Source organism: Chiloscyllium plagiosum, unplaced genomic scaffold, assembly GCF_037043375.1.
Source record: "Chiloscyllium plagiosum isolate Xiang-an unplaced genomic scaffold, Cpla_swu_hap1 HiC_scaffold_28, whole genome shotgun sequence".
Lineage (NCBI taxonomy): Eukaryota > Metazoa > Chordata > Chondrichthyes > Orectolobiformes > Hemiscylliidae > Chiloscyllium > Chiloscyllium plagiosum.
Genome location: NW_028270166.1, coordinates 31,754,631 through 32,041,622, shown reverse-complemented (window position 1 = coordinate 32,041,622; position 286,992 = coordinate 31,754,631). Strand labels below are relative to the sequence as shown.

Below are 286,992 nucleotides of genomic sequence, written 5' to 3'. Positions count from 1 at the left end.
ATTGGCCATGCTAAATTGTCCGTAGTGTTAGGTGAAAGAGTAAATGTAGGCGAATGGGTCTGGGTGGATTGCGCTTCGGCGGGTCAGTGTGGACTCGTTGGGCCGAAGGGCCTGTTTCCACGCTGTAAATAATCTAAAACAAATGTTTCGAGCATAAGCTCTTCATCAGGAATGTAGGGGTCCCAAGGGAGCTGAGAGATAAATGGGAGGGGAGTGGGGATGAAGGAAGGTAGCTGGGAATGTGATAGGTAGATGAAGGTGTGGGGTGTTGTGATAGGTCAGAGCAGATGGTGGGAAGGAAGATGGACAAGTAGGACAAGTCAAGAGGGTGGTGCCAAGTTGGAGGGTTGGATCTGGGAGAAGGTGGGGGAGGGGTGATGAGGAAACTAGTGAAATCGACATTGATCCAGTGTGGTTAGAGAGTTCCAAGGTGGAAGATGAGGTGTTCTTCTTCCAGGTATTGCGTAGCTAGAATTTGGCGGTGGAGGAGGCCCAGGACTTGCATGTTATTGGTGGAATGAGAGGGGGAGTTGAAGTGGTCGGCCACAGGGCGGTCGGGTTGTTTGGTGCATGTATCCCAGAGATGTTCTCTGAAATGTTCTACATGTTGGCATCCTGTCTCCCCAATGTAGAAGAGACTACATAGAGAACAGCAGACACAGTAGATGACGTATGTAGAGGTGCAGGAAAATCTATGTCCGATGTGGAAGGATCCTTTGGGGTCTTGGATGGAGGTGAGGGGGGTGTATGGGTGCAGGTTTTACAATCTGTGGGGATGGTAAAAATACGGCAAGGCTGGGAACAAGGACCTAGTGTGGTGCTGGCATATCCTTTTAAACCTTTCCTACCCATGTATTTGTCCAAATGCCTTTTAAATGTTGTTAATGTATCTGCCTCAACCACTTGTGTTGGCAGCTCATACCACCCTCTATGTTGAAAAAAGTTGCCCCTCAGGTTCCCTTTCATTTTTCCTCTCTAACCTTAAACTTATGCCCTGTGGTCCTTGATTCCTCAAACATGGGAAAAAGAATGAGTGCGTTCACCCTATCCATGCCTGTCAGGAACTTACACACTTTTATAAGGTCCTCCCTCAGTCTCCTACACTCTAAAGAAAAATGACCTGGCTTGTCCAACCACCTGATATAACTCAGACCGTTGAGTCCTGGCAACATCCTTCTGCACTCTTTTCAGTTTAGTAACATCTTGCCTACAGCAGGGGGCCAAAACTGATCGCGATACTCCAAGTGCGACCTCACCAACATCCTGTGCAACTGAAACATAAGTTCCCAACTTCTATACTCGTGTCCTGACTGATGAAGGCCAGTGTGCCAAAAGCTGTGCCTTCACTGCCCTGTCTATCTGTAACTTTACTTTCAGAGAACCGTGCACCTGAACTCCACAGTCTTTCTGTTTCACTACACTCCTTCAAGTCCTACCATTCACCATGAAAGTTCTACCTTGATTTGACTTTCCAAAATGCAAGACCACACACTTATCTATATTAAACTCCATTTGCTATTTCTCGGCCCACTTCCCCAGCTGATTAAGGTCCTGCTGCAACCCTGGATAACCTTCCTCACTGTCCACAATACCTCCTATTTTAGTGTCATCTGTAAACTTACTCATCATGCCTTGTCCATCTTCATCCAAATCATTGATATAGATAACAAACAGCAGTGGGCCCAGCACCGACTCTTGAGGCACTCCACTAGTCACAGGCCTCCAGTCGACAAGCATGATTCCACTGTTACTGTCTGCTTCCTAACATTAAGTCAGTTGTGTATCCAATTTGCCAGCTCCCCATGGATTCCATGTGATGTAACCTTCCAGAGCAGCCTACCATGTGGAACCTTATCAAAGGCCTTACTGAAATCCATATAGACTATGTCTACCGCCCTGCCCTCGTCAACCTTCCTGGTCACTTCATTCAAGAACACTAACAAATTTGTAAGGCATGATCTCTCATGCACAAAGCCATGCTGACTATTCCTAATTAATTCCTGTCTTTCTAAATGCATGTATATCTTATCTCTCAGAATCTTCTCAAGTAACTTACCTACCACAGATGTTAGCCTTACTGGTCTGTAGTTCCCAGGTTTTACTTTGCAACTCTTCTTGAATAAGGGCACAACATTTACTGTTGTCCAGTCTTGCGGACCTCACCCATGGCTAATGATGATGCAAAAATATCAGCCAGGGCACCTGCAATTTCTTCCTTAGCCTCTTCCACCTTCATACATTCTAATACATCCAACACCTCCTCTACTGTGATAGGGATTGTCCCCAAGATATGACCACTAACTTCCCCAAGTTCCCAAGTCTTCATGTCTTTCTCCATGAGGAGAAATATGCATTGAGGACCTCACCCATCTCCTGCAGTTCTCTACATATATGTCTACTTTGGTCCATGAGGGGTCCTATTTTCTCAGTAGTTATTCTTTCTTTAATATACTTAAAGAACTACTTTGGATTCACTCTAATCTTCTCAGCCAAGGCTATCTTGTGCCCCCCTTTCACCCTCCTGATTTCCATTTCAGAAAACTCCCTATCTACATCCAGGGATTCCCTTGATCCTACCTACCTGTATCTGAGCCATTCCTCCTTTTTTCTGGTCAAAGTCTCAATATCCCTTGTCATCCAGGGTTCCTTATTCCTGTCAACCTTGCCTTTCACCCTCACAGGAACATATAGACCTTGAGCTCTAGCTACCTCATGTTTGAAGTCCTTTCACTTGATGGAGGTTCCTTTGCTTGCAAACAAAGTACTCCAATCAATCCCTGCGAGCTCCTGTTTAATTCCATCAAAATTCAACTTACCCCAGTTTAGAACTTTAACCTGTGGACCAATTTTGTCCCTCTCCATAACTATTTTAAAATTGATAGAACTATGGTCAATAGTCCCAAAGTGCTCCCCAACTGTCACCTCCATCACCAATATTGCCCTATTTTCCAAGAGTAGGTCAACTTTTGCCCCTTCCAATTCGAACACTCTACATATTGATGAGGAAACTTTCCTGAATGCACTTAACAAATTCTACCCCCTTAACACTCTGGCAGTCCCAGTCTATGTTAGGAAAATTAAAATCCCCTACTATGACAACCCTATTGTTCCTGCAAGTCTTCCCAATCTCCCCGCATATTTGTTCCTCTAATTCCCTTTGACTATTTAGGGGGGCTATAGTACAACTCCAGTAACGTCACCATCCCCTTCTTATTTATTAGCTGCACCCACAAAGCCTCACAGGATGATTGTTCAGTTATTTCATCTCTGATTACTGCTGTGATATTCACCTTAACCAAAAATGCAACTCCCCCTCCTTTCTTTCCACCACCTCTGTCCCACCTAAAGCATTTGTACCCTGATACATTAGGCTGCCAGTCCTGTCCCACCCTTAGCCATGTTTCTGTAATGGCTATAATGTCCCAATCCCACATATCTATCCACACCCTGAGTTCATCTGCCTTACCTGTCAGCCGTCTTGTATTAAAACAGATACAGTTTTAATCCAACAGACATTCCTTGCTCCATGTCGTGTTCCAACCTTACTATTTCTGATTACTGTATCTCCTTCCACTTGCTTCCCTGCTGTTGAGGATCCCAACCCCCTGCCAATCTAGTTTAAATCCTCTCTTGTAGCACAAGCAAACCTGGCTGCCAAGATATCGGACCCCTCCAGTTCAGATGCAACCTGCCCCAGAAAAAATCCCAATGATCTAAAAATCTGAATCTCTGCCCCTTGCACCAATTGTCTAACCACACATTCATCTGCCATATCCTCCTGTTCTGACCCTCACTAGCACGTGGCACTGGAGGTAATCCAGAGATTACCATTGAATTGCATGGATCTTTCTGTCAGCTCCAGATTTGATTATTCCAATGCTCTCCCAGCCAGCTGCTATCCTCTTTTAGTTGTAAATTCAGATTATTCTCAACTTTGCTCCCATATTCGATTTCACCAACCCCTGCTCACCAATAACCCCGCTGTTGCTAACTTTGATTCAAGTTTCTCCATTGCCTCAAATTTTAAATTTGCATATTTGTGGTCAACTTCCTTCGCAGATTTATCCTTCCTTACCTCTTTAGCTCTTTCATTCCCCCTTCAAATGTCTGAGAATTTGCCTTCAGAAATAGTAAGCCTGAATCCCTGGATATCCTTCTCCACCTCCCTTGCCTCTGTTAAGATACTCCTTAGAATCCATCAGTGACCACTTACTCCTAGTATTTCCCTCTATAGTTTTTTTTTGGCTGATCATACTTCGTTTGAAATTCTTAGGAATGCTTGACTTTAGCAAATGCTTTACATCCATATTGTTTTTGTTATTCCTGATGACTATGCAGCAATAGTGGAAATCATGCGATGGCAACATCAGGATTGGTTACAATACTTTTGCTAATTGAAATCCCATCGCCATTTAATGTGTTGGGTTACAAGGTATCTCAGGGCATCTGATGACACAAGAATTGTGCCCAGTAAATGCATGAGGTCTTCATGACGAGAAAACAGTGAAGGAACTGGAATGTGTACTGAGCAAATGTAGAGTCATTATAATTAGTTAAAATTTATTTTATTTCTATGATTTGGGTTTTATTACTTATGATGTTCAAAAAGACCAGTAACTTTGGCTTTGTTTAGTGATGCTGGAATGACTTTTTTTTGTTACCATGTAAAAATGTAGAATTGTATAGTTCAGATGGATACATGTTATCTGACAAAGAAGCATGGCTCCAAAAGCTTGTAATTCAAATAAACCTGTTGGACTATCACCTGGTGTCATGCAACTTCTTACTTTTGCCCGAAACGTCGATGTTCCTGCTCCTCGGATGCTGCCTGACCTGCTGTGCTTTTCCAGCACCACTCTAATCTAGACTCTGGTTTCCTGCATCTGCAGTCCTTGTTTTTACCAACTTTTTACTTTGCCTACCCCAGTCCAACAACGGCACCTCCACATCAGAAAAAAAATCCTCATTGCAGTCCGAAGCAGTTTCCTTTTTACAGTGTTTTGCTTGTGCCCCTTTAAAAATTGGCACTTTTATTAAAGGTAATTGGTTTGATGCTACTGGGAGAAAGTGAGGTCTGCAGATGCTACTGGGGCAACCAGTGTCCAATTGTCCCAAAGAGCTGAATAGTGCCCCAGTTCATACGGAGAAAATCATTCATCACTGATCAACTTTCCTTGTCTCACGAGTACAACAGTCTTACGCAGATTCAAGCTGACTTTCAGAAAAGAATGGATAGTCTGTAAGTTTTTATAAGGGTTGGGAAAGGCGTGGAGTCAGATCAAGCCATGAAGAATCAAATCCAGTTCCCCAGGGCCGTAACCATTTTAGCCAATCAGAGCGCGGCATAGATTGTCTCCGAAGAGCAGCGGCGAGGTCGCCGAGAGGCATTGTGGGAGTTTACAGATCAGTAATCAAGATGTCAGCCTACATGCGGCTGGGCTCTATATCTCGCTGGTTTAATGGAGGCAGATCAGGGTATCGACTATTCGATACGGTCACGAGCTCTGCTCCAGCCGGGTGGAACAGCGAGATCAGGGCTGCTTCCTCAATAAAGCGGTTCCATTCGGTTGCCTGTGTGGGATTGCGGGGCTGCGGTCAGCGCAGAACGGTAACTAGGGTGGCAGGAACTGTATGCTGCAATGGCAAGAAATCCAGGCTCCTTCCGCAACTTAACCCCCGATTGCAGCAAACCCGCACCTTCCAGGACTTCAGTGAGAAGAGCAGTGGTGGTTCGGTTAACTCGGGGGATGACGGTGTGGAAGATGGGTCTGGGGATGGTGGAGGTGGCGAAGGGGCTGCGGGTATGCCCCCTTCCATGACTGCGCTCTCCCCGATGATCGTGCCGGATGTTTTTCCCAATGTCCCCTTGATCGCCGTCACTAGGAACCCCGTGTTCCCCAGATTTATTAAAATAATTGAGGTAAGAATCCTGTGGAGTCTTTGTGAGAGTGTGATACTTGTTGATAGATGGGAAACGTCGCGAACGTGAACACTAAATATGAACATTCATATGAGTGGATTTAAAGGGGAAACTTAATTCCAAACTATTTATACCGCCCAAGGTTGTTTTCATTGCAAATTTGAGACTTAAGAGCAACTTTATTGAAATTTATTCCCAAGAATAATCAAAGTAATGTACATTTAATGACGCCGTTTAACCACTTTGTGTCGCAAATGTACCTTAACGCTCGCCTCTAAACTGGCAGTCCCAAACGCAGGCTGGGTGACTGCTTTGCGCAACATCTCTCTGGCTACTGACCTGTTGCTCTCTTGCTATCAGTTCTATCTTAGGTCTGCTTCTGTACTCCAACAAGCTGGAGGAACAACGCCTTAGTTTCTGCTTTGGGGCTTTTACAGCCTTCAGGCCTCGGCTTGGCTTTGAGTAATTTCAGAGCATGAATACTGTCCTCCATATTTGATTTCATCCACCCCGAGGGTTGTTTGCATGGATTTGTGCTCATCAAAGCTAACCTATTTTTGACTGTTCATATCTGCCATTATGACCTATTTTCCTCCATAATCCTCCTTTACTACTTTAAAATACCTTTTTATTATTTGCTTTGTTCACCCTCACCATCAGTTTAACCAGTTCCTTGCCTCTCATTTGTTAGCAACATTAAACCATTATTTTCCAACAACGTTCAGTTCTGAAGAAGAATAATATCAGACTCTCAAACTTTGTTTCTCTCAGCAGATGCCAGACCTACTTACATTTCTCCAGCACTTTTCATTCTTATTTGAGGAATTCTATTCACTGCATCTTACAGACTTAGCAAATTGTCATGTGAGACACAAAGTAATCATGATCATAAGTATTGTGGTGTTGCATGTTGGAGTGATTGGGAGTTGATCAGAAATGATTTGTCTAGTTACAGCTGCAAATATGTAGAGATGCACAGCACAGAAACAGACCCTTTGGTCCAACACATCCATGCTGACCAGATATCCTAAATTAATCTAGTCCCACTTGCCAGCACTTGGCCCATTTCCCTCTTAAACCCTTCCTGTTCACATATTCATTCAGATGCCTTTTAAATGTTGTAATTGTACCAGCATCCACCACTTCCTCTGGTAGCTCATTCCATGCAGACACCACCCTCTGTGTGGAAAACATTGTCCTTTCGATCCCTTTTAAGTCTTTCCCCTCTAGCCCTAAACTTGTGCCCTCAAGTTCTGAAATCCCCCAACATAGGGAAAGACCGACTTGACACTGACATTTTTTACAAACCCACCGACTCCCACAGCTACCTGGATTACACCTCTTCCCACCATACCTCTTGCAAAAATGCCATCCTGTATTCCCAATTCCTCCACTTCCGCTGGATCTGCTCCCAGGAGAACCAGTTCCACCACAGAACACACCAGATGGCCTCCTTCTTTAGAGACTGCAATTTCCCTTCCCACGTGGTTAAAGATGCCCTCCAATGCATCTCATCTACATCCCGCACCTCCGCCCTCAGACCCCACCCCTCCAACCGTAACAAGGACAGAACACCCCTGGTGCTCACCTTCCACCCTACCAACCTTCGCATAAACCAAATCATCCACCGACATTTCTGCCACCTCCAAACAGACCCCACCACCAGGAATATATTTCCCTCCCCACCCCTTTCCGCCTTCCGCAAAGACCTTTCCCTCCGTGACTACCTGGTCAGGTCTACGCGCCCCCCCCTACAACCCACCCTCCCATCCTGGCTCTTTCCCCTGCCACCGCAGGAGCTGTAAAACCTGCGCCCACACCTCCTCCCTCACCTCTATCCAAGGCCCTAAAGGGGCCTTCCACATCCATCAAAGTTTTACTTGCACATCCACTAATATCATTTATTGTATCCGTTGCTCTCGATGCGGTCTCCTCTACATTGGGGAGACTGGGCGCCTCCTAGGAGAGCGCTTTAGGGAACATCTCCGGGACACCCGCACCAATCAACCACACCGCCCCGTGGCCCAACATTTCAACTCCCCCTCCCACTCTGCCGAGGACATGGAGGTCCTGGGCCTCCTTCACCGCTGCTCCCTCACCACCAGACGCCTGGAGGAAGAACGCCTCATCTTCCGCCTCAGAACACTTCAACCCCAGGGCATCAATGTGGACTTCAACAGTTTCCTCATTTCCCCTTCCTCCACCTCACCCTAGTTCCAAACTTCCAGCTCAGCACTGTCCCCATGACTTGTCCGGACTTGTCCTACCTGCCTATCTCCTTTTCCACCTATCCACTCCACCCTCTCCTCCCTGACCTATCACCTTCATCCCCTCCCCCACTCACCCACTGTACTCTATGCTACTTTCTCCCCACCCCCACCCTCCTCCAGCTTATCTCTCCACGCATCAGGCTCAATGCCTTTATTCCTGATGAAGGGCTTTTGCCCGAAACGTCGATTTCGAAGCTCCTTGGATGCTGTCTGAACTGTTGTGCTCTTCCAGCACCACTAATCCAGAAGAGGGAAAAGACATTGTCTGTTCTCCCTATCCATGCTCCCATTGATTCCACAAACATCTATAAGGTCACCCCGGAAGGATATTGTGAAACTTGAAAGGGTTCAGAAACGATTTAAGGATGTTGCTGTGGTTGAAGGGTTTGAACTATAGGGAGAGGCTGAATAGGCTGGAACTGTTTTCCCATGGGAGTGTTGGAGGTTGAGGGGTAACCTTATAGAAGTTCACAAAACCATGAGGGTCACGGACAGGACAAACAGACAAGGCTTTCTCACTGGAATGGAGGAGTCCAGAACAAAAGGGCTTGCTAACCAGTCCACTATGTGGAACCTTGTCAAAAGCCTTACTGAAGTCCATATAGATCACGTCCATCGCTCTGCCCTCATCAAGCCTCTTTGTTACTACTTCAAAAAAACTCATTTGAGCTCATAAGACATGATTCCCCATGCTATTGGAACAATACTTCACTATCCTGTTAAAAATAGTCTGTTGTAGTAGTCCGAACTCCAAAACAGCAGTAAAATGTAGAAACTCTTGAATATGAAGAGCCAATCTTCTTGAAGGCCACTTACTTTCCAGTCTGGATAGCTGACTCGAACAGTATTTTTCTTAATCCATTTGCTAGTGCTGTTTGTCAGATAGCTAGAAAAGGGCAGCCAGTCTGGTTGCATAAACAGTGGACATTTCCTTTTCGCTGATTATTACTCTTTTACTAGAACCTTGAGAATGCAAGTGAGTTATGGTCAACCTTGTGAATAGATAATTTATCTGATCATAAAATCTATCTTGTTCTAAAAAACATTTCTTGTCATCTAAGATCAACAGTCCTCTATTCCCGATTCAAAATTACCGTACCAACTGAGCATAAAAAGTTAACTGTGCTTTCCATTTAATTGTAAGACAATAAACTTGAGAAAAAAATAACTTGATTAAAATTGGTTTGAATTAATAATGAATTGCTTAAGTATACCATAGTTTAGAATACTGAATAAAACTGAAAGAACTGTGGATGCTGTAAATCAGAAACAAAAATGGAATTTGCTGGAAAAACTCAGCAGGCATGGCAGCATCTGTGAGTTAAGATCTCAGGTCCAGTGACCCTTAGAAGCTTTTCCAGTAATTTCGTTTTTTGATAGTTTTAGAATACCTTGTATACATTCAAGATAGATCTGCAAATAAATACATAACACTTTTTGCAACACTTTATGCAAACTAGATAGGTACTGCGTTCAATCTCTGAGTAAACTGTTTTCACTGTTCCACGGTTAAGTGTGATCTTACTCACTGTTTAAGTGTGACGAGGACAGAATTATGATACCTCCTGTGGAGAATAGCCTTCCAACTTGGGTGATGTGAAGATGATCTACTAAATGGAACTACTTGAAAGTGCTGAGCACTGATGTAGCCATCCCGCAATATATATTCTGTGTATACACGTGCACAGTACATCATCCCATATACAGTGATGAATGATCCTTGAGGCTAAATATGAGAAAAGCATGTTGCTATAGTGCTTTGATGTAAAAATTCACATCTTAACTACTAAAAGTTTAATAAATACCAGTAACTGCACAAATCTGAAAGTTTTATCCCTTTGCATAGGTAAAGAATAAAAAGTTAATGGAACTACTTCGAAGAAAAATACGTTTGGCTCAACCATATGCAGGAGTGTTTCTTAAAAAAGATGACAAGTAAGCAATATTTGGGCTTTTAGTGATTTGTCCTAACATCTAACTATCTGCATAGACATTATATGGCACATCACAGTTTATAGAGTGTGTGTTAGTGAAGCAGCATTGCATTGGTTGTGCTTAAAGAATAGTTAGAGTATACAAATGCTGAAACTTTATAGGGGGAGAAAAAAAGAGGAATTAATTTTTAAGTTAATAGCTCTTTCAAAGTACATAGCCCCTTTCTGTGCTTATGATTCCAAGACTCCTAGAAAGGCAGAAGAGATAGAAAATAGATCATTGCAGCAATATAGGACAATAAATAGTGCACTTGGAAGTTTAGACCACTAAATCCTGAACAGGGATGTCACCAGTTGGTTGGTCTACAAAAAGATACTCTACCTGATCATGGCCATTTAAATCTATCTTGTGCAAACTAAGGCTTCTATGTCTTTAACTCAAGTGAACAGACTTTTTCTGTTCTATTATTTCCTATTTAAACTTAGCTTATAGCTTTCCTTGTACAATGATTATTACAACATTTAATATATACTAAATGACAAATTTTCAGTTAGTGTTTTCTGCTTTTTTGGCTCCCCTGATGGCCCAGTAACCAGTGAGTATCCTCGCAGAGTTTTAAGGAACCCACGTTTTCTCCTTGTTCTGTGTTGCTGACATCGGTACTGAGTTGCAGTAACTTACTTAGACGAAGCTGAGGAATAAATTTGTAGGCTTTTGTTCCTGACCTTCATAGTTTCTTGATAGAAGGTTCACCATCTGTAGGTTAGGGACAAAACTGAAGTTGGTTTTGATACCAACCTTGCCTCTCCTTTCCCCTAACTTCCTAAACTCTACAGGAGCCAATAAAAATTTGTTCGCACTTAGTGTCCAGCTCACATACAGATTGATTCCTTGTTGACTATCATCTATTAAGAAGCAAGTTTAGTTCTGTGATATTTCTTGAGGGCGATAGATAAAGGTCTCCTCTGTTCACTGGACTAGTTTACTGAAATCACAGCTAAAAGCCACCGAAAAGCTAATTCAAGACAGGAAGGAAGAAAATTGTAAAAGTAAAGGAAAATGTTGTGGCCAGTAATACTGTCCCTACTTCTGGATCTGGAGGCCTGAGTTAAAATCCCACCTGTTCCAGAGGTGTGTAAGAAAATCCAATAGGTTGATTAGAAGAATAGGAAAATCTTATGACTTCAGTCTCACTTAATTTAGACTGCACCTCTTAGATGAAACTGACTTGCAATCAGTATTAATTGAAGAAGAGAAATTAACCTTTTTAAATGGGATACAGTGAACGATTTGTTTTGGAACCACTCTGAGTTCTCCTACCTTTTGGTCTGCAAGGATAATACAAGCAAAGCAATGTAATGTTATCTTTTTCTCTATAAACTCACAGCAATGAATCTGATGCAGTTGAAAGCTTGAGTGAGATTTACCAGATAGGAACATTCGTCCAGATCCATGAGATGCAAGATTTAGGCGACAGATTGCGCATGATTGTAATGGGACACAGAAGGTACGTTGGACATCAGATTGAGTTACTTGATTTCTAATTAACCAATAAACTGAGTTTGCTTTTTACAGTTTTGTTGCACTAAATGACATACCATAAATGATCATGAAGTATGAATTGTCAATGTGGAAAAATTATAAATTTAAAAACTAGTTAAATACAGGTGTGTTAATTTGGACCCAATCAATAACAGTTAGGATTCAACTAACATTCTGTCTCCAACCAAGTTTGCTCAGTAGCTTGAGTAGACAGAGAAGTAAGTAGAAGAAGTATTAGTGTAAATTGCATTATGCTCTCCAAATATAAGAACATAATACAGCGAGTCAATGTTTAAAGTCACTTTTAACATTGTTTTCCTCTAACATCATTATGTTATTAGAACTAGAAACCTCTGTGCATTGCTGTTACAACAGGACCTTACCTGACCAGGTTGGCACAATTTGATAGCAACCCCTCTCTCTCAAACTTGTTGACACGCCAAACCATGTGATTTGCAGTCTGTCGTCATGCTACAGTGCTGTCTGAGGCCACAGGACCTGCCTGGACATAATGGTGCTGGATCACAGGCTGCTAACTGATGCTAAGCTCAGTAGAAACCCTAGCTGTCAAGTTTTAGTGGGCACCAGCTGACATTGCCAAGTTCAGCAGCTCCTCAGTACTTCTCTATTCCTGTCACTTATCTTTCCTCTCCTTCTACACACACATGTGCAGACACACATCATTCTCTATCATTCTGTCTGCTCCGTCCTCTTTGTATCCCCCACCAATTTTCCCATCCTCTTCTTTGTCCTGCACCTGGCTCATTTTCTTTTCTGCCTTTTACCTCTCTTCCCCTGTTGAAACCCTTAACTTTAAAACTGTTTCCTAAAACTTTTCAATTCATTTTCTTCCCTTGATGCTGTCTTAACATTTTTGCTGCCTTGTCTGTTTCATTTGCAAGCTCCTTTTTATTTTGGAACATTTTCCCAGTCCTATTGAATTTTTAAGGAGGAAGATGCTGCACCTACAGAATGTCCTAAAACATTTTAAAGTCGAAAAAGTACTGCTGAATATTGAAGATGGGACTTGAATCCACAGCTATGTGACACAGAGGAGTGTGTTGGCATTGAAACAGGGCTGCAGCTTTTAAATAGTTTCTGTTTTGGGTGATTTTTATTAGTTTAAATAATGGACCCAAGATTATTTTTTATTTTGTTCCCTAGAATCCAGTTAACCAGGCAGTTGGAAGTAAATAGTGATGAAATGGTTCCTGCAGAATTTGAGCAAAATCAAGACAAAGCACAGGGGAAACAAAAACATCAGAGAACTGTTGAAGGAGGTAGCCAATCCTCAACAGCGGATACAAGCATTGAGTCGCTTGTTGCTCCGATAGGTGAACTGTTAATGGTAGAGGTGGAAAATGTAGTCCATGAAGACTTTCAAGTCACAGAAGAAGTTAAAGTAAGTTGTAAAAGGGTGATTTTTGTTTGATCCACTTCTTCCCAAAATCATTTTTATTACTTTTAATTTAGTACAGATTCCTATTTCAGTGCTTTTTATTTTGTTTTCTTCAAGGAAAGATATAGAGCAAAGAAAGATCTTGGTGCAAGGAAATTAACACTTTTCCTAGTGGTTCTGAAGTAGTGATGTCTTGTAAGTGAATTGGTAGTAACAAGAAATCTCCAGAATTTTGGACAAATTATGAACGATTCTATTGGGAGGCTTCTAATGAAATCATGTGCTTGGCCATTGTAGGTATCGGAGTCCATTTTTATCGCGTGCTTACTTTCTACCTACAAAGCACTGATCACAGGAATTCTGATTTGACCTGTCTTCTAGGAGAAAGTGAGGACTGCAGATGCTGGAGATCAGAGCTGAAAATGTGTTGCTGGAAAAGCGCAGCAGGTCAGGCAGCATCCAAGGAGCAGGAGAATCGACGTTTCGGGCATGAGCCCTTCCTGAAGAAGGGCTCATGCCCGGAACGTTGATTCTCCTGCTCTTTGGATGCTGCTTCATCTGCTTCGCTTTTCCAGCAACACATTTTGACCCGTCTTCCCCTCACTAGCCCTGAGACACTGCAAACAGATGTAAATGTATGATTATATCCATGGCAGGGATTTTCTTGGTGTGTGTTTCCATGCTGTGCTCTCTCACATATTTTATTTTATTAAATTGTGATGTGCAATAGCTTGTTGTCTGTTTCAAAATATTAATTATACACTTCCTGAAATGAGGAAAAGCTGAATAATGTCTGCCTTTTCTTGACAGGCACTTACAGCAGAAATTGTGAAAACAATACGTGACATCATTGCTCTTAATCCACTTTATAGGCAAGTCATATGACATTTGGTGCTTAAACATTTTTAAATCAATAATTTTCTTCCTGTGCATATCATTTTGAGGTGTATATATTATAATCTAGATGAAGTACAAGTTTCAGGACTCCTCTGTTACTTCAAGAAGTGGAGTTAAGTTGAGAAGCAAAATTAGATTATAAATTTAGGCTTCAAATCTGGCCGTTTGTAAGGGGGAAATGGAGACTGAGGCGGAGACAACTCCCAGAGCAGAATGAGGAATAAACAGCGTTAGAGCAGCGACCGGGAATCCCTGAAGCCGGGAGGTGAGAGGGAAGGTCGGTTGGGAGTGGGGTGGGTAGAGAGAGGATGGGAGGGGGTGGGGATTTTGTCCTGGGAGTGACTGGCAGCCTGCTGCTCTCCTTAATTTCCTTCAGTCCCAAAGCATGCCCCAGGCACGGATGGCCAAGTTGTGTTTGACTTTGGAGGAAACACAAGCTGAAATATATGGTCCAGCGCCTCCTCATCTCTCCCTTACAATCCACCAGGATCCCCTCAATCCTCACTTCGGGAGTCACTGCACAGAACTGAAGAGCCTCATCCCTGGTCCCATTCTGGGAAATCTCCCCTTGCCCCATCCCTTCGGACATGACATCCTTCCGAAAGGGCAGGCCCAGAATTGGCTGCAGCTTGGGTGGGAGACCAGTGGGAATCCTGTTGGTGTCGTTTCCACCATTTCTCCAGGCTCACTGCTGGTTCAGTCCAGGGAATTCACCCCCAGGGAGATTCAACCCCAAGGGTTTCCATCAAACTGGACACACAACAGCAATTCTCCCTCAGATTGTATCTCCCTCTCCCGCAGGGGGGATGCCTGAGGGGACATGAGCTCTCCATGAGACCCAGTCTCCTTCACTTCAATGGGCACCACATTCTCACCTCACCATCCAATTGTATCCACAGGCTGAAAGAGGATCTAGTGTCATGAGCAAGGACTTATCAAAGTCTCTGATGACACAAAGCTGGGTGGCAGGGTGAAATGTGAGGAGGATGTTAGGAAAATACAGGGTGACCTGGATAGGCTAGGTGAGTGGATGGATACATGGCAAACGCAGTTTAATGTGGATCAATGTGTGGTTATCCACTTTGGTGGCAAGAACAGGAAGGCAAATTACTATCTAAATGGAGTCGTTTAGGTAAAGGGGCAGTACAACGAGATCTAGGTGTTCTTGTACATCAGTCAATGAAAGCAAGCATGCAAGTACTGTAGACAGTGAAGAAAGCTAATAGCATGCTGGCCTTCATAACAAGAGGAATTGAGTAGAGAAGCAAAGAGGTCCTTCTGCAGCTGTACAGGGCCCTAGTGAGACCGCACCTGGAATGTTGTGCGCAGTTTTGGTCTCCAAATTTGAGGAAAGACATTCTGGCTATTGAGGGAATGCAGCATAGGTTCACGAGGTCAATTCCCAGAATGGTGGGACTATCATACGCTGAAAGATTGGAGCGACTGGGCTTGCATACGCTTGAGTTTAGAAGGCTGAGAGGGGATCTGATTGAGATGTGTAAGATTATTAAAGGATTGGACACTCTGGAAGCAGGAAGCATGTTTCCGCTGATGGGTGAGTCCCGAACCAGAGGACACAGTTTAAAAATAAGGAGTAGGCCACTTAGAACAGAGTTGAAGAGAATCTACTTCACCCAGAGAGTGGTGGGTGTATGGAATGCTCTGCCCCAGAAGGCTGTGGAGGCCAAGTCTCTGGATACTTTCAAAAAAGAGTTGGAAAGAGATCTTGAGGGTGGAGGAATCAAGGGTTATGGAGATAAGGCAGGAACAGGATACTGATTGAGGATGATCAACCATGATCATAATGAATGGTGGTGCTGGTTCGAAGGGCAGAATGGCCTACTCTTGCACGTATTGTCTATTGTCTATTGACTTGGAGATCAGTGATCATCCAGGATCTCCTCAATGTACCAAAGAGCCAGCATCAGAGCACAGAGCCCAGGACTGCCATTCAGCCCAGGACTCCATTCAGCACAGCAGCCTTTCCCAGTCATGGGCTCAGTTCCCAGGAGGTTAGTGCTGTGGATCCTGCTGGCACTCCTCCCACTGGGCAGGCCCCCGGGAAACATTGCAGCAAACCATGGTGGCAGCTGGCTGTGCTCCAGCCCAAAACTAATCCTCCTCATCGGAGTCCTATCGGCTTGGGACCAGAACATGTGTATCTCCCGGGAGTGAAATTCAATCCAGTTCTTGGAGCTGGAAGGAGAAGTCCACATCCTAGTCCATTCCTTTCTGAAAAAATGGTTTTTGTCACCTGTTCATGAGTCCATATTATCCACTCACCTTGTGCATCGCTTCAGAAATGGCTCACCATTCCTGCAGCACACTGCCCCAGACATGAGACAAGCTTTTCCCATGGGACACTGATTAGCAAGGTTAGATCTCATGGAATACAGGGAGAACTAGCCATTTGGATACAGAACTAGCTCAAAGGTAGAAGACAGAGGGTGCTGGTGGAGGGTTGTTTTTCAGACTGGAGGCCTGTGACCAGTGGAGTGCCACAAGAATTGGTGCTGGGCCCTCTACTTTTTGTCATTTACATAAATGATTTGGATGCGAGCATAAGAGGTACAGTTAGTAAGTTTGCGGATGACACCAAAGTTGGAGTTGTGGTGGACAGTGAAGCGGGTTACCTCAGATTACAACAGGATCTTGACCAGATGGGCCAGTGGGCTGAGAAGTGCCAGATGGAGTTTAATTCAGATAAATGTGAGGTGCTGCATTTTGGGAAAGCAAATCTTAGCAGGACTTATACAGTTAATGGTAAGGTCCTAGGGAGTGTTGCTGAACAAAGAGACCTTGGAATGCAGGTTCATAGCTCCTTGAAAGTGGAGTCGCAAGTGGATAGGATAGTGAAGAAGGCGTTTAGTATGCTTTCCTTTATTGGTCAAAGTATTGAGTACAGGAGTTGGGAGGTTATGTTGCGGCTGTAAGGACATTGGTTAGGCCAGTGTTGGAATATTGCGTGCAATTCTGGTCTCCTTCCTATCGGAAAGATGTTATGAAACTTGAAAGGGTTCAGAAAAGAGTTACAATGATGTTGCCAGGGTTGGTGGATTTGAGCTACAGGGAGAGGCCGAACAGGCTGTGGCTGTTTTACCTGGAGCGTCGGACGCTGAGGGGTGACCTTATAGAGGTTTACAAAATCATGAGGGGCATGGATAGGATAAATAGACAAAGTCTTTTCCCTGGGGTCGGGGAGTCCAGAAATAGAGGGCATAGGTTTAGGGTGAGAGGGGAAAGATATAAAAGAGACCTATGGGGCAACTTTTTCACGCAGAGGGTGGTATGTGTATGGAATGAGCTGCCAGAGGAAGTGGTTGAGGCTGGTACAATTACAACATTTGAGAGGCATTTGGATGGGTATATGAATAGGAAGGGTTTGGAGGGATATGGGCCGGGTGCTGGCAGGTGGGACTAGATTGGGTTGGGATAGCTGGTTGGCATGGACGGGTTGGACCGAAGGGCCTGTTTCCATGCTGTACATCTCTATGACTATGTGAGAACTTCAGCAATATTAAGATCTTTGCAGACAATGAATCAAAGAATTAAGGCAGAAAGCACAGAGGAATAATGATCAAAATACATTTGTGACTATCAAATTTCTCCATTAGGTAAAAATAGATTTACATTATTTTTGAGCTTTGATATCCACTTCTGCCTAGTCCCATATTTGTCACAAACATTTAATTCACACTGTAAAATTCAATTTAGAACTGAAGGAAAATAATTACATTTTACTTCCTGGTTTGTTATGTTTTGTAATATGCCAAGGTGATTGGCTCCTAGCTTCACTTGATGACAGCACTGTGCACCTGGATGTGCTCACAATTTGGCGTCAGATTCAAACCAATGTCAAGAAAGGGAAAATATCTTTCCTATAACAGAGCGACCAGTCTGGATATTAGGGACCCTCTTTTTTTTTTAGATTAGATTACTTAGTGTGGAAACAGGCCCTTCGGCCCAATAAGTCCACACCGCCCCACCGAAGCGCAACCCACCCATACCCCTAACCTAACACTACGGGCAATTTAGCATGGCCAATTCACCTGACCTGCACATCTTTGGACTGTGGGAGGAAACCGGAGCATCCGGAGGAAACCCGCGCAGACACGGGGAGAACGTGCAAACTCCACACAGTCAGTCGCCTGAGGCGGGTATTGAACCCGGGTCTCTGGCGCTGTGAGGCAGCAGTGCTAACCACTGTGCCATCGTGCCGCCCAAGTGTACAAAGTCCTGTAAACCTCAATATAACATCCAAACTCCTATATTCAAAAGTCTGAACAATGAATGCTAAATACCTTCTTAACCACCTAACTATATGTGATGCAAACCTCCAAAGAATTATGTAAATGAACCCCTAGGTCTCTCTGTTCTACAACACAATTCAAGGCCCAAATTTTAATTGTAAAAGTCCTACCGTTTATTTGTTTTATTAAAATACACTACCTTGCATATGTCCAAAATAAACTACATCTGCCACTCTTTTGTTGATTGATTGAATCAAATGATCAAGATCTCTGTAATCTTAGATAACCTTCTTCACAGTCCACTATATCGGCACGGTGGCACAGTGATTAGCACTGCTGCCTCACAGTGCCAGAGACCCAGGTTCAATTCCTGCCTCGGGCAACTGTGTGTGGAGTTTGCACATTCTCCCCGTGTCTGCATGGGTTTCCTCCGGGTGCTCCAGTTTCCTCCCACAGTCCAAAGATGTGCAGGTTAGGTGAATTGGCCATGCTAAATTGCCAGTCGTATTAGGTGAAGGAGTAAATGTAGGGGGGGTGGGCTGCTCTTCGGAGGGTCGATGTGGACTTGTTGGGTTGAAGGGCCTGTTTTCCACACTGTAAGTAATGTAATCTAAAACCATCTTGGTGTCATCTGCAAACCTACTAACCATGCCTTCTATATTCTCATCTAAATCATTTTATGTAAATAACAAACAAAAGTGGACCCAGCGCCGCTCCGTGTGGAACACTGTTGGTTTCAGGCCTCCAGTCTGAAAAACAGCCCTCCACCATCACTCTTGTCTCCGGCTGTTAAACCAATCTGGCATGCAGTTGGTAAGCTCACACTGAATCCCATGTGATCTAACTTTACTAATTAGTCTATCATACAGAACCTTGTCAAAGGCTTCACTGATGTCCAAGTAACCAACATCTACCGCTCTGCCCCTATCAGTCTTCTTAGTCACTTCCTCAAAACAAACTCAGTCAAGTTTGAGAGACTTGTTGTCGTGGTGCAAATGTCACTATCCAGAATTTTGATTAGCCTGTGATAGAACAATAATGCTGTTCTAGTTCAAGCTCATTTTTGAATGAAAGTAACTGCTGCTTTATACATTTTGTTTCAGAGAGTCGGTGCTTCAGATGATGCAAGCAGGACAGAGGGTGGTGGATAATCCAATTTATTTGAGTGACATGGGAGCGGCACTTACGGGTGCAGAATCGCATGAGCTACAGGAAGTGCTGGAGGAGACCAACGTAAGATGTCAGTTCAGATTGTTCAGATAGAAAAATCCATTACAGGTTTCCCATTTTCCTCATTTTGTTGCTGTGAATAAGGTATTCATAAAATTTCATCAAGAGCCCAATGCAGCTCTGCTACCATATCAGTGCTTTGTAGATATACATAGCAGCAAAGGTGATTTCAGTGGAAGTGAATTTCAGTTCTTAAGAACATAAGTGTTATATTCTCTTACACACACATACGCACACATTGTGTTTGTTGATGATTCCTGCCTGCCCTGAACACGTGATTATGGGCCATCTTCTTGAACCACCATAATGGTTTGATCTAATGAAGCAGTTTGTTGTCCCATTTTTGATCAGAATTAAGCCAGATCTGTTGTTTTGAAACTGGAGTATGTGAAAGTCACACTCTATAAAAATGGCATATGTCCTTCCCTAAAGGCTATTTATGAATCAATTGTGTTTTAATCCCAGGCAAATCATTTCATTTTTTTTTTTACCCTTCTTTGTGGTAAAGAGGAGCATTGAAACAGACCTTATTGAAATTATGATTAAGTTGTCATTGAAGTTCAGTTCTCATGAGACATGAGTTAACATGTTGAAGTTGTATGTAAGAAGGAAAGTTAATAAAAAGTAGTGGGAGTTATTGTATTTGTGACCAGGGAAGGGCTTCGAAGTGGACAGTATAATTGAGAATAATATGTGTGTTCCTAGAGGGAGGAAGTGATTTAGAAATGTGAGAAACGGCTGATTTTTCTTTAAATTTAAGCTAAGCAGCTGATATGAAGAAGCATGGCCTATCAGACACAGCATCAAGATATAACAACATCGGGTGCTCAAGTAAATTCGGTAATAGTTTGGTGACACAATGCTTAGGTTTAGCAATCCAGGAGGAACTGAGCAGTTTCGTAGTTCTTGGAAAGGATATTCAGCATGGAGATGATGCAGTGCCCTTGTTCTGCATCACAAGGATATACAAAAGCTGAAATAGAACAATATATCATTATGAAGCTGAGAGATTCAATGTCTATTTTTAATATTGTTTACTGCAAGCTTCGATTCTTGGAATTCTATATACAATGTGTGTATTTAGGGTTAATAATAAGCCTTTAAAAACCACAATGCTTAATTTGAAGTGAAAGGAAGTTACTCAGACTTGATAGAGAACTGAACAGAGGATGTAGTGGGAGGACATTCCAGATCTAACTTTCATTTTTAGTCTGTGCTGGAAAGTCATTTAGAAAAGAAACATGTATCGAACTCAAAAGAACTGTGAAGCTTTCCAATTGAGAAACGTGTCAAGCTGTGTTCCCCAAAAAGAATTTCAAGTAGTGAAATTATCTTCAGATAAGTCATTATTAATCCCAGACTGAAGTATTGGCGACAGTGAGTGGAAAAGAAGTAAAGTTTTTGAATTTTTTTTCAAAAATAGAAAAAGAATTGAAGTTGTTGAGTTATGTAGTGTACAATTCCAGTTACAGTTTAAAATTTTATTTCAAGCCTTATAACACATTAAATAGAAGATACACTGTCTGTCGTCCTTTCTAAATGAGCCTCACTGGGTCATGGTAGAAGTACAACACTGATATTAGAAGTGCAATCGTTGTAAAGTGTTCTGATTGTAGTGATTGCAATACATGGCTGCTGTTTCTATTCAAACAGTGAAGAGTACATGGGTTATTTCTAGTATGTGTTTAAAAATCTTTGATTCTGTGTTATCAGGTTATAACCTGTTTATTTCTGTTACTCTTTTATGTTTATATTGTTAAAACAAAGGCTGTATTGTTGCATGCTTATGTTTTAGTAAAAGTTCATTGTGATAAGGCTGTAAGGTTTAGGAGCAGAAGTAGGCCATTCAGTCCATTGGGTTTGCTCCACCATTCACCTTGCTGCTTAGAAACCTATCTCTGCGTTAAATGTACTTAATGACCAGGCTTGACGACGCACTGCACCAAAGAATTCTCTTGATTCGGAACCCTCTGAGGGAAGAAATTCCTCCTCTTTGTCTAAAACTCAGATGGCACATTTATGTCTTCTGGTCCTAGATTCTTCCATGAGGGGAAACAACATTTCTGCATCTGCCTTGTCAAGTCTCCTAAAAAGCTTGAATGTTTCAATAAGGTCACCTTTCATTCTTCCCAAGCCCAATCTACTGGACCTCGCTTCAAAAGACAATCTGTCCATGTCTGGTATCAAAAATAAAACAAAAATAATTATAATCTATATTTTCCTGTTGAGAATCTGACTTGTCAAATACTAAAATCAAATGGGCATTACCCCATCATAATTGAGTCCTAAATTATATTAAACTTGTGAGCAGATTTTAAAAAAAGGCTTAAATGCTAGAATGTTTTTAGTAGAGGGTAGGTAGTACAAATAAACTTTTCTTTACATCACCTCCCACAACTGCAAGGGGGAAGATTAAGAATTTCTGAGAAATTGGAACAGGATTTTATAATTGAATTTTGAACAGATTGGACAATAGACTAAAGGTTAAAGAAGAAAAGTGATTGGTTGAATGCTTCTCTGAAGGCTTTAAGGTACAGTAGGTGCATACATGCTGGAAACTGGAATAGAAGGATTGGATTCAAAGTTTGTGCGAAGATTTGTAGCTCGGGTGCTCGTTGCTGTGGTTCTGTTCGCCGAGCTGGAAGTTTTTGTTGCAAACGTTTCGTCCCCTGGCTAGGCGACATCATCAGTGCTTGGGAGCCTCCTGCGAAGCGCTTCTTTGATGTTTCCTCCGGTGTTTATAGTGGCCTGTCCCTGCCGCTTCCGGTTGTCAGTTTCAGCTGTCCGCTGTAGTGATTGGTATATTGGGTCCAGGTCGATGTGTTTGTTGATGGAGTTTGTGGATGAATGCCATGCCTCTAGGAATTCCGTGGCTGTTCTCTATCTGGCCTGCCCTATGATAGTAGTGTTGTCCCAGTCGAATTCATGTTGCTTGTTGTCTGCATGTGTGGCTACTAAGGATAGCTGGTCGTGTCGTTTCGTGGCTAGTTGATGTTCATGTATGCGGATTGTTAGCTGTCTTCCTGTTTGTCCTATATAGTGTTTAGTGCAGTCCTTGCATGGTATTTTGTACACTACATTCGTCTTGCTCATGTTGGGTATCGGGTCCTTCGTTCTGGTGAGTTGTTGTCTGAGCGTGGCTGTTGGTTTGTGTGCCGTTATGAGTCCTAGGGGTCGCAGTAGTCTGGCTGTCAGTTCCGAGATGCTCCTGATGTATGGTAGTGTGGCTAGTCCTTTTGGTTGTGGTATGTCCTCGTTCCGTGGTCTTTCTCTTAGGCATCTGTTGATGAAGTTGCGCGGGTATCCGTTTTTGGCGAATACTTTGTGTAGGTGTTCCTCTTCCTCTTTTTGCAGTTCTTGTGTACTGCAGTGTGTTGTGGCCCTTTTGAATAGTGTCCTGATGCAGCTTTGTTTGTGTGTGTTGGGGTGGTTACTTTCATAGTTTAGGACTTGGTCTGTGTGTGTGGCTTTCCTGTATACCCTTGTGGTGAATTCTCCGTTTGGTGTTCTCTGTACCATCACGTCTAGGAATGGGAGTTGGCTATCCTTTTCTTCTTCTCTCGTGAATCGGATTCCTGAGAGTGTGGCGTTGATGATCCAGTGTGTTTTTTCTATTTCCGTGTTTTTAATGATTACGAACGTGTCATCGACATATCTGACCCAGAGTTTGGGTTGAATTTGTGGTAGGACTGTTTGTTCTAACCTTTGCATAACTGCCTCTGCTATGAGTCCCGAGATTGGTGATCCCATGGGTGTTCCGTTGATTTGTTCGTATCTGGTTGTTGAATGTGAAGTGTGTTGTGAGGCACAAGTCCAGTAGTTTAAATATGCCGTCTTTGTTGATAGGTTCAGCGTCCTGTTTTCTGTTCTGTATGTCCAGTAGGTTGGCTATTGTTTCTCTGGCTCGGGCTTTGTCAATCGAAGTGAACAGTGCCGTCACGTCGAATGATATCATGGTTTCTTCTTTGTCTATGTGTATATTTCTGATGATGTCCAAGAATTCCTGTGTTGATTGTATAGAGTGTTTGCATTCAGGATTGGATGACAGAGTAGAAAGTTGTAGTTAGAGAAGGTCGTTTGGGACTCCCGTGATAAATTCTACTCCTCTTTTGTTTGTTCCTTTCCTTGCTACTTGTTCAGATGCAACTTACCCATATATCTGTTCCTTCTACCCAAAAATGAGCTTAAAATTCCATTATCTGTTCACTACCCTCCAACATCATCTACTTCAGTCAGTGACTCCACTTCAGGTAATCTGACTTTTTCACCACGTTGAAGAAAATAGTAATTGCCCTGTCCTTTTCATGATATAGTTGGAATTGTCTTTCTATGTTTTTTCTAAAAGTAAACCCTACTGCATCTTGGTTTCAGACCAAAGATTGTAGCTCAGTAACTGGTTTTAAAGGTTTCCCTCACTGCACATATGTCTCCTTGCTTTTGTGCTTTGCAATGCTGACTGTTTCTCTTGTGATAATTGTCCAATAAACTTGTCTATCAAACTAACAACATTTTCCTTCCTTCCTTCCTTCCACTTCACAACTGTTTTCCTGAAATATTGAAACAGCTTCTCTTTATGCTCTTTATCCAAACCTTCATAATTGTAAATGCTTATTAAAGGAGAACAACCCTAGGTTCTCCAGTCTAATGATGATTCACCATCCTTGGGACTGTTCTAATAAATGTTTGATAGTCTCCCCTGTAGCCTCGCCATCCTCAACTTCTCAAACCTTCAACTTATTCAACTGATCTGTTATCCATCATGCATTTTTGTTCACTATTTCTACCTTCTCCACAAACTTCTAGTTCCCCACCACCCCGTAACTTGCTCATCTTTAAGCCTCTCCATGTTAGGGGAAGTGACAGCCAGTGGTATTATCCTGTACTTAATCCATAGACTAGGTAATGTTCCAGGTTTGAATCCTGCTACAGCGGGTGGTGGAATTTGAATTCATTAAATATCTGGAAGAGTCCAATGATGAATCCATTGTCAATTGTTGGGAAAAACCCATCTGGCTTATTTATGTCCTGAAGGGAAGGAAACTGCCATCCTTACCTGGTGTGGCCTACATGTGACTCCAAACCGTTAGCAATATAGTTGACTCTTAACTGCCCTGTGGGCTGTTAGGATGAGCAATAGCTAGCGATGTCCTCATTCCATGAATGATTTTTTTTAAAAAATGTTGTTTACATAACCTATGTTTGGAAACCTCCATCATTCTACTCGTTCATTCCTAAACTCTTCAATTTTCCATGTCCTATTAACATTCTTACCATGTCTCATTTTACATTTTTAAAATATCTTTTTATCTGTCAACTCCCAACCTCCCTGCCTTCAAGCCTGGTGAAATATTTGAAGGCAAATTGTGTATCAGTTGAATAATCTGCAAATACAGACCTGACAAATTTAGTGTTGCAGCATTTCACATTTTATTCCCATGAAACCCAGTGAGTGGATAACTTGACCTGGTGTTTTGTCTTATGTTTTGTTTCTTTAGATTCCAAATCGACTCTACAAGGCACTCTCTCTGTTGAAAAAAGAGTTTGAATTGAGCAAACTGCAGCAGCGTCTTGGACGAGAGGTGACACTACATCTCATTTTGTGCTTTGTTTTGCTTTCTTTCTTTGCTTTCTAAATATCTAATTGATGCTGTCTTTCGCTGTTACTGTTCAAAAGGGCTAATCACCTTCCAGATTGTTGCAAAAGTGATCCTCAATTATCTGCAAGAATTGTTGATTGCTAAAGCTGTTCTGGATACACTTGTACACATGAGATTTTTTGTTGTTGTTCCTGACTGGTAAACCTATCTGACTTTGGGTTATTTTAGCCCAGACTGAGTTGGAGCATGAGTTCTGGTGCCACAGAGGACAGAATATTTACACACACTAGGGATTTTTGCTGTGATGCTTCAAGGTAGCTTTGTAACCTTGGGTTTTCATTTAAAAGCAAACATATGTTACTGACTAAAGCTCAATTTTAGTATCTGCTGTTATTGTATTAATGAAATATAAAATTGACCCTACTGTGAAGCTAGTATTTGTTCATAATTCTTAGGTAGAAGAGAAAATCAAGCAGACTCATCGTAAGTACTTGCTCCAGGAACAGCTGAAGATTATTAAGAAAGAACTGGGACTGGAGAAGGAAGATAAAGATGCCATTGAGGAGAAATTTCGGGAGAGGTTAAAGGAACTGGTAGTTCCAAAACATATCATGGAGGTTATTGATGAAGAGCTGAACAAACTCAACTTACTCGATAATCATTCCTCTGAGTTCAAGTGAGAATCCTGTGGAAATTTCTAAAACAACTTTTTCTAGAATCACACGACTAATAGGGAAGAAAGTTTCCTGAGCTCTGTATCACCTTTAGAACATTTTTTTAAAAAGTTGTAATTTAAAGTTTAAAACTAGCTGCCAGTGAAGGAAATGGAATGCTGTTTTTGCAAAATTGAAGTGCAGTTGGGGAGAAAGGGGTAGTTAAATCAAAGTCACGATGGGTTGAAATATTAGGAATCTTGCAAAGCCCCTTTGCATGATGGGAAACATTTAAGCTGGCAGGTAAATGATATGAAGAGCATTTTTAAAACAGTTAATATTTATTTTCAATAATATATTATGTTAATATGTTAAGTGCAGTGTAGGATCAGTAATGTTTTGAAATAGCATCGCAGAATTAAGGTAAAACGATTATGCTGATATGACTTATGAGAGCAAATCATGATTTCTAAGTTAGGTCTGCTATTTCCCATGGAAGTATCTTGATTGTAATTGAATTTAATAGTATTTTATGCTGAATGTAGCTGTTAAGTTACACAACTTTGAGGGCTGAGCAAACATTTACATTACTCCATACAAAAGAGTCATTTTGTAAAATGGAGACTTCTTGCTTCATTTTATGTGAATCGAGGTTATTTATATCTTTGGATTAATTGTCGGTACTCAGTCAGGATAATCCCTTTGTTTAAAAACTGGAGGAACTAATCGGCCAATTAGCTTAGACTAAGGGGTTACTTGGGGTACTGTCAAGGATCAGTAATCTCCAGCCACTTCATCAATATCATTCTATCCATTATACGGCCAGAAATATGGATCTTCCCTGAATATTGGCATGATTGATACCATTTGAAATTCCTTGGATCTGAGAATCTGAGCTCGTGTGCATCAAAATAGACCAGAAAGTGTTGAAGTAATAGACATCTCCATAACTCTCAGGATTGATGGGATCCTTTGCAGTCACTAATGTATGTGGTTGCCAGAGCAAGGGATATCCCACGATGGCTGAAGAGAATTTGGTGGTGGGTAGAGATAATCTGTTGTCTTTCTTTCAAATCAGAACAAGCAATGTAAGTAGGAACAGAAAGGAAATCCTGTTAATGGAACAGCAGAAGTTGGGAGCCAAAATTTAAAAGTTGCAGCTCAAGGATGATAATCTCAAAGTTTTCAGAGTCACGTACAGACTGGCATAGAAACAAACAGCAAAATTAACATAAGTGTTGTGGGAAAACAGAGTACTGTGATAAGAAATCTGTGACCTGAACCGGGGCATGAATGTTTTAATGAAAAGTGTAAATAGGGAGATTACAACAGCTTTGAAGTAGTGAGGACCAATTGGAAAGGAATGGAATACAGCAGTACTATTTCTCTTCCCCACATCCCATACATGTGGGAGATATGTCCCAGGACCTACCGCAGATAGAAGCAAACTCATTCATTTTAATGGGAAATTTACCTTCCTGGCAGCCTCGGAACGTTCCCTATAATATGATCTGGCCACGGTAAACCACGGGTAACTGAAACTGTGGCAAATGATTCCACTGATATGGGCGTTGCCCTATACTAGAAATTAAATCCGCTTAAATTAAACAGAAAAGGAGAGAACAGAAACAAATCAATGAAGTGCAGATTTAGCTGGCCAGGAAATAAATCAGAAATGTGGAACAGGAGTGCCAAAATACTGGGTTTTTTTTTTAAGAAAAGGAAATGAACCAGAGTAGATAAAGTAAAAATGAGGAACATCTGGGAAATGGCAACTACAATATTATAAAAGCAAATTGCCAAAAAACGTCAGTAAACCTGACATCTGTGGAGAGCGAAACATGGTTAACATTTAAATGCTGTAGGACTATCCTTTGAAATAGTTCCAAACTGATATTAAAGGCTGTCTAACTTCTGACCCTTGTCATTCAATGATGCTACCGTCACTGATTTCCCAATAACAGTATCTGAGCCAGGAGGCATGGGTTCATGTCCCATCTGCTTCGTAAGTGTATCATAGCTCTAAATAGGTCTAAAATAATTAAAGTAAAAATCTGTTCTGTTACCTTAATTTAACCCTAATTGACTGTGTGCTTCTTATTTAGGGTAGTTAGACTCTCAACTTTTAAAGGAGCAGTGTAACCCTTTTGGCAGATTAATAGATTGTGCTTATATTGTATAGTGTAAGACTAAAATAATAAGCAGCATAACATCCAACTTAGCATGAGATCTGCTCAGTGCTTTCAAATTAATTTTTAGTGTGTGTGAAGCTTTGATTTTTAATTTATAAGCAGTTCTGCAAAAGAGTCATTAACTGGTGGGCTGCATGATTGTAGTTTACTTTCGATGTTGTTGGTTAATATTTTTATTTCACCTGGTTTAGTGTAACTCGGAATTACTTGGACTGGCTGACAACAATGCCTTGGGGAAAATGCAGTGAAGAAAATATGGATCTTAAGCGAGCCAACGAGGTATTGGAGGAGGATCATTATGGCATGGAGGAGGTCAAAAAACGCATCCTGGTATGAGCTGATCAGTTGTCAGTGCTATATACATCAAAGGGGGATTGATCTGTGCTCTGATAGTATAAAAGGTTTACTAGAAGATCTCTTCAGCTTGGAGAAATGCTGACTAGATCCCTTCTATTTCCCTGGAGTGGCAAAATTGGATTAATTATCCCTTGATTTCCGTATCATCCTTCAGAGTTGTTGGGGTCAATTAGAGACTGCTTTGAGCTGCTGGCATACTGAGGGGAAAGTCTGCCTATATAATAAGAATTACTTTCTATACATTTAAAATTTAAACATTTTAGATCATCGTATAAGCACTTAAGTTAATTCCACATGGGTTTAAAAGATGCTTCCTTTGCTTTCTCCTTAAATTCAGAAGTCAGATATATCCCAATGGAAACTGTCCACATTGATGCAAAATTTAAGGATATAAAATATCTAAATGGGCCATCTTGGCTTAAACAGTCCATGACTGTATTTATGCTCTCCTCTACCAATTTTCCATATCAAAATTTATCTGCATAACTCATTATTCCATTTTACCTCCTGCTTATTGGGCTCTGCCTTAATTCGATCAATACTAATTACCTCAATTGTTCCCAATGTACTCTCTGGTCTCTTCAGTTAGTGAAATTCCTACTGATTTTAATGATGCTTTGTAAAAAGTTTTCATTGTAATGATGATATGACACTCCTGTTAGGTGAGGTAAATCTGTAAGTCTAAATTTGTAATGGGACATCTCTTCCATGTTTCCAGGAATTTATTGCAGTTAGCCAGCTGCGTGGTACAACCCAAGGAAAAATTCTATGTTTCTGTGGTCCACCTGGAGTTGGTAAGACCAGCATTGCTCGATCTATAGCAAGAGCATTAAATCGAGAATATTTCCGGTTCAGTGTAGGAGGAATGACTGATGTTGCAGAAATCAAGGGTCACAGGTATTGTAATCATCTGCACTTAAGTAATATCATTGCTAAAGTTCTCCTATTTGCACCTGATTGTAACTGTGATAAAAGCTTGCAAATGGCATTCCATGTATAGCTGTTAATATTGAAATAAATGCAATTCTAGTGTTTTAAGTGCAAATTAGTCTTAAAATAATGTATCTAAAAAGTATAGATTTTTGTGATCATCTGTTTTTACTTCAGTCAATTTTCACCCCAGCTTCATTTCATGGTCCTCATTGGTTAATGATCAGTAACAGGAATCCTGGTGGATTTCTTCCCCCTCATTCCACTTGTGGCTGTGCAGTACTGTAGTGTAGCTACGTGCTGTTTCACTTATGCTCATTTCCTTTATAAATACCTATGTAGCATTGTTTATTAAATAAACAGTACTACAGAATTCCTGCAGGTAACATTGTTAAATTTTTTGCTGTCGGCTGTGCTCCATTAGGGATATGATGACACTAATGATATATTAACATAATTGTGTTAATTTTGCATTGTGGTGTTTTTGGGCATAACTTAAAGGGATGGAGGTAATGTAAATAGCACTGTTCTATTCATACTAAATGTATGCATTTTTAAGTGTCTACATATTTGCGCACTCTTTACAAGGTTAGTAGACTAAGAAATTAATGCTGTGTATTCGGAGGTACACCTATTTGTATCATAATGAACGTAAGAAATATTAGAGATAAGGAAAGCTATTTGAACATTCATGATGCACGACAAGTGCAAGAGTTAAAATGAGATTGCTTTTGGGTGTGTGCTGCTGAATTCAGGATAAAGAGGTTGAATGCAAGATCATGTTTTACACTGAGTTCAAAAGCTAACACAAACCTTGTGGCATCAGCTAGGAGGATTTTGATTTCTTAAATTGCTAATTAATGAGTTATTGATCATTAAAAACAAAGTACTCCCTCACAGTGCATTACAACAGGTGACACAATGACCTGCCTCTTGCTGCTATCCAAATTGTAATTATCATTGTTGATTTTTCTTTACGCAACATTTTTATACTTAGTCATTTATAGCTCACAAAGAGGCTTTTTGGTCCATTGAATTAGTGCTGGCTCCCTACAGAGCCCTGCAGTTAGTCCTACTTCCCTGCTTGGCCCTTGTGTTCGTTCAAGTTACTTTTCTTCACGTGCCTAGTCTAATTTTTTTAATCAAAAGATTTTTCCATATCCACCACCCTTGTGGGCTGCGAATTCCAGATCAGCAACTTTTTTTAAAATATCTTCCTCCCGTACGCACTGGATCTCTTTCCAAGCCTTGCTTCTTTGTACATGGACAAGCCAACAATCAGCTAATAGTAAGAGATTTCCTTGTCTACCTTTCCAAGCCCATCAATCTTGATCACCACTGTTAAATCGCCCCTCAATCTCCTTTTACTTAATTGAAAACAATATTGACCTAACCTTGAAACTAAACCTCTCAATGCCCGGAACCATTTTGCTAAATCTCTGTAAACTTTAGTTTGGGCAGAAATCTAAAGCAATACACATGCGTCATCTTAAAAACAGTGCCATTATGTTCATACTGCTGCTTTCTATTTCTTCTGCCAAAATGCATCACTGAATTTTTATCTATTGAATTCCATAATAGCTAGCCTATGCGTGCGCCATTGCGGGCTTGGTATTGATTTATTTCAGATATTCTTGTATTTGTTGCTGTCACCTGTAGAATATTTACATCGTTTACATAAAAAGGTGGTCAGCAGTAGTAGCAAACCATATGTTTTTTTCTTTCCTTTTTCGAAGGAGAACGTATGTTGGAGCTATGCCTGGAAAAGCCATTCAATGCTTGAAGAAAACAAAGACTGAAAATCCTTTAGTTCTTATTGATGAGGTAACGTTCTCTAAACTAGTTGTGATAAGCATTGGCCTGGTTTCTGAGGAGTTTAACAAACAAATTGTGTTAAAACTTTACATTTTGACTGCCATTTCACATGTACACATTTCATATTGCACTGAATTCAATTGGATCACTTATTAATGACCCGAGTGCTGCTTGTCCACTGCTGGTTACGTGATTGAAAATGTTCTTGCATGTCTAATTGTTTGTAATTTTTTTTGTGCCTATTCCAGATTGATAAAATTGGTCGTGGTTATCAGGGAGACCCTTCTTCTGCACTCCTGGAACTTCTTGATCCAGAACAGAATTTTAACTTTCTGGATCATTATCTTGATGTTCCTGTTGACTTGTCAAAAGTATGTTTTGAGTTCCCTTCCTGTATCAACGTTTGCTCTCCTTTCTTGGGTCTGCTGCAAGATTACTGAAATGGAAGTTACCTTTTCTTGCCATTGATTCTAATTTTCAGTTAAAGTGTAGCCTGTCAATTCAAAGAGGCTGTGGCTTCACAGTGTAAAGTAGCTGGACTAGTAGTCCAGAAGCTAAAATCCTGGAAACACAGGTTCACATCCCACCAATTCAGTGTATTCATTTGATGAATCTGCAAAATAAAGCCTTGGTAATAACACCATGAAAATTCATCTGTTTCACTAATGTCCTTCAGGGAGAGAAATCTGCCATCCTTAACCTGGTCTGGCATATGTGTGACTCTAGATCTGTAGTAATGTGGATCAGTGTTGAAATGATCCAGCAAGCAACTCTGTTGAAGGATAATGCAAGAAATTTCATCCTTGCCAGCAATGCCCACATTGCAATTTTAGAAGTAGTTTTCAGCATGATAGCTTGGAATTTACCACTGAATTGATTTTAACGTCGTGTTCACAGTTGTGGTTTTGAAAGCTAAACTTATTGTCTCCTATTCAGAATAAATAATCCAACATGAAATTTTATACTATTTAGCTTAAAGCCATTACATTACATTACAGTGTGGAAACATGCCCTTTGGCCCAACAAGTCCACACCGACCCGCCGAAGCATAACCCACCCATACCCTTACATTTACCCCTTACCTAACACTATGGGCAATTTAGCATGGCCAATTCACCTGACCTGCACATCTTTGGACTGTGGGAGGAAACCGGAGCACCCGGAGGAAAACCCACGCAGACACTGGGAGAACGTGCAGACTCCACACAGTCAGTCGCCTGAGGCGGGAATTGAACCCGGGTCTCCGGTGCTGTGAGGCAGCAGTGCTAACCACTGTGCCACCGTGACGCCCACAAGCCATTTAATTCAAATTATTAATTTTAAGTACTGAACACACTTTGTGGTATTACTTATATTGAATTAACTTATTACTTGAAATAAACATTTACAGGACAGGAAATCAATATAATTAGTTGTAAACTATAAGTTTTTTAAAACTGTTAATCAGATAAGGTTCCGTTTACCCCTCAGTTGCTAGAGAATCTGAACAATGATTGTTGCTGCTGCACATGGAGGATATTACAGCTCATTGAGGATATCACAACTAGACACCATTCTATCATCTTGGGTACCATCCTGCTAGATTTGTGATCAGTAGCTGAAAGCTTAACCTGATTTTTACTTTGTTTTCACTTGCTTTTGCTTTTCAACAAGCTATCATTAGTCCTCAGCCAATGTTGCATAATCGACTGCAAAGCTTATTGAAATTAGTCCTGACTAAAACTTAAATCTTACTGGATGTAATTTCATACACAATCATTTTTTTAAAAAAAATTGGGAACTAGTCATAAAATATGTTTGTATATTTAAAGTTAGTATGTTTGAGAAATAACATTTTTTGATCAGTTTTAGAATCAGCGCTTGTTCTTGTGATGATGTATCTTCACTATACTATTTTATTTTCATTGCCATGAAAGCTGAAGAACAGACGTGTGATTTATGTGCAATGGGTGGACTGCTGTTTCTTCACAAATATTGATTTACTTCAGTCCCTCCCTCTCACTAGACCACATTTCCCAAATGTGTGGGATATTACTTCTTCTGATCTCCATTGTGCAACAGGACCAAAATATGTATTTAATTGGTCTTCCATCTGTTTGTTACCATTCATAACTTTAATTGTTTCTGTCTTCACATACCAAAAGAAATCTTTTATAATCAGTTTGTACATTCCCCACATGCTTACTCTTGTGTTCTATTTTTCCTGTCTTAGTCAATCCCTTTGTCTTTGCTGAAATCTAAACTGCTCCCAATGCTCAGACAGCTTTTATTTCCCCCTTTTTCCACAGATTTAATATTATCCCTAACTTTCCTTGTTAGCCATTCTGGGCCCTGTTTACTTTTTTTACTTTTGTGCCAAACAGGAATGAACAATTGTTGCAGTTCTTCCATGTGCACTCTAAATGTTTGCCATTGCCAATTCACTGTAATACCTTGAAGTAACAATCCCCAATTTATTGTAGCCAGCTTGTGCTCAGACCATTACGGTATCTTTTATGTAGAGTGCTCTGCACATTAGGACAAAAGATCTTCAGATTTGTCTTTTTGACATTTTTAGTTCCTTTCCTATTATTTTGCAGTATGACCCTGTTTGATTCTTTCCCTCTGAACTCTCTGCCTATCGCCTTTCCTATTTCCCAGTCGGTCTTTTGTTTTGGCTCTTGTTTCTCCCATTCTATCTCCCTGTGTAGGTTCCCAACCCCCTGTCATTTTAATTTAAACCCTCCTGAACTGCTGTAGCAAATACTTCCCCTGAAACATCAGTTCCCATTCTGCCCAGGTACAACCCAGCCAACTTGTTCTGGGGTAGGTGGAACCTATACCAGTCCAATGTCCCAGGAATCTGAAACACTCCTCCTTCTACCATCTCTACAATCACGTGTCAATCAGTTACATTCGGCTATTTCTACTCTGACTAGCATTTGATTCTGTTAGCAACCCTGAGATTTTTGATGTTCTACTTTTTAATGTGCTTTCTAACTCCCTATATTCTGCTATAAGACTCTCATCCCTTTTCTTACCCTAACCACTAGTTGTTCGTCTTCCTGCTGCAGAATGTAGCTCCTTCAAGCCATCCTTGACCCTAGCATCTGGGATGCAATGTACCACCTTGTTTGCAGTCACACAAAAGTGTATCAGTTACCCTTGAATCCCCTATTAGTATAACCATCCCACACTACTACTCCCATTCAGCAAAGCCAACCTAAGTGTAACAAATTTGGCCATTCCTCTCAACAGTATCCAAAACACTGTACCTGTTTTGCAGGGGGATAGCCAAAGAGGACACCTGCATACCTTTGTCGAGTCTTCTTTGTTTGCCTGGTGGTCATCTGTTCTCTCCTTGCCACAGGCAAGGAGATCTATGCAGTGACCAGCTCTCTGTATGTGCTATCTACGATACTCTCTCATCCTTGCAGTTGCTGCAGTTTCCAATCTTTAGCTGCAGCTGGACACTTCCTGTACACGTTTTAGTCCTGGACTGTGGAACTGTGTCTGACTTCCCACACAGAAGGAGAAGCATACCATGGCTTTACACTCTCTCATTCCATGATTTGCCCCTTTAAATTAAACTCTTTTCCATTGAAATCAAATCCGTTGATCTAGCACCACTAGACTATCTGCAAATAAGAGTCAACTACAAATGACATATAAGCCCGAACAGGTAAGGATGGCAGATTTCTTTCCCTAAGGACAATGGTGAACTAGGTGGATTTTCACATCATTCTTCAGTAACCATTAGGCTAACATTTATATTTCAAATTTTTTTACTGAAAGCAAATGTTTTCAACTGCCATGGTCAGATTCAAACACCCAAATCTTCAGGAATTGGCCTGGAGTTCTGGATTACTAGTCCAGTGACATTACCACTAGTAAAAGTGCAATATACTGTGTCTTGGAAAGCCATAATAAAACTACCTTTTCCATATGTTGTGTTCCACCAAACAATCGAATAAAGAGATATTGGTACAATGAAGTCTAAATTTTGTGGATGAGATTACCATATGTTGGTTGCATATGGCCTAGGATTGTAGCTAAATATTCATCTGAGCAGCTCCAATCTGTGAAACTGTGCCTCGTGAGAATCTGAAAACTTGATAGGATGCAGAAAAAGGATATGTTGTGGACTAATCTGCTCTAATCCCATATCTCTTAATTTGCTAGGTACTTTTTATTTGCACTGCTAATGTGACTGAAACCATTCCAGAACCTCTCCGGGATCGTATGGAAATGATTAACGTGTCTGGTTATGTAGCACAAGAGAAGCTTGCAATTGCTGAGGTATAGTTGTTCTTTAGAAGCCAATAGAATAGATCTGAAGGAACGTACTGTTTGAACATGATATCTTTTTGTATTGTGTGAGGGACTTGTGAATTGTGAATGTGGGGCATCATGATAATAATGGTGCCTTGGCAAGTTGGATGCAATCAAATAATTTAGTGTTTCCAGAGTTTCATAGTAATCCTGTTCCAGTGCTGAGATAGTAGATCATGAATTTCAAATCCCACTTTTCTTACTTGAACAGGAAAGAAAACTCATGATGTTTCGAATGCCATATTTTGGTTGAGACATTAATACCATGTCTGTTCAAATAGATTATGATATCCCATGGCACTACTCATAAGATGCTAAGAAATTCTGATTGATTGTGCCCTGGACAACATTTATCATCTAAATAATGCTATCAAAAATTGATAAATCAGTCATTCATCTCATCACTGTTCATGTTACAAATTGGCTGCTGTGATTGCCTTCAAGAATGCAATTACTATACTTAAATCTCTACAGTATTTTCTCTTTGGGTTGTAAACCTGGATTCTCACTTTATTGCAGCGTTATTTAGTTCCTCAAGCACTGAATGCCTGTGGTCTGGAGAAGGAGGGAGTGCAGATTACATCTGAAGCACTTACTGTTCTCATTAAACAGTATTGCAGGGAAAGTGGAGTTCGCAATCTGCAAAAACAAGTGGAGAAGGTGAGTGCACTATGGTTATTGAGATATATGCTCCAACCTGGAGAGGGCTGCTCAGTTTGCAGTATATTCAATGTCAACTTTTTTTTTCAATATTCATTCATGGGATCTGGGCATCAATGGTTAGGCTAACATTTTTTTTTTCTGTTGACTTGTGGGCATGGGCATTGCTGGCTGTCCAGCATTATTTGCCTGTTCCTAATTACCCTTGAGAAGGTAGAGGTGAACTGCCTTTTTGAGCTGCTGCATTCCACGTGCTGTGGGTTAACACTCAATGCTATCAGGGAGGCAATCGCAGTATTTTGACCCAGCAACAGTAAAGAAATGGCCATATTTCTAAGTCAGGGTGGTGAGTGGCATGGAGGGGATTTTGCAGATGACTCTGTTTTCCATGTATCTGCTACCCTGTTCTTTCTAAATGGAAGTGGTTATGAGTTTGGAAGGTGCTGTCTGAGGATCTTTAAGTGAATTTCTGCAGTGCATGTTGTAGATAACACACACTGCCGGTGCTGAGCAATAGTGGAGACAGTGGATGCGGTGCCAATCAAGTGGGCTGCTTTGTCCTGGATGGTTAGAAGCTTCTTGAATGTTGTTGGACTGCATTCATCCAGGCTAGTGGGGAGTATTCCATCACACTCCTTGACTTGTGCCTTGTAGATGGTGGACGGGTTTTGGGAGTCAGGCTGAGTTACTCACCACAGAATTCCTGACCTCTAACCTCCTATTGTAACTGTTTGTCATCAAGATGTACAGCACAGAAACAGACCCTTTGGTCCAACCCGTCCATGCCGACCAGATATCCCAAACTAATCTAGTCCCATTTGCCAGCGCTTGGCCCATATCCCTGTAAACCCTTCCTATTCATATACCCATCCAAATGCCTTTTAAATGGTGTAATTGTAGCAGCCTCACCACTTCCTCTGGTAGCTGATTTCATACACGCTGCACTCTCTATGTGAAAACGTTGCTTCTTAAATCCCTTTCATATCTTTCCCCTCTCACCCTAAACCAATGCTGTCTAGTTCTGGACTCTTTCCCCCCCCCCCCCCCCAAACCATCCCCTCTCCAAGGGAAAAGACTTTGTCTATTTACCCTATCCATGCCCCCCATGATTTTGTAAACCTCTATAAACTCACCCCTCAGCCTTCAACGCTCCAGGGAAAACAGCCCCAGCCTGTTCAGCCTCTCCCTATAGCTCAAATCCTCCAACCTTGGCAAAGTCCTTGTAAATCTTTTCTGACCCCTTTCAAGTTTCACAACATCCTTCCAATAGGAAGGAGACCAGAATTGCACGCAATATTCCAAAAGTGGCCTAACCTATGTCCTGTACAGCTGAAATGTGACCTCCCAACTCCTATACTCCATGCTCTGACCAACAAAGGAAAGCATACCAAACGCCGCATTGACATCTTATCTACCTGCGACTCCACTTTCAAGGAGCTATGAACCTGCACTCCAAGGTCCCTTTGTTCAGCAACACTCCCTAGGACCTTACCATTAAGTGTATAACTCCTGCTAAGGTTTGCTTTCCTAAATTGCAGCACCTCGCATTTATCTAAATTAAACTCCATCTGCCACTCCTCAGCCCATTGATCCATCTGATTAAGATCCTGTTCTGGAGTCATCTGCAAACTTACTAACTATACCTCCTATGTTCATATCCAAATCATTTATATAAATGATGAAAAGTAGTGGACCCAGCATCGATCCTTGTGGCACTCCACTGGTCATAGGCCTCTAGTCTGAAAAACAACCCTCTGTCTTCTACTTTTGAGCCAGTTCTGTATCCAAATGGCTAGTTCTCCCTGTATTCTGTAAGATCTAACCTTGCTAATCAGTGTCCCATGGGGAACCTTGTTGAACGCGTTATAGGTCCTTGTGCCTTAAATCCAACATTGAAAGATGCAGGGACTCCTGGGCTTCTGCTTGTTCCCTGATTACTGATGCCAATACTCCTCTCAATATTTTTTTAAAATAGAATCCCTACAGTGTGGAAACAGGCCATTTGGCCAACAAGTCCACACCGACCCTCCAAAGAGTTTCCTACCCAGACCCATTCCCCCACCCTATTACTCTATATTTCCCCTGACTAATGCACCTGGCCTACACATCCCTGAACGCTATGGGTAATTTAGCATGGCCAATTAGATTAGATTACTTACAGTGTGGAAACAGGCCCTTCGGCCCAACAAGTCCACACCGCCCCGCCGAAGCGCAACCCACCCATACCCCTACATTTACCCCTTACCTAACACTACAGGTAATTTAGCATGGCCAATTCACCTGACCTGCACATCTTTGGACTGTGGGAGGAAACCGGAGCACCCGGAGGAAACCCACGCAGACACGGGGAGAACGTGCAAACTCCACACAGTCAGTCGCCTGAGGCGGGAATTGAACCCGGGTCTCTGGCGCTGTGAGGCAGCAGTGCTAACCACTGTGCCACCGTGTCACCCACCTAACCTACACATTTTGAATTGTGGGAAGAAACTGGAGCACCTGGAGGAAACCCGCGCAGACAAGGGAAGAATGTGCAAACTCCACACAGACAGTCGCCTGAGGCTAGAATCGAACCCGGATCCCTGGCGCTGTGAGGAAGCAGTGCTAACTACTGAGCCACCGTGCAACAATGTTCTGCTCGCTACAAATATTAAATGCTTTACATTCAAACCCAAAACAAGCTTCCTAGCAGAAGTAAAAACTAGCTTCACAGAAATTTTCCACCGTTCTTAATAACCAACTATTAAGCTAATCATTCTTCAACTGCTTTTACATCTCTGGACCATGTAATTGATCTTGCACCTCAGTTGCAGTTTTGTTTTGTACTTTTCTTTTAGTTAATTGGACCTCTACAGTCACAATTGTTTTTTTTTTTCCCCTCTGCAGGTATTTCGCAAGGCTGCTTACAAAATTGTACACAAGGAGGCTGATGCAGTAATGATAACCCCTGAAAACCTCCAAGACTTTGTCGGAAAACCTGTTTTCACAGTGGATAGGATGTATGATGTTACTCCTCCGGGCGTTGTAATGGGTTTAGCCTGGACAGCTCTGGGTAAGTGGTTGAGCTTTGTATTGATTTGAGTCCGAACAACGCCATAGCTGATTTTAATCTATTTCCACCTTGTCTATTTGACTATTCCAATGCTGTTTTGCATGGACTTTTTTTTTTCAATCTCCATAAACTTGAGTTTATCCAAATCTCTTCTGTCCTTGCCCTAATTCATGGTGTGTATGATTTATCCATCAGCCTTGTACTTGCTGTCCTACATCCACTTCAAGTCCGCAAACTTTAAAAACTCTCTGTGGCTTGTCCATTTCTCATCTCTAACCCCTCCCATGCTAAAATCCCCATAAGAATTCCTGTATTCATCCTGTGCGTCTCTGCCCTGCCCCTGACTTCAACACACCCTCGGTTGTCGATGTAATATTCTTCCAAGTTGTTCTAATCTCAGGACATGTTGGATTGAAGGGTCTGTTTACATGCTATAAAACTCTGAAAATCAAGAAGAAAACTCTTGACAAAATGTGTCATTGTTTACCAATTCGCAAATTACTATTGTTCAGAGAGAAACCTGCACCATCTGACTTTCTCCAACCAATTATTCCTCAGAAATGGTCTTATTGGTTATAAAATCAGTCCAGAATCCAGACAGATGTAGGAATCTGATTATTTACTCGCTGAAAATGATTTTTGAAATCTTGTTCCCCTCTTGCAAGATCAGTTGTTTTATGTCTCATTCAGCAATTTGCTGGATAAATATCCATGTTTTTTCTAATTAATTTTTGTTTCCTTACCTGTGATTATCTTATTGAACAACTGTGCAATTTTCAGAAGTTATATGAAATCAGCCTCTTTTGTCTTCGAAAGTCATATTCTTTGGGATATATGATGTTGTTCATACTTGGTTCTTAAGTTCTGGTATTAGACTTGTAGGTGTATGGTGACTCTTCAATTAATGGTTAGCCTTTTGAGTTTAAAAATAATAAAACGTATTATGGATGTAGGTTTGCTTGCTGAGCTGGAAGGTTTGTTTTCAGATGTTTTGTCACCATACTAGGTAACTTGATCAGTGAGCCTCCAGATAAAGCACTGGTGAGTTGGCCCGCTTTTTATTTGTGTTTAGCTTTCCTTCAGTTGGTGGTGTAATTTCCTGTTCTTTTTCTCAGGGGGTGGTAAATGTTTGTTAATAGAGTTCCAGTTGGAATGCTATGCTGCTTGGAATTCTCGTGTGTGTCTCTGTTTGGCTTGTCTTGGGATGGATGTGTTGTCCCAGTCGAAGTGGTGTCGTTCCTCATCTGTATGTAAGGATGCTAGTGAGAGTGAGTCATGTCTTTTTGTGGTTAGTTGATGTTCTCACTGGTATCCTTACTTACAGATAAGGAAGGAGACCACCATCCTGTTTTGATGGCAAGATTTTACCAAATTTTAGAATTGCTGAAATTACTGCACCATCAACATCTGCATGTTGCCATTGAACAAAAATCTGAACTAAGCCAGCCTTATAATTATAGTAGCTACAAAAACAGGTCAAAAGGCCAAGAATTCTGCAGAAGGTGTGTCCAAAGTCTGTCAACCATCTATAGCACAATTCAGGAGAATGGTGAAATGCTGGACAAAGCAACTTGCTTGATTGACATCCCACCCAACACCTTGAATGTTCACTCCCTTTGTCACTTTTCAATTGATTAAGTAACCAGTGCTGTAATATTCCAAGCTTTCTCCTGCTCTGATATGTTAATTCCTTAGCATACATAGAACATAGAACAATACAGCACAGAACAGGCCCTTCGGCCCACGATGTTGTGCCGAACATTTGTCCTAGCTTAAGCACCCATCCATGTACCTATCCAATTGCCGCTTAAAGGTCACCAAAGATTCTGACTGTACCACTCCCACAGGCAGCGCATTCCATGCCCCCACCACTCTCTGGGTAAAGAACCCACTCCTGACATCTCCCCTATACCTTCCACCCCTCACCTTAAATTTATGTCCCCTTGTAACACACTGTTGCACCCGGGGAAAAAGTTTCTGACTGTCTACTCTATCTATTCCTCTGATCATCTTATAAACCTCTATCAAGTCACCCCTCATCCTTCGCCGTTCCAACGAGAAAAGGCCTAGCACTCTCAACCTATCCTCGTACGACCTATTCTCCATTCCAGGCAACATCCTGGTAAATCTTCTCTGCACCCTCTCCAAAACTTCCACATCTTTCCTAAAGTGAGGCGACCAGAACTGCACACAGTACTCCAAATGTGGCCTAACCAAAATCCTGTACAGTTGCAACATCACTTCACGACTCTTGAATTCAATCCCTCTGCTAATGAACGCTAATACACCATAGGCCTTCTTACAAGTTCTATCCACCTGAGTGGCAACTTTCAAAGATCTATGAACCTAGACCCCAAGATCCCTCTGCACCTCCACCTTACTAAGAACCCTACCATTAACCCTGTATTCCGCATTCTTATTTGTCCTTCCAAAATGGACAACCTCACACTTGGCAGGGTTGAACTCCATCTGCCACTCCTCAGCCCAGCTCTGCATCATATCTAAGTCTCTTTGCAGCCGACAACAGCCCTCCTCACTATCCACAACTCCACCAATCTTCGTATCATCTGCAAATTTACTGACCCACCCTTTGACTCCCTCATCCAAGTCATTAATAAAAATTACAAACCGCAGAGGACCCAGAACTGATCCCTGCAGAACTCCACTTGTAACTGGGCTCCAGGCTGAATATTTGCCATCTACCACCACTCTCTGACTTCGACCAATTAGCCAGTTTTCTATCCAATTGGCCAAATTTCCCTCTATCCCATGCCTCCTGACTTTCCGCATAAGCCTACCATGGGGAACCTTATCAAATGCCTTACTAAAATCCATATATACTACATCCACTGCTCTACCCTCATCCACATGCTTGGTCACCTCCTCAAAGAATTCAATAAGACTTGTAAGGCAAGACCTACCCTTCACAAATCCGTGCTGGCTGTCCCTAATCAAGCAGTGTCTTTCCAGATACTCATAAATCCTATCCCTCAGTATCCTTTCCATTACTTTGCCTACCACCGAAGTAAGACTAACTGGCCTGTAATTCCCGGGGTTATCCCTATTCCCTTTTTTGAACAGGGGCACAACATTCGCCACTCTCCAGTCCCCTGGTACCACTCCCGTTGACAGTGAAGACGAAAAGATCATTGCCAACGGTACTGCAATTTCCTCTCTTGCTTCCCACATAATCGTAGGATCTATCCCGTCAGGCCCGGGGGACTTGTCTATCCTCAAGTTGTTCAAAATGTCCAACACATCTTCCTTCCTAACAAGTATCTCCTCTAGCTTATCAGTCTGATTCACACTCTCCTCTTCAACAATACGGTCCCTCTCGTTCGTAAATACTGAAGAAAAGTACTCATTCAAGACCTCTCCTATCTCTTCCGACTCAATACACAGTCTCCCACTACTGTCCTTGATCGGACCTACCCTCATTCTCGTCATTCTCCTGTTTCTCACATATGCATAAAATACATATTTCAAAGTACCTTTTCACTTCTGTGCGATCTTATGCACAGTCTTGAACAACTTGTATTTCTCTATGTTCACATCTGTAATTTTCTTGTCTGCGTATCTAAAGTTTTTAGTTCTTTCTGAATTAGTAAGAGTTGGTTAGAACTGCATACTGTTCTGGTCCCCACACTACCAGAAGAATGTGGATGCTTTGGAGACGGTACAGAAAAGGTTTACCAGAATGTTGCCTAGTATGGAGCATTTTAGCTATGAAGAAATGTTGGATAGACTGAGTTTGTCTTCACTGGAATGTAGGAGGTTGAGGGGCAACCTGATAGAAGTTTATAAGATTGAATGGTATGAATAGAGTGGAAAGTATGAGGCGTTTTCTCCAGGGTGGGGGAGTCCGTTACTAGGGACATAGGTTTAAGGTGCTTGGGGAGGATTTTATAAGATAAGTGCGTGGCAAGTTTTTCACACACAGGGTGGTGAGTGCCTGGAACGTGCTGCTAGAGATGATGGTGGAAGCAGACACAATAGCAGCATTCAAGAAACACCTGGACAAATGAGTGCATGAACAGGAAAGGAATAGTGGGATACAGGTCCTGAAAGTGAAGACCGTTTTAATATACAAGAGCAAAATGTGTTTGCACAGACTTGGAGGGCTAAAGGGCCTGTTCCTGTGCTGTATTGTTCTTTGTTCATCATTAACTTAAATACCAGGCAATTTGGAAAAAAAGCTTTTCTTTCTTCATATTGCTGTTCTCGTTTGCTCACATTTAAATAATCACACTTGTTGAAAACTAGCATGGCACATTTGTAGTAAAAGTTGAACTAATGGCTACTTGAAGGCTGAAATCACAAAATCCAAGTCACATCTTGTTTATGTTGATTCTGATCCTTCATTTTGGGCTGCCTGTACAATAACTGAAAGCAGGAATAGGTGGCAACAAATTATTCTTTAAAAATGATGAGGCAATGGTGTAAACTTGTTACATTCATCCTTTTGAGATTAATGCACTATATTAATAACTCTTCTAACCATGTCTGAATTGTGAGGTTAGAATTAGCAGACCTACTATCTTACTGCTATCACTGATCCTCAGCTGGTCACTGGAAATAATGTAAGACTAGGCTCTGGGTGGTTTCCATATTCCCATTGTGCAGAATTTAACTTACCTTTTTAATAACAGATTTCAAGGAGAACTTGGCAAAGTAACTTAGTTGAGTCATGTTGACTTCAAATTTCATAACACATCTGCAGTCTCCATGAAAGCCATTAATTATGAGCTTCATTATGATTCAGTACGTAAAATATGTGTAGTTTCCCTTGCCCTTTAAGAAGAACTAGGTAGAAAATAAACATGACTTTGTATCTTACAACACAAGAAACTGTCTAAATTAACCACTCCAATCTTCACAATCAGGTGGGTCAACTCTCTTTATTGAAACCTCTCTTCGACTGCCAAGGGATAAGGAAAGTAAAGAAGGCTCTCTTGAAATGACTGGTCAGCTGGGAGATGTGATGAAGGAAAGTGCGAAAATTGCCTATACATTTGCAAGGGCTTTTCTCATGCAGAAAGATGATACCAATGATTTCTTGATTCAATCCCACATACACCTCCATGTGCCTGAGGTAAGGTTTGAGTATATTGTTTGAGAATCTTTTTAATAATTCAAATCTGTGCATTCATTGAGGCCAGAATGAAAAAAAAATCATGTGTTGCCATGATGCAGCACCATCTTGTTTGATCAGTGCAATTTTAGCCCAGTATTTCTTGCTGTTGGATCCCCAAGACGGTCCAGTGGCTGAGCTCCCACCATATTTTGGTCCAAGCAGCCAAGAGGTAGCCTGTGTTCTGACACATTGTAGCTTAACAAACATCTGTCCTTGTACAGTATCTTCCTTCACAGTGCTAATATGCCTCTCATAGTTGCATTTTCTCACCCTTTGCTCCCCTGGTTATTATGAACCATAATAAAAAAAGCTGGTTGCATCAAGAGGCATCACTTTCTTCTGCTCTCTAAAATAAAAGCAATGCACAGATCAATCAATATATCGGTACAGTGGTTAGCACTGCTGCCTCACAGTGCCAGAGACCCGGGTTCAATTCCTGCCTCGGGCAACTGTGTGGAGTTTGCACATTCTCCCCGTGTCTGCATGGGTTTCCTCCGGGTGCTCCAGTTTCCTCCCATAGTCCAAAGATGTGCAGGTTAGGTGAATTGGCCATGCTAAATTGCCCGTAGTGTTAGGTGAAGGAGTAAATGTAGGGGGGTGGGTTGCTCTTCGGAGGGTCGATGTGGACTTGTTGGGCTGAAGGGTCTGTTTTCCACACTGTAAGTAATGTAATCTAAAACCATCTTGGCGTCATCTGCAAACATACTAACCATGCCTTCTACATTCTCATCTAAATCATTTGGGGACGGCACTGTGGCACAGTGATTAGCACTGCTGCCTCACTGCGCCAGAGACCCGAGTTCAATTCCCGCCTCAGGCGACTCTGTGTGGAGTTTGCACGTTCTCCCTGTGTCTGCGTGGGTTTCCTCCGAGTGCTCCGATTTCCTCCCACAGTCCAAAAATGTGCAGGTCAGGTGAATTGGCCAAGTTAAATTGCCTGTAGTGTTAGGTGAAGGGGTAAAAATGTAGGGGAATGGGTCTGGGTAGGTTGCGCTTCGGCGGGTTGGTGTGGACTTGTTGGGCCGAAGGGCCTGTTTCCACACTAAGTAATCTAATCTAATCTAATCTAAAATACCACAAGTGCTTCTGTATTCACAATCCTTCAGGGCAACTAAACTGAATTCATTCATTCTCCCCTCCACTATTTTTTCCACAGGAAAAAGTGCATCTATATTTCGGACTGTAAGAAATAGGAGTGGAAGTAAGGCCATTCGACCCATCGAGTCCACTCCGCCGTTCAATCATGGCTGATGGGCATTTCAACACCACTTACTCACACTCTCCCCATATCCCTTAATTCCTTGCTAGATTAAGAATTTATCAATCTGTGCCTTGAAGACATTTAACATCTTGGCCTCCACTGCGCTTCGTGGCAATGAATTCCACAGGCCCACTACTCTCTCTTCATCTCTGTTCTAAATTGACCCCCTCTAATTCTCAGATTGTGCCCACGAGTCCTAGTGTCCCCACATATCGGAAACAACTTCCCAGTATCCACCTTTTCTAAGCCATGCATTATCTTGTAAGTTTCTATTAGATTTCCCCATAACCTTCTAAACTGTAATGAATACAATCCCAGGATCCTCAGTCGTTCATCATATGTTAGGCCTACCATTCCAGAGATCGTCTGTGTTAATCTCCGCTGGATGTGCTCCAGTGCCAGTATGTCATTCCTGAGGTGTGGGGCCCAAAACTGGACACCGTATTCTAAATTGGACCTAACCAGAGCTTTATAAAGTCTCAGTAGCACATCATTGCTTTTACATTCCAACTCTCTTGAGATAAATAACTACATTACATTTGCTTTCTTAACTATGGACTCAACCTGCAATTCAACCTTTAGAGAATCCTTTAGTAGCACTCCCAGATCCCTTTGTACTTTGGCTTTATGAATTTTCTCACCATTTAGAAAATAGTCCTTGCCTGTGTTCATTTTTCCAAAGTGCAAGACCTTGCATTTGCTCTCATTAAATTTCATCAGCCATTTCTTGGACCATTCTCCCAAACTGTCTAAAAATTTCTGTAGCCTTCCCACCTCCTCAGAACTACCTGCATGTCCACCTAATGTAGTATCATCGGCGAACTTCACCAGAATGCCCCCAGTCTCTTCATCCAGATCATTGATACATAGTGAACAGCTGTGGCCCCAACACTGAACCCTGTGGGACACCACTTGTCACCAGCTGCCATTCCAAAAACGAACCTTTTATCCTAACTGTCTGTCTTCTGTCAGACAGCCAATCCTCAACCAATGCTAGTAGCTCAACTCAAGCACCGTGGGCCCTCACTTTACTCAGCAGCCTCCCGTGAGACACCTTATCAAAGCCCTTTTGGAAGTCTAGGTAGATCACATTCACTGAGTTTCCCTGGTCTGACCTACTTGTTACCTCTTCAAAGAATTCTAACAGGTTTGTCAGGCACGACCTCCCCTTACTAAATCCATGCTGACTTGTTCTAATTTGACCCTGCACTTCCAAGAATTTAGAAATCTCATCCTTAACAATGGATTCTAGAATTTTACTGAGGTTAGGCTAATCGGCCTATAATTTTCCATCTTTTGTCTTGATCCTTTCTTGAACAAGGGGGTTACAACCGCCATTTTTTAATTATTTGGGCCTAACTGACTCCAGTGATTTTTTTGTTTTAAATGATTTAGTGTAAGTCATCTTTTGAAATAGAAATGGAAAGTCATGAAAGAAAATATACACACCCTGTATTTTCCAGCTAGCTGCATAGTTAATGATTTAAGTGCATTTTTCCAGGAAATGGTCTTCTGGTACAGTTGTAACTGTTAATATTTTCAATGAAGAACTGAATTGGCAATAACATAGAGTCATAGAGCTGTACAGCTTGGAAACATATCCTTAGGTCCAGATATTTCTAATTAGCTTCCAAACCCTGACTATTCATGTGTCCATCCAGATGCCTTTTAAATGTTGTAATTGTACCAACCTCCTCCTCCACCTCTGTCAGGTCATTCTGTATGTGTGCCACCCTCTGCATGAAAATGTTGCCCCTTAAGTCCTTTTAAATCTTTCCCCTCTCACCTTAAACCTATGCCTTCTACTTTTGGAGTTACCGACACTGGGGAAAATACCTTGACTATTCACCCTATCCATGCCCCTCATGATTTTGTAAACCTCTATCAACTCTCCTCTCAACCTCTGACACTGTAGGAAAAGAATAGCCCCAGGCTATTCAGCCTTTCCCTATAACTCAAACCCTCCAACCCTGGCAAGATTAGATTAGATTACAGTGTGGAAACAGGCCCTTCGGCCCAACAAGTCGACACCGACCTGCCAAAGCGAAACCCACCCATACCCCTACATTTACCCCTTACCTAACACTACGGGCCAATTCACCTGACCCTGCACATCTTTGGACTGTGGGAGGAAACCGGAGCACCCGGAGGAAACCCAAGCAGACACTGGGAGAACGTGCAAACTCCACACAGTCAGTCGCCTGAGGCGGGAATTGAACCTGGGTCTCTGGCGCTGAGGCAGCAGTGCTAACCACTGTGCCACCATGCCGCCCACATGCTTACAAATCTTTTCTGAACTCTTGAATGCTTCACAACATCCTTCCAATAAGAGGGAGACCAGAATTGCATGCAGTATTCCAAAAGTGGCCTAAACAATATCCTATATAGCTGCAACATGACCTCCCATTGCCTAAAATCAATGCACTGACCAATAAAGATAAGCGTGCCGAATGCCGCCTTCACTCCACTTTCAAGAAACTATGAACCTGTACACCAAGGTCTCTTTGTTTTGCGACAGTCTGCAGAACCTTAGCATTAAGTATATAAGTCCTGCTCTGATTTGCTTTATTAAAATGCAACACCTCACATTTACCTAAATTAAATTCCAGTTGCCACTCCTAGGCCTTTTGCCAATCTAATCCATTATACTATGAGGTAACTTTCTTCACTGTTTGCTACTTCACTAATTTTGATGTCATCTGCAAACTTACTAACCATACTTCCTGTATTCCATTCAAATCATTTATATAAATGACCAAAAGCAGTGAATCAGCATAAATCCTTGTGGCATACTGCTGGCCACAGGCCTCCAGTTCGAAAAATAATCGCCTTTACCATTCTCTGTCTCCTACATTCGAATCAATTTTGTAACCAAATGGCTAACTCTCCCTGAATTCCATTTGATGTAACCAGTCTACCATATGAAACCTTGTTGAATGCCTTGCTAAAGTACCTTCATTTCAAAACAAATTTTATCTTCTTTTGTATTAAATATATATGAATTATATATTCAGAATTCTCTTGTAGGCTTCCTGGTAAGTATATATACATGAAATTGTTAAAAGATAGTTAGCACAAGAAACCTTCACTTAAAGTCGTTGCATTCCTGAAAATTGGGACTATGGGCATCACTGTTAGTTAGCTTCTGGCGAACATTGTTTGCTCTAAGAAAATGATGTATAGATTGAACTACTGTGACGTGAAAGTTATTTTATTTTGAAACAACTTGCAAAACAGAATAATTACTGCATATAAAACTAAAGCTATATATTTAATATTTCAGAACCTTTCTCAAAAGTGAACCATTAAATTGAGACAATTTAGATGACCAATGCCTAAATTGGTTTTTTTAAAGGTTATTTTATTTATGAATTTAAAAAATGTGCAAGAAATACTAATATAGTTACTTTGAATAAATGTTCAAAGTACAACCGCCTGTTAAAATTTTAATTGACTACACACCACCTAGTGGTTGAAGCTGGTCAGTGCAGGCGGAATTACTTGCACTGACCAGCGTCTGCCACTAGATGCAAGCCAGGACATCATACCAAATTCAGAATGGCAGGCAGAAAACAAAGCAAATACCTGAGGTTTAAAACTTTAAAATTTTAGACTTCAAAGAATGGGAGCAGGGTGAAGAGGAATTGAGGCTGGAGGCAGCAACAGGAAAGGGCTAGGGGCAACTGATTGTGGGATCAAAAGCATGGGGAAAATTCTTCAGAGTAGGCAGGCCCAAAGGAAGGTCAGTATGAAACCATGTTAAGCAAATCTTTATTTGTTTAAAGACTAGTTTATTAAAGACACAACTTGAAGTGAACGGCCGATGTCATTTGCATGAACCTTAGTGAAGCTTTTGACAAGTTCCACGTGGTAGACTAATTAGTAAAGTTAGATCACATGGGATTTGGGGTGAGCTTGCCAGATGGATACAAAATTGATTTACTGTAGGAGATGGTAGTGGCAGAGGATTGTTTTTCAAACTGGAGGCCTGTGACCAGCTGTATTCCATATGGCTCTGTACTGGGTCCACTTTTGTCATTTATGTAAACAACTTGGATGAGAATGTAGGAGATGTGGTTAGTACATTTGTGATGATACCAAAATATGTGAGACATTTATGGAGGTTTATAAAATCATTGAGGGGCATAGATAATGGAAATAGCAAGGGTCTTTTCCCTAGAGTGGGAGTTCAAATTGTGGGGCATATTTTTAAGGTGAGGAGGAGGAAGTTTTTTAAAAGACGTGAGGGGCACTTTCTCCACGGTAAGGTGATGAAAAAGGTTGAAGTCACATTGAGTCCAGGGTGTTCTAGCTAGATGGATAGAGAACTGGTTGGACAACAAGAGACAGAGTAGTAGTGGAAAGGAGCTTCTCAAAATGGAGACCTGTGACCAGTGATGTTCCACAGGGATCTGTGCTGGGACCACTGTTGTTTGTGATATACATAAATGATTTACCATTAGCAAGTTTGCAGATGACACTAAGATTGGTGAAGTAGTAGATAGTGAAGGGGACTGTCAGAGAATACAGCAGATTGGAGAGTTGGGCAGAGAAATGGCAGATGGAGTTCAATCCGGACAAATGCGAGCTGATGCATTTGGGAAGATCCAATTCAAGAACTAACTATGCAGTAAATGGAAAAGTCCTGGGTAAAATTGAGGTACAGAGATGTCTAGGTGTTCAGGTCCATTGTTCCCTAAAGGTGGCAACGCAGATCAGTAGAGTGGTCAAGAAGGCATACGGCATGCTTTCTTTCATCGTAAGGGGTATTGAGTACAAGAGTTGGCAGGTAATGTTACAGTTGTATTAGACTTTGGTTCGGCCACGTTTGGAATACTGCAGACAGTTCTGGTCGTCACATTACCAAAAGGATGTGGATGCTTTGGAGAGGGTGCAGAGGAGGTTCACCAGGATATTGCCTAGTATGCAGCTATGAGGAGAAGTTGAGTAGATTTGGATTATTTTCATTGGAAAGAAGAAGGTTGAGGAGGACCTGATTGAGGCCTAAAAAATCATGAAAGGTGTAGACAGGGTGGAGAGCAAGGAATGTTTGGCCACAGTGAAGGACTCAATTATTAGGGGTCATAAGTTCAAAGTGAGGGGGGAAAAGTTTAGGGAAGATGTGCTTGGAAACTTCTTTATGCAGAGGGTGTTTGGTCCCTGGAACGCATTGCCAGTGGAGGTGGTAGAGGCGGGAATGATACTGTCATCTAAGATGTATCTACACAGATACATGAATGGGCAGGGAGCAAAAGGGATACAGATCCTTAGAAAATAGGCAGCAGATTTAGATAGAGGATCTGGATTGGCACAGGCTTGGAGGACCGAAGGGTCTGTTCCTGTGCTGTAATTTTCTTCATTCGTAGTTTGTGGAATGAAAGTGGTGAATGCAGATACAGTTAGAACATTTAACAGACCTTTGCATAAACACATGATTAGGAAAAGTTTAGAGGCATATGGGCCAAATGCATGCAGGTGGGACTAGTTTAATTGGGAAGCACGTTTGGTGTGGACTAGTTGGACTGAAGGGTCTGTTTCTATGCTGTATGACACTGACTCCATGAGTCAACTTTAACCAGCTTTCCCACTGAACATGCAGGACATAACATAGGTTCCTATTAACCATATACATCACTACATATACACTACACTCTTGGGTATATAGATGCTAAGTGGCAAAATATTTATCTTATTCGCTTTACTCATACAGAGCTATGTCATTTGTGTGTTGCATTAAGAGTATAGAAATGTCCATCTTCACTGTGTGGTTGGTCAGCTCTCCATTGTTGTAACAAAATCATGAATATTTATTTGGATTTGAAAGCTTACTAATACTCCATGCTTCAGTAATAAAGATAATTTGTTTGAATTGTTGATTGAATATTTTAAAGACAGGAACTTGTCTATCCTGCCGTCTGTTTACCTGACCCTTTTTGTGGTAAAAATTCAAGCAGCTGATCATATGCTGATTTTGGAAAGAAAATGCTGTACAGAATTTGTTCCTTCCCAGCATTGTGAAATAGGTATCTACGCAGGAAGAATCTATCATTACATAATTATAGGTGGTGTGGGAGAGGAACATTAATATGCATCTCTAACTTCCTAGTTTTGATCCTATTCCCTGAGTGCAACCTCTTAATCTGAGCAATGCAATTTAAATTATCCAGGATAATGAATTTCTGATCCTTGTAAAATTTAAAAGTATAAGACAGAAAAGGCTGTAAATACTTGACAGATTGAGTAGTATCTGACAAAGAAAGGAATGTTGTTTTATATTTCAGATCAATGACCTTTCCTTAAAACTGGAAAAAATAGAAATATGTTTTATGCAAATTAAATTTGAGAAGAAGGGGAGAGAACAAAGAAATAGGTTTGTAATCAGGTGGAAGACAGAGTGCAGAAGTCACTGGTAATGGGACATGATACAGTGATGTTAAGGGTAATTAGACACAGAGACAAATGCTGACCTTGCCAGTGAAATCCACCTCCTATAAAAACCAGAAAGTAAAGAGGATGTCTTCACATCCTCAGCAAAACAGTTTGTGATGTTAGTTACTATTTTTTTAAAACCACCTTTTCCTAATTAGCTTGTTCAGAGATGTTATTACACACCTCTAGAACTGGTGGGACTTGAACCTGGGCCTCTTGGCCCATGGTAGGGACACTACCACTATGCCATAAGAGGGCCACTGTGAGTAGCTACGTACATCACCATGCTAATATAGAGCATCTGTATTCTCTCTTTTGGATGTGAAGAGTGAGGTTAGTAAACACTGCAACTGTCAAATAAATGAATAGTACAGGAGACTATTTAAACATTACTTACGCTGTTTTTCCAGGGTGCCACACCTAAAGATGGTCCAAGTGCAGGCTGTACAATTGTAAGTGCACTCCTTTCTCTAGCAATGAATCGACCTGCACGGCAAAATTTGGCAATGACTGGAGAGGTATCACTTACTGGGAAAATCCTGCCTGTTGGTGGAATTAAGGAGAAGACTATTGCTGTAAGTTACTGTGAAGCTTCTGAAATTATAGATACTATTGTAAGCAGGAAAACCAAAGGCCTGTTTTAGCTGAGCTATTTCCTTTAAAAGTTGGGGCTTGTAAATAGTAAGAAAATGCTAAAACAATAAAAAGAAACTTTCAATTTTTGATTAGTTTAACACCCTTACAAACTAAAATTCTCAAATGCAGCGAGGGTAAACTTTATCCATAATCTGTGTTCAATGTGACAGGAAACCCACTCAACTTTTGTTTGCCATTTAGTGAAGTGGTGAGTCTGAAACTAGTTTATTCACCTTGATTATCTTGGTGTATATTTGTATGCAATCTGAAATCTTAATACCATTATTTTAAGAAAGCCATTGTAACAATTTCACTTCAGAAAAGATTTAAATTGAACTTTTTTTTCCCCCCTTAGGCAAAGAGAGCTGGTGTTGATTGCATCATTTTACCAATGGAAAACAAGAAGGACTTTTGCGATCTACCAACATTTATTACAGAGGGTCTTGAAGTACATTTTGTTGAACATTACCAGGATGTGTACAGTACTGTGTTTCCAGATAAATGAAATTGAGCCATGCACCCATAATAGAACTGACTTCAACACCATTTCTGGGAAGTGCATTCTGTAGAAATAGAACCAGATGCAAAGTGGAGGAACTGTCTGAATGCTGCAGAATTGTCATGATTGCAAAGTAAATGGAACACATTTGATCAGATTTGGTCATTGTACTAAAGTATTGTTGTAACCAATCCTGACATCATATCGTCAGTTAATTGATAGATTTTGATTTAAATAAATTTTATTAAGTAATTCTGGAATCTGCTGAAATCATGGAAACTAAATCAAATTGTCATGAGTTATTTCATTTAATCGAGTGGGTGATGGTGTAGTCACATGGACGAGAATAATGAATGTATCTGGTTTGTGCTGTTAACTGGGGCACAGCTTGAGTATTGTGTTTGGCTGTGGTATGACTAATTATTAAAATGGAAATTATATCCAAGATTCTGATCCGAATGGTCCATTGACCTGTACCAAAGCTGACTCCTGGCAAACTGAGTCTTGGCTAAAATACTTTTTCATCAAGTTCTGTGCCAATATTCATTGGCTATTTACGATTGAAGAGGGTTTATTGCTATCTGTAACTCAGTCCCAGCACAAATTGGTGTATTCAGTTCAGGTAAAATCATTTGCAGTACAATATTTTACTTTCCACTTGGACAGATTCCAGCAATTTCTCGGCTTGTTTTACAAGACAGACAAGGTTTCCACTGAAGTTACACACCACACACGTGAATTCTTTGAGAAATTCTCTGTGCAAGTGAATAGATGTATGAAAATTATGGAAGCTTATCTGTTTGAAACTTTTGAATCATGTCTTCCCATTAATTAACTCACTTGGACAATACTGTTTTCTATTAACAAGCTGACATTCCTCAAATTTCTGTATTGGTTTTTGTCATAAGTTGCCTAATATTCCCATAGGTATATCTTGCTAATTTTCCATATGGATATCATTTTGCTTTCAAATTAGTGCATGCTTCCTTTCTAACAGAGTGGAGGAGAAAGTATGAATTTGCATAATTATTGCAATAGAAGGCCAAGACTGTATTTTGTAATGCTATCCTTCAGGAGAACTGGAAGCTTGCAGTTAAATTTAAAGTTTAATCATTTCCTTCAAAAGGCTTGAAATCAAATTTTGAAATAGAACTATCATTGTGTATTAATGCCACTTTATGCTTGACAAATTCATTTACTTAAATTTATTTTTTCCATATTGACAAAAACCTGTGACACTGTTGAACATTAACCATCCAAATTAAGATCAAACACCTCTGGTATTGTGTACATGTACAGCGTGGAAACAGACCCTTCGGTCCAACTTATCCATGCTGACCAGATATCCTAAATTAATATAGTCTCATTTGCCAACATTTGGCCCATTCCTCTCCAAATCCTTCCTATTCATGTACCCATCCAGATGTCTTTTAAATGTTGTAATTGTACCAGCCTCCACCACTTCCACTGGCAGCTCATTCCATACACCCACCATCCTCTGTGAAAAGGTTGCCCCTCAGGTCCCTTTTTAAATCTTTCCCCTTTCACCTTAAACCTATGCCTTCAAGTTCTTGACTTTCCACCCTGGGGAAAAAGACCTTATCTATTTACCCTATCCATACCTCTCCTGTTTTTATAAACTTCTGTAAGGTAATTCCCTCAGCCTCCAACACTCCAGGGAAAATAGCCCAGCCTATTCAGCCTCTCCCTGTAGCTCAAACCCACCAACCCTGGCAACATCCTTGTAAATCTATTTTTGAACTCTCTCAAGTTTCACAATATCTCTCCTGTAGCCCAGAGACCAGAATTGCACACAATATTCCAAAAGTGGCCTAACCAATGTCCTGCACAGCTGCAACATGACCTCCCAACTCCTATACTTAATGCACTGACCAATAAAGGTAAGTGTACCAAATGGCCGTCTTCACTATGCCGTCTACCTGTGACTCCACTTGCAAGGAACTATGAACCTGCACTCCAAGGTCTCTGTTCAGCAACACTACCTAGGACCTTAGCATTAAGTGTATCAATCCTGCCCTGATTTGTCCTTCCAATACGTAATACCTCACATTTATCTAAATTGACTTGAAACTTATGTGGCATTTAATGTTAAACCCTTGATCTTGATGGTGAGGGATTCAGTGGTGGTAACACCATTGAATGTTAAGGGTCAGAAGTTAAATCAAATCATATTGGAGATGGTCATTGCCTGGCATTTGTGAGGCTGGAATGTTAGTTGCAACTTTTAATAGCTTTTAATATAAGTTTGGAACAATTTCAAAGAACAGTCCTACAGCACAAAATGTTAACTGTTTCTCTCTCCACATATATTGGATCCTGATGTGGTCTTCTCAACAGCAGGGAAATCAAACTTAAATTAAGGAAACATTTGGCTGAACATCTCAGCTGGGCCGGCAGGAGCCAACCGGATCTGAGTCACTGCCAGTTTTAATTCCTCTTCCTTTCTGACATGACCATCCTTGGTGTCCTCCATTGTCACAATGAATCAAATGAAAATTGGAGGAACAACACCTCTTCTGTTTGGGCAGCCTACAGTCCGGAGGACTCAACATTTGAGTTCTCCAATTTCAAATAACCTCCCCCTTCCTTCTGCTCCTCTCAGCCACTTACCAGATTCATCCCTCCCATCGACAAATAAGGTCGTACCCTCTACCTATCTCCACCTTGCCCCTCTACCCCATTTTATCTGCAGCTTGTGTTAACCCGTGCCCAGTCCTGAAGGGTTACATGGTTTGGGCAGCATGGTTCAGTGGTTAGCACAGCACCAGGGACCTGGGTTCAATTCAAGCCTTGGGCGACTGTGTGGAGTTTGCATATTCTCCATGTCTGTGTGGGTTTTCTCCAGGTGCCCGGTCCTCCAATTGCCAATAGACAGGGATGTGTAGGTTAGGTGCATTAGTCAGGAGTAAATAGAGTAGGGGAATGGGTCTGGCTGAGTTGCTCTTCTGAGGGTCGGAGTGAACTTGTTGGGCCAAACGGCCTGTTTCCACACTCTGCAGGGATTCTATTCTACACTGAAAAGTTGACTTCACCTCCTGATGCTACCTGGCTTGCTGTGTTATCCCAGCTTCCTGCTTGCCAACTGAGTTTCTTTGGCAGTTCGCTTTTATTATAATGTAGTTGCCATTCCCAGATGTTCCTTACTCTATCTACTCTGGTTCATTTCCTTTTTTTAAAACATTATTTTGTCACTCCTGTTGCATATTTCTAATTTATTTCCTTGCCAGCTAAATCTGCACCTCATTGATTTGTTTCTATTCTCTCCCTTCTGTTTAATTAGTGTTTAAGTGGATTTAATTTCTTTATATTCCCTTCCAATTGGTCCTTACTATTGCAAAGCTGTTGTAACCTCTATTTACACTTTCAAGACAGTCACACCCTGGTTAGAGCACAGATTTCCTATTACAGTACTCTGCTTTCCCAACCTTAGTTAATTTTGTTGTTTGTTTCTAAACACCAGAGAATTCAGGCCTTAGCATCTCATTTTTGTACACCCTCTAAGGCCATGGACAAAGTCTACTAAGCCTTCACTCTACTTACAATGAGGGTTTCATTCCTGATGAAGAGCTTATGCTCAATGTCAGCTTTCCTGTTCTTGGATGCTGCCTGACTATGCTTTTCCAACACCACACTCTTCAACTTTAGAGGGATATGGGTCAGATGCTGGAAAACAGGACTGGATTAATTGGAGATATCTGGTCAGCATAAAGTTGACCCAAAGGATCTGTTTCTGTGCTGTATATCTTATGACTTTGATAAATCAAGCAGTTAAGCAGCGTGTCTGTGACTGGCAGATTGCCACAGGAATTGGTGCCAAGGCCCCAACTTGTTTGTCTGTGAATGTTTGGATGAAGAGAATAATGTATATAATAATGCTGATAAAATTGGGTTGGGGAATTAATGATTTGAGGATATGTCATTGGTGACAACATGGCATTTGGAGTATGATGTGAGGAAGTGAGATTATTGATTTTCCAGCACCACGCTCTTCAACTCTTATCTCCAGCATCTGCAGTACTCATTTTCTCCCAAATACCTCTGAACCCTTACTATTGATATATCCATTCGGATGCCTTTTAAATATTGTAATTGTACTAGCCCCCACCACTTCCTCTGGTATTCATTCCATACACGCACCTCCTTCTGCATGAAAAAGTTGCCCCTTAGGTCCCTTTCAAATCTTTTCCTCTCACCTGTAGCTTTGGACTCTGCTATTCTGGGGAAAATACCTTGACTGTTATCCATGCCCCTCATGATTTTAGAAACCTCAATAAGTTCACCTTTCAGCCTCTGACACTTCAGGGAAAACAGCCCAGCCTATTCATCCTCTCCCTTTATCTCAAACCCTCCAGCCCTGGCAATATCCTTGTAAATCTTTTCTGAACCCTTTCAAGTTTCACAACATCCTTCCAAACGCGAGAGACCACAATTAAATGCAGTATTCTAAAAGTGGCCTCAGTAATGTCCTGTACAGCAACAACATAACCTCCCAATTCCTATGCTCAAGTAAATAGACTAATAAAGGCAAGCATACAAAACTCCTTCACTGCCCTTTCTAGCTGTAACTCCACCTCCATGTTCTGTTTAGCAATATACCCAGAACCTTACCATTAATGGTATAAATCCTGCCCTGATTTGCCTTTCCAAAATGTAGCATCTCACATTTATCTAAACTCCATCTGCCACTCTTTTTTGTCCATTGGATCATGTTACCACATAGTACAATGGGGTAACCACTACATCAATTTTGTTATCATCTGCAAATTTACTAACCTTACCTCATATTCACATTCAAATAATTTGAGAATGACAAAATGCAGTGGACCAAGCACTGATCCCTGCAGCACACCATTGGTCAGTCCTCTAGTCTGAAAAACAACCCTTCCACCCATCTTTGTAAACAAATGGTTAGTTCTCCCTGTATATCAAGTGATCTAACCTTGATCAGTCATCAGAAACCTTGTCAAACACCTTGAAGTCTATACATATGTCTACCACTATCATCTTCAATCCTTTTTTTTTTGCTAAACAGCTTAAAGAAAAAACACCATATAGCTCAAGGTATATCCACTATTCAATATTAATTAACTTTAACTCAATTATTATGGCTGCTCCTTTTATCCTATGATTTATTTTTAGATAAATATTTCAGCCTTTGATTATTTAATAATGCAGCATTCATAATTGGCGATTCACAACCCTTTGAACAAATTCTTCATCTTAGTCCCAGTCTTCTTAACCTGATACTGTTATCTCATGTTCTAGATTCCTCAGGAGAAAGTGATCTTTAGCTACTCCATTAAGTCCTTTCAGAATCTGTTTAATGTGATCAGCAAAAACAAGTCTACCTCCAACTCTTATCCCCATGTATGAATCCTCCGAACATCCTTATTGAATGCTTCTTGCAAAGTATACATCTACTTTATCTTGCTCGATCTTTCTTTAAAAAGCCATTTCCCTATTTTTAGATTGTAGATTGATCATTTTATGATGAGTCCATTAAATTTCCTTAGATTCCAGAATTTTTTAGACAACTCATAACAAGCTAAATAACTTCCCTATTTTCTCTCTCCTTTCTTGAGCAGCTGTTAACTTCCAGTACTTTGGGGCCAAAATGGGAAATTTTAAAACATAACTAACCATCTTTGTTTTCCACCATGACGACAAAATTTGTTCAGCATCTCTATTTTCTCATTCCTTAAAATTTCTACTGTTTCTGTCTCAAGTTGAAATGCTTACTTTAATATCCTTGTAAAAATCTCTTGGCAACAATAATTGAAAGTCTAGGAAAGAACAGGCCAAGATGGAGAAGGACTGGATAAGTGGACATCAGAAACTAGACAAAGGAGTGGGACACAAAAGTGGGCCTTTGTGGACTGTGGCTAATGTGAATGGATGGAAAGAAGCTCTTATTTCTGGCACGTTTACTGCCTTATTCTGTTCTTTGCTTTAAAAAAAATTTAATCTTTTGGTCAACCTTTGCTGGTTTCTAAAACTTTACTCCTCAAACTTACCATTAGGATATAATTTCATTAAAAGTAAGCTTCAATAAGCATGAGTCCAAACACAACAGATAACTTAAGAACTTTAATTGTAACAACTTTGTACAGATTAATCTTTCTTTGCAGCTGCCTTTCTCATTGCTGCCAGCACATTGCTGAGTTCTTCTCTCTTCCTCTTTGCACGGATGTGAGTACCAACCTGAAAAATAAACACTCATTAGCGTTCTGTTGCCCCTAATGGTAGAAAAATTAACTGTCAGTGATTTGCAATGAAGCATGCAATTTTTAAAAATTCCTTCCACTATATTGAAGTGTATAAAACAGCTGCAGTCTGCTTGCCTTGCTAATATTTAGGTTCAGATTTAATACTGCACAAGTTGCTTTTTAAAAAAAATTCTTGGCTAATTCCTCACCTGCAAGTCAGGAGACTGACAGTTAGTCAAACAAAGTCACCCACTTGCAACTCGGATTTCCTTCATGAAATACGTCCTCACGTTTTGATTCGAATCACTTAAGTATCACAAACATACACCCAAAATATTAGGATAAGCTGTCAATCAACACTGACATACTTTTCATCTGACAAAGTCTGACACAAATTTGTCCTAAAGAGAGTACATATTGGCATTTTAGAGCTACTAACATTAGTGAAGGAAAACGAGCAACAGTAAAGACGAGCATCAAGAAGAATCTGTTAAGCTATCACTATCAACTGACAGCCTTCAAGTTTTTTTATTATGTGCTCTCAGCACAAGTTGTTACTTACTCTCTTTTTGATGAATTTGAGTGCACGCTTGTCTTTAGAGACTTTCAGCAACTCCATTGCACGCCTTTCATAGGGAGCAAAACCACAGACCTCACGGATTAGATCTCTGACAAACTTGGTGTGCTTAGTTAGGCGCTAAGGAAATAGATTAAACCAAGAGTTAAAAGAGAACTCAGGCTTTCAACAATTGGCAATAATGTTCAGGTGCAATTCTAGATGTCCACTAAAAACAGTAGTATTCTTCAGGTTATTCCTGGTTCCATGTCCAAGTAAGGACAGAAACAGGAGGATGGTGTAAGTAAGTGTGTGGCTACAGAAATAGTCCAGGAAAGGAGGGATTTAGATTCCTGAAAAGTTGACAGTTGTAGAGAGATGGGATTTCTACTAGTCAGAAGGGCTGCACCTCTGCAGGACTAGGTCAAATATATTTAAGGCAATGTTTACTAGTGTTGTGGGGTTTTAAATTAGTTTGACAGGGAGTAGAAGCTAAATTTAGATTCAGAGACATGATAAGCAAAATTGAAATAACAGCTGAAAACTATGGACAAAACTAGTTGCACAATGATTGTATTTATCTACAACATCAATCTAGTGATGAAGGCAAATGAGTAGTATAGAGATAAGCATGTAAGTAGGATTACTGAAACAGGTCTTGAAGGTGCGAAAAATGGCAACTCAATATTCCTGACATGATTTTTGAGACACGACCGAGAAAAATAAAGTGACATGGTGCAACTTCAGTTGAAGAAGCCATTGTGATGGATATGAAACAATGTGATAGGAAAAGCGCAAAACAAAAATAGACAATCATGCTGCTGGGAATGTACTGAAAGGTCCCAAGCAGTTAAGTGGAGATAGAAAAGCAAATACGTAGACAAATTGTTGAATTTATTTGCATTATAAAATACATTTAAATGAATGCTTAGCCAGGATCTAGCAAGACAAATGAAAAGTCTGGGTTTAGTTTCAGGGATTAATCTAGAAATTGGAAAAGGTATCAGTAGGAAATCATTTTCTAGATTTGCGGTGATCATAATTCAGTCTGAGTAAATACGGAAAAGGTCAGTTAAAGGAGGAAAGTTAGCTTGAGATGGAATTTACAAACAGCAGACAAAATTAATACATTCAAAAGTGGATAAATAACCAGGCTGGATGGTAAGATTACATCTTATTAATACTTGCTCTTTCCCCATGTTTATCACAGCCAGTATTTCAGCTGCATTGCCCTGTCTTTTATAAAGATGAATACAAAGGCAAATAGTGTGTCTGGGCTCACCTTTATTTTGATTGAAAATATTCATAAGTAAAATCAAAAAAAGGCCAAGAATATTTGATTAGTATGTGAAAAACAAGAAAAAATACGTCGGACCAATTAAGGGACCAAAAGGTAACAGCACAGAAACAGACCCTTCAGTCCATTTCGTCCACACCAACCAAAGTTTCCCCAAACTGAATGAGTCCCATTTTCCTGTGTTTGGCCCATACCCCCTAAACTTTTCCCATTTATGTATCTGTCCAATGTATTTTAAAAATGTTGTAACTGTACCTGCATCTATCACGTTCTCTGGCAGTTCATTCCACACATGAACCACCTAGAGAGAAAAGTTGCACCTCAAGTCTCTTAAATCTTTTTCCAGTCACCTTAAAAATGTGACCCCTAGTTTTGAACTTCCCCCATCCTGGGGAAAATCCCTTTGCTATTCACCTTATCTATGCCCTCATGATTTTATAAACCTCTATAATGTCACTCCTCAACCTCCTCTACTCTGGTGAAAAAAAAGAGGCCCAGCCTATCCTTAGAACACAAACCCTCCAGTCTGAAAACATCCTGGTAAATCTTTTCTGAACCCTCTCCAATTTAATAATATCCTTCTTATAGCAAGGTGACCAGAATTGTACTCCAAAAGAGGCCTCACCAACATCCTGTACAATCTCAACTCTTATACTCAGAATAATGAAGACAAATATGTTAAACACCTTAACCACACCATCTACGTGTAATGCAACTTTCAAAGAACTTGTACCTGAACCCCAAGGTCTCTGTTCAACCACTCACAACACTACCATCAACTGTACAAAGTCCTGCCTTGTTTGTTTTAACCAAAATGCAGTACCTCTCATTTATCTCCACCATGTATTAGATCATTGGCCAGAACTCAATGGTGCAAAGGTGATTTAGAGAGGAGGGGCTTCAGCTCCTGTGGACATCAGACAAGCTGCAATTGTTCTCCTTACAGCAGAGAAGCTCGAGGAGTCAGATAGAAATATTCAAAATTATGAGTGAATAGGAGAAAGTAGGAATGGAAATGATAACAGAAAGACAGATTCAATTTAACTGACAAAAGAACTGGTGGGAGAATTTTTTTTTATATAACGCAATGACTTATCTATTATTCACTCATGGGATGTGGGTGTTGCTGTCTCGGCCCAGCATTCATTGCCTGCCCCTAGATGCCTTTGAGGAGGTGGTGAACGCAGCAGCCCACATACTGTAGGTAGACCCACAATATTATCTGGGAGAGAATTCCAGAATTTGACCTAGCAACACTGAAGAACAGTGGTATATTTCCAAGTCAGAATGAGGAGAGGCTTGATAGGGAACTTGCAGGTTGCTAACCTTGTCATTTGCGATGCATTTAAAAGGTGCTTTGGAGAATCTCTGTAGTGCATCTTGTAGTGACTGTGGAAGATGACGGATGGGGTATGAATCAAGTCAGGTTGGAATTGTCTTGCTTAGTGTGTACAGGATGTATCTGGGTTATTTTCCACATTGTCAGGTGTTGCAGCTGTACTGAAACAACTTGGCTAGGTGAGTAGCAACTTCAGCGGCACAAGTCTTCAGGAATATTCCAGCCCATAGTCTTTCCAATATCCAGTACATCCAGCCATTCCTTGATATCACATGGAGTAAACTGAATTGGGTGGACTAGCATCTGTGATGTTGTGTATGACTGGAGGAGACCAAAATGGATCATCCACTTCGTGCTTCAACCGAAGCCTTTTCAATTGATATGCTAGGCTTATCCCCTCCCCCACAAAACCAAAATCAACATTGAGGATGGAGCCCTTTCCTTCAGTGAATTGTTTAATTGTCCACCACCATTCACAACTGGATGTGACAGGACTGCAGGCCTTAGATCTGATCCATTGATTGTGAATCATTTGGCTCTGTCTATCATTTGCTGCTTACACTTGGCATGCAAGTAGACCAGTGTTGTAATTTCAGCAAGTTGAGACCTCATCTTTGGTATGCCTGGTGCTGATCCTGGCATGCCCTTCTGCATTGTTCATGGAATCAGGGTTGATCCCTTGGCTTGATGAGTTGAGTTGGGGATACGCTGGGTCGTGAGGCTGCAGATTGTGGTGGAGTACATTTCTGCTGCTGTTGATGGCCCACAGTGCCTCACGTGTGCCTGGTGTTGAACTGCGAGATCTGTTGGAAGTCTGTCCCATTTAGCAGGGTGATGGTGCCACACACAGTAGAGATTATTCCCAAATGTGAAGGCAGGACTTCATCTCCACAAGGACTGAGGGGTTGTCACTCATCGATTCTATTATGATCAGATGCATCTGCAGCAGACAGATTGGTGAGGATAAGGTCAAGTACATTTTTGCCTCACCACCTGCCACAGATACAGTCTAGAAGCAATGTTCTTTAGGACCCGACCAGCTTGACTAGTAGTGCTGCTGCCCAAACAACTCTGTGTTCGACACTTAAACCCTCATCCAGAGTACATTCTACAGCTTACCAAGCTCAATGATTCCCAAGTATCGGCCAATGTCATTCATCAGCCAAGTGAGGATGGCAACTGGAAATCAGATTTCCTTGTCCATGTTTGACCTGATGCAGTGAGACTTCATGGGGTCAATGTTAAGAACTCCCAGGGCATCTCCCTCTCACCCGAATTAGAGAGAGAGCAAGAGAATTTGAGAGAGGGAAATGTAGAGACTTACAATGCAAGAGGATATGGCAAAATTACAGGGCAACTATTTGGATAATGATATCCAGAGTGGGACAGAAAGGGACACTACATTTAAGCATAAATAAAGCAGATAGGGTCAATGGGGAAATAACAGTAAAAAGAAAAAAAAATATTTCTTTGAATAGGAATAGTTTTCAGAACAAAATAGATAATTAACAGCACAAATACAGGTTAATGGATATGATCTTCTAGCCAATAGAGACATGATAACAAGGAGATCAAACTGGGAAATAAATATTCAGGGGTAGGAAACTTTTTGGAAAGGATAGATAGGAAGAAAAGGATGATGGGGTAGCATTTTTGATACAGGATGGAATAACAAGATCTGGTCTTGGATCAGAAGATCTTGAATCCATGAGTGGAAGTTAGAAATAAAAAAAGGGAAAGAAGACACTGGCCCCCGAGCAGTAGCTGTTCAGTAGAACAGAGAATCAATCAGGATTGAACGAGGGCTTGTCAAAAGCAGTACTTTAATCTTGGGTGACTTTAATCTTCATATAGATTGGGATGGTCAGATTGGCAGAGATGGCAATGAGGAAAAATTCACAGTGGATTTAAAACAGTTTCCTGGATGAACCAAAGGGCCCCTTTGGTCATTGATACAGAGTATCAATGACTTTATAACAATATGCTGTGGATTCAAATAGGGAATCAAACTATTTTAGATCTAGTAATCTGGCATGAGGAAGGTTTAATAATTAATGGCAGGATAAAACGTCATCTCAGAAACTGCAACCATAATTTAGCAATTAATTTAACAGGGGAGAAACTTGACTCAGAAACAACTGTGTTGAGCTTAAATAAGACTAATTGCAAAGAAATGAGGGCACACCTGACCGGAGTAGATTGAGAAAAGACTTCAAAGACAATGGAGGATCAATGGCAGACATTTAATAAAATAGTTTGTGACTCACAAAGATAGGAAGGACTCGTGGAAGCCGATCATCAACCAGGAAGTTAAGGACAGCATCAGATTGAAAGAAAACACACATAATGTGGCCAATATTATTGGTAAGCCAGAGGTTTAAGAGTTTTAAATACCAATAAAAAACACCCCCAAAACAAAATTGAGGGTAAACTTGAAAGTAATATCAAGATGGACAGCAAGTAATTCTTTAAATATATGAAAAGGAAGAGAGAACCCAAAGTGAAGATAAGCCCCTTAGAGAATGAGGCTGGGGTAAAAGTAATAGAGAATCAGGCAATGGCAGAGTTAAGTAAGTGCTTTGCATCAGTCTTTAATGGAAGACACTAATAATATCCCAAAATTACAAAGTATTCAAACAGCAAAAGGACAAGAAACAGTACAACAACTATCACCAGAGAATAAGTGCTAGGGAAGCTCATGAAGCTAAAGCCAGTAAGTCCACTGAGATGGGATGCAAAATAGGATATTAAAGGAAGTGTCTCAAGAGATTGTGGATGTACTGTACTAATTTTCCAGGAATATCTAGGTTCTAGAAATGCCCCAGAGGATTGGAAAATTGCCAATCTACCTTCATTTAACAAGGGAAAGAGTCAAGGAAAGCCAGCATCCAAGATAATCAAGTAACAGGGAAGGCAAAATATTGGCCTTTATTTCAAAGAAAATAAAAAGTAGAGAGGTTTTGCTAAAAATATCCAAAGCACTAGTCAGTCAACAGCCGGACAACTGAACAGTTGTGGGCTCCTTATCAAGGCAAAAATATACAGGCTGTCCAGAGACGATTCACTACGCTGGTATCAGATCTGTCGGGACTGCTTTACGGAGGCAGGTGAGTTGTTTGAGCCTGTACTCATGGAATATAGAGGAAGGAGATAACATTACTGAAACATACACAATTATTAGAGGATTTGACAGGGTAGATAGGAAAAAGTTGTGTTTTCCCTTGCGTCTGGCACCAAAGGTCACATCACAGAATCAGAAGTCACAAACAGATATGAGAAGGAACTTCTCTCAGAGGGAGCACAGTCAATCTGTGAAAGTCATGACCACACAGAACAGCTGAGGCAGGGTTAAGTATATTAAAGGCTGAGGTAGACATTTTTAATGCAAGGAAATCAAGGATTATGGGGAAAAGGTAGGAAAGTGGAGTGAGGATTATCAGATCTGTCATAATCTCACTGAGTGAAGGATCAGACTTGATGGAACGAATGGCCTACTTCTGTTCAACTTGTGAGCCAAGATACAAGATGTGATCATCGTTATTAATGGATATTATGGTCTATAAAAAAAAAGTATCCTTTGGTAAAAGGAGATTATGAAATATTGACAGGATAAGTACACTAGTAGAGGCATAATATTTAGCATTCTTGAAAGACGATATTGTCTCAAAGTGCAACAGAACCTTGATCAGTTGAGCCAATGGGCTGGAGTGGAAGATGGAGTTTAATTTACATAAGGTGTCGCATTTTGATAAGGCAAACTAGAGCAGGACCTTTACACTTAATGATAGGGCCCTGGAGCTTGTTGCCAAACAAAGAGACATAGGGGTGCAGGTGCGTAGCTCCTTGAAAGCAGAGTCACAGGTAGATAGGGTGGTGAAGGTAGTGTTTGATATGCTTGGGTTCAATGTCAGTGCACTGAGTATAAGTTAGGATGTCATGTGTGGCTGCATAGGATATCAGTGTAGGCACGTTTAGAAAACAGTGTAGAATTCTGGTCATTCTTCTATCGGCAAGTAACACAGGCCAAATAATGACAGGCTAGTCAGCCCAGGCTTGGTTATGGGCAAGTTACTGGAAAACAAATTCTAAGACCACATAAACCTGTTAGAAGCAGAAATTAAGGACAGTTGGCATGGATCTTAAAGGATGGCAATGCTGGACTAATTTGTCTGATCTTTGTTTAAAAAAGAGTCACAAATGAGGGTCAGCGAAGGTGCTCAATATAGTCCACATGGAATTCAGCAAACATTTTGTTAAGATTCCACAGAGAATACTAGCCATAAAATTAAAAACATATGGGATCCAAGCAAGAGTTAAAATGTTTTATTTTTCTTGGTTTGGTTTTCAGGGGCTCCTTCATTATCAGATATCATCAGAGTAACATTACCATCTGCATTTATAATGATATATTCTCAAAAGCAAAATTAAAATTCAACAACACTCTCCATCATCATCTCCACTAAAAAGTTAGAAGCCACATTACAACAGGTGAACATTAATTTTGAAACATCACATGATTAAACAGGCACAAGATAACCAAGCATGACTTCAACCTGTGGCATTCTCACTTCATCTGGTCACTTTCTCCAGTCCTGCTGCTCTTGGCAGACTTGCCCACTGCCAGCATTCAACTTTCATGCTTCCCTAATCCTAGTCTGCTTCCCACTTGTGTTTGTTGCTTATAGTTCAGAGTGAACTCCTCAAATTTCAACTGCTCCAACTACGGGTGCAAGTTTTCTCTGATTAATCTCACCCATGATTGAGTTTTCCAAGGCGATTTTGCCACAATTAGGGCAAATTAAGCTTACGCCCATTTGGATTCTGAGCATGGTTCGCTTTTGTTCAGGGTTCACAAGTTCCCCAAGTCCTTTTAGTTTGCACCAAGCCAATAACAGGAACAATCTTTCGGACTATTGCTATTATAAAAACATTACCATCTAATTTCAAAGGACCATCTTAAGCATTTTTTTAAACTCTTCAGAAAATTCATGTGGTTGGAGAGATGGTTGCCAATCCTGAAAAAATAACATCCATGCATTTGAAAATCTCATAGGTCATTTATCTAGATGTGTTTTACTTACCCCTCTTCGTCGGCACTGTCTTGGCCCAGTCTCATTCTTGGTAACAGGGTGACCTTTGCGCAGGCCAACTGCCATAGGATAGCGGATTGCCATTTCTATACAGAAAAATTAGAGCAGGGACATTTTGCAGTTAACACATTGGAATAAGTATAAAGTGAAGATTTAATCTGAAACTACAGCACGTGTGCAAACTCTATTACTGGTCTGCACCATTTAGATGGATACCTCATGTGGTACTGAGGGCTTGCTGCAGTCTACTGTATGTTATATTTGATGTGTAGGTGAACATGAAAACTTTGACATCAGAGCAGGGAGCTCTCCCATGTACTAACAAACAATCATCCCTCAACCCAAAATTTTTTGAGAGATCAAATGCACAAACTGGCATCTCTCAAAGACAGTGGCTTCCACTTCAAACACATCCTTGGTCTCTCTATTCCTACATACACACACACACACACACAAGGTGGAACACTTGGATCAACTCCATAATAAATCAGAATCCCTACTCTTCAGATAGAGGCCACTTGGCCCAAGTCTGCACTAACCCTCTGAAGAGCATCCCACCCACACTTACCATAAGTCCATCTATCTACACAACCTAAGCACTATGAGACAATTTAGCATGGCCAATCCACCTATCCTGCACATGTTTGTACTGTAGGAGGAAACCAGAATGCCCAGCAGAAATCCACGTAGTCATGGGGAGAACGTGAAAACTCCACATAGACAATCACATAAGATTGGAATCGAATCTACATCTCAAGCACTGGAAAACAGCAGTACTAACCATTGTACCATGCTGAATTGCAGACCAGATCAGTTCAATAGGATCTCTGCTGAGTGCACAACACTCCTAAAGCACTGCACTAAGGACTAGCTTAGATTATCTACCAAGTCTTCAAAATGAGGCTTCAATCCATAATAGTCAACTCAGTGATGACTGAAATACTTTTCCTTCGCTCATAGTTGGAACTGAGCAGAATGTGCCCGAGATGATCTTCTAACTTTTATACTTGCCATTTCTATACAGAAAAATCAGAGCAGGGACATGTAGTAGTTAACACATTTGAATAAGTATAAAGTGAAGATTTAATCTGATCACGAAGGACATATATTTCTACTTACAGTCTTTACTTTAACCCCCACCCATGCCTTCATTATTCCTGTCATATTCGATCTATAAAGTGGAGATTATTCAAAACTCTGCTGCCTGCTCCTATCATCAAGTCTATCACTTGTCATCCTTATAGTGGCTATTATTTTGCAACGCTTCGTCACGATTTGCAAACCCTTTCACACACTTGCTTGTCCGCAACTCTGTAAACTCAAGCCCCTCAATCCTACAAGATTCCATCCTTACTTGTAACGATTTCAGCTCTATCTTGAGCCGTCCACATTCCAAACTCTGCAAATGTCGCCACAAACCTCGTTCCTCCTTTCAGACACCCCCTCACCCTTTGATCAATCAATTTATCATCATCTCCCAACGTATTTCATTGATTTACGGCTGGTAAGCGCGCGGCACACAGTTGGACCAGAATTCAGCAGCAGTGGTCATTGCCCTGGTTTGCAAACGCAGAACGGGGTCTCTGCGGAAATTTCCGGAGCCGTTAGTAACAGCACTCACGCCAAGTGAAATGAGGGTCTTTAATAAATAACTGGGTTATTCAGAAATATCACATAGATCAGCAGAGAGCCCAAAGTTCTCATGACGCTGCGTAAAGATCTCCTCCAAATATCCGTAAATGAAGATTTAAATATGACAATTCGGCATAAAATATTAAGTCCAACTACCACAAAAGATGCAATTCTGTCCATTCCTACATAAAAGGAGTCATCCAACCCCAAGATGGTTGAGATAACAACTAGATTGAATTTGATCTAACCAGCATTTATCTCCGTACCTAGCTCAGTTATGGCGTCGGTCAGGAAAGACCGGAACAGAAAGAATGCTGGGATACCAGGCCTTCCTCCCAGTGCCGCCTTGAATCACGTGACTCGGCTAAGGCTGTGACGAAAGTCATGACGCCATGTTGGGATTTTGATATTTGTGTTTTGTTAAGTCTATCTCACTTAATTTACATAGACTGTTTATTTGAGAAATGAGTTTTGATTGCAATAGGTTAAAAATCAAATTGTTGTTGCTGACAGTTGACATGAGCAAAAATCTGTTGGTTTTTCAATTAATTATATAACAGTTTAATCATATCATTTTACATTTTCACAGAGCTGTAAATGAGAGAATTCCTGATTAACATTACACAATTGGAAATTTTTTTAAAATAATTAGGTTGGAGAACTTCTATTTGTCTACGTCTGCTTGAGTGAGATCCATTGTATTGTTTTGATGTTTTCAAGTTCCCTTTGTAAGCAGGGTTTGCATCCAAAAATGTAAAAGGCTTATTTCTCACTGGCACGCTCCTTGATTTTGGAGGCTTCAACTGTGTGGGCAGGCCAAAATATGATTATTTTGCTATTCTAATTTAGTGTGAGACTGTATGGCTTAAACTGTGTAACCTAAACCAAGACATTGTTTGCTTCAGGCTTTTCTATTTTTTCTGTACTTGTATTTTTTTTCTGTTAAAGGATATCTTTGCAAATTAGTTTAAATTGTTTGCTTCAGACTTTTCTGTTTCTGTATTGGTTTCCTTCTGTTAGAGGATATCTTTGCAAATTAGTTTATATTAATATCTGTATGCAGAACTGAATAAAATTTAAAGCAAATTAATGCATTCCAGAATGAAGGAATTGGTAAGAAAGTACCTGGAGTATTGGCACTGATTACATGTTTTCTAATCATTCTGAACAGAAATGTTATTCCCACCTCAGCAGCAGGTGGGACATGAACTAGACCCTTCTGGCTCAGAGGTAGGGATACTACCAGACTGCCACAAGAGCCCCACTGTGGACAATTTAAGTCTCTTTTGTTTAGAAAGGACATACTGTAATTGAATTAGTAGCAGTGTAGAGAATGTTCGCTCACAAGATGCTTGGGTAGAACGTTGTCTCATGAGGAAAGGTTGGACTTGTATCCACTGGAATGTAGAAGAATGAGATGGTTTTAAAGAAACATCCAAGAAGACTTGACCGGTGATGGTGAAAATTTGTTTTGCTTTCTGGAAATTGTTACAGCGAGGTGTTTTTAGAAATGTGATCCTTGACTTTATAAGTAGAATATTTCAAAAAGCAATCATGTTATGCTGAAATTTTATAAAGAGTTCTCCATTTTAGTGAGTTGAGGTTTTTTTCCAAGGGGTTTTAAATCTGTGGAAATCTCTTCCAGAGAGAGCAATTGAGGAAGCTTAATTGAATATTTTTAATGCCAACTGTGACAAATTCTTGATTGATGATGGAGTTAGAGGGTGTGTCTGCATGGGTTACAGACAGGTGCTCCAGTTTCCTCCCAGAGTCCAAAGATAGTATGCTTTCCTTTATTGGTCAGAGCATTGAGTACAGAAGCTGGGAGGTCATCTTGTGTCTGTATAGGACATTGGTTTGGCCACTTTTGGAATATTGCGTGCAATTCTGGTCTCCCTGCTGAACGAAGGATGTTGTGAAACTTGAAAGAGTTCAGAAAAATTTAAAAGGATGTTGCCAAAGTTGGAGGGTTTGAGCTACACAGAGAGGCTGAATCTGTTGGGGCTGTTTTCTCTGGAGTGTCGGAGGCTGAGGAGTGACCTTATAGATGTGTGTAAAATCATGAGGGGCACAAATAGTGTAAATAGACATGGTCTTTTCCCTGGATTGGGGGAATCCAGAACTAGAGGGCATAGTTTTAGGCTGAGAGGGGAAAGATTTAAAAGGAACGTAAGCGGCAACTTTTTCACGCAGAGGGTGGTGCGTGTATGGAATGAGCTGCCAGTGAAGTGGTGGAGGCTGGTACAATTACAACATTTAAAGGACATCTGGATGGGTACATGAATAGGAAGGGTTTAGAGGGAAATGGGTCAAGTGCTGGCAAATGGGACTAGATTAATTTAAGATATCTGGTCAGCATGGATGAGTTGGACCAAAGGATCCGTTTCTGTTCTTGTACATCTCTATGATGGTATGTTTTTTGCGCACATTAAATGGATTGTCCTTACTAAATTGCCCTGTAGTGTCCAAGGATGTGCAGACTAGATGGGTTAGTCTTGGTAAACGCAGAGTTATGGGGATACGGTTTGAGGCAGGGTCTGAGTGGGATGCTGTTCAGAGGGTCGTGCAGACTTGATGGGCTGAATGGCTTCTTTTCTCACTGTAAGGATTCTATAACGTAGACAATAGATAGGAAAGTAGAGATGAGGCCAAAATCAGATTACTTGTGATCTTATTGAATGGAGAAGCAGCTCTAGAGACCAAATGGCCTACTCATGCTCCTAATGCCTATGTTTGTATGAACATCAATGTGGTAACTGGAATTGAGTCTAATATTGCAGCTAAGTTGGACTAACCAGTGTTTTATAAAATTTCAGCATAACATGATTGCTTTTTGAAACATTCTACTTATAAAGTCAAGGATCACATTTCTAAAACACCTTTGGGCAACACAGTGCCTCACCGCATCAGGGACCAGGATTCGATTCCACCCTCGGGCAACTATTTGTGTGGACTTTGCACATCCTACCCGTGTCTGTGCAGATTTCCTCTGGATGCTCTGGTGTCCTCCCACAGCACAGAGATGTGCAGGTTAGGCCATGCTAAATTGCCCATAGTATCCAGAATGTGCAGGTTGGGTGGGTTAGCCAGGGAAAACGCAGGGTTACAGGATAGGTCTGGCTGGGATGCTCTTCAGAGGTTCAGTGTGGACTCGATGGGTTGAATGGCCTGCTTCCACACTGTAAGGGATTCTATGATTCTCAGTGCTCAGCCAACTTCAAATAAATATGTCCATAGAATCTTGGGTCTTTTTTTCATCCCAATTTCTGTGAGATTTTGGGTTCAGAAGTCAAAGATGGATAATAATGAACCTAAATCAATGATTTTAAAACTGACAGATTAGCCAAGTAGAAAGGAAAAATATACAACCCATGACACCTTGACAGTGATTCACTGATACCAAAGGACAAAAGGCTGGTTGGCACAAAGTGTGTTGATCTCTCTGCCTGAGGAAGGAGCGGGGTTGTGGTTGCAAATAAACCTGTTGGACTACAACTCAGGATGAAGGGCTTTTGCCCAAAATGTCGCTTTTCTTGCTCCTCGGATGCAGCTTGACCTGCTGTGCTTTTCCAGCACCACTCTAATTTTGACTACAACCAAGTGTCGTGTGATTTTTGACGATCTCAGTATTGTAATGGCATTGTAATTGTAAACATAAAGGGGCATGTAAGTGCAAGAAGACTCCTGACAACTATTCCAAAATGTAGTGACATCAATACCAGGTGCAGAGTTTTTGTGACCTTTTCTCTATTTTAAGAGTTGTTTGTGCATTTCTAGAAAGAGAAAAAATTATGCTGTACCAGTTTTTTCTGAACAGTTCTGTTTTTCAAAGTTTGTGAGAAGATTTGTAGCTCGGGTGCTCGTTGTTGTGGTTCTGTTCGCCGAGCTGGGAATTTGTGTTGCAGACGTTTCGTCCCCTGTCTAGGTGACATCCTCAGTGCTTGGGAGCCTCCTGTGAAGCGCTTCTGTGATCTTTCCTCTGGCATTTGTAGTGGTTTGAATCTGCCGCTTCCGGTTGTCAGTTCCAGCTGTCCGTTGCAGTGGTCGGTATATTGGGTCCAGGTCGATGTGCTTATTGATTGAATGTGTGGATGAGTGCCATGCCTCTAGGAATTCCCTGGCTGTTCTCTGTTTGGCTTGTCCTATAATAGTAGTGTTGTCCCAGTCGAATTCATGTTGCTTGTCATCTGCGTGCGTGGCTACTAAGGATAGCTGGTCGTGTCATTTTGTGGCTAGTTGCTGTTCATGGTTGCGGATCGTTAGCTGTCTTCCTGTTTGTCCCATGTAGTGTTTTATGCAGTCCTTGCATGGGATTTTGTACACTACATTGGTTTTGCTCATGAGAGCTCGGCGAACAGAACCACAACAGTTCTGTTTTTAATCGCTGAAAAAATTATTGAGTCTGTATATCTTACATCTCACCTTTAAACTTCTACTGTTTCATTTGTGTTGCCTTATCTGCCAAATGTCATTTCACCAGTCCATGTTCTTCTGAAATTTGTTGCTCTCTTCCTCATTGTTTACTACATTTCAAAGTTTCATAACATCTGCAAATGTAGAAATTTGCATTTTCCCATTATTTAACCATAGAAACTAGTTAAATACTTTTCATGGAGCTGTAAGTTTATAAATAGTTTTACAAACATTATTTTCCCCTTTCTAGTTAGTAATAGAATTAACTGATCTTACTTGGCAACAGCCTTTTTCTTTGTCTAAAGATACCACAATCTGTGTTGCCAAGGTGCTCAGCCTCAACTTGCATTCAAATATTGATGTGCTATGGATGTCACTGTGCATGTTTGTACCAGTACTTTTCCACTCCTCAAGTCTGAGCTTCAGCCAGGCTGTCAGAAAAAGTCATTCTACTTGAGCCCTGAAACTACTTGGTATAGAACAGCTTTTAAATCATGATATTAAGAATGGCATAACCCAGACTGCTTTACAAGCAGTTCACTAGTTGTTGAAATGTAGTCATTGTTATAATGTAGATATTACTAAGTGATGTAACTAGATATTAGCAGGCAATTAATCTTTCCTTATTTTAGAACATGCGACTGCTGTATTACCATTGATGGGACTCTTCTGATGGCCTAATATGCAAAGGTATCAAGATGAAAAGAGCAGAGGTTGGAAATACTGTGCTACGTTAGGCCAGTGGTTCTCAACGTGGTTCACAGACCATGACTGGTTGACAATGATCCTCCAGGTTAGAGGCTGACCCAAAATGTTAGCCACTGAACTACAACACCATGGCCAAGTTTATACAAGAGAACAGACTAAAAGCCTCCTCTCTATCACTCACATGATGTCACACAACAGATCAGCTCCTCCATGCATGGCATAAGCTTGACCAACAATATTGTTTTATGAGCAAGATTTATGTTACGTTACAACATATAAATGCAAGACTGGATTTTCAAATCCTTATGTGCTGAAAATGAAGAATAACTGCTGCATGTAGAATCCAATTAGAGACTGAAGCTCTTCAGCTTAGAGCCAGGTATCACTCTTGGAAATCCCATCAAAAGTAACAATATACTTCCCATTAATTTTGCTGAGTTTTATTGAAATGGCAAACAAAAGCAGATATGATAGGTGATCCATGTTCATAGGTGCTCAGACAAAAATGTTTAAGAACCACTGAACTAACATCAAGGTCCTATCATTTGTCTGGGCTAGAAGGGCAGGGAGCAGAGTATGGATTGACAGTAAAAGGTACTCATAGGTCTTTCTCCTGGTCATCACAATGGTGTCCAATGACATACCACAGGAATCAGTGCTGGATCCTTATTGTTTATGATATACAAATGATGTAGATGAGCGTGTGCGGGGAATGATAAGTAAGTTTGCAGATGACAAAGATTGTTTGGTGGTTACTAGTGAGAAAGAAGATCCTAGATTATAGGAAGATATAGACAGTTGATAAAATGACATAAACTATATGAGCAGGGAGGTTATGCTGGAGCCATACAAAACTTTGGTTAGCTCACAGCTGGAGTACTGGGTGCAGTTCTGGTCATCACACTGTAGGAAGACGGCGATTGCACTGGGAGATGTGCAGAGGATATTCACCAGGATGCTGGCTGGGTTGGAGTGTTTTTCTTTGAAGATAATTTGGATTGACATTTTTTTGGAACAGGGTGGGGTGGGGAAACTTAATTGAGGTGCATAAACAGGATAGATAGAAAGCAGCTATTCACCTTAGTTGAGGGGTCAATAACAAGGGAGCATAATTTTAAGGTGAAAAGTGGGAGGTATAGAGGGGATTTGAGGAATTTATTTTCATGTAAAGGGTGGTGGGAATCTGGAATGCACTGCCTGGGAGGGTAGTAGAGTTGAGAAACCTTGCAAACTTTTACAAGTTTCTGAATGAACACTTGAAATGTCGTAACATTCAAGACTATAGGTCAAGTGTTGGAAAGTGGAATTAATTTAGATAGGTTGGAAGAGACTTGATAGGCCAAAGGTCCCCTTCTGTGCTACATGACTATGTAGTGGCTAGTTTTGAAGATGCATCAGTGAACACAGGATATTGCTAGGCCTTGACCCCAAGACAATTAGCACATCTGTTTAGCAGAAATACCAGAGGGTTAACAGTACAATTAAAAATATACATCAGCAACTGTCAGTAACAAATGGAAAAAGGTAAGGATGGATAAAAGAATATTTTATATCTACAGAAAACTTTTGTTTTTTGCCACAAGAAGTTCCTCCAAAGCTAGAAACCACAAGTAAAAGATTTTTATGTTCACAAATTTTTATTTTAGGATGTTCATTACTGCAGTCAGTGCCAAACCACATGAAATTGACAAAATATAAACTATTCTGACCACCAGAGGGCCACAGATTTACTTTATATTCAAAACAAAATGGGTGAACTTCTTTGCAAACATTCCCTTTTTAGGATAGGTTTCCAACGATGATTTCGAATGCTACAAGCTCACTTTTTTTTAAAAAAAGGGACTCTTGATAATAATAAAACTAAGCATTGTTTCAGCAAATCGAGTAAATAACATTCCAATTTAAAAGAAAATGTGCTATATCGTGAGATATATTACCTTCACCTTTTTAAAAAATTGCTCCTCAATTTTTCCAGTTTTCCAAATCTGAAGGAGTTGACACTTGCGGTTTCAGGGCGTGTGTAATGTTTGAACATCAACGGTACACTGTAGGTTACAGACAGAAAGATTCTGTTGTCATGCCGTAGCTAAAGACACATTTTTAAGCTTTCATAATATTTCCCCCCATCCCCGTCACACTCCTTTTTAAAATCTCAATATTGAATTGAACCAGGCCAGACGGCGATTTCCCTCCTCTTTTCCAACTGTTGTTTCCTCCCATAATAGTTGCTCCAGAAGACATCTGAATTGATCACTGGATATTTGGACAACTCCTTCCAAGCTTTTCTGGGACTAACTTGGGTACGAAGAAAGCTGTAATGAAATTGTGACTCCTAAACATGCACCCACTTTGTTGTTCTGATTTTAGCTAGGTTCGCCGCTTATACTGGATCACATTAAATGGATAATGCAAAGGACGAATGCAGAACAAAACTGAAGCTGATGCTTGATTCCTTATTCTGTGTTGTATCTCAAAAATAAGTTACGTACGCGGAGCATGCAAATTCTTGACAGTTTGTGAATAATACATTTTAAAGATACGGTCAACGCATACAAACTGCAACATTGTGTTCGTTCCAGCACATTTGTAACGATTTCCACAAAACAATTTATAACTTGAACGTCAAAGGATGAGAGGCGACCTGATAGAAATCGACAACATTATGGGAGGAATGGGTAGTCAGTCATTTTGGCAGGGTTCTCATGTCAATTACTAGGGAACATAGGTTTTAGGTAAAAAGGGGTAAGTTTAAAGGAGATGTCAGTGGAAGTTTGTTTTTACACAATGAGGTAAGCGACTGGAATGCACTGCCAGATGAGGCTGATAGAACAGCAACACATACATGAATAAGCAGGGGATACAAACAGCAGAGAAATAAAAGGTTTTAAGTTAGAAAGGCATTATGTGTAGGTGCAGTCAGGTGGGCTGAAGGACCTGTTCCTTTGCACTATACTTTTTTTTGTAGTGAAGACTGAACAATAATGCATTCAGCCCAGTAAATTACAGTACAAGTAGGCAAGTGAGTCTTGAGAAAATCACAAATAGGCTGTAAAATGCTCAAAAGTTAAAGTATAAATCTCGACAAAAAAAACTTGTCAGAACTGTGCACAGATTTCATTTAAAAAAACCTTCAAAATCAAAGTTCCCTAGTGGTTGATCAGAAGCTGATGATTACTAGTTTGTGGGGAGGAAGAAAAACTCATTGTTAACGTGTGGTTTCTGCTCTGTCGCTTTCTGTTTTGGTCCAACGTTTTTCAGTAATTAAATTCTTAGGAATCCAATGACTTATTGGTTGCATCCTCACTTCTGATCTGGTTTTGCTTTTAATAAAGGTCACAGTGAGTGATACAAAACTTGACACAACAAGCACACTTTTAAGAGCTTCACAAATACAAATTAAAGTGAAAGTTTAAAATAAAACAAAAATAAAATAACTTGCAGTTACTAGCATGTATAAATTATCTTTTAATTTTCCACTGCTTGGTCAGTCATCTGGTTAACACCAGGGAATTGGGATTAAGTATGAAGATTGGGCCACGTAATAAGTATTGACAAAGGTCAATTTCAAAATTTTATAACTACACTCCAAGACTTGAAGTGCTCATTCCAGTGTAGCAGTGATGCAAGTGTATGGTACCTCAGACAGTACAGATCATTTACGATGAGATTTTAAATTGAGGTTGCAATATATTTTTATTTCAGTTTGAGCAGCTGTAATATTTTGCTTTTTACAACTCCAGGCCATAGTTTGAGGTTTTAGTGACTGCAAAATATTTGTATTTTGAGAAGTTCAGCAGGGTATTTTTCATTTGCTTAATTCAAAAGCAAAATACTAGGTGTTTGACATCTGAAATAAAAGCAGATAATACTCAAATGGCCTGGCAGCATCCATGAATAAACAGTGTTAGTACATGGTCAGTGACCTTTCATATGGGAATTCCACTCCCACCAAGTAATTCTGGCATTTTTCTGGTTTTATTTCTCTTTTGTCTGTCATTGCACAGGTGATTCATAATCATTCAAAGTTGCAAGAAAAAACAATAATCAGTAGAACTGATCTGTGTTCCTCTAGTTTGCCATTTTTGTGCTTTTTCTATAGGACACGTTCAATTTAACAAGATTAATTTCAATTCGAATGGTGCTATCACTAATACAATCTGCTAGAATTACATACGTGAATTTAATAAATTCCAGTGAAATGGCATCAAGGAACAATTATTTTAGTCTCCTGAAAAATTATTGCAGTCATATGTTCCAATTCTAAAAAGTCAAATTTTAAAAAAATGGAAAAATGGATTTCAGTGGTTGAGAAAATTAGTGGCACCAGCTGAAATAGATTGTGTTATTGATAACCAGTTGTAACTTATCATACATATTGGAGATTGCACCTACATGACACAGGGCAATAAAAATGAACAAATCAAAACAATGAGGTTTAATTAATGTATATTTGCTATTTTTGTGATTATGTCATGATCATAGCCTGTCCAACAGTTAAACTGTAGGACTAAAGACATCATTTAGATGCTGACTATAGAGAGAGTTAAAGGAAGATTGATGTAGTTTGTAAATCTAATTTGCCTCAAATTTGAAATGTTATTCCCTTTGCAGGCTTCGTCTAATAAGCCAGAGGTGATAGTTTGTCCACACCAGAAAAAAAGTTGTCTAAGAGATGGGAGATTAGGAAGAAATAATCACAGAATTGTTATTTGTAGGAAGTCATTCTGTCAATCTTATATACAGCAGCTCTCTGAACAACTAAGGTGTTCCAGAAAGATTAGGTAAGGGAGGGGGAGCCCGGTTAAAAAGAACAAGCTAAGAATAGATATCCTAAATTAATCTAGTCCCATTGGCCAGCACTTGGCCCATAACCCTCCAATCCCTTTCCTATTCAGATACCCATCCAGATGCCTTTGAAATGTTGTAATTGTACCAGCTCCCACCATTTCCTCTGGTAGTGCATTCCATACACCCACCACCCTGTGCGTGAAAAAGTTGCCCCTTCGGAACCTTTCAAATCTTTCCCTTCTCCACCCTAAACCTATGACCTCTGGTTCTGGAGTTCAGAATGAGCTGAAAGTAACTAATCGGTGGCGAATTGAATGTATTCAGTGTAGAAGAAAATTTTAAAACTTCGATTTCACCTTTTGCATTGTATGAAAAAGGGACTGTATAGCAACGGGGATTAGTTCATAATTTTTATTTAAGGGGGGGGGGGAAGTACCAACAACCAGTACTTTAAAGCTGGCGATTTTTAATATTTAATTTTTCTCTTACAAAAAAATACTTGTTTGATCAGATAATGACCTCACCTCCCTCTCAAATTGCACCTGAATCCCGAGACAATTCCTTCAATCCGTTGCGGTTTGTCGAGGCGCGCCAAAATTTGAAAACCGCGCTTTCCGTTAGGGCGCGGGCAGCCGTAGGGTGGGCGCTGCACAGATGATTGACAATTAACCGTCTGCATAAGAGCCAATCAGTGCTGGAGGTGAGCCGCAATTCAGGTTCTGGGCCCCGTGTACAAGTACGCTGGGATTTGTAGTCCACCTGGCTTCAATCCTGGGTCACAGAATGTAAACCAAATTACCAGAGAGTGTTCATCGGTGTAGATAAAGCAGGACAACAGATATCGCTACCTGAGGCTGGTTGTTAATATCCTGAGAAACAGTCAAAAAGGTGGGCTTTTATTGGACTACAATTCCCGGTCTGCATCGTATCTACTTCCTTCCGTCGTCCACTCCCCTGGCGGAGCGCCGCATGATAAGGGCGCCATTTTCTAGTTCATTGAATAAAAGGGGTTTGGAAGCACAGGTTTTTGCGGATCGGTACGAGCCTAATTTTTTATTAATCAGGTAGTTAGCAAGGAATTTTAACCATGTCAACTACTCCGGCCCAGAAACACACCCGGGCCAGTGGGGCCCAAACGCCTCTGAGTCCGACTCGAATTACTCGAATCCAGGAAAAAGAAGAGTTGAAGAATCTCAATGACCGCCTTGCCGTTTATATCGACAAGGTGCGTTCCTTAGAGTGCGAAAATAGCGTTCTGCAATTTAAGATCTCCGAAAAAGAAGAGGTGACGACCCGTGAGCTGACCGGTATCAAAGCCATGTATGAGACGGAGCTGGCCGACACTCGGCGGTTGCTGGACGAAACAGCGAGGGAAAAGGCGAAGCTGCAGATCGAACTGGGCAAGAGTAAAACGGAGCTGGACGAACTCAGCAAAAAGTAAAGTAGTATATGTTATACCCACGTTTTAATATAAACTTGACTGAGTTGTTTATAAACTGTTTGTTTATATTGATTTGTGAAGCTGCATTTTCACACGTGCCCTTTTTTCATGTTGGTTGTTAAGTTTCAGTTGTCAATCTATTCAACACCTCTTTTAGGAGGGAGGTAATTGAGTCAATGTATCAGTAAAACCTTTGATTTTCGTGTGTGCATGTTTGATGTACTAAACCATCGTTACCCAGTTTCACCCGACTATTTACATTTTTTTGGCAGTCGTGTTACATTTTAAAATTGCTAATATCTTACCAGTTTGCAGTTGAAATCGCGCTTTCCGTTCTAAGCAGTCCTGTCCATGTAAAACGTTTTTCCCCCAGTTACGACTTTTACTGCGGTCTTCAAGTGTGCAAGTTAGCTTGTTTATACTTTGTAACAATCAAAAATAAATTATTTGGGTTGTATTTACTTTTAACTACATTGTAGGAATGTTTTTAATGCATAGCTTGTCAAGATCAAAGGAGGGCTATTGATCAATATTAGTCTTTTGTTAAATGTTACTCATGACTTTCTTTGTATTTGACACAAATAGAAATATGAATAAGCTATATAGCATTAATGACATCATGACTGATTCTCCGTTTCACATTCCCACCCTTTTTACTCCATTGGTGCCCAAGTATCTTATTGATATCTAGCTTTTAAATATATTCAATTGAGTTTCCACAGTCTTCTATGTTAAGTAATTTCTCATCTTCAGTAATTCATTTGTTATACTAAATGACAAGGATTGTTAATGAAGTGTAGGTTATTAGCAATGAATAGGCTGGAATATACTTAGTGTGTTGATTTATAAATTCAATACACTCCCTCTAAAGTATTTGATGAACACTGAAAGAAAAATTACAGGGATGTAAGTGAATGAGGCTAACTGGATTGATCAGTGAAAAACTGCTACAAGCCTATGAATATAACTTGTTTTAAGGATTTAAATTGTTTGACAGCAAATATGAAAGAGTCAAACTAAATTAATTGTCAGATTGCATGCTTGTCATTTCTTGAGCTGCTGGTGTTTCTTGTCAGCAGTATGTTCTATATTAACTTGAGCAATGAGTTTTAATGTTTTTGGTTTTATTTCTGTGGGATTGAAACGTCAAGGCTTGAAGTGTGCAGCATCACATGGTATCAAAGCAGTGATAATAGGGCAGTAGAACACTGTTTTCTTTTATTTTGAGATTGACTAAGCTATTAAATTTATGGTGCATCTTGATAAGGAAGATGTTGGAACTCTTTTTAGATAATTTTACTTTTCATGGAGTTTTCTGACTCCTCTTCAGCTGATTTTTAAAATGTCAAAATAAATCCATGTGAACTTATTGTTTAGCTCTTTACCATTTGTGAAGGAAAACATTAGAGCTACAATGCAGGAACCTTTTATTTTTCTCAGTGAACTGACTATTCTTTGGTTACTCTGAACAATAGGTGTTATCAAGCTATGAAGGCAACAGCTGATGCTGTAGAACTTGATAGGAAAGAAGGATAGATTTCAGTTTTTAAAAATATACTAGTCTACTTGTTGAATTTCCTCTTTTTTTGATTTGAACATAAAGTTGATCAATATGGAGGTTAATGGGAAATCAGTTTTCACTTAATGTGAAGGAAGTTTCTTTGAAAGTAGAGTTGCAGTTGGACAGCATAGAGGATGTTTGACATACTTGCCTTCGTTGATCAGTGCATTGAGTGTAGAAGTTTGAATGTCATGTGGTTGTACAGGAGATTTGTTAGGCCACTTTGGGAATACTCTATTCAATTCTGATCTCCCTGCTATAGGAAAGTGCTGTTAAACTTTAGAGTTCAGAAAACATTTACAAAGATGTTGCCAGGATTGGGGGTAGTTTGACTTTTATAGGGAGAGGCTGAATAGACTGGGGCTTTTCAGAAGTTTATAAAATCGTGAGGAGCATGGATAGAATGAATAGCCAAGGTCTTTTTCTCAAGGTAGGGGAGTCGAAAACTGGAAGGCATAGGTGAAAGTTAAGAGGGAAAAGATTTAAGTGGGACATGAGGGGTAACATTTATGCAGAGGGTGGTGCATGTATGGAATGAGCTGCCAGAAGAAGTGGTGGAGGTGAGTATAATTGCAAATTTTTTAAAAAAGGCATCTGGATGGGTACACCTCTGGTAAGGGTGTAGAGCAATATGGGTCAAATGCTGGCAAATAAGACTAAATCAGTTTAGGATATCTGGGCGGTGTGGATGAGTTGGATAAAGGCTTTGCTTCTGTGCTGTATAAAACTCTGACTCTATGAAGGTAGGTGAGTGGGTCTGAGTTGTATAAAATTTCTTGTACTATCTGAGTATAGTTATAGCTTTTAAAATGTTTTTAATAGTTTTGAGGTTTGTTTAAATACTTTGCACACTTGTATTAAAATGTTCTGAATTTAATGGCAAAGCTATTAGCATCTGGGACTTGTATCCAAAATGTTTGGTTTGAACTATCAGTCTGGTTCCCTACTCCAATGTTTTAAGTCTTTGCTCTTCCTTTGTTTTATCAGTAACATTTGTAAACTGGAAGTGATTTTTTTTTTCTCTCTCCTGGTGAAGCACATTGATTCCCCACGTATGTTATATCACTTCTTTCCTTGGTGAACAGAGTGCTTCTGAACGTAAATCACGTGACTCTTATAAAGGGTTTCCATTCTTTCCAGTACGTTTCCTTTGTTTTTAAAAGGACAGGTGTTCTGATTTCTGAATCTTCTAGCTCTTCTGGGGAAAATGATGGGCTGCAGCTAGGTGTAAATTTAAAAGAATTAACTTGCCTGCTCTATCCAGCAAGATTAGGAATCCTAGAAACAAACAAATACATAATCAAAATTTTTTTATTGAGAACATCTTATGATGTATTTGTCAATATTGTACATCAAGTTACAAAGAGCTGCAAATTAAAGTATGCTACACTTTTTTTTTATTTATTGATTTTTTTTTGATTTTTCTCTTCACTATGACTGCCTGGAAGGTTAAAAATACTATCCAGTGGACAGGAATGGAAAGCTTACTAGTTTTGTGGTGCTATCGTTGAATCCCATTAACCAGTACCTACTATTTTATACTTTCAAAGGCAGAAATGGCCACCCTAGTTGTAGTTTGGTTTTTCTTTTGCTTCAGCAGTCTAGCTGGCAAGTTTGCTGATTGTATGCCCTTGCATAACTCTGTCGTAGTAGTCTTCTCCGTGGACCACTTTTGACAGTTTCTTTTAAAAATCCTTAATTGTAATTTGAATGGCAATTGCAAGTGCTGGAATCTCTTGTCCTAATAAAGTTGCAAATATTTAAAATAGGACTGCTGTTGAAATGAAGGTGATGGTTTTATCGGTTTTAAATGTGAGAATTGATGGATGGATATTTCTCTCTGAACTGAAAATGTATTGTACTTTAAAGTGCTTTCATTCATTACAAATGGAGAATATTTTTGTACGTATATTAACATACTGAACCAACATGGCATCTTTTAATTTCCTGATATAAAGCCTGAGAGCCTTCCATCAGACTTTATGAAAATTGCATCACCATTTTGTGGTTCCATTGTAGATGTACATCTGTTTTTCTCTAGCCTGATCGTGATGGGATTTATCTTGAAAATATGAATCCTATTCTATTGGGATGAGACTGTTTCTTTTTATTTCAGCTTTAACCAAAATCTGTCTTCCATTAATTTTGGGGTAGGGGGAGAACACATCTGGATGGCTGCTATAAATTTCACTTGATTTGATTGGCTTTCGTTTTATCTGTCCCGGAGGACGTGTGCGGGTATTGGTTTTGTTATCAACGCCCCAATCCTTTGTGCTCCAGGCTAATGTTCAGGAGAAACGAATAGTCACGCCCAATAATTCCGCGCTGGTTAGAACAATACGTGTAGAGAGGAATCCATCACATTTTAGTGTTAGGGAATAACTGCATATATCTAAAACTGATGGAGTCGGCGACTTAAATTAATTCGCACGTTACCGATTTTTATTTTAAGTTCTTTCGCTTTATCATTGGATACCGCGGTGTGTACCGAGGTGGGGTGGTGTTCTTCAATTTTTTTCAGTTTGAAATGTTGGCGGCGGCGAGTGCATGACTCCATTTATATCGAGCTGGACAGAATAGCCATTGTGAGACGACGTGGCATTATCTTCTCAACACAATTAGAATTTTTATCTACTGTATTCTTTTTCTGACTAAGATGCCATTTAATCTGCTGCAAATTCGACTATTTTGTGTTCGTGGATTTAATGTCGGGTAGATCACGCCATAACAGGAAACGCAATGAAACTGAGATCGGTCCGTGGGTTCCAGCTTTCTTTCGGGGTGGGGGGAGGGGGTGGAGTATCCTTGTACTCTAAGTCACTAAACACGCGGGAAATTTAGCTAAGGCCATATTTTAAGATGAAAGTTCTTTTTTAACTGGCTTCAAAAGTCCAAAAATGTTGTTGCAGATACCTTTCATCACGCATGTGAGCAGCCATTCGAGTACTTATCCAATCAGGATCAGCATTGAGATTTCGCGTTAATTGCGCTCCTGACAAAGGTGGATCCCGTCTTTGAAAATACATTGGTACTGAATACTTTGAATCAGGATTGCGGCTGCAGTATGATTCAAATCCCATTGCAGTTTCTCGTGTCTAATTTTTTTTCGCAAGCGAAACGTTTAAAAAAAAATTGAGTAGGCTAGTTATTTGTATCAACTGCTTTTGGCATTTGGAAATGCGCAGATCATTCATTCCAGTTGTTTTAACATGGAAAATCGTGATTTTAAAAAAAAAAAAATTCTTTGGGATTCTAAGTGCACGACTGACCTATGGAATGACCAAGATAATTTAAACTCCATTTTAGAGTATTTGAAAACGAATGTTGAGTGAATTTGAGGCCTTTGGGGAAATACAAATTATCATTGATAATTCAAATCTGTTGCATATATGATGAAAGGTGTATAATTTTCTCTTTTAAAACTCCCAACATTATTAAAAATAACATTTTTGGATAGTGACCTAAAAGTGGATTTGTTCCAAGGCACATGATTGTAATCCAGTTCCAGACGACCCCTGTAGTGTTAATGGACATGATACTGTTGGGTTTATGACAAGCAGTGTGAACACTTTTTTTAAAGGCTATTAGATTTACAATTTCACAAGGGGCAGCATGGTGGCCTGGTGGTTAGCACTGCTGACTGTGTGCCAAGGATGTGGGTATGATTTCAGCAAGGATAATCCACATAAATTATAGACCGATAAACCTGATGTCAGTAGGGAAGCTGCTGGAGAAAATACTGAGGGATAGGATCTATTTATGTTTGGAACAAAATGGTGATAGCATTGATGGTAGCATCATGGTTTTGTGCAGAAAGGTCATGTCTTGCCAACTTAATAGAATTCTTTTTGAGGAAGTGGCAAAGTTGATTGAGGAAAGGGCTGTAAATGTCATATACATGGACTTTAATAGACACTTGATAAGGTTCCCCATGGTAGGCTGATGCAGAAAATGAAGTAGCTGGGGTCCAGGGAGTACTTGCTAGATGGATAAAGAACTAGTTGGGCAACAGGAGAGATGGTAGTAGTGGAAGAGAGGTTATCAAAATGGAGAACTGTGACTATTGGTGTTCCACAGGGATCTGTGCTGGGACTACTGCTTGTGATAGACATAAATAATCTGGATGAAAGGGTTGGGCAGTGAAATGGCAGGTGGAGTTCAATCCAGTCAAGTGCAAGTTGATGCATTTTGGACGATCCAATTCTAGAGCAAAATATAGAGTAAATGGAAATGTCCTAGGGAAAACTGATGTACCAAGAGATCTGGTGTTCCAGGTCCATTGTACCATGAAGGTGGCAATACAGATCAATAGTGGTCAAGAAGGCACACTGCATGCTTTCCTTCATTGGACGGGGTATTGAATACAAGACTTGGCAGGAGCTACAATTGTATAGGACTTTGGTTCAGCCATATTTACAATACTGTGTGCAGTTCTGGTCGTCACGTTACCAGAAGCTGGTGGACCGTTTGGAGAGGGTGCAGAAGAGGTTCACCAGGATGTTGTCTGGTATGGAGCACGCTTGCTACGAAGAGAGGTTGAGTATATTAGGATTTTTACATTAGAAAGACTTGAGGCCTACAAAATCATGAGGAATAGACACGGTGGGTAGTACGAAGCTTTTTTTCCCCCCCCCCCGAGTGGGGGACTCTATTACAAGGGGTCATGAGGTCAAGGTGAGATGGGAAAAGTTGTGGAACATGTGTGGGAAGTTCTTTACGCAGAGGGTGATTGCTACCTGGAACATGTTGCCAGCGGAGGTGGGCACAATAGCGTCACTTAAGATGTACCAGACAGATGTGCAGGGAACAGAGGGATACAGATTCTTGGAAAATAGGTGGCTAATTTAAATATAGCATCTAGATTGATGCAGGCTTGGAGGGCAGATATGCCTGTTCCTGTGCTGTAAGTTTTTGTTCTCTGGGGACTGTGTGGAGCTTGCATGTTCTCCCAAAGTTCAAAGATGTGCAGGTGAGATGACTTGTCCATAGTGTAATGGGATATGTAGGCTAGCTGGATTAGCCATTTTTAAAAAAAAAAAAATAGGGATTAGGCTGGATGCTCTTTGGAGGTCATTGCAAATGCAATGTGCTGAATGGTCTTTTACAGTGTAGGGATTCTCTGAACAGAATGTTTAAAGCTTTTAAAAACCAAAGAACTATGGATGCTGTAAATCTGAGGCAAAAATCGAAATTGCTGGAAAAGCTCAAGTTCTGAGGAATGGTCACTTGACCTGAAACGTTTAATTCTGATTTCTCTCCACAGGTGCTACCAACCCTGATGTTTTCCAGCAATTTCTATTTTTGTCTCTGTTTAAAGCTTGTAGTTTAGAAGATGGAATATTTCCTAGGAGGAGAACAAGGGCTTTTTTTAAATGGGAAGCAGCCTTTCCCTATATCAGTTCAGGGCAGTTGTCACTTTAGTTTTATCATCGTTTATAGTCTGTGAAGCTTCCAGAACTGAGAATGTTGAGGCCATCTGAATTGTGAAATGTTGTGCCATCAGACTCTGAAAGCAGTAATAAAATTGTCTCTGCAATTGAAGGAAAATAAACCAGACAGCATCTATTAATTCACTTTTTTCTAAAGCTGAGAAAGGAGTGGGTATGATAGTTCATTGGGATTCAATCTCTAAAGCATGGAATTGGGAAATAGGGTTGAGTTTTTTTTTCTAAGTGTGTATGTAGAGCTTTTCTTTTTATGTAATAAGCCTGTCTTCTGTCGCTTCATGAATGTTTGTGACTAACCACAATTAACCAATTGCAAAAACTTAAATTTAACCCATCAAAAGTAGAAAACATTTGAAGATTGGAGTAGCCTATTCGATCTTGAGTCTGCACTGCCATTCAACATGGCTGATCGTAAGGCTCCAGACCGTAACTTATCTTTCTCTCCCTTGCTTCCAAGTAACAAAATAACCCTTTAATCACAAGCTAGATCCGCCGCCCTCTTACACAATATTTTGGTCTCAACCACATTCACTATAGTAAATGCCACAGACTAGCCACGCTCTCTCTAGGTGAAGAAATGGTTCCTGATTTCCGTCCTAAGAAAGATTTGTCCCTTATCTAGAACTATGGCACCTGGTCTGGAGTCCTCATAATCAGGAATATCATTCTTGTATCTAACTAGTCTAGTCCTGCTTTAAATATTTTTAGGTTTCTATGTGCACTCCATACCTCAGCCTTCTAAATCCTGGTGAATGTAATCTTAGCATAATCTCTCTTCCCCCAAGTGGGGCCTCACTGATGCCTTTTACAGTTGCAATAAGAATATCTTGTTCCTCAACTAAAATCCATTTTTTATAAAGGTTATGGACCAAGCCAAACTCCCTCAAAATATATTAAGAAGGTAGCCATGACACACCTTTTCTTATTTTAGCCTTGCATTCAGAATGTGATTCAATTGGTCAAACTAACTTAAGCAAAACAGAAATAAAGGAATTGACTTAGCTGTAACTCTACTGGAAAACCTAACAATAATACATTCATTAACTTACTAATTAACCGATCCAATATAGTAATATCCCATAAACCACCTTGACAAAAGGCAAATTCAGAAAAGTATCTGGCATGCAATGCCAGCAACCCAAGAGGAAAGACAGACAAGTGAAGAGTGTAGCTGGAAGAGATGTGCTGCAGCAACAACAATTTTTTAAAAATAAAATGAAAATCTTGGTTCGGAGAGCTTCACCACATCAATTCAGACTGTTTGTTTCTATTGTTCTAACTTTTTTTTAAGAACAAGAACCCAAGGCCCATCTAGCTGTTTGCTTTATTGACATTTCAAGTAGACAGGTCAACACCTGTCTTAAAGCCTTTCCCTTTATTTTAAGAAAAAGAAAGGGGCAAAATAGACCTCTTAAACATTCGAGAGTTTTCCGTCTTGCAGGCAGGATGTGACAATCAAATCATACTCTAAGCACTGTTTAAGGAATAACCTAAGAACACATTTGTTTCTGGAAATAATCTAATCACTTTACATTTTGTTTTTGGGTGGCATGTGACTATAGGGGAGTAGCAGGGCAGGGTTGTATCTAGCATGCATGACTGACTGATGTATGAAAGGAGGACGGCTCCCTTGTTCAGGGAGTCTTTCTTGACATGCTTCACAAGCATCAGAGTTTTGCATGATCCTCAAAGCTTATACTTGCTGAAATAAGTTGTGGCTCTTCACAGAAGTTGGTGTATTGCAGTTAGATCAAGTGTGTAAGAATCTCAAGGGGACCTAACAACACCACCCCAATCGCATGTACATCAAGCCAGGTTTCTTTCTGTGGTCTGACTTGCCTGTTATTGCTACCAGATGGGATCGTAACTTTACTCTCCATTTAAAAAAAGTGGCACTTCCTCTTTTTTTTTCAAAAAAACAAAAACCGGCAAAGACAGCGACCACATGACCAGAGAAAGAAGCCTATACTGCTGTCTGATACAGCAGTGAATCTGCACAGTTACTGCCTGGTTGATGCCTTAACGCAAAGAGATGCATAAATCCTCAGGACTGCTCAGGTGGACACTCTTCTAGAAAGCTAGGGAAGTGATTTGCTGGGTCCCTTGCTGAGATATTTATATCATCAATAAGATGCTGGAAGACTGGAGGTTGCCTAACGTGGTGCCACCATTTAACAAAGTTGTAAGGAAAAGTCAAGGTGCTTATAGACCGGTGAGCCTGACATTGGTAATGGGCAACCAATGTTGTTGGAGGGAATCTTGAGGACAGGTTTTACATGTATTTGGGAAGGCAGAGACCAATTAGGGATAGTCAACATGGTTTTGTGCATGGGAAATTGTGTCCTACTAACTTGATTTGAGTCTTTTGAAGAAGTGATGATGAGGATTGATGGACATGATCTATGTGGACTCCAGTTAAGCTTTTGACAACATTGGTCACTAGTAGACTGGTTAGCAAGGTTAGATCTAATTGAATACAGGGAGAGCTAGCCATTTGGATTCTGAACTGGGTGAACTTTAGAAGGCGGGGTGGTAGAGGGTTGCCTTTCAGACTGGAGGCCTGTGACCAGTGGTCTGCCACAAGGATCTGTGTTGAGTCCACTGCTTTTCATTTATATAAATGATAGGTGTAGTTAGTAAGTTTGTAGGTGACATCAAAATTGGAGATGTAGTGGACAGCAGATAATCCTATCTCAGGACAGTGCATTCTTGATCAGATGGGCCAAGGAGTTGCAGATGGAGTTTAATTTAAATAAATATGAGATGTTACATTTTGGATAGGCAAATCAGGGCAGGACTTGAAAGTTAAAAGGGTTCAGAATAGATTTACAAGGACGTTGCCAGGGTTAGAGGGTTTGAGCTACAAGGAGAGGCTGAATAGGCTGGAGATTTTTTTTTTCCTGAAGTGTTGGAGGCTGAGGGGTTTATAAAATCATGAGGGGCATGGATAGACTTCTTTTCCCTGGGGTAGGTTAAATGGACTGTCATTTCTATGGGGTGGGGGAGCCCAGAACGAGAGGGCATAAGTTTTTAGGATGGGGATGTAAGATTTAAAAAAGACCTAAGGGGCAACTTTTTCATGTAGAGGGTGAAGTATGGAATGTGCTGCCAGAAGAAGTGGTGGAGGCGGTACAGTTATAACATTTCAAAGGCACCTGGATGAGTATATGAATAGGAAAGGGTTTAGAGGGTTATGGGCCAAGTGCTGGCAAATGGGACAAAATTTGGTTAGGATGTCTAGTCAGCATGCACGAGTTGGTCCAACGGGTCTGTTCCTGTGCTGTACATCTGACTCTAACAGTATGAATGCAGGTTGTATCTTCCTGTTCTAACAAATTCAATTTGACATCTAATGTGGAGGTGAACACTGCAGTACCTCTTAATTGTACTGACAAGCAACAAGGTAATCTGTTCCATTTCATTTTGTTATATAGCACTCTTTTGTTGAACTCCACTGCTGACTCTGATTATGTCCAACAGCTATGATCTGGCCAAGGCTGGCACTTTATAAAAGTACAATCTAAATCTTGTTTTGGTCGTTTAGAAATTTACATTATATTTCTAATGATGTGGAAGTCTGAGTGCTGTGGGAAACTTGAGCTTTTGAAAGGTATGTATAAAGTCAGTACTGTAATCTGAAGTTTGACCCACTGTTGCTAGTTATCAAACATGATGTCATTTGATGTGTCATAATTACCTACTTTCAGCTGGGCTGAAAGGATTCTTCTGGTCACCTTTTGTATGGGGTCGCAAAATGGTTCAGTAGTTAGTGTTGTAGCCTCAGGTGACTATCTGTGTGGAGTTTCCATATTCTCCCAATGTCTGTGTGAGGTTCCTCAGTGCTGCAGTTTTCCTCAGTCTGTAGTTTGTGAATAGGGTAAATAGACAGTCATTTCCCTAGGTGGATTGGCCATATGAAATTGTCCAGGGGTGTTTAGGTCAGGTTGATTTTAGCAATCGGGAATGCAGAATTACAGGGATTGGGCACATGTTGCTTCCGGGTAGTATCTTCCTTGCAGGGTCAGTATAGACCCGTTGGGCTGAATAGCCTGCTTTCACCCTGTAGGGATTCTATATATGCAGTCTAATCGTAAATTAGGACACAATAAAAGAACCGTTTGTAAGTATAGAAAATGTTTCCATGTTGAATCTTTTTAAAATTTACACCCTAGTGTGGACAATGTTTGTCAATTGGAGGGATAGTGAGTGTAATGCTTGTAAATCTGGGAACCCTTGTCCATGCCTCAACCTTTTTTGAAAATTGTTAATTACAGATTGTTCCGCTATAACATGTTTTGTCAACACATTCGCTAATTTGACAAACAGGGACGTTGTTTCTAAAGTGCAGGCTTTTAAAATGTATGTTGGCTGTAACGTGATTACATTGCCAGCACTTTAATGCTGTTTCTAATGCACAATTTTTCTATAAAGCTAGTTTGCACAAGAATACAACCATCATATTATGGAAAAAGCTGACATGTACACTACCAGTTATCTGGCACCCTTGAGCCACCTCAACCATCTATAGGTATTCTACGGAACATGGATAGAATGTCAGTGGCAGTGCCTGTTTCTCTAGCCCATCTATAGTGAGAGAGTACCAAGCCTGGGATAAATAAAATGTGTGCAGTATCAGCTCCTTAACAATTGTTGCTGTGGTTTGTTTCTGCATCAACTATTGTGCAAGGACTTGCACTGTGCAGCTTTGTTTTATGGCCACCTTGACTTGCTACCAACTGTGTTTAATCCATGTTTTCCATGATGCTGACATTCTCTTTTTGATTTGGGCATAGCCCTTATCCTATGCTCTCTAGTTCTGGACTCCTGACCCCAGGGAAAAAGCTTTGCCTATTTATCCTATCCATGCCTCTCATAATTTTGTAAACCTCTATAAGGTCACCCCTCAGCCCCAGAGAAAACAGCCCCAGCCTGTTCAGCCCCTCCCTGTAGCTCAGATCCTCCAACCCTGGCAGTATCCTTGTAAATCTTGTCTGAACCCTTTCAAATTTCACAACATCTCGACTCCTCCCCTCCTTTAAACAACCCTGGTAACTATGGGCCAGTGAGCCTTACTTCGGTTGTGGGTAAAGTGTTGAAAAAGGGTATAAGAGATGGGATTTATTATCTGGAAAGGAATAATTTTGAATAGGGATCGTCAATGTGAAGGGTAGGCCTAATTAACCTTATCGAGTTCTTTATGAAGGTAAAGCGGTTGATGTCGTGTATGTGGACTTCAGTAAGGTATTTAATAAGGTTCCACACGGTCGGCTATTGCACAAAATACGGAGTTTCGGGATTGAATGTGATTTAGCGGTTTGGATCAGAAATTGGCAAACTGAAAGAAGACAGAGGATGGTGGTTGATGGGAAATGTCAATCTTGAGGTGTGCCGCAAGGAACTGTTTGGGGCCACTGCAGTTTGTCATTTTTATAAATAATCTGGATGTGAGCGTAGAAGGATGGGTTGGTAAATTTGTGGATGATGCTAAGGCAGCCACAATTGTGAATAGTGCTGAAGGATGTTGTGGGTTACATAGAGATGATGCAGAGCTGGGCTGAGAGGTGGTAAATGGAGTTTAATACAGAGAAGTGAAGTAGTTCACTTAGGAAGAAGTAACAGGAATGCAGAGTATTGGGCTAATGGTAAAATTCTTGGTAGTGTAGATGAACTGAATTCTGTGTCCAAGTGCGCAAATCCCTGAATGTTGCCACCCAGGTTAATAGGGTTGTTAAGAAGGCCTATGGTGTGTTGGCATTTATTGGTAAGGGGTTTGCGTTTCGGAGCCACGGGGTCATGTTTCAGCTGTATGCAACACTGGTAAGGCCGCACTTAGAGTATTATGTACAGTTCTGGTCACTGCATTATAGGAAGGATGTGGAAGTTTTGGAAAGGGTTCTAGGAGGTTGCCAAGTATGGAAGGAAGGTCTTACAAGGTAAGGCTGAGGGAACTGAGGCTGTTTCTGTTGGAGAGAAGAATGTTGAGCGGTGACTTAATCAAGACGTGCAAGATAATCAGAGGGTTAGATCGGGTGGACAGGGAACCTTTTTTCCCTCTGGTGAAGGCTAACGTGAGGGGGGGATAGATTTTGGACAGATACCAGGGGTAGTTTCTTTACTCAGTAGTAGGGGTGTGGAACGACCAGCCTGCAATAGTAGTATACTCACCAATGTTTAAGGGCATTTAAATGGGCATTGAACATATATATACAGATGATAATAGAATGGTGTAGGTTAGATGGGCAGCAGATTAATTTTACAGGTTGGTGCAACATTGAGGGCCAAAGGGCCTGTACTGTACTGTAACATTTTAATAAGTGTTTTTGCCTCTGGTATTGAACTACTAATTGAGGGAATTGATAAGTGAATATAAACTTTAGGGCGGAAGTGTTGTGCCCCCATCAAAGCAAAACACTCAGACAGTATAATTTTACATTTTTTAAAATCTTTATTCTGGACCCTGGAAGGAGAGAGAACGACCGCCCATGTGCACAGGGACATGAGTTTGCAGTCTTCTCTTCAACAGCAGTTTCTTAATGAATTAGATAGTCATTTTTACAGGGAGGAGCATCCAGATAAGGCAACATATTAATTGGGTGACCATTACAGGCAGCGAGTGTCAATAGTAAAGATTTAAGCCACCTGCTGTTACACCAATGAATGTTTTTAACCTTAATTGGTTTCACTAATCTTACTGAATGCATCCAATATTGTTAAATGGTTCTACATAATGAATGCTAACACCCTGGAGTTGTTCAGGGAGAGGTGGGCGCCGCAGGGAGTGGAGTGCATCATTTCTCCCTCCAATTCTATTTTGATTTAGTCCCTACCCTCCCTTCACTGTTTTGATCACACAGCACTGTCCCTTGATGTGAAGGGCAGTGTTTGTCACTGGCCACCCGGATGTTTTCCTATCTTCCTGGTGGTGGAATTTGAATAAAGATTTTTTAAAAAAAGAATGCTTTTCCACCTTGTTAACCCATTACCCTTACCTCCAGTACCCCATTGTTAACTGCAAGTTTTTTAATCTGATCTGAGTCATGCTCAGCTGAACCTCTTGTTTCTCAAAACTTAACTTTTTCCCTACTTGCTCATACCTGTACACCTTCTTAGAAGGATGCCTTTACTCATTTCTCAATAAAACATCTGTCCTATTGTGTAGAATAAAGCCAGTGGATCCGCTTGCATGTTTTCTGTGGAAAGTAGTGTCGATTTTTTTTTTTTCGTCCCCTCTCCATTTTTAAAAGCATTATATGCCTCTAGTGTGAACACCCCATCTATAACCACCCCCCCCCCCCCCCCCCCCCGAAAAAAACAATGCTGGTAATTCTGGAAGGGGAGACGCCATTCAGAATCCACCTATCGCATCACGTCACGTCAGAATCTTGTAACTTCAAATAAAATCAACTCTTATTTTTCTAAACGTATGATTAATGATGCAACCTGTTCGACCTTTAGTAAAGGAGCAAAATGAAAAATGCTTTGATCAAGTCCTATACATAACCAGAGCTGAAAAATGTGTTGCTGGAAAAGCGCAGCAGGTCAGGCAGCATCCAAGGAGCAGGAGAATCGATGTTTCGATTCAGTCGAATTCATGTTGCTCGTCATCTGCGTGTGTGGCTACGAAGGATAGCTGGTCATGTCGTTTCGTGGCTAGTTGGTAGCACGAAACGACACGACCAGCTATCCTTAGTAGCCAGACGCAGATGACGAGCAACATGAATTCGACTGGGACAACACTACTATTATAGGACAAGCCAAACAGAGAACAGCCAGGGAATTCCTAGAGGCATGGCATTCATCCACAGATTCAATCAATAAGCACATCGACCTGAACTCAATATATCGACCACTGCAACGGACAGCTGGAACTGACAACCGGAAGCGGCAGAGACAAACCACTATAAATGGTGGAGGAAAGATCACAGAAGCGCTTCACAGGAGGCTCCCAAGCACTGAGGATGTCACCTAGACAGGGGAAGAAACGTCTGCAACACAAATTCCCAGCTCGGCAAACAGAACCACAACAAGCATCCGAGCTACAAATCTTCTCACAAAATAAACATTATAATTTAATGAGTGGTATGAATTTCTTGCATTGTATCTACAACAATATAATTTTTTTTATGAAACATGGTAACTAGAAGTTTTTATTGAGCTAAAAGTCACTGTCATATTTAAAATGAATAGATAGTTTCTTAAACCAAAAGGCATTCTCGTTGAAGATAGCTATTACATGACCTGGCAAAATGTTGTGTTATTGTTTTAGAACATGTTTCAATTGATTTGTGTGCTTTAAAATCAAAATATTTATTGCCTTTGATTCGACTGCATCTTGGGGATTTATGCGAGGCATACAATTAAATTGCAAGGAGTAAAAGTCTGGTATCCTGAAAGTGGTGGAACTGTCAGCCATTTCAGCAGAATGGGAAGTCCAATTTAAGAATTCCTGTGATGAGCCAAAGTTCCATTCTGGACTCAAGATTAGCAAAATTTATGCAAGTTTGTTGTGATAGTGTTAACCATTCAATTGATTTGTTGCCAGTTGAGTCCAAACTGACTGAGGCTAATGTGAGGGAACAGTGCTGATTGGCTACAAAGTGAAGTTTTGATGCAGCAAACTCTGCAAAAGAATGACTATCTTGATGAAACCACCCAAACACTTGCAGCACAAGGCAAACTCTGGAACAGCTCAACAGACAGGCACTTTCTCCACCAAGGAAGAAGAGAAGTTCTGCTGATGTGGTTAAAATATAGTACAAGTGTACAATTCTTTATCTGAAATGCTCAAGGACCAGCTGGTTTTCAGAATTCAGAATTTTTTTGAATTTCTGAATAAGTGACAGTTTGGTGAAAGTTTTAAAAATCTTACCTAACAGCAGGCTCATTGGGTAAAAAGGGCCTTGAAACAGAATTGAGGCCTGCCAGTGCTGAGCCACATCACATCTGAATGGCATGGATCAAGTGGGTGTGGAGTTGGGTTAACTGTCTACACACCAAACAACCTTGTTAATGAGAGAAAAACTTCCTCATTTCAGAGCTTTTTGGATAAAGGGTTGTCTACCTACATGTTCCCATTTTTGGCCTAATCTTGGAGGAAGCAGAAATCATTCTCATTTAAAGGAATTCACCTGCAGCAGTGAATGGCTGGACAATACGCTAACTTCCGCATAGTAAGCAATAAGGGTGCAGCAGTTATTGCACCAGATTTGACTGCAAAATGGTCTTGCTCATGAAGTCCTTTTTAATGTGGATGAAATTGAATTATTCGTCTTTTTGAAAGATATTTGGTGAAAAGCAGGGTAATGAGCATGTTACTACCACCAGGTTGGTGCAAACCATAGTATTGTAAAGATCATGTTGCTTGCTGAGCTTTGGAACTTCTGTGGTACAGCATCACAGGAAAGGGTTAGGAAATGTTTGTTTTCGTACTTGCCTAATCCATGCCCCTCAAATTAGAACTGCTTTGCATTTCGTGACATTGGCCTTGAGCATCAGTTGACTTTTCTCTGCAGACACCAAGATCAAGTTCCAGCTAATGATTTTTGGGGGTTTTTAAAGACTAACTACTGATAACCCAAAAACATCTATCAAGGCAATTCCTAAAAGCAAGAATACAGCCCAGCTGTTATAGAAACCACCTTCATGTTGAAGGTGTATTTTAAATGATGATTAGAGCCACAGTCACAAATAACTGTGTGAAGCATTTGAGAACAACGGAGCGGATACAGCCAAGTAGTCAAGTGAGGTTCTTCTCACTTTGCTATTGTAGGCTAGCATGAGAATTCCAGTATGTAAACTTGCATGGAAGTAGATGACTCCATATTTTGCGATGGATCTTAAAGAAAGATTTACCAGGATGCTGCCTAGACTGGAGGGCTTGCCTTATGAAAGGTTGACTAAGCTTGGACTTTTCTCTCTGGAGAGAAAGAGGAAGAGAGGAAACCTGATCGAGGTATACAAGATAGTCAATAGCCAGAGACATTTCCTCAGGGCAGGTTTGACTGGTACAAGGAGTCATAGTTTGAAGATATTAGGAGGAAGGTATAAAGGAGACGTCCGAGGTAGGTTCTTTACAGAGTTGTAAATGCATGGAATGCGTTGCCAGCTGTGGTGGTGGAAGCCGAGTCATTGGGGACATTTAAGCGACTGCTGGACATGCGCATGGATAGCAGTGAGTTGAGGGGTGCGTAGGTTAAGTTAATATATTTCACATTGGGATTAAACCTCGGCACAACATCGTGGGCCAAAGGGCCTGTACTGTGCTGTATTTTTCTACGTTCTATAAGGTGGTTTGTAGATGCAGTATGTATGTCAACTGAGAGGCTGACAATCCTGAAGAGTCAGCTGTTTGAATGCTGGCCTGCGTTTGTTTCCCGCTCACCTAACTTGCAAAGATTATCGAGATGCTCCAGGACTTCACACTTAATTTCTTCAATACAACATTTAATTCCCTCTACAAACGTGCTATGTAGGGGTTTCCTGTGCAATTTTTCAACTCTGCTGAAGATGTTTGGTAGATTGATCCCTTTGCTTTGGCTTGTAATTCTGCTTTTCTTCAAAAAACTGTTCAGCAAAATAATGAAACATTTGACTAGTTTTGCTTTACAATGCTATTGACACCACCTCATTGTTTTTTGTTCTTGCAGTTACAAGAAGAAAGATAATGATCTGATAACAGCACAAGCTCGGCTGAAAGATTTTGAATTAACCTATCATAAAAATGAAGCTGCTCTTAACACTGCTCTCAGTGAAAACCAACGTATGGAAGCTGAGCTGGCTGACTTGCGCTCACAGCTTGCTAAGGTACTTCATTAGTGAAGAAATGTGGTGGGTGAGTTCCTCAGTGAGGGGGAAAAAGGCTGGCATGGGATGTTGGTTATCTTTCTTTTGAAAATGCTGAGTCATAGAATAAGAGTCTGTGTATCTGTATTTCCTTCAATTGTAAAGGATGTTTTAAATATTGAACTTCAACATGCTTTATAAGTGTGCTGTGTCAAGGCAAGATTGGCTGCTTGCTATTAATTTTGCATACCTTCCTTTTGTCTTTAACTTTTTAATTTATCAGACAGTTGGCTTTGAGGAGTCTAAGCACAACTAACTTGCTGTTGCCGAGTTGAAGTATGCATACAATATATGTTCATCTGTAACTAGTCTCTAGCTTACTCTAGTTACAATTTTCAACATTGATAACTGTTTAATGATATTTTTTAAAAATTTGCAGATGAACTCCATCCAATTCTCATCTTATCAGCCTTCCACTAAGGTTCCCTAGATGGTTGAGTAAGTTTAGAAATTTGTAGGTTTTTGTTTCTATTGTTACAGACCAGATCCGACCCCCTCCAAAATATTTGAAGAAGGTAACCTTGACCTTTTCTGATTTTTAAAGACAAAATATAAGGTGCTGTGTTCCAAATGTAGTTCAACTGCTGAAACTACGCAACGTTAAGCAACACAATTTGTTTAAACACCACCTAGTTAAAAGAAAGAGGACCTTTTTAGAATAATTTAACTCTATTGGGCTATTAACTGTATTGGCGCACCGACCTCCTACACCGCTGAGGCCAAACGCCAGCTCGCAGATACCTCCTACTGCCCCCTTGACCATGACCCCACCCCCCACCACCAAACCATCATCTCCTAGACCGTCCATAACCTCATCACCTCGGGGGATCTCCCATCCACCGCCTCCAACCTCATAGTCCCACAACCCCGCACCTCCCGCTTCTACCTCCTGCCCAAAATCCACAAACCTGACTGTCCCGGCCGACCCATTGTCTCCACCTGCTCCTGCCCCACCGAACTCATCTCCGCATACCTTGACACCGTCCTGTCCCCCTTAGTCCAAGAACTCCCCACCTACGTTCGGGACACCACCCATGCCCTCCACCTGCTCCATGATTTTCGCTTCCCCGGTCCCCAACGCCTTATTTTCACCATGGACATCCAGTCCCTGTACACCTCCATCCCCCATCACGAAGGACTCAAAGCCCTCCACTTCTTTCTTTCCCGCCATACCGACCAGTACCCTTCCACTGACACCCTCCTTCGACTGGCTGAACTGGTCCTCACCCTGAACAACTTCTCTTTCCAATCCTCCCACTTCCTCCAAACGAAAGGAGTAGCCATGGGCACCCGCATGGGCCCCAGCTATGCCTGCCTCTTCGTAGGATATGTGGAACAATCCATCTTCCGCAACTACACTGGCCCCACCCCCCACCTTTTCCTCCGCTACATCGATGACTGTATCGGCGCCGCCTCGTGCTCCCACGAGGAGGTTGAACAGTTCATCCACTTCACCAACACCTTCCACCCCGACCTCAAATTCACCTGGACAGTCTCAGATTCCTCCCTCCCCTTCCTCGACCTTTCTATTTCTATCTCAGGCGACCGAATCGACACGGACATCTACTACAAACCGACCGACTCCCACAGCTACCTGGACTACACCTCCTCCCATCCTGCCCCCTGTAAAAACGCCATCCCATTCTCCCAATTCCTTCGACTCCGCCGCATCTGCTCCCAGGAGGACCAGTTCCAAAAACGCACATCCCAGATGGCCTCCTTCTTCGAGGACCGCAATTTCCCCCCCCGACGTGGTCGAAGATGCCCTCCACCGCATCTCTTCCACTTCCCGATCCTCCGCCCTTGAACCCCGCCCCTCCAACAGCCACCAGGACAGAACCCCACTGGTCCTCACCTACCACCCCACTAACCTCCATGTACAGCGCATCATCCGCCGTCATTTCCGCCACCTCCAAACGGACCCCACCACCAAGGATATATTTCCCTCCCCTCCCCTATCAGCATTCCGTAAAGACCACTCCCTCCGTGACTCCCTCGTCAGATCCACACCCCCCACCAACCCAACCTCCACTCCCGGCACCTTCCCCTGCAACCGCAGGAGGTGCAAGACTTGCGCCCACACCTCCCCCCTCACCTCCCTCCAAGGCCCCAAAGGAAACTTCCATATCCGCCACAGATTCACCTGTACCTCCACACGTATCATCTATTGCATCCTTTGCACCCGATGTGGCCTCCTCTATATTGGGGAGACAGGCCGCCTACTTGCGGAGCGTTTCAGAGAACACCTCTGGGACACCCGGACCAACCAACCCAACCACCCTGTAGCTCAACATTTCAATTCCCCCTCCCACTCCACCAAGGATATGCAGGTCTTTGGACTCCTCCATCGTCAGACCACAGCGAAACGACGGTTGGAGGAAGAACGCCTCATCTTCCGGCTAGGAACCCTCCAACCACAAGGGATGAACTCTGATTTCACCAGTTTCCTCATTTCCCCTCCCCCCAGCCTGTCTCAGTCAAATCCATCAAATTCAGCACCGCCTTCCTAACCTGCAGTCTTCTTCCCGACCTCTCCGCCCCCACCCCAGTCTGACCTATCACCCTCACCTTGACCTCTTTCCACCTATCACATTTCCGACGCCCCTCCCCTAAGTCCCTCCTCCCTATCTTTTATCTTAGCCTGCTGGACCAACTTTCCTCATTCCTGAAGAAGGGCTAATGCCCGAAACGTCGATTCTCCTGTTCCCTAGATGCTGCCTGACCTGCTGCGCTTTTCCAGCAACACATTTCCATCTATTAACTGTATTAACCAAATGGATACAGTAACTACAATAACTATTCCGAAATAATAATAATAACGTCTCATAAACGCACCCCTTAGCAAAAAGACAGATTCAGAAATCAGATTTTCTCATATATGCAACTCAGCAGCACAGAGGAAAAAATATCAACTGAAAACCCAGCAGCCAGGAGATCTCTTACTGCTGCTTCCAACCTGGTTGAGACTCCCAACAGCAACTGATGCTGAATCTTAAAAGTTTTAAAAAAAACTAGAAATCTGCTCTGAGAGGTAGCTGTACCTATCCAGGCTGCTTCTATTGTTCCAACTTGTCTTTTTTAAGAATCCCCAAGGCCACGTGCTGTTTACTGGCTTTTCAACTAGACAGTTTGTCACCTCTGTCTTAAAGCCTTTATTTTTTAAAAAAAGACAGGACAAAACAGCTTCTTAAAGCCACAGCATTGTCACATTATCCCAGGAGTGCAATTGTAGATTTGTCTTTTGATCTGAAATGCCTAACTCCACTTCAGAATCATACTGTGGACAACATTGTGTATGTATATGCATGGTAAGGGGTTGGGGAAGCATGCCATGGACCTTTTTGACTCTTGCTGTTTTGTGCACTCTTTACTGTTTTGACTGAATAAAGGTTAATTTTTGTAACTAACTTCATAGGCTGAAAGTTCCCTGGTTGCTGCCAAAAAGCAGTTGGAAGGGGAGACGCTAATGCGAGTTGACCTGGAGAATCAGTGTCAAAGCTTGACAGAGGAACTGGCATTCAGGAAAAGTGTGTTTGAAGAGGTATGAATGTAAGCTGTCAAAAAAAACTTTACTAGTTGCTGACTAGTGCTTTTAATTTTTATTTAAATGTCCACTTAAATATTATTTATACCTTGTTATGATTTGGCCCTGTTTTTGGAGCAGCAGGTTAATTTGGATACATTAGGAAGTATTTGCATCTTGGGTTTACCTATGAAAACTCGCTTTTTATGCATTTTTAAACGTTTTTTACTTCCATAGCAAATTTGTAAAGTTTTAGTTAAATTTGCTGGTTTATCCTGTGAATAACTAATTTATTATGGATTCAAGTTTATTAAGCTCCAAAACCCCTGCAGCAAATACACAATTTATAATGCTCGTTTTTAAAAATAGAATTCCTATTTGATCTATGGTAATCTGTAATCTTTCTTTTCAAATACTGCACAAATTGTAATACAAACCTAATGAGCCTATCTTAATATAGGAAGTGCGTGAAACTAAGAAGAGACAGGATCGGCGTGTAGTTGAGGTTGACTCTGCACGAAAGGTTGATTATGAATCCAAATTGGCAGAGGCCCTTCAAGACCTTCGAAAACAGCATGAGGATCAAGTGAGACAATACAAGGAAGACTTGGAGCAAACTTTCCAAGCCAAGGTAACTGGGTTTACTCTAATCTGGTAATGTAGCTAACATTTTTAATCTCTTGAATCTTGCTTTGATCTGTTGTATTTTTGATTAGCCAATAGATTTGTGAAAGTCAGTTCCAGTTTGATTCTTTTGATTTGACTTTGCATATTTTAAACTTTAATAGCTGGAAAATGCTAAAATAGCATATGATAGAAATGACAAAGCAATGGGCACAGCAAGGGAAGAACTGCAGGAGGCATACCTCCGAATTGAGAGTCTTAACTACCAACTTGGGACCCTGCAGAAGCAGGTAAGCAATTAACAACAATGCATATGGTATAGTTTTGGATTTTTAAGAGGATGTTGGTTAAGAATATTTTTTTTAGCACTATTCACAAGGTTGCACTTACTAGCCAGCTTTAAGATCGGCTGTTGCCAAATGTGAGTTACTGCATTTTGGAAAGGCAAATCCAGGCAGGACTTGTACACTTAATAGTAAGTTCCTGGGGAGTGTTGCTGAATAAAGAGACCTTGGAGTGCAGGTTCATAGTTCTCTGAAAGTGGAGTTGCAGGTAGATAGGATAGTGAAGAAAGTGTTCGGTATGCTTTCTTTTATTGGTCAGAGCATTGACTATAGGAGTTGGGAGGTCATGTTGAGGTTGTACAGGACACTGGTTTTTTGTTTTTTTTTCTTTTGGAGTGTTGTGTGCAATTCTGGTCTTCCTCCTACAGGAAAGATGTCATGAAACTTGAAAGGGTTCAGAAGAAATTTACAAAGATGTTGCCACGGGTTGGATGATTTGAGCTATAGGGAGAGATTGGATAGGCCAGTCGAAGGCTAAGGGGTGACCTTTAGAGGTTTATAAATCAAGAGGGGGAAAATTTTAAGAGGCCTAGGGAGCAACTTTTTCTCACACAGGGTGGTGTGTGTGTGGGGGGGGGGGGCGGGGGGCATGAGCTGTAAGAGGAGGTGGTAGAAGCTGGTACAATTACGACCTGTGCCCATTCAGATTCCTTTTACGTGAATAGGAAAAGTTTAGAGGGATATGGGTCAAGTGCTGGCAAATGGGACTAGATTGGTCAGCGTGAGCCAGTTGGACCGAAGGGTTTGTTTCCATGCTGTACATCTTTGACTCTGACTCTATTCAAAACATTCAGGGATAGTGTAGGATTGACATTTTGTATATACCAGCCTGGAGAGAGTGCCAGGTTCTCTTATTTTCTCAAATAGCTGTTCACTTTTTCATAATTGCCCCTTTAGGATTGTGAGCTGCTATTTTGGTATTGGCTTTGTGAACTAGTGTTTGTAAATTAACTAATCGTTTTTGAATTGTTAAAACTGTCGTATGGATTGCTGGTTCCAGAATCATAACTTGTATACAGAGAGAGCGCGATATTAATGGGCTAATGCTAGTTTTGGTTTCTACATTGAACCACCTAAGCATTAGCATTTTTGTCTGTTTAGAAATTTAGTTAGGTTTTGATTCAGAAATCTGAATTTAATCGGACTAAACCTTGCTACAAAGTATGTTGTGCTGCCCTATTGGCAATTTTCCTACACAAGCTCACTTTTAAAACATAATGTAATCCTGCTGACCTTCTAAATGCTACACCTAATGCTGTTGCAAGTGGTCACTGTATGGCAATGAAATACCACAGACTGTTGTTTTTGTGAGCTTTTCATTGAAACTCAAGTTTGGATATTGAGGGACATCTCTTACATTTTGTGTTAATGGCAAATTATTCTAGTCTAATTGTTTTTCAATCAAACATTTTCATAGTCTGCTGCTTCCGAGGCTCGAATTAGGGAGTTGGAAGAGATGCTTGCTAATGATCGTGATAAATATCGTAAGATGTTGGAGGCACGAGACCGAGAAATGGCTGAGCTGAGGGATACTATGGAGGTGCAGTTGCAGGAATACGAAGACCTCCTTGATGTCAAACTGGCACTTGACATGGAAATTCAAGCCTACCGTAAACTCCTGGAAGGCGAGGAAGAGAGGTAGTTGTAGCTATAATCTAACTGGAGTATGGTTGTAAAGGTTTGTTTTTTTCTTTTCAGCCAAACATTTTTATATTGGAGTTGAAATAAATCAAAGTTGAGACTAAGAATAAAAGGGTGTGAATATTTTACAGACTTCACAGTATTTACTAATATAATGTAAGTTGATTTTTTCCTAATACCTTGTTTTTGAGATTTAGCTTCGACCATACCCTAAATCTGGACATAAAGTCACTGACTTTAAGCAGCAGGGAGAATCTCTGAAGCATTTACCTTTTTTTTTCTTGAACTAAAAAACTTTGCAATTTTATTGTCCATTGGATTTTTTTAAAGTTTTTTTGATTTTCTGGTGTAAGTGGAATAGACACTCAGCCAAAGAATTTATTAGGAGGCTGATCTCCTAAAATCCAGCATTGACTGTGGAGGGAGAGGTGGTTGGAAGGAATTTCAGAATGCAGTATCTAGCCTGTTGAAGGCACACTGTTCCTTTTTATCAACCCACCCTTTTTATTCTCTTAACTGTGCCTTCCCCTCACCATCTGTAAAAACAGGATACTGCAGAACTGAAAAGTTGACCAAGCTAGGTTAGAGGACTTGTTTTTACAAGTAACTTTTGTGGGATAAAATGTAGACTCTGTTGACTTTTTGGCTGAACTGAAGTTAATGGACAACATTTTAAAAATAGGAAGTTGGTTGTGAATAATGTCTTTCGAGGTGGCTGTGTAGGTGAGTTTCAGTGCAGTAGTTATTGCTGTAACTCTGGTGCAGTATTGAAGAAAGATCCTGTGCTCTGCCCTTTGTTAAAAGATCACTTGAGCAATAGTTAAGTGTGGTATTTTAGCTGTAGAATGGAATATGGTAAATGACCTCCATCTTCCTGGGGTTTTGGGAGAAATCTATAGACGATCCAAGAATAGATTTACAAATGCATTTGTGGTGCTGAGGTAAAGTTGGCTCTTGTGTCCTTTTGTGCTCGAGATCCCTGGTTGCAGAAGTTGGATGTTGTCACTGATAACTATTCAGTGAAGGTAGACAGGATGAAAAAGAAAATGTCAGATGATCTGATCATGTGGTTTGAGTGTGAAACCGTGAGGGCTGGATAGTAGAGGAGATTCTCCTTCAGAAGGAAACAAATTCCAAGGACTTGAGGTGCAGTGAGAAAATGGATGTTATCCTAAATTGGTTTTTTTATTAAAGTGCTAATCTTATGCTGAAGAAAGGGAATTGTCCATAATCCTAAAACAGTTGGAGAGGAATGTTAAGTCCTTGGCTGCTCCAGCAGGTTAGGCTAAATGAGTTGGGTAACATGAGCAAGGTCAATACTGAACCCTGACGGATTGAAAAGGTTTTACCATTTCCTTTTCAAGAACCGGGCATTCTTTCTCTCTGGTAAACCCATGTAATATTAAATCTTGAGGATGAGGGATTGAATTTGACCTGATCAGTGATCAATGCTACTGGTAATGACGACATTTTAAAGAATGTGGGTATGAAAATTTCTGAGCGACCCTTTTTAGAGCAGAAAGGACAACGGTACAGAGTGGAAATTGGAATTGGTAAAGATGAATAGTTGGTGCAGATTAAGGAAGGGACTAGATGAGTAGTGAGGGGCACAGAATAGTCAGTTTTATGAAGGAGTTGTGGTTAAGTGACCATAGTGCAATTTTAGTCATGTTCGTATCAGTGATGCTGTAATTTAGCTAATTGGTGAAGTTGGTGGCCTGGTTTGGAATACCATGCATACAATCCATAGCCCAACTACTTAAATGAAATCCTCATAATAAGATGGTGAACAGTGTAGCCTTCTTTTAAAGAGTAATATATATTCCTGACAGATGTCCTTTGACTGATTTTTGGTTGCTCATGTCACCAGAAGCTGAATTGAAATATTGAATTAGTAGAAACACTGATGTATAGTGTGGACCATTGGTTATTAATTAACTGTCAAAACTAATTATCATTTTTAAAAATATCGTCACTCCTTGTCATGAACACGTGCACCTTGTCACTGATGTCTCTAAACTCTCATCCTGAACAAGCTAGCAACTCATCTATATTCTCTCCCCCTCTTTGTTCTGTAGTACACTTCATTTCCCAAATAATAAACATGCGTATCTAATTGTCAATGTGCACAACTACTCCACATTTTGCTTGACTTAAGCCCCTGCTTGATTCCAATCTTTTCCATAGGATGTAGAAACAGTGTTGTACAGTTCAAAAAATTACCTCCATTTAAACTCCCCAACAGCAGTCAGAGCACCCCTACAATTGGCTTCTCTATCATTTTTGACCCCTGCACCCCAACATCTGTATTTAGCCACTACCTGTGGAGCTAGGTTCTTTGTGAACATAGGTACCTGGTCTTACCTTTTTTTGAATGTCTTTCTAATTCTTCCACTGTTTTATGTTTATCAATTTTTTTAAAAATTCAATCCTGGAGGAGTTGTAACTCTGTTGCTCTTAAGCATTTGAGATAACTGAAGTCATTCTTTTTTTTTTATAAAGAGTGAGTGTGTCCCCAATTATTGTCTCTGGTTGAAACATGTTTGCAATCCACTTGAACCCAAAACTGCATCACTACAAGGCAACCATGTACTTGCTGACTATGTTCATTAGTTCCAAGATGAAATTTTAATTTTAATCCTGTGTTCAGACTTCTTTGACCTCTCCATCAGATAGAAATCTAATCTGAAACCAACAATATTTGGGAATCCATTGTTTCCCTGCTCTGGCCTTTTGTTTTGTGTATCCCAATATTAATTTGTTTACAATGCTTTCAGCTCTGCCTATTTAACACACTTTCTATTTCCTAGCTTTCTCTCCTGGTTCTCAGTGCAAAGTACTTTAAGCCTTCTGTGTAGCGAGGTGTCATGCTAAATTTTGCTGCTGTGGCTGGACAATAGAAGGTAGAGTAGCAATAGTTTGAGTGGCGAGACTTTTTTTAAAAAATGAGAATGTGCCAAGTGTGCACAGTGAGATGCAAATAATGGGGATCAGGCCTGAGCTTGTATGAATGTCAGTCTGAAGAAGATGAATGAATCAAAGCCATTTTTCTGTTTTTGATTTTCAGATTGAAGCTGTCTCCAAGTCCTTCCTCTCGAGTCACAGTGTCCCGTGCTACATCCAGCAGTGCTGTTCACACATCCCGAGCCAAGCGCAAGCGTGTAGAAATAGAAGAACCTCGTGAAAGTAGCAGTCATATACAGCAGACTCATTCCAGCAGTGGCTTGATAAGTATTGAGCCAACTGATCTTGAGGGAAAATTTGTTTGTCTCAGCAATAAATCTGAGAAGGTTAGTTCCAAGAGAAGTGTGAAGTCTTTTGGTTTATCTTTTTTTATAAAAACACCTAATGTGTTGACGTGTTGTTGTAGACTTGCAATTGACCTGGTAGCGTTTGGATTCTTAGATTCTTCTGGGTGCTGTGAAAAATAGTGCTCCTCAGTAGTTCAAAATGTTATTCACCTTCCCAGGTCATGTGGCTGTACATGAGTGGTTAGGCCACTTTTGGAATACTGTGTGCAGTTCTGGTGACCCTCCTATTGAAAGGATGTTGTGAAACTTGAAAGGGTTCAGAAAAGACTTCCAAGGATGTTTGGAGGATTTGAGCTATAGGGAGAGGCCGAAATAGGCTGGGGTTGTTTTCCTTGAGCGTTTGGGGCTGGGGGATGACCTTATGGAGGTCTATAAAATTGAGGCACATGGATAGGGTAAATAGGCAAGGTATTTTTCCTGGGGTGGTAGAGTCCAGAACTCGAGGGCATAGGTTTAAGGTGAGAGGGGAAAGATTTAAAGGGATGTAAGAGGCACCAATTTCAGGGTGGTGTGTATTGAATGAGCTGCCAGAGAAAGTGGTGGAGGCTGGGATAATTACAACATTTTTAAAAAGCACCTGAAGGGGTTTAGAGGGATATGAACCAAGTGCTGGTTATCCTGTTAGGCATGGATGAGTTGGACCGAAGGGTCTATTTCCATGCTGTACATCTGACTCTAAATTAAGGATTTGATGCAGTTTCTTTAGCGTTAATGTCACTGGCCTAGTATTCCAGAGTCACGGACCAACATTTTTGAGATGTGGTGAGATGGTGATATTTAAACGAAATAAAAATCTCAAAAGCTAGTCTAATGATCATGTAACAATTACTGTTTCAGAAAACTGTGAATCCGTTTCCTTTTTAGAGACCAGAGATATGACTTTTGCATGGTCTGACTAATATGTGAACCTACAACAATGTAGTTGGATCCTAATTGCTCTCCATTGCAAGCCACTCCAGTTGTCAGTCCATCTGCTACAAGACTCATGAAAGCAGTTTTAAACTGGTTGGACTCTGACACTAATCTGATACTACAATAAACCCCAGCTATGCTGACAAAGACTTCCTTGTTAGTCTCTGAGGCCTTGTGCCAAAATTAGAGCTGATCCATAGACTAATAAAGCAGCATCCTGATTCTGTGTGTAAAATACAACTTGGTGTGTGCATGTCTGTCTGATCCATACTCCACTGTCACTGTCCCTGGGTATGCCCTTTCCGATTAGCAGGACAAATCTACCAGAGATGGCAGGACAACATACAGTAGGGACGGAGTTTTCACAGGCATCTTCAGCATTGACTCCAGACTCCCATTATGTTTCATGGCATCAGCTCAAACTCTGTCAAGGAAATCTCTTGACTATTACTTATTGCACCTCCATGGCTCATTTGAGGAACTGTACTCTATGTACACCATTTAAAGGAAGCACAGAGGGTGCAAGGACTGTAGAGGACATTCAGTATCCACACATTGCAAGTCACTCAACACAACAACTGGCCAAGTCCTAAAGGACAAAGCTAATCAACTGAACCTGTGACAACAGGAGGGGACCAACAAGATGGGAAAATGTCTCCTATCTCCTGTCTTCACGAGTCTACCTATTGCAGGTGCATCTGTCCGCGACTTTATAATGGCTGTTTCTAATGTTGCTATCATTGTGGAGACAAATTCCTGTCTGCACACTCGGGATGCTCTCCTCTGTTCACTACCGCCATCCTAAGTGGGAAAGACTTCATACTTTATACTGGGTATAATTAATTCACTGCTACTCTTACGTACAGGATCAACCACTTGGTGGCTGGAGACTGAAGAGGCAAATTGGAGATGGGGAGGAAATGGTATACAAGTTCACTCCCAAGTACACTCTGAAGGCTGGTCAGGAAGTCAAAGTGAGTTGCACATTTATAGTATAAAACATTTTAAGTATGCAGAATTAGTTGTCAGAAATTGGATTGTCACTATAATGCTGAGAGTAATAATGCTAACAATACTAAAATGGTGGTGTACCTGCAGAAGAGAGAAATACTAGAGTTATGTAAAACAACTGGATATGGGGCTAGCATGCTTTGTTACTCAGCTGCAATTGCAAATATTTCAGCAATTGTGGAAAAATGGTGTTCGGGGAGATAAATTGCATGTTTGACTAAATGGGAAGTGACTTGATGAAAGCATCACAAAGTAGGTGGGATTAATTTCCAATATAAAGGGACAATTAAAACATCATGACCTTGTTTGCTTCACTAAAGTAGAGTGATTCAATCCCTTAGTTCTCAGGAAAAATCTTTTGCAACAGTTTGCCATTGTCCAAAATGTATTAAATTTTGTCTTGTGTAGATATGGAGTGCAGATGCTGGTAAAGCCCATAGTCCTCCTACTGACCTTCTGTGGAAGAATCATAGCTGGGGCACTGGTGATGAGATTAAGACTGTCCTTGTCAACTCTGACGGAGAGGTATAGCTGATAGACATTTTCTACTGGTGTTAAATTCTGAATTTTCCCATGCATAAATTTTATCACATTTATGAAAAACTTGTTCTTGTTTGCTTAAATTTGTAGCGTGATTATGAAATGAGCTTCAGATCTTTTCCCTTGCATGGTAAAGACAATTCACTTAACCTCTGCAGCATTGCCCAGTTCTGTCTCCATGAAATTTTTAGTATTCATTATATGCACCGTTCAAATTAGCAACTTCTCCAAGACATTGTTTCTCCTGTGTATGTTGTCCCTGTAAAGGTGTGATTGTTCCCAGGTATGGTCTTGTGTCACTATCTAAGTAGTTATTTTGATTGGAGCTGATCAATGCATTATTTAGTGAATAGCCCCATTCCTGACACTTTTTTTTTTATTTATGGTTGAAGGAGTACAGTAGTATTTTTTTAACTGAAGATGATTAGGTCAAAGACTAAACCTCTTGCATTGATGAATGACCATCAATGGACTGCAACGTCTAATTCATGAACTTTTTTTTTCCCTTCCATTTTGGTCTCTTATGGAATGTTCAAATGAATTTCATTGCAGCACTGCTAACTTTAGTTCATTTCTGATGGGTCTTAAGTATGAAACGTCACCTCTTTGAACAAAGGTCCACTTTGGTTATGTTTTTCTGTTTAGCTCAATATTACTGTAGTCAGTCACTCTGTGGTTGATTTTAAATCCAGTTTTTATGCATAACCACAAAATATTGTGATTGCAATTACATCTATTTCCTGTAATGAGCATTTTGCTCACCAGGCAACAAATACATTGGAGTTCTTGTTATCTCTTCGGTCAAGTTAACAGTAATGTTAGTGCAGCTGCTAATGAATAACTTTTTTTGGCATCTTTTTAATGCAGACTTATTCTGAAGAAAATACACTTTTATTTTTAAAGAAAAACACATACTTCTGGATTAATGGTGAGTTACTTTAAAGCTTTAGTAACCCAACTTGAATTTCCTCCTTGTGCAGGAAGTTGCAGTAAGAAATCTCCGAAAAACTTACCATGAAGATGTGGAGGAAGAAGCTGAATTTGGAGAGGAAGATCTTTTCCATCAGCAGGTAAAGTGAAAGTTTTTTTTTTGTTTTAAAAAGAAATTGCTGACAGCCCTTGGGCTAGAAAGAGATCATCAGTTTGAAACATATCCACTCTCTGGGAAATCTGGACCAATCTGTGATCCAACCATTTTAACAGAAGGGATTTCTGCATTTCTGAGAGGACATTTGAGCTCCTGTTTCCTTCAGAAATGCAGGGCCATGCTTCCATTCTGACACTATCTTTTGTAGCATACATTGGTCAGAAGAAGTAAATAAACACAACCCCTTTACATAGCAATCAAGCTGAAATATTCTGAAAGCTAAAGCGTATGTATATAAGATAGTGTGATGCTAGTGTGTCACGTTGGAGAGATTGAAGGTGGCCAGGTAAGTTTTTTTTTTGTTATGGCAGATTGAGGTAGACTGGGGATTTGGGTGCAGTGTTGGCTCTTTTGAGGTACATAAGTGGTTGGAAGTGGTGTGGCTCAGGGTGTGAGACAAGTATGTGTTCTCTAGAAGAATTGCCCAGAGGAAAATTCAATTTCTAAGGCAACCTCAAGTCTAAGATGTGATTCTAGAGCCTCCCCACATGCAACTTCTATCTGTGCTGGCATAATTATTACCTAGCAGAAAACCTACCCCATTAAACTTTAAATGTGAACCCTGAATCATAAGGTTTGGGGTTAGAATGAGTGACCCACACATCTACTTGCCCAGCTGTTATTGACCAGTATATTTCAATTTCCTTTTGAAAATAGCTAACACTTTAAATATTTTATTGCCAACTGCTTAAAATCAAAAGCACTTAGACCAAATTACTGTTTATATCTGCTTGACTTCCTGAAGTTCCAATTTCTTTTTTTTAATTTGGCTTTCTAGAATCTGCAATATTTTTAAATTATCTATTAAGTAACATTTTGAACCTAAACATGTTCAGAAATATTTTTCTGAACCAAATACTTTCATGACCACCTCCAATCAATAGCTACCATGTGTCCTGGTTTTCCATGCAGAATTTCAATCTCTCATATGTAGTGTGATTTGTCTATCTCATTACCAACCATGTAGATTTGGATTGGAACTTAATATGGCATGAATACAAATTTATATTTTACTCACTGGTTTGAATAGGTGTGGGAGTTTAAATATAAACTTATTTCAGTTACGATTTATTATGTTTTTCAACAATTCTTTTTATTTTAGGGTGACCCAAGGACCACTTCCCGGCAATGTGCAGTCATGTGATCCAAATTTACTGTTCATTCAGGAGAAAACAACTCCCTTTTATCCAGAGCCACTGAGAAATATTTTTGTACACTGTTTTTCTTTAATGTTTCAAAACCATTCTAGTTTAGTACTTTTATGACCATTTTGTTTTAATTTGTAAAACCTGAGTTCTGAAGGGGTATTTTTAAGATTTTTTTGGCAAAACACTTCTTCAAATATGATGTTTAAAAACAGGTAACTAAAATTTTACACGGGGGTGGGAAGGAGGTGGACTTTTTTAGTCATGTGACCTTGTGTACAGGTATGGGTTCATACATCTGGGATTTAGCCATGGAACTGCATCACAACTGTGTATTAATCAGAATTTGGTTATTCTGCAGTTTTTCAAACCCAAAGGGTTGTAAAAACTCCACCAAATTGGTGCTAGCCTAATACCCAGACAAAATTAACATTAGGGGTTTGAAACTCCTTCAAAGCTGTAGGTGGAGTATTCTGTACTCCACTGCAGAATTCTCAGGTGTTTTACAGAAATCATGCAAAAAAGATTTCTACTGTGATCCTGCCCATTTTATTTGGCTATTCTGTACAAATACTGCCACACTGAAACTGGTATACGTAATCCATAAGAAGTTATAATATGGAACGTGAACTGCTGAAATGCCTGAATAGTCACTGATCTGGAAATGAGCCGAGATGATGATATTTTAATTGGATGAATTGTGTGATCATGTGCATTTATTAAATGGAAATGTAAGTGTTGCATGAAAAACAGCAGAATACACCAAAAGTTTTATTTTAATCTTAAGTGCTGCATTGCTCTCATTTTCATAGCAAAGCCTGAAACTTGTTAGTGTCATTGAAGTTATTTCTGTTAAGTGTCTAATTATTTGAATTCTTTGTTTTAAAAGTAATTTGGGTACTTTTACTGGCTGGTGTATTGATATTTGGATGGTGGCTTATGGAAGCTTTTTTTAATTGCTTGATGGCTGGTTAGTACTTAACTGACAATTTTGTATTAGCTTGCTTCTTTAGTAGCTTATTAGATTGCCTTCTAACTGAAAATTGAGTGAAAAATGTTTCTCAGCAGAGGGACAGATATGAAGCTTAATCTGACAAGATAGTCTAGTAGTTCAGAAACCATCTTAATTTGAAAACTCATGTTTAATAAATCATTAAAGCCAGTATCCAATGTTATAAGTAACAGCAAAATCATAAATTTTGGCACTATTCAAGATCAAAAAATGCTGTCAAACTAAAGTGTTTTAAAAGGTAGCACAATCTTGTACAAAGCAAAGTGTTTATTTCACAGGAAGCAAAGTTTTCAAGGAATGTGACTACTTAACTTCTAAGCAATAACATAGTGGAAAACAGTTTGCAGTTAACCCTTTAATATTCCTCTTGGTGTAATTTGTCCCATGAGTTTTCAGTTATGTACTTTTGTGGGGAGGGGATTACAAAAATCATCATTGTACTTTTAAGGATAGACAGATTTTTAAATACTGTACCTGTACAGTTAGTGTATGGAGGGGTGGTGGGGAAGTTGTCATGCTCACACTAATGTTTTATCCAACATACTTTGATTTAATATATCATATATATGGTTAAACTTTATGCTTATCCCTCATTTTTATAAACTTAAATTCTGTTTCTCAGATACTTCTATAGGTTGAATACAAATTGAATGTTAAGATTAAATAGAATTTCTTTAAATACATGTATCTAATAGTTCTAGTTTACAATATTAGTGGCTTTTCATAAATTTATGGTTGTCTTAGTATATTAGAATTGACTTTGAAAAGTAGAATTAAGTGCCCTAAATTTGATGTTGCTGAGAAACTTATGGCCTGAGAAACAGAATTTTAGATAAAGCCTTATGCTTTTATATTAAACTTTTGAATTATAGTAGATGGTCTCTTTAAAAAAAAATCATGTGCACATTGTTTCTTTAAACAAGGTATAATATACGGATAAAAATCATGAAGCACATTGCTGTGAGGTTTCTTAAACCTTTTTTGAAAGGCTTCGTTGCAAGGTTTCTGGTGTTTCCCTTGTAAAATCAAACACTTTTTTTTTCCATTGATTAAAAAGAAACCCATAAAGCACACATGGAATTCGGTTTGATTCATTTTGAGGTTTTACATTTGAATGTTTGTAATTTCTCTGTCCCTCTCCTTCCTTTCTTTAACATCCCTTTTTTCCTCTCCTATTTCTCCCTGTCTCTCTCCAAATTGCACAGCAGCATAGTGGTGAATTTGCCAGACTAGTATTCAGGAAATATGCATTCTTATCTGGTTTGGTATGTGTGTAATCACTCCAGACTCTTGGTAATGTATTTGACTCTTACCTGTTCCCTGAAATTATCTATCTAACAAGTCACTTGGGGGCAATTGGACATGGTTAATAGCCTTTCCAGCAAAATTGAAGTCAAAGGATTTAATCCTAATTTTACCAGAGGCGCAAGATTTTTTTTTCAAACAAATAAACTACAATCAAATGGAATGCCTAAACTTACCTTTTTAAACTTGACAGAAAAGTATACTCGCTCTACTTGTTTTATAATAAATAAAAATTCATTGGTCATCTGAATTATTAATGTGTTGGTATTTTTGAGCAATGAAAGACAATATTATTTCACCTTTTTTGTGATTAAAATACTGTTTAGATTATGTGATTTGAAGGTGCGGTATCTTTTTGGCCTAGATTAGTTTGAGTTGTATGTTAATGATCTACTTGAGTATCAGCTACATCAGGAACTATTGCTGCCTCTTGAAGCTGGCATTAGTATATGAAGTACCCTGAATAGACTAAACTCTAAATGAAAAAGGTGCTGCACCTAGAACACAATCAATAGAATTGACACACTCATGAATATTACTGCAAGTGGAACTTCAATTTGTCCTTGTAACGTAAGTATTTGCTTTTACTTAAGTAAAGGGAACTTAAATTTGCATTTTACTCTTGGATTGGAAAATGTCTCTTCACCAAATAAACCAGTCTCATTACTCAGATTATTTGCTGGTATGGCAATGACATGCCAAAATATAATGTTCTGTGTGAAACTTGTAAGCATTTTATAACTGGAATTTTTTTTTGAGCATTCAATAAATGTGATTTTGCTTATTTTGAAATTGTATGTTTTTTGTTATTAAGCAGTTTCTGTCTTATGAGTTTCAAAAAAACATCTGATGTTTTATGGCAGGATGATTGATTGAGAAGTGATCATGATACAATGAGGACAAGACTGAACATTTTTTTCCAAAATAAGTTTTTGAATTCTTAGAGCCATACAGTATGGAAACCGACTCTTTGGCATAATTTGTCCATGCTGACCCAGTTTACTCAACTGAACTAATCCCGTATGCCTGCATGTGGCCCATATTCCCCTCAAACATTCGTCCGTGTATCCGTCCAAATGTCTTTTGAATGTTATTGTATCTCCTTCTACCACTTTCTCTGGCAGCTTGTTCATATGCACCAGTGTGACAATGTTGCCCCTTGGGTCCTTTTTTTTTTTTTAAATCTTTTTTTTCCCCTCGTACCTTAAACCTGTGCCCTCTAGTTATGCAATCCCCTATCCTGGGGAAAAGAACTTGGCTATTCACCTTATCTATCCCCCATGTGATTTTGTAAACTGCTAGAAGGTCACCCCTCAGTCTCTAGCATTTCAGGGGAAAAGAAATCCCAGCTTCTCATAACTCAAACCCTCCGGCCTTGGTAACATCCTTAAATCCTTTTTGCACTTTTCCAGTTTAATGTCACCTTGCTATAGGAAGGATGTTCAGAATTGTACACAGTACTCCAAATGTGGCCGTACCAATGTCTTGTACAGCCATAACATGATGTCTCAATTCCTAAACTAGATGTTCTGACTGAAGGCAAGCAGGTCAAATGCTTTTCTCACCACTTTGTCTAACTATGACACCACTTTCAAAAGAAGAACAATGTACCTGTACTCCTAGGTGTCTGTTTGACAGCAGTCCTCAGTGCCCTATCATTAATCTGTCCTGGTTTGTCTTAGCAAAATGCAATACCTCCCACTTAACTGAATTAAATTCCATCTGCCATTCCTTGACACACTGGCCCAGTTAATTTTGCTTTAATATAATGTAAACTGAAATATGTTGTGGTTCTGTTCGCCGAGCTGGAAATTTTTGTTGCAAACGTTTCGTCCCCTGTCTAGGTGACATCCTCAGTGCTTGGGAACCTCCTGCGAAGTGCTTCTGTGGTGTTTCCTCTGGCATTTATAGTGGCCTGTCCCTACCGCTTCCGGTTGTCAATTTCAGCTGTCCGCTGTAGTGGCCGGTATATTGGGTCCAGGTCGATGTGTTTGTTGGAGTTTGTGGATGAGTGCCAAGCTTCTAGGAATTCCCTGGCTGTTCTTTGTTTGGCTTGCCCTATAATGGTAGTGTTGTCCCAGTCGAATTCATGTTGCTTGTCGTCTGCGTGTGTGGCTACTAAGGATAGCTGGTCGTGGCGTTTCGTGGCTAGTTGATGTTCATGGATACGGATCGTTAGCTGTCTTCTTGTTTGTCCTATATAATGTTTTGTGCAGTCCTTGCATGGGACTGTCCTCGTTCCGTTGTCTTTCTCTTAGGCATCTGTTGATGAAATTGCGCGGGTATCTGTTTTTAGCGAATACCTTGTACAGATGTTCCTCTTCCTCTTTTTGCAGTTCTGGTGTGCTGCAGTGTGTTGTGGCCCTTTTGAATAGTGTCTTGATGCAACTTCGTTTGTGTGTTGGGGTGGTTGCTTTCATAGTTCAGGACTTGGTCTGTGTGTGTGGCTTTCCTGTATACCTTTGTGGTGAATTCTCCGTTCGGTGTTCTCTGTACCATCACGTCTAGGAATGGGAGTTGGTTATCCTTTTCTTCTCTCGTGAATCGGATTCCTGTGAGTGTGGCGTTGATGATCCGGTGTGTTTTCTCTATTTCTGTGTTTTTAATGATTTACAAAGGTGTCATCAACATATCTGACCCAGAGTTTGGGTTGAATTTGTGGTAAGACTGCTTCTGCTGTGAGTCCAGAGATCGGTGATCCCATGGGTGTTCCATTGATTTGTTCGTATATCTGGTTGTTGAATGTGAAGTGTGTTGTGAGGCACAAGTCCAGTAGTTTGAGTATGCCGTCTTTGTTGATAGGTTCAACGTCCTGTTGTCTGTTCTGTATGTCCAGCAGGTTGGCTATTATTTCTCTGGCTAGGGTTTTGTCAATAGAGGTGAACAGTGCCATTACGTCAAATGAGACCATAGTTTCTTCCTTGTCTGTGTATATTTCTGACCCAAAGGACTAGCCACACTACCATACATCAGGAGCATTTCAGAACTGACAGCCAGACTACTGCGACCACTAGAACTTATAACAGCACACAAACCAACAGCCACCCTCAGACAACAATTCACCAGAACGAAGGACCCGATACCCAGCATGAGCAAGACGAATGTAGTGTACAAAATCCCATGCAAGGACTGCACAAAACACTATATAGGACAAACAGGAAACACCACAGAAGCGCTTCACTGGAGGCTCCCAAGCACTGAGGATGTCACCTCGACAGGGGATGAAACGTTTGCAACAAACATTTCCAGCTCGGCAAACAGAATCACCACAACGAACACCCGAGCTACAAATCTTCACCCAAACTTTGAAAACAACTGAAATATTTTGAGTAGAACAGTAAGCTTTGGTTTAGTAGCAGCTGTCTTGCCTCCGAGGATCATTGGTTCAAACCTCACTCCAGAGGCATTGTACATAAGCTGAGTTGATGTTTCTGTATTATGTTGTCTGAAATGTTGTAAATAGTTGTCCTATCATCCTGAACAATATTCATTCCTTCAGGACCACCAATATCTTGCATGGGTGTTGGCATTAGCTACTACATTTTATAAATGATTACTATGCTTGTTTCTTTTTTTAAAAAAAAAAATTGAAGTGTTTTTACATGGTACAAGCATGTGAAATTCAATAATTCTTTAAATGTTTGTATTTAGTATGCTTTTTGAAGATTGTGGGGGGGGTGCAGGCAGGCACTCCTAGGATTGGATTTTGTGCTGTAAACGATGAGACTGAAGCCTGATTTAGAACATTTGAGTTGTCAGCATTTGGTTTCCAACCTAACTGCTAACTCTCTTGTGACTAAAATTCACAACCATGGTTTGTATTCAACCCTGAAGTGACCACTTTTTTAAAAAAAGGTTATATTCACATCTGAAATTTCTTGTATCCATCTCTAAAATATAGCCTGATTTCACCCACCTCAACTTTACTGCCAAAGGCTTCAACCACTTCAAATTTTACTTTCTTTTTGAAAATTCATTCATGCGATCTGAGTGCATACATTTCAATGATTGGTAACCCATAAACTGGATCCTCCAAAACTCTGCTGCCTTGTGCCTCCTTCCACTTGTTCACTGAATTGTTATTTTGACCAGACACTATATCCTCACATTTAATTTTTTTCATCCTTCCTTACTTTTTCAAATCCTCCTTGTTCCTAATCTATCTTTTTAATCTCCTCCAGCCCTTGAACATGTATCCATTTTATTCTGTTTTTCTGGAGTATCCCTGGAGTAGCTCCATCACTAGCTTTTCCTTCAGCCATTGAAGTCTAAAGCTGCCTGGAATTATCTGATTCGGAGATGCCGGTGTTGGACTGGGGTGTACAAAGTTTAAAAATCACAACACCAGGTTATAGTCCAACAGGTTTAATTGGAAGCACACTAGCTTTCGGAGCGACGCTCCTTAATCAGGTGATTGTGCTGCTCATTTTTATTGCTTTCTTCAGTTTGTATGCTTTTTGTAAGCCTTTGGTCATCCTTAATGTTGCCTTCTAGTTTTGTTTTTAAATACTGCTGTGAAGCACCTTGGAAACTTCCTTTTGCTAAGGCAACAAGTTGTTGACTGGAACTTCGTCACATCTGCAGTTGTAACTAGTTTTTTTTTTCAGTCTTTTTGTCCTATTCTCTCAGACTTTTTAAAACAAAAATCTCTGACCATTGTTTGGAGGTGTGTGGGTTTTGTTTGACTTGCTTAATGATATTTTGATCACTTGAGTTTAACATCTTTTGGTGAAGACTTCATCCAGGATTTAAGCATGCAGGTCAGGCTGATACTCAGGACAATGCTGAGAATGAACTAAGGTGCTATCTTCCAGTCAGTCGGATTTAAAAAAAAAGTCTCCATAACTAACTGAGCTGGAATCTGGCACTTAAGTATCTTGGCCATCTTTAGCCCGTCATAGTAACTTTTTGTTTCCTTTTGAAAAGATTTATTATTTTAGCTTCATTGGCATTTCCTTTAAATTCATCTGTTTCCAGCAATCCAGAAACTTCCCTTTGCATCTATTTGTGATTTTAAAAATGGCGATACCCAAAGATTATTAATAAACAATTGCTCGTGTTGCTTTTTTCTGCTTTTTAAAGGATAGCTGGATATACAAAATAGGTTTTAAGCTGGAAATAATGTGTAGTTATGCAAATGTATAAGAAAATGTCCTTGATCCAACAAGATCAAACTGTCTCTCCTGATTCCTTTATGGGTTAGGTGGCAGTAGAGTCATGTTGACTGTATTAATTTGAACTGCATAAATGTTTTTCTATTCTACTCTGCATGAAACAAAATAGTTGTTTACTTGCTTAACACTAAATTAGTCTTGACTCCCTGATTTTACTGGCATCAATTTTGAGCACTTCAAGTAACACTTTCCAAATGTCTTCCTATTGTGATCCTATTTAAGACTTGAACACTTCAAGTCTTCAGTGAGAACTGCAAGAGTAGAAATGGAGGTCTGCTAACTGGGATTTCAGCTATTATAAACTGTCGACATTCCATGGTGCTACTGCATGTCATCTGATTTGGGGTCGAGACGCAACCAGGCCAGGCAAGACAGATTCTGGGAGAACAAAAATCAACAATTCAACAGTAGATTTCTTCGATCCAGGAAGGGTTTATTCCAGAAATGTCGGTTGTGTTCAGGTGCAGCCTGACCTGAACGAATGATTCTACGTTTTGTGGGACTTCAGATTTTTGATAATTACAGTAGTTTGCTTTTGGTCCTGATCTCAATATTTCAGATGACTTTTTTTTTCTATTCCAAACAAATTACACTTTCTTTTTTTTTGAAGAATGTTTGTTTAAGTGATAGCTGTGATAGCTTTCAGTTTAGCCCATGAATGGAACTTTTAGTGAGGAATGGATCCTATTTTTGTTTTGTAATTTGTGTGCCATTGTGAATAAATAACTGAAGAGCAAGAAGTAAAGTGATTCAATGTGCCTCAAAGCAACAGAGCAGTGTAATCATCTATGCTTCAGTTGAGTTTTCAATGACCGCTGGAGTTGAAGGTCTAAAAGACTCTTTTTGTTTTTTTGCCAAAGTTCTGAGGAAGGGTCACTTGACCTGAAACATTAACTTTAATTTCTCTTTACAGATGCTGCCAGACCTGATGAGCTGTTTGTTCTTTTTTTTTTTCCCGTGTGTGTGTAGTTTTGAGTAACTACTTTGAACTGATGGATGGAAAGAGGACATAAGTAAAACATTTTTCCTTGCACTCATCTGAGCTGCATTTTTAACTTGCATAGTCATTAACTGGAATAAAATAGGTGGCTACAAGATATGGACTATGGAGAAATGTGGCAGAGTTGTATGAGAAATCCAGCAAGGCATATTTAGAAACCAGTTGCTGCATCTTTTCTGGGCCTCAGTGAGATTCTTGCTAGGCAGCAGCAAATTGCCTATTAAGGAGAATTGTTACTTGTAAATCATCTGCATAACTTGTCTCATTACAGTATTTTATTGTAGTGCATGAGCACATTAGTTGCTTAGACTGCTCAGTGTGGAACATCAAGGAGGTATCTGGTGACTTTAGCTTGCAGCTTGCTCCAAAACCCTCCATTTTGGTCACCATGTAATTGCATCTTATGGCACAATCCAATGGCACCAGCCATGCACCTACATGGATATTGTATCCAATAATTGCCAAACCCTCAGGTACTATGGCACATCACTAATTCACTTGCAGAATGTTTAGGAGCTACAGACCACTGCATTGCATTGCATTGCATTGCATTGCACACTGATGACCTGCATTGATGGGCTGAATGTAGGGGCAGGCATCCACCTGATGGATTGGTATCCCTGCTTGCTCAATTAGTTCCTTCCCTTGGCTATTCGTGCAGTCATCTGAGCAGGAAGCTTCCCTTGCTTGTTAGTAGTCCTCTGTCAAAGGGGACTACTTGCTGTTTGTGGCCTTGTTTCAATCTCTGGCCTACACCATGCACCTGCAGCATTTGTGGCAAACACATTGCATATGCAGCAAGCAAGCAGCCATATCTCTAAATCTTAAGGTAGTAGACCTCACTGAAGTCTATAGAGACATCTATCCTATGAGATCTCTGCGTAGTAACTCGAGATCCCAGGGATGGTTCACAGCTAGTCCTGTAGCTCTATATAGCAGCCAATTCAGAGTATAGGGCTAAAGCATGCAGGGAGGTGTGCAGGTATCAGTCAGGTTTCTGGGTATTTATTGTCTGATGGGTGGTGAGGTAAGTCACTCAAGGTGGCTAGACTCGGTCAGTGCATCCGGTCCGTGTAGATAAGTTACAATAGATAAAAGCAAGACAGTCTTGGGAACCTATTTAGGGTTTGCAGGCTGGGAATAAGCAGGATGACAATTATGGGTGGGACAATTGTTTTTGTAAGGGACAAATACATTACAGCATGGATAGAGAAGGAAATAAATTAATACTAACACTAATTGATGGAATTTATTTGGGACACGGTTTTCCTATTGTACAAAAGAATCCTTGGATAAGGATGCATTGGGAAAAAGTGTTAAGAGATCTAACAGGAGTACATTGTGGAGTGTGTATCCTCAAAACTTAATATGGAGGGGGAGCTGGCTCAGGACAATCAAGAACATCTCAATAGATAAAGATATAGCCAGACTAATGGAGGTATTGGATGTCTGTCTTCAAAGGGAGAGGTGTTTCTTTGCATTTCAAATTAGAGGGAAACTATAGTGTCACAACTGGAATGAATATGCTGATAATTGTACTCTACAAGCCATCTCAATGTGTAAATGTTCCAATTAGACCACCAATTGACTGATTTTTGTCTGACTATGATTCCGAGCAAAAGCAGTTTGCATCAGTCATTGAGATGTACAGCATGGAAACTGACCCTTCTGTCCAACTCCTCCATGGTGACCAGATATCATATCCTAACCTAACCTAGTCCCATTTGTCAGCACTTGGCCCATATCCCTCAACCCTTCCTATTCCTATATGAAGCGGCACGTTGGCTCAGAGGTTAGCACTCCTCACAGCACCAGGGTCCCAGGTTTGATTCCAGCCTCAGGTGACTGTGCAAACTCCACATAGACATTCTCCCCATGTCTGCGTGGCTTTCCTTCGGGTGCTCCAGTTTCCGCCCACAATCCAAAGATGTGCAGGTCAGGTGAATTGACCATGCTAAATTACCTGTAGTGTTAGGTGCATTTGTCAGAGGGAAATGGGACTGGGTGGGTTACTCATCATTGGGTCGGTGTGGACTGGTTGGGCTGAATGGCCTGTTTCCACACTGTAGGGAATCTATACCCATCCAGATGCCTTTGAAATGTTGTAATAGTACCAGCCTCCTCCACTTCTGATAATAGCTCCTTCCATAACCCACCATCCTCTGCATGAAAAAAAATTGCCTCCTTAGGGTTCTTTTAAATTTTTTTTCTCTCACCCTAAACTTATACCCTCTAGTTCTGGACTCCCCCACTCCAGGAAAAAGGCATCTATATACTCTATCCATGCCGCTCATGATTTTATAAACCTCCAAAGGTCACCCCTGCCCTCCAGGGAAAACAGCCCAAACCTAATCAGTCTCTCCCTTTATAGCTCAAACCTCCAATCCTGGCAATATCCTTGTAAACCTTTTCTGAACCCTTTCAAGTTTCACAACTTCAGATAGGAAGGAGACAAGATTGATTAGGCCACTTTTGGAATATTGTGGGCAATGTCCTGTACAGCTGCAACATGACCTCCCGACTCCTATACTCAATGCTCTGACCAATAAAGGAAACCATACTAAATGCCACCTTCGCTATCCTATGTACCTGTGACTTTACTTTCAAAAAGCTCTGAACCTGCACTTCAAGGTCTCTGTTCAACAACTCTCCCCATGACCTTACCATTAACTGTAAATTCTGGCCTGATTTGCCATTCCAAAAGTAGCACCTCCCATTTATCGAAGTTAAACTCCATCTACCACTTGGCCCATCTGATCATGGTCCTGTTGTACTCTGAGGTAGCCTTCTCTACTGTCTACTACACCTCCAATTTTGGTGTCATCTGCAAACTTACTTACAATACCTCCTATCTTCACATCCAAATCATTAAATAAATGACGAAAAACAGTGGACCCAGCACAGATACTTGTGGCACACTACTAGTCACGGGCTTCCAGTCTGAAAGGCAACCCTCCACCACCATCCTCTGTCTACTACTTTCGAGTCAATTCTGTATCCAAATGGCTGGTTTTCCCCGTATTCAATGTGAGTTGCATCAAGTTTTCTTAGTAATAGAAAAATCACGATTTTCATTATTGTAACTTTTCTGTTTTTGCTTATTATTTCTATTGTGCTATTATTCAACTTGAACAATACTTTAAAAATCCCAAACAGACACACCCACACTCAGGATTAATGATTTGGAGGTGCTGGTGTTAGACTGGGGTGGTTGTGATGATGATGGAGCAGCGCTTCCAAGTAAACCTGTTGGACTATAACCTGGTGTTGTGATTTTTAACTTTATTCACGATTAAGACAAGACAATGGTTCAATGTGGGAGGAAAAGTATGGACAGGGTGAGCAGAGTTTTGGATTTCAGGGGTGGGTTTAAATTGTTTCTCAGTCTGTTTTTGCTTTTTAGTAATGACAATTTTTTTTTGTATGGTAATGGTTGTTTTGATTGGATGAACTTCGGTCTATCCTAAAAGAGAAATTCAAAATCTTCTTGGTCATTCTCTCTTTCCCCCATATGGGAAAACTGGAGAGATGAATGCTTTCAGTTTGCAGGATCTCTGTGTCTACATATCTCACCTGACACTTTTTTATCTTTTAGCATTTTGCAGCTCAACCAAGCAAAGGATTGTATCCTTAACACTTAGTGCCAAAATCTCTCCTTCACTGCTTCAAACAATGTTGGTCTTGGAGAATGACCTGGCTGTTCCAAAAATGAAGGTGATGAAACACCCAATGAAAGTAAAAGAAACCGGGACACTAGAGAAGAAACAGCCTGGATTGTATTGTAATATCTGGTTTGTCTCCGATCCATTGAATTAGATGGATAAAGGAGTCTACACAAAGGGGACTTGAAAATTCAGTAATCTGACTTTTTGAAATTTGAATGTAAAGGATGATGGAAAAGAAAATAATGCTAATATATTTATCCCAATTTCTTTAACAGAAATATAACGAACAGATCTGCATCGAGAAAGCTTACAAAGAAATAGAATCAAACAATAACTTATAATAACAAGTGTTAGTGAGGAATTAGAGACCACCAAATACCAACTGACCAGGAATAGGCAATAGTATATCAAGTGGGTCTTAAGTATGGTAGATCACTTGCCTGTTGGAAAAATATAGGCTAATTTTTATTAACCAAGTTCACAAAGATTGAAATTTTTAAACTTTGCCAGATGTGCCATGTCAGGCAGTGAAAGCCTCATTTCAATTAAATCTGATTGCCTATTAATATATGGATATGCAATGGGAGGGCATCTTTTTAACTTAAAGAAAAATGCATAAACCAAGGCTCATGGACAATATTTCTGAAAATTCAAAAGTTAACCTTCTGCTAACCAGCTTGGATATTAAGTGTTTATGGAACAATTCCGGAAAAGTTCTAACCAGCCTGTAAAAACTACAATAGACTTAAAAAGATGTTGGGGTGGGGAGGGGGAGGGAATCATTTTGATGATGCTTGTATAGGGGATGCATTGCCCATAAAGCACATCCTTGTATATTTAGTTGAGAAATTAGTGAAAGTGACAGAAAAGATCCAGTTCATGATTCTCAATCACACGGAGTCATCATAGCTGGAGAACATCTATTATGGTGCCAAAACCAGATTAATGTGTATAGGTTATCACACAGTCAGTTGTAACAAAGTCAGACTCATTGTAAAACATATACCTTTTGTCATTTTTCTGTATTTGTGGAATGAAATGGGGAAAAAAGCGGTTATAACTGTTCAGATGTGTGTTTTTCAAAAGCAAATAACTTGACACACCCATTGTGTGCGCTGTTTGGATACCTGCTTGTTCAGGTAATAATGGATGACTAGTTTTCGATGAGTTAGTGCCGGGAGCTTTCATAATTTGGCCAACAATAAGTATCTATCTGATTAGTCTGTGGACTTGTGACCAGTTGTCAATGACAATGGACTCCTACTTATGAAAATTGTGGTTGTCTCCCAGCTAAACAGCTTGAAGTAATAATGTTTGTATAGGAACCATTGGGTCTCTGGAAATGAAGGGACTGTTTGTCTATGCAGTGAAGAGCATCTCCAGTCTGAAAATAGCTAGTTTGTTTCCTCCTTTCAGTTGCCGTTAGCTATGCCTTTAATTAAGAAGGCAGAGACTCTCGTAATTGTGAACCAGTCACCCAGTGCCTGCTGCAAACAAGTGAAAATATCGGTGAAGGAAAGCTGAGAGCAGCACTCAGCTCAACAAAAGGATCATCTCTGTAAATCCTGTGGATAGTGACAACTGAGCCAGCTTCCTAGTCTTTTCTCCTGCCAATAACGTCCAGGTTTGTTTTTCTGTATTGTGTGGAGGGGTAGTTTAGAAGAGGGTAGAGGTAAACGATGACTGTTTATAATTGTTTACCTTTTTCATTGAATCTAATTACTTTATAAGTAGTCATTCTTGTTCAGCATGGAAATCTGGTCAATGATTTCTGTCAACTGGAGTGTGAAAGACACGCTGAGTTAGGCTCTATTTCAAATCAAGAAGGGTCTGGGTGAAGTATTGGTAAATAAAATTAGTGAAGGAAAACACAAATTGTGTACTTCATTTAAGATATAATAATGAAAACAGCAAAGCATTTTCTGTAATGACAGAGTTGGTCCTGGCAGGCTTGGGGGAACTGTCAAAAACCATGTTATTGACTGGGCAGGTAAGTTGAAGGTAGCATTGCCAAGCAGAAATAATTGAGGTACTGACAAGGAACTTGGGTTTAGAGGAAATACAAGACAGCCTGTTTTACTCCAAGTAGTGGAACGTCAGATTCAGGTGACATTCAATTAGGGGTAAAGCATCTTGAGCATGAGGACAGAATGAAAACCACTGGAGATGGAATTCCAAAGGAAAGAAAAAGACAAGGGAATGGAGTTGGGAAAATTAGATTCTCCAATATGAGGAGAAAGGTGAGGGAATATGAACATCAGCATGAAATGTTGCAGTTGAAGCAGATGTCAGATACTGATGCAAAGCTTGGCAGGAAATATTTTGTAATGAGCTTTAAAGTCTAATAAGGAAATCCAGTCCCACCTGCCAGCATTCGGCCCATATCTCTCCAAACCCTTCCTATTCGTGTACCCCTCCAGGTGCCTTTTAGGTGTTGCAATTGTACTAGTTGCCACCACTTCCTCTGGCAGCTCATTCCATACATGTACCACCCTCTGCATGATAAAGTTGCCCCTTAAGTCTCTTTCTTATCTTTCCCCTCTCACCCTAAACCTATGCCCTCTAATTTTGGACTCCCTCACCCCAAAGAAAAGACCTTGTCTATTTTTCCTATCCATGCCTCTCATGATTTTATAAACCTGTATAAGGTCCCCCCTCGGCCTCCGACGCTCCAGGGAAAACAGCCCCAGCCTATTCCACCTCTCCCTATAGGTCAAATCCTCCATCCCTGGCAACATCTTTGTAAATCTTTCCTGGACCCTTCCAAGTTTCACCACACCTTTCCAATAGGAAAGAGATCAGAATCGCAAGTAATATTCCAACAGTGGCCTAACCAGAATTAATTGAGACTCTGGGAATATTAGCTATTAAGTTAGCAGAGACAACTTCTAGTGAAGCTGAGGCTGAAGACGTTCCATAGTGGTGTTATATTGAAATCTGAGTTGTGATGAGGAATGGAAACATCCTCACAAACTTGTGGACAAAGATTGGACGGTTGTTCATCAAACAGTGGTGCTCAAATATCCTAACAGATATTGCAAGTAACAAATGTTCCTCCAATGGCAAGACATATAGGAATACAAAAGAACACATCAATAAACACTACTTGTGGCAGGACTTCAAAAAGGTATAGTTCTGTAAATTTATGTCAGGTGGTCAGAAAACCTCAACATGTCATCAAACAAACACTTTTTATGCCCATGCAATACACTTGGACTACAAATTGTGATGCTATGCAAATTGTGATGTAGAAGAATTAAGGCTGATAAAACAGCATCCTTGTCAGTTGAGCCCAGGAAAACAAGCTCAGGTAGAAACACCGATTCAGTACAAAAGGAAAACCAGTTGATTGAACCTAGTTAAAGCAGCAAGAACTCATTGGTACTGTTAGTTTCTAAATGCAATGCCTTTAGCCCTCTGTGTAGATTAGAGAGAGAAATGCATCATGGGCATGGATTCATATCGAGAATCAATGGTTTTATTTTTACAAGCTACATTGATAATGTTACCAGTGTTTCATTATTTTCTAAGAATGATCTGTTGAAGGGGTATTGGCAAGAGCCATTAAAATAAAGGGTTAAAGAAATATCTACTTCAGTTATATCAGGTGGATTATGCCAATGTCGAGGGACACCATTTGGATTAAAGAATATCCCAGTTACTTCCAGAGACTTAAGAATCAAGTCAAAGTTGAGGTTCATAACTATTCAAATTTAATTATATCGTGGTGTATATAGTGACCTATGGAAGAACATGAAAGACCAGTAGACGACTGTTCAAACAATTACAGTTGGCTGGCTTAGTTATAAATTTCGCCAAAGGTGAATTTGAAAAAGCAATTTACCTAGGATATATTGTAAGGGCTTGTCATTCATCTGAGTTACCAATGCTGCCTTTGACAGTGACACCCACATACCAAGAGAGAATACATTCAAATGAAACAAATTTCACCGAGAAGGAAAGAAGCGAAGTTTTTTTGTAGCTGTGGGGTAAATATTTGAAAGCTTGGATTGGACTAGAAATTGGGTAGCTTTGAGATAAATGATCAATGAACAAGAAGGCTATAAAGATAAAATTGGTGAAAATGTAGGGGTTGATGGATTCTCGGGAGTTTGCATGAACAGCAAAGTTTCTGGTATTAAGACCGGCTCTAATGAGAGGTACGTCGGATTCTAAGTGATCGACTGTGTTAGGTGACTCTAGTCCGAGGTACAGACAGATGTTTCTGTGGGCAGCAGTGTAAAATCAGAATGGTGTGTTGCTTACCTGGTGCCAAGTTCAAAGATGTCTGAGGGTGCAGAATGTTCTGGGAGGGGGGGGGGAGGCGGAAGGGAAGGGGCCAGCAGGAGGTCATTGTACACATTGGAACTAATGACAGGAAGGGAAAAGGTTGAGATTCTGAAGGGAGATTACAGAGAGGCAGGAATTTAAAAAGGTCTTCGAGAATTGTAATATCTGGATTACCCCCGATGCTACGAGCTAGTGAGGGTAGGAATAGGAGGATAGAGCAGATGAATGCATGGCTGAGGAGCTGGTGTATGGGAGAAGGGTACACATTTTTGGATCATTGGAATCTCTTTTGGGGTAGAAGTGACCTGTACTAAAAGGACGGATTGCACCAAAATTGGAAGGGGACTAATATACTGGCAGGGAGATTTGCTAGAGCTGCTCAGGAGGATTTAAACTAGTAAGGTAGGGGGGGGAGGTGGGACCCAGGGAGATAGTGAGGAAAGAGATCAATCTGAGACTAGTACAGTTGAGAACAAAGGTGAGTCAAATGGTCAGGGCAGGCAGGGACAAAGCAGATACCAAGATAGGACTGATAAATTAAACTGCATTTATTTCAATGTAAGAGGCCTAACATGGAAGGCAGATGAATTCTGGACGTGGTTAGGAACATGGTAAAAACAATGACTGCAGATGCTGGAAACCAGATTCTGGATTAGAATGGTGCTGGAAAAGCACAGCAGTTCAGGCAGCATCCAAGGAGCAGGAAAATCGACGTTTCTGGCAAAAGCCCTTCATTAGGAACATGGGTTTGGGATATCATAGCAATTACAGAATCGTGGCTCAGGGATGGACAGGACTGGCAGCTTAATGTCCCAGGATACTTGGTTTGTTTTGTATTAGAGGGTAGGTTAATAGTTAGGAGACAGTAGTTCTATTGTAATTTGTTTTTTTTTATTATACTGATATTTGTTCATTGTATTTTTCAATCATTTTATGTTTGTAAAGTAAAAAAAAATTTGATAATTTACAAAGAGTCCCAGGATACAAATGCTACAGGAAGGACCGAAAGGGAGGCAAGAGAGGAGGGGGAATGGCGTTTTTGATAAGGGATAGCATTATAGCTGTACTGTGGGAGGATATTCCCAGAAATACATCCGGGAACGTTATTTGGGTGGAACTGAAATAAGAAAGGGATGATCACCTTCTTGAGATTGTATTATAGGCCCCTAATAGTCAGGGAAATTGAGAAACAAATTTGTAAGGAGTTCTCAGTTATCTGTAAGAAAAATAGGATGGTTATAGTAGGAGAAAGTGAGGACTGCAGATGCTGGAGATCAGAGCTGAAAATGTGTTGCTGGAAAAGCGCAGCAGATCAGGCAGCATCCAAGGAACAGGAGAATCGACGTTTCGGGCATAAGCCCTTCATCAGGAATGAGGCAAGTGTGTCCAGCAGGCTAAGATAAAAGGTAGGGAGGAGGGACTTGAGGGAGGGGCATTGGAAATGCGATAGGTGGAAGGAGGTCAAGGTGAGCGAGATAGGCCGGAGAGGTCAGGAAGAAGATTGCAGGTTAGGAAGGCGGTGCTGAGTTCAAGGGATTTGACTGAGACAAGGTGGGGGGAGGGGAAATGAGGAAACTGGAGAAATCAGAGTTCATCCCTTGTGGTTGGAGGGTTCCTAGCCGGAAGATGAGGCTCTCTTCCTCCAACCGTCGTGTTGCTATGGTCTGGCGATGGAGGAGTCAAAGGACCTGCATGTCCTTGGTGGAGTGGGAGGGGGAGTTGAAGTGTTGAGCCACGGGGTGGTTGGGTTGGTTGGTCCGGGTGTCCCAGAGGTGTTCTCTAAAACGCTCTGCAAGTCGGCGGCCTGTCTCCCCAATATAGAAGAGGCCACATCGGGTGCAGTGGATGCAATAGATGATGTGTGTGGAGATGCAGGTGAATTTGTGGCGGATATGGAAGGATCCCTTGGGGCCTTGGAGGGAAGTAAGGGGGGGAGGTGTGAGCGCAAGTTTTGCATTTCATGCGATTGCAGGGGAAGGTGCCGGGAGTGGAGGTTGGGTTGGTGGGTGGTGTGGACCTGACGAGGGAGTCACGGAGGGAGTGGTCTTTTCGGAACACTGATCGGGGAGGGAAATATATCCCTGGTGGTGGGGTACGTTTGGAGGTGGCGGAAATGACGACTGATGATACGCTGTATATGGAGGTTGGTGGGGTGGTAGGTGAGGACCAGTGGGGTTCTGTCCTCGTGGTGGTTGGAGGGGCGGGGCTCAAGGGCGGAGGAGCGGGAAGTGGAGGAGATGCGGTGGAGGACATCGTCGACCACGTCTGGGGGGAAATTGCGGTCTTTGAAGGAGGCCATCTGGGTTGTACGGTTTTGGAACTGGTCCTCCTGGGAGCAGATGCGCCGGAGACAAAGGAATTGGGAATATGGGATGCTGTTTTTACAGGGGGCAGAGTGGGAAGGGGTATAGTCTAGGTAGCTGTGGGAGTCGGTCGGTTTATAGTAAATGTCCGTGATGATTCGGTCGCCCGAGATAGAAATGGAAAGGTCTAGGAAGGGAGGAGTCTGAGACAGTCCAGGTGAATTTGAGGTCGGGGTGGAAGGTGTTGGTAAAGTGGATGAACTGTTCAACCTCCCTGTGGGAGCACGAGGCAGCGCCGATACAGTCTTCGATGTAGCGGAGGAAAAGGTGGGTCGTGGTGCCAGTGTAGCTGCGGAAGATGGACTGTTCCACATATCCTACGAAGAGGCAGGCATAGCTGGGGCCCATGCGGGTGCCCATGGCTACTCCTTTGGTTTGGAGGAAGTGGGAGGATTGGAAAGAGAAGTTGTTCAGGGTGAGGACCAGTTCAGTTATAGTAGGGCAATTTAACTTTCCAAACAAAGACTGGGACTGCCATAGTGTTAAGGGTTTAGATGGAGAGGAATTTAAGTGTGTACAAGAAATTTTTCAGATTCAGTATGTGGATGTACCTACTAGAGAAGGTGCAAAACTTGACCTACTCTTGGGAAATAAGGCAGGGCAGGTGACTGAGGTGTCAGTGGGGGAGCACTTTGGGGCCAGCGACCATAATTCTATTAGTTTTAAAATAATGATGGAAAAAGATAGACCAGATCTAAAAGTTGAAGCTCTAAATTGGAGAAAGGCCAATTTTGAAGTTAGAGGCAAGAATTTTCAAAAGCTGATTGTGTGCAGATATCTGCAGGTAAAGGATCGGCTGGAAAAGCCTTCAGAAATGAGATAACAAGAGTCCAGAGAAAGTATATTCCTATTAGGGTGAAAGGAAGGCTGGTAGGTATAGGGAATGCTCGATGACTAAAGGAAGGTTTTTGTTCAGAAAAGGAAGGAAGCATATGTCAGGTAGAGACAGGATAGATCGAGTGAATCCTTAGAGCATAAAGGAAGTAGGAGTATACTTGAGAGGGAAATCAGGAGGGCAAAAAGGGCACGTGAGAGCGCTTTGGCAAATCAAGTTAAGGAGAATCCAAAGGCTTTTTTAGGGAAGTGATTGCTGGGCCTCTGACTGAGATATTTGTATCATCAATAGTCGCAGGTGATGTGCCGGAAGACTGGAGGTTGGCTAACGTGGTGCCACTATTTTAAGAAAGGTGATGAGGACAAGCCAGGGAACTATAGACCAGTGAGCCTGATGTGGATGGTGGGCAAGTTGTTGGAGAGAATCCTGAGGGACAGGATGTGCATGTATTTGGAAAGGCAAGGACTGGTTCAGGATAGTCAACATGGCTTTGTGCATGGGAAATCATGTCTCTCAAACTTGATTTAGTTTTTTGAAGAAGCAACAAAGAAGATTGAGGGCAGAGCGGTAGATGTGATCTATATGGACTTCAGGTAAGGCGTTCAACAAGGTTCTCCATTGGAGACTGGTTAGCAAGGTTAGATCTCATGGAATACAAGGAGAACTAGCATTTGGATACAGAACTTGCTCAAAGGTATATGATGGAGGGTGGTTTTTCAGACTGGAGGCCTGTGACCAGTGGTACCACATGCTGACTCCACTATTTTTCATCATGTACATAAATGATTTGGATGTGAGCATAAGAGGTACAGTTAGTAAGTTTGCAGATGACACCAATATTAGAGATGTAGTGGACAGCAAAGAAGGTTATCTCAAATGACAACAGGATCTTGATCAGATGGCCAATGTGCTGAGAAGTGGCAGATGGAGTTTAATTCAGATAAATGTGAGGTGCTGCATTTTGGGAAAGCAAATCTTAGCAGGACTTATACACTTAATGGTAAGGTCCTAGAGAGTGTTGCTGAACAAAGAGACCTTGGAGTGCAGGTTCATAGCTCCTTGAAAGTGGAGTCGCAGATCGATAGGATAGTGAAGACGGCGTTTGGTACGCTTTCCTTTATTGGTCAGAGTATTGAGTACAGGAGTTGGGAGGTCATGTTATGGCTGCACAGGACATTGGTTAGGCCACTGTTGGAATATTGCGTGCAATTCTGGTCTCCTTCCTATTGGAAGGATGTTGTGAAATTTGAAAGGGTTCAGAAAAGCTTTACAAGGATGTTGTCAGGGTTGGAGGATTTGAGCTATTGGGAGACCTTAAATAGGCTGGGGCTGTTTTCCCTGGAGTATCGGAGGTTGAGGGGTGACCTTATACAGGTTTATATAATAGTGGAGGGCATGGATAGGATAAATAGACAAAGCCTTTTCCCTGGGGTGGGAGAGTCCGGAACTAGAGGGCATAGGTTTAGGGTGAGAGGGGAAAGATATAAAAGAGACCTAAGGGGCAACCTTTTCACACAGAGGGTGTACATATATGGAATGAGCTGCCAGAGGAAGTTGTGGAGGCCAGTAAAATTGCAACGTTTAAGAGGCATCTGGATGGGTATATGAATAGGAAGGGTTTGGAGGGATTATGGGCAGGGTGCTGGCAGGTGGGACTAGATTGGGTTGGGATATCTGGTCAGCATGGACGGGTTGGACCGAAGGGTCTGTTTCCATGTGGTACATCTCTGACTCGATGGTGTTAATATCATGTAAGCGGAAAAGGTGGTCTATGCAGTGTAGAATGAGGATATGTAGAAATTGATTTCAATGGGTGTAGACATTGGAATGGGTAAGGGAAAGTAGTGTAGAAATACGTGAGGTAGTAGCACTTTGACACAGATGAGAGCTATCTTTGAAATTAGAGATAAAGCTTTTGGGGGTCAAACAAATATTTTCAGTCTTACTGGAAAAAAAGACCCTTTTTGACAAAGGTTTTCATCTTGCATTTAAGACATTTCTGCAAGAATACTAGTTTGGAGAGAAAGGATACATTCATACAGTATAAGAGGTAAATGCTGATGTTTGGCATGTGCCGTCCGATTTGTAGAAGTGTTCCCATATAGAAGCAGAATTACTCCATTCAGCCCATCGGGTCTCCTGACAATTCGATCTTGGCTGAGGTGTTTTTCAGCCTGATTCTGCTGCCTTCTCTCCTTGATCCCCTTACTAATCAAGAACCTATCTATCTCTGTCTTAATGACACTTAATGACTTGGCCTCCACAAACCACTGTGGCAATGAGTTCCACAGATTCCACTGAAGATATTCCTCCTCATCTCAGTTCCCTTCACTCTGAGGCTGTGCCTCAGGTCCTAGTCTCTTCTATGAGAGGAAACATCTTCTCTGCAACCACTCTAAAACGTCTCTCAGTATTCTTTGTTTCAATGAGATTTCCCTTTCCCCTCCCCCCTCCCCCACTCATCCTTCTAAATGCTACTGAATACAGAGTCCTCAACTGCTCCTCAGATGACAAGCCCTTCATCTCCAGGATCATTCTGTAAGTCTCCTCTGGGCCCCTTCAATGCCAGCACAGCTCTCCTTATATACAGGACCCAAAACTGCTCGCAAGATTCCAAAAACAGTCTGACCAGCAGTATCTCTTTGTTCTTGTGTTCTAGCTGTCTTGAAATGAATGCTAACATTGCATTTATCTTATGCCAACTGAACCTGCATATTAACATTAACAGAATCCTGAACTAGGTCTCCAAGTCCGTTAGGTTTCTGAAGCCTTTTCCCAATTACGAAATAGCCTACACCATTATTCTTCATATCAAAGTGCATAACCTTACAATTTCCCACATTGTATTCTTTCTATCACTTCTTTATCCATTCTTACGAGCCTGTTCAAGTCCTTTTCCATCCTTCTCAGTTTCCCTCAACATTACCTGTCCCTCCACCTATCTTTGTATATCTACAAACTTAACAACAATGCCCTCAGTTCATTAATCCAGATCATTTTGTAAAATTATTAATAATTCACAGGATTATGGTGTCACTGGCCAAGCCAGCATTTATTGACTGCGCCTAATTGCCCAGAAGGCAGTTAAAAATCAACCATGTTGCTGTGGGTCTGGACTTGCATTTGGCCAGACCCCACAAAGATGGCAGTTTCCTTCCCTAAAGGACCAGATGGGTTTTTCCAACAATCAACAATGATTTCATGGTCATCATTCATTTCAGACTCTTAATTTCAGATTTTTAATGAATTTAAACTCCACCAGGATTCAAATCTGGTTCCACAGAACATTATTTGAGTCTCTGAATTAACAGTCCAGCGATAATACCACTAGGCTATCACCTCCCCTGATATGTATAATAAGAATAGTTGTGGTCCTAACACGAACCCCACGTGGAACTCCTCTAGTTGCCATTTGGAAACAGACTCCTTTATTCCCACTCTCTGCCTTCTGCCAGTCAGCCAATCCTCTATCTGTCAGTACCTTGTCTCCAACACCATATGTTCATGTTATTTAGCAGCCTCCTGTGCAACACCTTGTTTAAAAAAAAAACTTCTGAAAATACAAATAGATTGTATCCATTGGCTTTCTTTTGTCTAACTTCCTCATTCTCTCTAACAGATTTGTCTAACAGATTTGTCAGGCATGATCTCCCTTTGTCAAAAGCCATATTTTACCTTTGCACTTCCAAGTACAGAGTAACCTTGATTATCCGAAGGATACTGGCAGGGAGTATTCCATTCAGTTAATCAAATGTTGGATAACGTAGTTAGCCAAGTATAGGGACCTTGTGATCTTGTTCGGATAATCCAAAATTTGGTTAATCAAATGCCAGATAATAGAGGTTCCTTCTGTACTTTGCAATTTTATCTTTAATAATTTCCTCTCTTCCTCTGGGACTCTCCCTGACTCCAGTGGTTCTTGAAAGATCACCATCAGTGTCTCCACAATCTCCTCAGGTTTTCCTAGACACACGTTAATACTGTTTGACAGTTAACAACAGGTTTTGTTTTAAGTTTTAAACCAGGCAAGTTGATTCTGATTGGTCAGGACACTGCCCTAAGAAATGAATAATCAAATAGCTATTACTTAGTTGGAACATGTGCATCTTTTTGCCTACAAAAAATAGGGCCCTGTTTATTCACATGTGGCTTCAGATTATACAAAGTTAAAAATCACACAACACCAGGCTATAGTCCAACAGGTTTGTTTGCAAGTACTAGCTTTCAGAGCGCTGCTTCTTCTGGTAACTAATGGGACAGAATCAGCTTCATCACGCTTCTATAGATCAGAATAAATGTGATTGTGCTAGTCAAACGTCATTGTTAACTGTATTTCTATCATCAATTGTCATGATGAGCTCGTGATTGGATCCCGCCCCACTAGTTACCTGATGAAGGAGCAGCGCTCTGAAAGCTAGTAGTTGCAAATAAACCTGTTGGACTATATCCTGGTGTTGTGATTTTTAACTTTGTCCATCCCAGTCCAACACCGGCACCTCCACATCAGATTGTACTGATGATGAAGACTGGGGAGAGTGAGCAAGGGAGGATACAAAGCAGCTATGCAAATATGATTAATACTAGATGTGCTAAAATACATCAGTTTCTACCATGCTGTCAAAGGTGAGTGCTGGATTTCCATAAAGATTTGTGTACTGTTGAGAGAAAGATTTCCAATATTGGTCATAAATGCACTGTTCGTACTTTACAGATTAATAATTAATTAATACAGATAAAAGAATAAGTAATTGCAATGGCTAAAACATGCAGTGGCAATTTTTTCAGCCTGTGTGAACAGTTACATAAACTCTTATTTGCAGATCTGTAAGCATGTGGATTACTATTTTAATTAAGTTCAAAATCACACAACACTAGGTTATAGTCCAACAGTTTTATTTGGAAGCACTAGCTTTTGGAGCAAAGCTATTGCTTTCAAATAAACCTCTTGGACTATAACCTGGTGTGGTGTTTGATTTTGAACTTTGTCCACCCCAGTCCAACATATTTTAATTAAGCAAGATCTTTTCCTAATGTCATTTTCACTCTACAAAACCTAATGATAAGCAGATGTTTGCAAAGGAAAAAGATGTCTCTTGTAATCCTGGGTCATCATTACATAGCATTTCCTTTTGTTTATCAGCATATGTTTCTGTTTATACTTACATGACACATTATTTTGGTTTTAGTGTGTGGGAGAGCGGAATTAGCTAAGTCATTATGCTCCAGAACCAACCATTTTGAAAATTGTTCACATTGAGTGCAGAATATTCTTATGTTTGAATGATATTAAGGTTTATGGCAGTTTTGCTGAAAAATGTATGGAAAATTGGGAATTTTGTAATGCTTGAAGTTTCATCACTCTCTTCTATAGATCAGAATAAATGTGATTATGCTGGTCAAACATGTCATTGTTAACTGTATTTCTATCATCATGACTGCAATTGTCATGATGAGCTAGTGAAATGAATGAAACCTGTGAGGCAGCAAAGTGACAATTAAGGGTGTGTTGTTTGGGAGCAGGGAGAAAAGTGAGAAGTTGGGTGAAGGTGGCAAGTTGTTTTGGCAGGGTGAGGGCAGGGGTGTAGAAAGAAGGTTCAGAAGAGTTGGACATGCACCCTCCTACCACCAAACAGTGGAGACTTCCAATAACTTGCTTTGTAATGGCACATTCTGGTGCATCATTTTAGCATTTGAAGAAATAACCTTCAGTGGTATACAATATTACTGTGGATTTAGAACTGCTCAGGTAGAGATAAATGACTTTTTTTTGGGGGGGGGGGGGGGTGGTTTGACAAGCTGTAACTAGTTAAATGTTGTAGGGATCCATGTTGAAGCTGCAACCATTTACAATCTATAAGTATGTAAGTGATCTTGCTGAGCTGAAAGGTTTACTTTCGGACGTTTTATCACCATACTAGGTAACATCATCAGCGAGAGTCTCCGGTGAAGTGCTGGTGGATGTCCTGCCTCTCTATTTATAGGTCATGGTTTCTTAAGGTGGGTGATGTAATTTCTGTTTTTTTTAAAGGAAGGTAGATTGATTTAGATCTTGTGTTTATTGATGGAGTTCTGGTTAGAATGCCATGCCTCTCTGAATTCTTGTGTGTGTCTTAGTTTCGCCTGTCCTAGGATGTGTGTGTTGTCCCAGTCAAAGTGGTGTCCTGCTTTGTCTGTGTGTATGGAAACTAGCGATAGTGGGTTGTGTCTTTTGGTGGCTAGTTGTTGTTAGTGTATCCTGGTGACAAGTTTCCTGCTTGTTTGTCAATGTAGTTTTTTTTTACAGTTCTTGCATAGTATCTTATAAATTACATTAAATTTGCTGGTAATATCTAATGGATCCTTAAGTTTTGTTAGTTGCTGTTTAAGTGTGTTAGTAGGTTTGTGGGTTACCATGATGCCAAGGGATCTGAGTAGTCTGGAAATCAGTTCTGATATGTCTTTGATGTAAGTACAGAAAAACAACAAACTCAGACCAAATACTTCTCTTCAGAAGCAATCATCCCAACACCCACAAAGAGTTCCATGAAGACACTATTTCAACAAGCTACATCACACTGCAGTACCCAAGAACTACAAAAAGCTGAAGAAAAATATCTATACAATGTTTTCAAGAAAAATGGATACCCAATAAACCCAATCCGCCAATTCCTCTGAAACAAACCCAAACAAGCAGACACAACCCAACCAAAAACTATAGCCACATTACCTTGCATCAAAGACACATTAGAAATGACTTCATAGTAGGTAACATCATTTTTCTAGGTGACAAAACGTCTAAAAACTAATCTTTCAGCTCAGCAAGCTAAGTTAGATACTTATCATCAATCTGAGCTACAAATCTCAAAGATCACTTGCAACCTCTATCAATGAGTTCGATGGAGAGTGTGAAGTATGGAAGCAAATTTTGCCATTGACATGAAAATAATTAAAAGTTGTCAGCAGAAAGTAGAGTCTGCAGAAGGATATATAGTATATGGCTTAAGACAAAAAGTTACTAGATGGAGTTTAATGAGGGAAACTATTCCCTTGGAAAAAGTGAAGACTGTAGATGCTAGAGATCAGAGTAGAGTGTGTGGTGCTGGAAAAGCACAGCAGGTTGGGGAGCATCAGAGGAGCAGGAGAATCGACATTTTGGGCATAAGCCCTTCAGGAAGGCATGATGAAGGGCTTGTGCACGAAAATTCGATTCTCCTGCTCCTTGGATGCTGCCTGACCTGCTGTGCTTTTCCAGCACCACACTCTTGAAACTATGACCTTGTCCACTTTGTCAGAAAGGGGAGCAGGATGCTATTTAAATGGAGAAAGACTGCAGATACCTGTAGTATCAAGGTATGAAAGTGACCTAGTACACTCTGTGAATCATGACATCCATATATACATACAGTATGTAGCTGAATCATTAACTCAATCTGCAATAAATTCAGTCTTTTGATATTGAAGGGAGTCAGAGGCTATGGAAGACAAGACAGGAAGTGGAGTTGAGGCCATGATTTTAGTGAATGATGGAGCAGGCTCAAAGTGCAAGGTGTTAAATCTATGTTGGTTATCCCCACCTCCTATTCCCCCAAACCTGAATTTCTCTCCTAGTGAATGGAAGTAACTCACCTGGAGGTTGGATCTACACTTCCAGGAAAGGGCAAGCTGTGGAGCCTGGCATTTGCAGTCTTTTCCATCATCAAGCACTTGAGTAAAATAGTGATCCAAGCACAAGCAAAGTCTCCTATTTGATGGTTGCATTACGCATCAGAATAACTTTTCTAGCATCTTCAATCTCAGATTTCTTGCTTTTTTTATAACCCTTGCTGCTCCTGCAATCCAATTCTATATGACACAGAACAGAAATAGGCCATTCAGCCCCTCAAACCTGTTCCACTATTCAATGTAATATGTCTGAGCTGTAGCCTGACTCCATATACCAACTTTTGTCCCATATCCCTTAACATTTTGTTAAGCAGAGGGATTATCAAACTCAGATTTAAAATTCACAACTGACCCAGCATCTGTTATTTGTGAAAGAAGGCTCCAAACCCCTACCATCTCTACAATTGGGAAAGCTAGAACTTGTGATTGGAGGAGCAGTTTTTGCCATTCCCACATTGTCTGGTCCTCTAATTTATTTATTGTTTCACAAATGTAAATCCTTGGCATTAAGCAATTTCCTCATTTGCTGAGTTTAAAGTGATTAGTTCATCACTCTGCCTGCAGACTAGGCCCTCTGATCAATGTGTGGCTTTGTGTCTCTTCAAGTGCATAAAGGGTTTGTACTGAAGCCCCAATCAGCAGGGGGTGGCTTTCCAGAACCTTGGTTCCATCATAGTTCAAAGCCTGCCATCAGTAGAAAGCGGTTACCATGACAAACTTGTTTGTGACTTCCTATTTCTTGATGCAAGAAATCTCTACCAGTAGATCTATCTTGGTAAGGTTTCTCCAGATGGAGCATTAAGATGGAAGGCAGGCAATAGCTGAATTGAATGTCATCATGGAGTTAAGTGAGGTGCAGCATAGATCCTATCATCCAGCTTGTGGATTTTTCTCAGTGTAATGTAGAGGATTGAAATTTAAGATCAAGAAGCCATGACAGAGGATTACAGATATGATGCACATTATTGCATTCTGTTGTGTCAATAAGATGAGAGAGGTAACCTATTATTGACAAGACCCACATGGTACATTGCTGTGAAGAATGATACAGTAAGTGTTGACATCTGGAGTGTTGTAAGCAGCCCAAATAGATCCAGCAGATTTGGTAGATGGGTCTTTCCTGGTGTTGTCCTTTTCTGCTGCTTTCTTCAGATATTCATGGAAGGACTCCCACATGTGTAAATCGGAATCAAGTGTTATGTTTCTGACCACAATTATTGTGGAGCTGGAACAGTGGATAGGGTTTATACAATACAAATTTCAAAAGCTGGAACATTTAGAGCAGCTTTTTAAAACCGGAATGCAGGAAATGGAAACTTACCTCTGGTTTTATCTTATTTCCAGAACACACACATTCATCAAAAGCAATTATTTATTCAAAAGTGTTATGAATCTAGGCTGTTGGTCACCCTAAAGATTTTTTTTTTGGTACACCATATTATGGAAAATAGGGAATGTGTAATGATGATAAACATCAGCTATGCTATTACTGAATGGATAGATTCAAGGATCAAATCCTATTTCATTGTTTCTTGTGTCTTTAGAAACTCTACTTTGCCAACCAGCTATCCTAGATAAATCTAGTCCCAGTTGCCAGCATGTGGTCCATATCCCTTCAAACCCTTTCTATATGTATACCCAGCGAGATGTCTTTTAAATGTTGCAATTATACCAGCCTCCACCACTTCCTCTGGCAGCTTATTCCATACACACAACTACCCTCTGCATGAAAACATTGCCCCTTAAGTTGCTTTTCAATCTTTCTTTCTTTCTCTCCCACCCACCCTCCATACTTATGCTCTCCAGTGTCAAAATGACTTTATTTTCCATTGGAAATAACAATGTAATTGAATGAGGAATTTCTGTATGTTATCTTTGCAAATGCAGTAGAGAAGTGAATGAATGTTGAAGGGAATTCAGAGGGTGGTACATGTATAGAATGAGGTTGCTAAAGGAAGTGGAGGCTGGTACAATTACAATATTTAAAAGGGAGCTGGAGGGATGTGGGCCAAGTGCTGGAAAATGGGACTAGACTAGGTTGGGATATCTGGTAGGCCTGGACGAATTGGACCGAAGGGTCTGTTTCTGTGCTGCACATCTATGATTTTATGATCAGGTGCAAACCTCCTGAATACTTTTGGAGCTACATCATCCAGCCAAGGGGGGGGAAGCATTCCATCACAGGCCTGAATCACACCATTTAGATAAACTCCTTGTGGAGAAACCAGCTAAGTCATTAAAAGAAACTGGAAATTCAGCAGTGAATGATGGGCACAAAGTGTTGATTGATATTCAGTGGGACAGCCCTAATTGAATTCCAGTCCTAAGAGAAGTGGTTAGATTGTCTTGGCCTGCTGCCTGGCAGTTTTGTTAACAAAAGGTTTCTTGCCACTTACCCCAGGCCTAACTGTTTCAGTACAAGTAGTCATAAATGGTGCTGACATTATGCAAATCATTAAGCTGAACATCACCACTTCTGAAGGTCATTGAGAAAGCAGCTGAAGATTGCAGAGTCCAGATCACACCTTGGGGAGCACTGACAGTGATGATTGGAATCATACCAAACACCAAGCAAGATATTTGCTTGAGGTCAAAAAAGAGGGGAGATTTTCTTGATAGCCAGTGATTTCAGTTACACGTGGGCTCTTTTCGACCGTGCTTCCAACAAATGGTACCAAGGCCTCACATTAAGCCTTGGTTAAATCACAAGTAGAAAGCTCAAGGTCAGGAACTTTACTGATCTAATTTGAATTTATTCAGTTATTATAAATTAACAGCCAGACATTTCAGAACAAATGTTGGAACCTGACCTCATGTTTCACTGCATTTGTTTATATATCATTCTGTCACCACCTCAAACTGAACAGCCTATGTAATTGAAAGTACATTGTGGATGCAGAAATCTACACAATATTTAGCTGTACAATAAGTTTGTTCTGTGCTTACCCAAGAGTTTAAAAAAATTGTACAGCAGGTTACCAGAACACAACCCTATTGGAGGTAAAAATTCATTGAAGTGCAATTTTTTTTCTGATCAGAAATTCAAAAGTAAAAAAGGGAGATGCCCTGTTTGTGGGGGAAGTTTCTTTTTCAAAAAGCAGAAAGCATTACATTGCATTTACTTCAAATTCATGCAGTCCAATGTTAGTGGCACAGCAGAAGAAATCACACAGTAAAAGATTTGGCAACAAGTTTATCCACCATATATAATAACCATGCACAATCAAGTGACAATACATATTTACAAAATGGATTGCACTTAATGGAATGGAGGAACCATTAGTGACAAGGAAATAATAGTGTGCTCCAAATAATTTTAACAGCCATTGTTCCAGTGTATCAGTCACAGGCAAAAAACCCTTAAGGTCAGCAGGGATGAGAAAAAGGAGAGAATTGGATGGACAGCAACACATTTCTTGATTTAACTCAGCATTAAATTAGAAACAAAAAAAAGGTACTCCCTTCAGGAAACTCTCCAGGTCAGAAATAGCTAAGTTTGCTGTACTCATTAATTTCATCCTGGTTAAAAGGAATTGAAGACAGAATCTGAACAAAACAATTAGTACAAGAAAATGTACAGAAGTCCATCTAAATTCAGTTCAAAGGAGAACGGTTCTTTTCCCTGCAAGCTGCATATTCTTTCAATCCCTAATAACGGTTCCCCCACCAAATGACAATGAAAATCTCCAAGTGACAAGTAAAGTGAAGGTAGCACTGCTGACAGTGTGGATATTTACATGCTTCAGGAATGTGTCAGGTTTTAATGCACTAAGCTGTTAACTAGTAAATGCAAAGCAGCTTCAGTATCTACATTAAGACACAGCAAATAGGCTATAATTAAATAGTTATAGATGATAGATATCACTAGTTGCTGAAAGGGAAATATGGTTTTCCTTTGAAAACACTTCAAAGCACAAGATATAAATACTTTTGATAGAATATAAAGGCCTCAGTAGCATTATAAAAAGATGTTCCACAATTGAAATATGGTGGGATCTTGACCTTTTCATACAGGAACCCTCAATTATAGAAGCATAAATATGCACAAGCCCAAATTCTGTTGAAAGATGCAGAAGGGTGATGTGTTTGTCTTTTTTAAAAAAAAAGTTATGTACATAAAGTATTGCTCGACTTAGTCTTGAGTGTTCATAATTACAGGTAAATGAAAGAGGCAGAGGGGCACATGCAATTCAATCACATTAAAAAGGGATGGTCCAAATGCAGAAATGAATCAGCTCTACTGCTACAACTCATTAGAAAGGATTTCATTAGTCACAGGACACTGGACAGAAGCATTCACAACACACTACAATGCACAGGCAGAAGTAGGGATCAGAGGGGCTGCTGAAGCAGGTCACATGTTCTGGCAACATTGCAGTTTATTAGATTTCTGCCCATCAGTCGTTGGGGGCACACTGATGTCTACCACATTGTTACCAGGTGATTCATCATGAGCCGATCGATCAGAAATCTGCTTCTGTGAAACTATGCGGTAAATTTCTGGTGGAAAGAAAAAAAATTATAGGTAAAATGCATTTGCACCATTTGAAAATATAATACAGTATTTTCACAACTGCATGTTGACTGGCATTTCAGCCTTCTTCCAATTAGTGAAGTCTTAAACGCCAGTTGTGGAAATCCAAGAAGGATTTTACTTTATGAAGCTTTTTAACCCTTGAAGGATGGCATATACTGAGGTTGACAACAGCTCTGCTCCATTCTGTGTAGCTATAGGGAGATAGTCAGTTTGATTATAATACGATAGTCACATTCTTGTGCAACCCTGCATTACAGAAAATCACGCTTTAGAAACAGCACTTAATGCTGGTGCTATAATTGCATTACAGTCAACACGTTTTAAACTTTCACATTATGGAAACAGCATCCCCAATTCAATTGCGTTACAGCAAATTCGCATTGACAAATGCACTTTATAACAGAACGACCTGTACAAGTCATCTTCATGAAGAATTCTTATCTACGAGTAGGAAGCGCAGTGAATAACTTTATTTCACAAGATCACCAGCAGACCTATTAGAAATAGGTTCATTAATGGCAGTGACGTGCACGTCCCAACGTACTGGACCTAAATTTAATGTTATAATTTACATTCTATAGTTGAAAATTGGGATCGGAGGCAGCCGTTGGCAGTACAGTCAGTTCTGCTATGTGCGTTTCTTCAGTGTGAATTGACTTTCACATGAAGAATTTAGACCATTTGTAAAACATGAACTTTCCTTTCCTATATTGGCAATGTTTTTACACCTCATATGGAGATTTTCTTATATCATGGGATTGCACGTGAATGGAACTATTAGTCAGATGTACAGCTTGGAAACAGACCCTTCGGTCCAACCTGTCCACACCAACCAGATATCCCAATCCAATCTAGTCCCACCTGCCAGCACCCAACCCAGATCCCTCCAAACTCTTCCTATTCATATACCCATCCAAATGCCTTTTAAATGTTGCAATTGTACCAGCCTCCACCACTTCCTCTGGCAGCTCATTCCATACACACACCACCCTCTGCATGAAAAAGTTGCCCCTTAGGTCTCATCTTTCCCCTCTCACCCTAAACCTATGCCCTCTAGTTCTGGATTCCCCGATCCCGGGGAAAAGACTTTGCCTATTTATCCTATCCATGCCCCTCAATTTTATAAACCTCTAAGGTCACCCCTCAGCCTCCGACGCTCCAGGGAAAACAGCCCCAGCCTGTTTAGCCTCTCCCTATAGCTCAAATCCTCCAACCCTAGCAACATCATTGTAAATCTTTTCTGAACCCTTTCAAGTTTCACAACATCTTTCCGATAGGAAGGAGACCAGAACTGCATGCAATATTCCAACAGTGGCCTAACCAATGTCCTTTACAATGACATCAGAACAGATTGTAGAGATTCACCCCGCATCTAGCTGCATAGACACGAAATTACTCAATACTGACACTTGAATGGGAAAAAACTTCTCTCATTAACACGTGCAGTCCTGAAGAATGCAGGAAAACTGGAAAAGCAGCTCATTTATACACTTCACAAATCAATGCTTTCAAAGCAGTTCACAGTTCATGTTTGAATTGAAGTAGTGGACTGCAGTAATGTGGGCGGATAAAAAATGCATAAATTCCCACGCACACTGAATTTTAACAAATTAACCTCTTAATTTGCATTAAATGGTGGTTGGATAAATAATTTAAAATATATTGTAATCTCAATTAATTTAGAGTGACTTGGAAAGCAGAGATACCCAAGAACCTCAGCTTTGGTTAGTTGAATCTGAACTGATGCAAAATACAGAGAGCAAGATATTGAAAAAGTTACGTATCAAGAGTACTACAGTGTTGCAGACTAATTCCAAGCACCATGATCAGTTGTTTCTCCCTTTGCTTTTAAAGTTTATTACCTGTAAGAATATTCTTAAATGCTTCTTCTACATTCGTTGAATCCAGTGCAGACGTTTCAATAAATGATAGATTGTTCTTTTCTGAAAGAAGAGAGACTTCATGTTCAGCACAATTTAAGCAACATACTATTTTTACCCACCTACTTGTATATTTCAGGTTACTTTCATGAAAATGAAAATGAAAACTCCAAACAGGGAGGGATCATTCCTTCTGCTAGTCATGCCCATGCATTATAATATTTGCTGTGCTTAATCCCACATCTTGGCCACAACCAAATTCCTCATGAAAAAAAACTATTGCCCTATCAAAATTTATGAAATCAGTTTTGATAAATGTTTAGGTAAAACACAACCGATTCTGACAAACAAATCTTCCTGCTTGATTTTAAATATTCAACTTATTCATGAGGTTTCTGTATGATCAAAATCACATCTTAAGAACACACTGGCAGCAATTATTTCCAATCTCAGTACTAATGCTTCTACATTCTATGCATTTAGGCTTTGTAATCACTTGTCCTGCCACATATAATGTTTTGTAAGTGCATTCCAATATCTTCTTGCTGTTCTGCACTTTTCAAACATTGTGCCATTTGCAGTATATTGTCTTTCCATATTAGTCATCTCAAAAGTTCAGCACTTCACACATTTAACTTCATGTGCCCATTTCACCATTCCAAGTGTATAACCTCCATCATTACAGATAAATCAAACTTGGCAAGTAGTAAACAAACAGCATTATATTACTCCCGAGAGTTAGATAGCAAAGGCGACACTAATACAAACACCACAGAAAACCAATTTGCAGTTTGAAAAATATTTACTCAGTGCCACCCTTTGATTTTTGATGCTGAGAACTTTTATAGTAGTCTGAAAAGCTGGTGGTGTACACAAACATGTAGTCAACTGCATTAAGTGAATGAGCAAAGTATGGTTAAAACAAACTGGATGAGACTCTAATCGGACAGCTTCATATCTGTCTTGTTCATCTGGAACCAAATGGTTAGCACTGCTGCCTCACAGCGCCAGAGACCTGGGTTCAATTCCCACCTCAGGCGACTGACTGTGTGGAGTTTGCACATTCTCCCAGTGTTTGCGTGGGTTTCCTCCGGGTGCTCCGGTTTCCTCCCACAGTTCAAAGATGTGCAGGTCAGGTGAATTGGCCATGCTAAATTGTCCATAGTGTTAGATAAGGGGTAAATGGGTGGTTTGCACTTCGGCGGGTCGGTGTGGACTTGTTGGGCCGAAGGGCCTGTTTCCACACTGTAAAGTAATCTAATCTAATTACAAAGATATTCATACTTCGAACTAGTGAACCTAGAAAAGTCTCCTGCTTTTCAAACTAATTCCCTCTTTTGACCCTAGCTTTTTAATTCATCCAGCTAATCACAAGACAACGTGCATAGCAGTAGCAGCATATTATTCTAAGGAATCACCCACCCTCCGTAATACAAAATATCCTAGTACCCAAATGGTCATCAGGAACGTGACTCCTTGCAGAGTTGATCCTCTTAGACTAAAGCTAATAGAAACAATTGTGGGATGACCACACCTGAACTTGTCTCAGTTGAGATCAGCAGATGGAGAATCAATTTAGGGTCCATAGCTCAAGCTGATAAACTGCCAAATGGGTATTCAAAAGAACATAAAAATTTTCAGTATGATGTCACATTTAGTGTTGATTGGAAAACAAACATTGGCTTCAAGCATTAATTCATTGATAGAGACCACAAATGTTAAGATAACAGAGAGCTGTGCCAATTTCTGCAGCACTTACTTTAATTGAAATCAAAGATGACCTTGTAGCAACCTATTGCCAGTGTTTTAGGAACCCATGAGAGACTGATGGGTTATACACCCAGCTTATACTATTTATGTGTAAGCTGGGTGTACATATACTGGCATTATGGCAATGCAATAAAACAGATTATAAAGTTAACTCAACCAATACTTGAAAAAGCCTTCATTAATTAGCTAATTTACTAGAGTAGGATGTTGGCTGTTAGCACACTTTTCTCATTAGATTTGAACAGGAATAATATTCCAGAAGAAAATGATCTTTGATCCTCAATCAAGTATCTATTCTTCATGTAAATCTATGATGCGGAGGTGCCAGCGTTGTACTGGGTGAAAAAAAATCACAACCCCAGGTTATAGTCCAATAGGTTTAATTGGAAATATAGCTTTCAGAAGCACTGCTCCTTCATCAGGAAACTAGTGATTTGTAAATCTAGGAAGAGGATGCGTTAATAATGAAATTACCCCAGATGCTCCTACTGTATACCCCAGCTCTTCAACTACTGTTGAGAGATATTCCTTTCCACAGGAGTTAGTTACTGGATAGGGAGGGAGCATACACAAAGGAAAGATTTAGTTGCTGCATTGTTTTAATCTCAAGGATAACCATGGTATCCTTTTCTAGTGCTGACTTCTTGCAATTAGCCAGCATTACCACTAGATATGACATGACTATTCTATATAGGCAAAGATTTTTAATATACTATACCTACCAGCAAAGGCTCGTGCCTCATCAGTTGGTACAGCTCTCAGATGACGGAGGTCACTCTTGTTCCCAACCAGCATAATGACTATATTGTTATCAGCATGATCACGCAACTCTTTTAGCCATCGCTCGACGTTCTCATATGTTAGATGTTTGGCAATGTCATAAACGAGCAGAGCACCGACAGCCCCACGGTAGTACCTGAGAGAGCACAACCCAGATTGCATCAGTCCTTACATGTGCAGGTTGTACTTTTCATTTCTCTTCTGTGAAACGTGAGGTCTGACTGGAGTATGTATCAACACTCCCAATTTAAAAATTGGTTAGGAAGTAACTGCAAGCTGAAAGCTGATGAACTATTCAGTTATCTTCTCTTTGTGGTGGATGTGATGGAAGAGGTCAAAATACTGATCTTGAAAAAGTGGACTAACAGACAAGTTCCCGTTCCAACTAAGCAGCAAACCAGAGGAGCCAAAGTGACCATGCTCTTCTGGTCAAACAATTACTTTAGCAAATCATATTATTGCTCCTTTTCTACACTCACTCTTAAAACTGCTTCCATTGTTTACTTAGCCATTTTCACCAAAATCACTGTTCGTTCACGATGAGTATATATTAAGAACTTTTTTGACCTCTTTCCAACTTTGAAATTAACTAATGAGTTAATTAGCTTAATGACCAAAGTGAAAGTATACCAGACTGAGAATTCTTGCAGCACAGTGGTAACATTCTTATCTCAGAGCCAGAAGGCCTGTGTTCAACTCCCACCTGCTGCAGGGACTTCTAACACAATCTGAACAGGTTGTTAAATAAAATCTATACCATTTGTTAGAAGAACTCTTGGTGCAGCAGTAGGTTCCCACCTCTGGGCTAGCAGGGCCAGGTTCAAATCTCAATGTTGCAAATGGATTGATTAAAGAGATCTACTTGACTTAGCTTAGGCATCTTTTTCAGTTCTAAAAGAATTACTACACAAAACCTAATGTCGCTCTCAAAAGACTCATTCACCTCCTATTTTCCAGTTTCATTTCTACAAATTAACTATATTTATAAAATACTTACGCTGAAGTGATGGCACGGTATCGCTCCTGTCCTGCTGTGTCCCAGATCTGGGCCTTAATAGTCTTTCCATCAACCTGGATACTCCTGGTGGCAAACTCCACTCCAATGGTGCTCTTACTCTCCAGATTAAATTCATTACGTGTAAACCTGGACAGGAGGTTGCTCTTTCCGACCCCAGAGTCTCCAATCAGGACAACTAGAAGAGATCAATTGTATTATACATGTAATTGTGGTGATTCAATAACAGTTTTGTTAAAAGGAAGTCATTTGCCAAAATGTGCTGCAGGACAACATGCAGGTAGCAAAAATCACCTGTGGCACAGCTTATTTACAATACGAGACTAAGGAATTAGTGTACAAAATCAAGTACAAAGACTATTCGGGATCTATTTGTCTTTTCATAAACCATACTAAACCGAACAAGAGGCAAGACTACAATTTGTATTAGTGTATCTCATTTAACATGAGAAAATCTCTCCAGATGCTTCACAGTAGTGAAAAGTAAATTTGAACAAAGCACATGGTTACATTACAACAGAAAGCCAAAAAGTTTGGGTAAACTCCTCTGCTAATTTAGACCCGATAGAAGCTCACCTCACGTCGTAATCTTAAAATTGAGGCAAAGAACTATCCCAGAGGTCACTATTTAAAGTAAAAATTAACAATTTTATTCTTTAAGTCCAATAGAGAATATTAAACCAACGTCTAATTTACAACTTTCCTCTTAAACCTAATTTTTTACCTCCCTTCAATACTGGTCTGATAAAACTCAGATTTAAAAAAACCCAAAAATCAAAACCAGCCAGCTGTCAAATCTTTGTATCTTCCTTTATAGATTTTCCTCGATCATCTTTTCTTTAGTAATTGTGCTTCACAGGTCTTCATATGAACAGGTACTTTTCAGAGCTGTTCAGCTTACAGTCTATACTGTATTTTCATGGTAGTTCTCCCCATAACTGTTCAAAATAACTTGTTTTATACCCCAAAAAAATTTTATCATTTCACTGGTTTGATGTTGTCAAAATACTAAATGCAAATTTGATTGGATTTTGGTATTGGGGCATAATTTAAACTGATTGGCTGAACTTGAATTTGTATTTGTTTCTGTATCATGGCAACTTAGCTGCATTATTGATTTCATAGTCAATATTACATTTTAACTTGTTTCAGAACACTTTGCACCAGCCAGAAATTTCAGCTCCCTTAAAGGTATTGCAAGCAGGCATCAGAGCCGCCCTGCTTTTGCCACGGGACTATGCCTACATCAGGAAACTATAAGAATTCATTGTGTTTTAAACAGCAGTCCGGGAGATAGGAGACAGAGGACAGAAAATCCACACTATACCAACACTACCCATGATTCATAGACCAAAACTCCGGAATTAATTAATATGGAAACCCATCTCCTAATCACATCACGAGACTGATATCAGACCAATACACACCAACACCCCAAGGGAACAAAGGGGGGTGCTAGCCCCTGCCCTCAGAGAGAGACAAGCAGATAATACCCAGACCCGTTTTACGTAAACCAATTAGCACCCTATTGTGCGTGCCCTGCAACTCTCCTGGGATGGCAGGAAACATTCTATTTGCACTTACTCCAGTGATGATGGGGAACTATCATCCCATTCATCCTCAAATTCCACACACCCTGACAACTAAAAGTATATAATATGTAGCTGCGCGCGGGAACAGCAGAGCAGCCGAGATTCGGACCTCGGTTGGTCTCCGCCGGCGTTACTGTAGCAATAAACGTTACCGATTGTTGAACCGCACTCTGGGCTCGGACTGATATCATTTCATCCGCGCTAACAGTATAGTACACACTGCACCTTCATAACACTTGGCTACAGAGGTAGGCTTTAATGGAGCATTATAGAGGAAAGAGACAGTGGCAGAGAAGTACCTTACAATGAAGTAATTGCTATTTAGGAGGCATAATACTTCTCCAGCAAACACAAGAAAGTTTCAATGTTGTAAATCTGGTTTAGAACATGGTGGTAGTGTTGGACTTGGGTGGGTAAAGTCAGAAGTCACATGACACCAAATTATAGTCCAACAGGGTTATTTGAAGGAGCAGTGTTCCGCAAGCTTACAATTTCAAATAAACTTGGACTAGTCACATGGGATTTCCAACCCGGTTTAGAACAAGTACAGATTTTGTAATAATATGACGGGGGTAAATTAATACAAATTGTTTGATACATACAAAAGCTAGCCGTGGTCTGCTGCACCTCAGTTGATGAACCTCATCCACTTGGGGGAGGGGAGCATGTTGCACACACATTTGTGTCATTATCAAAGCCTCGCGCACACTGAATTATAAAGCTTTCATAGAGATCAACAGCCCATTAAAAAAAAAGCATGATTGTGTTGTGTGTGTCTAGGTGCTAATTATTTAAAAATCTTGATAACTTATGCCTGCTGTCTCGTAGTAAAAATTTAAACACTTTTCAAAATTTTGCTTTCCTTGAGCAATCTAGTTCAATTAAATGGACATGTAACAACTAAAGATAATTGTAGTAGTCGAAATCTCCAATACCTTCTGTATTTGCGCTGGTGTACATAGTTACATGACTGCATCAGCAAGTTTATTGGTGAGTATGAAAAAGAACCCAAAAGCCAAAACATAGCTCTTGGAAAAATAAAATTTGAGCTACGTTCAAGTGTCTCTTTCAACATATGGAAGGTTAGAATATTTGACTGTCTAGATGTGGGCGAAAAGGGGTTTTATTTTGGAAAAATTCAAGAACAGGCACAAGTCTTTGCTTGTACGATTCAAGGGATCGGAGAGAATACGGAAATAACACTGCAGTCCTTCACAAGTTGAAAACCATGCACGTTTTTGGTGCAGAGATGTCCAAGGTAAGAGATTTTCTACCTTGATGCTATTTTAAAAAAAAAATCAACTGATGGAACTATTAATGAGATGGGTAGCCAGTGTCAAATTGACTGTAAACAATGTGTCGACCATCACACTGACTTGCTTCACCCCAATCTGGTTGAAAGCATCTATTTCAGATTTCCCAGTGAAGCTGCTACAGTTATTTCATGAATGAATTGTCAAATTATGAAGTAGTTTCTCAGACTCCAACATTTGAGTACACAGTCTCAGTAAATCAAGTCAAATGCATTGGTCAGCTCAAATTAATGCACTGGTGATGTTCTGGTATAATCACAAATTTTCTTGCAAAGACCATGTCTGGACACTTCTCAGAAAGTGTAAAATGTTTCTATTCAGGATACCAATCATGGTGGTTTACCACCAGATTGCAGAATTAGTTCAACTGAAAGAGAGCGGTTTGTGTGTGGAATGAACTTCCAGAGGAAATGGTGGATGTGGGTACAGTTGCAATGATTAAAAACATTTAGAGGCGAACATGAATAAAAAACGTTTGCAGGGATATGGGCCAAGTACAAGTAGGTAGGACTGGTTTAGTTTGGGATTATGGTCAGCAAGGACTGTTGTGGGGTATAGAGTCTGTTTCCATGCTGTATGACTGACTTGATATTTTTCTTCTTCATTTATGGAAGAAATCTTTTATTTTATTCCCAACAAGCTTTCACCTGTCTTATCAGACAAGACAGATTGCCCAGTCCTGTAGTTAAGAGGAGCATCTGCAGCTGATGTTATTCATACTCCAGTTATTGCTCTAATTGATGCGCCAAGGATTGGGGCTCGAAGGAGACTGCTCAACTGCTACTGCAGATTCACTGTTTAGTTGTTTAAAATGTTCATTCCAGCATTCATCACTCTACAAGCTAAAAAAAAAGTTTGTCCATTTGGTCTCGATTATTAAGTGACCCAATGGCTCCAAAAAGACTCTGCATGTCTTGAAAGTCAGTACACCATTGGGTTCATGAACTCCTATGCTCATCATGTCCTTCGTCTTTGGATGCATGCCTTGAACAGATGGAAAGCAGCCTTCTGACTTTGGGTTGTTCTGCCAGGAAAAAAAGCCTGCTTGTTTGTTTCATGAAAACAAACTTGATCAAACATCTTCATCAAACCAAACCTGGTGCCAATAAGGCTCAAATGCAATGATCTTGATACAGCTAATGCAGCTGACTTTATTGGATCCCAACTGAGAGAGATGCACAAAGATTTTCCAGAGTGATTGCAGAATTGCTGTTTAATTACAGTTTCAGGGCTGACAGATCATCTGCATCTTGGGCCTTGCATTGTCCTAGCACTAGATAGATAGATATTAATTTTTTTTATTCACTCATGGAACATGGGAATAGCTAGGCTGGCCAGCATTTATTGTCCTGCCCTGTGAGCCACCTTCTAGAATTGCTGCAGCGCACCCCACAATGCTGTTAGGGAGAGAATTTCAGGTTTCTGACCAAGCTACACAGTGAAGAAACAGCAATATACTTCCAAGTCAGGATGGCCTGTGGCTTGGAGGGGAAGTTGTAGGAAATTGTTCCTATGTATCTGCTTCCTTTGTCCTTCTAAATGGAAGAGGTTGTAGATTTGGGAGGTAAGCCAGTACCAAGTTGATTTGTCCAGATTGGTGGCCTGTATGGACTGAGTGATAGATACTCTATCTTGGACTAAAGAGTTACATGATTCAAGAGGCACCAATGCTCTAATCTAGGATACTGTCATGTGATTTTGTATTTGTCCTGCTGGCTGATGACTCAATTAGGCTATGCTGAGCTCACTGACTGCAGGAGAACAATTTACCGTGGCTTTTCTCACCTTGCTTATCCCCACCTTGATGTTTCAGCTCCAACAGGAGTGTGCCAATCCTTGCATGAAAACTTCCATGGAAGGTTTCCTGCCCATTATCATCTTTTGCAAACACAATGCAGCATCATGGCAAGACAAGCTTCCCTGAACTTCAGAATCAAAAGTTAGAGGCATGAACTCTAAAGGCAGTGGCACATCACCTGTAGCCCAGCCATAGGTGAAGTACCTGATGTATGTACAAATGGGAAGTTCCTGCAACACGTTCACAATTGCATTCCTCATTTCAATACCAAATCCACAAACACTTGGAAGCACTGAAAGCTGTCTTGTGGGTGTATTCTCCTAACTGATTTCCTCAGCTATCCCTCCCCAAAAGATAGGTATGTCAATTTGGACTAGAGAGCTTGCCGAATAGAATTTCATTTCTTCTTTCAGGGTGGCCACTCAAGATTATTCAAGAGTGTTCTGACATGCCAAAAGGTGGAAAATTTAGGAGTTTATTTCTTTGACAACAAGCTGATAACTCTGATGGGTGCGGTTCCACAAACAGAAAGCGAGCCACTCTTCAGGGTACCTTTCTCACACCTACTTTGTGGTGTGCAAATGGTAGCCTGAAGGGGTCAATTTGGTGACAGTTGCAACTGCCCAAAGGCACCAAAGTTCCAATGCCAGTGTCTAATAACCTTTTTCCTCCCCCTTGATTAGGGTCTTCCAAATCCCCAGCCCTACCTCACCACAGGGTAGGAGTGTGGATCCTGGTGGAATCCTGACTTCATTTCACCTGGGGACGTAAGGTACCATCATTGTTCTCAACTTTGACAGGTGATAGTCAGGTTCTAGCAGTGGTCTGAACAGGACAAGCAAGACAACCCTGATACTGCATACATAAAATTCCTACAGTGTGAAAGTCGGCTATTTGGCCCATTGAGTCCAGAGTGACCTTCCAAAGAACATCTCACCCAAACCCATCCTCTACCCTACCTGAAACCCTGCATTTCCCATAGCTAATCCAACTGACCCAATCACAGGACACTATGGACATTTAGCATGGTCAACTAACCTAACCTGCAAACTGGAGCACCTGAAGGAAACCCACACAGACACCAGGAGAACATGCAAATTCCACAGACACCCGGAGGTTGGAATCGAACCAGGCTGCTGGGTCTGAAAGGCACTAATGCTAACCACTGAGCCACAATGCCACCCAAACAAAGTTGGCTTGCAAATCAGGGAAGGTTCTTTCAGTCCTGCTCAAAATAGGCAGTTATGATACATCCAATGACATTATGTTTGATAACTAGTGATGGCAGGTCGAATTTCTGATTACTGATGAGACATGAACTTTTAAAAGTTCAAGTTTCCTACAGCACCCAGAAACTTCCAACTCATTACACATATACAATGTGAATTTCCAAATTACTTTCACAATCTGCCTGCCTTGGCCAGATCACAGTGAGAATGTATATCAGGTATGAGCAGGTAGGGAAAAATTACTGAGTTGTGAGAAACAAGAGGTTCATCTGAGCATGACTCAGATCAGATAAGAACTTGCAGTTAACACCAGGGTGGGGGCAGGGTAATAGGTTAACAAGGTAGAAAAACGATTATTGTTGTGGTTCTGTTTGCCGAGCTGGACGTTTTTGTTGCAAATGTTTCGTCCCCTGGCTAGGCGACATCATCAGTGCTTGGGAGCCTCCTGCGAAGCGCTTCTTTGATGTTTCCTCCGGTGTTTATAGTGGTCTGTCCCTGCCGCTTCCGGTTGTCAGTTTCAGCTGTCCGCTGTAGTGGTTGCTATATTGGGTCCAGGTCGGTGTGTTTGTTGATGGAGTTTGTGGATGAATGCCATGCCTCTAGGAATTCCCTGGCTGTTCTCTGTCTGGCTTGCCCTATGATAGTAGTGTTGTCCCAGTCGAATTCATGTTGCTTGTTGTCTGCGTGTGTGGTTACTAAGGATAGCTGGTCTTGTCGTTTCGTGGCTAGTTGACGTTCATGTATGCGGATTGTTAGCGGTCTTCCTGTTTGTCCTATATAGTGTTTAGTGCAGTCCTTGCATGGTATTTTGTACACTACATTCGTCTTGCTCATGTTGGGTATCAGGTCCTTCGTTCTGGTGAGTTGTTGTCTGAGCGTGGCTGTTGGTTTGTGTGCCGTTATGAGTCCTAGGGGTCGCAGTAGTCTGGCAGTCAGTTCCGAGATGCTCCTGATGTATGGTAGTGTGGCTAGTCCTTTTGGTTATGGTATGTCCTCGTTCCGTGGTCTTTCTCTTAGGCATCTGCTGAAGTTGCGCGGGTATCCGTTTTTGGCGAATACCTTGTATAGGTGTTCCTCTTCTTCTTTTTGCAGTTCTGGTGTACTGCAGTGTGTTGTGGCCCTTTTGAATAGTGTCCTGATGCAGCTTCGTTTGTGTGTGTTGGGGTGGTTACTTTCATAGTTTAGGACTTGGTCTGTGTGTGGCTTTCCTGTATACCTTTGTGGTGAATTCTCCGTCTGGTGTTCTCTGTACCATCACGTCTAGGAATGGGAGTTGGCTATCCTTTTCTTCTTCTCTCGTGAATCAGATTCCTGCGAGTGTGGCGTTGATGATCCGATGTGTTTTTTCTATTTCCGTGTTTTTAATGATTACGAACGTGTCATCGACATATCTGACCCAGAGTTTGGGTTGAATTTGTGGTAGGACTGTTTGTTCTAACCTTTGTATAACTGCCTCTGCTAAGTCCCGAGATTGGTGATCCCATGGGTGTTCCGTTGATTTGTTCGTATATCTGGTTGTTGAATGTGAAGTGTGTTGTGAGGCACAAGTCCAGTAGTTTAAGTATGCAGTCTTTGTTGATAGGTTCAGCGTCCTGTTTTCTGTTCTGTATGTCCAGTAGGTTGGCTATTGTTTCTCTGGACCCAATATACCAACCACTACAGCGGACAGCTGAAACTGACAACCGGAAGCGGCAGGGACAGACCACTATAAACACCGGAGGAAACATCAAAGAAGCGCTTCGCAGGAGGCTCCCAAGCACTGATGATGTCGCCTAGCCAGGGGACGAAACGTTTGCAACAAAAACTTCCAGCTCGGCGAACAGAACCACAACAACGAGCACCCGAGCTATAAATCTTCGCACAAACTTTGAACGTTCATTATGTAGAGCCAGTTATTCACTGTATAAAACAACAGATGGCTTAATCTTTATGAAAGACACTCGCTGATTATAATGGTCACCCAATAATATGTTGCCTTATGTGGATGCTCCTCCCTGTAAAATGACTATCTAATTCATTAAGAAACTGCTCTTCCAGAGAAGACCAGGAACTCATGTGTGTACACATAAGCGATCGTTCTCCCCTTCCAGGGCACAGAATAAAAGATGGAGGTACAATTATGGGGAGGGAGAGGAGAGAATGACAGTAGAATTTGTTGGATCATAGATGCTGACATGTCAGAGACAGCACTAGAGTTCAACAGGAGAGTGCTACAAAATGAAATTGAACAGATTACCTTGTTGCTCGTCAAGACAACTAAAATGCAGAACTACACGATTCACCTCTGCATTACATGTCAAATTAAAATTGCGAGAACAGGAAGGTACAACATGTATGCGAACTGTTATTTGACAGTAAAGTTATGATCCCATCTGATGGAAATACTAGGCAAGTCAGATCCCAAAAAGAAACTTAGCTTGATGTGCATGGGATTGGTGGGTAGTATATCGAGATGGATAGAAAATTGGTTAGGATACAAAACAAAAATAGAAATAAAATGAGCCTTTTTCCAAATGGCTGGCAGTGACTAGTGGAGTACCACAGGGATTGGTACTGAGACCCCAGCTATTCACAATATTTATTAATGATTTAGATGAGAGAACTAAATGTAATCTCAAAATTTGCAGTTAACACTGGGTGAAGGGGTGAGCTGAGGGGATTTCACAGAGACATTGCAGTGTGTTTTGGATAGGCTAAGTGAGCAAACACATGGCAGATGCAGTACAAGACAAGTAAATGTAAGGTTATTCATTTTAGTAGAAAATTTGAATGGTTACAAGTTGAGGGGAAGAAAATGTTCAACAAGACCTGGGTATCCTCTCACACTTGTTGCTGAAAGCAAGCATACATGTGCAACAGGTAATAAATGCAGACTGTATGGTGACCTTGTGATACTGAGATTTATTTTGTCCTTTTTATATAAAAGCATGAAATGTTTTAAGACCGGTTAAGCTATTTGAAATGCCAACGAAGTAAACAGCTTGTGAGGCCTTAGGGTTTTGTTCCCCCCCCTACTAAGTTAGAAACAGCTTGAAAAGGGGGTGGTCAAGCTCTCCAAACCAAGATTTGGAATTTTAGTTTCTCATTAGTTGTTGCTGGGTCTGTTGCTGCAGTATGTCTATCCCTGCTACACTCTTGACTTCTCAATGTTTTTCCTCTTGGGTAGCTGGCGTTGCATGTGAGACATTGTTTTCTGAATTTGCCTTTTGTCAAGGCTGTGTTTATGGGATGTTACGAGATTGGGAGAGTTAATTACAGAGGAACCTTGATTATCCGGCATTCGATTATCCGAGCAAGCTCCTGATGCTTGGCTAAACGGTATTATCTCACATTCGATTATCCAACAAATACTCCCCACCCATCTTGTTTGGATAATCGGAGGTTCCTCTGTACTAAGATGAATGTATTATTGTTAGTTATAACCCTACTGGAAAACCCAAGCCAATTCTTTTTTTATTCTTGGCACTGTATTTTAACTTTATTGCTGGAACAGCACAGCAGGTCAGGCAGCATCCAGGGAACAGGAGATTCGACGTTTCGGGCACAGGCCCTTCTTCATTCCTGAAGAAGGGCCTGTGCCCGAAACGTCGAATCTCCTGTTCCCTGGATGCTGCCTGACCTGCTGTGCTGTTCCAGCAATAAAGTTTCAACTTTGATCTCCAGCATCTGCAGACCTCACTTTCTCCACTGTATTTTAACTACAACATATGAATAAACAGTTTTGCTTAGTGTAGTGTACTTTGACCAACTGAGTTACATTTGGAATTTGATACCTTATATTTACCTTTAAAATAAAAAGATTCAAGGTCTAGGCTACCATCTTAATATATTTTGAGGGTGTTTGGTCTGGCCCGTAACAACATTTATAACAAGAATTTTAGTACAGGAAGAATATCTTGTTGCAATTATATAGGGCATTGGCAAGGCCACTCAATGTGGTTAGTTGGGGAGCAGACACAAACAGTACGTTAGGATTATATTTACTAGAGTTTAGAAGACTGAGGGTGTACCTAGAAACCTACTAAAAAAAAACTTTAACAAGACCAGTCAGGTTAGATGCAGAAACAATATTTCAGATGTTGGGGACTCCAGATCACATCTCATAGCTTAAGGGTAAGGGACAAGTTTTTTTTTTTAAAAAAAGGACAGATCAGGAACAATTTCTTCATCCAGAAGAGTGTGATGAGCCTGTGGCATTCACCATAGTCAATGCATTTGCAAGGTGGTGGTAGATCTAGCTCGTGGCTAAAGGGGTATTTTGTTGCTTAGGAGATGGAAGCGAGGGACAAGGATGTTAGGTTAGGGTATGGAGCACTGATCAGCAATATTGAATGGCAGTAAAGACTCTAGGGATTGAGTGGCCTATTCCTATCTTCAAAATGTGTTCTATGTTTAATAGGTTAAATTTAAATATTTACATTTGGTTAACTATGGTTAGTCACAAACATTCAAAAATGACAGATGTTCTTTAACAGAAGACAAGTTTATTACATAAAACTCTACATACATATGTTTAGGAAAAAACCTCAAACCTTTCTCCCAACTCCATCCTTTAGAGATTCAATCCCAATGAAATATCATACCCACTCCTTTCTCAGCTTTAGAACAGCAAATTAATGGATGCTGTCTGGTTTCTTTTCCTTCAATTGCAGAGACAATTTTATTACTCCTTTCAGAGTCTGATGGTACAACCTTTCACAATTCAGATGGCCTCAACGTTCTCAGTTCTAATGATATGGAACTCTGACCTGGAAGCTTCACACACTATAATGATGATAAAACTAAAGTGACAACTGCCCTGAACTATTATGCTTCCCCCTCCCCCACCCAAAAAAAAGCCCTGTTCTCTTCCTAGGAAATATTCCATCTTCTAAGCTAAAGCTTTGAACACAGACAAAAATACAAATTGGTGAAAAACATCAGGGGTGGTAGCACCTGTGAGGAGAAATCAGTTAATGTTTCAAGTCGAGTTACCCTTCCTCAGACCCTGAGCTTTGCCAGCAATTGCTAGTTGCTTAGATTTACAGCAAGCAGTTTTTTTTTGTTTTTTTTTAAAGTTTGAAGCATTCTATTCTGGAAAAAGGCCTATCACATTTGCAATGACCTCAACAGCATTCCACCCAAACCCCATATTCACAATGGCTACTCTACACATTCTATGAGACTATGGACAAATCATCTCACCTGCACATCTTTGAGCTTTGTGAGGAAACCAACTCACCTGGGGGAAATCGAATGCACATCCCTGGAACAGTCAGCAGTGCTGACCATCAGGCCACTGTGCTGCTTTTACTGAAGTGAAGAATCTAAACTAATTGCCTTTACAATGTTTATTCTGCTTGTCATAAACCTAATAGTATTAGGCCCCTGCAGTGTTACCTAGAACTGGATTATGATCATGTTCCTTGGAACTGATGCATTATAGGTCACTGTCCAAATAACTGACCAAATTCAAAAATTCCAAAAGATGTTATACATTTTTCATCACAGTGCAACAATTGATTTCTGAATTACTGGATGATAACTTGATTTCCCCAAAGGCCTCAAATTCATGCACATTAGTTTTCAAATCATTTAGATTCAGTTTTACACAGCATCCTGAGCATTCCTTGTTTCAGTTTTGAATCCCAAAGAAATTTTTTTAAAATCATGATTTGCCGTGTTAAAACAACTGGAACGAACGATCTGCACATTTCCATATGCCAAAAGCGATTGGTAGAAACAACTCAATTTTGCAACCAAAACAAGAAATTAGACATGAGAAACCACAATGGGATTTGAATCCTGCTGCAGTCACCCTCCTGATTCAAACTTGGCAGTACCAATATACTTTCAAATGCTGGTTTCCACCTTCATCAGGAACACACTTAACAAGAAATCTCAATGCTGATCCTGATTGGATACTGCTTTGTTTTGGCAGGCTACAGGACAGATTTGTGTTCTGCTGCAGATTTTTGAACTATACTTTAATCTGACACCTCCCCCCAACCCTGCTACCATGGGTGACCCGATCAAGAGCAAGGAGCTCCCAAACACAGATTCATAAGAAACAAGCTTCCCCCACTACCTCAAGATGGCAATCCACAGATTTGTTTGGGGGGGGGGGAGGGGGGGGGGGTTTATGTTTCTAGCTTTAGCTAATTCCAAGTTTAGTGTTAAGAATTTCACTCCACTGCGATGGAAGAGGATTTCTAATAAACAAATAAATACCAGCGTGTATGATAAAATTTGGTACATAACCACTTAGACTGGTACAATACTTCCAGGTCAAGTGCCTCAACTTGTTAAACAGAAGAGCGCTGAAGCTGTTCCACGTATGGTAATACAAATAATCAATTAACTTATCTGTTGATAACTAACTCAACTGAAGGTGAAACAAATCAGACGCTATGTTGCTAAGTAAAGGTCAACTTCTTCAAACAAGCTAGCTAGTTTACTGCAACTTGATGGGCACAAGTTTTAAATTAGCAACATTAAATTGCTTACAGCAGATTTCAGTGATAAACAAGGAATAAAACTGAAAGATAGAAACCACAAAAAACTTTGAGGCATGTATCCCCATCATAACTCAATATTTTCTTTTGTTTATTAACTGTTCAACCACCATTCTAGAGAAGGTGGCGGCTACTGGAACAGAAGCAATTTTAAATTAAGCTTTATAGTCTATTCACCTTGGATGTGGATGATTTGATGCTCATTTAAGTCACTGGCACAGATTACATCAATTACACACCCTCTCCCAAATGGATCTTCAGAGTAAGAAATAGAAAAATTACCAAACAAAATTAGCTTGTCCAACTAGAATTATACATTAATTCTGTCATGCAAGAATCAATTTTGGACACCTCTGGAAAGGTCAGCCTATGTTTCTATCTATTTTGTGATTACCCTAAGTTGTGGCTGCTTTGGGCATAATTTCTGTTATTCATCCAATGCCACCTGAAATAGATTGAGAGAACTTAAAGAACTTCTTTTTTAAAAAAAAGAGAAACCAAAGGCCCAATTGAGAAGGAGGCTAGGGAAAAAAAAAAATCAGCAAATGACAGAGCAGTTGGATAAATACATTACATCAGTCTTCACACAAGAAGATGCAAAGCCTTCCAAACACTAAATAACTAAAGGGGCAAAAGAAGGAAAATAAATAACTACCACGACAGAAAATGTGCTAGGAGAACTAACGGGGCTAAAGACCAATAAGTCCCCTGAATCCCCCAAACCCACAGAAATAGTAGATGCACTGGTCATAACCTTCCAGGAATCCTTGGATTCTGAAAAAGTCCGCAGGGGAATGGAAAACTACCAATGTAACACTTTCAGTTAAGCAGTGAAGGAGCAAACAAAAGTTAACATAGGCTAGTTAGCTGAATGCCTGTCGTTGGGAAAGTGTTAAAGACTACCATAAAGGATGTTATAGCAAGCATTTAGAAGTACAAAGCACTTGGGTTTAACTGGCACGCTTGATAAACCAGAAAAAAATTAGATACCTCAAATACTTCAAAATACAATTTTACTGTATTATTGCAATCTCCAAGTAGTCAATTGAGGGTACAGGTGAGAAAGCTCTCTGCCAGTAAGTAAGTTTTATTTATGGTAAAATTGCATTACTTACACAAGTTCCTTCAATAAAGTAAATAACCCCTTGCATTACATTTCTATTTCTATGGTTTTTTTTGACAAATGTAGACCTCTTGATCAACTGGAATATTTGATCAACAGACACACTCCTGACCCCAGTGGTGCCTGTTAATAAAAGGTCTGCTTAGATGTGCAGAAACAGAGTCAACATGGCTTCATGAAGGAGAAATCTTGCCTGACATATTTACTAGAATTCTTTGAGGTGGCAATAAGCAGGATAGATAAAGGGGAAGCAACAGTGGCTGTAACGTATTTGGACTTTAATGTGGTGTTGATTAGGTACCAAACCATAGGCCACTTAAGTCAAGAGCTCATGTAATTGGAGGTAGCATATTAGCGTCAATAATTGGCTAACTATTAGAACACAGGATAGAAGGAAAAATTTTAAAAAGGGACTTAAGGGGCAGCTTTTTCCATGCAAAGGGTGATGAGCATATAGAATGAGCTGCCAGAGGAAGGAGGAGGAGACTGGTACAATTAGAGCATTTAAAAAGGCACCTGGATGGGGAAATGAATAGGAAAAGGTTTGGAAGGATATGGGCCAAGTGCTGGCAAATAGCACTAGATTAGGATATCTGGTTAGCATGGATGAGTTGGACCGGAAAGTCTGTTTCCATGCTGTACATCAGACTCGAAGATAACGGGGGGGGGGGTTTAAAATGGCAAGCTGTAACAAGTAGAGTGCAACAGAGATCAATGCTGGGGTAACAAAATATATTAAAAGACTTAAATAAGGAAAGTGAACATACTGCAGCAAAGTTTGCAGATGACAAAATTAAGTGGGAAGGAGTGTGTTGAGGAAGATAAATCTGTAGAGGAATATAGATAGGTTGAGTGGGGGAAGTTGACAGATGGATTATATAGAGAAAATGAGGTTATGAATTTGAGGGAATAATTCAGGAGTTGAATATTATTTAAATGGAGAAAGACTGCAGAAAGCTACAGCAGAGGGAATTAGCAGGCCTTGTGCATGAATCAAAAACTAGCAGCCAAGTTCAATAGGTAATGAGGAAAGTCAATGGAACGTTGGCCTTCATTTTAAAGAGAATTGAATATAAAACTGAGAAGCTGGTATCTGGTATGGCAGGACTATATTACAGTGAGAGATCAAGCCAGATGTGCCTGTGTAATATTAAAAGATTCAATTGGAATCTCTCTCTGGATATTAGTGCAATATTGAACAGTTAAACTGCACTGACTGAACATTATGGAAGTGGGTGGGGGTGACTCATGCAGGAATCCGGATGACTCCCACTCCATTTGGACAGTAGTTTGCTACAACTCCCCTACTATTATCAAATCAGACCAGTGACTTCCAGTCATAAATGCTTTCATAGCCACCCCCCAAAGCTCGGCATGTCACACCTGCATTGTTTTGGGGAATCACTGAGTCACAAATTCATCTGCATAACAAATTCCTAAGATCAGGGCATTTACATTATCTCAGAGGATGATCGCATCCTACCAGTGTACCTAGGGTAACATGTGACTGTTTAGGGAGTGGCTGAGGGTTGTCTTGAGTGGCATGTGATTGTGGAGAGTGGCCAGAGTATCTGTGAGCATGACCAACTGACCTGTATAAAAAGAGGATGTGTTTTCTTTGTTTAGAGCTTCTAACTTGACTTTGCACGCCTGCAAAAAGGGTCAAAGGGATCAGCGAGCTTGTACAGGCTTTAATAAAATTTTAATTGGTTGCAGAAATGTGTGCGCACGAATTGCATCTCGTGTGAGAAACTTTGGGAAAAACCTACCTACTGGAATTTAGAAGAATGAAAAGAAGCCTTATTGACAGATACAAGATTCTTGAGGGCTTGATAGGGCAGATGCAGTTAAGTTGTTTCTCTATTTGGGAAGAGTCTAACAGCAGAGGATAACTTCAGAATAAGGTATCATTCATCCAAGTGTTTCGAGGAGGAATTTCTTCTTTGACACAGCAGTGAATCAGTGGAATTCTTTACCAAAGACAGCTGTCAAGGTTGGATCATACATATATTCAGACTAATATGGACACGGTTTTAACCAGTAATGGAATCAAGGGTTACGGGCGGAAAAAGCAGGAAAATAAAGTTTGGGGCTCGTGGACAGGGTAACATCTACAGGTGTTCTTTAAACAGACTTCTAGAAGGCATTTGATAATTAAGTCTGAGGTGGAGCTTTAGGGTAGAAGCCCACGGAATGGAGGGCAAATTACTCATGGCTGGGAAATTGGGTGAGTGGCAAGCAACAAAGCGTATGGATAATGAATAGGTACTCATCCTTGTAATCCTACTAGTCTTTGGCATAATGGGACCAGTGATGTCTAACAAGGATGTGTTTGGGCTTCAATTATTCAAGTTAATAAGTAATGGTATACAGCCATATACAAATATCCAAGTTTGCTGATCAAAAAGTTAGGGAGCATCGTAGCCAGTGTAGATGATAGCATAGAATTACAAAAGGAAACTGACAGGCTAAGTGAATGAGCAAAACTATGGCAGATGGAATTCAATTTTGAACAGAACAGATCAGGGTACTTTCTAACTGGCATGACGTTATATATAGTGGATGTCTGAAAAGAGGTTGAGGCAGAAGATCTTCAAAATGTCACCGATGTAGAAGAAAACAAATCAAGAAATTTAATGGAATGCTGGCCTTTGTATCTATAGGACTGTGATATAAGGTTATTTAAGTTAAGTTATGCTGTAATTATATGAAATCCTGGTTGGACTTTGAGTACTGAGAGCAGATCTGGGCACCACACCTTAGGAAGGATGGCCTTGGAGAGAATACAAGAATGATACCTGTAGTTCAGGGATTAAGTTTGAGGAGAGGTTATACAAATTTGCCCTGTTTTCTCAAGAACAGGAAAGGCTAAGGAGTGATCTGATCACAGTCAAGATATAACAGGAAAAGACAGGGTAGATTACAGATAAACTACTTCCATTGGTTGGGGAATTCTAGAACTAGGGGCACAGTCAGAACATTAGGGCAAAGGCATTTAGGAGAGGAGAGATGTACAGAAGTACTTCTGTACCCTAAAAAGGTGTAGATGTGTGGAACTCTTCCACAGTGGAAATAGATGCTGCATTATGTTTAAATACAGAAATTGATAAATTTTCATTAAACAAAAATATTAAAAGGAGTATGAGGCAAAGGATAGTTTATGTTCTCCATAGACTATGCAGGCTAGCCATAATAGTGGAGTAGACTATGACTGAATGACCTACTTCCTACGTCCTATGGCAAATATTATTAATGCAATTCAGATTGGAAATTATTTCAGATTAATGCTAAAGGTTTTTAGTTTTCAAAAGAATGCCCTAGATTAGTCAGTTAATCACAATCATTAGTGACAATAAAATCAGTTCCAATTCAACAATGCACAAACTCAAAAGGAACTCCATTATTTAAAAATTAACCTTCCTTCTAAATGGTTACTTGGCAAGTCCTGTTTAATCTCTATTACCAAACTGGCTGTTACTTTCATAAGATTCCTGAAAGCAATTATTCAACTAAAAGATATTCAATTCAAAAATATTCCAAGAATGTACTTTTCAACATTACTGAGAGAACTGGAAGCCAGAGTAACTGTTGTCAAATTAAATAAACCAAAAGATACACTTTTGCTTAGTGAGATACCCAGCAACACCAGTCTTTTCCCTGGGGTAGGGGAGTCCAGGACTAGAAGGCAAAGTTTGAGGGGGAGGGGGAAAATGTAAAAAGGGACCCAAGGTGCAACTTTTTCCACACAGACAGTGGTGCATGCATGGAATGAACTGCCAGAGGAAGTCGAGAAGGGTTGAGGGGATTTTGGGCCAAGTGCTGGCAAATGGGACTAGATTAATTTAGAATAAATGGTCAGCATGGACAAGTTGGACCAAAGGGTCTGTTTCTATGTTGCACATTTCTATGAACCACTTTCCATTTTTTCCCCTCCATTTCAATGATATTTGAAATATTTAGACTCAGACAAACCAGCACAGAACATTAAATATAGTCAACAATTTAAAGTCAAATATTGGGACAAGTCTGGGTGTCACAGTCAGATATTAATTTACTCTACTGACCTGCAAGAAATTGAATGCCCCAGGGGCAAGGTGGTGTGTCTTTGTCATATAGGTGGAATGTGGGAGGTTTACCAGGAAGCGAGAAAGGAGGTTGCTTAGCCGCTGGTGAAGATCTTTGCTTCCTCACTCTCCACAGGAGTTGTGGCGGATAATTGGAGGTAGACAAACATTGTCCCTCTTTTCAAAGGGAAATCCCTGACAATTACAGACCAGTCAGGATTAAAAATCACAACACCAGGTTATAGCCCAACAGGTTTCATTGGAAGCACACTAGCTTTCGGAGCGATGCTCATCACCTGATGAAGGAGGGTCGCTCCAAAAGCTAGTGTGCTTCCAATTAAACCTGTTGGACTATAATCTGGTGTCGTGTGATTTTTAACTTTGTACACCCCAGTCCAACACCGGCATCTCCAAATCAGTCAGGATTAGAGTGGCGCTGGAAAAGCACAGCAGTTCAGGCAGCATCCGAGGAGCAGTAAATCGACGTTTTGGGCAAAAGCCCTTAATCTGGAATACGTATTGCCCAAAACGTTGATTTTACTGCTCCTCAGATGCTGCCTGAACTGTTGTTTTTCCAGCACCATTAATCTAGACTCTGGTTTCCAGCATCTGCAGTCTGTTTTTACCTACTTTACAGACCAGTCAGTCTTATGTCTGTGGTCAGCAAGGTTTTGGAAAGAATTCTGAGGGATAAGACTTATGACTATTTGGAAAAGCACACAGCTTGATTAAAAGCAGTCAGCATGGCTTTGAGTTCTGAGCAGGTGACGAAACAGGTCGACGAAGGCAGAGTGGTGGATGTGGTGTATGTGGACTTCAGCAAGGCATTTGAGAAGGTTCCCCACGGTAAGCTCAAAGTCAGGAGGTATGGATACAGAGATTTGGCTGTCTGGATTCAGAATTGGTTGGCTGACAGAGGTAAGAGTGGTTGTAGTTGAAAAGATTTCTGCCTGGAGGTCAGTGGTGAGTAGTATACCGCAGGCTCTCTTCTTGGGCCTCTGCTTTTTGTAGTTTTATAAATGAGGGTGATGGAGGGGTGAGTTACTAAATTTACTGATGACACAAAGGTTGGAGGTGCCATTGATAATATGATGGCTGTTGCAGGCTGCAGCATGACATAGATAGGATGCAGAGCTGGGCTGAGAGATGGCAGATGGAGTTCAACCTGGATAAATGCGAACTGATGCATTTTGGAAGGGCAAACTTGAATACTTAATATTAGGATTAAAGACAGGATTCTTGGCAGTGTGGAGGAACAGTGGTGTTCAAGTGCATAGATCCCTCAAAGTTGCCACCCAAATGGATAGGGTTGTTAAGCAAGCATATGGTGTTTTGGCTTTCATTAACATGGGGATCGAGTTTAAGAGACATGAGGTTTAGATGCAGCTCTACAAGACCCTGGGTGAGACCACACTTGCAATATCGTGTCCAGATCTGGTCGCACAATTATAGGAACAATACAGACTTTGGAAAGGGTGCAAAGAAGGTTTACCAGGATGCTGCCTGTACCGGATGGCTTGTCTTACGAAGAGAGGTTGGCGAGAGCGCGACAGCGAGAGCGCGAGCACCTGATTGAGGTATACAAGGTAATAAGAGGCATGGATAGAGTCGATAGCCAGAGACTTTTCCGCAGGGCAGAATTGACTGGCACGAGGGTTCACAGTTTTAAGGTGTTAGGAGGAAGGCATAGAGGAGACGTCAGAGGTAGGTTCTTTACACAGTTGTGAATGCATGGAATGCATTGCCAGTGCTGCAGGTGGAAGCAGAATCATTAGGGACATTTAAGAGACTGCTGGAAATGCACATGGATAGCAGTGAATGGAGGAGTGCATAGGTTAGTTATTTTAGATTAGGAATAATCCACAGCACAACATAGTGGGCTGAAGGGTCTGTTCTGTGTTGTACTTTTCTATGTTTACATGGCCATTTCCTTGCCATAGGTGATTTACATTTCCATCCAGAAGTCAATAAGAATATTACAGTTGGAATTTGACAACTCCCCTATAGTTACAAAAAAAACTATTTGCAACAGATTTGACCATTAAGGGGTGATTTGTACACTGTCTCAGAAGCTAGGGTGATCACTGCTTTGTATCTTGAGTGGCATGTGATTGAGGGGATGGCTGAGGGTTATCTTGTGGGCATTACTAAGTGCGATTTAAAGATTTTTGTATAAAGGAACAACCTTCCTTTGTTCAGAGACACCTCTCCACACAACTCGCAAGCATGGTGAAGAGTGTTCAGGGTTTCTCTAAAGCTTGCACTGTACTGTGCTGACAAGATTTGGTTGCTTGTTCAGAGAAGTTGGTGTGTTGCAGTTGCATCAACTGTGCAAGGATCTTAAGAGTAAAAGAACAGAACTGCTGATCCTTATATTTTAGCCTTCACGTATTCACTGTAAACATTCCAAACTTCAATTAAATAGTTAAATACTTACACAAATGTTACTTGTCAGCAATACAAAAGATCATAAGTGAGTTTTTTTGATTTCAACATTTTAATGACTTCAGTTCATAATTAATCTGATTGTTGAAACTTTAAATCTTAATTCACTAAGTTGTTTTATAAAAGTTTGTTTTACCAATCACTTGATAATATATCCATACTGCTTCTTAAAACAATGTTTAGATAAATTAGTGGGTAAAGAGAGATAACAGAGGGTGGTATTCACAGATTATTGCTTGCACCCTGGGTACAGAGGAGTGTATGATGCAGGGAGAGTTTAAAGTTCAAAATAAAGCAAGTCCTCAAAATCCTGAAAAGTGGCTTTCAAGCTACATTAGGTAGTCCTGTGTTTATACAATGTACTTTGTTATCTAATTATTGACACTGGATTAAAGTAATTCACGTGTTTCAAATTGAAAATCAAGTTTCTTGGGTAGAAAGTTAAAAAAGTAAATTGACAACCAAATTATTCCTTATGATGAAACAAGGAATCACCACCCAATTTGATTATTACTATTCTGAAATTCCATGTAGCTAGCACAAGGCAGGGTAAGACAGTCAGTATCATAATCAAAAAACTACCCAAATAATGAACATGGTCGTTGGAACTCAAACTGTCAACCACAAGTATGAAAGGAATTCAAGACTGCTTATTTAAAAGAGAACATTACAAAATTCCACTGGTGATAGTTACAGCTTATATAGAAACAGGCCTTCCTGACAGTGAAAGTGCTGCAGTATCAACACATGGTCAGAAGTATTTTATGGAAACAAGAATTTAAATCAAAACAATCAAACTTATAACTTTTAACTTGGGTTTGAGACTGAGACGGTATAAACACTGCCCAATTATCCTTTAGCTTACCTTCACCTGAAGGCTACATTGTGTCATGCCTTCCCACACGGTAACAGATCAACTAGAAGTTTTGTATTTAGCAAGAGGGCCACATTGTAGCCTGGCAAACTAACCTGACCAAACAAACAGCTCTACGTACACCTGAAAAGGTTTGGCCACAATTTGACAACTTAAAAAAAAAAGGAACCTCCGACAATTCAATAGTCAGTATTAAACAAAACCAACAATTCAGATTATACTTACATCATTGGGTGGGGCTTGAACACAAACTTCACACTTACAACAGTCGGTCAAGGGCCATTAATAAGTTGCGTTCAGAAGATAGTTACTAGCAGAATGGTAGGTTTTGAAAAAAAACGTTGTGCTTTCACTGAGCCAAAGTAAGCTTTGAAAATTAATTATAGGCCAGATAGAAACGTAGAAGAAAACAATGCTAAAATACAGACAATATGCAAAGAGGAATTAAGATGTTAAAAGAAATAAAAGATGTTGCAAAAAAAAAACTCCATATAGTAAACAATGGTGACTCATGCATGATCTTTTTTCAGAAAAAATGGTGTATTTTACTATATTACCTCTAGATTATTGTAATACTCTCCTGGCTCATCTTCCATCAACCACCAGGCAAAAACAGGAGGTTATCCAGAAAGCACTGCCCACGTCCAAACTTGCAGAAAATTCCATTCAACTATGGTCACCACACTGGCTTCTGGTCTAGCAGTTCCTTGAGTTTACAATGCTCATTCTTATTTTCAAACACTTCCACAGCTATCTCTCTTCAACTCAGCAAATCTCCATGATCTTTGTTTCTTCTAGAAAGAGAGACGTACAGCATGGAAACAGACCCTTCGGTCCAACCCAACCATGCCAGCCAGATATCCCAATCCAAACTAGTCCCACGTGCCAGCACATGGCCCATATCCCTCCAAACCCTTCCTATTCATATACCCACCCAAATGCCTTTTAAATGTTGCAATTGTACCAGCCTCCATCACATCCTCTGGCAGCTCATTCCATACACACCACCCTCTACATGAAAAAGTTGCCCCTTAGATGTCTTTTATATCTTTCCCCTCTCACCCTATACCTATGCCCTCTAGTTCTGGACTCCCCGAGCCCATGGAAAAGACTTTGCTTATTTACCCAATCCATGCCCCTCAATTTTATAAATTTCTATAAGGTCACCCCTCAACCTCAGACGCTCCAGGGAAAACAGTCCCAGCCTGTTCAGCCTCTCCCTGTAGTTCAGATCCTCCTGGCAACATCCTTGTAAATCCTTTCTGAACCCTTTCAAGTTTCACAACATCTTTCCTATAGGAAGGAGACCAGAATTGCACGCAATATTCCAACAGTGGCCTAACCAACCATCCTGTACAGCTGCAACATGACCTCCCAACTCATGTACTCAATACTCTGACCAATAGAAGAGCTCAAATTTGTATGCATCCCCGATTGTAAATATTCCACCACTTGCAATTACACTGCTTCAAAAAGTTAAAGCTGTGGAACTCCCAAACTAAACATCTGCCCTCCTTTAAGACACTTCTTGGGCCAAGCCTTTGGTCTTCTGCCCAAATACAATTTAATATCTAACCAGATGAGGTATGATACTGGCTTGTGACATTTTATGACACTGGAAGGTCAAAACAATTGAAGTAAAAAATGTTGAGATATAGGTTTGCACTGTTATTACATGGAACTTGGATTTTAAAATGGAGGAAGTATTTTAGTTCACAATTCTGTGAAGGTGACTTGTTTTTTTTTTAAGAAAAGCTTAGCGAGTCATTTTAATTATCCAAATACAACTTTTGCAAGAAAACATGATTCAAGTTAAATGTTTAAACATCAACCTGGGAAGTTAACGGAAGGTTTACAACAAATCTTTTACGACATGCACAAAAACAGAAAGCCAAGGGCCATTAGCAAGTTGATGTCAGAAGAAGATAGAGACTAATAGAAAGGTCAGTTTTTGAAAACAAAATTGGAGAAATTCTCAGGTGGTTAGAATTGGAAGTACCTTGGCCATCAGCGCTTCAAACATTTTAAGCTGCTTCAACAATCCAAGGACAAAGTTTTGAAACAGCCAGAGTAATAAGTTAAAAAGTTAAGTAGCAGTGTTGCTTCAGTGGAATAGGAGGATTTTAAAAATGGATATTGCTGGAATGAGTTTTTTTTAACATGCTGTTGAAGAGTAAAATTAAGCTTTGAATTTTTTTTAAAACAAAATAAACTTGCGCTAAAAATATATCGATAGCCTTGAATGAATATGTTCATTAAGTGACCACCACAGTAACCAAATTGCAAAAGAATAAAAAAAAACTTAGAATCAAGCCAGGTTTCACTCAGCTGAGTTGTCCAGTACTACCACCCACTGGGATCATAAAACCTTAGTACTCAGACAATTGTTTCCAGGTGGTGATCAACTTTTTCATTCTACATTTCCACATCCTAACTGAAAATAGACAGCCTTCATGAATGTCACTAGCTACATCCTTGTGCTTTTTGGAAAACTAATGGTTCAGTATTACCTTTCTCAATAAGTACACTACAGTAAAACTATATATAGTTTTTATAGTCCCACCAGCATTGCTCCCCAAGTTGCCATTTTATTGTATATAATACCAAAAGGAAGTGAAATTGGATAATACAAGTACAGATTGAACTATACAATAATTTGTGCTCCCTCTACAATCTGTTCCTTATCTCCTACTCCATGCTCACATTTAGTCTACAATTTTGACAAGAAATGATTATAAATGATTGATTAAATAGATAAACTATCTATTTGGTGAAAACTAAAATTAAAGAGTAGAAAAATAAATGTTTTAACTGTTTGTTCAACAGAATTGAGAGGACATGTGAGGTGCAAAAGTGCAGTTGAATCTGTTTAGGAATATTAGTTATCAAGCTTAAATATGAACTTCTGCTTATCTATGCAAATATTTTATCTATCATTTGTATATAGAACTATAACAGACAATGGACAAGTGATCTTCTGTTATAATTCTGGATCAGTGGTGCTGGAAGAGCACAGCAATTCAGGCAGCATCCGAGGACAGGCAAAATCGATGTTTCGGGCAAAAGCCCTTCATCAGGAATAAAGGCAGAGAGCCTGAAGCGTGGAGAGATAAGCTAGAGGAGGTTGGGGGTGGGGAGAGAGTGGCATAGAGTACAATAGGTCAGTGGGGAAGGAGATGAAGGTGATAGGTCAGGGAGGAGAGGGTGGAGTGGATAGGTGGAAAAGGAGCTGGGCAGGTCGGACAAGTCCGGACAGGTCAGGGGATCGAGTTGCTGGAGGTTAGAAGCTAGGATGAGGTGGGGGAAGGGGAAATGAGGAAACTGTTGAAATCCACATTGATGCCCTGGGGTTGAAGTGTTCCGAGGCGGAAGATGAGGCGTTCTTCCTCCAGGCGTCTGGTGGTGAGGGAGCGGCGGTGGAGGAGGCCCAGCACCTCCATATCCTCGGCAGAGTGGGAGGGGGAGTTGAAATGTTGAGCCACTGGGCGATGTGGTTGATTGGTGCGGGTGTCTCGGAGATGTTCCCTAAAGCGCTCTGCTAGGAGGCGTCCAGTCTCCCCAATGTAGAGGAGACCGCATCGGGAGCAACGGATACAATCGATGATATTAGTGGATGTGCAGGTAAAACTTTGATGGATGCGGAAAGCTCCTTTGGGGCCTTGGATAGAGGTGAGGGAGGAGGTGTGGGCGCAGGTTTTACAGTTCCTGCGGTGGCAGGGGAAAGTGCCAGGATGGGAGGGTGGGAGGGTGGGTCGTAGGGGGGCGTGGACCTGACCAGGTAGTCACGGAGGGAACGGTCTTTGCGGAAGGTGGAGAGGGGTGGGGAGGGAAATATATCCCTGGTGGTGGGGTCTGTTTGGAGGTGGCTGAAATGTCGGCAGATGATTTGGTTTATGCAAAGGTTGGTAGGGTGGAAGGTGAGCACCAGGGGCGTTCTGTCCTTGTTGCGGTTGGAGGGGTTGGGTCTGAGGGCGGAGGTGCGGGATGTGGATGAGATGCGTTGGAGGGCATCTTTAACCACGTGGGAAGGGAAATTGCGGTCTCTAAAGAAGGAGGCCATCTGGTGTGTTCTATGGTGGAACCGCTCCTCCTGGGAGCAGATACGGCGGAGGCGGAGGAATTGGGAATACGGGATGGCATTTTTGCAAGAGGTAGGATGGGAAGAGGTGTAATCCAGGTAGCTGTGGGAGTCGGTGGGTTTGTAGAAGATGTCAGTGTCAAGTCGGTCGTCACTGATGGAGATGGAGAGGTCCAGGAAGGGGAGGGAGGTGTCAGAGATGGTCCAGGTAAATTTAAGGTCAGGGTGGAATGTGTTGGTGAAGTTGATGAATTGCTCAACCTCCTCGCGGGAGCACGAGGTGGTGCCAATGCAGTCATCAATGTAGCGGAGGAAGAGGTGGGGAGTGGTGCCGGTGTAATTACGGAAGATCAACTGCTCTACGTAGCCAACAAAGAGACAGGCATAGCTGGGGCCCATACGTGCGCCCATGGCTACCCCTTTGGTCTGGAGGAAGTGGGAGGATTCAAAGGAGAAATTGTTAAGGGTGAGGACCAGTTCGGCCAAACGAATGAGAGTGTCGGTGGAGGGGTACTGTTGGGAACGTCTGGAGAGGAAAAAACGGAGGGCTTGGAGGCCCTGGTCATGGCGGATGGAGGTGTAGAGGGATTGGATATCCATGGTGAAGATGAGGTGTTGGGGGCCGGGGAAACGGAAGTCTTGGAGGAGGTGGAGGGCGTGGGTGGTGTCTCGAACGTATGTGGGGAGTTCCTGTTATCTTCTGTTATAATTTCAACCTTTCTGCAAACCAAGCAGTTTGACCAATTCCACAAACAAAATGAAGGAATATAATCCTCCCTATAAAAGATACAGAAAAAAAAAATGTTCCTTTTTGGAAAGAGTTTATGAATAGAATTGTTTTTAAACTGGAACATAAAACACAACCATCTTAATTTAACTAACAGATCTTCATAATTCTCCAATTGATTTCTCAAACTACATGAAAATGAAATTCTCAAAATACATTTTGGCCAGCAAAACAGGGAAGCATAAAATATTGCAATCGAAAGTCACAGTTTAGAATGATATTTTACAGATAAAGCTACTGCTCTGGTAATACCAGAGCTGAATAAATAGGTTAGCTGCTGCCTATATTAAACAAAAATGCCAACCATGCAGGATTCCACTCAACAACCCAATAGAACCAAGTTCCAGGAATAACGACATTCCAAAGTTCACCCACAAAATGCAAACCAGGAGGAACTACAGAGACCAAAACTAAAGAATACATACCGGACAGCATCTGTGCAGAAAAACCAGACTTAACATTTCAGGTTGAGTGACCCTTCCTCAGAAGGGTCACTTGATGCGAAACGTTACCTGTATTCTCTCCACAGATGCTGTCAGACCTGTTGAGCTCTTGCAGCCATTTTTGATTTACAGCATCTGCAGTTGCTTTGGCTTTATTCAGCAAAGAATGCATGTTGTGCCCTTAACTTTGCAGTTCAGAAAAATATAAGTGTTTGAGAATGGTTATGCAAATCAAAGCAGAGAAATGAAAAACATGTGCAAAATTATATACAGCCTGCATACAATTGTTCAAATAGGCAAATACCCAGGCATGATCTGACTGAATGGCACAGGTTTGGAGAGCCAAACAGCCTACCCAATTCCTAATTTTTGAAGCCCTACTAGTTTTTAAACTTAAATTTATGGAGTTGAAACTGCATTTAGTTAACATGATATAGTCAAAAAGCAGTAGCTAAAGCACCTTACAAATATTTAGAGTCAGAATCAGAGATCCTACAGCACCTTTGTTTTTGACTGTTGAAGACTTGATGGGCCAATCACCTAACTATTTAACTCAATTCTACAGCAGTCAAGATTAGTGTGGTGCTGGAAAAACACAGGTCAGGCAGCAGAGGAGAAGGAAAATCAACATTTCAGGCAGGAACTCAATTCTACAGCAGTTGGCCAATAGCCTTGCATGGCTTAGCAGCACACTCAAGATGTTTAGATGTTACAAGGGTTTTTGTCTCAACCACCCTTATAGATAATGTGTTCTAGATTTCTACATTTCATGTGAAGATTTTTCTTGCACCCCCTCAAAACCTTTCACTCCTTATCTTAAATCTACACCCCTGGTCATTTATCCCTCCAAAAGCAAGAAGTTCTGTCTATCCCAATTATGCCCCTCAATTCTGTACATCTCAATCATGTTTCAACTCAGTCTCCATCAAGGAAAAAGAACTACAGTCTAACTTCTGCAAGCCAGGCAACATCCTAGCAAATCTGCTATGCACCCTCTCCAGTACAATCACAACCTTCCTACATTGTGAATTTCAGAATTGCACACAATACTCTGACTGCATCTAACCAACTTTTTATGCAGTTATTCTTCATTTACAACAACTTGCACTAATATAGCACCTTTGAAGCTGAAAGGCACCAAAGGTACCTCACAGAGGCATATTCAGACAAAGGTTTAGACCAAAATACAAGTAAATTCCACCCATCTCCCACCACAAGTTAACACAGGTAGATGGCATGTCTATGCATTTGCAAATTGTGATTAAAAAGACAGTACTTAATCTACTCTACATTTAATATCAATACTGGATGATAAAGTTTAATTCCTTGCTACCTAGTTTTCAACTTCCACCATTTCTTTCCTGCTAAAAGGATAGAAGACAGAAAAACCTGACACGTAGAACAAGAGTTCGTTTTGAGGTGGAAGAAAAAGTTGAATTGTGAGGGTGAAAGACCAGCAAGAAACAAAAGATTGGCCATAACATCGAAGACAACTGATGTCATCAAGCATTTTTGGTGCATTGGTAACTACTAACTGAAAAACAACCTTAAGCCAATCAGTCTTATTGTGGCCATACAATTTACTTTATATCCAGCATCTTAATCGACGGAGATGCAAACCATTGGTGATAAAATGTTCCCTTCAAGTATAAAGGGTCGAGGAACAAAAACCATTTGTACCAATTGTTTTTCGCAGTTTACGCGCTTAGAGCGGTTAAGCAAAATGCCCCTAAATGCAATGTCGTGGCGGAAAAGAAATTGCTTTTGAACTTAAATGTATAAAATACAGTCAAGGAATAGTACATACGCATTTTGAAGGGTACATAAAACTACTTCCAGTAAACACGGAAAGAAAAGTAGACAATGCCTACAACTAACAGACTCCAGTTCACAGAAATAAAAATTAAATGCAGAAGGACAAAGTTTTAACGTGCAGCTAAATGGAGAAACAGTGTTAGTTGGATTAAACATACAGATCACATATGGGTAATAGATGGGGATTAACATTATTGCAGACGATAGCTTTTTGGGTGGCTTCTTTCTAGGTTCCAGATCCTACTCTCAATCCCTATGAAGTCCCTCCAGATTTCTTGGTAACAAGTTAACAAAACACCAATAAGAGAGAGAAAAAAAAACTTCAGGTCCAGAGCAAATAAGTTTTTTTTAACCCAACCCTCCTTCGCCTGTTAAAGGCATAAAGCCTGAGGCCTACGCCTAACATACTAAAATATAAAAGAGGACAAATATATTTGAACGCCACTATAGATAGCCTTTACCTTACCTTTAAATAAATAATCGTACTCATCATCCCTGGTTCCCATTTTAACGTCGATATAACCGGTTTATGCCGCGGTGCAAACCTACAACGACCGCAAAGAAATCCTTCCTTTTTCTCGGCGCAGGCACAAGCCCAACCTCTACCCAACAACCGGAAACTACAATTGACTCGCCCACTGATTGACAGCTCAGTGGCCAATAAGGAAGCGGCATGCGTGCTACGGACCATAGAGATTCCATCACTATGGCAATAAATCCCGCCCCCACACTGCAACGCCTGACTGGGTGAAGTCATCCAGCCCGGATCCTAGTCCCGCCTTTTGCTGGATCCTCTTCACCGATTGTTTACAAAAGCTGTCAATGATACGAGTATGCCGCGGCTGATTGGGTAGCTTCTCTGTCATTCACAGCTAGTCAAGAACACGCTCCTCTTCCGGCACGGATTTTTTTTCTCTCTTTAAGGAGTAGGATTGTAGATTGGGAGCGGTGATGTTGGCAGAGAGATGGGCCCAATGAACTATTGATCCGAGCCCCGCGAATCGTCGAGACAGCCTTTCCGAAAGTGACCACCCTGAGGTAATGAACGAGGAATCAAGTCAGTGATTTAAAAAATATTTTTAACATTAAACATCCAGCGGTTCTCCTCTTCTAACGAGGTGTTGTGCGTCATAGTCCTGGGATTGGGAGTCTCTTGTTGGTTTATTTTCTAGTTAAAATGTCTCCTCGAGTGATGTTTTAAGTAGATGCCCGAGTGAACTGTCACTCGTTCTGCAGCTGTGTGGAGCGCAAGCCCCAGCCAGACATCGCTGCAAGGACTAGCCCCCACCTTCCCCCACCGTCTGCTGTCACAACTCGGAGGAAATGGAGCACATCGTACAGTTCTTTGCATAATCCTCATAGAAGTCCCAGATAAATGTAGCATCAAAGCCTCAATGGCTTATTGTTGTTTTCACAATAACATCTATATGTGTCTGAAATAATGTACCAGGTGAGCTGTCAAATGGTTCCGAACGGTTTGGTTAGCAGTCTAGCTTGTTGACAGTGGAGACCAAATGGTACTGACATACTTCATGGTTGATAAGTGAACCTAGACAAGTATTACATTGAAAAAAAAAGCTTCCACTAATGTGCTATCATATACTGCAACTTAATTTTTATGACTACCATTTCTCGCCACCGCTTCTGAGCTTAAACTTTCTGCAGTCTTTTGTTCCTATTGAATCATAACTTGGACAAATACAGAATAGGAAACGTTATCAATTGAGTGTTTCCACAGTATTTCTTAGAGCTAGTTTCCAAATCAACTTATCTTGTGGAACTATAAATTTAACTTTATAGTGGAGCTGTCAAAACTAGAACATTTGTAAGCTTGTGTTCAATTTGACTGGAGATGAACCTCTGACCACATAAAGGGCTATCATGAAAGCAGTCTATTTCTTCCTCTGAAATATCACCGGACTCCATCCCTGCCTTGCTCATCAGCTGTTGTCATTCCTGATGAAGGGCTTCTGTCGATTTTCCTGTTCCTGAAATGTTGCCTTACCTGCTTTTCCAGCATCATTCTAATCTTGTGCTAGAGACTCTGATCTCCAGCATCTGCAGTCCACACTTTCGCCTAGCTGCTGAAACCTCATCCATGCCTTCATTACTCTTGACTATTTCAAAGTACTGAAAATGTGTTGCTGGAAAAGTGCAGCAGGTCAGGCAGCATCCAAGGAGCAGGAGAATCGATGTTTCGGGCATGAGCCCTTCTTCAGGAAGCCCTTCTTCAGGCTCATGCCCGAAACATCGATTCTCCTGCTCCTTGGATGCTGCCTGACCTGCTGCGCTTTTCCAGCAACACATTTTCAGCTCTGATCTCCAGCATCTGCAGTCCTCACTTTCTCCTATTTCAAAGTACTCCTGTACAGTCGCCTACATTGAAGCCTAAGGTAGGCTGTTACCTCTGAACTTAGCCATACAGTACCGCCAGCTCATCATCCATGTGCTTGCTCACCTTTCTTGACTTTTGTCTGATTAATATCCTGACTTTAATATTTAGATTCCTCAGAGCTTCAACCATTCCTATCTTTGTACTCTCTTGCAGCCCCATAATGACCCTATATACTAGTGCTCCTGCAATTCCAGCTTTTTGAGCATCCTTAAATTGAGTTGCACCTTGATAATTGGCTGTGTCTTCTGTTGCCACTTCATAAGCTCTGAAATTGCTTTGATAAAACTCTCTGGCACATTGCTGCCTTCCTCCTTTTAAAATGTCTCTTAAAGATCTTTGACCAAGCTTTTGGTAATCTTGTTTAATATCACCTTATATGGTATGGTGTCAAATTTTGTTTTTTTAATTCTCTGCAAAAGGCAAGACCAATATAGATTATTTTTATTGAGCTGCCCCTCTTTAGTGGTTATTGAAGCTGCGTTATCATTGACATACTTATTTAAATTTAGGTTATTTGGCTTATTTTCTACCTAAGTTAATTTTTTTCCTTTGCATATTATAAGTAACTGGAAAGCAAACATACATTGTACTCATTTTTTTGTAATGTATTACTATATTTTCTCAATACTGAAAACTGTTTTGTGGCCATTTAATAGGGGAATTGTGTTTCTTTTTCTTTTCAATGATAGGTTTGTACTGGTAGTTCTTATGTAAAAACTTTGTTTAGATAAATAATTTGTTGTGGATAGATAAATAAATTATTGTGCAGGACTGTGCAATTTACTGAGAGCTTCTGGGTACTTAAATGATCAAAGGGCTTGAATCTTTTCTGACATCTACTGGGATGGTTCTTTAAATTCAACTGTGTACTGAAAGCCTCTGATCTTCCCTTCATCAGTTTAATGTAAATACTTTGAAACTTGCTTTGTATTGCCATAAATCTAAGTTTACAAAATGTCTTCATAGGATTAAAAGAAACTCTAAAATCTACTTTGCTTTACTTATGAACAAATAATTTTTGGTTGTTTCTGAAAAGAAAATAAGCAGTAGGTACGGAGAAACTTTCTCTGCCAGCAGGTGGTTTGTAACCAAACAATACAGAGTTAAGATAATTGTCACTGAAGGCTATGGAAGCCAGATCATTGATAGATAGGGACAGAGATAAATAGGTTCTTGATTATCAAGGGTTACGGGGAGAAAGCGGGAGAATGGAGATGAGAAACATATCAACCATGATTGAATGGCAGAGCAGACCCGATGGGCTGAATGGTCTAATTTCCGCTCCTAATTCTCATGGTCAGAAGAACATACATTATGGTGTGGAATGTATTGTTTGAAGGGATGGTGAAATTAAATTGAAATGTTCAGATCTGCTTTGAAAGTTACATTTACTGAGAATTGGAACCAATTGGATAACTGTAATATGAGAAAATACATGTGAATAATCTTTTAGTAACAAACATATCTGTAAGATTGATGAATAGTACATGTGAATAACTGTTTGGCTCCCAGGAACATTTCTGGTTGCCAAGTAATTGCTGTTTAATGGAAAAATAGAGCAGACAAATATGTTCATGTGTGGAGAATAGTGGCCCAGTTTCCAGATGCAAAACTTATGTGTGGAGTATGGAAATTGTTTAATAGCCAGAACACATTATCTAGAGAATACACAATGGGAGCAGCAAATTTACCTTGCATGAGTGAGAAAGAATTGTAACTTGTTGTTAATCTCAATATCTCTGTCTCTGTTTTCTCTTTATCTCCTTATTATGTTTTTTTTCATAATTGTTTTTCTCAAGTTAAGCTTTTATTTGAAATTCTTTGTTTCCTTTGAAATTGTTTGTCTTTGGTGAGATATGAATTGCATGAGAGGTAACCTGTTTTTTTCTGTAACCCGTTACCAATGGATGACAAATGTATTAAAATGGGCTTTCTGTTGCAAAAAGTTAATTTTATGTAGCCATTTTCTGAAGTGAACCATGGAACCAATGTCATATCTTGACTAAATTTATACAAATATAAGTTGCATTGCCAAATTTTGTTGGCTTCAGCCTTGGAGGAAATGGTATGTTTCCTGGTTCAGTTCTCTATATTGCGGTTTTAATAAACTATCAATTAATTGGCAAGGTACTTATGATTGTAAAAACATGGATTTTTATAATTATAAGTATGATAAGGTGTGTGAAGGCAATGGCACTTGAATGACTAAAAGAGCATACATAACCCAATCTTTTCCTAAATACTGTGGATAAATATTTCACCTTCAAAAAAAGTTGATTTTGATCTTCCACAGTGTATTTCCTTTCCTCCTAAAGTTGGCTGTAAACATAACAGTCATTGTGTCTCTGTTCAGAGAGTGTTGGAAATGCTCAGCAAAAGTGATAAACATCTAAAAGTAGAACATTTAAGCCTAATACTTTCATCTTCATTGAACAGACTGACTATGTCAACTAAGTTTTCCAAAAGATTACTTTTTTTTTGCTGGCTCACTTCACATGAAGAATAAGTTTGATGACCCGATAGTTTACAGGAATTATTAGTCATCTACTTGGAACTCAAATGGATCCAAAATGTTAACTGTCCTTTAATACACTAGTGAATCTGTTGTGCATTCACAGAATTTTGTTTTCAATTCAGGTGATTATTTTCTTTTTAAAAAGGGAAAATTAGTGTTTATGTAAAAGTTCTATCGATTCATGGTGCTACTCTCACATTAGAGAGAGATGAATGGTGGTGGTTTAATCTGAGGGTCACCATACCTCAGGCAAGCAGAGAGGTTGAGAAGGAGAGTCCTTGATGGTAATCTAAAGTCAGTTGTTGTCATTACTGTGCATCACAAACTAGCTGTCAACCAACTGAGCTAATCAACTTCCTAGAATCTATATACAATTTCATGAGTTCTAAAACCAAATGAACAAGTACTGATACTCTCCTACATTTTTCTCCATCATTCCAAACCTTCTCAAATATGAAAATAAATGCAATTATAATTGAATGATGTCATTGAATGCTGTACATATTTAACAAGAATATTACAAAAGGAGAATGGTAAATACTAGTTTGCATTTTTCAATCTGTTTAAACTTTTGGGAATTGAAAAAATAAATCAGTGTATCACTGGGATTTTTTTCTGGGGATGGTGTGAACTATTCGTTATATTGTCCTCGAGTTGTACAGCCCAGAAATGGGCCCTTTGGTCCAACTTGTCCAAGCCGATCAGACACCCCAATCTTACCTAGTCCCATTTGCCAGCATTTGGCCCATTTCTCTTCAAACCCTTCCTATTCATATACCCATCTAGATGCCTTTCAGTTGTTGTGTTTGTACCATTTCCTCTGGCGGCTCATTCCATACACTCATCACCCTATGTGTGAAAAAGCTACCCTGTAGGTCCTTTTTAAATCTTTCCCCTCTCAACTTAAATCTATGCCATCTAACTTTGTTCACCCCAACCTGAGGAAAAAGACCTCGGCTATACATCCTATCCATGACTCTCATGATTTTATAAACCCTTATAAGGTCACCTTTCAGCTTCTAACACAGCAGGGAAAAAAGCCTCAGGCTATTCAGCCTCTCTCTCTAACTCAGAGGCTCCAGTCCTGGCAATATCCTTGTAAATCTCAAGTTTAGTAACAAACCCTTTCAAGTTTAACAACATCCTATTAGAAGGGTGACCATAATTGTATGCACTATTCCAAAGATGGTCTCACCTATGACCTGTCCAGCCAACACATTCCAACTCCTATACTCAATGTTCTGACCAATGAAGCCAAGTGTGCCAAATGCCTTCCTTACTACACTGTCTGCCTATGACTCCACTTTCAAGGAACCAAGCACCTGCACGTCTTTGTCCTTCAACACTCTGCAGAATGCCAGTTACCTTATAGAGGTTCATAAAATCGTGAGGGGCATGGATAGGGTGACTAGTCAGATCTTTCCCCAGGGTAGGGAAATCCAAAACTAGAGGCATAGGTTTAAGGTGAGAGGAGAAACATTTAAATGGAACCTAAGGGGCAACTGTTTTATGCAGAGGGTGGTATGGAATGAATTGCCAGAAGAAGTGGTGGAAGCTGGTACAATTCCAACATTTAAAAGGCATCTGGATGGTTATATGAATAGAAAGGGTTTAGAGGAATATGGGCCAAATGCTGGCAACTGGGACTAAAGTAATTTAGGACATCTAGTTGGCATGGACGAGTTGAACTGTAGGGTCTGTTTCTGTGCTATAATCTCAATGACTTTATTAACATGAACCAAAACTGCTTTCACACCATGCATATGTTAAAATCACATTAAACACTATCCTGAAAACCCAATATCTGCTTCACTGAAGTCACTGAAAACTAATTAATGATTTCTCAAATGCCAATCAGCCTTCTCCACCTTGAATCCTCACTTTATTGATAATCATTGGACTCATTATTTTCCAAGGTCTTTTCCAAGGAAAACACAATTTTTTAATTCCCCCAATTATTCTTTCTTCCTGCAATCTACTGATTTTTTAAAAAACTAGCTATCAACTACTCATGTTTTCCATTTTTAAAACTGTGTTAAAATATATTATGGTGCTTTGTCTATTTTTCAATTTTTGAAAAAAAGCAAACGTAGAAGAGAACAAAACAGTTGATAGGAAAATCTATCCTATTCATGAGGAGAGTCTCACATAACAAACACAGTATAAGGGCAAGAAAACTTCCATTGTTCAGCAATCATACTCCATATTTTATATCATTGTTCTTTTTACAAGTTAGCATTAGATTTAGGGAAGTAAAGTAATTTTGATTTTCTTCCCTCCTACAATTTATTTGCATTTGTTTCTAGGAAACTACTTAGTCTACCTTGATGCTTTAAAAGAGTATGAGGTGCTTCATACTGTGCTGAACAATTACTTTTGTCAATTTTTATAAGGGAGACACTACATTGATGAAGATTTGTCATTTGAGAGAATGGTTTTCAACCCATTTAAAATAAATCAACAGAGCAATGTATGAAACATTCATCTATTGATGTCACTTATTAATTTTACTGGTTCTTTAATTTATTGAGCTGTGAGAACATTTTTGCTTTGTCTCCTTGCATATTGCAAGGAATTTCTTTCCTTTCTGCTCTGTCTCAATATTTTAGAACATTACTATTCCCAAAGCAGATGGAGATTTACTGTTTAAAATGTGTTTAGCCACAGTGGAGGAGGCGGTTCTTGAAATATCCTTTTCTGTTTCTCAGAATGCCACAGATGTACATTGTTTGAATTGACTGATTATAACTTGTAAAGAGTTCATAAAATATGAAGTTCCAATCTATGGTCATCCAAAACTAGATCATTTTAGCATTGATTCAGTTTGTATTGTTTTAACTTAATTATATTAAATATTTGTATTAAAACTGTGTCACAAATAATGAACTTCAAAAAGTTACGACTTCACAGCTAGGTGTCTGTTGTTGGGTTTTTAAAGAATTGGTACACACAATGGTTGAGGAAATACTATTGGTTGTTTTTATCTGTATTAATTCCAACAACATACAGGTAGCTAATTTTAATTCACTTCGGCTGACACAGTCACAGGTTTGGATTCCACTAGGCAACAGCATGAACAACATTTTTAGAAGAACTGTGCAATAAGCAAAAAATTTTTAAGTGGTTACTTCTTCCAAAGATTTAACCATATCCTAATCTTGAAATTTGATTCCTGAGTTCGATGCTTTCTGGCCTCCACAGCATATGACTTACGCAGATGCCATGGCTCACTACTTTGCTTGTGCAAAGTCTCTGTGCTCTAATCTCCATCTCCACAGTAACCTCATTTTTTTAGTGTACTGACTGTGCAACTCCATTCTTTTAACATGAGATTATTTTTTGCTCAACCTGCCTCAGTGACCTACGGCAAGTGCTTTCATTTCAACGTCTTGTTTCTGGCCCACCATTAACAATTCTTCTTTTATCAACTATATCTTACACTCACAAATTTCATCTAAATTCTTTGGCCTGTCTGCCTACAACCTCTGCTTTCAAACGTTTCTTGTCAATTTGTAATTTGAATACACCTTTTCCCAATAGCATTTCTGTATTATGTGTCATGTCTATTTGTTCTGCCCTATAAAGCATCTATCTCATCGTTTGTGTGGATCAGTATAACATTTTAAGTTTTTAGCACCAGGAACAGCAGCAAAATGGTTGTACAGTGTATTACTGTGTCGGTAATGGATTAGTGTAAACTAATGTTCTGAAGATGTGAGTTCAAATCTCAATACAACTGGCAGAGTAGAAATTCAAGTAATTTTTTAAAAATAGTAAAGATCTATGAACATTAATAATGACCATAGAGTTAACAGATTGTCATGAAAACTGATCTGATTCATTAAAGTCCTATTTAGGACAGCAATTTACTGTCCTTATTTGGTTTTGTCAATATGTGACTCCAAATGCACTTGGCTGACTTTTTGCACTTTGTAATGGCCTAGCAAAGTCACACAGTTGTGTTGAAGCATGATAAAACAGTCAAACAAATATAAAACAAGGCATACTACTAATTGGTCTGGCATTGGGTACACCCAGCCTGGTTAGTTGTGCAACTAATAGCAAGAACCAAAGTTGAGAGAGCTGTTTCATAAACTAGTCAAGCAATAGCCTGACATAGTTATACTGACAGAAACAACCCATATCTTTCAACCATGCCAAGGCCTGGGACAGGTAGCTAAATCATGGCCCACTTTGCTCTGGTGGGGGCACCACCGTCTGTGATTTTTGTCCCTCACCCTGATACAGATTCCTCCATTGACATACCTGAGTGTGTCCTGTCGTACCATAAGAACTAGAGGTAGCGGTGCAGTAATGGACTTTTGATTTGAATAACCAGCTCTACTTGACATTGAACATGACTTGAAACAGGTGCTCAGGGTAGCAGAGCCCAGGGTGGGGATTTTGATATCCATTTCCCAGAGTAATTTGATACACCACCACTGACCAAGGTGTTGGAGTCCTTGAAGAGATGGCTGCCAGACTAGGTTTGTAGCAGGTGGCTGAGAATCAATGTAAGAGATAGAATTACTTAGAGTCATAGAAATGTACAGCACGGCAAAAGAGCCTTCGGTCCAACTCGTCCATGCTGACCAGATATCCCAACCTAATCTAGTCCCATTTGCCAGCACTTGGCTCACCTTTAAACTCTTCTCAATCATATACCCATCCAGATGCCGTTAAATATTGCAATTCAACCAGCCTCCATCAATTCCTGTTCCATACATGCACCAACCTCTGTTTGAAAACATTGTCCCATGGGCCCCTTTGAAAATCTTTTCCCTCTCTCCCTAAACTGATGCCTTCTAGTTCTGTACTCCACCACCCTAGGGAAAAGACTTTGTCTATTTATCCTATCCATGCCTCTCATGATTTTATAAACCTCGAAAAGGTCACCCCTCAGCCTCCAACGCTCCGGAGCAAACAGCCCAGCCTATTCAGCCTCTCCCTATAGCTTAAATCCTCGAATACTGGCAACATCCTTGTAATTTTTTTCTGAACCCTTTCAAGTTTCACAATATCTTTCTGATAGGAAGGAGACCAGAATTGCATGCAATATTCCAAAAGTGGCCTAACCAACATCCTGTACAGCTGGTACATGGCCTCCCAATTCCTATACTCAAGACTGTGACCAATAAAGGAAAGCATACCAAAGCTGCCTTTACCATCCTATCTACCTGCAACTGTACTGTCAAGGAGCTATGAACCTGCAATCCAAAGTCTCTTTGTTCACTAACCCTACCCAGGACCTTACCACTAAGTGTACAAGTCTGTTAAGATTTGCTTTTCCAAAATGCAGCACCTTGCATTTATCTAAATTAAATCCATGTGCCACTCCTCAGCCCATTGGCCCATCTGATCAAGACCCCGTTGTAATTGAGGTAACCTTCTTCGCTGTCCACTACACCTCCAATTTTGGTGTAATCTGCAAACTTACTAACTGTACCTCTTATGCTCACATCCAAATCATTTACATGAATGATGAAAAGTAGTGTACCCAGCACAGATCCTTGTGGCATTCCACTGGTCACAGGCTTCCAGTCTGAAAAGCAACCCTCGAAGACCACCCTCTGTCTTCTACCTTAAGCTAGTTCTATAACCAAATGACTAGTTCTGCCTATATTCCATGAGATCCAATCTTGCTAACCAGTGTCCCATGGGCAACCTTGTTGAACGTCTTACTGAAGTCCATATAGATCATATCCACTGCTCTACCCTTATCAATCCTCCTTGTTACTTCTTCAAAAAACTCATGAGACATGATTTCCCATGCACAAAGCCATGTTGACTATCCCTAATCAGTTCTTGCCTTTCCAAATACATGTACATCCAGTTACTCAGGATTCCCTCCAACAACTTGCCCACCACTGATGTCAGGCTCACCGGTCTATAGTTCCCTGGCTTGTCCTTACCACCATTTCTTAAACAGTGACACCACGTTAGCCAACCTCCAATCTTCCGGCACCTCACCTGTGATTATCGATGATACAAATATCTCAGCAAGGAGCCCAGCAATCACTTCTCTAGCTTCCCACAGAGTTCTAGGGAACACCCGATCAGGTCCCGGGGATTTATCCACCTTTATGCGTTTCAAGACATCTGCACTTCCTCCCCTGTAATATGGACATTTTTCAAGATGTCACCACCTACTTCCCTACATTCTATCATCTTCCATGTCCTTCTCCACAGTAAATACTAATGCAAAATATTCATTTAGTATCTTCCCCCATCTCCTGCGGCTCCACACAAAGGCCGCCTTGCTGATCTTTTGAGGGCTCCTATTCTCTCCCTAGTTACCCTCTTATCCTGAATGTATTTGTAAAAACCCTTTGGATTCTCCTGAACCCTATTTGCCAAAGCTATCTCATGTCCCCTTTTTTGCCCTCCTGATTTCCCTGTTAAGTATACTCCTACTGCCTTTATACTCTTCTAAGGATTCACTTGATCTCTCCTGTCTATACCTGACATATGCTTCCTTCTTTTTCTTAACCAAACCGTCAATTTCTTTAGTCATCCAGCATTCCCTATACCTACCAGCCTTTCCTTTCACCCTAACAGGAATATACTTTCTCTGGACTCACATTATCTCATTTCTGAAGGCTTCCCATTTTCCAGCCGTCCCTTTACCTGCGAACGTCTGCCCCCAGTCAGCTTTTGAAAGTTCTTGCCCAATACTGTCAAAATTGGCCTTTCTCCAACTTAGAACTTCAACTTTTACATCTCGTCTATCCTTCTCCATCACTATTTTAAATGTAATAGAATTATGGTCGCCGGCCCCAAAGTGCTCCCCCACTGACACCTCAGCCACCTGCTCTGCCTTATTCCCCAAGAGTAGGTCAAGCTTTGCACCTTCTCTAGTAGATACATTACTAGAATCAGAAAATTTTCTTGTACACACTTAACAAATTCTTCTCCATCTAAACCTTTAATACTATGGCAACCCCTGTCTATGTTTTGAAAGTTAAAATCCACTACCAGAACCACCCTATTATTCTTAATATCTAAAGATATCTAAATATCTTTACAAATTTGTTTCTCAATTTCCTGCTGACTATTAGAAGGCCTATAATACAATCCCAATAAGGTGATCATCCCTTTCTATTTCTCAGTTCCACCCAAAAAATGCCCTGAATGCATTTCTGGGAATATCCTCCCTCAATACAGCTATAATATTATCCCTTATCAAAAACACTACTCCCCTTCCTCTCTTGCCCACATTTCTATCTTTCCTATAGCATTTGTATCCTGGAACATTAAGCTGCGAGTCCGGTCCATCCCTGAGCCAGGTTTCTGTAATTGCTATGATCTCCCAGTCACATGTTCCTAACCATGCCCTACCCTGAGTTCATCTGCCTTTCCTGTTAGGCCTCTTGCATTGAAATAAATGAGTTTAATTTATCAGTCTTAGCTTGTTCTCTGCTTCGTCCCTGTCTGCCCTGACTGTGTTTGACTTGCCTCTTTTCTCAACTGTACCAGTCGCTGACTGATCTCTTTCTTCACTATCTCCCTGGGTCCCCCAACTCCCCCCGCCCCCCCCCCCCAACCTTGCTAGTTTAAATCCTCCCAAGCAAATCTCCTTGGCAGTATATTAGTTCCCTTCCAATTCAGGAGCAATCCATCCTTCTTGAGATTCCAATGATCCAAAAATGTGAATCCTTCCCCCATACACCAGCTCCTCGGCCACACGTTCATCTGCTGCATCCTCCTAATCCTACCGTCACTAACTCGGAGTACCGGGAGTAATCCAGACATTATGACCCTCGAGGGCCTAACATTCTATATTCTCCCTTCAGAATCTCATCCTTTTTCCTTACTATATCATTGGTTCCAATGTGCACAATGACCTCCTGCTGGTCCCTCTCCTCTTTGAGAACATTCTACACCCTCTCTGAGACATCCTTGATCCTGGCACCAGGGATGTCACACACCATTCTGATTTTTTGTTGCTGGCCGCAGAAACATCTGTCTGTGCTTCTGTCTAGAGAGTCCCCTAACACAATCGATCACTTGGGACCCAATGTGCACCTCATTACTTAGAGCCAGTCTTGATACCAGAAACCTGGCTGTTCGTGCTACATTCCCCTGAGAATCCATCACACGCTACATTTTCCAAAACAGGATACTTGTTTGAAATGGGAAAGCCACAGAAGACTCCTGCGCTATCTGCCTACATCTCCTACCTTTCCTGGAGTTAACCCATCTATGTGACTGTATCTGAGACTTTTTCCACCTTCCTATAACTGCCATCCATTACACCTCCTTGCTCTTGTAATTTTCTCATTGCTTCGAACTGTCACTCCATCTGATCCATTCAATCTGATAGGATTCACAACCAACAACATTTATTGCAGATATAATCGTCAGTAACACATAAACTCTCTCAAAACTCCCAAATCCGACAAGAAGAAACAATCGCATTACTAAAGGCCATTTTTGCTCCTTCCAATCTACAGACCCAGAAAATAGGCTAACTTAATACTTATGGCTTTTATTTTAAAAATTTAATCAAGACGGATCTCAATAAAACATAATGAAGAAAGAACTGACTCTACTCCCTCTTGTAGATTTATAGCAAGGTTTCACTTGTCTGTTTCTGTGCTATGACCTCTCCCAAACAGGTTCCTCCAAGATTAGTTGTGAATTTCACTGTGTTACATTTTCATAGATACACTCTGATGTCCAGTGATACATGAATTCAAACAGGCTGTAATTTTACTGTGTCAGTTAGCAGTGTAGGTTTCTTTCTCACTCTGTCTCCTTCACTGATCATGTGCTGCCTGTTGTCTGTCCTTCTCCCTTTTAAAAGTGCCGTTGTTTGACATTTTTTTTTCCAACGTTCCAAAACAATACAACAGCATATAAAACAGTAATTGCTGCTCCTGGAATTTGAGGAAATCACCTTGACCTAATCTTCTTCAATCTCCTTGTCAAAAATGAATCTGTCCGTGACAGTTTTGGCAAGAATGATGACTGAGCAGCTGTTGTGGAGACGAAGTGTCATCGTCACGCAGAGAACATCCTTTGTTGTATTATGTGGGATTACCACCACTCTAAGTGGGATTATTTCAGATCTAGCAGTTTAACACTGAGCATCCATCAGGGACAATCAGCATTAAATGCCACCTGTGAGAGCGGGAAAGGTTTTTAAGAAAAGGTCTTTCACTATTATACACTAAAAACATCTGCCAGTTTGGTTACGAAGCATAATCGATTTTTGACATTAGTAACATCAGCTTTCTACTGCATTTATAATGAGGGTGAAGTTATGGAATGGAACTTAAAAAGTTGGACAAGCTAGTGATCAAGATAACAGACAAGTGTTATTGATTAAAACTACAGTGTTGGAAATATTTAACAAGCCATCAACCTCTTGAAAAGTAGATGAAGATTTCATAGACTGTTCGTCAAGGCTGGATCTGTTATTTTCAAGTGTTAGCTATCATTAGATTTCAGTCATTTTCTTTTTGATAACCATTCCAATATTCTGACCTTTTAATTTACAACCATGTGTGTTGGAAAATATGTACTGGATATTGCACAAGTAGAATTCTGTCTGCATCCCAGAATTTGAGATCTGAACTATTGTGATGCAATAATTTCCTAATTTGCAATAATATTAATAAAATGAATGCTAACTTTTTCCTAACTTTGTATGGACAATAGGAACAATGGCACTACTTGTAACAAATGGGAAACAAACCTTTTGGTATGTGTTTTTCTAATTAAGTGGAACAGCTCAGTGAAATGGTAGATTTGCACTGAGGTTTGTGTAAAAGGAACAACTGTTTGGCTGGAAAAAAGAGTGTCTGATGAAACAATAAAGGTATTTGTTGGTTATCAAGTGCAAACCAGGCTCAATACAATTTATTAAAAAGGGAGGCAAAGACTAAAAGTAAGACTAGCAAAGAGAGAATTTGAAAATGGAGTGTAGTTAACATAAAGGATAACCCAAAAATCATCATCCAGCATTTAAAATATAAATGGATACTAACAGCCAAGATGGGGTTAATTAGCAACAAAGGTGATATATGCTTAAAATCACAGTGAAAAGCGAGAATACCAAAGGAGTTTACTAAGGAGGAGGCTTTTGATAAATGTTATAGATGCAGTGATGGTAAATAATGGATGATGTAAAAATTGACAGGCAGGATGTATCGAAAAGGTCGATTATATTCAGAGTGGATAAGTCCCTGGTTCAGTTCACTTATTTCAAGGTTCTTAAGGGAAAGATAGAGTTTGTAGAAGGGCTTACCATAATTTGTTTGGTTTTCCCTCTGTATCAGGAGTGTCAAAAGATTAGAAAGTGGAAAATGTGATGCCCTTGTACAATAGACTGTGAGCATATCCTTACTAACTTTTGTCCAGCTAATTTGACATCAGTGGTGGAAAAAGTTCTAGAAACTAGTCCAGGTGAAAAGAATTACTGGCTACTTGGTGTTGTGGACCAGACCAAACCCCCTCAAAATATATTAAGAAGATAGTCTGGACCCTAACTTTTTCCTTCTTTCAAGGAAGTGTAAAGTTTTGTGTTCCGGGTGCAATTTGATTGGTCAAATTACCAGGCTTGAAACAAAACACACTTTATTCATAGACCTTACCTAAAGTATAGATAAAATAAAAATACAAGAAAAGAATCGGCTTAACTGTAACTCTTTTGAAATGCTTGACAGCATGTTATATATGCGCTACCACTAATTAACTGTTCCAATACAGTAGCTTCCCATAAATACATGCATGGCAAAGGCAAATTCAGTAAAATAGATTGTCTCACATGCAATTTGTGCAGCAGGAATAGAACCCCAGATTTTAGCTATGACAGTCAGAGAAATAAGAGCTTCCACTTCCAAACTTCAAGACCCCAGCGAATGCTCTTGAAGGCTACAATTAAAAGAAAATCCAGGTTGTATAGGAGCTTGACCCCACCCATTCAGGCTGCTTCTTCTATTCCAATATTTGAGACAAACTGCTCGTCATGTTTGTCTCAATCTTTCTTCATTTAAAAAAAAGACAAAAAAATCATCTTTTAAAGCCAAAGTATTGTCACACTTGGCACGATGAGATTGATAAAGAAGAACCAGCATGAATTTGCACAAGATAGATTGTGTTTGACTAATCTAATATAATTTTTCTTGAAACAACAAATAAGGTTAATGAAGGGAATTTGATGTTGTCTGTATGGATTTTTTTCAAAAAAAAGGATTTTAAATGAAGAGCCAGGATAAAAGCTGGCTAACAGATTTGAGGCTCTTAGAATAGTTGGGTCAATGTTAGTTTGGGTAGAAAATTGACTTGAGACAGAAAACAAAAATGGTAAGTAGTTGTTTTCAGACTGAAAAGTGTTATTTCCCAAGAATTAGTGTTTGGCCTACAGCCTTTGATATATTTGACTTGAATATTAGATAGCAAAGTAAAATTTCAAAAACTGACACCAAATCTGTGTGTACAGTAAAAATGATAACAATTGACTACAATAGGGGACAGGCATGTTAGCAGAATGTGCAGACAAATATAATTTAATAGTTAAGTGTAGAGTGTTACATTTTGGATAAAGCATTAGAGAATTGCAGAATATACTTAGTGACGGCTGTAATGGGTGTCTGAGCCTGGAGGGACCTGGAGATGTTATGTCCACAGAAGTTTGAAGATGGTAAGACATTTTGAGATACTAGTTAACAACACAAATGTAACTGTTAATAGAAATATTGAAAAGAAGAGCAGGGAATATATTCTGAACTTTTATGATGCTCTGATTAGGCCACAATTAGAGTACTTCATTAGTTCTGGTCACCATATTCTCGGAAGGATGCAAAGGTCTTTGACAGGGTGCAGAGGATATTTAACAGAATGGCATCAGTCTTGAGGGAATTTAGCTGCAAGGTTAAATTGGAGACACTGGAGCATCTTGGAGCATAGGAGGTTCAGAGTGCACTTTTTACAACTTTGCAATATATAACAGTTTTAGATAAGGTAAACAAAGAAATGCTTTTCACATTAACTAATGATATAAAAATGAGGTGATGGATTGAAGATTGTATTAGAGATACAGATGCTGGAGTGGGGGGTGGGGGGTTGTGAAATGTGGGGCAATATGAGCAAGAACATTTTAATGAAATGAATGGTGATGGTATGCATTACCTGTAAGGTGGTAGAAGTGGAGACAATCCATAATTTCAAGAGGAAATTTGACTGGCATTCAGGGACATGAAGCTGCAAGGTTGGAAGAAAGGATAGAACATTGGGCTGAATTATTTCATCAGTGGATAACATGAACTAGGGTTTATATTGCATTCTCATCACATCTCATCCTCAAATGCTTTGTGTAGAACATGTTGTATTGTAAAGTTGTTCCTGTTATGCACCCATTTTGTACAAAGCTAGTTTGTCCACTAGTAGTGAGATGAATAATTAATTTGATTATGGTAAAAAGAACAATACAATGCAGGACCAAGTCTTTCAGCCCACCAACATGACTGGCCAATTTTTATGTTCTCTGCCAGGACTGATGAAGATAAGCATGTCATATTGCTGCCTTGACCACTTTATCCACGTGTGTTGCCACTTTCAAGGAACTGTGGAGCTGAATGCCTAGATCCTTGTGTATATATATTGATGCTTCTAAGGGTTCTGCCAATTACTATATACTTTTCTCCTGCTTTAGACTGTCCAAAACGTATCACTTTGCATTTGTCTAGATTAAATTTCACCTGCCATTTCTCCGCCCATATCTCTATCTATATCCTACTGTATCCTCTAGCAATCTTCTCACTGTCTGCAGCTCTCCCAATCTTTGTGACATCTGTAAACTTACTGTCAGATATATATTTAAAATAAATCACAAACAAACGGTGTCTCAGCACTGATCCCTGTGGAACACTACTGGTCATATAACCTCAGCCAGAAAAGCACCCTTTCACTGCTACTCTCCATCTTCTATGATGTAGCCATATCCATCTTACCAGCTCACCATGGATCCCATGTGACTTCAGCTTTTGTTCAGTCTGCCATGAGGGACCTTGTCAAGGCCTTGCTGAAATCCAAGCAGACAACATCAGTCCTGCCCTCATCAATCATCTTTGTCACTTCCTCAAAAAATTCAATCAAGTTTGTGAGAAATGACCTTCTCTTCATAAAGCCATTTTGCCTATTGCTGATAGGTCCAAGTTTTTCCAAATGTGAGTGAATCCTATCCCTAAGAATCTTCTCCAATAATTTCCCTCCAACTGACATAAGGTTCATCAGCCTGTAATTTCACAGATTATCCCTGTTGCCTTTCTTAAACAAAGTTAGCTATTCTCAAGTCCTCTAGAACCTCTCCTGTGACCATAGAGGATACAAAGATTTCAGAGAAGGATCCAGCAATTTCTTCACCTGCCTCTCTCAGCATTTTGGGATAGACTCCATCAGTCCTGGGGTTTTGTCTATCTTTTAATGCTTTTCAAAATACCCAACACCTTTTTTTTTTATATATCAACGCACCCTAGAATACCAACGTACCCAACCTGAGACCCACCATCCACCATGTTCTTTTCCTATTAGAATACTGATTTAAAATATTCGCTGACGACCTCACTCATTTCCTCTGACTCCACATATAAATTCCTTCCTTTGTCCTTGAGGGGACTTATCTGTAGTTAGAGTTGAGGACTCATCCTGACACTTGTTGCAAAACTGGCTCAATTGTGTGTTTCTGTCTTGATTGTGTGCTGAAGTGAGCTTTGAACACTCAACTTTGTTTTAATGCTATCAGGGTTAATCTGATGATTTACACAGGATGTTTTTTGCTGGGAATGTTGATAAGATATTTTATGTCATTTAATTAAAATTTGAAAGGGGCGACCAACTCTTGTACATCTTTGTGTGCACAGACCTTGATTCCCTACTAACAATGTACAACACAAAACTTCACAACATTGTCACTGAAAAAAAATTATAAATGCCAGAAACTAATTCTTCAGTTATATGGAAATTATTCTTCAAAAGGAAGAGCATGATGATATGGAAACAAGAAATAAGTTTGTATTTATTGTTGTGTGAAGAAGAGGACGTGTCTAGCTTGAGTCAACTTTGAATTCTTTTGAGTATTGTTGAAAAAGATGTTTTATTTAAGGTTTTAGCTTTACATTCATCAGGACAATTTGCAACAAATAACATTGTAAAGAAAAAAACAGAATTTATGCTGAATTAAAAAGGAGTGCTAATTAGTTGGTGAGTGGACTTTGGTAGAGGCATTGCCATAGAGAATGGATGAGCTCGATGATGACTTAGTTACTGGCAAGATTATGCCTGTGAGGGTGTTGTTGATGATGTTTAATGTCTCTTCTATCTTGTTTCGTTTTGTGATGACAAAGGTGTCATCTACGTAACGGACTCAGATTTTTGGTTTGATGGTTGGTAGGGCTGTTTGTTCTAGTCTTTGCATTACCGCTTCTGCTATGAATCCTGATAGCGGAGATCCCGTGGGTGTGCTGTTGGTTTGTTTGTAGATTATGTTGTTGAAGGTGAAGTGGGTGTGAGGTACAGGTCCACTAGCTTCATGATGTTTTCGTTGGTAATATGATTGGTGGCATAAATCACAGTCGAAAGAAAGGATGACGGAGAACTACAAACCTGCGTATGCAGAAAACTGACAAACACTGACCAAATACTTAACTACACCAGCAACCATCCCAACACACACACAAACGAAGCTGTATCAGAACACTATTCCAACAAGCCACCACACACTGCAGCACAGACTAACTTCGGAAAACCGAGGAGAACCACCTATACAACGTATTCAAGAAGAACGGATACTCAAAAAATACAGTCCGCAGATTCCTCAAGAACAAACCACGACAAGCACGACACGGCCAGAAACCCTAACCACCTTACCATACATCAAAGAAGTTTCAGAAATGACAGCCAGACTACTAAGACCCCTCAGAATCCTAGTAGCACACAAACCCACCAACACTCTCAAACAAAAACTAACAAATTTAAAAGACCCAGTACATCCCATGGACAAAACCAACGTCATCTACAAAATTCCATGCAAGGACTGCCACAAACACTACGTAGGACAAACAGGAAGAAAGTTAGCCACCAGGATACACGAACACCAGCTAGCCACAAAAAGACACGACCCTCTCTCCCTCGTAGCCCTACACACGGATGAAGAAAACCACCATTTCGACTGGGACAACACATCTATCCTGGGACAGGCTAAGCAAAGACATGCCAGAGAATTCCTAGAGGCCTAGCACTCCAACCACAACGCCATAAACAAACACATAGATCTAGATATCATCTATCAACTCCTCAGAAAATGAACAGGAAATGACATCACCACAAACCCCAGGAATTCCATCCAGGACAAACATGTAAATAGAAAGCAGGAGACAACAGCTTCGCTTCACTTGGAGGTCGCCACTGATGATGTTACCTAGCCAGGTAATGAAACGTCTGGATATCAAACCTACAGTTCAGTGAGCAAACCTGCACCCTAAACCTCAACCTGAGCTACAAACCTTCACAAACCTTGCATTGTGACATATACATAGGTACAATTAAAAGTTTTGTTTTGCGTGCAGTACAGGCAGATCATAACATGCAAAGTGCATTAGGGTAATAGAGCAGAGCGAAGATTACAATGTTATGGCTTCAGAGAAGATACACTATGAGTGAGGTCAGTATTAAATTTGAAATTTGAGGTCTATTCAGAAGTCTAATAACAGCGTGGAAGAAGCTGTTCTTGAATCCTTTGTTCGTTTAAGCTTTAGTATATTCTGCTTGATGGAAGAGGTAGGAAGAGATCATAACCAGGAGAGTAGGGGGGAAAAGTGTTTTTGATTACGTTGGCTGCCTTGCTGAGGCAGCAAAAAGTATAGATGGAGTCAATGGATGGAAGTTTGGCTTGCATGATAGACCATAGTTTCTTATGATATTGGGCAGAGCAGTTACCTTATCAAGCTGTGATGCCTCTGAATAGAATGCTTTCTATTGCACGTTTGCAAAAGTTAGTAACAGACTAATTTCCTTGGCTCCTGAGGAAGTAGAAGGGTTGCTGTACTTTCTTGACCATTACATCAACGTGAGTGGACCAAATTGTTGGTGATCATCACTCCGAGGAACTTGACGGTCTCGACCATCTCCACTCCATTGATGTAGATTGGGGCGTGCCCCCCCTTCTTGCTTCCTGAAGTTCATGACCAGCTCTTCATTTTGCTGACATGGAGAGGGAGATTGTTATCATTACACCACGCCACCAAGCCTCTATTTTGTCTCATTGTTATTTGAGATCTAGCCTACTACAGTGGTATAGTTAGCAAATTGTAGATGGACCTAGGACGGAATTTGGCCACACAATCAAATTGTCACAGGAATACAGTAAGTATAGTGTGGAAGCAGCATCTGCTGGAAGACAGATAAGCTGATTTTCTCAGGTTTAAAGTGACTTACTGCAGAGAACTGAGAGTTTCTTGGCTGTGCAAATCAGCTCGTGTCTCTTCTTGTCTAACCTAGTTTCTTTTCTGTCTTGTTCAGAGCTAAACTGTTCAAGTAACTAACAATCTATCACCTTGTTAATTTTGTAGGTAACAGTCCTTTGTCCATAATAACTAGTCTTTAGTCCATAAACCAAACCACTTCACTTGAAAACAACCTCTCAACTCCAGTTTATCTACACGTTGCTGGGTCCCACAGCTACACAAACATTTTATAATAGGTATGAAATTCTTTTGTTTCAAATCATGTAACCTCCCTTGTAAATCCCTAGATTTCAATGCAAATCCTTTTTTGTTTCAGTTTCAAAAAGCAGAAAACTAAAATGACATGGTCTTTACAAAGCTACAGTATTTGGTTCATTCTATATTACTGCTCTCTGCCAGATTGCTTTACACCCGCCAATGAAAACAATATATCTCAAAAAAACAATGGACATATTTCAACAAAGCATGATATATAGAAAGGCAATGGCCATAAGGAATTTGTTTTGGTAAAGATGCAGAACTAAATACTGGAATTTCAGTTTTTTTAACATTACCTGATGGGCAGAATTGACCTTTGTTAAGCATGTTTAAAGTTATGTCATATAGAATGTACTTGGTTGTTCAGAATATCATGAATTGTCTTGGCTGCTGTAGTGTAACTTTTCACATCTGTCAAAATGTGAGCAAAGTATTCACAGCAGGTTGTTGTAGTAAGTGCATTCATCTGAGTGAGCAATGACAGGCTTCATTCAACATAACAATTTACAAGGCACAGTAAGAAAAGACGTGCCACTGAAGCCTAATAGACATTCTTAAATCCCACTGATCTGACATCACTATGACATATCTCCTTTCATGGATGTTCATGCTTTTGCATACATTCTTATTATTAGTCCTTCACTGCATAGGTGAGTTGTGGATTTGCCTGAAGTCCCTCAGTGAGATGAAAGCTCTTACAAAAAAGACTTATTTTCTGCTTTGAAGTTGCAGAGCATCCACCAGCAGGGAACAGCCTGAAGAAATGCTGTATAATTGTAGTAACTTTTTGACAATGGTGAGAGTATGTGCTTTAATGAGTATTCTCTTCACTTGTTCTGTATGCAATTTGACATAGGATGCATAAATATGTAATGTATGTATGAGATCAGAGGACCCAAATACACCATAGGGAAGTTGAGTAGATTTATCAGATGAACTATTAAGATAGTAGTTTGCAGCATTTAATTTCTGGTCCCATTCTATAATAATTATTTTAGAATTGCATTGTTTTTCTTTGCTCCTTGACAATTTTGCAGTTGGGTAAAGGGTGATTAACCTCTAACGTATCCGTAAAGTATAAACGATTATAGCGTATGTATCTTTTTTGACATTTTATACAAGATGGACAACAAAATAACTTCCAATTGATAAAAATATTCCATAAATAGTACATTAAGCACCAGACCTTTTCAGTCTATTTTAAAAGGAAGTTAAATGTTGCCTTTCATTGAATTATTAAAATTCCAAGAATAGGTTACTTTATGTTGTTTGATCATACAACTTACATGTGAGGTTGCTCTCATCTAGAAAGGATGCTGTTAAACTTGAAAGGGTGCGGGAAAGATTTACAAGGATGTTGCCAGGGTTGGAGGGTTGAATAGGCTAGGGCTTTTTTCTCTGGAGGGTTGGAGGCTGAGGGGTGACCTTCCAGAGGTTGATTAAATCATGAGGGGCATGGTTAGGGTGAATAGCCAAGGTCTTTTTCCTTGGAAAGGACAGTCTAAAACTAGAGGACATAGGTTTAAGATGAGAGACAAAAGTTTTAAAAACATCCTGAAGGGTAACTATTTTTCACAGAGGGTGGAACGAGCTGCCAGAGAAAATGGTGGAGGCAGGTACATTGACAACATTTAAAAGACATGGAATCATGAATGGGAAGGGTTTAGAGGGATATGCGCCGTATGCTGGTAAATGGGACTAGATCAGAATGGGATTTCTGATCAGTGTGGACCAAAGGGCCTATTTACATGCTGTATGAATCTATGACTCTGAGTAATTGTTTGATTGCAAAAACCTAATTTCTATTTTTCAATTTCAATCATGTTTTCTGATCTCCACTTGTGTTAAATATACTGGGTTCAATACCTGAACTTTGAATCAACTAATTCTAACCATCCAGTCAAACAGCAAGAATAACACAATTTTCCACAGCACATCCAAGAAATTTCCTGGGTTCCTGCTTTTTATATACACCCCACTTCCGGTATCTAGAACAAGTATGAACATGATTGGTTAACATTCCATGAGTGAGTAACTCTGGCAGCAAGGAATTGATGCATTTGGAGATGCAGAAAAAGTTAACAAAGATTTGTTTAAAAACTTATTTCTACTTGACCCCCACTTAATCACAAATTAAAACATTAATCATGATCTTACGAGGTACCCTTGCATGCCATTGATGATGCTTCCAAATGGCTGTTGGCTATTGATGTATGTGCTTGGATGGTGAATATTTAATATTCAAATAGAGATTGATGCATGCTTTATTTAACAAGTGTCATGCACATATCAAATTCTGTATGTTCCCCTCCCAGCCGAATTGTGAATAGAAGTGTCTGGCATCATTCCAGTACTCTGGGGAACATCAGCACATATGTAACAGAGAAATTGTAGATTCCAAATGAGACCCTATTCTGTTGAACCCTGTTTTAAGTAAATTTTCAAACATGTCTTGAAGTAATTAAATGAAAATTATAGTTTATTGAATTTTGACTACATGAGAAACAATAGTTTATTTTCTTGTATAAAGAGAGGAAAGTAATGACAAGGTGCTGGATAAGTGACATTGTCCCAGAACAAAGCCTGGATATCTTAAAGCAATGCCGCAATGATTTGGGGAAAAAAGGATGAATCCAGTGATCTACATTGGAGTGTTTGGGGGAAAATAGGATAAATTTGAACCATGAATTAAAGGATTTTATCACAAGACAAGAATTTCAAATTGACTGCATTGCGAAACTGAGACCCGTCATTGTGATGGTGCAGGTTCTGTTACAGGCAGCAGAGATTTTAATCAATTTAATTTTACGGAGGGTGGACAATGGAAGGTAATTGGATTGCTTTGGTTGTGACCCGTTGAGTGACCAGACAAAGGCAAGAGAGACCACCCCAACTTGGAAATAGAGGAAAGTCATCAAAAGAAAATGGTTGCAGTTAACTGTATCAGAGACTTCAGAGAAAGGATAATTAAGAAATAATGCACAACAGTAACAGATGGTTTGGGATGTTGATTTCGGATTCTCCCACAGATTCAAACTGGAGAAGTTCAGACAATAAGTGAGCACAAATATGGGAGACTAAAGCAGTTCAGTGATGCTGGAGAAGAAAAGGTTGAAAATAGGATGGCATTTAGTGAAGACAGGAGCTTTTGAAAGTAGGGTGGTTACAGTAGTTTTTGAAAGGGAGATATTCCATATCTAAGAAAAGGAAGCAACTCACAATGTTAATTAACATTGGACCAGGACAATGCATGATGAAGTGGAAGTTGGGTTGTATGGGCAGCAGGAAGCTCTAATAGAAGTGAAGTTTACAGTACAATGTAGAAAAGATGGGAGTCCAAGTAGAGACACTTAGGAGGAAACTAGGACTATAGCTGACAAGGGAAGCAGCAAAAACAACTGAACAGATGCCTTTTTTGGTGACAAGAAATCTTTAAACTCTTTAATAATTTTGGGTGCAAGAAAAGAGGCAGTGGAAAATGAGTTTTACGAAAATTGTTGATAAGAGAAAAGGAGCCTAGTTTTTTTTGTCGTTCAAGAGGGCCCAAAATATGGGGTACCTTTTTCATAGATTATAGAATCCCTACAGTGTGGAAGCAGGCCATTGGACCCATTGAATTCACACCAACACTCCAAAGAACATCTCACCCAGGTCCAATCCCCTACCTTATAACGTTGCATTTCCATAGCTAACTCACCTCACCTCGTCATTCCTGGACACAGTGGGCAATTTAGCATTGCCAATCCACCAAGCCTGCACGTCTTTGGACTGTGGAAGGAAACCGGAGCACTTGGAGGAAACCCACACAGACATGAGAAGAATGTCACCTGAGGGCGGAATCGAACCTCTGTCCCTGGCGCTGTGAGGCAGTAGTGCTAACCACTGAGCTAATGTGCCACCCCAAATAGAAGAAAATGAGGCACAGTAAAATTTGATGTGGTCAAGCCAGATCTGGTGATTGACTGTGTTAATTCAGTGCTAGGATGCATGCTTTTGTGTTTCTTTGATTTGAGGGAGTCAGATGGCATCATGTGTAGTTCTTGAAATAGGTGATGTACGTTTTGATGGGGCATTGTTTAAAAAACCTTTGCATTCATATTGAGCCTTTCATGTGCACTGGACATCTCAAAGGGCTTTACAATCAATGTTATACTTTAATGTAATTATTCTTGCAATGTAGCAACCATGGCAGCTAATGTGTGCACAGCAGTCTCATACAAACAGCAAAGTGATAATCACTGGATAATCATTTTTTTGTGGTGTGGATTGTGGGATAAATATTGATCAACACATTGTACATGACTTCCCTATTCTTTTAACATATTACTGTGGGATTGTGACATCCAAAGCTTTGGTTTAATAGTTCATCTGAAAGACAGCACTATCCACAGTGCAACACTTGCTCAGTTCTGCAGTGGAGTGCCAGCTTTCATATTTGTGTTCAAGTCGTAGAATCATACAGAACAACTTGTCCATGCCATTAGATATTTGAAATTAATTTCGTCCCATTTGCGAGTATTTGGCCCATATCCCTAAACCCTTCTTATTCATATACCCATCCAGATGCCTTTAAAGAATTGTAAGTATATTAGCCTCCACCATCTCCTCTGGTAGCTCATTCTATACACACACCACCCTCTGTGTGAAAAAGTTGCCCCTCAGGTTGCTTTTAATCTTTCCCCCCCTCACCTTAAACCTATCCCCTCTAGTTTGATGTGGTGTGGTAGTTTATGATGCAGCGTGAGAATGCTATCAACTGACCCAGGGCTTGCTTCATTGTAGCCATCAATTTAGCAGACAATTGTAAAGCAAATAGAAGGCTAAGATTTTGAATGTGGTTGTAGCAGTCAGTTAGTTTTTGTTTTTTATCTGGGGTAAATAGAGATGTCTGTGATAAAGGTCAGTGATAAACTTGTTTGTCATTAAGGGCACAGGATGCAGTATGGTCAGGAGGTGGTTAATGATTATGGGCTGGAGAGATTTTTTATGGATTCAGAGAGTTAGGAAGGTACAGCATGCAGAAGAAATAGAAATGGAACATGAGTGTGAATTGTCATACTGCGGCTTAAGAAGAATTAAAGAGCTATAATTCTGTGAGAAACTCAGGATTAGACTTCATAGGTGGCAAGGAGTTTAGAAGGGAGCTTGAGAAGTGGAACAGATTTAAATGGTTGAATGAGGACATAGCATAATGTTTGTGGGAAAGGTTAAGCTGTGAATTTGTGCTTAGGAGTTTGGATGGGACAGGCAAGCCAAATATAACTCAGGTTTGTACCATTACTGAAGATGTAATGTAAAGTGTGTTTAATTGTTATAAATTCTGACTGATGTAACATTCTGTTTTGTTTTTAATAAGTTTTGTGTGAGCTAACAACAATATGGTTTCAGTCTGTACTGCTGTGAATTTCATTCAAGCCATGGTTTCTTAAACTTGATTTTATAACCTCCTCCAGATGTGTGAGTGAGTGAAAAGTTTCCTACACAGCTTCCAACTCGGGCGTTTCCATAATGTGACAAATAAAATCCATTTTCTTGCGTAATGCTGGCTGTCTGCCTTTGTTTGAAATTCCAATTGAATTGTGCTTCCAAATCTACAATTGTTCAAAAACTCACTGGAAGGTCAGTGTTTACCAGTTTCACACAGAAAACATTTTACAGTTGGAACGAAAGGATCCCTCATCCTTATTTACAAATATGTATTTGTGAGAAATAGATTCAGCATGGTTGGTTTCACCTCACTTGCTTAATAGCTGCTATCAACTGCTTTGAAAAAGTTGTTAGTCTGTTTTTGGATGAGGAAAATTAGGAAGTATACACCTGATCACATGGCAAGATTTGCATTTCTTTTGTCACTGGATGCAGAATCTGACCATCATTATTGTGAAATGAATTAGAATTTCCATCCACTTGATGCAAAGTGCATGCTAGCTTGCATTCAGGAAAAACTCTACTTACCTCAGGTTAGCGACACCCAAATGTAATGAAGTTGATGTGATTTAGCCAGCCAAAACTGTGGTTTATAGTGGACAACCTTGCCTTCACTGCAGACTCAACGTTAGTTTGCTTTTTCTCCATGAATGCCATTTGTCCCACTGTGATCTCCAGCATCTTTTGATTTCAGTTCAGATTCCATTATCTGCAGAAATTTGCTCCTACTTCGAGAGAATGATTTGGTTGGGGGTGGGGCAGTGCTAAATTGTCTCATCTGATTTTACACAGATGTTGGAGTAACTAATGATTCAACTTGGCATTTCTGTAGCTTTCAGTTTTGTCACAAGGGCCATTGGAGGCAATATTTTTATAAGGCTTTAATTGGCAGACATTTTCGTAGGCCTCTTTAACCTTAACAAATTAAGTCATAAACCTTTGCCCTGAATTTTTCGTGACAACAAAGTCCCTGATTACATAAAATGATCTCTAATGGATCAGATATGCATACCATAAAGAACCAACGAGCTTCGATAGTTTTTCTTGTTTAGGTAGAATTCAACTCCTTGTTAATAGAAACTTCAATTGTACTCTGGAACAACAAAGATAAGCATATGTGAAATATTTTTGTCACATTTTTGGGAAAACTTTAATACAAATCAGTGATTCTTGGCACTCCTATCCTAAAGCCATATGTCTCTCTTTGCTCTTTCCTATCCCTACTTCTATGTAAATTTTAAGATTGCAAGCGACAGTAACAAAAGGTACACTGAAAAGGATGGAAGTTGCAAATTTTAGAAGTCTAAGTTGAACATGTGTGGTGGAAAGAAAGGAGTGTCATTCTTTCGAAACTGATCAATTTTAATGGATTGTAAGAAGATCTTTTATTGCTGATGCCAATGTTGCAGCTGCCTCTTACTAGAATATTCAGCAGTTAAACATATTGATGATGTACTCCACCCGAGTCTCCTCCCATTCCATCCATCTTATTGCAACTTTCTTTTTATCCTTTTCTCACATACTGTCTGGTTTCCTTTTAAAAGTATCTGAGCTATTTGCATACAACCATTTCTGTGGTGGTGACCTCCACATTTTAACCGCTTTGTAAATAAAAAAATTCTCCTTATTTCCTTGTTGGATTCATGATTAACTGTTTTGGATCTTTTGGACTTTGCTTTCTTAAACTTCCCACGAGTGGAAGCATTCTTTATTTCCATATATGGGCTGCTCAACTCATTCATTTTTTTTTAAATCTCAATCAGATCACCCATAAGTTTTAATTAAAGATTTAATAAAAACAGGAACAACTATGGATGCTGGAAATTAGAAACAAAATCAGAAATTACTGGAAAAGCTCAGCAAGTCTGGCAGCATCAGTGAGAGAAATCAGAGTTAACATTTCTGGTCCAGTTCTGAGGAAGAGTCACTGGACCCAAAACATTAACTCTGATTTCTCTCCAGAGATCCTGTCAGACCTGCTGAACTCTTCTGGCAATTTCTGTTTTTGCACCTATAAGGCCTCCTTTTTCCAAAGAGACCCAATCTATTCAACATTTCCTGGTAGCTGTAATCCTCTTTTTTTTTTAAAAAAAATGACTGATGGGACATGGGTGGCACTGCCTTGAACAATATTTATTCGCTGTACCAAGTTGCCCTTGTGTTGGTGTTGACAGCATCATATGGGCGGCACGGTGGTAGTGGGCAGCACGGTGGCACAGTGGTTAGCACTGCTGCCTCACAGCGCCAGAGACCCGGGTTCAATTCCCGCCTCAGGCGACTGACTGTGTGGAGTTTGCACGTTCTCCCCGTGTCTGCGTGGGTTTCCTCCGGGTGCTCCGGTTTCCTCCCACAGTCCAAAGATGTGCAGGTCAGGGGAATTGGCCATGCTAAATTGCCCGTAGTGTTAGGTAAGGGGTAAATGTAGGGGTATGGGTGGTTTGCGCTTCGGCGGGTCGGTGTGGACTTGTTGGGCCGAAGAGCCTGTTTCAACACTGTAATCTAATCTAATCGCAAGCAGTCTTTATCTCCAGGAAAGGAAGAATAAGATTACAGAGCATTTATCTTGTTTTTATTACAGTTATTCCTGTTGCTATTCATACTCAAATAGAGCAGTGTGAATTTAAAGTGAAGCAGTGATATAACTGACAATGTTTCAAACATTTAGCAGTTCTGGCAGTTTTTTTGTAAACCTTTTCCACTCATTCTCCAATCCCTCTTTCTTTTTGATAATATGAAGACCACAAGTGTGCACCTTATTTCAAATATAGTCTGACCGGAATTTTATGCAAGTTTTGCTATTTTTTTCATTTTGTATTTTAAAGTATTGTCCTATGATATTGAAGAGGAATAGATCAACAGGATCTTGAGATGACATTGAACACAAACTCTAGGATAAGAGAATTTGATTTTATGGGTAGAATAAGTGTGTGAAATACCCTTATTGAGGGTGGCAGTACAAGTTTTACAGTTGTGAAGATGGTAATATTTTGGTAATTAGGGCTATTGAAGGTAATGAGAGAAACGATGTAGCAAGTCAGTAGATAATGTCAGAAGACACAACCTTTTCAAATTGTATACAAATCTGGTTAAAGAACATAGGTAGAGAAAGGGCTAAGGTCTCTTTTTTTTTGAAGCAATAAGCTATGGTGAACATTGGTGAACTGGAACTTACTCGTTTGACTTATCGTGCTCTGGGGAATTTCCAGAGTTTTTCTGAAAATTGGAAATCCTTTTTATAGTTTTGCCCTTCTTAGGAATTGGCATTACAAGTGATGAAAATGGATGATTCACACGCTTTGTGGATACTTCCAAGTATTCTTTTTGCAACTTAGTTCCCGATGCGTATTATCGTGACTTTGCCCTTTAATGAAGTAGGATAGTCAAAGGTTGTATATTGTGTTAATGAGGTTTCATTATACTCATTGCTGATGAGGAAACTAAGCTTTTCCAAACGATATTGAAAGCATTGGTGTTCATAATTTTTTTTCAGGTGAATGTAGGAACCATTAACTCCTTGTTGCCATGACAACAGGTGACTGCTGTCATCTTCCAGGATCTCTTTGTGATTGTACTGGCAGTGCCGCCTTTTCTAAGACGGTAACAGCGGCTGATGCAGGGCGACCACAGTACATCGCACAAGTAACGGCAAAAAATGGACGCCTGCTGTCAACTGTCATTAAGGCTCTAAGCACTCAAAGGTAAATGGAGGTTAGGTGTTCATATGAGAAACTACAAATGCATGTGCCCTTTGTTGCTAGTGTTTTGAGCATGTTATGAAATAAGCATATTGTCAACATGTTAGAGACTATTATACCTGTCAACAAGGCCTTTTTTCTCTCTGCAGTTTTTTGGAAGACCAAGTTGCATGTCTGTTGGCTTGAGGTATTACAATAAGCTTTGGTAACTGCAGGATACCATTTTTTCAAAATTCGTTCATGGATGTTGCTGGTTTGGTCAGACCTATTGCCCATTGCCAACTGCCTGAGGTCAATCACATTGCTGTGGCTCTGGAGTCACATGGAGGCCAGCCTAATTAAGGAGTAGGTTTCCCTCCTTTAAAGGACAATAATGAACCAGATGGGTTTTCATAACAATCAACAGTGATCGCAGAGTCACCATTAGGCCAACTTTATAATTCCACATTTTTATTGAATTCAAATGTCACCATGTCCTCAGAAAGTTAACCTGGGGTTCTGGATAACTAATCCAATGATATTGCCACAATGCCACTGCTTCCCCAGTATTAATCAACATGCCAATAATCACGAGTAACCCGCTGCCTGACTCCACTAGTTTGTCTACCATCTCCAAGTCAGGAGTGCGACAGAAAACTCTCCACTTGCCTGGATGAATACACCTGCAGCAACACACATCCAGGACAAAGCAGCTGCTTGACTGGTACCACACCCACAAGCGTCCACATTGTTTCTGATACCTGGACTTTAGGGCTTAAGTTAGAAAATAGAACAGTACAGTACAAGAATAGACCTTTTGGCCTGTCATTTCTGTACCAACCATGTTGCCATTCTACATTAATCTCATCTGTCTCCACATGATCAATATCCCTCTATTCTCTGCCTGTTCATACACCTGTCTAAATGCTTCTTAAATGTTACTATTTGCTAGGAGAAGTGGTAGAAGTAATCACAATGTGTCCCAGGCACCTATTACCCTCTGTGTAAAAAAGACACACCTCGCAATCTCCTTTAAACATTCTCCCTCTTTCCATCAACCTATGACCCCTAGTATTGACATTTCCACCCTTGGTAAAAAGATAGTAAAACTATCTACCCTAACTGTGGATCTCATAGTTTTATGTGGAGAAATTACACAAATTAAGCCTGTTTTCTCTAGAATTTAGAAGCGTCAGGGTGATCTAATCATAATTCAAGATAGTCATACAGCATGGAAACAGACCATTCAGTCCAACCATCACAAACTAAACTAGTCCCACCTGCCTGCTCCTACCCCATATCCCTCTAAATCTTTCCTATTCCATTAACAGGAAAAGACAGGATAGATATAGATAAACTATTTCCACTGGTTGGGGTAGTTTCCTTCCCTTAAGAGTATTATTAAACCAGATGGGTTTTTTTTTGACAATCAATTCATGATCATCATGAGACTGTTAATTCCAGTTTTGTTTTTAAATTGAATTCGAATTCCACCATCTGCCATGGCAGGATTCAAACCAGGGACTCCAGAACATTCCTGGGTCTCTGTATTAACAGTCAGTGATAATACCATGGTGGTTTATGGAGTTCATCTGCCATAATTGCATTGAATAGTGGAGGGGCTTCAAGGGGCTGAATAGCCTACACCTGTTGCTATGTTGCCCACCACTAGTGCTCAGTAGTATTAGTCTGCCCCATTTACAAGATACACTCAGAAATTCACCAAGGGTCCTTAGACAGGACAAACCCATAGCTGCTTGTACCTAGAAAGATAAGGTCAACAAATACATAAGAACACCATCACCGGCAAGTTTTCCTCCAAGCTGCTCACCATTCTGTTTTGGAAATATACTGCTGTTCTTTCAGTGTTGTTGGTCTAATTTCTGGAACTCCCTCTCAAACATCATTGTGAGTCTACCTATAACAGACTACAATGGTTCAAAAAGGCAACTCACCACAACCTTCTCAAATGCAATGAAGGATGGGCACTAAATGTTGGGCCAGTTAGTGATGACAACAACATCGTATGAATGAGTACATTTTTTAAAATCAACTTTATATTTATATTGTGTCTTTAATATAATAAGACATCCCAAGATACTTCATATTGCTATAATAAAGCAGAAACACTGTATGCCACATAAGGGAGACATTAGGTCAGGTGGCCATAAACTGGGTTAAAGAGAGAGGTTTGTAAGGAGGAAAGAGAGTTTGAGAGGTTTAAGGAGGGAATTTCTTTGATAGCTGAAGTTATGACTGTCAAAATCACATATGCTTAAGAGGCCCAAACTAAATTAATAGATATCTCAAAGTTGCAGGGTAAGGGAGCTTATGGTGGAAAGGGGAGAATCTGTGAAACAACAGATTGTTAAGGGACCTTCCTGTCTCTTTTTTTTTGTTGGATTTTTTTAAGGCAAATACTTTTCCCTATCCCCCTCTTCCCTGTACTAATGCAAATTCCATCTCTTCAAATGGTATTTTATCAGTATTTGCTAGGCATGATGGGAAAACCGGATAATGCAACCAAAAACTACCTGACGTGTTTACAGAATGACAAAATTATCAGCATGTTAATAGAGTGAGTCAGAACAGGCGAAGTTTCATTCTTGGTGGGATGGAGTTATATAGGCTGTAGCTAGGATGGGGATAGAGGGGCTCCAGGTAATGGACTGTGATTAAGAAGTAAAATTTAACAGCAAGAGCAGCTTTGTCGATCTCTTGAAACTTGGTGACGGAACTTGAGAAAGGGGAGGAGTAATTTTACAAGGTCCATGAGGAAGGACAGAACATCAAAGGGTTGCTATGTGTAAGAAAGTTTCATGGTTGGTTGGAGCTGGAATGTGAGATGTGTAGATGACCTGTTTTGTTCGGGGCATGAACTCTCTGAGCTTGAAACTGCATATGACCTACTTTGACAGGAGTTGTAGTAAAGCAGAATGTCCAGGTGCCAGGTGTCTGGTAGATGGAGTTTCATTTAGATAAATGTGAGGTGCTGCATTTTGGAAAAACAAATCAGAGCAGGACATACACATGTAATGGTAAGGTTCTAGGGAGTCTTGTTGAACACAGAGACCTTGGAGTGCAGGTTCATAGTTCCTTCAAAGTAGAGTCGCAGGGTAGATAGGATAGTGAAGAAGGCACTTGGTATGCTTTCCTAAATTGGTCAGAGTGTTGAGTATAGGAGTTGGGAGAGCATGCTGCAGGTATACAGGACGTGCAGTTCTGGTCTCCTTCCCATCGATAAAATGTTGTGAAACGTGAAAGGGTTCAGAAAAGATTTACACGGATGTTGCCAGGGTTAGAGGATTTGAGCTATAGGAAGAGGCTGAATAGGCTAGGGATGTTTTCCCTGGAGCGTTGGAGGCTGAGGGGTGACCTTGTAGAAGTTTATAAAATCATGAGGGGCATAGATAGGATAAATAGACCAAGTCTTTTCCCAGGAGTGGGGGAGTCCAGAACTAGAGGGCATAGGTTTAGGGTGAGAGGGGAAAGATATAAAAGAGACCTAAGGGGCAACTTTTCATGCAGAGGGTGGTGCGTGTATTGAATATGGTGCCAGTGGAAATGGTAGAGGCTGGTACAATTGCAGCATTTGTAAGGCATCTGGAAGGGTATATGAATAGGAAGGGTTTAGAGGGATATGGACCAGGTGCTGGTAGGTGGTACTAGATTGGGTTGGGATACCTGGTCGGCATGGACGAGTTGGACCGAAGGGTCTATGTTTCCATGCTGTATATTTCTGTGACTCTGTGACTCGACAGACCACATTTCAAGTTCTAGGAAGTGGTTTTCTTCTGGGCAAGCCAGAGGCACATGGACAAGTACATCATGAGGATGCACCAATGAAGATTTCTCCTTCATGGAGGAAAGAACATGCCCAACAATGAAGATAACTTCTTTTCATCTCCCATTGGAGCTCGCAGTTATGCCTCCTCTGGGTCACCTAATTGGTCACCTTTGCCTACTGAGGACAATAAGTTCAATTGGTATCCATACAGATTCATGGTGTTGAGCTGTCAGCCAAAGCCTGGCAAGGTTGTACTGCAGACTTTCATCAGTTGAATGAGAATGCTCTTACATCTAGACCCTTGACATGAAGTGAGGTCAATGGGTAAAAGAAATCCACCCACTAACTTATTTTCAAAGCTGAGTTAAGTTTCATCATCTGGTATCCTGACCATAGATCTGGTCCCTCTGGCATTCACCATGTCAAGTCCCCTCAAGATCTTGTATGTATCAATAAGATAACCTCTCATTCATCCAAACTTCAGTGGATACCAACCCAACTGGTCCAAACTTTGCTCATTTGATAATCTCTTAATCCGCCCCCATCATGGCCACTTCCACAGCCACTTCCGCCCCTCACAATTCTCATGCACCACACGTGACATCACTTCTGCCACTCACATCATCGCTGATGTCACACGCTCAGTGACTTCCGTTCCCCCCCCCCCCCCCCCCCCACTGCCGTGTCTGCTACCACTTCTGCCCCCACCAACGCCACTCACCTGCATTCTGCTGACACGCCTCCCACAGATCTCACTGTCACCATCCCCGTGCCCCAGATCCCTGAGGGGAACACCACCCCTGCACATGACTCCACCCCCATTCCCACCACCACCACACCCACTCCAGTTACAGGCTCCGCCCCCACTCCCAGTTCCACACCCGCACCAAATCCCAGCTCCCAGCCCTGCCGAGTTTTCACCATCCCTCCAGACCTCCCCCTCATTGAGGACGAATGATCAGTCCTCAGCAAAGGACCCACCTTCATTCCCCTCCGCCCACGCATCAATGAATTTAATACACGCCGTGAAGACGAATATATCTTCCGCTGCCTCCGCGCTTACTTTTACAATCAGGACTCCCGCCCACCTTCCGAGGACCTCTTCGCTCACCTCCAACACACTGCATCCTGGACACCCCGAGCTGGCCTGTTACCCGCCCTCGACCTCTTCATTTCCAACTGCCGCCGGGACATTAACCGCCTCAACCTGTCTACCCCCCCCCTCCCCCACTCCAACCTCTCGCCCTCACAACGTGCAGCCCTCCAATCTCTCTGCTCCAATCCCGACCTCACCATCAAGCCAGCAGATAAAGGGGGCGCAGTGGTAGTCTGGCGCACTGACCTCTACACCGCTGAAGCCAGATGCCAATTCGAGGACACCTCTTCCTACCGCCCCCTCGACCATGACCCCACCCTCCATCACCAAACCATCATCTCCCAGACCATACAGAACCTCATCACCTCAGGAGATCTCCCACCCACAGCTTCCAACCTCATAGTCCGGGAACCCCGCACTGCCCAGTTCTACATCCTTCCCAAGATCCACAAGCCTGACCACCCTGGCCGACCCATTGTCTCAGCATGCTCCTGCCCCGCTGAACTCATTGCTACCTACTGTCCTATCCCCTCTACTCCAAGGAACTCCCTCCACCTCCTCCAAGACTTCCGTTTCCCCAGCCCCCAACGCCTCATCTTCACCATGGATATCCAGTCCCTCTACACCTCCATCTGCCATGACCAGGGCCTCCAAGCCCTCCGTTTCTTCCTCTCCCGAAGTCCCCAACAGTACCCTTCCACCGACACTCTCATTCATTTGGCTGAACTGGTCCTCACCAGTAACAATTTCTCCTTCAAATCCTCCCACTTCCTCCAGACCAAAGGGGTAGCCATGGGCACCCGTATGGGCTCCAGCTAAGCCTGTCTCTTTGGCTACGTAGAACAGTCCATCTTCCGTAATTACACCGGCACCACTCCACACCTCTTCCTCCGCTACATTGATGACTGCATCGGCGCCACCTCGTGCTCCTGCGAGGAGGTTGAGCAATTCATCAACTTCACCAATACATTCCACCCTGACCTTAAATTTACCTGGACCATCTCTGACACCTCCCTCCCCTTCCTGGACCTCTCCATCTCCATTAATGACGACCAACTTGACACCGACATTTTTTACCAACTCACCGACTCCCACAGCTACCTGGATTACACCTCTTCCCACCCTACCTCCTGCAAAAATGCCATCCCCTATTCCCAATTCCTCTGCCTCCACCGTATCTGCTCCCAGGAGGACCAGTTCCACCACAGGACACACCAGATGGCCTCCTTCTTTAGAGACCGCAATTTCCCTTCCCACTTGGTTAAAGATGCCCTCCAATGCATCTCATCCACATCCCGCACCTCCACTCTCAGACCCCACCCCTCCAATCGTAACAAGGACAGAACCCCCCGGTGCTCACCTTCCACCCTACCAACCTTTGCATAAACCAAATCATCCACCGACATTTCCGCCACCTCCAAACGGACCCCGCCACCAGGGATATATTTCCTTTTCCGCCTTCCGCAAAGACCATTCCCTTCGTGACTACCTGGTCAGGTCCATGCCCTCCAACAACCCACCCTCCCATCCTGGCACCTTCCCCTGCCACCGCAGGAATTGCAAAACCTGCGCCCACACCTCCTCCCTCACCTCTATCCAAGGCCCCAAAGGAGCCTTCCACATCCATCAAAGTTTTACCTGCACATCCACCAACATAATTTATTGTATCCGTTGCTCCCAATGCGGTCTCCTCCACATTGGGGAGACTGGACGCTTCCTAGCAGAACGCTTTAGGGAACATCTCTGGGACACCCGCACCAATCAACCACACCGCCCTGTGGCCCAACATTTCAACTCCCCCTCCCACTCTGTCGAGGATATGGAGGTCCTGGGCCTCCTTCACTGCCGCTCCCTCACCACCCAACGCCTGGAGGAAGAACACCTCATCTTCCGCCTCGGAACACTTCAACCCCAGGGCATCAATGTGGACTTCACCACTTTCCTCATTTCCCCTTCCCCCCACCTCAGCCCAGCTCCAGACTTCCAGCTCAGCTCTGTCCCCATGACGTCTTACCTGCCTACCTTCCTTTCCACCTATCAACTCCACTCTCCTTCATCCCCTCCCCCACTCACCTCTTGTACTCTATGCTACTTTCTCCCCACCCCCACCCTCCTCATTTATCTTTCCACCCTTCAGGCACTCGGGTATTCCTGATGAAGGGCTTTTGCCCGAAACGTCGATTTTACTGCTCCTCGGATGCTGCCTGAACTGCTGTGCTTTTCCAGCACCACTCTAATCTAAACTTTGGTTTCCAGCATCTGCAGTCATTGATTGGTTTTTACCTAATCCCTTAATCCAGGCAATGAAGTGGTCCTTCTCTGAACTGTTTCTAATGCAATTACATCTTTTCTTAAGGAGACAAAACTGGGCATAATATTTTTAATTGCTTTGCTTAACTAAAATCTAGTGTCAGATTCAAAATTAAAGATTGATTTGGCATAAATTGCCTTTTGTGGAAAAGAGTTCTCAGCTTTCACACTTTGTGTAAAGAAGGGATTTCTAATTTCATTCCTGAAAAGCGTAGCTCTAATTTTTTGACTGTTCAATCGTGGTCTTAGACTTTTCAGTCATTGTGCTCTCGTGTGATCCTGTGCTGTCTTACTGGCTGTCTCGTGTACTGGGGATTAGGCTTTTGCATGCTGTTGCCTATTTTACACCTTCTCTTTTAACATCTTGGATCTTAGCTACTCCTTGCTTTTCACCATTTGTAAAGTAATCTGTTTATCTTTTGAAGATGTCAAATAGATGACTGCACATTTGCCTCCTTTGAAATTCCTTTGTAACAGTTTTACCCATTCATTGAACGTGTTAACGTCCATATTATTATACTTTAATGTATACACTATTTATGATGCCGCTTACCTTTTGTCACAGCAGATTTAGATATGTAGCTTTATATATTTGTTAATATAGGAATACAGTGAAAGTGAGGCCTTAACTTCCATTTTTGCAGGACACTGCATGGTAACATCTTGCAATCCTGTGCATTATTTCCCCTCTCTGTCCCTTCCTGTCCACCTATTTGCTGATCAATTTAGTAATATGATTTCAAGTCTATAAGCTTCAGCTTTAGCAAACGGTCTTTTATGAGTGACTTATCAATTATGTATGTCCATGTGAATAACATCCACTACTTTAACATCTGCTACTTTACTTTCATCACCGCTTCAAAAAAAAATTAATATTTGTCAAATGTGACTTGATGTTTACACATCCATGCTGGCTTGGTCTGATCAGCTGATTTTTTTTTGTTCTCTGGGTATTCAGTCATCCTATCCTTAATTATAAGCTTAGTAGTTTTCCTACAACAGATGTTTAGGTAAGTATTCTTTAATTCCCTAGCTGCGCTCTCTCTCCTTTCTTAAATAGGATGTGACATAGCAGTTTCCCTATCTCAAGGAATGGTTTTCTGTATCCTTAATTCTTTGATTAGATGAGAGTACAACCATGTGAGTCGCAAAAACAATTTAAATTCATAAATAAACTTAATTAAAATTTGAGAGAAATGAAAAATCAAATTATTACAGAAATAAAACTCTGGAGATATTTCTGGTAAGTTGAGATGATACAGAATGGGTTTAGATTAGAATGGTGCTGGAAAAGCACAGCAGGTCAGGCAGCATCCGAGGAGCAGGAAAATCGACGTTTCGGGCAAAATCTCGTCATCAGGAATGGAGGCAGGGAGCCACCAGGGTGGAGAGATAAGTGCTGGGCGGGGTGGAGGGGGGGAAGTGGGGCTGGGTAGAAGGTAGCAAAGAGTACAATAGGTGAATGTGGGTGGGGATGGAGGTGATAGGTCAGAGGGGAGGGTGGAGTGGGTAGGTGGGCAGGGAGATTGGCAGGTAGGACAGGTCATGGGGACAGTGCTGAGCTGGAAGGTTGGAACTGGGGTAAGGTGGGGAAGGGAAAATGGGGAAACTGGTGAAGTCCATATTGATGCCCTGGGGTTGAAGTGTTCTGAGGCAGAAGATGAGGCGTTTTTTCTCCAGGCGTCAGGTGGTGTGGGAGCGGTGGTGGAGGAGGCCCAGGACCTGCATGTCCTCGGCAGAGTGGGAGGGGGAGTAGAAATGTTGGGCCAGGGGGCGCTGTGGTTGATTGGTGCGGGTGTCCCGGAGATATTCCCTGAAGTGCTCTGCAAGGAGCGTCCAGTCTCCCCAATGTGGAGGAGACCGCATCGGGAGCAATGGATACAATAAATGACATTGGTGGATGTGCAGGTGAAACTTTGGATGTGGAAGGCTCCTTTGGGGCCTTGGATGGAGGTGAGGGAGGAGGTATGGGCGCAGGTTTTGCAAGTCCTGCGGTGGCAGGGAAAGGTGCCAAGACGGGAAGGTGGGTTGTTGGGGGGACCTCTGTGAGTATTAGCTACTTGCATCAGATTCTTGCTCAGTGTTTTCTGGGTAACTGGATAGTGAGAAGTACCAAGCACTAGACAGGCAGACTTTGATTTTCTTTCCCCCCTTCTGAATACTGTAGAGCAGTAATTCAACTTTCCATTGTCTTCCAGATTCACCAGATGAATAAATCTGAATTCCTTAATAATTAATAAAATATAAAATGTATTTTAATTCTGTGTAATTTCAGGTAAACATTATAAAGAGCCCTATATATCTGAGAGATTATTATAAAAGTTTTGATTTTCCTTGGCATAAGTATCATGTCATAGTGCAAAAGGGAATCAAAAGCCATATTTAATGGTTGAAAATGAATATGAGTGTGAATTTCAGACAGTTAATAAAGCTCATCAAATGCCAAGATTAGGTTACAGCTCAGTGGTATTTCCACTTGTATTGTACATTCTGCTTATGATATTGGTCAATCTGTCTCAGTGCTGTGGAATACCTAATCAATTTTTTTGGTTCCTTTGTTGGTTCATGCATTATCAGCTTATAACATGCAGTAGGGTACTTTACTTAATGCATTTTGTATGGTAAATTATGTATACACGTTTCATTTCCAGTGATGGGCCGATTTGCCGAATATGTCATGAGGGCAGCAACATGGAAGGCTTGCTTTCACCTTGTGATTGCACTGGAACACTTGGGACAGTTCACAAAACTTGCCTGGAGCGATGGCTTTCATCTTCCAACACCAGCTACTGCGAACTTTGTCACACTGAGTTTGTAGTGGAGCGAAGGCCTAGACCTTTGAGAGAGGTAGGGTTAGTAAAATTATTGTAACATAAATAGCAATATTTTATTAATTTGTTCAAACTGTAAAGGCTAAATAAAACAAAAGTTCTCCAGTTTCAGCTGAGCAATATTTTACGTAATACTTTTTCCACTACTTGACCAGATGTGTAAATGCAGGATTTTATAATGACGATGTAATTAAACTTGGTGGAGTAGAGAAGGAAGAAAAAGAGCAAAGTACAGCTTGACTCCAAATGCATGAGGAAAGTGAGCAAATTTGCCTTTGAAAGTCACCAAAATGCAAGGCAATTTTCAATTGGAGGCAACCAATCAGAGTTAAGTGGCCCCAATAGGTAGCATGAACAAAATTGGCTGTATCTGCATGCATAGGCTGGTTGTCTCACATGTTTACTGCTGATAGGTTCCAGCAATAAACATGGGGCAGAAACAGCCTGTGATTGAAATTACAACAAACAGTTGGAAAAATGGTAAAGGGAGGGAGTTATTGGGGAGTTAGCATTAACTTTTATCATGATTTGAGGGGTGGGGGTCTTTTGCGCAGTGGAGAGCCATTTGCCAGGTGCAATGGGACAGCGGAGGTGTGTCTGCCAGAGGAGTGGAGACAACTGCAAGGTTTATTCGGGTGTCAGGCAAGAGGAGAGGGCAGCAGGAAAAGGCTGCAAAATGGTTGGAGGAAGCAGGAAGCACTTGCAAGATGGCTTGGGGGAAGAGGAAGAAGCTGCAAAATGGTTGAGAAGCAGGAAGGCACTGCAAGATGTTTGGTGGCAACAGGAAGAGGCTACCAGAGGGCTGGGATGAGAAGAGGCTGCAGGATGAGTCGTGTAGGAGCTGGAACCTGCAAAGGGTGAGGGCAGAGGACTGCGAGAGGAATGAAGAAGGAAATACAGGCTGTGAAAATGTCTTCGGAAAGGGAAGGATGCTGTAAAGGAGAAGGAAATTAAAACTTGTTAACAAAGAAAGACTCTGGTAACTGGGAGCCAAAAAATTTGAAATCACTGAGATAATGAATACCTTGGAAATGATGTCACTGAGAGGCATTCTGGGAGATGGCACTGCAGTCATCATGCTTGGTCTGAACATCGCAGATGGACTGGTATCAGGGAGTGGTTAAGCCTAAAACCCACTATATTTAGTGTCCCCGCTCAGCCACCCCAAATCCTCTAACCAAACAAAAAAGGGCATTTTGAAGAGGACAGGAAAGATTTTCATCTCGAGAGCAGTCATGCTGAGGGGTAATGTTGTGTCAGGAAAAGTGTCATGGCTTTGTGTTGGAAGATTTTGGTGAGAGGGGACTACAGTGAGGCTCAGGTAAGATTTTTTTTTTCCACCTCTATTTTAGAGCAGTGGGGATAGAGGCTACAGCTCTTGCAGGATGTGGGAAGTCAGGGTCACTATCAGTGTCCCTGGTGACTTTACCTGCAAGAAGTGCATCCAGCTTCAGCTCCTCACAGACCACATTAGGGAGCTTGAGCTGGATGAACGCCAGATCATTTGGAGGCTGAGGAGTTGATAGAGAGGAGTTACAGGAAAGTAATCACACCTAGGTTACAAGATGAAGTTTGCTGGGTTACTGTCAGAAGAGGGAAAGGGAATAGGCAGTCAATGTGGGGATCCACTGTGGCCATTCCCCTCTATTACAAGTGTAGCGTTTTGGGTACTGCTGGGGAGAAACGACCTACCAGGGGAAAGCCACAGCAGCCAGGCCTCTAGCACTACGTCTGGCCTTGTGGCTCAGAAGGGAAGGGGAGACAAGAGGAGAGTGCTGGTGACAGGGGATTCATTAGTTAGGGGAACAGACAGGAGATTCTGTGAATGAGAACGAGATTCCTGGACGGTATGTTGCCTCCGGGGTGCCAGGGTCAGGGATGTCTCAGATCGAGTCTACGGCATTCTTGAAAGGGAGCGTGAGCAGCCAAAAGTCATGGTACACATCAGTACTAATGACATAGCTAGGAAAAGGGATGAGGTTATGAAAAGTGAATTTAGGGAGTTAGGAAGGAAGTTAAAAAGAAGGACCTCAAGGGTAGTGATCTCTGTGCTCCGAGTGAGGGCAAGAAGAGGAAGGTATTGCAGACAAATGCATAGTTGGTGCAGGGGGCAGGGTTTCAGATTTGTGGATCATTCGGTTCTTTTTTGGGGAAAGTATGACCGGTATAAAAGGGATGGGTTACACCTGAACTCGATGGGGCGGGGAACAACATCCTTGTGGACAGATTTGTAAAGCTTTTGGGAAAACTTTAAACTAAGTTGGCAGGGATGTGGGGACCAGATCATCAGGTCAGAAGTTGCAGGTGTAAAGGTAGATACAACAAGCAGAGAGACTGAGGAAGGGTAGGCTAAAATGACAAGAGGATGGGAGTCCAGGCAGAAAGGCAAAAGGATGTAGTGCAGAGACCAGAGCAAAAGTTAGGAAAGAGCAAAGTAAAATTGGGCAACAGAATAATTGAGGGCGGCACAGTGGCACAGTGGTTAGCACTGCTGCCTCACAGCGCCAGGGACCCGGGTTCAATTCCCGACTCAGGCGACTGTCTGTGTGGAGTTTGCACGTTCTCCCCGTGTCTGCGTGGGTTTCCTCCGGGTGCTCCGGTTTCCTCCCACAGTCCAAAGATGTGCAGGTCAGGTGAATTGGCCATGATAAATGTAGGGGAATGGGTCTGGGTGGGTTGCGCTTCGGCGAGTCGGTGTGGACTTGTTGGGCCGAAGGGCCTGTTTCCACACTGTAAGGAATCTAATATAAGGAATCTAATCTAATCTAATCTAATTCCATGCTGTACATCTCTATGACTCTGACTCTATATGCAAAAGACAGGGAGATTGCTAGATTCTAAAGGGACAATGAGTATAAGGGCACTTTATCTGAATATCCATAGTATTTGAAACAAACTTGTTGTGCAAATCAGTACAAAGGGGTATGATTTCATTGCCATTACAGAAACATGATTGCAGGGTGGTGATGACTGGGAATTAAATATCCAAGGTAATTAGGAAGGATCGGCAGGAAGGTAAGGGAGGTGGGGTCATGCTCTTAATTAAGGATGAGATTAAGGAGACACTATGTAGGATCTAAGGAGCAAAATGTTGAATCCATTTGCATGGAGATCAAGAATAGTAAGGGGAAGAAGTCATTGGTGGGAGTAGTCTATAGGCCACCCAGTAGTCATGGTACAGTGGCAAAGTGATCAATCAAGAAATATCTGATGCATGTAAGAATGGAACGACAGTAGTTGTGGGGGACATGCGCATTGATTGGCTGAATCAAGTCGGTAGAAGCAGTCTTTAAGAGGGGTTCATTGAACTCATCCATAATAACTTTCTTAAACAGCATGTTACTGAACCTACAACGAAGCGTGCAATCTTCGATCTGGTCCTGTGTAATGCCACAGATAAATTAATGATCTCGTAGTTAAGGATCTTCTTATGAAGTGTTATCGTGGTATGATCTTAATATTGGATACAAATGGAGGATGAAATAGTATTAGCTAAAACCAGGATGCTATGCTTAAACAAGGGAGACTATAATGAGATGAGGAAGGAGTTGGCTACATTCGACCAGAAGCACAAGTTATATGGTGGAACAGTGGAGGACTTTCAAAGAGATTTTTCAGTGTTCAAGGAAAGTATATTCTGGTCAAAAACGAGGATAGCAAGGGTAGGAAGAGCCAGCCTTGGATAACCAAGGATATATAGGAAGGCATCAATTAAAAGTTCAGGCTTACAAAGTAGCCAAGAGTATGAGAAACATGAAGATTGGGAAAACTTTAAAAAGCACAAAGAACCACAAAGCAAGCAATAAAGAAATTGAATACAAGCTAGCACAGAATATAAAAACAGATAGGAAAAGTTTTTATAAATACATAAAACAAAAAAGGGTGGCTAAAATGGACATAGTTCCTTCGCAGGATGAGAAAGGGGAATTAGTACTGGGTAAGGCTGAAACGGCCAAGGTCTTGAATAACTATTTTGTGTCAGTCTTCACAGTGGAAGATGTGTCTAACATGCCAAAGCATGATGTTAAGGATGCAATGGGAGGTGAGGACCTCAATTCAGTTGTTATCACTAAAGGGACAGTGTTGAGCAACCTGATGGTCTGAGGGTAGGTAAGTCCCCTGGTCCTGATGGAATGCATCCCAGAGTGCTGAAAGAAATGGTGGAAGTTATAGTAGATGCGTTAGTGGTAATTTACCAAAATTCACTGGACTCCAAGCAGGTCCCAGCAGACTGGAAGACAGCGAATGTCACACTGCTGTTTAAAAAAGGGTGTAGGCAAAAGGCAGGTAACTATAGGCCAGTTAGCTTAACATCTGCAGTTGGGAAAATGCTGGAGGCTGTCATTAATGAAGAAATAGTGAGACATCTGGATGGAAAGGGTTCTATCAGGCAGACTCAGCATGGATTAAGGAAGGGAAGGTTGTGTTTGACAAACTTACTGGAGTTCTTTGAGGATGTAGTAAGTGCGGTGGATGGAGGGGGACAGGTAGATATTGTATACTTGGATTTCCAGAAGGCGTTCGATAAGGTGCCGATATGGTTGGAGATCAGTGGTGAACGGGATGCCACAGGGGTCTCTCTCGATTGTTCGTGATATATATAAACCATTTGGAAGAGGAGACCGAGTGTAACGTATCCATGTTTGCTGATGAAACTGAATTGAGTGGAAAGACAAACTGTACAGAGGATGTGGAGGGTCTGCAGAGAGATTTAGATAGGTTGTGAGTGGGGCGGGCAAGAGTCTGGCAGATGGGGTACGATGTTGGTAAATGTGAGGTTATCCACTTTGGAAGTAAAAATAGTAGGTCAGAGTATTATTTAAATGGTGAAAGATTGAAGCATGCTATTGTGCAGAGGGAGATGGGAATGCTTAGTGAATCGCTAAGAGTTGATTTGCAGGTACAACAGTAAATCAGGAAGGCAAATGGAATATTATCTTTCATTGCTAGAGGGATTGAATTTAAGAGCAGGAGGTTCTGTTGCAATTGTACAATGTGTTGGCGAGGCCACACCTGGAGTATTGTGCACAGTTCTGGTCTCCTTACTTGAGGAAGGATAAACTGGCTTTGGAAAATGAGGTTCACCAGGTTGATTCTGGAGATGAGGGGTTTACCCTATGAGGAGAGGTTGAGCTGCCTGTGACTGTACTCACTAGAATTTAGAAGAATGAGAGGGAATCTCACAGAAAAATACAAAATTATGAAATGGATTGGTAAGATCGAGGCAGGCAAGTTGTTCCTGCTGGTGGGTGAGACTAGGACTTAGGGACATGGCCTCAACATTAGGGGGAGTGGTTTTTGGGCAGAGATGAGAAGGAACTGCTTTTCCCAGAGAATAGTGAATCTATGGAATTCTCTGCCCAAGGAAGCAGTAGAGACAGCTTCATGAAATATATTCAAGACACAGTTGAATGGTTTTTCCATAGTAGGGGAATTAAGGATTATGGGGATAATATAGGTAGGCGGAGCTGAAATGATGGATAGATCAGCCAGGATTTTAATGAATGGCAGAGTATTCTGTTCAGGCCAAATGGCCTACTCCTGTTTCTATTACTATGAAACTATGAACTGTGACATTTCTAGTTGAAGACCATGTAATTTCAGGAGCAATTATATGGAGAAGGTGTAGTGATATGTTTCACTTTAAATTTTAAAAATCGGACATCTGAGATCTAAGAAATGGATGGACAGTAGGGGAGTGTTTTGTGCCCTGAAGTAGTCTATGATACTACTTGACATGATTGGTAGATTTTTTTTAAAAAATACTATAGCAGCACTTCAAATTTATATTGCACCTTCAACTTAGTTGAGAGAAAAGAAAAACACTCAATTTGCTGTCTCCCATACTGGGTGGCATGCTGTCATGTTTGAATTATTATCCTTCTCGAAAAGCAAGTCTAAGTTATTGGGCTTTGAATGGATTTAGTCCATTGGAATTGGTGCCAAGTTTAAAAGAGACTATAGTAGCAATCGGACTACGATCATCCAACCTTGTAGTGCAGTTTGGGGAAGGTTTCCACAACACACTACCTGTAAAGAAAAATCACAGATTAGTTTATAAAGAACAAGTATATAGTTTTGTTGCATTGCACACTAGAATTTGTCTCTACTTTCCTGGCATTACAAATGTGACCATTTCCTGATGGTATTCATCAAGACACAACAAGTTAATTCTGCTGTATCTTTCTTTTGAAGTACTTGTATTTAGATAGATAATGCAACTGTCCTGTCTTTCAGTGGCTCAGAGATCCAGGTCCCAGGAATGAGAAGAGGACGTTATTTTGTGACATGATTTGCTTTCTTTTCATCACGCCATTAGCAGCAATCTCTGGCTGGCTTTGTTTGCGAGGAGCACAGGATCATCTACAATTCAACAGCCGCCTGGAGGCAGTTGGACTCATTGCACTCACTGTTGCACTTTTCACCATCTATGTCCTGTGGACACTGGTGAGTAGAATCATAGAATCCCTACAGTATGGAAACAGGACATTTGGCCCAACAAGTCCACACTGACCCTCCAAAGAGTAACCCACTCAGACCCATTCCCCTCCCCATTACTCGACATTTACCTCTGACTAATGCACCTAACCTACACATCCCTGAACACTATGGACAATTTAGCGTGGCTAATTCACCTAACCTGCACACCTTTTGGATTGTGGGAGGAAACCGGAGCACCCGGAGGAAACCCACACAGGCATGAGGAGACTGTGCAAACTCCACACAGGCAGTCGCTCAAGGCTGGAATCAAACCCAGGTTCCTGGCGCTGTGAGGCAGCAGCCACCGTGCTGCCCATTAAGACATTAAGAAAAATATGAGATTAAGCATCACTGAGTCATTCCATTGTAATTTTGTTTATTTAAACAGATTAAACGTTCTAGCAGGTTCTTCCTTTCTCATCTCTCAATGATAACTGTGTATTAATGTCACTTTGTGTATTGATGGTAAACAATAGTAATCAAGTCACCAAAATTCCAATTGTAGATTTATTAGTTTAATAAGCCTGAATTACTAAACTTTACACCTAAAATAATTTCACTCTGAAACAATGCTTTCCTCTTCTTATCACTCATTATGAAGGTGGGATTAACTATATTCATTTGGATAAATTCCAATCCAATTCATAGATTTTGCCTTTTTAATTAACTAATATCTTAAATATTGATGGGTTATATTAGAAATAAGTCTTTGTAATACTTCGAGAATTGAGTTTTCCTTCATTAAGTAAGCAAAAAATTGCAAAACCATGTTTCAGTCCATAAAGTTTCTGTAGTTTCCACAAATTTGATTTTATGTTTTATAAAGACTTTTAAATACATATCAATCTTTTAAATTGATATGTACGCCATGAACATTTTACTCTGGCTGATATAATAGATAAACAGAGTTATACACTCAAATATAAACTCATTATGGCCTCAGTATTTTTTTCAATGAATAAATCAATCACTCAATGAAGGGCAGGCATCAGAGACAACCAGGTAGCATTGGTCCAAGTTTGACCAAAAATTTAAAGAAATGAGTCAGCTCTATTTTCAATATGTTTACTTATTTAAACAAAAAGACCATCTGGCCCCATACCTTCAAACATAATGGAAGAGGTCCCTTAGGGAAGGAAACTGCCGTCCTCCTCTTGTCTGGTATGTATGTGACTTCAGAACCACAGCAATGTGGTTGACTCATAACTGCCCTCGAGGCAATTTGTGATGGGCGATAAATGCTGGCCTAGCCAGCAATGCTGTCATCTCATAATAAATTTAAAAAAAGGTTAAGTTTATTTTCGTCCATATAGTTTTGTGGAAATTTGTTCTTTTGGAGTTGCTGCAGGTTGGATTATGGGCAAGTTTTCCTCAGAGTTCTAAATAATAATAGCAGTGTTGCCTAATTAAGCCGTTTGCTTCAAAATGCATTGTTACATAGTTGGTGGAGCTCTTCATATCTGCTATGAGTGGCAGAGATGTAATGGATCTAGATTTCCGGTCAGATAAACTTTGTGGGCATAAGATAGCTTAAGCAAATGTTTGGACCAATGACCAAAATCTTATTCAAGCAGAGAGTTTCCAGGTTCTTTCTGACAAAAGAGAAATTTAGGGTGGGAATTCAGAACTTGGGGCCTTGGCTGTTGAAGGTATGGCCACCAATAGTACTTTGGTAGAACATTTAACATCGGTGTTGCCCAAAATGCCAGAATTGGAAGAAAGCTGACACATCAGAGGGAAGTTGGGCTGGAAGAGGTTACACAGGTGAGGAGAGGCAAAGCCTTGAGGGATTTGACAATGTGATGAGCGTTTTAAAATTGAGACATTGCTTAATTGGGAGCCTAGTTGGTCACCAAGCACAGAGCTGATGGGTGAATGAGTTTTGTCATAACTTAGCACATTGATCGCAGAGTTTTGGATGACCTCCAGTTTACTGAGAGTAGAAAGTAGGAGACTGGCCAGAGATATATTGGAATAAAGCATGGATTATGGTTTGAAGGACACATGAGGTAAGGCAGGAGCACAAGTTAAAACAGATGATCTATTAGTATAGATATATAATCAGAAACGCATGCTAGGGTTAAGTATGACACCAATATTGTAAACATGCTGGTTGAGCCTGGGCGATTCCTAGGCAGATGGAATTGTTGTTTGGGTTTGTGTTAGGGACTAAAGACAGTGACTTTGGTCTGCCTAGTATCTAGTTGCAGGAAGTTGCTGCTTATCCAGTATTAGAACTTAGAACAGTCCAGCACAGGAACGGGCACTTCAGCCCGCGATGTTGTGCCTAACATGATGTCAAATTAAACGAATCCCTTCTGCCTGCCCTTGGTCCACATCCCTCCAATCTTTGAGCTTATCTGAAAGTCCTTTAAACACCCCTATCATGTCTCTATCCAACACCACTCATAGCAATGTGTTCCAGACTCCTAACACACTCTGTGTAAAAAAAACACTTGCCCCTCAAATCTCCTTCAAGCTTTTCCCCTCTCACCTTAAATGCACACCCTCTAGTATTAGACATTTGAACTCTGGAGAAAAAGATTCTGTCAACCCTGTCTATGCATCTCCTAATTTTATAGATTTCTATCAAGTCTCCCCTCATCCTTTGCCACCCCAGAGAGAACAGCCCAAGTTTTCTAGCCTCTCCTTACAGCTCATATTCTGTAATCCAGACAGCATTCTGGTAAACCTCTTCTGCACCCTCTCCAAATCATTGGTTGGTTGGTTGTTTGTTTTAGCCATTTAATTTTAAGTGGCAGTATTTTAATATAAAATTTATTCCAAATTTATTCCAACAACCTAAATGATACAATGCTGTAAGTGACAATATTCTGTCTCCAAATCTTACTGCAATGATGGGACTTATAATATGCACGTAATTTTGTTTTCCTCATCCTTTATTTTAAGGTTATTGATTTAATTGCTTTAATTGCTTTATCCATTTTATCGATATTCTATACTGGGCAGTTACTATGCTCCTGTCAGAATTAAAGAATATATGAACTTGTCATTTGCTGCAATACAAGAGGAATGCTTTTTTTCCCAAAGTTATGCACTCTCAAAACCTGAAACAAATCGGAACAATCCCAAGCACTCACCAATGGCTCCCCTCTTAAAGAAGCACTGTTCTAACATGACATATTCAACTATAATACATAACAATCAATATCATTTCAGAACTGGCACATGGATACTGTGAAAATGGTGCAAAATGACTGGTGTTTACTAATTATCTTGTAGAACATTGGGCAGCTCCAGTTAGCTGCTTCCCAACACCAGTGTAGTTTGCAACATAAGCTGTGTGTAGAATTGCCACTCTGAAGCTATGTGTGGAGTCGTGAATTGAGACACTGACCTTCCACTACATTTTCAGGAGTTGTTGCCCACCTTCTGTAATGTAAATGTAAAATTATTGTTGCAAAGTTTTTGGACACATGATGCATGTCCTCGTAGTTTTAAAACTTTATCTCAAAACCTGAGAATGACCTGTTTTGAGACAAATGTCTGTCATGAATGTTTTCCCACTTAATAACACATTTCGATGGTGCAAAGTGAAATTAAAGCTATAGAATTATTACAGGACAAATTCCCTGTGTTGTGACTTTATTAGCACATAGTGACATTTTCCTGAGCCTAAAGTATAAGGTTCGAACCTTGTTCAAGTTTAAATTCTCTAATTATCAACAAATCTGTCTTGATGATACTGTAACTGGCCTCTGTGTCCCTGTGCAAAGAAAGGGAGAAAGAAATAAACTCAAATTCCTGCTTATGCTTGCTGTTCTTGAGGACACAGCTGTATTTATCAATGATCTCAGCCTACCGATATGTTTCCCAAGCTGACACAAAGTCAACTCCAGAATATCCTCAGATTCTTGGGGAAAGTCAGTAAGTGGGAAGAATGAAAATTGAAGAGATATGTTCAGTACTTGTAAAAATAACACATGCTGATTTTTGCCCAAAGGTTTCCTTCCGTTATCACTGCCAGCTCTACTCTGAATGGCGAAGGACCAACCAAAAGGTCCGATTGATGGCTGCAGACCATAACAGTGCTACTCAGCATTCTCTCCTCTCATCAAAGCTCATAAGAAAAGATTCCAGTGAAACAATTGTGTGAATTTATTGGTAAATATCGATAGAGAAATGAAAACTCTCAAAATTCACATTTGTCCCCAAAATGTGTAAAGTAACTCCAGCCAGCATCAGCAAAACAACAGCAACTTGTTTATTGGAATACATGCAAGAAAGAAACTTCATTTGCAACACTCTCAGGAGCCACTAAATATGCAGCCAGCATTTAAATGCAATTCTAATGAACAGTGGGATTAAAACATCATATTTCCATTATACGATTAGATGGTGGTTATTCTCCCATTGTAAGGTTAAAGCTTATGGAATAGTAACATGGAGTTTGAAATTTTGACAATCATTTGTGCTATCCTGCACAAAATAACAGGGCAAAGAACAAAAGAATGAGATGTGTGTGTGATCTGAACCTTCTTTGTTATAAGAGGCAGCAACCAGCTGTGAACACAAAGTAAACCCTTGGCATTGCACAGTATTCAGCTATTGGATTGGTCAGCACTAATTATGTGAAGACCTGGGAGACCCTCCGAATTTTATTTTTGCTGAATATTATTTTTAAATAGCGAAGTGGCAAAGCAGACATGCAAGCATAATTGGAATTCAGCAAGTTAAATGTGAACCTACAGGTCTGAGTAGTATCCTTTTTTAAATTTCTTTAGAAGATGAGATAGGAAATACTCCACTGACCAGTGTACATTATCTAGCACTGGTCTTGTGCATCACTGATGTATAACAACTTAATGTCTCAAAAGTGGCATATAATCACATTCTAATATTGGTGTTGTGACATTTTTTTAGTGGCAATTATCTCCTGACTTCAACAAATTACACTCTTATTGTCAAATACTCTGCATGTTTTTAAAAATCACATTTTTGCAATATAGTTAGCAACACTACAATCAGTTTCCTGTACTTGTGACCACAGTGCATAGTCAGAGAGCTTGGAAATGTCACTAAATGACAACTTTGAGATATAATTTGTAAAATTTAAAACAGTGAAAATGTATTCGGAAAAAGCTAGAGAAAACAAAAGTAATCAAAATGAATAAGTGGAACCATAGAAGTCATAAATCTTCAAAACCTGTATGAGAAGTAAAAAACGCCTGGGCAAATGTTGTTCAAAGCACTTATTATTTTTCATTGCAGCTAATTTGACAAAATTTGGCTTGAATTAAAACCTGTTATACAAAACTTTATTTGTTTTCCAAATATGATGGGTTTGGAAGAGGTGTTCGCTTCCAAAATTTATCTTTCCCTTTTGAAGGTTAGCTGACTGCAGTAGATGGAAGGACTTTTTGCTTTCTAGTCTGGTAGAGTAGATTTCTGTTTCCTGCCTTTCTTCCAAGCCATCCATAAACATTTGATAAGTGAAATATCAAAATAATACTGTACAGTTTGTGAAAATGTTTAAAGAGGGCTTATATTATTAAAACTCGTTCAATGTGTTTACCACCTTTTTTATAGTTTTCAGAATGTTTGTTTAGTTTTTAATTGCAGAATTCTTGGTGCACAATTTAAGGGCTTTGTGCAATTCCAATGTGATGTAAAGTTTAAATGTAAGTTTAGGGAGACTGTAACTTTTAAAAAAAATTTGTTAACTTCAGTATTTCTCCTTCTGATCATTGATTTTTAAATTGAAATTGATGGTGATAGAGCAATGAGCACTGATTGTGATTATACAGGTGAAAACTCTCATTCGTCATCACCTTTTTTCTTCCTTTGAGGATAATTATTTTATAGCAATCCATTAATTTATGATTACACTTCTATTGTTCAATATTTCTTAAACTGAGATTCAGTCTGACACGTAAACATAGTCGCCATGTGTTCCAGTGCATGAAGCTCCATTTTCTTATTATCTGCACAAAAAATGAAAAGCTGCCACATTGCATCCTCTGTAATTTATTGTCAAAGAAAACTAAACACTATTTGCATTCATGATTCTATCACCACTTGCACAAGAAAGAGCAAAACTGAGATAAAAAGAAAAGCTTTCAAGCTAAAACAAAGTGCAGAGAACGTTAGAAATGCATTTTGTTTTTGTTAGACTGCCTACATTTCTGAATTGTTGAAGTAATGACAGAATTTCAGTAAAACAAAAACAAAATCCTATTTGGCAAACGGTAAATTACTAACGAGTATGCCTTCATCATATGTAAATTTACATGGAGTATTTGTATGAGCAGATTGTAAACAGCCTTGTTCTGCAGTTTGAACTTTTAATTAGAAATTCTACATATCGATAACTATATGCTTCCAAGCACATCAATTTGATGCAAAAGAAAATTGGCTTAATAAACATAACATCAATGTTTTAGCTAGCTTGCTAGCTAAGAGGAAATAAATATCATGCTTTTGTAAAATTTTCAGGACATTTGAAAGCACTTCACAGTCAATGGATTACTTTTGTAATGCAGCCATTTATTAAACTTGAAAGTAAATTAGCAGACAATTTTTGTTCAATAAGGTGCCAGTATAAGCAATGCAATGAATGAATGCTCAAAAAAGTTTGGTTGTGGTTGAAGGATGTATGTTAACTAAGAGACTAGTGGAACTGCTGCTGCTCTTCAAATAATTCTGAGAGATGATTTTTGCTCATTTAAACAGGGCCCTGATTAAATGTCTCATCCAAATAACAGCACCTGACTATGTACTGTTTAGCCAGCACTCCAGCTTCTGTATCAGGCGGAATTTATGTACTCAAATCTTGACTGGGGAAGGAGGGGGTGTGCTTCAACCCATGAACATCTGATCTGGTGCGGAGTGCAACCAACTGAGCCAAACTGATTTTTTTTTTAATTAAGGGAATTTTGGAAAATTTTGTTTTTGTTGAACTAAGTCCCTTTTGATGTAATTTTCTGGCACTTGATTGAAATTATGGCTTTTTTTTTCAATTTTAGTAAAGCAGAGTATTTAATGTTCTTTGACTTTGTGTGAACTGTTGTGATCCTCACCTCTTTAAACTGAGGTTCAATTGTTTTGTCTGTGTCTGTACAGCAACCTTTCTTTTGGCCAGGTTCAGAAATCCCAGTAATGTAATCTGTTAATGGCTTTTGAAAGTTCCATTTCTGAAAAACTGCTTTGTCTTATATTCCAATGTCGGACTGCTCAGAAAATCTTACTAAATTAGGTGACAGACACATCATTATTGTTAGTACCTATAAGAGATGAGTTCCTGCCTGTGGGTTTCAGATACAAAACTGTACTGTATGAAGTATGTGAGTTTGTTTACATTTCCTCTGTTTTCTTCATGTGGTTGCTGACTTTGCAACCTGCCACCTCGAGCCTTAATTTTCTTAATTGAACTCCTTTTTACTTCCCCAAGTAACTCCAACATACCAGTTGGATAAGTTTTGATTGATAATTTTTTTCTTGCTTTGATAGGTTTCTTAATCTGTTTAAAATGACACCTATACATGCTACAAATGCAAAACTTATGATTTTTTTTTTAAGTAACATGGTACATCCTGATTGGATGTCTTTAATTCTTGACACATGCCCATTTCTTTGAGCAGGTTAGTGTTGAATTTGCTTGAAATATTTTGTTGAAATTGTGGTCTTCACATTTCATGTGACATGCAACTTTCAAAATTGCATTTAGTTCCTGCCAAAATCATTTTGTAAAATACATTTGCAACACGAGTTGGTTAATTTTCATTTGATTACTAGAATTGATTAAAATAATGTTTTGCCTAAAATTAAATGAAATGTAAAGGTGGATTAGCAGGCCTGAATTTTATGCCTGGTTGAAAGTGAGGTTACTGGAAACCTAAGAAATGATTTGAACGAAATTTAAGATAATGATAAATGGTTTCTGATTCACTGATGTTGGGAACATAGCAAGAGTGTTGTTACACTGAGAATTTATCAATCCTGAAACAGAAGGGGGGGGAATTCAGTTCACAGTCACATTCCTAACCACTGCCAATATACCCCAATGCAGATATTTGACATGTAAAAAGAATGAGGGTAGACTCATTGTATTAAGTAATCTTTTAATAGTTTCTGACAATGCTCACCACGTTAAAACATGGCTGTTTGAATGAGATATAGGATGAGTGAACACAACTTTTACTTCAGCAAGAGGCAGTTTATTAGGGATTGATTGGGAGGGATTTTTATTTCCCATTTTGTAGATAATAAACACTTCAAGGAACTGACCCGATATGAAACACTTCAAAAACGTAATATCAAAGAGTAAGGAACTGGTTTGGTGTTGATTTATCCAATGACTGTCAGCAGTGTTAAACAAATCATGTTGAAAAGTGCAGGAATGCAGTTGAGATCTAATCCTAATTATTGCAAAAAGTTGAGCTGCTAGATTTAGACATGCTGTGATAGTTTTAATTATCAGTCATTTTGAGAAAGAAACCGACCATAATTTTAAAACCATTGTTCTATATCTTTAGCTAATGACTTTTATTTCTTTATTTTGAATATCTTAAAAAACTTAAGACCTGAATTGATGCACAGGTATTTATGTCAGTATTTTTTAAATGAATTTTTGTCCCCAAAAGTCTTACTCGCTGGACCAATAGAGATGCAACATTATTGGACTGTGCACAACCATGATTTCAATCCATTGATTGTCTTAGACTAATTGGATCCAAAGAAAATGACACAGTTGCTGACTTTGACATAATTGTTAATTTTTATTATAAAAGTTCAATAGCTATTCTGTACTGCCGTCTAACTAATTGGACAGTGAGGTAAGGTTAGGCAGATTTGGGCCTTGAACTGTTGGAGTTTTGAAGAATGAAAGGTAATCTTATGGAAACACACAAAGTACTGATGGAATTTGACAGGGTATATGCTGAAAGGATATCAGAAAGCAGGAAGATTTTCCCTTTGTTGGAGAGACAAGAAAACTCAGTTTAAAAAGGGATCTTCCATTTAAAATAGAAATTGGGATGACTTTTCTTCTGAGGGACATGAATCTTTGGGGCACTCTTCCCTTGAATAATGGAGGCATAATCATTGAACTTGTAAAATTGAGATAAAAAGGGAGTGGTTAGTCATCCAGAGTAGATTGAAATATGAAGTTTATGCCTCAATCAAATCAGCTATGATCTTATTGGATGATTGAGCAGGCTGGTAGGACTGAATTGCCTTCCTTGCTGTCTCAGAAGTGGCCACCTCTCTGTGGCACTGTGGAAACTTCTACATTGCCAACTGTCTGACTTAGACTGGCAATGTGGATTACCTGGCCACTACCTTAATTAAGCGCAGATTAGGTAGCAGCTCATTAAGAGGCCTCTTCAAGGGAAACTGCCACTATGATATCACTGCCCATCTGTTCAGGCTCAGGACCCGCTTATGGTCCCAGCTTCAGGACTCACCCCTTTCCAAGAAAATAGACCTGTGTATTTAATCCTAAAATAGCTGAAGCGGTTATTTGTTTCAAATTAATGCTGTTATTTCTGGTTAGTGATTTATCTTTGGATGTTACTCTTTGTATAATATAAAACTGTGATTAATTTCTTTTTTTAAAAAAAGCAAGGTTACTGGACCATATTGAACAGAAATTTCCGGTTTAATCCCTTTATTTTTTGCTGGCATGACAGTAATGGCAGTCAGTGTTCTATGAATCAAAGAGCGAGTTATCAGTGGATTTTTTTTTACTCCTTAGTGCTATTCCTATTGGACAATATTGAGCAAGAACAGGGTCTAGCTGGTCATTGATACAATGTAGTCTTTTTTTTGCCTCTTCTGCTAAATATAGAATGGCAAATTAATTAAGGCAGTAGAGGAACTTTCATCCTAATTGATATAATTGCGAAGGGAAGAAAAATTAAGAGGATAATTTTTCGGTACTTTAATATCCTTTACGCGCCTTCTTTATTTTTGCACAAACAGTTAGTCCATATCGAGAATCTGTCATCCGCAATGTTTTTTGTACGTTAGGTACTATTAACCCAATCAAAATAATGCACTGATTTATATGTGTACTACTCAGTTCTCAGCGTGAGTATTGATCATGGAAAATTTTCATCTTCTGAAATTCTGAAATTCTTCTGTCCTTTGTGTGGTCAGATATCAAAATGGTGCTCATCACCTTCTATTATGGTAAAAACTGTTCTGAAATTCATGATTTAGGTGGAGTTTTTTTTTTAAGTTCCATTGTATAAGGAAAGATACTGTGGCAATAGGAGGATATGATTTCTGTAAATCCTCCCTAAACCTGTAGTGTTTGAAGATAGCACTCTAAAATAACTTGAACAGAATGCCGCTCACTTTTATATTTAAGTATCAATTAAAGCTGAAGCTTTGTCCTTGTTGAGAAAATTTCAGTAGAGGATTTTAAAAATGTTTGATATTTGTTTCTGACTCTTTGAAGGTCTCTTGGAAAAATCTAAAAAACATCCTTTAAGAAGCCTCTTACTTATGCAGTTGGTTATTTAATAGTATTTTTTTCCATTTACTTCATGATAGATGTTTGGTTTCAAGTGTGTTTTTGCAACAATTGAATTGAGCTCTTCTCTGAAAGGATTTTGCATGGAAATAAAGTGAGGGCTTGGACACCTCAAGGTGTGTAGTAAGTTCTTGTGGTTCTGTCCCAGCAGTAGTAAACTGTTACATATATTGTTAATGTCATTACTCTTGGAATGTATAATGTTTTAACTATCTGGTTTGTAGTTGCTATAAATTGTGTACATATTTACAATCATTATATCCTGGCTATTACCATTATTATAATGCCTTTGGGTAATTGTCTTCATTCCATTTTTGTAAATATGATACATGTATTCATAATTCAATTTCATATCTTGAATAAACTATATCCAAAGTCACTTTTATGCTGTAATTATTTTACACATTAAATGCTATAGAAGAATAAATTTTACTTAAGTTTTACCTTGATTAAATAAATTAAGTTAATCTGTACCACTTTACCATTTTTGTGAATATTTCTGTTTTATGAAACGGTGTATCAAAGTTTAATTTTTACATCTGCATCAGTTATTAAAACTGGGTCCGATAGACAAGGCAGAATTAGGTTTGATCCCAACAGAAAAACAGTTGAAGCAAAGGGTACCTCAATGAGGTGAGTTGGCCAACACTCCTGCTCCTGATTTGTTCCTTGACAACAACTGGAAATTGCACACGTAGGTGGTGTTTGGTGAGGGCAGGAGCGGTTTTAGCCCTGACTGTATAATTGGCTCTGCCTTCCTTGGCACATATGCAAAATTTTCCCATTTTGGTAGAATAGTTGGTGGTACCATCCGCCAAGACCAGTTCGATGTTTGTTGGAACTGGGGGCACATCCACTAAATCATCTCTTGTATTGCTAACATAGCACCTATGGGGGTTATAACTATTGAACCATATAGAACATTACAGCGCAGTACAGGCCCTTCAGCCCTCGATGTTGTGCTGACCTGTGGAACCAATCTGAAGCCCATCTAACCTACACTATTCCATTGTCATCCATATGTTTATCCAAAGACTATTTAAATACCCTTAATTTTGGCGGGTCCAATACTGTTGCAGGCAGGGCATTCCATGCCCCTACTACTCGGAGTAAAGAACTAACCTCTGACATATGTCCTATCTCTATCACCCCTCAATTTAAAGCTATGTCCCCTCGTGCTAGCCATCACCATCTGAGGAAGAAGGCTCTCACTGATCACCCTATCTAATCGTCTGATTGTCTTGTATGCCTCTAATTAACCTTCTTCTTTCTAACAAAAACAGTCTCAAGTCCCTCCACCTTTCCTCATAAGACCTTCCCTCCATACCAGGCAACATCCTGGTAAATCTCTGCACCCTTTCCAATGCTTCCACATTATAATGTGGCAACCAGAACTGTACACAGTATCCAAGTGTGGCCTCACCAGAGTTTTGTACAGCTGCAACATGACCTCGTGGCTCCAAACCTCAATCCCTCTACCAATGAAAACAACACACCATACGCTGCCTTAACAATCCGAGCAACCTGGGTGGCAGCTTTCAGGGATCTGGATTCACTTCTCCACTGACTTGTATAAGGCCCTTAGTCACCACAGCTGCCTACAGTCGCAATTTGAAGTGATATGTGTCTGTATTTCTTGAAGTGATCTATATTCTATATTTCGTGTCAATGCCTGCAGGTTTGGTTTAAAGGAAGAGAAACTCTGCTGAATATAATTATTGTCTTAAGAATTTATAACTTGCTTTCATTTATTTTTCTTTTGCAAATCAACCTGTAGCATGGTACAAAAAGAATTTTTTTCACAAATCTGTTTGTTGGGACACGAGTGTCACAGGCAAGACCAGTATTTATTCCTTGTAACTAGTTTTCCTTGAGAGGGTGGTGCTGAGCTGCTGCCTTTTCGCACTTCAGTCTGTGTGAAATGAAGTCCGGTAATGCTGGTGGCTAGAGAGTTTTATTTAGATGAAGTTTTGGCGATGGAATAATTATATGTGTCCACACTAGGATCATCTGTGACTTGGAGAGAAATTTAAAAAGGAAGCACACATGAATATATATCACTGTGTTCATATCAGTTGAAGTTGAGGGTTTGAGAACTGTTGCCAGACAAGCTTTGATGAGTTATTGCATCTTGTAGATGATACTACTCTATTGGTGGGGCAAGTGAATGTTTAAGGTGATGCAAGGGATGAAGATCATGTAGGCTGTTTTGCCCTGGATAATGTCAAGCTTCTTGAATTTTGCGAATTTACTTACCCAGGCAAGTGGAAAATATTCCATTACGTTTCCAGTTTGTGGTTTTCAATAGGCAGGATTTGGGGATTAGGAGGTAAGATTCTCACTGCAGTGTTTCCAGCTCTCATAGTCAGAATGTTTATATAACCAAATTAAGTTTCTGGTCAGTTATGATTCTAGCACATTTATACGAAGGAATTCAACAAAGATCATGCCATTGAACTTCAAGTGAATTAATCAGACAGTTGTTGAAGACAATGAGTTTGTTTATTGCTGAGGATTATCTGAGAAGTTGAATAGAACAACCTACTCTTGACCTTTTGAAATGGAGAGAAGGACGTTAAGGTAGCTGAAGACAGCTGGAGCTAGTTGGGCTCTGAGCAAATTAAGTAGCTATAGTTTGGGTCTGAGCTGATTGGTCTTCCTCAACCATATTAATTTGGTGGATGTAGGTTTGCTCACTGAGCTGGAAGGTTCATTTTCAGACGTTTTGTCACCATACTGGGTAACATCTTCAGTGAGCCTCCGGACAAAGTTTCATTCAGAGCTTTGACTTTGTCCGGAGGCTCACTGAAGATGTTACCCAGTATGGTGATGAAATGTCTGAAAATGAACCTTCCAGCTCAGCGAGCAAACCTACATCCAGAACCTCAACCTCAGCTACAAATCTTCTCAAAACTCGCTAATATTAATTTTATAGATTTAGGTATGACTTAGCTAGTGAGTTTTTCCCAATTCTAATTCATTTAAATTCACTAGGGTCACAGTTACTATCAATTCAGTCCAGAAGTTAACTTCTTGTCCATATTTGAGCTAAAGTTGAATTGGGGCCTGGAGCCAACTACTTTGGCAAACCCAAATTGAGCTTAGTGAGTGGGTTATTGGTGAGAAAGTGAACCATGGCAGCACTGTCAACAACATATTCCATCACTTTCTGAATTGTAAGTAGAAAGGTGGTAGTTGGGTGGAGTGGAGAGAATATATCTGAGAATTTTCCACTTGGCCAGGAAGTTGTCAGATATAGGATGAGTAAAATAGCTTGTTTAGAAATGTAGCTAGTTCTAAAGCACAAGCCTCCACTGTAGCTGGACATTGTCTACCCTATTGCCAGCCTTTGCCTCATCTTGCATGCTCAGCCATTTCATGATATAATGTGGAATTAATCCAATTGGTTTGTTAACTGGCCTGTGATGGTACAAACATCAGGACCAAAATGGATCACTGAATTTGCACTTCTGGCTGTAGGTAGTTAGGTATAGGTTCTACACTCAGAAGACCGATCAGAAGAATTTACCACAATATCTTCATTTAGTTGTTCCCTCTACTTCTGTAGCAAGTGACTTTACTGTCAATCTCTAACTCAATTGAGAATATTCTCCCTCCATATTAACTTATTTCATCATATGTTTGGCCACCCAATTATAGATAAGCCCATCTTTGATTAATTCCTTGTATCCTTCTTCACCCACATGCCCTTTTGCCCTCTTCATTAGAAAAAGGTAGGGCCTCATGGACCTTCCTTATCACAAAGATTAAGACTATCCATTCAGTAATTTCTGCTGTTTCCCTTCTTCCTAGTGCACTTGGAAAAAACTTGCTTTAACAAATAGAGAACCCTTGTCCTGGATCTGAACTTGCATCTTTCTCCAGTATCCCTCCTATCTTCCCTTTCGCCCTTACCAAGCTGAACTCGTTTGAGGCCTACGTCCTGCTCCCTCCTTCAGCTAAACCACTTACTCTGGATGTAGGTTTGCTACTGAGTTGGAAGGTTCATTTTTAGACATTTTGTCACCATACTAGGTAAGCAATTACTGTCCAATTTCTTTCTTATCTTATGAGCTAATATTAAGTGTTTCCTCTCCTCTGGAACTGTTGTCCTCCGTTCAAATCCAGTTTCATTGTCCCTCTCTTTAAAAATATACATTTGATCCCTCTGTCCTTGCAAACTACCACCACATTCTTGATTTCTCTCCTCTTCTAAGTATTGTTGCTTCTTAAACCTGTGTCCATGCTCCCTCAGTTCCATGTATAAAGGCCTGTAAGTTTTTGCAGCTCATTGAAATAAGTCTTTTCAGAATCTCACAACATGCTATGCAACTGTGTTATTACAGTCACAAATCATTCATACCAGAGGATCGATGGTCTCTTCTCACTCCAATTCCAAAACAAAAGGAAAAAAATCATTTAACCCTTTAAACGTGTGCTGCTTTCAGGATGATTGTGGCTAATCTGCCTCAACTCTATCTTTTTCATACTAACGTGGATAGGAAATTGGTTAAGTGGCAGGAAACAGATTAAATACTAAAATTGGCAGGATGTGACTAGCGGTGTCCTACGTGGATCTGCGTTGGGGCCTCAACTATTCAAAATATTCATAAACAACTTGGATAATGGCATAAAAAGTCAAATATCCAAATTTGCTCTTGTCACTAAATTGGGCAGCATTGTCGACGGTGTTGATGACTGCGTAGGAGAAAGTGAGGACCGCAGATGCTGGAGAGTCAGATTCGAAAAGGGTGGTGCTGGAAAAGCACAGCAGGTCTTCCTGATGACATTCCTAATGAAGGGCTTATGCTGTCCTGCTCCTTGGATGCTGTCTGACCTGCTGTGCTTTTTCAGCACCACACGTTTTAACTTTGACTGCATAAACTTACAAACAGATATTGACCAATTAGGTGAAAGGGCAAAGCTGTTGCAGACTCATTAATATCAGCAATTGTGAGGTTATCCATTTTGGACTGAAAAAGGATTGAATAGGGTATTTTTAAGAAGGCACAGAATTAGATAAGTGGATGTCCAACAGGATTTGGAGTTCAGTGCATAGCTGTTTAAAATATCACAAGCAGGTGCAGAAAATAGTCAAGGCAAATGAATGCTGGCCTTCATATCTAAAGGGCTGGAGTATACGGATACAGACATTTATGCTGCAGTTATACAAAACCCTAGTTCGACCTCACTGTGAGCAGATCTGGCAAACACCTTAGGAAGGATGTTTTGGCCCTGGATGGATGCAGATTTACACGGATGATAACTTAACACCTGAAAGTTCAGGTATGAGGAAGGATTAGACAAAGTCAGCCTTTATTCTCTAGAGTTTGGAAGGTTAAGGTATGATCTAATCAAGGCTTTCAGGATATTAACAGGAAAAGACAGATTCAATAAAACTATTTCCACTGGTTGAAGATTCTAAGAATGAGGGCCAGGCCTTTCAGGAGAGATGTGAAAAAACACTTCTATACACAGAGTAGTGGAGATTTGGAACTGTCTTCCTCAAACAGCAGTTGATGCTAATTCAGTTGTTAAATTTTAATCCGAGACAAATTTTTATTAAGCAAAGGTATAAAAGGATATAGGTCAAGCAGGCATATGGAGTTAGGTCACAGATCAGCTATGATTTTATTGAAAGCAAAGCAAATTTGAGGGACTGAATGACATACCCCTGGTCCCAAGTTCCTATCTCCATATCTCTTAATTCCGTTACATGAAAAATACTATCGATGAATATGCCTCACGAAGATCCTTCTTCTCTACACTAAGGTATATAAGCCTCAATCTATCAGTCTAGTGAATCTTGTTATGCTCCCTCTAAGGTAAATATATTCTTTCCTGTACAGAAGATGCCAGATATGGTTTTACCAAGCCAGTAAAACCTCTTCTCTCAAGATCTTTATTGCTCAAGTATTGGAATATATCATATAATTTTCTTTCTAAATTGCATCCTGTAGCTACATGTTAACTTAGATGTACAGACTGTACAGCACTATTATAGTGGTGATAATTTTTATGAAGCTCCTTGAGACTTGAGTGAAATTGCCTTTTAATTAAAAAAGGAAAGTAAAAGACTTGGAAGTCTGTCTTTCAGTTTTGCATTTTGTAACCAATTGAGTGAAAGGGTGAATATTAAGCAATTGAGATGATATTTCATAACAGAAATGCAAGTGGACATCAAATATTTTTTCTATTGAGAGTTTGTTTCTTTGTTATTGCCTACTACCCAGACAGGTGCAAACATGTTATCTATCATTACATAAAGAAAATAATTTTTTTCCCCAATATTTCTGACCTGGTTAGATTGTCATAATATCAAATCATTTAAACCGACCTTTTTAAATGAAACCAAACAGGAAATACTTGTGAGCATGAGAAGAAACTAGATTACTCAACAAAATGTTTCTCAATGGAGCCACTAGTATAGAAGTCAATGGCAAGAGCCCAGGCTATTTGATGGAAATACAGAATGTAGCTGAACTGTACAATCTTCAGCCATAAGTGGTGTTTGGATAATCCACCTTGGCCTCCTCCAAAGCTCCTCAGCATTACAGATACTAGTCTTAACCCAATTCAATTCACTCCACCTGATGTGAAGAAATGGTTGAAGGCACAAAATGCTGGAAAGGCTGAATGCCTGAACAAAATTCTAGCTGAACTGTGTGGTGATTCCACAGATAAAGAATGAACTCAAAGTTTGTGAAAAGATTTATAGCTCGGGTGCTCGTTGTTGTGGTTCTGTTTGCCGAGCTGGGAATTTGTGTTGCAGACGTTTCGTCCCCCGTCTAGGTGACATCCTCAGTGCTTGGGAGGGACAACACTATTATTATAGGACAAGCCAAACAGAGAACAGCCAGGGAATTCCTAGAGGCATGGCACTCATCCACAGGTTCAATCAATAAGCAAATCGACCTGGAACCAATATACCGGCCTCTGCAACCGACAGCTAGAACCGACAACTGGAAGCGGCAGATTCAAACCACTACAAATGCCAGAGGAAAGATCACAGAAGCGCTTCACAGGAGGCTCCCAAGCACTGAGGATGTCACCTAGACTGGGGACGAAACGTCTGCAACACAAATTCCCAGCTCGGCAAACAGAACCACAACGAAGAATTTACTGCCACTCACTATCCACAACCAGATGTTGAGAATGGGTAATCAATTGGGTGTGTTTAAATCTTTAACCATCTCTTCCCACAGAAAGAATAGCCAGGAGAAGACAGAAGAATATGAGGAAAATTGTGGATATGTTAAAAGTGGCACGGTCACATGGTGTTTTGCTAGAGTTATAGACTTTGATTTGCAATGGTTAACCTGTTAATTTGAATGTATTGACCAACTAGTTAACAATTTTTATGCCTTGAATCTAAAATGACATTACATGCCTTTTGCATTTAAGGGAAACAGATACACATGGTGAAGAGGAGAGCAGGAAGTTATATTGATGTCCATTCTGTATTTTTGCGCACACTGTGTAAACAGACAGAGCATCACTCAGTCATGTAGCTACTTCTATATAGTGTTTGGGAGCTGATACCATTTGTATTTCAAGTTTAATTTCACTCAGTCAGTCGGTGGAGAGGTAAGTTGTTCTATGCTAAGAAGGGGCTTGCAAATTGGTGGCATATTTACAGCCCAGCTTGAAGCTGGTTTGTGAGGTCGAGGGAGGAACTTCACATTTATCAAGTTAGGGATTAGCAGGTGCTAGAAGTCCAAGATAGAATAATCAGATGTAGATTACCAATGGATTGAAAGGCTTTGTGTGCTTGATGAGCTGACGTATTGCTCTCATCCTCCTTTGCATAGATTAAATGAATTAATTAGATGGTCATTTTCCATGAGATGTGTATACTGCACTCCCGCCTACAGCATGTAGTATCTTTCTTTCCATTGTAATGCATTATTCAGACAGTTGCTAAAGGCTGACTCTTTGGCTGATGCGCACAGGGTTTGTTTTTGGAGAAATTTCACCATATGGCTTTGCAAGTTTCCTTATTTTATCTTATCAATCCAACTAAATTAACTACCTACCCCAATCCTGTGGCATCTCTCACATCCAACTCTGGCCCCATGTTATCACACTATGTTATGAGAAGGACTTGCTGCTCAACAAAGGCTGCTGTGCGCCTGGACAAGGGTTGGCAGTCCAGCAACATCCACAGCACATAGAAATCACTCTGTCAACCCCTATTCTTGATTGGAGGAGCCAGTATTGCAGTGGGGTGGACAAAGGTAAAAATCTTTAATCTAACCCCTGTCTGTTTACCCTAGTTATTGTGTAAACACCAGACACTTTGCCTGTCTGTAGCTACATCCCATCTCAATGCTACCCTGACCCAGTGCCTACTGTAGATATACAGCTCATCTTTGTCCAGTAGAGGAACATCACATACAGGCAAGCATTTGGACAAATACAAACATGAGCTTTTACTTGCAGACAGCAAAAATGAACACAATGTTTGCCCTCACAGTGCAAACCAGCTTTTGACATCACTAAATGACTATTTTACAATCTATGCTGCTTTATCCAGCTCTGACCTACTGGAAGTAGATATCAATGTGATCCTGTATTGCTTGTAGTGCCTGGTGAGCTCGGTCACGTTCAAAGACATCTCCTCAATGTCTTTGTCCTCCTTCTCAGATTTGCTGTAGTAGTTCAGAATGCAGCATATCGCTTTAGATTAGATTACTTTACAGTGTGGAAACAGGCCATTCGGCCCAACAAGTCCACACCGACCCGCCGAAGCGCAAACCACCCATACCCCTACATTTACCCCTTACCTAACACTATGGACAATTTAGCATGGCCAATTCACCTGACCTGCACATCTTTGGACTGTGGGAGGAAACCGGAGCACCCGGAGGAAATCCACGCAGACACTGGGAGAACGTGCAAACTCCATTTCCTGTGAACAAGTGAGGTGCAGTGTCAGTGCAGACTCTATGTCCTGGGAAACTGTGATGATTGCAGGAAGCTGCCTTCTCTCTGCTGTGAAGGTGACAGCCACTCTGAGTTCCTACACTCATGGCTGCCCCCAGGTTGCAAAGGGTGATCTGTGCAGGATTTCAGTGGCATTTCAACAAAGCATCAGGACAGTGGCCGATGCCACCTGTGCATGATCACACAATTTGTTTTGTTTCCTGATGAAGAGATCAGTGCTGCAGCCCCAGAAAGTAGGATTTGGGAACATAGCTAGTATCCCCAGGTGCAGGGTGCCATTGACTTCCCACATGGAACAGAGAAGGCTGTCAGCTGATGCTGCAGAATTCTTCAACACGAAGGGATTCTATTCCATTAATGTTCAGGAGATCTGTTTTACTGTTAGTACATCCTGGAGTTGTATGCCCACACTGCATGGGCAGCTGCCATGATTCCTCTATCCTGGAGCAAATTGTGGGCTTGGTGTGTTTGAGAGTCCAGATGCCATACAGGCTGCTACCACTGAGGGCAGATTTAATGCAGGACCATGGTGGAACAGAGTACCGGGCTGGTGAAGATGTGCACCAAGCTGGTGAGCCCTCCAGCCAGGCTGTGCTCTGTATAATTAGCACAGGCAGTGAACTGCCATTGCCCTTCAAACACACATCTTGGTGTGCTTTTCCACAGATTCCCTAAGGCAGCAGGGCAGGTAATGGTAGAACTGCTTTTACCAGTTGTGGCAGAGAACAAGGAGGTTATGTTGGAGCTGTACAAAACTTTGTGTGGGGGGGCGGGGGGTGTATTGGAGAGCCAACAGGATGTTGTCCAGGATGGAGCAGCTTCACGATTAAGAGAGGCTAAGTAGGCTCAAGTTGTTTTCTTTGAGCTGAGAAGGATGATGGGGAAGGACCAGATTGAGGTGTAAAAGATTGAGGGGGCATAGACAGGGTTGTTAAGAAGCAACTGTTCCCTTAGTCAAAGAGTTAACGAGGGGATATAATTTTCAGGTAAAGGGCAGGAGGTTTAGAGGGGATTTGAGGAAAATATTCTTCAGCCAGAGGGTGGTGGGAATCTGCAACGTATTTCGTGCAAGGGCAGTAAAGACAGGAAACTTCATAACCTTTAAATAATACATGGATAAGCATTTGAAATGTCATCATTCTCAAGGCTCTCGGCTAAATGCTGGAAAGTGGAATTAGTGTTGATAGGTCAGCGTAGACTTGATGGGCTGAAGGGCCTCTTCTATTCTGGAAGACAATAATGGATGTACCTCCTGGATATTTTCACACAGAGGTTGACGGGTATATGGAACGAGCCGCCAGAGGAAGTGGTGGAGCCTGGTACAATTACAGCATTTAAAAAGCATCTGGATGGGTACATGAGTAGGAAGGGTTTAGAGGAATACGGGCCAAATTCTGGCAAATGGGATTAAATTAATTTATGACATCTATTACAATTGCAACATTTAAAAGGCACCTGATGGGTATATGAATGGGAAGGGTTTGGGGGGATATGGGCCGGGTGCTGGCAGGTGGGACTAGATTGGGTTGGGATATCTGGTCGGCATGGACAGGTTGGACCGAAGGGTCTGTTTCCATGCCGTACATCTCCATGACTATTTGACTTCTTGTGCTAAGATCTGTGACTGACTTCAATAAGCAGCCCTCAGTATCTTTGACCTGGCATTCCTTCAATCTCATTACAGAGTCTTCTTCAAAAAAGGTATTTAGACCCTTTCCTGGCCGCCTCCTCCTCGAAGCACATCATCCTGAATATCGCTCTCTGAGGAGCCCTGAAAATATATAAGTTGTTATATGAACAGGACACATGGAGGGCACAAGATTTGATCTCTGATATAAGCAGCTTGTTTACTAACAAATAAATACAAGAACAGGCCAAGAACACTTTCAGAATGTCACAATACAATTACTTTTGAATTTTATTAACTATAAAACTGTAGCAGTTCTGTAGTATAACAAGTGTTTCACCATCATAAATAACTTCTCCTTTGAAAATTACTTCAGGTTCTTGCCTTGTGGTTTCTGGTGGACTGAAACAGAATTATTCCCGGTTCATCCCATCCCACTTGGAAGAGGAATGAAACATCCCCACCTCACCTTCCCCAGGCACTGACAGCCAATAGCAAGGCAAAGCTTTTATCCCAGCAGCTAGGCCCCAAAACACAGAGGGCAAGCATCTCAGCTGGCTTGGTATAATTATTTCCATCTGAGAATAAGGGCCATAAATCTACCTTTGAATTATTAACAGCACATTTCTGGGCCTCGTGGAGAGGGATCCGTGCTATCATCAGTATTTTTCAGGCAATCAATTGCTGCTCATTTTGAGGATGTGAAATCTGTTCTGTAGTTGCAGCAGAAAACATCCAAAAGAAACAAATTAAATCATATTGGGCATTGAACAGAAGCGTTCCAAATACACTATTAATGCACAGGCAGCAGTGGAAAACATTTCAAGGAGCAGCTGCAGTAGGTCACATGTTCTGGCAACATTGCAGTTTATTAGATTTCTGTCCATCACTTGTTGGAGGAACATCGATCTCCACCACATCACTGCCAGGTGACTCGTGCGTCAATCGGTCAGAGATCTGCTTCTGTGAAACTATGCGGTAAATTTCTGGAAAACAAAAATAATTTTCGTTATTCTGGACTTTTCAAACTCGATTTTTTAAGAAATCTGTCCCATTCTTTACACTTGGTACAAGGCAGCCTCCATCATTTTCATCAAGTAACCATTTTTCGTATTTGATTGTGGACCAGAGACTGCCATCTTCCAGCCCAACAAACTGAAGCTCATCCAAAACTCTCCTGCCTCTGTCTGAATTCATGCCAGGACTCATTCACCCACCAGTGAGCCCTGTGCTCACTGACCTACACTGGTTCTCATTCTGGCAATGCCAGAGTTTTAACGTTTCCAAATTCCTCCATGGCATCACCCTGGCCTACCTGTGATCTCCTCCCACACCGAAAATATATCAGATTAATGATCTAACTCTAAATCATCCCCAATTTTCATCACTTCAACAATGAAGAATGTGAGGACTCTAGATGCTGGAGAGTCAGAGTTGAAAGGTGTGGTGCTGGAAAAGCACAGCAGGTCAGGCAACATCCGAGGAGCAGGAGAGTCAACGTTTCGGGCATAAGCTTTCATCAGGCCCTTGCTGCTCCTTGGATGCTGCCTGACTTGTTGTGCTTTTTCCAGTACCACATTTTATCACTCCAATAATGATATCTAATGTCTTCAGCTGCTGAAACCCTTTAAGCTCTGGAATCCCTACCATAAAGCTCTCTACCACTCTCCTTCTTTAAGGTACTGCTGAAAACGTACTCTTTGACCAAGCTGTTCATCATCTGACCTAATAACTCCTATGACTTGAAGTCAACATTTGTTTAAGATGCTTCAGTGGAGCATAATTATGACTTTTTTGCAAACTGTTCTTTATATTCAGTTGTCACCTATGATTGCAATCTAATTATTCCACTCTAGTGATTAGTAGGTAGGAAAGCAACAGTACAGTCAAGTCCAATTCTGATTTCAACTAGTTTTCAAGCAGGGTCACTAGGCAGTGATGAGGAGCAAGAACCCTGGGTGATTTTCACCTCGGAAGTACAGGGCAATGAGACAAGTTATCATGTTTTGTACAAAGCCTCAACTGAGATCAATGGATATCGGAGAACATTGTGTGAACACAGACCTGGTTCAGTGTTTATTTCCCATTTCCACATGGTAGGGCAAAATATTTCTCACCTGCAGACTTAACTGAGACCCAACTATTGTACAAATTCAATTCTTCGTCAACTCTGAGTATCGCTGTCTCACTTAACAGTGTTAGATTTGTTTTCAACATTTGTAAGAAAATTCAAATTTCAATCCAGTTTTTCTAATGGATTGAGACTGAGAGTAGCCTAGTTGCCTTATGTCAAGGAAAATACACCAGCACAGATTTGATGGACTGAATGGTCTGCATATTCTACAAAGTGCAGATCGAAGGACGGGATCAGATTTTCTGACTCTGCTAATGATTCATGTTTGTCTCAATTTCAATTCCTCTGAACCAAAATCTGACCTTGTATGTTGCAGTTGAGGAGGAAATATAAAGAATATATTCCATGAAATAGCAAGCCAACTGTATCCAGGAGTAGCAATGAACAATGTCTGTAAAATGCTGATCTATTTTCCAAAGTAGTTGGTGCTGTTGTTAGCCTGTGACTGGAGTCCTGATCACTGGGTAGTGAAGGAGACAGACAGTCAGTTGTTGGAGATGGTGCAAAGGAAAGCCACAAGACTGCTCCCCAGTCTGGGGGAGGTCTGAGTTATGAGGAAAGGCTGTTCAGCTTGAAAATGAGGCATAAGAGGAACTCTTATGCCATAATATTAAAGTTAATGGTGAAAGATGTGGGGACACAGATTCAAATTGAAAAAGCCACATTTAGAATAGTTTTCAAGAATATCCTCTGCTCACAGTGATCAACACATGAAAAGAACTCCCAGATAGAACAGGGTATATAAATACCATTGATGAAACAATTGGGTCCTTCAAGAGGAAGGCTTAGATACTTTGGATAGATTGGTGAATTAAAATGGGGCCGAATAGCATCTGTGATCAATCATAAATATGATAGTGTGCCTCAAGAGAACATTTGGAACTTGTAAAACGTATAGGATAAGGTATAGGACTTTACACTGTCCTCCTGATCATTCCGCCTTATAGGTGAGTAGAATTAACAACTTGATCTAGCTCCTTTGAATCTGCTCTGATGATGCCACCTGGTGCCTCTGACCTGTCCTCCTTTTTGCTCAGCTAAGGACTCCTTCGCAGTGTACAATCTATTTCCTGCACTTCTGCTCTCACCCCATTACCTCTCTTCCAAAATGCTAGGGTTCTCCTTGTTCTTACTTTCCATCATTCCTGTGCAGTAAAAGGATCATCCTGTACCATTTCTGCCACCTTCAGCAGGATGCCACCGCCAAACACATTATCTATCCCCTCCCTGTCAGCAGTCTGCAGGACCATTCGCTCCACATGATCCTGTTTCATTTCTCCATCACTCCCAATACTTCCTTGCGTCCCACCTCAAACTTCAAGGCACCTTCCCTTGCCGGCACTTGACCTTTCACCTCCTCACTGTCCAAAGTCCCCGTCACACCTTCCAGGTGAAGCAGCGTTTTATTTATACTTCTTTCAATCCAGTCTACTGTATTCAATACTTACAATGTAGTCTCATTTACATTGGCCAAACCAAATGCAGGCTGGTTGACTGCTTTTCAGAACATATCCATTATGTCCCTAAAAATGACCCTGACTTTCCAGTTGCTTCCATTGCAATTATCTGCCTTGCTCCTATGCTAACATTTCAATCTTGGGCCTGCTGCAGAGTTCCAATGAAGCTGGAGGAAGAACTCATTTTCCACTCAGGTATTTTACAATTCCTTGGACTGAACATTGAGTTCAGCAACTTCACAGCATGGCGTCTGTCCTCCATTATTGATTACAACTATCGTCCTACTGTGGCCATATCTGGATTCTGTCTCGTTACCTTTGCGTTAGCAGAATGGACCATTTTCTCTTATTTATCATTTCTATCTATTTGACATCTCAACTTCTCCTTTTTACCACCTCTAGCACTCCCTTCGTCTTGCTTGTCAGTCTCACCTGCTCCTTACACTTTGTCAACAGAATAAAAACCACCATTCACTGTGTCTCACACCTGCACACACACATGGGTGCTGGGGAAAAAATAAGCACTACCGCAGTTAGGCAGCAGTGTGGGGGTAAAAAGGGGAAGAAAAAATTTTTTTTTAAAATAGGAGTGCCACAGGAAAAAAAATAAAAAAAAAATAAAAAAAAAGAAAAAATAAAACCCACCATTTTCTAGCTCCATTCAGCTCTGAATAAGAGTTAAATTGGACTTGAAATGTTAATTCTGTTTCTCTCCCCACAAATATTCTCCAGTAGTTTCTGATTTTATTTCAGATTTCCGACATCTGTGGTATTTTGCTTTAATTTTGCTGATGGACTTGCTGTATTTCTCTTTTTACTCAGAGGCTTTCTTTGGTGTATTTTACGTATTGTGGTACAGATACATTTAGTTGCATCCAGACTGTCTTTTTGTTTTTACCTGTCAAGATATTTTGGAAAGCCTCCTCTACGTTTGTTGAATCCAAAGCAGATGTTTCAATAAATGAAAGACAATTCTTCTCTATATGAAAAGGGATCAGAAGAAATTTCATTAATATCAATGAACCTAGTGGAACCCAATAAAACCACTTCTGAGAGCATTTAAAAAAAAAAAAATCGATCATGCAATGTTTATGAATCTGGCTCATAGCAGCTCATCAGTATTACACAGGAAGAGGTAGCAGGAGAATATAAACAAACAGTCTTACAAAATTCACAAACATTATTTCTGTTCCACAGCCACCCACTAGCTCTGATAAAAGCAGAAAGAATTCAGATTTTAAATTGTTTCTGTGTGCATGTGACCTACCAGCAAAGGCTCGTGCCTCATCTGTTGGAACTGCTCTCAGATGACGGAGGTCACTCTTGTTCCCAACCAGCATGATGACTATGTTGTTGTCACCATGGTCACGCAACTCCTTTAGCCACCGCTCGACGTTCTCATACGTTAGATGTTTGGCAATGTCATAAACGAGCAGAGCACCGACAGCCCCACGGTAGTACCTGAGAGAGCACAACCCAGATTGTATGTGTCCTGCTCATCTGCTGAAACCTGCACTACATGTGGTACATCTGGAGAGCCCTTGTGGCACACTGGTAGTGTCCCTACCCTTGGACAGAGAGATTCAAGTTATTGTCCCATCTGGTCCAGAGGTGTGTCATAACATCTGAACAGGTTGATTAGAAAAAAATTAAAAATACATTTTTTAAAAAGCCGTCTATGGTACTTGGCCATATGGAGCAAAAATGTCATCATCTCAATCCTTGATTCGTGTTGAATTATTTGAACTGTGACCAGAGGGTAACAATGGTGTTACAATTGCCTCAACACTCAAATGGTATGCATGGAAAACATCAGGCTGACTGCTCCCCATCACTATCAGTGACCAAATTTGAAAAACGCACACATGTTAAAATTGGGGTAGATATGGATCCACCTACAGTTGAGCACGTAAAGATCAGATTACTTAGTGTGGAAACAGGCCCTTCAGCCCAACAAGTCCACACCGACCCGCGGTAGCGCACCCACCCAGACATATTCTCCTATGTTTACCCCTGCACCTAACACTACGGGCAATTTAGCATGGCCAATTCACCTAACCTGCACATTTTTGGACTGTGGGAGGAAACCGGAGCACCCGGAGGAAACCCACGCAGACACTGGGAGAATGTGCAAACTCCACACAGTCAGTCGCCTGAGGCAGGAATTGAACCCGGGTCTCTGGCGCTGTGAAGCAGCAGTGCTAACCACTGTGCCACCGTGCCACCCACTGGCACAGTGGCACATATATCCTTCAATGAAACACATCAGCTGGTATTTAGGGCATCATGCCCCAGCAAGGATGGAACTGTAACCATGAAATACTGAGTTCTTTAAAGAATGGGTGAAGGAAAAGACCTACTTCAAATTTTCAACTATTGAAGAGAAAACTGAAACTATCAACCATCATTGCAAACCCAGCTGTTTCGTTGCTTTGAGAAGACTATATGACATTAAACTATCTCTATGTGCTGCATCAGTTCCTCTTCACCTTTGTTATTATATTTGACTTGACAGGAAGTTCTGAGATTTGTATGTCCTGTCTTTAAAAAGCCTGCATCAACTTCATGACAGGCTATTCAGATTTTCCATAAGCCAGTACAGAGAGGCACTGCAGAAATCTGGAGGCCATCCTAATTGTGGAAAATGGGTCTCAGACATATGAGAGGGATAGGAGTGGTGGAAATGTATTACCGATCGTATTGGGTGTTCGGGTTGCTGTGGCAACATGCACTTTGACATGTTTCATGTCGTCTGGAGCGGTGGATAGTGATAGTGGAAAGTCCAACTTTCTTTCCATCTCATGACTGATCAAGAATCTCAAATATCATTTACATGTGTTGGAAGAGTTTGCATATCAATAATCAATCTCTTTAGCCATGTTATGAACAACCTTCTGTGGTTGTCAAGGCCAGGAATGGAACTTCAACTATGTGCTTCTGACTCAGAGACAGGGACAGAACCAACTGGAGATAGATGGGGAGGGAAGGGGTGCAAATTAATGAAAAAGGTCCATACGCTGAACTATATTAATAAAATACTTACGCTGAAGTGATGGCACGGTATCGCTCCTGTCCTGCTGTGTCCCAGATCTGGGCCTTAATGGTCTTTCCATCAACCTGGATACTCCTGGTGGCAAACTCCACTCCAATGGTGCTCTTACTCTCCAGATTAAATTCATTACGTGTAAATCTGGACAGGAGGTTGCTCTTTCCGACCCCAGAGTCTCCAATCAGGACAACTAGAAGAGAAAAGATTTGAACCATTAGTTTAAGAATCCAATCCTGGAATAGAAACACTGTATATGACTGTACCTATCATTCACAGTGATACTGGCCTCTGTGCGTGGAATCTGTGGTTCAAACCATTTTAAATGGGAGGCCATGCCACTGCCAGTGTTCTGTTACCAGCTATTGGGTCCATCGTAAGTGTCATCATGATTGACTCTTTCATCTTTGCACCTGTGCCACAGGGGTATGCTTAGCATCAAGCTGCCCTCCCCAACGCTGCCATTTGAAACTTAAAACTTGAGAGCACAAACCTGTGATGTCACACTCTTTTAGGATTCTACATTACAGATGCACAACAACCCTTTTCTACTGGCGTTATGTATAGTTGTGTTGGAATACAAGTTACACCATCAATACTCAAGTTACTTCTCTTCGAAAACAATACAGTCACAGTTTGATTTAAGGCTTTGTTGAATGACAACGGGATCTTGATCAGATGGGCCAATGGGTTGAGGATTGGCAAATGGAGTTTAATTTAGATAAATGTGAGGCACTGCATTTTGGGAAAGCAAATCTTAGCAGGACTTATACACTTAATGCTAAGGTCCTGGGGAGTGTTGCTGAACAAAGAGACCTTGGAGTACAGGTTCATAGCTCCTTGAAAGTGGAGTCGCAAGTAGATAGGATAGTGAATAAGGCGTTTGGTAGGCTTTCCTTTATTGGTCAGAGTATTGAGTACAGGAGTTGGGAGGTCATGTTGCAGCTGTACAGGATATTGGTTATGCCACTTTTGGAATATTGCGTGCAATTCTGTTCTCCTTCCTGTCAGAAGGATGTTATGAAACTTGAAAGGGTTCAGAAAAGAATTACAAGGATGTTGCCAGGGTTGGAGTATTTGAGCTATAGGGAGCGGTTGAATAGGCCAGGGCTGTTTTCCTGGAGTGTTGGAGGCTGAGGGGTGACCTTATCGAGGTTTACAAAATCATGAGGGGCATGGATAGGTTAAGTAGACAAGGTATTCTCCCTCGGGTGAGGGAGTCCAGAACTAGAGGGCATAAGTTTAGGGTGAGGGAGGAAAGATATAAAAGAGACCTAAGGGGCAACTCTTTCAAGCAGAGGGTGGTGTGTGTATGGAACAAGCTGCCAGAGGAAGTGGTGGAGGCTAGTACAATTGCAACATTTCAAAGGCATCTGGATGGGTATATGAATAGGAAGGTTTGGAGCGATATGGCCAGGTGCTGGCAGGTGGGACTCGATTGGGTTGGGATATCTGGTCGGCATGGACGAGTTGGACCGAAAGGTTTGTTTTCGTGCTGTACATCTCTAGGACTCTAATCAGTTTGAAAATTCAGCCAGAGTAAGCAGGAGGAAAACCTCCCTTCAGGAAAGGAATCTCCTTTCAGCTAGAATCCTGTGGAGATATCAAGAAGTAACACACAGCAACAAAGAGATTTATCCTTCCCATAGTTTTCCCAGGTCGTAGCCTCCCTGTAGCCAACTGTGCAGCTGAACTTTTCCAAATATTTCTACTTTCCCCTTCTTGCTGACACGCATTCTACAGTAAGAGAACAATTCAGCAAGCACATAACAAAAAAACCACTTCAGGAGATACTGTGGTGGATGGCTGGAAGTTAGGTCAAAGAGATGGATTTTAAGGAGCATTTTAAAAAAGGAGAGGCTGACAAGTGTCAAAAGGGAATTTCAGAGATTAGAATAAAACAGTTTTGAAGAAGAGTCACTGGACCTGAAACATTGACTCCATTTTCTCTCTGCAGATGCTACCAGACTTCTAAGCTTTTTCAGCAATTTGCTTTTGTTTGGCAGCTGTATGGTGGAGTGATTAAACTGAATAATTGCAAGAGGCCAGAACTGGGAGGAGGACAGTAATTGGAGAGATTTGCACCTTGGACACTGAACTCATAGAAGTGAGGTTTCAGAAAACCTGAGGGAGTAACTTGTTACAAAGAATGATGTCCAAAACTCGGAAAAATCTTTGAACCCTGGCAGCAATGTTCTGCAGCTTGATAAAGATAAAATTCTACCAAATTGAAAAATACTCATGTTCCTGACCAGAAATTCTGGCAGCTCCTCGATTTTTTGAAGTTTCGCTCCCTGCAATTCTCCACTATTTACAACTTGTCCCATCCCCTTGGTTTTACTCATGCATTTCCCTCATAAGAAAGATTACAGATGCATTTTTCGGCATTGCACCTAGGCCCTGATTTTCGGGTGTGATGTCAATCTGCTTGCCTTCATTCTGAATTTTGCACTTAGCATCAAGTGAATACAGCTGAAAAACAGATAAAGTGAGAATTAGTCCTCGCCAACATTTGGGGACCAGCTGGAGAGTTTAAGTTACATCATACAAAAGGGCAGCCAACAAGATCTGGAGCAGGTTTCCGGAGCCAGCTGGTTACCAAAGCACATTGAAATATGTAAATTAAGAGCAGAACTAAGCCAGTTAGTCTCACAAGCCTGCTCTGCCTTTCAACAAAATTACGGCAGATCTGATTGCAATTTCAACTCTACATTTTCACCTGCATCCACTTTCCTCTCAGCCCCTTGAATTAATCTTCTTATGCCTTAAAAATATTCAGATTCTGCGTCATGTCTTTTAAGGAAGAATGTTCCGAAACTCTCAAAGTGAAAAAAATTCTTCTCTTTAAAAAAGGTGACTTTAACAGTAAGCCCTAATTCTGGACTATTCAACAAGAGGAAACATCCTTCCCACATCCACCTTCAGGATCTTATAATGTTTTAATCAAGCTGCCTTTTACTTAGCTAAACTCCAGAGGATACAAACCTTTTCCCAGAAGATAATCTGCCTATTCCATATATTTGCTGATTAAACTTTCTCTGATCTGCTTCCAACACATATACATTCTTTCCTAAGTAACGAAACTGATACTGAATGCAGTATTCCAGATGTGGTCTCACTAAAGGCCTGTGTAACTGAAGCATAACTTGCTTCTTTTATATTCAATTCCCATTGCAATGAATGACAACATTCTATTCACTCTCCTCATTCTGGCAGTAGGATACCAGAACCCTTCTCATCTCTAAGCTCTACAATCTCACCATTCAGATTATATGCTTGTATTTGATTCTTCCCACATTAGTCAGATCTTTGACCATTCTCTTAACCTATTGATACCTCTTTCTAGCCTTCTCAAGTTCTCTTCAGCACTTACTTTCTGCACTATCTTTGCATCATTAGCAAATTTAAGAACCATATCTTCAGTTCCTTCATTCAAGCAATTTATAGAAATATTAAAAGTTGTGACCCCAGCATTGATCAGTGTGCCACACCACTTGTTACATCTTGCTAATCAGAAAATTATTTATGCTTGCTGTCTTAGAGTCACAGAGTCATAGAGATGTACAGCATGGAAACAGACCTTTCGGTCCAACCCGTCCATGCTGACCAGATATTCCAACCCAATCTAGTCCCAGCTCCTGGCCCATATCCCTCCAAACCCTTCCTATTCATATACCCATCCAAATGCCTCTTAAATGTTGCAATTGTACCAGCCTCCACCACTTGCTCTGGCAAGTCATTCCATACACATACCACCCTCTGCGTGAAAACGTTGCCCCTTAGGTCTCTTTTATATCTTTCCCCTCTCACCCTAAACCTATGCCCTCTAGTTCTGGACTCCCTGACCCCAGGGAAAAGACTTTGCCTATTTACCCTGTCTTGCCTCTCATAATTTTGTAAACCTCTATAAGGTCATCCCTCAGCCTCCGACGCTTCAGGGAAAACAGCCCCAGCCTGTTTAGCCTCTCCCAATAGCTCAAATCCTCCAACCCATCTGGGAAAATGAACAAACAATGAAATTCACAACTAATCTTGGAGGAACTGTTAGGCGAAGTTCACAGCACAGAATCAGATAAGTTAATTGTAGTTTTAAGTCTGTCCAAGAGAAAGGCTGCAGTAGTGAGTATAGTGGATTCTTTGTTGATTATATGTTTTTGGAGGTAAGTCTCTTGATTAAACTTAAAATATAAGCCATAGCTATTAGTTTAACCTGGGGCAGTGTTTGTAGAGGAATAAGACAGTGTTATTTTCTGGGTCTGTAGATTGTGAAGGAGCAAAAATGGCCTTTAGTACAGTGATGTGTACTTCTTGTCAGATGTGGGAGTTTAAAGAGAGTTTAAGGGTTACTGCGGATTATATCTGCCATAAATGCTGTTGGGTGCGAATTGTATCAGATCGAGTGGATCGGTTGGAGAGACAGATAGAAGCGACGAGGAATTTGCAACAGTAACAGTATGTGATGGATGGCAGTTATAGGAAGGGGGGAAAAGTCTCAGATACAGTCACATAGATGGGTTAACTCCAGGAAGGGTAAGAGAGGTAGGCAGCTAATGCAGGAGTCTTTTGTGGATATACCCATTCCAAACAGGTATGTTGTTTTGGAAAATGTAGGAGGTGATGGATTCTCAGGGGAACGTAGCACGAACAGCCAAGTTTCTGGTATTGAGACTGGCTCTAATGCAACAAGGGGTATGTCGGCTTCCAAGAGATCAATTGCGTTAGGGGAAAGGGGATTCTGTAGTCAGAGGTACAGACAGATGTTTCTGTGACCAGAGAAAAAGCAGAATGGTGCGTTGTTTCCCTGGTGCCAGGATCTAGGATGTCTCAGAGAGGGTGCAGAATGTTCTCACGGGGGAGAGGGGCCAGCAGGAGGTCATTGTCCACATTGGAACCAACGACATTGGAAGGGAAAAGGTTGAGACTCTGAAGGGAGATTACAGAGGGTTAGGCAGGAATTTAAAAAGGGAGGTCCTCAAGGGTAGTAATATCTAGATTACTCCCAGTGCTACGAGCTAGTGAGGGCAGGAATAGGTGGATAGAGCAGATGAATGCATGGCTGAGGAGCTGGTGTATGGGAGAAGGATTCACATTTTTGGATCATTGGAATCTCTTTTGGGGTAGAAGTGACCTGTACAAGAAAGACGGATTGCACCTAAATTGGAAGGGGACTAATATACTGGCAGGGATATTTGTTACAACTGCTTGGGGCGGGAGAGTGATGGACCCAGGAGATAGTGAGGAAAGAGATCGATCTGAGACGGGTACAGCTGAGAACAGAAGTGAGTCAAATAGTCAGGGCAGGCAGGGACAAGGTAGAACTAATAAATTAAACAGCATTTATTTCAATGCAAGGGGCCTAACAGGGAAGGCAGATGAACTCAGGGCATGGTTAGGAACATGGGATTGGGATATCATAGCAATTACGGAAACATGGTTCAGGGATGGGCAGGACTGGCAGCATAATGTTCCAAGATACAAATGCTACAGGAAGGATAGAAAGGGAGGCAAGAGAGGAGGGGGAGTGGCATTTTTGATAAGGGATAGCATTACAGCTGTGCTAAGGGAGGATATTCCTGGAAATACATCCAAGGAAGTTATTTGGGTGGAACTGAGAAATAAGAAAGGGATGATCACCTTATTGGGATTGTATTATAGACCCCCCCAATAGTCAGAGGGAAATTGAGAAACAAACTTGTAAGGAGATCTCAGCTATCTGTAAGAATAAATAGGGTAGTTATGGTAGGGGATTTTAACTTTCCAAACATCGACTGGGACTGCCATGGTGTTAAAGGTTTAGATGGAGAGGAATTTCTTAAGTGTGTACAAGACAATTTCTGATTCAGTATGTGGATGAAGATGCAAAACTTGACCTACTCTTGGGAAATAAGGCAGGGCAGGTGACTGAGGTGTCAGTGGGGGAGCACTTTGGGGCCAGCGACCATAATTCTATTCGTTTTAAAATAGTGATGGAAAAGGATAGACCAGATCTAAAAGTTGAAGTTCTAAATTGGAGGAAGGCCAATTTTGACGGTATTAGGCAAGAACTTCCAAAAGCTGATTGGAGGCAGATGTTCGCAGGTAAAGGGACGGCTAGAAAATGGGAAGCCTTCAGAAAGGAGATAACAAGAATCCAGAGAAATTATATTCCTGTCAGGGTGAAAGGGAAGGCTGGTAGGTATAGGGAATGCTGGATGACTAAAGAAATTGAGGGTTTGGTGAAGAAAAAGAAGGAAGCATATGTCAGGTATAGATAGGGTAGATCGAGTGAATCCTTAGAAGAGTCTAAAGAAAGTAGGAGTATACTTAAGAGGGAAATCAGGAGGGCAAAACGGGGACATGCGATAGCGTTGGCAAATAGAATTAAGGAGAATCCAAAGGGTTTTACAAACATATTAAGGACAAAAGGGTAACTAGGGAGAGAATAGGGCTCCTCAAAGTTCAGCAAGACGGCCTTTGTGTGAAGCCACAGAAAATGTGGAAGATACTAAATGAATATTTTGCATCAGTATTTACTGTGGGAAAGGATATGGAAGATATAAACTGTAGGGAAATAGATGGTGACATCTTGCAAAATGTCCAGATTACAGAGGAGGAAGTGCTGGATGTCTTGAAACGGTTAAAGGTGGATAAATCCCCAGGACCTGATCAGGTGTACCCGAGAGCTCTATGGGAAGCTAGAGAAGTGATATCTCTTGCTGAGATATTTGTATCATCTATAGTCACAGGTGAGGTGCCGGAAGACTGGAGGTTGGTAAATGTTGTGTCACTGTTTAAGAAGGGCAGTAAAGACAAGCCAGGGAACTATAGACCAGTGAGCCTGACCTCGGTGGTGGGCAAGTTGTTGGAAAGAATCCTGAGGGACAGGATGTACATGTATTTGGAAAGGCAAGGACTGATTAGGGATAGTCAACATGGCTTTGTGCGTGGGAAATCATGTCTCACAAACTTGATTGAGTTTTTTGAAGAAGTAACAAAGAAGATTGATGAGGGCAGAGCAGTAGATGTGATCTATATGGACTTCAGTAAGGCATTCGACAAGGTCCCCATGGGAGACTGATTAGCAAGGTTAGATCTCATGGAATACAGGGAGAACTAGCCATTTGGATACAGAACTGGCTCAAAGGTAGAAGACAGAGGGTGGTGGTGGAGGGTTGTTTTTCAGGCTGGAGGCCTGTGACCATTGGGGTGCCATAAGGATCGGTGCTGGGCCCTCTACTTTTTGTCATTTACATAAATGATTTGGATGCGAGCATAAGAGTTACAGTTAGTATGTTTGCAGATGACACCAAAATTGGAGGTGTAGTGGACAGCGAAGAGGGTTACCTCAGATTACAACAGGATCTGGACCAGATGGGCCAATGGGCTAAGAAGTGGCAGATGGAGTTTAATTCAGATAAATGCGAGGTGCTGCATTTTGGGAAAGCAAATCTTAGCAGGATTTATACACAATGGTAAGGTCCTCGGGAGTGTTGCTGAACAAAGAGACCTTAGAGGGCAGGTCCATAGCTCCTTGAAAGTGGAGTCACAGGTAGATAGGATAGTGAAGAAGGCGTTTGGTATGCTTTCCCTTATTGGTCAGAATATTGAGTACAGGAGTTGGAAGATCATGTTGTGGCTGTACAGGACATTAGTTAGGCCACTGTTGGAATATTGTGTGCAATTCTGATCTCCTTCCAATCGGAAAGATGTTATGAAACTTGAAAGGGTTCAGAAAAGAGTTACAAGGATGTTGCCAGGGTTGGAGGATTTGAGCTACAGGGAGAGGCTGAACAGGCTGGGGCTGTTTTCCCTGGAGCGTCGGAGGCTGAGGGGTGACCTTATAGAGGTTTACAAAATTATGAGGGGCATAGATAGGATAAATAGACAAAGTCTTTTCCGTGGGGTTGGGGAGTCCAGAACTAGAGGGCATAGGTTTAGGTTAAGAGGGGAAAGATATAAAAGAGACCTAAGGGTTAACTTTTTCATGCAGAGGGTGGTGAGTGTATGGAGTGAGCTGCCAGAGGATGTGGTGGATGCTGGTACAATTGCAACATTTAAAAGGCATTTGGATGGGTATACGAATAGGAAGGGTTGGGATATCTGGTCGGCATGGACGGGTTGGACCGAAGGATCTGTTTCCATGCTGTACATCTCTATGACTCTATGACTGGCAACATCCTTGTAAATCTTTTCTGAACCCTCTCAAGTTTCACAACATCTTTCCAATAGGAAGGAGACCAGAATTGCACGCAATATTCCAACAGTGGCCTAACCAATGTCCTGTACAGCCGCAACATGACCTGTTTCTTGTTAGCTAGCCAATCTTCTATCCATGACACTATGTTACCTCCTAAATCATCAACCTTTATTTTTCAAAATAACCTTTGATGTGTCCCTTTATCCAATGGTCAGTAAGGAAGACTGCATCAATAAGCAACTCCCACTATTCTGCAGAATGTCATAAATGTGCTACTCAACGAAACAAGATGATCAATATGCCTCACAGACCACTATTCAGGACAAATGTAACTCACATCAGGTTTAATTATTAACAACAAAAGTAACTATGCATTGTAAATAAACTTATTTTTCAACAAACGTCAAAGAAAATGTTACTACTGTACAGCTTACTCCATTAAAACCCAAGACACATTGATGAATGAATCAATAAAACAGACAAAAACAGATGGTTTGACACAAATACAATGAGTGAAAAAATAAAGACAGGGAAGGCAAGTTCTGTAGATCAAGGTCTAGACCCATAGGAATGGAAAAGTTATTTCTCTCTGTTCTTTTCATTTTAGCAACAATGACAATGTTGTCCCAAGAGTGATGTCAAACAATAGCCAATCTGGTAGACTTAGGTCTTGTATTGGAATTCTTTCTTTCAAGCCTCTGGATATTGTCGATTTTAATCGCATAGAGAGATGATGTCTCTTGTTTGGAGGCTTCTGAATATCTCTGGATACACTGCATTCACAGGTTTATGACAAACTGCAGTGGAACCATCTGAAGGCTGCCATTTTGTTCTTAACTGAAAGACTTATGGTGCCACACTGTCTGATAAAGTATCCACCTACATGCTCTGCAAGGTAACATAAAGCTAAATGTTATGGGTTCTTGCTAAGTGTGAATCGTATCAGGTATGGAGAAGTGATTCTTGCCATGAAGCTAAGTAAGTTTTCACACTATATCTTATCAAACTTGCTGCACAAATTGTTATTTCAGCCCTTATGGCAAGTACCACGTCCAACTTCTGCTCCATCTTACATGCGCCGTTCCAACAGCAACTTGCCACCCAGCATAAGACCAACATCCTTGCATCGCTCCATCTTTCAAAGCCCGGCGCATACCTGGAGGAAGGCTTCCATCTGGAAGCTGCCTGCTTGGGTGTGGGAGGAGTCAGTAGAGATGTCAGAGAAAAGGAGACTTTTTTTGGACGGGGACCTGGGGATTCTCATGGGCAGGGAGAGGGGAGTGGAGACTTCTTCTTCTTAGAGAATCAGCAGAAGAGGCAACGCCAGCCAAGAACATGCTAATCATTTCTGAGAGCAGTGTCCTCACCTGCTCAGAGGAAACAGTACTTGTCCTTGCAGGATTAGATCCCACAGGGATGTAGAAACATCCATGTCCCGACACCTGTCTCAGTACTATTGCCATTCAACTGCAATACTCATACTAACCAGACCGTCCACAGAATGTATCAAATACCAGTACTAACCATTGGCTCAATGTCTTCTACCTATTCATCCCTCAAACACAATCCTTCCTCCCCATTCACCCTTAATTTCAGTAAACCAAGGCAACAGGATGACCTTGGCCCAACTCTTGAGCGACTTGACCTTCCAGCTGCCCCTCACATATTTAGACCCCTAACTGGTGGGCACACATATCCCCAGTGGTACCACAGCTAACCCCAGAATGGCCCCTAACAGAGGCAAGAGGATTGATCATTACCACCTCTCTGGAGCACAGATACAGGGGCCCCCTGCATATAGCCACACCAACCAGATGCCTGACCACAGCCAAAGCCTGGGATTGGTATGGGAAGTGGCCCTTGACTGTGCTGCTGCCACCTCCTCCCTCCTACCAAGAGATGCCTATGAGCTTCATTGCAACTCCTCCCCTAAGCCTTTCAAACATGTTCTAATGCTTGCTGTGTGTGATGTGTGTTTAGCTGGAATGCTGAAGTCACACGTGGTAAAAGGTGCAAGACAAGATGCACATGCCCCTATTGAGGACTGCTGCACAGCACGGCATCTCCCTGGTTGTGTGACTTTGTCAAATGCTAATGCAAAGAAAAGCTGTGCAGTGTGTGGGCATCAGCTAATTGCAAGCTGAGAGTACAGAACAGCCTGGTCCATGCAGTTTCCTGTCCCTATGTGGTTCTTGTCCCTCACTTTTTAAGAACAGCAAAAGAGGAAAAAACCAGGGAATTACAGGCCAGTTAGCCTGACATCTTGTGGCAAAATTATTGAAGTCTATAATCAAGGATGGGGCAAGTGAACATTCTGAAAAATTATAGGTAATCAGGAATAGGCAGCACTAATTGATGACAGATAGATCACACCTGACAAATCTCATTGAGTTTTTTTGCCTGAGGTAGTGACAGGGGAATATCTATGGATGTTGGGCTTCCAGAAGGCATTTGATAAAGTCCCACATAACTAAGGTAGAGACCCTAGAACTGTGGACAAATTCCTGATATGGCTGGGAAATCAGCTGAGTGGCAGGTGACAGAAAGTAGGGATAATGGGTAGGTAGTTAAATTGGCAGGATGTGACTGATGGTGTCCCACAAGGATCTGTGTTCAGGCCTCAGTTCACATTATTTATTAATGACTTGGATAATGGTATAGAAAGTCTTATATCCAAATTTGCAAATGACAATGTTGGGTGGCATTGTAGACCATATAGATGATAGCATGAAATTACAAATGTATGTTGATAGACTAAGTGAATAGGCAAACTATGGCAGATGAAGTTCAATGTAAACAAGTGTGAAGTTATCCATTTTGGACCAAACACAGATAGAACAGGGTATTTTCTAGATGGTTATGAAGTTAAATGCAGTGGATGTCCAAAGACACTCGAGGGTTCAGGTGCATACATCTTCAAAATGTCCCATACAAGTGCAGAACCTAATTAACAAAAGCTAATGGAATGCTGGCCTTTAGATCTCAACGACTGGATGCAGCTATCATGCTGCAGCTATGTAAACCTGGGTTAGACCTGACTTGGAGTACTGACAGCAGATCTGTGCACCATAGATTTGACTGGATACAGTGGTCTTGAAAGGAGTACGTGGACTTCCTGGGTTAAATTATGAGGAGAGATTATACAAATAGGCCTGTCTTGTCTACAATTTAGAAGGTTACTGTAAAGATCTCGACCCCTCGATTGGTGGGGGGGTTGCTCTCTGATCCGTGATCATCAATAAACACTAGCAATTTAGTTGGTTCTGTAAGACTTCACACATTATTCAATCTCAGCTGGGCACAGGTTGTCTAGTAACACAGAGGTTAAACACTTCCATGTTCCTCGGAGAAATTGCGCGCATAGTTTAAGACAAAGACATTTTTTATACCTTTTTGAAAAGAAGTACAGCCATAATTACAGAGCAAATTCAAACGATTACCAATCAAATCTAATAAAATGGCTTTACTGACAGCAACTTAGCCCAATGGGAACCAACCTTACTTTCCACATCCAAGAACCCCTATCTCGCAAAACTATTCTTTGAATCTGTACTTGCAAGGTCAGTTAGGATGGCTAGTAACGTCTTATCTAGTCTAGTTATTTCTATGCTATAAGGGAAGCATTGTCTGCTGATCTTTGTTGAGGACCACTATGGTTAGTTCATAAATGCAGCTTTGAGCAGGGTTAAAGGCCATTTTATAAAGCTTTGAAGCAGAATTGTCAATTTGCAGCCTGCCCTCAGATGCTGCCTGACCTGCTGTGCTTTTCCAGCACTACTCTAATCTTGATCTAATCTCCAGCATCTGCAGTACCCACTTTCGCCTGGCATAATCTGAGAATTAGGGCCAGGCCATTCAGGAGAGATGTTAGGAAGCACTTCTGTGCACAAAGTATGTTAGATGTTTGGAACTCTCTTCCACAAATGGCAGTGGATGCTGGATCAGTTGTTAGTTTTAAATTTGATAGACGTTTTTGTGAAGCAAACATATCAAGTGATATGAGCCAAAGGCAAGTTTATGGAATTAGATCACAGATCAGCCACAATCTCACTGAGTGGAATGGCCTCCTCCTGTTCCTCTGGCAACCAGCAATGTTTGGCAGCATCAGGAACAATGTGCTCTGCTAGACAAGATGTGGCAAGATAGCTCGACATTGAGACAGGGTTCACTGTCCTTCTTGCCTGATTCTATCACTCATCTCATACACATTGTTCAGGCCTGATGAGATTTTACCCATTGTCCTGTAGAGCTAAAGTGTGCACCATACAGTCCAACTTGTTCTTTTAGCTGCAGAGAAAAATAAACTTTCCTGGTACAATTAACTAATTTACCATGTTCAACTTCAAACTTCTAGTTTATCATCCATGAGGAAAAATATGTTGCCCCTTCCAAATGCCTTTTAGAAGTCTAAGTATAGTACATTCACAAATTTTGCTTTATCCACCGCAAGAAAAGATTTACAAGGATGTTGCCAGCGTTGGAGGATTTGCGCTATAGGGAGAGGCTGAACAGACTGTGGCTGTTTTCCCTGGAATGTCGGAGGCTGAGGGGTGACCTTATAGAGGTTTACAAAATTATGAGGGGTATTGATAGGGTAAAAAGGCAAAGTCTTTTCCCTGGGGTCGGGGAGTCCAGAACTAGAGGGCATAAGTTTAGGGTGAGAGGGGAAAGATATAAAAAAAGACCTAAGGGGCAAATTTTTCACACAGAAGGTGGTATGTGTATGGAATGAGCTGCCAGAGGATGTGGTGGAGGCTGGTACAATTGCAACATTTAAGAGGCATTTGGATGGGTATATGAATAGGAAGGGTTTGGAGGGATATGGGCCAGGCGCTGGCAGGTGGGACTAGATTGGGTTGGGATATCTGGTCGGCATGGACGGGTTGGACAAAATGATCTATTTCCATGCTGTATATCTCTATGACTCTATGTTAATTCTTCAAAGAACTCCAATAAATTGGTTAAACAAATCTCCTTCACAAAACTATGTTGACCATGCAGGATAACCTTGAATGTTTCTAAATACCCAGCTTTGCCATGTGTTCTTATTAATAGTTTAAGCTTGGGGTTCTTGTTAAAAACAGAAAGCAAGTAAATTGATTGGGAAGTTTTTTGTCATTTTTTAAGAAGTGCATTACAGTGTGACGATGCTGTCACTTTAACAAGGTTATTTTGTCTTTGGGTATTTTTTAAGAAAGTCGTAAATGTAGAAGTGCCAAGAGGTCTAGGAAGAGGCTTGAATGGCAGGGCAATGGCCAGTTCTCGCAGTTCAGGTTTATTCTAGTTTGGTTTAGCTGTAGCAGTCACAGAAGTTGCTGCAGTGCAGAAAGGTTCCAAGCTTCAGCAGATGATTTCTGACTGACTTTTCTCTCTGAAATTTCTTTGGAATTTGTTCCCTCTTGCCTTCTGCCAAGAGTTCTGTTTATGGGACGTTACGGGATTGGAACAGCTCCTTAGTTAAGTTAAAGGCAAGTTACTGCGGATGCTGGAATCTGAAACCAAAAGAGAAAATGCTGTAAAATCTCAGCAGGTCTGGCAGCATCTGTAAGGAGAGAAAAGAGCTGATGTTTCGAGTCTAACTGACCCTTTGACAAGTCAGCTCTTTTCTCTCCTTACAGATGCTGCCAGACCTGCTGAGATTTTACAGCATTTTCTCTTTTGGTTCCTTAGTTAAGTTACTGTATCGGGATGGTTAAGTATTCCAATAGTTAAGTTATTCTAAATTCCATTTTCTTTTGTTTATGTTTCAACTGTAGTGTTTAAATAAATTCTGTTTTGCTTAAAACCGAGTGGTTTGATCAGCTGCGTCACAAGTGGAATATCCACTTCACATCTGCTTTTAAAATAAAGAAAAAAACTAGGGTCTAGACTACCTTCTTAAAATAGTTTGAGGTGGTCTGGCCTGGTCCAGAACAACAAAGAGAGAGAATATTTTATTAATACAGGCAAATGTTAAACTGCTGCATGTTTCACTACTTTCAAAGTAAGCCCATATAAGCAGTTTGAACTCCCTCAATGATTTGTGTGGCATTAAGCCAACCTCAAACAGTGCTCTGTACTCAGATAGTTTAGCAACAACTACCTCCTTGATTAGGGAGGAGAATAACAGCCAAGGTGTCTGGATAATGATTGTTACCCAATGACACACAAGTGGAAAGTTGTTGCAAAGATTTCTTATAAGAAGTTTAAAAATAGGCTTGGTCGTAAGACTGCATGGTAAAATGGCCAGGCAACACTAATGACTGTCCAAATTCATCAATGAAGATTGGTCACTTAATTGAGCTAATTTAAAAAGTTTACAGTAAAATAAAAGACACACAGTAATTACTTCTAAAAAGTTAATGACAACATTAATAACTCAAGGGAAGTTGCATTTGGCGAGGTCAAGCTTAGGTTAGCTGATATTTCGATAAAGGGGCTGATAATTCAGAATTCTGCATCTATCCTGTTTGGGATCATAAGGTTTCTGTTACAGATTGCAGCTGGTAATTAGCAAAATTTAAGTCAGGAAATTTAAAAGCTCTAAGACTTAAAAATTACCAGATGGCAAGCTTCACTATTTGTGAAGTTCATTAACCCATTTTTCCCAGAATATAGAACTTGTTACCATAAGAGTAACTGAAATGAATAAAGTGACAGTGTAATCTAAAGTAAATATAAGGGAGAAAAGAACAGAAGGATATGTTGACAGGGATAGATGAAGATGATGGGAGGGTACTCACAAGTAGCATAAATATCAGCACAGACCTGTTGGCCTGTGGAGCTTGTTTCTGTGCTGTACGTTTTATGTCATTACCAAAATGAGTTGTGTTTATTTATGGAACTTTTTTTTGTCTTCATGCATGGGATGTGGGTGTTGCAGTCTAGGACAACATTTATTACCTATCCCTGCTTGCCCTTGAGAAGGTGGTGATCCCTCTTGTAGGCTCTGTCACCACCTGCCACAGAGCCATTCTAACAGTTATGTCCTTTAGCCCTCCATCAGTAGTGCTGCCATGGGGCTACTCTTGATACAGATTATGTTTGTATTGTATCTTCTGTGCCCTTGGCATCCTTGGGGAAGGACTGATTCATCAGCTCAATGGGGATTGATGGGTAGTAATCAGTAGGTGGTTTCTTTGTTTATGTTTCACTTATCATTCAACCTCAGATGTCATTTGAATTCTTGAGGTTGGGAGTCAACACTGAAGACTCTCAGGACAACTCCCTCCAGCATGTTGCCATCACCTCGGTCTGTCTGTCCTCAGTGGGATATGGCATACTCAGGGAATGTGAACAATGATTTAAATCTTTATTTTTGTCTCATGATTTTCCAACCTAATTCAGAATCTCTTGGTGTCAATTGTAGTATCCCTAACCTACTCCCGAAATGAGGTCATAATGCTGAACAAGCATTTCAAATTTTCTGCAGATGGAAGCAATTTATAAAAATCTCCACAAGCTGATTTTATGCCAATAAAACAAAGATTGAATAAATATATGGCAAGCCTATCCATGTCTGGGTCTGAGAAACAGTGTAATATTATTTAGAGAGAGAACATTTTCTCAGGGTAACATACTGAGACTGCTAAAAGTAATTTTGAATACCTGAGCTACAAATTGTAATTAAGGCACTGAACACATGATTAATAATTTTAGAAGCTCCAGTAAAACTGAAGTCAATGGGAAACAGTCAGAAAACCCTTCCACTGGCTGGAGTCATACAAAATAAAGTACAATTGTTGCAGTTATTGGAGGTTAATTGTCTCTAATTACAGGATATTATTGCAGAAGTTGCCCACAGTAGCATCCTTGGTGCAACCAGCTTCATCAATGATCGTCCCTCCATCATAAGGTAAGGTGTGGGATGCTTCTTTTTGACTGCACAAGGTTCAGTACCATTTGTAATTCCTCAGATACTAAAGCATGTGCCCACTTACTGCACAACATTTAAGCTTGGATTGCTAAATGAAAGTAAAATTTGTGCCATTCATGCTTGACAATAACAACCACAAACAAGAGACAATCTAACCATCTCCCTTTTACCTTCAATGGCATTACTAATGTCAAATGTTTGGGCTGCAGTGGAGAGTAACTGTCTGACTCCCCAAAGTCTTTCTACTGTTTGTAAACGTTGGAGTCAGATGTCATAGTCATAGAGATGTACAGCATGGAAACAGACCCTTCGGTCCAACCCGTCCATGCTGACCAGCTATCCCAACCCAATCTAGTCCCACCTGCCAGCACCCAGCCCATATCCCTCCAAGCCCTTCCTATTCATATACCCATAAGGAATATTGTGTCAAGATCCTGGAAGTTCCATCATAACAGCATTATGAATGTGACTAAACCATGTGGGCTGCAAGGAGCTGGTTCACAAACATTTCTCAAAGGCAATTAATTGTGACCAATAAATGCTAGCCTTACTAGAGATGCCTATGTCTCAAGATGCCTAGATAGGTGCAGCTGCAACAATAGTCCGGAAACTCAACCATATCCAGGACGACAGTGCACCATAGTTGATTGCTTAAGATGGTGGATGAAGGCTGTGATTAGGTTTCATGTGGAATTTGTATTATTATTTCGAAACTTGAGTTCTAAAGTCAAGCAATTACATATAGCTTGAACATTGATCTTGCATTTCTTTGCTGTGTGTTAAGAAATGAATTTTCATTTTGAGTTCTGAGAGTGGTATTGGGTTGTCAGGAGGTTTGATCATGCATTTAAACAAAGTTTATAAGACCCTCACAATGCATATTTCACTGCATTACAAACAAGTGTAGAACAGAGAAAAATATAGGCTTTTGCTCGGAAGAAGGTGTCCTATGACACAGGGAAACAACAGTCAGAAATATGTTCATTTGAAAAGGCAGTATTCATGTTTCTTTCAGAAAGAAGCAAATAATTTAGAAAGAAAAGATCTGTAAAAGCTGCTGTAGAGTCTAATTGTCTCCAAAGGTTTTGGGCCAGAAGAAAAGCAGTCCTGAGTGGGCTTAAAAGTCAGTAAGAGAAAAGCTCCAAAAACAGAATGCTGTGGTGGAGAAGATAAGGAATCCATGTTAATAAATGTGAGCTGTGTTAACGGCGAACTTAAGGATCTCAGGAACAGATACCATTCCTGAGTAATTAAAGCAGCAGCATTAAGTGAATGTGCAAACCAAACAACAAACTTTATAAATGAAGACAAAGAGAATCTTCAAAGAGGTTTGGGTAGCTCTAAGATTGTTGAAGGTAAAAAAAAATCCCTATATTTGTAATAATATTATTTCAGATCATCCTTGTATAGTGTAATATAGTCAGTGTTTTCTTTCTTCTGTGTGCAGTAGACTTCTCATTCTTTCAAGTACATTGACAGCCTCTTGTGACTATGCTCATCATTGTTAACACAGAGCAAAATGTAGACTTAAGGTCCATCAATTAAAGTCTCATTCTGGGATCTAACCTGTTCAGTATTATCATCAGTTGGTATCATAACAGGTGCCAAATCATTCCACCTCCAGTGCATAATGGTTGCAGTGTGTATCACCTCCAAGAAGTTTGCAGAAACTCACCAAAGACTTCTTCAACAACATTTCCAAAAACCTGAAACTTCTTTCAGCAGGAAGAGCAAGGGCAGCAGGGACATGAGAACAGTGCCATATTCAAGCTCCCCTCCAAATCAGGCAACATCTCAACTTACAAATAGATTGCCAATCCTTCATTGTTTATATGTAGAACTGTTATAGAATCCCTACAGTGTGGAAACAGGTCATTTGGCCCAACAAGTCCACACTGACCCTCCAAAGAGTAACCCACACAGACACATTCACCTATACTATTATTCTACATTTACCCCAGACTAATGCACATAACCTAGACATCCCAAGACACTATGGGCAACTTTAGATTAGATCCCCTACAGTGTGGAAATGGGCCCTTCAGCCCAACAAGTCCACACCGACCCACCGAACAGTAACCCATCCAGACCCATTTCCCTCTGACTAATGAACATAATACTATGGGCAATTTAGCATGGCCAATTCACCTAACCTGCACATCTTTCGACTTTGGGAGGAAATCGGAGCTCCCAGAAGAAACCCATGCAGACACGGGGAGAACATGCAAACTCCACACAGACAGTCACCAGAGGGTGGAATTGAACCCGGGTCCCTGGCGCTGTGAGGCTGCAGTGCTAACCACTGAGCCACTGTGCTGGGTCAAAATCCAAGAACTCTACATAACACCACTGTGGGAGTTCCTTTCCCACACGAACTGCAGTCCAAGAAGGTGGCTCATCATCAACTTATTGAAAGCAATTAGGGATTAGGAATTAGTGTTGCCTTTGACATCCACATCCCTCAAATTATTTATTTTTAACAAAGGACATGGTATTCTGACCCTACAGTTGCAACACTGAATTTAAACTATGTGTAAGGACTCAACATATAAAAATGAAGAAAAACTGCAAACTATACAAGGGGCAACAGCTAGCTCCTAGCAACAGAGATGAAGAGAATTTAAATAAAAAAATGGAAATCTCCTTTACCATCAGCTCTAACTTGGACTTCAGACAAATTTTCTAGATTCTTTCTAAAGAAGCACAATAAGCTAAGAGACTCACTTCAAACTCAAAACAATTTAATGTTTTTCTTTTCCTTTTTGTTCAACTTGTTGGTTTGAAAGATCTGAAAACATCCCTAAATAAAAAGAACAAGGTGGAGCATCTCACACACCAGATGGCTACACCCCAGCAACAAACACACAGCAGAGAACCAGTTCCAAGGCAGTGAAACCATAGTAATATCAGAATTTGCTGGAAAGAACCATGACACTTTAAACATATAAGTCTGCCTCCTGGTCCACAATCTGTTACTCTGTGGGGCAAAGTGGAGCTTTGAGGAAAACCACCATGAAACAAAATGGTCAGCTTGCCAAATCAACATTACAACAGTAGTGGTAGTGTTGATATTCACAACATAAGTAGAATTGTCTTTCTGACTTGAACCTATCGAGATATGTTTTAATTGCAGCTTACAATTCCAAACCCTTCCCTCATCCATCATTACAGCAACTGGGTCTTGAATTCCAGCATTCAGCCTACAATACCCTACCCACAAATCATTCTTGTTATCAATTACATTTTACCTCAAGGAACTAAAAGTACTGAATCTGACCGCATCCAGCTGGGATGGGTAAGGACAAAGATGAGATAAAGATAAGTTGAATGTATGAAGCAGAGTAGGCTTAAGCTCCAGATAAAACAATGCATTCCAGAAAAATTCTTTTGTTAGATATCAGTGAGGAAGGGAATACGCCCATGTGAACTTGTCATGAAAAATAAAACCTACGCTGTTGCAACATCCAAATGTCTACTGAATTATTTCAAAGTTTTTGCCTCCACTACCTTACCGATTTGCCTCACATTAAATCACTTTCCATTCAAAGAACATCTTACATTTGAGGATTTCTTTAAAAATCTATAAATCTCGCTTCTTTTCAGAATGGCTTATGGTCTCCTTTTCAAACAATTAGCTTAAAACTGACAGGTTAACATTCCCAATTCATGCTGTTATATTCATGATAATTGCAGGTAGTGGCCATCATTATTCTGAAGACTCCTAATTCTGTTGCAATTTTAAAAATCTGTACTATCAATAGACTATTCTTTTTTAAAAATGTATTAGAACCAAATTGAAGACTGACAACCCTTTAATCTGCACTGTAACAAAAATTCAGATGTTCAAATTAAACTTGCAACATTTAAACTCAAATTTCACTGAGTGGAGATGATACATTTCATCCCTTGTGGTGCCCATGAGTCACAAAGTCACAAGCATCAGTGTACACCACATGGGACAGCCGGGCACAAGCATAGCTGAAAAGGGGAAGTCAGACAGGTTGAAGACCCTCTCAACAGCCGACTGTCTAAACTTGTTTTTGGGCACCTTGACCTGGCCCTGGTCTAGACACAAGAAGGCCCTCCAATCTACCTGTCCATCCTTTGGCCATAGATCAGGACTATGAAGCTGAAGTGCAAACAAAATGTTGAGTAGTGGCTACCTCAGAAAGTGACATAGGGACTGCAAACTAATACATACAGTGCACATGTAAAACAGTCTCACTGCTGTAAAAAAACAATTCTGGCAACCTGGGGTACGTTCAACTGCATGGAACTGCTGTGTGCAACACTCAGTATATGCCATATCCCTAATGGAGAAGGGGAGTACTCCCACATAGAAAGCTCAGCCATGCCTTGTTTGTGATCACACACAATCAAGTTTATATCTCATTTGTCCTTGTGTTACACTCCTACTATCTGGATGAGGGCTTAGAGTGTAATGTGATAAGTCTATACTAGCAGCACAAATGTGGCCATGTTAACAGAGGTGTAGATTATATAAACGATATTGTAAAATAACTAGCAAAAAAGGAAGTGAATTACTTTAATTCTTCCTCAGAATGACTGACCAAAATCCTTTCCTCCAGGAAGCAGTCAGTATCAAACCCCACCCACCAAGGTATCACCACCTCATACAATGTCAATTTTAAACCCTAATATATTACAGAAAGGGTCAAGTGATTGAAAATTGCATTTTAAATAACAATAATGTTTTGGATATTAGCTACAATGATGAAGCCACTGAGTTGAAATCTTTCTTTTATACTCGCTCCGCTCAGATACATTCTGGGGTTCAGCTCTTCTGTTGCAGTTCACAGTTCAGTACATGTCAGCTGCGCTAGACTTTCTTCCTGAAAATAAAACGGCAAAACATTCGAAGGGTGGCTTTAGCAGGAGGCATTTCCACCAGTGTCGTATCAGGGTTTCATTCAGGAGTTCATAGGTTACTGTATTCATCAGAAAACCTCACCTTTAAACAAATAATCGTATTCATCCTCTCGGGTCCCCATCTTCCGTGCCTGTACGGTCTGTCCCCGCTCACTCGCCTCTCCGCACCGGATAAAGATTTAATCAAGATCCTGGTTTCTGCCAAAGCACAAGCTTCGGAAGGAAGCCGAGATCTTCCGGGATTGAGCTGGAGGAGGCAGAGTCACGCTTAAAGCTGTACTGTCCCACTGATTACGCGACACAAAATGAGGAAATTGTCCCACTAACCTTACCCTGGAAATTTTTATGGAGACTTTTAAAAATGTAATGATAGATTGTTTGCTTGGTCCCACTCTTTGCCGTCACAGACTGAACATTGCTTTAATTCTCCTCTCGATCTCACACAATGCAGTTGGAATGCCTTAAGGCCCTTTGCTCTTTCATACTGTCCCTTAATAACACCAAGCTTTGCTTTCACCCGGAGGCCAACAGCTACCCCACCACTACCTCTGTATTGTCAAACTGCATCTGGGTCTAGAGAAACCAACATTCCCTCCAGTTAAACATTGGGAAGATTGAAACTATAGATCTCACGACATACCACAAATTCAATAATCGGGCTATTGATTCCATCTTTTTTGCTGGACACTGTTTCAGGTTGCACCAGATTGTTTGTAACTGCAGAATCCCCTTCAATGTTAAAGCTTCCAGTACCATATTCCCTGTGTCATATAGAGTGCTTCCTTCGACTTCTGCAGTATTGCATTTCTACAACCAATCTGCAGTCAAACCTTTTAAGAGGGTTGTTTCCTCCAGAGTGATTGCAATGCTTAATTAGCCAGTCTCTCATCCTTCAGATTGGATAAATTTAGAAACATAAAATCCTTACAGAGTAGGAGCAGACCATTTGGCCCATCGAGCCCACACGGAAGAGCATCCCCATAAACTGGTGAGCCTGATATCAGTGGTGGGCAAGTTATTGGAGGGAATCGTGAGGGACAAGATTTACATGTATTTGGAAAGGAAAGGACTGATTAGGGATAGTCCGCATGGCTTGTGCGTGGGAAATCACAATCACTTGATTGAGTTTTTTGAAGAAGTAATGAAGGGAGTTAATTAGGGCAGAGCAGTGGTATTGATCTATATGGAGGAGAAAGTGAGGACTGCAGATGCTGGAGATCAGAGCTGAAAATGTGTTGCTGGAAAAGCGCAGCAGGTCAGGCAGCATCCAGGGAACAGGAGAATCGACGTTTCGGGCACAAGCCCTTCCTTTTGATCTATATGGACTTCAGTAAGGCATTTGACAAGGTTCCCTATGGGAGATTGATTAGCAAGGTTAGATCTCATGGAATACCGGGAAAACTAGCCATTTGGATACATGACTGGCTCGAAGGTAGAAGACAGGGTGGAGGTGGAGGTTTGCTTTTCAGATGTGAGGCCTGTGACCAGTGGACTGCCACAAGGATCGGTGCTGGGTCCACTGCTCTGGATGTGAACATAGGAGATAGTTAGTAAGTTTGCAGATGACACCAAAATTTGAGGTGCAGTGGACAGTGAAGAAGGTTACCTCAGAGTACAATGGGATCTTGATCAGGTGGGCCAATGGGCTGAGAATTGACAGATGGAGTTTAATTTAGATAAATGTGAGGTGCTGCATTTTAGAAAAGCAAATCAAGGCAGGCTTTATAAATTTAATGGTAAGGTCCTAGGGAGTTTTGCTGAACAATGAGACCTTGGAGTGCAGGTTCATTGCTCCTTGAAAGTAGAGTCGCAGATAGATAGGATAGTGAAGAAGGTGTTTGGTATGCTTTCCTTTATTGGTCAGAGCATTGAGTACAGGAGTTGCAATTGTACAGGACATTGTTTAGGCCACTTTTGGAATATTGTGTGCATTTCTGTTCTCCTTCCTATCGGAAGGATGTTGTGAAGCTTGAAAGGGTTCAGGAAAGATTTACAAGGATGTTGCCAAGGTTGGAGGGTTTGAGCTAGAGGGAGAGGCTGAATAGGCTGGGGTTGTTTTCCCTGGAGCAACCGAGGCTGAGGGTGACCTTAGAGAGGTTTACAAAATCATTTTCTGGGGTGGGGGAGTCCAAAACTAGAGGGCATAGGTTTAGGGTGAGGGGGGAAGATTTAAAAGGGACCTAAGGGGCAACTTTTTCACGGAGAGGATGGTGCATGTATGGAATAAGCTGCTAGAGGAAATGGTAGAGGCTGGTACAATTACAACATCTGGATTGATATATGAATAGGAAGAGTTTAGAGGGATATGGGCCAAGTGCTGGCAAATGGGACTCGATCAGGTTGGGATATCTGTTCGGCTTAGAGGAGTTGGACCAAAGGGTCTGTTTCCATGCTGGCCAATCCACCTAACCTGCACATCTTTGGACTGTGGGAGGCAATTAGATTACCTGGAGGAAACCCACCCAGACACGGGGATAATGTACAAACTCCACACCAACATGACCCGAGATGGAGTTGAATACAGGTCATTGGCGCTGAGGCAGCAGTGCTAACCACTGAGCCACCGTGCTGCCCATTGGAGGTAAACTTGGAGTTTAACTAATACTCTGCAACCACGATCATCTCCTTCACCCCTGTATTCTAAGACTAACATTGGCTCCTGGTCCTTCAATTAAAAAAAAAGTGTCAGGCCTAAAAGCAGGAGGTACACATCTGCTCTGGGGCTTGTCAGGTTTTCCTGAATGATTACATTCTTAGTACTAAGGTGTACATGGATAAAATGCCAAATCTTATGGGCCAGTGGGCAGGAAGTTCAGTCACCCACCAGGACATTCCAGGTGCCATATTTGAAAGGCACTCTGACAGCACTTTACTCTCTACAAGCCAGGAGTATCAGTCAAGCTGTATTCCTCATCCCAGGAAACAAGACTAGATATAAACTGTTGCCACACTTCATCAATGAATCATAGGAAACCCCACAGTGAGGAAGCAGGCTCTTTGGCCCATTAATTACACACTGAGCTTCCGAACATCGTCCCACCTAGACCCACTCCACCACCCTGTGCCTGTAACCCTGCATTTAGCATGGCCAAATGACCTACCTTTAACATCTCTGGGAGGAAACTGGAGCACCCAGAGGAAACCCACACAGACACAGGGAGAATGTACAAACAACACACACAGTTGCCCAAGGGTAGATTTGAACCTGGGTCCCTGGTGCTATGAGGCAGCAGTGCTAGCCAGTATGCCACCCCTCTTCCTTCCTAAAATGCTGTGGAGGAAAGAAGTGACATTCATTTCTGTTGATATCCACCATTGATATGCAGCTCCCACCCTTTTTGTCTCTCTTGCTCCCATCTCTGATTCCCAATTTCTTGCTTCCATTCCTTCAGTTCCTTCGAATGCCCCCAATAATCATGCTATTTAAGTTCCATTCCCTGTCATTTCTTTCTAACTCATATTTATCTGAACCTTTTGAGTTGAGCCCACTTTTGAGTAAAGTCCAGTTAGCCTACACTTGGGCAACTGTGTGTTGTTTGTACATTCTCCCTGTGTCTGTGTGGGTTTCCTCTGGGTGCTCCAGTTTCCTCTCAGAGATTAACTTGCATTAGCCAGGTTGGTTTCCTCACTTGGGCAGGCTTGATGACTAGTCAGGCTTCATCCATATTATGGTAAGTGTTTAACAACAGCAAGTAGGCCTCACATGACTGAGACTTCTCATGAGTTGGTTGACCTGGTTAGGCCTCATATCTTACACGGAAAAGAAGAAACCAAGTTATTGAAGAAATTTGTCCTCATTAGAGCTTGGGTGAAGAAGTCTACCCTGTAAGGTACATTCCTGTTTTTCATAGTTGGGTTTTCTAATTCACGTTTTCTATTTTTGCCCAACAGGTCTGTACCTGTGAAATAATTACAGTGGATTAGGGTATAAATGAATATTCATAGTACGTTTCTAAATCCTAACCATAAAGTCAGGAAGGCTGACCTTCCCAAAAGATTCAAAGGAATTCACACAAAAACTTTAACCTGCCAATGGAAATTTTTGCTTCCTACTCAATTGGGTGCATTCATCCACCCTTCTAAAGATCAGGGCAGCCTTAGAATATTCCACCTTTAGTTTCATAAACCTCTTGGACAGGATTTCTAGAGTCCACCAGGTGTGAAGAATAAGTGGAGAAAACAAAGAATGTTGTGCTTCTGGCCTATGTGCTAGTTCTGGATGTAGGTTTGCTCGCTGAGCTGGAAGGTTTATTTTCAGACGTTTCATTACCCTACTAGGTAACACCTGAAAATTCCTGCTTTTTATTTATATGTTTGGGTTTCTTTGGGTTGGTGGTGTCATTTCCTGTGGTGATGTTATTTTCTGTGGTTAAGTCACTTTCTGTTCCTTTTCTCAGGCGGTGGTAGATGGGGTCTAACTCGATGTGTTTGTTGATAGATTTCCAGTTGGAATGCCATGCTTCTAGGAATTCTCGTGCGTGTCTTTGTTTGGCTTTTCCGCTATATGGATGACACCTTTGTCGTCACTAAATGAAACAAATTAGAGGAAACATTCAAGGCCATCAGTAATACCCTTACTAGCTCTGAACTTAATGTGGACTGTCTACTGTATCAATAGTGGCCACAACTCCTGGATTTGTTTTATTTCAAAAATATACTTTGTTCATAGAAAGATATTTTTGGTACACATACAGTTGATGATGCCGTTCAGATGTGTACTGATTTTACTTTCAGTTGAGTTGCTGCTGTTCACCATTCTCTAAGTTTACCGTCAACCTCTTGGCATTTAGCTGAGGCATCAGCTGGGCCCAATTACTGAATGGACTCCTGTTATTCTTCGGCAGAGGGACATTACACAGTGGTTTTTCCCCACTGTGCCTTGGTGGCACCTTCCCCAAGCTTCAGTGTGTCCCTCAGTACGTAGTCCTGGACCTTGGAATGTGCCAGTCTGAAACACTCAGTAGGGAGCAACTCCTTCACCTGGAAGACCAACAAGTTTTGGGCAGACCAAAGAGCGTTTTACTGAGTTGATAATCCTCCAAGCACAGTTGATGTTCGTCTCGGTGTGCATCCCAGGGAATAGCATAGGGCACGGCGTCCCTTGTCACGGAGCTGTTCGGGACAAACCCTGACAAACTGCATTCCTCTCCAGACTTCCTTTGCATTGGCACATTCCAGAAGGAGGTATATGGCAGCCTCCTCCCCTCCACAGCCACTTTGAGGGCAGTGTGTGGTGATGCAGAGAGTCCGGGCATGCATAAAGGATCTCACAGGCAAAGCCCTTCTCACCACCAGCCAAGCGATATCCTGGTGCTTGTTTGAAAGTTCTGGCATTGAGGCATTCTGCCAAATGACTTTGACAGTCTGCTCAGGGAACTGCTCAACAGGATCCACCCTCTCCTTTTCCCGAAGGGTCTCAAGGACTCTATGTGCTGACCACTTTCTGACGGACTTGTGGTCAAAGATGTTTTTCTTCACAAATTTCTCCATGAAGCCACAACTCCTGGATAGCACTGCTGGGACTGCCGAGTTGCATGACATCCAATTGGCTGGCAGCTCCCTGAGCAAGGTGATAGGAGTAAAAATCTCACCTTACTGCAATTGTTGCTGCTCCCAGTGGGAAAAATGCAGCAGCACAGCTATTCAAATCATGGGCAGGCTCCCTTGCAGCAATTTTAATAGGGGATGGGGTCTGTGGCACCCATAAAAACAATCTGTACATTCTAATCTCCATTTGAGTGTGATAGCAGGGTCCTGTTCTCATTGTCAGCATTCAGCCATGGAAGGCAGTTCGACTATGTTAACTACCAAAAAGAACCCTTTCTACACTGCCCCATCAAATACCTGCAAACCAGGTACAATGCTCATAAAATACTTTGTGAAAATACATTTCCATCCATCAATTATTCCTGCAAGAAAACAAAATTCTAATTTCTGAAATTTAGATTTAACTGTAATAAAAACTATAAAGATTGTTTATTTCACAACTACAGATCTAAATTTTCCTTCAGGCTTTTTATTACCTCAACGAAATATCTTGCTTGCAGCATCAGCCTCTCCCACAGGCATGGGTTTGGACCTGTTATCCTTGCCCATGCTGTAGGCAGCATTTAGATTGTACGATTGAATAGAGTTGAAGTTAAATTGAAGTCTTCTGGGAGTCTGAATGAAATGTCCTATGGTGAGATTTGAGGCTGAACTGGATAAGATGTCTGTCAAGGCCTATCTCTATGTCAGCAGCATCTCAAGTTTCACAAAATGAGTTTCTAATGGGCAGCAATAATTAAAAAGGTCCATTGCTTGTAAATGCCTTATTTAAAGGCACAATGCACCTTGTTAATATCAGCTTTCAATATTACCTGATGTGGTGAACAAGATAGATTAGATTAGATTCCCTACAGTGCAGAAACAGGCCCTTCAGCCCAACAAGTCTACACCAACCCTCTGAAGAGTAACCCACCCAGACCCATTCCCCTACTCCCTACTAATGCACCTATCACTATGGGCAATTTAGCTTGGCCAATTCACCTGACCTACACATCTTTGGACAGTGGGAGGAAACCAGAGCACCCGGAGGAAACCCATGCAGACACAGGGAGAATGTGCGAACTCCATGCAGACAGTCGCCGAAGGCTGGAATCGAACCTGGGTCCCTGGTGCTGCGAGGCAACAGTGCTAAACACTGAGCCACCGTGTCACCCCACTTGTTGAGAAATATCAACATAGAAATCAGAGCAAGTACCTGCACGCCCAGCTTGCCCCTGGTTGCAACCAGTATCCATGTTGTTCAGGACCAAACAGTATCTCAAGGCTTGGTCCACAAGCACCAGCTGCATGCACCTCTTATCCATGGACATTGGCATCCATCATTTGCCAACTTCATACGACTATCACGGTACCCCTCTGATACACCTGCAGGCAACTAAAGATTCACAGACTTGTATTGCATGGTCCACAAGCAACTAACATTGGAAAGTTACGGCAAGGACATACTTCCATCTGACAGATTAGACCAGGCTGCATGTCAGGGCTGCTCTCTTAGCACTCGCTAACTGAGCACCAACCTGCAAACTCACAACATCCATGCATTGTCCTGCCTTGCCTTGCTGCACTAATTAGTGCAGTCCCGCAACCAAGCAACTTGCCTTGCTGGTCAGCCATATGCTACATTATTGTCATACCCATGGCACGTGACAGCAAGGTACATGACTTTGCATGTGCAGCAAGCAGACAGCCATGTCTCAAAGTCTTAAAGAAGTAATCCACCAAAGTCCTTGGAGATAGCAGCCAATCAGTTGGTTGTGCCACAGTAAGTGAATGGTAACCTCTGATAACCTCTGATACTAATACCGGAGATTGGCCACAGTCAGGCACCTTGTCAGAGTGTTCTTGTTCAGGGGGTCCATGCATCTGCAGTCCAGGGAGGGATCACATCAATCCTGTAGTTCCACTACAGCCAGTCTAATGCAATCAGGAAGATGTATACCCATCAGTCATGGGTCTGAGCATTTCTATTCTAGGGCTGTCTGGTTAGGTCACTCAAGGGAATGGAACATGTTCAACCTGTTGGGTCTGTCCACAGAAACAGAGGGGAAATGGGGCTGTGGGGCAAATGAAGGCTGCTACCACAAGCAAAAGACTTAGCAAGTATTCATTGGGCTTGGGGCTAGAGGCTGTGGGTTGACAATTTTGAAGGGAGAGACAAGAGTATCTGCAAGGGAGAGACATGGTAAAGCACTGGATGTAGGTTTGCTCGCTGAGCTGGAAGGTTCATTTCCAGAAGTTTTGTCACCCTACTCGGTAACATTTTCAGTGGGCCTCCAGGTGAATCATTGCTGATAATTCCTGCTTTCTATTTATGTTTGGGATTCTTTGGGTTGGTGATGTCATTTCCCGTGGTGATGTAATTCTGGTTCTTTTTTCTCAGGGGGTGGTAGATGGGGTCTAACTCAATGTAGTTGTTGATAGAGTTCCAATTGGAATGCCATGCTTCTAGGAATTCTTGTGCGTGTCTCTGTTTGGCTTGTCCTAGGATGGATGTGTTGTCCCAGTTGAAGTGTATGTAAGGATACTAGTGAGAGAGGGTCATGTCGTTTCGTGGCTAGTTGATGTTCATGTATCCTGGTGGCTAGTTTTCTGCCTGTTTGTCCAATATAGTGCTTGTTACAGTTCTTGCACGGTATTTTGTAAATGACATTAGTTTTGCTTGTTGTCTATGGAGGGTCTTTCAAGTTCATTAGCTGCTGTTTTAGTGTGTTGGTGTGTTTGTGGGCTACCATGAAGCCAAGGAGTCTGAGTAGTCTGGCAGTCATTTCTGAGATGTCTTTGATGTAGGGGAGAGTGGCTAGAGTTGCTGGATGTGTTTTGTCTACTTGTTTGGGTTTGTATAGCACATATCGGAAGGATGTTATGAGGTAAAGGGGTTAATCCATGGTCAGGAGCAGCCTGATTTCAATGGGTGACAGTGTATGACCACACCTGGCATGGGCTAGTGGCCTAAGATGCCACATGCAGATCATGCAGATGTTTTGGATAGGAACCTGGGATGGTGTGTAGTCTAAGGGGTTACAGAAAGGCGATTTGGATGTTCGGAGGGGGGGGTGATATTCACTGACATGTAGAGATAGAGTTGAAAAACCACTGGCCGAGGACCACACTGACCTTTCATCTTTCTGGAAAGTGTGCAAATGGGAATAAAATGACAACAACCAGTCTTGGAGTAGGCAGGGTAAGTATCTTGACTTGTGAATGAGAGAGCTGTGAGACCCACCGATGTGAAGGCTTTCAAAGGGAAACAAAATTGCATACAGACCAAGCACTGCAAAGTACACAGACTTGAGGGGTCTGTACTCCCTGGCCACCCTAATGCATTGGCTGCCTGTTTGTTGTGCACCTCCCAGCCTCAGGCCTCACTGACCCATTCACTTACAACAACACTTAGGCCAGGGGTGGAATAGGGTTGTAGAATCAGATAATAGTGTCAGCAAGATCCATTCCTCTGTAATAGGTTTTGCTTCCAGATGCTGCAACAGCTTTCAATGCAGACATCAACCCATGGTGTAACCTGGGAGATCGTGAAGTTATACATAATGCTAGCACAGTTACATTCAAGCTACAAAACGAGACTACCAATCTAATAAAATGTTAAAACGGTATAGCAATATATGAAATAATGTGCAGCATATAGTCAACTGTGCCATCAATGTTTTCTTCTTCTTCACCCTTCCATACCATCTTAGTGTACTCCCTCATTCTGCAGCTGGGGTGGAGGGACCCTAGTCAGCAGGTGGTGGTGAGCTGCCTCTGCAGTCGATTTGCTATAGGTAGGTAGACCCTCAATGCCTTTCGGGATGAAATTCCAGGATTTTGACACAATAACCCTGAAAGCGCAGCGATATATTTCCAAGTCAGGATGATGAGTGGCTTGGAGAGGAACTTGAAGGCGGTGGTGTTCCCATGTATCTGCTGCTCTTATCCTTCTGGATAGTAGTGGTTTTGGATTTGGAAGGTGCTGTCTCAGTATCTTTGATGAATTTCTAGTGTGTCTCGTAAATGGTGCAGACTGCTTCTACTGAGTGCCACTGGTGGAGAGAGTGGATGTTTGTGGATGTGGTACCAATCAGGTGTGTTGCTTTGCCCTGGATGTATCAAGTTTCTGGAGTGTTATTACAGCTGCAGAGGAGGGTTCCATCACACTCCTGACAGCAGATTTTATAACCTCTGACCTGTTCTTGTAGCCACTGTATTTATATGGTTAGTCCATTTCAGTTTCTGGTTAACTCCCAGGATATTGATTGTGGGGGATTAAACCCAGCCCCAGCACTCTATCCCTATAACCCCACATTTAGCATGGCTAATCCACCTAACCTGCACATCTTTGGACTAGCCCGAGGAACACCTACAGAAATATCCTGGAGCTGCGATGAATCACCTCCAACCACCATAAGTATGACGCCAACAAATGAAGACTTTGCTCCCTGATTCCCACTGAAATCCAGATTTGCAAGGGCTCTTCAATGCAATACTTTGTAAAATGTGGCTTTGCCATCAAAGGCAATCAACTTCACATCATCTCTGGAATTTGTTGGTGGGCCCAGTGCAGGACTTGAGGCAGTGGCGACGGCAGGGTGGCCTCTGTGGTCAGTGGAGAATGTGTAATCCATAGTTGGCACTGGTCAGGTGTAGCAATGTGGGAGACCCGAATCGGTATTCCTGGCAGATCAACAGGAGCGGTGGTTGCATTGTTGGTGGCATAGTAGGCCTGATGTGGTGCTCCTGGTGGTGCAGCGGTGGTGGTCCCGGAGCAGGATCCTGGAATGGACTGTGATGTGGGGGCGTTGGTTGGCACAGAGTCTGTTGTGGAGACACCCCCTATCGAAATCAAGCAGAGCACTAAAAGGGACGAAAAGCTCTGTTTTTAGTTATATCTTAATATGTTCTGTAACTCAAAATGGCGCAAGAGTGAAGCGACATATTACACTTCTCACTTTATTTATTTGTTAAATGCAAATGAGAATCAAGCATTCATTTCAATTTAATTAAGCTCTTTTGTCCACATTTGGACCAAGGCGCTGGTGAAACCCAAACTGGGCATCAGTGAGCAGGTTATTGCTAGACAAGTCCTCCTTGGTAACACTGTTGATGATACCTTCTACCACTTTACTGACGATTGAGACTAGACTGATGGGGCAGTAATTGGCTGGGCTGGATTTATCCTTGGGAAATTTTCCATGTTGTTGGGTAAATGCCAGTGTTGTGGCTTACTGGAATGGCTTGGCTAGGGTTACAGGAAGTTCTGAAGAACAAGTCTTTGGTACTATTGCTGGAATGTTGTCAGGTACCATAGCCTTTGCAGTATCCAGAGTCTCCAACTGTATGTAGGTCAGATCAAGAAAAGATGGCAGTTTTCTTCCCTAAATGACATTAGTGAACCGAACATGTTTTCTGACAATCAGCAATGGTTTCATGGTCATCATTAGATTAGACTCAGATTTTTAAAACTTGATTTAAAATTCCAGCATCTGCTATGATGTGATTCAAACCAGTTCCCCAGAATATTACCTGGATCTCTGGATTAAACTTCTAACAATAATACTAGACTGTTGTCTCTCCAAAATACTAACAATGTTGAGGGTTTGTGTTAAATATATTACCAGGTGAATAATGCATGATAGCAAAATGGTAGTTTCTTTACATCTCTCCCAATTTAGTGTAAATCCTGCCGTATCTATTGGCATACTTGGATGCCAGCCTTGAACTCTGTTTTAAATTTGCTATCCCTTATCTTAAGACTATGAGCTCTCATCTTAGAATGCCCCACAAGAGGGAACATCAGTTCCACATCTATTTTAACCTCATCTTTTGTCACCTTGAATACCTCAATTTGATCACCCCATTCTTCTAAATTGCAGAAAGTATAGGCCTAAACTCTTTAATCTCTCTTCATATGACAAACCCCTCATCTATGGGATCAATCTAGTGAACTTTGTTTGAAATGCCTCCAATGCCACTACATCTTTCCTCAAATAAGGTGACCAAAACTGTGCACAATACTCCAGGTATGGTCTTGCCAATACCTCATATAGTTGCAACAATACTTCCTTAGTTGAAAAATGTGGCGCTGGAAAAGCACAGCAGGTCAGGCAGCATCTGAGGAACAGGAGAATCGACGTTTCAGGCATAAGCCTTCATCAGAAATGTTGCTGATGAACGGCTTATGCCACACTTTTTGACTCTGATCTCCAGCATCCACAGCCCTCATTTTCTCCTACAATACTTCTTTTCCTTTATATTGTATTACTTTATCTATAAAAGCCAACAACCATTTGCTTTATTAAGTGCTAGTTTCCTGTGACTCATGAATGAGTACACCTGGATCCCTCTGTACCAGAGCATCCCCAGGTCTTTCACTATTAAGATAATAGGTCGCCTTCCCATTTTTTTTGACCCAATTTCATGACCTCTAGTTTGTTGGTCCACACCTTTTGAAATGTTTATAATTTTGTCCTGGATTATTTTTTCTAACAGTTTCTTCAACCCTGAGACTAGACTGTCTCCTAGTTCCTTAATTTATTTGTCTTCGTTTTGTGAACAGGGATGTTACATTTCTAATCCATGAGTCTTCTGTCACAACCTCTGTATCCATGGGGTGTTGGAAGACTGTGACCAGAGCCTTACTTCTTTAGGTAATCTAAAATGCATCTTTTCTAAAACAGATGACTTTTCAAATTTGAGAACTGCCAAACCTTTATGTATCTTCTCTATCTATTTTTATTCTATCCAATATATCTAGTACTTCCTCCCACTGCTACATTGCTATTTTCTTCTCTAGTGAAGACAGATACAAAGTACTCATTTAGTACCTCAGTCATGGCCACCATTTCTGTAAGTATATTGCCATTTGAGTTCCCTATCAGTACCGCTTTTGTAATTTTTAATATTTGGTTTTGCTTGTGAAATATTTTTGGGTTCCTTTTTGTAGCCACTGATGTATTTACGTGCCAACACCTCCCCCCCCCCCCCCCATTCCCTATTTTAAAATGTCTTCTATACTTTGTGTATTCAGTGTCTGTGCATGGATGAAATACTGTGCTTGTGCAAAAAGGATAAGGTACAATGTATTATAAGCAAGTTTACTGTTCACCCCAGCAGTTTCACTTTGAAACTTGTTCTGGTTTTGCCTGTCAGTTTGTACCTAGCCTGTCAGTTCCACACTGTATAAATTGTAAAAATCACAAATTCAACTAGAAGTACCAAGTTTGAACTGAGGACTTAGTTCAGCTGTTATAGTAAATTGCGAATCATTTCACCACCCTTCTCCAAGGATTTCCAACAAGTATAATGGGAGTGCAACGTTTGGGACTGTGAGTGAGAAATAATATTTGCTTTTCTTGAATTTAATCATTGGGATTCCTTTACTAAATCACTTATCTCCCTCTCCTCCATTAAGATGTTCTTAAAATCTACCTCTTTGACAAGCATTTTGCTGGGTTAAAAATTTGTTTGATAATGGTATCACACGGTAGATTGCAGTGTTTTAATATGTGTGTACATTAAAAAAGGGATTTTTTTTGCAAGTAGTATTTGAAAACAACATAGTACCATGTCTCCTTCAGGGTTCAAAACAATACTAGCTCCTTAACACTCAACCATCAAGTTGTTGTTAAAGAATTAGCGCACTTACCATCTAAGACCTTCCCCATCATTATACTTGCTTAAAATCTGTTAAGTTTCAAACTAAATCATCGTGGTGGTAGTTAGGGCAGATACAGAGAAACTGTTTTAAAAGCGATTGGTG

General features: G+C 40.7%; 6 protein-coding genes across 7 annotated transcripts; 3 read left to right on the top strand and 3 right to left on the bottom strand.

Moving 5' to 3' along the window:
- Positions 1-5,413: 5,413 nt before the first annotated feature.
- On the top strand, positions 5,414-53,218 carry lonp1 (lon peptidase 1, mitochondrial). Its single transcript, XM_043721032.2, has 18 exons — positions 5,414-5,920; positions 10,037-10,125; positions 11,513-11,632; positions 12,832-13,069; positions 13,877-13,938; positions 19,317-19,446; positions 24,939-25,022; positions 25,496-25,716; positions 28,077-28,215; positions 28,961-29,139; positions 30,909-30,996; positions 31,236-31,358; positions 35,149-35,265; positions 35,818-35,958; positions 38,842-39,007; positions 43,891-44,099; positions 52,242-52,406; positions 52,823-53,218. Exons 1-18 carry the CDS (start codon positions 5,417-5,419, stop codon positions 52,970-52,972), a joined length of 2,925 nt encoding a protein of 974 aa, XP_043576967.2. The 5' UTR covers positions 5,414-5,416; the 3' UTR covers positions 52,973-53,218.
- Positions 53,219-59,061: 5,843 nt separating this feature from the next.
- Positions 59,062-69,420, bottom strand: rpl36 (ribosomal protein L36). The gene is made up of 4 exons (XM_043721033.2): positions 69,374-69,420; positions 67,467-67,561; positions 59,756-59,890; positions 59,062-59,188 (listed from the first exon to the last, which is right to left on the bottom strand). Exons 2-4 carry the CDS (start codon positions 67,557-67,559, stop codon positions 59,099-59,101), a joined length of 318 nt encoding a protein of 105 aa, XP_043576968.1. The 5' UTR covers positions 67,560-67,561; positions 69,374-69,420; the 3' UTR covers positions 59,062-59,098.
- A 10,588-nt stretch (positions 69,421-80,008) lies between these two features.
- lmnb2 (lamin B2) lies at positions 80,009-115,606 on the top strand. 2 transcript variants are annotated; one of them, XM_043721034.2, is made up of 11 exons: positions 80,009-80,453; positions 98,112-98,268; positions 101,723-101,848; positions 102,291-102,461; positions 102,619-102,744; positions 104,216-104,436; positions 107,507-107,729; positions 109,529-109,636; positions 110,082-110,198; positions 111,194-111,283; positions 112,463-115,606. In XM_043721034.2, exons 1-11 carry the CDS (start codon positions 80,104-80,106, stop codon positions 112,502-112,504), a joined length of 1,731 nt encoding a protein of 576 aa, XP_043576969.1. In that variant the 5' UTR covers positions 80,009-80,103; the 3' UTR covers positions 112,505-115,606. The 2 variants fall into 2 exon arrangements, with proteins under 2 accessions (XP_043576969.1, XP_087832221.1); XM_087976095.1 differs by lacking the exon at positions 80,009-80,453 and adding an exon at positions 84,404-84,510.
- A 27,360-nt stretch (positions 115,607-142,966) lies between these two features.
- LOC122565263 (ras-related protein Rab-11B) lies at positions 142,967-178,425 on the bottom strand. The gene is made up of 5 exons (XM_043721036.2): positions 178,294-178,425; positions 149,755-149,950; positions 148,700-148,893; positions 146,190-146,270; positions 142,967-144,290 (listed from the first exon to the last, which is right to left on the bottom strand). Exons 1-5 carry the CDS (start codon positions 178,331-178,333, stop codon positions 144,145-144,147), a joined length of 657 nt encoding a protein of 218 aa, XP_043576971.1. The 5' UTR covers positions 178,334-178,425; the 3' UTR covers positions 142,967-144,144.
- A 291-nt stretch (positions 178,426-178,716) lies between these two features.
- marchf2 (membrane-associated ring finger (C3HC4) 2) lies at positions 178,717-235,943 on the top strand. The gene is made up of 5 exons (XM_043721035.2): positions 178,717-178,865; positions 208,379-208,586; positions 218,407-218,602; positions 224,824-225,033; positions 229,031-235,943. The coding sequence occupies exons 2-5, from the start codon at positions 208,411-208,413 to the stop codon at positions 229,181-229,183; spliced, it is 735 nt and encodes a 244-aa protein (XP_043576970.1). The 5' UTR covers positions 178,717-178,865; positions 208,379-208,410; the 3' UTR covers positions 229,184-235,943.
- Positions 235,944-246,338: 10,395 nt separating this feature from the next.
- LOC122565264 (ras-related protein Rab-11B-like) lies at positions 246,339-273,931 on the bottom strand. Its single transcript, XM_043721038.2, has 5 exons — positions 273,778-273,931; positions 252,772-252,967; positions 250,996-251,189; positions 250,627-250,707; positions 246,339-247,123 (listed from the first exon to the last, which is right to left on the bottom strand). The coding sequence occupies exons 1-5, from the start codon at positions 273,815-273,817 to the stop codon at positions 246,981-246,983; spliced, it is 654 nt and encodes a 217-aa protein (XP_043576973.1). The 5' UTR covers positions 273,818-273,931; the 3' UTR covers positions 246,339-246,980.
- Positions 273,932-286,992: the final 13,061 nt, after the last annotated feature.

Coding starts and splice junctions, on each gene's coding strand:
- lonp1 (XM_043721032.2), top strand. CDS start 5,417: ATGTCAGCCTACATGCGGCTGGGCTCTATATCTCGCTGGTTTAATGGA. Junction 25,717..28,076: donor AATCATTCCTCTGAGTTCAA/GTGAGAATCCTG, acceptor CACCTGGTTTAG/TGTAACTCGGAATTACTTGG. Junction 28,216..28,960: donor AGGTCAAAAAACGCATCCTG/GTATGAGCTGAT, acceptor CCATGTTTCCAG/GAATTTATTGCAGTTAGCCA.
- LOC122565264 (XM_043721038.2), bottom strand. CDS start 273,817: ATGGGGACCCGAGAGGATGAATACGATTATTTGTTTAAAG. Junction 252,968..273,777: donor ATACGATTATTTGTTTAAAG/GTGAGGTTTTCT, acceptor TTTCTCTTCTAG/TTGTCCTGATTGGAGACTCT. Junction 251,190..252,771: donor TACCGTGCCATCACTTCAGC/GTAAGTATTTTA, acceptor GTGCTCTCTCAG/GTACTACCGTGGGGCTGTCG.
- rpl36 (XM_043721033.2), bottom strand. CDS start 67,559: ATGGCAATCCGCTATCCTATGGCAGTTGGCCTGCGCAAAGGTCACCCT. Junction 59,891..67,466: donor GACAGTGCCGACGAAGAGGG/GTAAGTAAAACA, acceptor CTATTTCCTTAG/CGCCTAACTAAGCACACCAA. Junction 59,189..59,755: donor TCAAATTCATCAAAAAGAGA/GTAAGTAACAAC, acceptor TTTATTTTTCAG/GTTGGTACTCACATCCGTGC.
- lmnb2 (XM_043721034.2), top strand. CDS start 80,104: ATGTCAACTACTCCGGCCCAGAAACACACCCGGGCCAGTGGGGCCCAA. Junction 104,437..107,506: donor CTGGAAGGCGAGGAAGAGAG/GTAGTTGTAGCT, acceptor TTTGATTTTCAG/ATTGAAGCTGTCTCCAAGTC. Junction 109,637..110,081: donor AGGCTGGTCAGGAAGTCAAA/GTGAGTTGCACA, acceptor TGTCTTGTGTAG/ATATGGAGTGCAGATGCTGG.
- marchf2 (XM_043721035.2), top strand. CDS start 208,411: ATGACAACAGGTGACTGCTGTCATCTTCCAGGATCTCTTTGTGATTGT. Junction 218,603..224,823: donor GGCCTAGACCTTTGAGAGAG/GTAGGGTTAGTA, acceptor CCTGTCTTTCAG/TGGCTCAGAGATCCAGGTCC. Junction 225,034..229,030: donor TCTATGTCCTGTGGACACTG/GTGAGTAGAATC, acceptor TTTTGCCCAAAG/GTTTCCTTCCGTTATCACTG.
- LOC122565263 (XM_043721036.2), bottom strand. CDS start 178,333: ATGGGAACCAGGGATGATGAGTACGATTATTTATTTAAAG. Junction 149,951..178,293: donor GTACGATTATTTATTTAAAG/GTAAGGTAAAGG, acceptor GATCTCTTCTAG/TTGTCCTGATTGGAGACTCT. Junction 148,894..149,754: donor TACCGTGCCATCACTTCAGC/GTAAGTATTTTA, acceptor GTGCTCTCTCAG/GTACTACCGTGGGGCTGTCG.